This window comes from Mixophyes fleayi, chromosome 6, assembly GCF_038048845.1.
Source record: "Mixophyes fleayi isolate aMixFle1 chromosome 6, aMixFle1.hap1, whole genome shotgun sequence".
Taxonomy (NCBI): domain Eukaryota; kingdom Metazoa; phylum Chordata; class Amphibia; order Anura; family Limnodynastidae; genus Mixophyes; species Mixophyes fleayi.
In genome coordinates, this window is record NC_134407.1 from 14137957 (window position 1) to 14420023 (window position 282067).

The window sequence follows — 282067 nt, forward strand, 5'->3', positions numbered from 1 at the left end:
TAGCTACCTGTAAAGAATGAAGCCAACGTGGAGGATCGTACTCTAACTGGACCATAGGATAAATGTTAATAGTCTGTTTGGCTTTAGTACACGCTGTTTCCAACAATATATACGTGGATTCTTTATGGATATTCCAGCAATCTGGTTAATAGGACTTACCTGTTAGAGAAGGGTATCCAAGTTAAGAACGCGTCATGTATTATATTTACCCCATGGACTTGATACTAGTACATATATTACATCAAGAGATAAGGGTGATTATCCCTCAATGTTTTTGTCTGTTACCATAGTTACCCATCCACAATGAGGCCAGCGATGAGGCTCGTCCTGAAACTGAATCATGTGACAGTAAATATTAGTTTGATTGGCTTGAGTATGGACGGAGTATAAACTGGGCGTAGACATTACGTAACGAAGGGGCGTGATTACACGCTTAAATAGCCTATTGTTGCCCTATATCGGGTGGCCTTGATAAAGCTCTTAGCGAAACGCGCGTTGGAGTTAGCTGAGCTCACTGTTGCTTCTATGTAAAAATGTTATATTGAATCCTCTAAGTACTACTCTCAACTAGATAAGCGGGGTCACGCTACAGACTATTTTAGATAATTGGAGAATAAGATGATAGGACTCACGCTAAAATGACTATCCAGCTCGGTTGAATATAGACTTCTAATAGAAAACAGAGCAAACCTATAAGCAGATCAAATATATGAGAAATAATAGGAGATGTTAGGTGGGGCCTGAAATTGGGATACCGAGTGAAGTCTGAGTGGCATACATGACTACATCAGATTAATAGACGGATAGGGAGTATCATGTCACTCCGCACTAGAGATCAAACAGTGTGACGCTATATACTATTTCAGCTTTTGTGAGAGATTAATACAACAAAAAGCGATTTGATATTAGAATACTTACGGACAGAAGAATGTTTTTTTTAGAGATGGGCGGGTCCGGTTCCCCGAGAACCGAACCCACCCGAACTTTGGGTATCCGAGTACCGAGCTGAGCTCTCCAGCCCGTTCCGAATCCAAATCGAGGCCGAACGTCATCGTGACGTCGTCGGATCTCGGGGCTCGGTTCTCGCGATACTTCAACTTTATAAATACACGCCTCCACAGCAATCCATCGCCATTTGACAGAGGGAGAGAGCAGGGTGTAGTCACAGGCTGATTAGAGCAGGGACAGAGAATACAATATTGTTGTTGCAATTGCTCTAACCAAAATCGCTAGAGAAGAGAGGAGGATAGAGGTTTATTATTTTTTGTTAATATTTGGCACTCCCCAGTGTCCCCCATAATTGTGCATAAATATTTCTGGCTGTCAAAAGTCATATCTGTCAGCAGTATCTACCAAATAATTTTTAGCACTCCTCAGTGCTTTTGGGGTGTCCCCCATAATTGTGCATAAATATTTCTGGCTGTCAAAAGTCATATCTGTCAGCAGTATCTACCAAATAATTTTTAGCACTCCTCTGTGCTTTTGGGGTGTCCCCCATAATTGTGCATAAATATTTCTGGCTGTCAAAAGTCATATCTGTCAGCAGTATCTACCAACTAATTTTTAGCACTCCTCAGTGCTTTTGGGGTGTCCCCCATAATTGTGCATAAATATTTCTGGCTGTCAAAAGTCATATCTGTCAGCAGTATCTACCAAATAATTTTTAGCACTCCCCAGTGGTTTGCGCTCAGAATGGATTCAAAGCAGTCCACATATGATCAGAATGAGCAACCAGGTTCTGTCACCAGTCCTGATGTTAGTGTTCCCAGTACGTCATCTGGCCAAGGCGATGTCAAACAACAGAGTGTTTCCAAATTAGTGCAAAAAACAAAAACCCAAAAAAAATTTACTGTATTGAAGCGAAAAAGAAGTGTAACTGAGCAAAAGTTAAGTAACAATAAAAAAAAAATTGCAAGCATGCCATTCTACACACGCAGTGGCAAAGAGAGAATGAGGCCTTCACCTTTGGCTATTAGTGGCAGATCCCAAAAAGTTACCCAGCCTACAATTGGTGCACAACTACTGTTACGCGTCAAAGCCGAGCTGCAAGATAACAGTGAGGCATTAGAGGAGAATGTTTGCTCTGATTCACAAATGACAACAATCCCTGTGGAGAGTCCATCCAACAGTGGGATGTCTAATCGTGAGCATTCTGCTGATGTGTGCCTTAATAGCCCGAGTGTAGCCGGTGATACCCAAATTGAGGATGCCACTTTGGAATTAGAAGAGGATGAGGGGGAGATTTGTGTAGGCGACAAGGGTGCTAATGAGGATGTTGATGAGGATGAGGTTGTTTGTGTAAGTCCTGCACCAGTGGCAGCAGTTCTGGCACGTGACAAGAAAAAGGCCATTGTCATGCCTGGGCATAAAACAAAAAAATCCACTTCTTATGTGTGGAATTATTTCTACCCAAATCCAGACAACAATTGTATAGCCATTTGTAGGGTATGTCAAGCCACAGTCAGTCGAGGGAGGGACCTTAACCATCTTGGAACCTCGTCTATGTTACGCCATTTAACGAGAGTATATGGCAAAGTGTTGGGAAAAGCTGAAAGTTCTTCCCAAAAAAATACAAGCACTCCATCATCAGCTAACGCCCTCCGCTCACCGACATCCTGACGGCTACAAAATACACCCACCACACCATCCTCATCAATATCCTCAGTAGCGCTCGGAGTAAGCCCGGCATACCATTTAAGGCTGGATGACTCCTGCACTATTATTGATTCCTCTGAAGAAAGCGTTAGTCCCACTGCTGCTGCTGTTGCTGCTGCTGGGGGTGAATCGTCATCCCAGAGGCAGGTCAAGCAATTTCTCCTTAAGGGTAGGATGTCATAGACAGAGTGACCCCAAACTGACTATGTCCATTTCTCATAATATTGTACAGTCTATAACGGCTGAATTTTTTGGTATTTTATACAAGTGGAGGGGGGCCTAGAGAGACAGAAACCAAACTGGGTTTCTCCATGTCAATTAATATTGTACAGTCTATAACGGCTGAATTTTTTTGTATTTTTGACAAGTGGAGGGGGGCCTATAGAGGCAGAAACCAAACTGGCTTTGTCCATTTCAATTAATATTGTACAGTCTATAACGGCTGAATTTTTTGGTTTTTTTAAACAAGTGGAGGGGGGCCTATAGAGGCAGAAAGCAAACTGCCTTTTTCCATTTCTTTACATATTTAACTATAAGTGTAGGGTGTAATATACATCCAAAGACGATGGCTGCATTGCCAATATGCATAGATGGAGAGGAAGACAATCTGTTTTGTGTGTAGAATAAATGAAGGCCTACCAACGAAGAATTAAACTGTTTATTGGGATGATTTATTACCTCAACAATTAGATTACTTATCTCTAAAACAGTTGGAGCACTAAATTGGGTTATTTTAGGCCCAAAAACATGGATTTTCCAACAAAATAGCAAAACAAAACCAAACAAAACCAAAACCAAAACACGCAATGGCGGTTTTGCAAAACCAAAACCAAAACACGATGGTAATCCAGATCCAAAACCGAATCCAAAACCAAAACACGGGGGTCAGTGACCATCTCTAGTTTTTATAAACAGCCACACTGTAAGAACACGTTATAGCGCTATGGGTGGTGACTGTCCCCGAACTATAGGGAAAATCTATACCTCTCTACACTAGATAGGTTATACTAAGGAAGAATTGTGCTATTTATTTATATATGCTGGTAAGGAGGACAGGTGGTATATGTATATGTCATCTCATTAGAATAAATATACTACCAGCCCTTGTGCAATACCCAGGCTCACCCCTAGAAGAGAGTACTAGGACTTTGGAGAGAAGGTACTTAGTGATAGGACAATACATATAGTGTTACATTATTTAGGCGGACCTATATATTTAGATAGCCCATACCTATTATTAAGCAATTTCAATATACCTATATGTATTGAGTATAGCACACATATTTAGTGATTGCTACACTGCCACTCTTCAACTGTATTAGTATTATTATTATTAGAGAACAGTGAGACAGCACAGTAGTATCTTTACTACTTCTTAACAGTTCAAAACCATGTATGTTCGGTAATCATATTCATTCACGTAGTGTTTTTATTATTTCGCTAATTGAATATTTCTTTTATTCTAATAAAGATATTATTCTTAACAGAAACTTACTCTATATTCTGTAGTAAAAGAGTGCCCTATATACACATTTCTTCTACCCCTTTCCCCCTTATTTTCCCTTTTGGTATAGATGTTTATACTGTGTAGGAGCACCTCCCCGTATGATGGAATGAGAAGATTTCTCAAAAGAATATAAGGGGTTAAGCTCGGTGCGGTTAGAAGCCCTCTACTTTGTAGATATTATACCAGCATATTTAAAATTCTATGTAGTCTATTAAACAGTGATACTTGATTTTTTTAAGAGTTAGACAAGAATGCAGTGACCAAACTAAAGCTGTAGAACAGATTGTGGGATTTCAGCAGGTCTTGATTTTTAGAATCTGTGAGATGTTGTCCAATCAAAACTGGTATGGAGATTGTATTGTGACAAGAAGAGTGTTGCAAGGAATAACCAATTTTTAGGGGGGTATTCAATTGTTGCTCCTGACTGCAAAAAAACGAGCGTGTTAAAACTATTACCGTTTATACGGTAAACTTGCGCCTAAAAAACGTTAATACGGTAGTTTAATCGCTGAATTTCAGGGAGCTGCGAGATGAAATTCAGCGAGTAATTACCGTATAAACGGTAATAGTTTTAATGCGCTCGTTCTTCCGGCGGCCGGAGCAACAATTGAATACGCCCCTAAGTGTTAAACTGGGTCGGCAGGGAGGGGGGGAACAAATCAAGAGGGAAGGAGCGCGGAGATGGTGTGTGGTGGAGTGATGTTACATTACACAAACAGCAGACAAATCGAGGTAATCTCAGGATAAAGCAAGCATCTTAGGGCTCCAAAGTTTTGCAGAGGAGCAGGACACGTATTCCATGTGATAAATGTGGCAATGTTTTATTTTGTTTCAAATGTCTTCAAGTTGCATTCCCAGGTAGTAAATTATGGATGATTTAAAAAAAAAAAAAATGTGTGTAAAAGACCTTTGTCTTTACACATTTAATTAAATGCAGATTATAAAGTGTAGATATTTTGTTGCTTGCCAGATGAATAGAGGGTTCTGAGGGAGGTGCCACATTGTTTTAAGAGAATCCACACTATTCAGTGCCCATGTCATTGTGCACATTTGGGGTCTAGAGATTCTTCCTGGATTTAGATACAGTACTACTCTACAGTATGTCTAGGAATCATGCAAATGGCACGTGCACATATTTAACAGTACATTAGTCTGAGCACCCAATAAACATTTTCTTCAAAGCTATACAGAGCAACCTGTAGTGACCCCATGCCCTCTGCAAGCTCCTGATCCTCCCATTGGAGAGAGCAAATTCCAAAGACAGCCCTATCATTTATCTACTCCTTTATCTACTCCTTCCAGGGACCACTTTGTCCTACACTGTATACATGTAAATGTGTAGCAGTCTTAAGTGTTGCTGCTGTTCTTGTATGCCTGCAAGGTCAGAAAGTCTACACTTGTTCCAGGGAAAGGAAAATGTTGCAGGGCAGTTGCTGAATACCATAAAAGCCTACAAAGTATGAAGGACTAGGACACTCAGTGGTACAAAAAAAAAAAGGAAAAAAATATTTACTTTATAAACTAAAGAAGGGACTATTTGCTACAGATTGATATTCAGCAGACGTGTGATGCTCATCTCCTAATATATGGTGCTTTTCGTTGTAGACCATACTTTCTGCTGACCAGTGATATACAAAGAAACCAAACCGATCCGTACTACAGACAATGAATTGTATCACGTTTGTTAACTCTTTATTTCCATGGTTTTGTACTGTATATAAGCAATGTGCGCACTGAAAAGTATACAGTAAACATACTGACATAATTGTTACTGTATATTGTACATTGATCCTGTGTGTAGAGGTCATTCCTTCCTGGTAGATAGAGTTGTCCAAGCAAAATTCAGCATCTCTCTTCGTGTTCCAGGTCAATGTATATGGTCTTGTGAAGTGTATTATCTGAAATTAAATTCCGGGGTTAAAATAAGCTGTACAGAAACAAATTATAATTTTTGTGTTAGGAGTGGATAACATTCGGATGATCTGGTTCATATATATATATATATATATATATATATATATATATATATATATATATATATATATATATATTTCATGCAACCTTAACTGGCCACACTGCCAAAAATCTGATTACCGTATACTCATGCTGAAGAAATCTGAAGAAATCATTCTAATAAAATATATTCCTTTAATGAATTTAATTCTTGGCGATTCATTACTGTGCACTAAGGACAGCACATTTGGGGATATTAACAAAAAGAGAAAAGAAAAACCACACCCCACTGATTGATGCAAGGCAAAGTAAGTGGTTGCCTATTTTAGACTTAAAAAACTGCCCTAAAAGTATCAAAATTTGATTGGTTGCCAATAGGCAACACCACCTTTTTATACCCATGTTCATAATTGAGCCCCATTGTGTATGAACTTTGTATTCTTGACAATATTAAAGCACATGTGACATCAACAATGGAGAATATAAAACGTTCTACACCAGGCCAGTTTTCTGTGTTCTTTATATTGTCTAGAGCCTCAATTACACTTTATAAATACATTTTTCTGTGAAGCCCTTGAATGCAAATCTTTCCCATAGTGATCCAACCTTCTGAACAGATTTCTATATGATACAATGACAGTACGTAGGCTATATATAAATTGCACCTTTGTTAACCACACAAACAAGTCCCTCTCCTCACCAAAAACAATTGGCCTTTTGTTATACAAACCTTATTGGGCCTCAGTACAAGGATGGTTATAACTTGCATATCCATTCTCATCTGAGAAACAAAAAAGACAGCATATTTACCATTTACAATATTAATTTTGATTTTACTTGTTACACATCATAGTTTTTTTTTTACCGTCTTCATAGTGGCTATACACATAACCGGATGCGGTCTTCATATTCTGCACTTGCGGCCCCATCAAAACCTGGAATGAAAACTTAACGGTCTCGCTGGAAACCTGCAGGATGGAAGGTTGAAATTGTTGCATTACCAAATATTAAAAAGTTACATTTTAATTACAATCAATGATCAGCTGCACCAGGGCTGAGAGCGCAATGCTGAAAGCGGGTGCAGTGAATGAATATTTTAGGTCAATTTGGTTAAAATGGAGCATTATCAGAGCAGCATTTTTCCTTCTCTCCCTGGGCGCTAAAATTTGAAGTTATTTCTCTGAGCTTCTCTGCACATCCTTAGGAGTCAGATTTTTATGATTCATATAGAAGCATGAAATTTAACTATATTACATTTTGAACCACTGGCATGATAGTTTTACATGTATTCATTATAGATCAGATACTTAGACAATATTCATGTATACGATACATTCAGAAGATGGGTTTAGACCGGTAAGCACTGAGTGTAGACACACACAGAGGCCCAGCCAACCTGCAGGTCTCAAGGTGTTGTCAGGGCCGGTGCTAGGGTCCATGGTGCCCTAGGCATTTTGTCAAAATCGTTGCCCCCCCTGCAAAAATAGGCGCCCTCCTCCCTCCTCCTTCCTCACCCCATCTTTCCTTACCTTGTCTCACCACCGCCGCCTCTCTGCTCCGTCTCCTCCCCTCCACTCACTGACACTGTCGGGCCGTGATGATGATGTCACGCCCGACAGTCAGTGAGTGGAGGGGAGGAGACGGAGCAGAGAGGCGGCGGTGGTGAGCAATAGCCTCTTCCCCCCCCGCCCCGTGGATGTATCTGAATGCTGTGCGGCGGCCGTGACAGGTATAGTCAGCGGTCGCCGCACAGTTTTAAAGTAATTTTCATTCTATGGCGCCCTCCGGAGCCCGGCGCCCTAGGCAAGTGCCTAACCTTGCCTAATGGGAGTGCCGGGCCTGGGTGTTGTGAAACTACAAGCCCCAGCTATGGTCTTGGGGAGCATGATGAGACTTGTGGCATCATCCCTGGAGAGCCAGGCCTGCTATAGTAGAAGGAAGAGGTAAGAGCGTGGGACAGTATTCTGCTGCGAAAAAACATGCATAAGGATTGTTTTGAGAGTGGCACATTATCCCATCTATAGTATACAAAGAAATAAATGGTGAGATTGTTAATAGTGATTTATTGTTCAACCGCAGAATCTAAGACTTGGCCACACCGTGAGATAGAACAATTTGGCCAGTTTAACCAAACTGCCTTACCAGTGGTCACTTGCGTGTGGCTTTGATTACTAAATTTGAGCAAGAATGGCTAAAATGCTATTAGATTTTAATTACTTTCACAAACGCAGATGGCAGGACACTACTATTGCTACACATGTGCTGCCATCAGCCGACTACACTAATGGAATGGAGCCATTTGGCCTCAATGACGGTGGGATCCATTCATGTAAACATGAACAAACCGGGAAAAGATTCAGAATCTTTAAAGTGTAAGCCAGTGTTGGCTAACCTGCAACACTCCAGGTGTTGGCAAAGCATGCTGGGACTTGTAGTTTCACAATATATAGCAGCTTATTGTTGGAAGGGTATGCTGGAACTTTTGTTTCACAACACCTGGAGTGTCACAGGTTAGCCAACACTGGTGTAAGTCATCATCCTGCATTATACAAATACAGCGGACCAACCATTTTTTACTAGTGATCTACACTGTTTATGTAAATTGCAATTGTCCAAATATCTTTAGGATACAGTCTAGTAGAAGCTAAAAAAAAAACAAGAGAAAGATTAGTAGTAGGTACATACTGAGGAATGGAATATAAGGAAGGATGGTGGACACCATAGACAAATTGAACACAACAATGACATCACTCACAGAGTCTAGATATATTATGACGCCTTTCTTTGGATTCACTTCAAATTTGGATATAAGTTGCTTGTTCACCATCTGAATGGGAAAAAAAACAAATGGGGCAGTTATCTTTGGTAAATTGCTTATACTATTCTATATTTACAGCTTGCTTTATGGCAAATATTATTCCATCAAGTAGAAGAATGATAATGTGGACAAGATCAAAGTACCAATGTCAACATAAAGACACTGATAACTCAGTCTAATGCAGTGTTTCTCCAACCTGATCCTTAAGACCCCAACAGTTCATGTTTTCTATATCTCCATGCTTCAGCACAGGTGTATTCATTAATACACTGACAATGACTGACCGATTGTAACAAATCCACAGGTGATATAATTTCCCTTGTCACCTGAAAAACATGCACGGTTATGTGTCCTGAGAACTGGGTTTGAGAAACACTGGTCTAAATGGGCAAGTCAAATGTTTTGTTGTACAAGATCAGCACAATGTAGACAATGAGCTGTAAGCGGTGCACCCACAGATTCGTGTGACTTGGACAATTAATCTACAAGATGACTGTACACCTGCACTCCACTTTAGGACCTGCCTTGTTCATTAGTTACCCCCCAACACAATCCAGTCCTTCTGTAGGGTTCCTCGCCCCCTTTTCTGCACTGAACCACTCCACAGGAGATACCATGGAGTGTACAGGAACAGTCAATGCGGACAAACAGATACTGTCTTTGCTATTCAAGCAGCAATGTGTGAACTGTATTTCACACCAGCTTGGGAGTGGCTCCTGTCTAATCAGCGTTCCAAGTTCACCACTCCCCTCTGGACCTGGCATCTTAGTTTATCTGGTCAACCCCTGACGACAGCTCTATTCACCACAGGTAGAGAAAAATGAGAACTAGCAGACAATACTTAAGCTGTGATGGGAGCATAGGAAAGGAATGTGCACCCTCTAGTGGTGCAACATGGACACAAAGGTTTATTCAAAAAGGAATTCTTGGCAAGAGTCAACCAAGCATTCTGTCCTCCATGACAAGGTGTCTCCTAGCATTACTGGTCAAAGCAAACAAGGTACAATGACGGTAAAGCATAAGAAAACTACATGCTGAAGCCAGACCATTCACTTCCAATCATATGGTCTCTATAACCAAGTGTCATTCCACCCTATCAATTACTGTCAAGAAACTGTAAGTAGTCATTGAAACTAAATACATTTTACAGACCACAGCAGTAGTAGCTATGGTGGTCCACTTGTAGTAACAAAAAGCAGAAGAATGCCTAACTCTATGTTAAATTCTTTAGGGCAAGCAAAGTCATTTTAGAGAAGAGTGGATCTCTAAAGCAACCTCCCCCCTCAAACATGAATTTATTGAAGTGTTGATTGAAAAACCCATTGTCAATATCACTGTACTCCAACTGCTCTAGGTATAAACTGCAACAGATCTGCATCACCTACATCAGACAAGGATACATCGTTTGCGGTGTAGCCAGACAGCATTCTTATTTGGACAACAGCCATGTTGGAGGCGTTTTTCACTCCTTTGTAACTAAAGAATAAAAAATAAAAAATAAAATATTAATAGCAAGAATACACACAAATCTCAATTTCAGAGCGTTTGAGATTAATCACTTATGGAAGCACATTTTTTCATTCTTAAATGACAAGTTATTTTTTCTAAACATTTACATCAAATGGGGAGAACTCAATTCCCCTGAAGTACCGCTGAGTTAAAGCTATTATCGTTACAACGGTATGTTTAACCCGGCTTTCTACTCGCAAGCAAAAAGTCGGCGTTAAAACTAGGGATGAGCGCGCTCGGATTTCTGAAATCCGAGCCCACCCGAACGTTGCGGATCCGAGTCGGATCCGAGACAGATCCGGGTATTGGCGCCAAATTCAAAAGTGAAACTGAGGCTCTGACTCATAATCCCGTTGTCGGATCTCGCGATACTCGGATCCTATAAATTCCCCGCTAGTCGCCGCCATCTTCACTCGGGCATTGATCAGGGTAGAGGGAGGGTGTGTTAGGTGGTCCTCTGTGCTGTTTAGTTCTGTGCTGTTTAGTTCTGTGCTGTTTAGTGCTGTGCTGTTTAGTGCTGTGCTGTGCTGTGCTGTGCTGTGTTCTGCAGTATCAGTCCAGTGGTGCTGTGTGCTGTGCTCTGTCCTTCTGAGGTCAGTGGTGCTGCTGGGTCCTGTGCTGTGTCCTGTTCAGTCCAGTGGTGCTGTGTCCTGTGCTCTGTGCTTCTAAGGGCATAGTTATTTCCCCAATATTCCCCTGTGTTTAAAAAAATAAAAAAAAGTTTTTTTTATAAAATACCAAAAACTACTTTAATATTTTTTAATTACCACAAAATTTTCACAACCAATCCTGCAGTATAAGCCCATTGGTACTGCAATATTACCAAGTTCACACATTCAGCAGTAAAAGTCCAGTGGTACTGCAATATTACAAAGTTTACACATTCTGCAGTATCAGTCCAGTGGTGCTGTGTCCTGTGCTCTGTCCTGCTGAGTTCCGTAGTGCTGCTGGGTCCTGTGCCGTGTCCTGTTCAGTCCAGTGGTGCTGTGTCCTGTGCTCTGTGCTTCTAAGGGCATAGTTATTTCCCCATTATTCCCAAGTTTGTAAAAAATAAAAAAAAAGTAAAAAAAAATAAAATTAAAAAAAAAAAAAAATATATAATAATTATAACCAAATTTGCAAAACCAATCCAGCATTATAAGTCCATTGGTACTGCAATATTACCAAGTTCACACATTCAGCAGTAAAAGTCCAGTGGTACTGCAATATTACAAAGTTTACACATTCTGCAGTATCAGTCCAGTGGTGCTGTGTCCTGTGCTCTGTCCTGCTGAGTTCCGTAGTGCTGCTGGGTCCTGTGCCGTGTCCTGTTCAGTCCAGTGGTGCTGTGTCCTGTGCTCTGTGCTTCTAAGGGCATAGTTATTTCCCCATTATTCCCAAGTTTGTAAAAAATAAAAAAAAAGTAAAAAAAAATAAAAAATTAAAAAAAAAAAAAATATATATAATAATTATAACCAAATTTGCAAAACCAATCCAGCATTATAAGTCCATTGGTACTGCAATATTACCAAGTTCACACATTCAGCAGTAAAAGTCCAGTGGTACTGCAATATTACAAAGTTTACACATTCTGCAGTATCAGTCCAGTGGTGCTGTGTCCTGTGCTCTGTCCTGCTGAGTTCCGTAGTGCTGCTGGGTCCTGTGCCGTGTCCTGTTCAGTCCAGTGGTGCTGTGTCCTGTGCTCTGTGCTTCTAAGGGCATAGTTATTTCCCCATTATTCCCAAGTTTGTAAAAAATAAAAAAAAAGTAAAAAAAAATAAAAAATTTAAAAAAAAAAAAATATATATAATAATTATAACCAAATTTGCAAAACCAATCCAGCATTATAAGTCCATTGGTACTGCAATATTACCAAGTTCACACATTCTGCAGTATCTTGTGCTACATATAATGGAGACCAAAAATTTGGAGGATAAAGTAGGGAAAGATCAAGACCCACTTCCTCCTAATGCTGAAGCTGCTGCCACTAGTCATGACATAGACGATGAAATGCCATCAACGTCGTCTTCCAAGCCCGATGCCCAATCTCGTAGTACCGGGCATGTAAAATCCAAAAAGCCCAAGTTAAGAAAAAGTAGCAAAAAGAGAAACTTAAAATCATCTGAGGAGAAACGTAAAGTTGCCAATATGCCATTTACGACACGGAGTGGCAAGGAACGGCTTAGGCCCTGGCCCGTGTTCATGACTAGTGGTTCAGCTTCACCCACGGATCTTAGCCCTCCTCCTCCTCCCCCCCCCTACAAAAAATTGAAGAGAGTTATGCTGTCAGCAACAAAACAGCAAACAACTCTGCCTTCTAAAGAGAAATTATCACAAATCCCCAAGGCGAGTCCAAGCGTGTTGGTGGTTGTCAAGCCTGACCTTCCCATCACTGTACGGGAAGAGGTGGCTCGGGAGGAGGCTATTGATGATGTAGCTGGCGCTGTGGAGGAACTTGATGATGAGGATGGTGATGTGGTTATTGTAAATGAGGCACCAGGGGGGGAAACAGCTGATGTCCATGGGATGAAAAAGCCCATCGTCATGCCTGGTCAGAAGACCAAAAAATGCACCTCTTCGGTCTGGAGTTATTTTTATCCAAATCCAGACAACCAATGTATGGCAATATGTAGCTTATGTAAAGCTCAAATAAGCAGGGGTAAGGATCTTGCCCACCTAGGAACATCCTCCCTTATACGTCACCTGAATAACCTTCATAGTTCAGTGGTTAGTTCAGGAACTGGGGCTAGGACCCTCATCGGTACAGGGACACCTAAATCCCGTGGTCCAGTTGGATACACACCAGCAACACCCTCCTCGTCAACTTCCTCCACAATCTCCATCAGATTCAGTCCTGCAGCCCAAGTCACCAGCCAGACTGAGTCCTCCTCAATACGGGATTCATCCGAGGAATCCTGCAGCGGTACGCCTACTACTGCCACTGCTGCTGTTGCTGCTGTTAGTCGGTCATCTTCCCAGAGGGGAAGTCGTAAGACCGCTAAGTCTTTCACCAAACAATTGACCGTCCAACAGTCGTTTGCCATGACCACCAAATACGATAGTAGTCACCCTATTGCAAAGCGTATAACTGCGGCTGTAACTGCAATGTTGGTGTTAGACGTGCGCCCGGTGTCCGCCATCAGTGGAGTGGGATTTAGAGGGTTGATGGAGGTATTGTGTCCCCGGTACCAAATCCCCTCGAGATTCCACTTCACTAGGCAGGCGATACCAAAAATGTACAGAGAAGTACGATCAAGTGTCCTCAGTGCTCTTAAAAATGCGGTTGTACCCACTGTCCACTTAACCACGGACATGTGGACAAGTGGTTCTGGGCAAACGAAGGACTATATGACTGTGACAGCCCACTGGGTAGATGCATCCCCTTCCGCAGCAACAGCAACAGCTGCATCAGTAGCAGCATCTACAAAATGGCTGCTCATGCAAAGGCAGGCAACATTGTGCATTACAGGCTTTAATAAGAGGCACAACGCTGCCAACATATTAGAGAAAATGAGGGAAATTATCTCCCAGTGGCTTACCCCACTTAGACTCTCATGGGGATTTGTGGTGTCAGACAATGCCAGTAACATTGTGCGGGCATTAAATATGGGCAATTTCCAGCACGTCCCATGTTTTGCCCACACCATTAATTTGGTGGTGCAGCATTACCTCAAGAGTGACAGGGGTGTGCAGGAGATGCTTGCGGTGGCCCGCAAAATTGCTGGACACTTTCGGCATTCAGCCAGTGCCTACCGCAGACTAGAGGCACATCAGAAAAGCTTGAACCTGCCCTGCCATCACCTCAAACAAGAGGTTGTGACGCGCTGGAACTCCACCCTCTATATGCTGCAGAGGATGGAGGAGCAGCAAAAGGCCATTCAGGCCTACACAGCCACCTACGACATAGGCAAAGGAGTGGGGATGCGCCTGAGTCAAGCGCAGTGGAGACTGATTTCCGTGTTGTGCAAGGTTCTGCAGCCATTTGAACTTGCCACACGAGAAGTCAGTTCCGACACTGCCAGCTTGAGTCAGGTCATTCCCCTGATCAGGCTGTTGCAGAAGCAGCTGGAGAAAGTGAGGGAGGAGCTGGTAAGCCATTGCGATTACAGCAAGCATGTAGCTCTTGTGGATGTAGCCCTTCGTACGCTTTGCCAGGATCCGAGGGTGGTCACTCTTTTAAAGTCAGAGGAATACATTCTGGCCACCGTGCTCGATCCTCGGTTTAAAGCGTATGTTGTGTCTCTGTTTCCGGCGGACACAAATCTACAGCGGTGCAAAGACCTGCTGGTCAGGAGATTGTCCTCTGAAGAGGACCGTGACATGCCAACAGCTCCACCCTCATTTTCTTCCACATCTATGGCTGCGAGGAAAAAGCTCAGTTTTCCCAAAAGAGGCACTGGCGGGGATGCTGATAACATCTGGTCCGGACTGAAGGACCTGCCAACCATTGCAGACATGTCTACTCTCGCTGCATTGGATGCTGTCACAATAGAAAAAATTGTGGATGATTACTTTGCTGACACCATCCAAGTAGACATGTCAGACAGTCCATATTGTTACTGGCAGGAAAAAAAGGCAGTTTGGAAGCCCCTGTACAAACTGGCTCTATTTTACCTGAGTTGTCCCCCCTCCAGTGTGTACTCGGAAAGAGTTTTTAGTGCAGCGGGGAACCTGGTCAGTGAGCGGCGAAGGAGGTTGCTTCCTCACAACGTTGAAAAAATGATGTTTATAAAAATGAATAATCAATTCCTCAATGAAGTACAGCACTGCCCTCCAGATACTACAGAGGGACCTGTGGTTGTGGAGTCCAGCGGGGACGAATTGATAATGTGTGATGAGGAGGAAGTAGACACTGTAGGGGGAGAGGAATCAGAGGTTGAGGATGAGGACGACATCTTGCCTCAGTAGAGCCTGTTTAGTCTGTACAGGGAGAGATGAATAGCTTTTTTGGTGTGGGGGCCCAAACAAACCAATCATTTCAGTCAAAGTTGTTTGGTAGGCCCTGTCGCTGAAATGATTGGTTTGTTAAAGTGTGCATGTCCTATTTCAACAGCAGACCTCTCAACTGCAGCTCATCCCTCCTCTGCGGGGATAATGTCTCCTGTGCTCTGACACGTCACTCTGTGTACTCTCAGCCTCAGGATCTGACACTACAGCTACCATGCCTCTTGTAGCAGCCCTCACTCCAGGGCCTCTTCCATGTGCAGTGTCCCCCTCTCTCTTGGGTTCACTATAGTGGCATGGAGTTCTCCCCCTCATCCAGGGCACACATTCCTTGCCCTGGCTCAGTCACCACGCTCAGACTTCCAGGCAATGCTGGGGGAGCCTGGGAGCTTCCACCCCAGGTCCCCAGCTACAACTCTCCTCTCCTGTGTCTTCTCTCTCTTTCTGACACTTGAAAGATCGTGCCTTTAAATGAAAAAGTCAGTCTTGATTGCACGACTATGTGCAAGTGCAACAGGGACATTTTTTTGGGTTTACAAAGTCAAACAATAACACTACGACCCTGTCTGTCTGGGGTCTGTCAATGACGAATTGTCTGGAGCATGTTTTGAGGAGGTATTGTGGCCCCGGTATCAAATTGGGTACCGGGGCCACCCCACTATGCAGTCCAGATACTTGTTTGGTGGAATTCCGACACGTGGAGGGTTTTTTAATTATATTGTGGCCTCGGTACCAAATTGTGTACCGGGGCCACCACACTACGCAGTCAAGATACTTGTTTGGTGGAATTCAGACCAGTTGAGGGTTTTATTATTATATTGTGTGGACCACTCTATCTATACCACACTACAACTCTATACCACTCTATTTCCTACTTTAATTCTATTTAATTCTATTTCCTACTTTAATTCTATTACTAATTAATTAACATAAAGAGGAACCAAAAAAACCAATTTTACCAAAAGTATAATATGACTTAGACTTACAAACACTACACTTGAAAGATCGTGCCTTTAAATGAAAAAGTAAGTCTTCATTGCACGACTATGTGCAACAGGGACAGTTTTTTTCTTTACAAAGTCAACTAATAACACTTGGACCCTGTCTGTCTTTAACATACTTAATGGGATCTCAATGACGAATTGTCTGTAGCATGTTTGGAGGAGGTATTGTGGCCCCGGTATCAAGTTGGGTACCGGGGCCACCCCACTACGCAGTCCAGATACTTGTTTGGTGGAATTCTGACACGTGGAGGGTGTATTTATTTTATTGTGGCCCCGGTATCAAGTTGGGTACCGGGGCCACCCCACTACGCAGTCCAGATACTTGTTTGGTGGAATTCTGACACGTGGAGGGTGTATTTATTTTATTGTGGCCCCGGTATCAAGTTGGGTACCGGGGCCACCCCACTACGCAGTCCAGATACTTGTTTGGTGGAATTCTGACACGTGGAGGGTGTATTTATTTTATTGTGGCCCCGGTATCAAGTTGGGTACCGGGGCCACCCCACTACGCAGTCCAGATACTTGTTTGGTGGAATTCTGACACGTGGAGGGTGTATTTATTTTATTGTGGCCCCGGTATCAAGTTGGGTACCGGGGCCACCCCACTACGCAGTCCAGATACTTGTTTGGTGGAATTCTGACACGTGGAGGGTGTATTTATTTTATTGTGGCCCCGGTATCAAGTTGGGTACCGGGGCCACCCCACTACGCAGTCCAGATACTTGTTTGGTGGAATTCTGACACGTGGAGGGTGTATTTATTTTATTGTGGCCCCGGTACCAAATTGTGTACCGGGGCCACCACACTACGCAGTCAAGATAGATAGATGCGTATCATAGATAAAGTACATTCAGTGGTGTGGGGCAAATTGAAAAATATTCAAAATGCACTGACATTATCAAAAACAAGAGGTTGTCACATGCTAAAACTCCAACATGTATATGATGGAGAGGATGGAGGAGCAGCCGTATGTGTAGTGTAATGCAGACCTGTTGAAGGTTTTTTATATATTTTATTGTGGTGCCCAGTGCCCACTCCTCTACGCAGTCCAGGTACATTTATTGGTGCGAATCAAACAAGTTGATGGTTTTCTTATTATATATATTGTGGTGACCCACTCCTCTACGCAGTCCAGGTACATTTATTGGTGCGAATCAAACAAGTTGATGGTTTTCTTATTATATATATTGTGGTGACCCACTCCTCTACGCAGTCCAGGTACATTTATTGGTGCGATTCATAAAAGTTCAGGGTTTTTAAGATATTGTGGTGACCCACTCCTCTACGCAGTCCAGGTACATTTATTGGTGCGATTCATAAAAGTTCAGGGTTTTTAATATATTGTGGTGACCCACTCCTCTACGCAGTCCAGGTACATTTATTGGTGCGAATCAAACAAGTTGATGGTTTTCTTATTATATATATTGTGGTGACCCACTCCTCTACGCAGTCCAGGTACATTTATTGGTGCGATTCATAAAAGTTCAGGGTTTTTAAGATATTGTGGTGACCCACTCCTCTACGCAGTCCAGGTACATTTATTGGTGCGAATCAAACAAGTTGATGGTTTTCTTATTATATATATTGTGGTGACCCACTCCTCTACGCAGTCCAGGTACATTTATTGGTGCGATTCATAAAAGTTCAGGGTTTTTAATATATTGTGGTGACCCACTCCTCTACGCAGTCCAGGTACATTTATTGGTGCGAATCAAACCAGTTGATGGTTTTCTTATTATATATATTGTGGTGACCCACTCCTCTACGCAGTCCAGGTACATTTATTGGTGCGATTCATAAAAGTTCAGGGTTTTTAATATATTGTGGTGACCCACTCCTCTACGCAGTCCAGGTACATTTATTGGTGCGAATCAAACAAGTTGATGGTTTTCTTATTATATATATTGTGGTGACCCACTCCTCTACGCAGTCCAGGTACATTTATTGGTGCGATTCATAAAAGTTCAGGGTTTTTAAGATATTGTGGTGACCCACTCCTCTACGCAGTCCAGGTACATTTATTGGTGCGAATCAAACAAGTTGATGGTTTTCTTATTATATATATTGTGGTGACCCACTCCTCTACGCAGTCCAGGTACATTTATTGGTGCGATTCATAAAAGTTCAGGGTTTTTAATATATTGTGGTGACCCACTCCTCTACGCAGTCCAGGTACATTTATTGGTGCGAATCAAACCAGTTGATGGTTTTCTTATTATATATATTGTGGTGACCCACTCCTCTACGCAGTCCAGGTACATTTATTGGTGCGATTCATAAAAGTTCAGGGTTTTTAATATATTGTGGTGACCCACTCCTCTACGCAGTCCAGGTACAATTATTGGTGCGAATCATAAAAGTTCAGGGTTTTTAATATATATTGTGGTGACCCACTCCTCTACGCAGTCCAGAAAGATACCTTGTTGCAACGTTTTGGACTAATAACTATATTGTGAGGTGTTCAGAATACACTGTAAATTAGTGGAAATGCTTGTTATTGAATGTTATTGAGGTTAATAATAGCCTAGGAGTGAAAATAAGCCCAAAAACTTGATTTTTAAACTTTTTATGTTTTTTTCAAAAAAAATCCGAATCCAATACCTTAAATCCGAACCGAGACCTTTCGTCAAGTGTTTTGCGAGACAAATCCGAACCTCAAAAATAACGAAAATCCGGATCCAAAACACAAAACACGAGACCTCAAAAGTCGCCGGTGCACATCCCTAGTTAAAACTACTGTAATAACAGTATTTACGTGCACTATTTTTGCAACAGCGGTAATAGTGCGCATCCCATATTACTTTTTCAAGTAACGCGCCCAATTGAATTCCCAGAGTTTTAAAAACATTATCCCTTTCCTCTGAAACAGCTGAGAATTTGGCTGTCAACTGTTTTCACTTTTTTCTACAGTACCTATTTCAGTCTTATTTTTTAAGACCAATTTTTGGTCTACCATTTGGTACAAATGGCAAATCATTTAAACAATAACTCAGGACAGGATTCTACTGTATGTATTGATACTGTTTGCAATTACCAAGGACAGAAGTTTGGAAAGCAGTTTGTAGCACATGTGATTTGTTTCTTGGTAAATATGTATACTCTGTATTTGGAATAAGTTCACACGATGGTATGCAAGCAGTCATACGGTGGTGTGAACAGACACTGCCTCAATGTTTTAGTTCCCAGTGTACTAATATACTGACTGTTGCTACAATGATCATACGGAATCACTTGTTCAACGTGTCCCATGACAGAAGTCCTAGCAGGCACACTTTACCTTCGTGCTCTGACAGTCACATCATTCATTTAGGAAGTAGTCCAAATTTGTTTTTGGTTTTTTTGGGTTTTTTTTAACATGCATTGAACATGGTTGTGATTGACAGTGATGGTTCTTCCCCAGTTCCCCAAACAATAAGGCTTATTTTACATGATTTAATTCCAGAACCACTAAAGTCAGTTAGGGCCCCATTTGCAAATCGAAGGCACAGTGTAAACTGTGTGACATCATACGTGTGTTGAACCTCTCATTTTTCCCTCAGCTACCCAAATTATACAACACACAAAGGGTCAAAAAGTAATAGATATTGGGGTATAGTTATGATGGTAAAAAAGCCAATTCATTGCACATCGCTCCTGTTTTTTGTTGTATTCTGGGTAAACAATTGACTACAACCCGGATGTTTTATGTTCCTAGAATATAGTCCTGATGCATTGAGATTAGACTGCACCATTATACTGGATTTGGCACCCAATACAAGTCATGATGTAAACTTTAGAAAACGAGAGGTGACCATATGACACTAATGTTTTGTAGAAACGAGAGCCCTGTATTTGCACCATTTTATTAGGAAGCTTAGAGCTACCGTACCTGAGGTGGACATCGATGGTGAAAGCGTATGCCACTCCATTGACACAGCTTGCTGAAGAGGTTGTAATATCCAGTGAGAATGCAGAATTTTCTTTGGGTATTGGGATGTAGTAGACAACTGTGGTCTACAATGAAAGATGACACAAATACATTGTCTGAAAACACTATTCTCCCCCAGCAAGGAGCTTGTCACAACAAAAATTACAATGAAAGGCTGAAGTGCCAGGACACTAGCCCTGAGGCCCCTCACAAATAAACTGGATCTGACCCGTTTTTGTGGCCCCCTATGATGCAGATTTGTTGTAGAGGATGGGGGGGGGGGATGGGGATGAGACTGCAGACCAGGGCGAAGAGAACTTGTGGCTTCCCATTAGTCAGACTCATGGAATTTTACTTTAAATACCAAGTTGAGGGTCTGTAAATTATAAAAATTTTACACTTTTTCCAATTTGATTCATGCATTTATAATTTCCATTATAGAATTGTAAGTAAAACTAGAACATAGATTAGACAACAGGATAGAATAAATACTTCCAAATAAAGCTATTCTAGCAGCAAATGGGATTATGGAAACCATAGCGACTACACACCAGCTAGCTACCCTTTAACGAAACTCCCAGGTTCCACTGTCAAATGCATCCCAGGGTTACTGTATTATGCTTCATGGCGAGAGCACATTACAAATTTTTTTTAAATAAAATTGTATATTGTGTCATTAAGTTTAGTATATAACAGTAATCCAGAAGAGCACCAAGGAGCCAACAGCATGGAAGCCATGCAGACCCCAGTGTTCCTAGCCTCACTCAGCACTGAGGCTAGGTACTTCCCATTATAGATAAACATGGACAATTAATGCAAGACAGTGAAAAAAAGCTGAACACAACTGGGCCTCGCTTCACTTGTTTAGAGCAGAAACTTTATGGCATCATCTCTGAACAGTATTAGGCAAGGGGCTCTGGTTAATCTGCATGCTCTGGGGCAGTCATAAGATGAGTTTGTGGATAGCTTGAGTCCTGGATCTATGTAGATTGTACTCAGACTGAGAACAATACTAACATCTGTTGGTCAGCAATCCTGATTCAGCTCTTCTGTGTAGATTGGAGTTTCAATCCCCTAGTCCTGCCTGGAAGTGTAGCAGCTTCGTAGGAGAAAAATGCATTTTAAACCAACCTAGGGACCCTGATCCTCCACACTTTCCTTAGAAGTATCTAGTAAGGCATTAGGATGTCTGTCCCTTTAGTGTTAGTTTCTTTACCACTTCTATATACCTGCTGCCAAAGGTGACTTGCAATTCCCAAAGACTAAATTGTTGACCCTGATCTAGACCCAGATTGGTGCTAGCAATGAGCTTCATTGACCAAAATGTAATCATTTTATTAGATTGACTGAAATAATCATTAAGAAACAATGATTGAGAAAAATGAACTATTCTGAACATGCAACAAAATGCAAAACAAGTCACTGTTCTACAAATAAAGTTTCACCAACATTTATGCCACCATCTTGATACATCACTAGGGGGTATATTTACTAAACGGCGGGTTTGAACAAGTGGAGATGTTGCCTATAGCAACCAATCAGATTCTAGCTATCATTTATTTAGTGCATTCTACAAAATGAAAGCTAGAATCGGATTGGTTGCTATAGGCAACATCTCCACTTCTTCAAACCCGCCGTTTACTAAATCTAGCCCTAGGACTTTTTTCAAATATTACCAGTTTTGGGGGACGTTATAATCTGACTTTTTTTGTTCTTACTAAATAGATATCTAGTGGGGACAAATCTTTGTGTCTTCTACGCCATATGATTGATTTAATAATATCACCTGTATCAGGCACCATCCTAAACCGTTGACGTCAATGCTGTAGTCTCCAGTGGCATCAGGAAGTTGTTGTCTCTGGACCAATAGTCTGTTGTTTTTATTTAAGTCAAAACTGGCAATTTCACCATTGCCCTTTTTGACCACCACAGTTTGATGGGAATCGGGGGTGTATAGCATCTTACCAAAGGCAGCCATCGCCTGCAGGGCCAATACAGTGTCCTGAAAGAAAGGAGATAGAGGGAAAAGCTTTTTTTGGAATAGACAACTATGGAGCAGCAAGCATAAGTCACCGCTATTACCTGTGTGGAAGTGCTGCCCCCATGTGAATTCAGCTGGCTTCCGAGCCATACGGCAATCTTTGCCATTGTCGCAAGGTCCTCATTAGAAGGATCGGGCATTGCTGCCAGGCTTAGTAACATATAAGATGTTATCAGCACCTCATTTGAGGCAAAAGGAGGCCTGAAAAATGGAAAACATGGCCTCTTGGGCATCTCTTCTCGCTCCCAGTGCATTGTGCCATCTGCGGAGGAACACCATTTTATGGTTAGTGATGCCAAACCTTAGAGTCATGCCTATACCATCAATGGAGGGCAATGTCTAGTTCTTTTTGGAAATAAGCACACGTATGAGTGCTAGAAGATAAGATGGAAACTAAGGATTCTCCAGCTCTCCAAAACAAGTCCATCCAATATTTCGTTCCTTAGCACCCATGATACAAATAGTACCATTATAAAAACAGTTGTCAGTACCATCGGGGACCACAAAATTGGCCCATATATTGATGATTTTACTTGTGCTTGCACATTAATTTAAATACAAGTTTGTTATCATGTGGAACTAAAATTCAGCAGTTTTATGTGTAAGCACTGTATTATCAGTGTGCTACAGTTGCTAATAACATTCCGATAAATTAAAGCATTATACCTGCAACGATTGCCTTTTTCATCAGTTTCTCAAGCAGAGGGCCTCTATATTCTGGGAGGTCAGCCAACGTGAAGGAATAGAGCATGAGGACTTGGACAAAGATTGTCTGCTCAGTCTTGGAGGCATTTTTCAGACACTCCATGCAACCTCCCAACAGCGTCAGCTGGAAGATAAATGAAGCCAGAACTAATCAGTTGTCACTCAATAGCAGCTTAGAATTTTGACAAGAAAAAAAAAAAAACAATTGCCAAGCTTGATCTGTATGTTACCCAGTATATACCAAAACCTGGATGGAAGTAAAGCATAACAGCTTGTTCCAAATTTCACCATGGGAAACGGTCAGGGAGAGTCGTGTCTTGGTGTCGTTTGTCTAACCAAGAACTGAATAAGGCTCATAGGTTCAACATGGAAAACCACTACCATTTTCTGTTAAGACGAAAACCCTAAGGGAGTTTTATGAATAATGAGAATTACACGTGCTATGGATCAGCACATGATTTGTTTTGTTACAGTGCTCCCACTAGCTGTTACCAGTCTATAGCTGGAAATATGAGATTTACCGAAGTTCCAGAGTCCATTATGGAAATTACAGCACTATACAGTCCTAACACATTTAAGATGTGGGACCATCACAAAACAGAAACATTTGACTGCAATTTATACCAGCAAAATAAGTATAATGCAATTAAGCATTTGTACAATTGATCACCAACAACATTGCCTCAGGCACAAGTATATGAACCTAAATATTATTTCTCACATAGCCAAGGTTGCGTTTGCAATATTTGCACCTTTATGCATTAGAAAAATCTGAAGGTTTTTGGTAAAGGATTTGGAGAAGCAGACATTGTTACATGGATTCGTTGTGTGTACAGTTACTAGTAAGAGCAATTCCATTTCCATCATTAGAGATGTCTTGGCTCAGGCGGCATCCACATGATAAATCAATTTAGAGGTCATGTGTCTTCGGTACAATTGAAGGACATGTGTCAGGGTGGAAACAATGTCCATGTAGCCATCTATAGTCAGACATTGTTCCTCTGTCAGATCATGGATACAGACGAGTTAGTGGAAAATGCTTCTATTGCAATGATGTGGTTGAAGCAGGAATGTAAAGAAACCCAATCAGATATATCAAATGTATGCAAGACACATTGTTGTACATATTCTGCTTTCTTAGAATGGATAAGGTTACTTACTGATAACCTGCAATTGGATTCCAAGAGGGCGATAGAAAGGTAAGCTGTATAATAAAGATCAATGTCTGTGTCCTAAAAAAAAAAAAAAAAAGTTAGTTACTTTGGCAAGAGTTTTGCTTTTCAAACTTTGAATCCCAATTATGAGGAAAGGCACTAAGATCTCCCATACACACTAACCTAATTTAATAATGTTATTTTGATCTAATAGCAGCTTATATACTCATGACTGGCTCTAGGAGCGTCAGTGGCAGGGGAGGTACGATCTGGACATCTCATGGCTGTTGGAACTGAACACAAAAGATTTTATTTTCTCTGGTTTTGTTTCAAAATATTGCCTTACTGTCATAGCAGCTGTCCATCAAGCCTATTTAAGGCACATTTGGGTGTGGCTCACAAGCCAGCCCTTGCAAGATGTAAACCCCTATACCTGGAGAGGTGAGTGCATCTGATTTTAACTGCATTTTAATGGTGTTTAAAACATAGGTCAGTGTAGGACTTGCATATATTGAGGTGCCCTTGATGCTGGTATGCAGGCTTAAAAGTTTTAATCAATATATGAACCAATACCTCATGTTTTCAATTTGCTAGATACACACAGATATGCAGTGTAAACGATAAGCACTGACAAATGTTTTGTATACAGAAAAGTTATTCATGATAACCATAGGTTTGATTTATTGCATTTATGTTTCTTGCATGTACTGCATTTGCTTGTTGGTCCTCTACGTTTTATGTACTATGATCTATTTCCCCTCTGTCTGGCGCCTTATAAGTGACAATATTATAACATGCAAGTCAGTGGATGGAATGTAGACTGTTTCTTTGGGACACTTTCTATAGGAATCACTCACCTGCATTGCGATTACATTCCCCTTGGCTTTAAAGCAGCCATTGTCAAGCCTTTGAGAGCTCTCCATTCTGATTAGTGTCTGCTGTTGTCTAGTCTCATCAATGAAAATGTATGGTTTGCAACTTTCAAATGTCTTAAAGGTGTAGGCAGTCAACCTGCAAGAAGAACAAAACCTCTTCAGATAAATCCACCAACTCTAAGTGTATTATACTTAATGTACACTGAACCTAAAATATAAGCAGTCTTCATAAAAATAAAAGCTATTATGATTCACTGACACATATAAAACAGTCCCAGGAAATCAAGATATTTGAGAAATAGTTGCGTTGTGGATTTAGATATTTTCCTCACACACCAGTCCTCCTGCCATTGAACACTGCAGTCTCATGACAGATACTAGTTTGTATTCTGCATATAAAAAAATAAAAATAAATTCAAATTCTCTAGCCTTCCTCCAAAACTGTCCCGATTTCAGGGACTGATCCCTATATCCCATGGAGCAGGACATTTGTCCCAATTCTATACAGGTCAGAGGAGTGCCCTGCTAAATGGAAGCCAGCAGCATGTGAGACATTAAATGGGTATTTTTAGTGGAGGGGTAAGGGGTTCTGGGTGGCCCCTGTGCAATGTGGCCACGCTCTATTGATGGTCTCAACTACAAGTAGCTAATAGTTAGGTGGTATGCATCACAGTGCAAGATCTACACCTATACATTCGTTACCATGCTTAGAGCATCTTCATTTAACATGATTTTCTGGTCAATAACAAATTTTGTTATCGACTAGAACTAAACAATTTTCCCTTCAATTCTGGAATCTACACTGATCCATTCCTCTCTACTCAATCTAGAGTCTAACCTATAGGGTCTACCCCAACAATCAATGCTCCTTCATAGTTTCATTTAGCCTTGTTCTTCCTCCACTGCAGACTGAGTTCTGAACCAAACTCTTCATTCTTACATTGAATTCCCTTGTTCTCTTGAGTTTGAAAATAAGTTATATTCTCCACCACCATAGCTATACGAGAGCTGACGATAGTAACCTAGAAATAGATAAAAACAGGGCAATATTTCTCTGTACCTTATTTCCTAGCAATACCATTACATAAGAATAAGTACATGCTGGCCTTTTGTATACAGAAACGTGTTTATAATAGGAAGAGCTACTTGAAATGTAAGAAGGTTCATCTAGAACACACTGGAGAAACGTATGAGATGTTAGGCTGTATAATACGTGTCCCCATTTGTTTACAGTAATTTCACTTTTCAGCACATTAAACCAATGGCTGGTTCCTTCTCTGCATTTCCCGCTTCCCCTTACCCATGGACATCGCGGTTACCTATCATGCTACTTATTGCTCTATTCCCGATACACAAGGTAAAACACCAGTGTTAGAAATGTTACATAAAGATAATAGTCTATCAGCTGCTATGATTTATTACAGAAGTGCTTTCTGTAGAGCTATATTTTTTTGTAAGGAATAAAACATGCCCACACTTGTGACAGGAATTTTTAAAGCCCTTAATCCCTAATTGATGCTTCCATTTAAGAGACAAGGCACCAAGTACTTATTTTGGGGACTTATGTAGAACAGTAGTATAGAAAAAATACTCTGGCCATTGGAAAGATTTACCCTGAAATGCCAAACTGGACTCTAAATCCTAGAGAAGCTCTTTTCGCACCTTATTAGCTCAAATGGCTATAACTGAATCCCAACACTACCTCTTTTTACAGCAGAATTCTTTGAAATATTTCTAAGGCAGATTACATTTCACTTTAGAGCCAGGCTCACCCTCAGACATGTAACCCTTTGCTTTCTGAAGCAGCTCATCTGTCAGCTGCCCGGTGTTGTTGAGATAAGCCACTACATATGGGATGGGAGCCATACGGGCAAGATTATGTTCAGCACAGCCATAAGGCTTCTGGACCAAATCCTGGAGGTTTTGTAATGAGAGGCCAAAAACATCACCTGTAGGAAAGAACGAGACCGTGAGTGAACAAAAAAAAAAAAGGATAAATTGGATCTTATTTGGATAAGTTCCTACACTGGCAAACTACCGTATGTGCATTGCCAAGAGCTACAGGACTTCAAGTTATCAAGTCTTCAACGGCCAATATAACCCTACAAAGACAGTTTTACAAACGGCCCTTGCTATGACAAGTTATAGTGAGACCATCTGGGAAAAGATCATGCTAAATAACTTATTACTCAGGGAGCCTTCACTAACAGGGAATGCTGTAATTGTGTATGTACCACTGTAGGCGAGATGATTAGAGTTTCACAGCTAACAAGGAACTTTTGTGGGATTTAGAGGATCAATAGTTGAATGTTGGAAGCTGGAGAGGAGAAAAAGTGATAGTCCCATAAATATTGAGAAAATAGGTATAGTGACAAGATGGAACATATGAAATTCCGAAGATTGCCTTCCCATGTGGATTTGTTGGCTCTAGAATGCCAAGAATGTGCAAACTACCAGATAATCATAGCAGCAAGAGGAGCCAATTGGCTCCGAGTGAGAGTCAGACTCGGAGAGCATGAGGACACTAATGAGGCCTCAATGAGTGAGGTTGGCTTGAGAACCAAGCGGAATCTGATTGGCGTAATGATAAAACAGGTTTATTCTGCAAAGTGCCAAGTGATTTATTCAACAAAATAATGTGAACGAGTTATGCTGCAAGATGTTCTGAGATTCAAATACAAGAGACTGTCTCACTATACAATCAGCCCATACAGGTGTAGCTGTATCATGCATTACATCTGTTAAAGTGTAGTCAAACTAACATGTTTGGGGACCTTTGTCATGTGGGTCAAAGGGAAGCAGAGGTGTGAGAGACTGCGCTACTGCCCAGTGTTTGACCAAAGGGTAGTTTCATGTAAGAGTCATGAATACAACCATTCACAATAGAATCAATACTACCAAGCAGGGGTATCACACTTGCTCTGTTTCCTTTATTTTATAGAAAATAAAACCAAAGCAGGGTGTATAGTATTTTGTAAACTTTTACATTAAAATATGCACTGTACTAAACACTTTCAGCAATATAACAAAACAAGTAAACTGGGAATATGGGATGAGAGTTTTTCTGCAAATTGAGGGTGTCTTCAGGAGTCTCACCAATAGCGGTAACATACGCCGACACAGAATCCGGCACAACATTATCTGGTGGTGTTATTGTGAGGGGTATCTCAGTGCTCTTGTCTATAAAAAAGAAAGACAAGTCAGTACATAGGAAAAGCAACACCAGAGTAACTCATTTCCCAAAGCATCAGAAACCAGATGCCTCAGTTGCATTACTTACCATGATGAATAAACAATGGGAAGAAATGTTAGGATGGTGGCATATCAGGACTATCTAGGGGAGAACATATTACAGAATGCTATGCAAATATTTTGCAAAGTGTTTCTCCCACATCAATGCCTCCACTTCGTTTAATGTGTCATTGGGCATAGATATCGGATAAATGGGTCCTTGTCCTTAGAAGTAACTGAGAAGTTTGATGCAATACATGAACCTTAATTCACCAGGGGGTATATTTACTAAACTGCAGGTTTGAAAGAGTGGAGATGTTGCCTATAGCAACCAAATGCTCAATTTAGTAAATATACCCTCAAGTCTGGGAAGGTCTCAATAATGGGTTTCTGGAATGTGATAATATTTGAATGTTTAATATTTCAAGGATTGTATTCCATAGAGTTGTTTCTATAATGTTCTGCCTTCTAGGGGACAGTGAAGAAGTTCAGAGCCAGAAAATATGAGGGGGTTCTTCTTATGACAATTATTCTGTGTTAGGAAGGCTATATTTTGAAACAGAAGGGGACTTTACTTTCCCCACAACAACTTATGGAGTCCAATTAACTAATGGGTTATAAACTCATATGGGAGTATGAATGGTTGTCTCTGCCATATGGTAATATTAAGTTGCATCATGAAAGGACATTTAAACATTTCAAAACATCAGCGTTCAGCAGAATATGAACCAGTTGGAAGACGATCTTTGTGCCTCAAGAAAACTACAGTAGGGAACATTTCAAACTTACTTTGCACCAATACTAGATTGCTCAACGTCAGTTCTTTCCGGATTCCTTCAAGCTTGGAAAAAAGGAAGACAGGTCACATACGTCATAGGGGTCAGTGAGGACATTACACAATGCAAAAAGCAGACAAACATTTTAAAAGTTAATGGACATAGGTTGACACTTCAATTATGATCGTAGAGGTTACATGACTGAAGTAATCTGTAGATGTGCAGTTTAATGCTTTAGCTTTTAGAGAACAGGTGGGACACTTGGCTACTTATTTTCATCAACTCTAAGGAGATCAACTAAATGCTGACTTTCCAAATCGGCGCTGTATTATTGGTGACCAGTAGATGACAATGCAAGATACTTGTGACAGCAATAAACACTTCTGCTGCAGTACTGTTCTGTATAATTGGGATTACTATGGGAGATGTTCAGGGGGGGGTCAAACAGTTTACAGTTTGTCACAATACCATTACAATGTACATGTTAAAAAGTAATTGAGAGCTGGGGTTTGATTTTCTAAAGCTTCTATTTATCAAAAAAAAAACATGTGCTGGAATTGCCCTATCAGATTTTGGGCATCATTTCCATGAATATACTAGATAAATGATAGCTAGAATCTGGTTGCTATGGGCAACACTTCCACTTTTCAGAAGCCTTAGTAAAATCTACTCCCTAATGCTTTTAAAATAAGAAATTACCAGAAGAGTTTAATGATTTAAGAGTTCAGGTTTACTATCTTCCCTAGATCAGTTAATTACAATGAAAATATCTGTACCAAGTAGGTGTTTTCTGTAATCACTACTTCTCTCAGAACAGTAGGCACTATATCAAAATGCAGGGAGAAAGTTCTTATGCCAGAGGCACATTAAATTTGTTAACACAAAAGACAAAAACCATTCTATTTTAAAATAACCAGATTAATGTCATAAGTCAAATATAGTTTCAGCTCTCCAATGTGAAATATAAAAAAGGTGAATTGAATAACTGATCAAAGATTATAGAAGTGTGTAGATCAGTGCTGTCCGATGAACACTCCCTCCCCCGCCCCCCCCCCCCACACACACAGTTGGTGCCACCATCTGTACGCAGGACAAATTCTATTCAACATAGAAGGGAGATGGTCTGGGGCAGCATCTGGCCTGAGGGCTGCCTGGTTGAACAACCCTCATTATTTCGTTTTTATGGCATACTAGGAGAGCCAATAAGTTTATTCTATTAAACATCTGATTTTGTACTTGCAGCCATTGACAGTCTCACCTCTGCAATAAGGCTTTGCACCACTGTGTCCTTGCGGGGAGACTGAGTGGAGTCATTGGGGCCATCGCAAGACTCGCCGATGTGCGTCGTCTGAGCAGACGCTGTAAACTCGATCTTTCCTGTGAAGAAAGCAGAATGAACCAGAGACCGATACAAGCAGCAATTGGGAGAGTCTGGCTGTCCAGAAGTGGCCAGATAACAGAAGTGTGATGGAAACTGTTCATACCAATTTTGTTAACATCAACTTCCCACTTGTAAGTGGCCCTCTTATTGGGGCAAATACAAGCATCCTGCTCTCCTTCCTTCTGTACAGCATTAAATGCATCAGAGTTTTCCAGGGTCACTTGCACCTAAACAAAGACAGCAAGGCAAACAGCAACTTCCATAAGTAGGGAGAGAGTCAAAAGTAACAGGATAAGAGCTGCACTAAAAAGTTAAATGGTCACTGCCATACAAATCATTTAGGACCAATGAGTATGAAAGCATTGTACTCATTTGCAGCAATGTATGCACAGGTATACAATTCCACAATTTGCAAATGCCTGTCAGACTATGTAGGATTGTGAGCCACAATGGGACTGTACAGCAGAAGCCATAAAACCACCACTTAGTCCTGTGCATTACGCTTGGGAAAGTCAAACTTAGAGGATTTTAATGTCCAGACAAACATTTATTTTCAGCACACTTGAATATGACAGCTATGCTCAGGTCTGCACATTGAATACAATTGTCATACCTAATGGTAATGAAATCCCAAACAAGTCTGCCAGGACAGTAGGGTTTGCTGAAAGTGAATTTCCACTTATGTACTTGCCCATTGTTCTCCAAAAATAATGCTTCAGTAAGAAAGGAGTGTGAGGAGAAATCAATGTAGTTTTCAATTCATGTGTCCAGGGCTGTAACTAGAGCTGTGCGATAGGGGCGGCTGCCCAGGGAGCAACGCTGAAGAGCGGGCGTAGTTTATGAATATTTTTTGGTTTGTTTGCTTAAAATTGAGGGCTAGGGGTGGGGGGCATTTTTCTTCCTTGCCCCAGGCATTCACATTTTAAGTTACAGCTCTGCATGTGTCACATCTCACATTCCATTGGTTTTGAAAAATGTACAAAGTTGTACGTTGGGTATAAAGTTTCCTTTAATTAGGTATGACACATCCCCTTGTAAATCATGTCTGATCACATGTAGAGAAGTGTCAGGGAATATTAATATACGCAGTTATAAAAACCATTAGAAAGAGGTACATGTTATAATGACTACTGCCTGATGTTACTCACAAGAACCCAAAGTAACGAACTCTGGAGGATTAGACAGATCTAGATCTTACGTTTTTGAAGATTAAACAATGGAATGTTTAAATATCTCAAAAGGTTAGAGAATTACAGATAGATTCTCAGCGCTGGCTTGATAAATGAGTATTTGAGCGTCTCAGACCTCCACCCCTTGCATTATACAGCACAAATATGCACAATCTGGACACCTGATATCCAGTGGTTTAGAATTCCCAGAAAGTCTTTGGCTCCCTGCTAAGCACCCCGTAGTTTAGCAGTCACCTCTTTCCCATTTAAGCTCATTCAACCATCTTGTCCTGAAACACTAAATATAACATTTCGTTTTGAAACCGTATTAGATACATCAGCGGTTGAACGCCCTGATCCACCCACCTACTCATGAGCCAAGTTTTAAATCTGTGCTCTTACAGCACAAACCATAAAGCATCAGAACCCATCACGTACCTTGACACATTGCTCCAAGTAGTTACGTACTATGGCAACCAGGACGAAGGTTTCTCCTCTGATGATTGAATACGGCAGAGACATCTCAATAAAGGGCAGGTATGTGGTAAAGTTAGCTGGACATTTGGTCATGCCGAAACCTCCCTCATCGGACAAACAAAAGGCGGTTCCTTGCCATTTTGTGATAGTGTCTGGGACCTTCTCAGAGACAGAATTTTGACCCTCAGCGCTGGAAACACAAATAGAAATTACCTACCATGTATGTCAATCTGAATATTTTTGTAGGGTAAATTAAAAAAAAAATAAAAAAAAAATCTATCTTTCTATCAACCATTTGAATCAAAGTAAAAAGTGCAATTCTCATCTTACATTATGATTTAGGCAACATCCCCACTTTTTCAAACCCGCAGCTTAGTAAATCTAGCCCTGAGTGTTAATTTAGAAATGGCCATGGAACAACTAAAAGAATGTAGTCTATTCAATTAGGAGGGTAGGTGGACTAAATAAAAAGACAAAATTTGAAAAGCTTATATTATTTCATGCTGAAGGGAAGATTCAATTACCAGTGATGTTACCAAGAACATTGCAGCTGTAGAATTTTATAGGTTGTATGGTAAAAGTATGATTGTTTTTCCTCAAACCTCTATGGGGCACGAGGATAAGGAGTGGAGATTTCTAAGGAAAAATATGTGAAGTGTCTCTGGAATGGTCAGAGACACTTTGTACACAATTTAATTCCCTTTGAGCCAGTACATGCATAGTAACATGTGAAACCCAATAACAAAGGAAGAATCATATTGCATGAATAAAGACTGCTGATGCATTTCTGAAAACTGTTGCCATCCAGAATACCAATTCAAACTGGTGGCTTTGTGCCATAGCTAGCACAGCATGCTGGCATTTTATGTTCCACAACAGCTGGTGAGACAATTTGCCCACCTGTGCTCTTTGAAGGTCAATGACCTTATAAGCAATACAGACTATGGTCAGCAATGCTGATCACCCACACAGAAGGGTAACAAGGGAAATCTGCAAAATGGTTCAATATTGTCCATTGCATCAATGCAAGAAAGCCGTAATACCCAAATGGAACACAGTTGAAGTAGGCAATTTTTGGATATTTCTAGAAATCAGTTTGCCAGACAGCTGCCAATTGGACGGCAATACTGAAAAGATATCCAGTTGGGGCATCCCCATGTGCGACCATATTGGTAACTTATCCTGGAGTTTGGTCAGGAAGACAAGTCCAGTATGGCCAGATTAGATAAACGGGAACAAAAAAAAAAAAATGTAAAAAATATGTATAATGCATCACCCTTTTACATAGGACAGATCTTAAGGGGTCTATTTAACAAGCAATGAAAAGGCAAAGTGCAGCCTGAACGCCAGCAAATGGCATTTCACCATTTCTTTAATAGCAAAGGGAATGTTAGATTTATCCAGCCTTAACCACAATTACTGGAGCTTACCATTATCCCCATAGACCTGAGGACAGAAGCATTATTCAATTTATTAAGCAGAGAACTGTTTTGCAGCAAAGTAACGCCATCCCAGGCGTTGCTGGATCCCTCATGGGTGAAAGATTTTCAGCGATACATATTAGTGGTTACTACGCTGGGGTCATAAATAGACCTTATGATAGAACGATGTATGGACCTGCATGCTGGCTCAGTGGTTAACACTTTGGCCTCTCAGCACTGAGGTCACAAGTTTGGTTCCTGACCATGGCCTTATCTGTGTGGAGTTTGTATGTTCTCCCTGTGTTTGTGTGGGTTTCCTCCAGGTGCTCTGGTTTCCTCCCACACTCCAAAAAACATACTAGTAGGTTAATTGGCTGCCATCAAAATTGACCCTAGTCTCACTATGTGTGGGGTGGGGGGGTATTTAGACTAAGCCGAAATGGGGCAGAGACTGATGTGAGTGAGCTCCGTACAGCTCTGCAGAATTAGTGGTGCTATATAAATAGCTGATGGCTACAAAGCACCTGCCAAGAATGTAGTCACTAAACCACTTTTGTAGAGGAGTAGACAAAACTTTTGATCAAGTGATCCGTGCGTGTGCAGGAATGTTCACACTTACTTAAGAGTTAGAAAAGTCCACAAGAAAGTCTCAGCAAAGTTTTTCCGAACTGTTTTAATTGTACTGGAAGAACCACCTGCTCCATCAAAAGCAAGTCTGTTGATTGCCTCACCAGGGGGCGCTGTACACGCAGAAGATAAAGGGGAAAGAAAAAAAAAGTTAGCAGGTTTACACAATTTTGGCTTGTGATCATTAATTGTGTATTCTACCAAGTCTGTAGAGACTTGGAATGACAACACTGGGAATGATTATACACAAATTGAATTTTAAGAGTCGGACTAGAGATGGACGTAAAAATTAAAGAACACAATTGAAACCACAATTTGTGCACTAGTTAGAAACATTAATGGGATGAGAGGTCAATGATCTAATTGGCTAAATGCTGTTATTTTAATGCGATTGGCTACAGTTTTTGCTCTCCCTCCACACTTAATCCATTGCTTGTCCATGTGTCTTATTGAGGCAAAAGCAAAGAAATGATGGTGATCGATTACTATAGTAATTCTCATGGTCCATATTCCTTGCTCACAAAATGAAAACTCATCTGAAAAGAGTTAAATTAGCTGTGACTGGCTTCATTGAGTAGTCCAAGATGGGGTTATAATCTACAGGTGTGTTGTCCGATTTGTCCTTCTCAAAGATTGTTAAAATATAATCTGGATATAAATCGAATTATTAATTATTTAATGGAGGGTTAAGGTTCTAAATTTGGATACCTGCTATTGAATGAGCCACAGACGTGTATTCACCTTTAGCAAGACCAGCCAATGGAACTGCAAACTCAGGTGGGGGATTATCACCACAGACCACGGGTTTCCTCAGTGTGGCATCTGTGCTAACCATCAGCCCAAGTGCCTGAAAGAAACAAGACATTTATATAACTGCATACAAAATTTATGCATTCAACGGTTTGGGAGTTTGTTGGACTAGGTTCGGGCTATTGTGTATTAAATTATATCCTACAACAGTAGGTTGGAAAAGCATTACTCAGTATCCAAGTTTTATTTATAAAAGAAAACAAGGTGGTGAAAACCCTAGTGCAAGTTTTGTCCTGCTGACTACAGGATAACAAGTCTGCCTCACCACATACTAACCATAAGCTTCTGATAGGTGTCTCCTTCAGAGCGGCTGCTCACAGGCTTATAGTACTCTCCATTATTGAAGACGATTTTGTTTGGATCCTCACACGGGGGTTCTGGGCCCCCTAGAGTGAAGCCATCAATGTTGTTACGAGAGTGCCAGGTCCCAATGGAGTCGTAGATCTGTAATATGGACATATATCAGCACTGTGCACATATTTATTGTGGCAAGAGGGGAAACAGGAACGAGGGAAGTAAATGTATTCTGTGAATATGGACTGATTATGTAAAGTTATCACACAAACTTATGCTCACACCAGCTAATTAAAACATTTAAGGCATTTATGATACAGAAGGAGGGGGATGAGTTTTATACCAGTCTCAACAACTGTATCCATAGATGGGAACTTTGAAATGGGAGAATTTGGTGGAGTATTACACTTTCTAACATCGGCAGTAAAATGCAAAGCAATTATATTACTTGAACAAGAAGTAATTATAAAGCCACGCCCCTATACTGTGCTGTTGATTACTTAGATATTCATTCTCGCCTCCATTTGAAAAGTGTGATATGCTACAGAAATCTCCTGGTCACAAGTTCCAACATATGATGCATTCTGGGTTAACCACTGGATTGCAGTTAAGCTTGTTAAACACTCTTGCTCATATGAAACGTCCAAGTACAGAAATCTGCAAAACATCTTTAGCAGGTTTAGAGGCTTGAGGAGAAGACAGTCAGATGATCTTAGGCAGGCTATATAAGTGGCAGAAGATGCCCTACTGCCTTTGAGATGGGAGTCCAATATGGGTTTGCTGTGCACTCGGCTTAAAAAAACAAAAAAACAATTTTGACCAGTGTATGCTACACTCCCACCTCCCACTGGAGTAGTGATTGTGCTGTGTCCCAGTCTTTTGGCTGGGATGAGAAGTTTGAGCAATTTACTATTATTGATAGAATACAGATTGTTTATTGGGAACAAAATTTAAGGGGATATGTAGTATTCCACTGTGAGAGGTGATTTAGGCAGTAACTGATTTAAACACAGGTGCATCCATAAACTAAGAAATGGATGTTACATCTAATCTTGTTTTTTATTTATAAAACCAAACTACCCATCTATTTAATTCCCAAACTCACCTGATCAGACTCTTCCCCAGCCTTCAAATACTCTGAAAACCCACCTCTTTACTAGAGCCTACTCTACTCCCACCTAACCTACTCACACTATTACACTTACATGTGTCAATCTCCACTCTGAGCCACACTAGCTCCCGTTGTCTCAGCGCTCCCCTCTCCTTACTAGATTATAAGATCATGAGCAGGGCCCTCTATTCATCTAATCATTTCTTAATCTACCATATAAGTTCTTACTCTACAGTGCTGCAGCATATGGAGGCACCTTACAATTAAACTAACAGTGTATTAACAGTGTATTAACAGTGTACGGCAAACCCCCTACCGGTTTCTGATCCTCTGAAAAGTGCCCTTTATTGAAGCCACTTTGAAACCAAACTCTGCCATCCCCATACAGCACAGAAGTCTGAGAAAGCCAGAAATGTGAATAAGACTGTATGGAGAATGTGTCTTGATGTAAACACTCATATCCCCACAACGCATTCCAATAGTATGCCTTTATTATATGAATGGCTAAGTGGCAAGTTTTATTAATTCCTATTAATTGGATGAATTTACAGCCAGCTATGACAATGCAGAGCAGTGTAACATTCCAGAATAAAGATAAGCCACCAAATACAACTGAATAAGTAACACTCAGCCCCTCCTAACCCTCTGGTGAGCCAGTCCCTTAAAGCCAACATCCCAAAGATGTACCCCTCTGCAGTGAAGACAAGCATTAACCACTGTTGCTGCAAGCTTGTAGCACACAGGTGAGTGTCAGACAGGGTTAGAGGAAACCATCACTCACAGAAAGCTTCATAGGTGACAAGTCTTTACAATAGATTTATGATCTGGCATGCATGTACATTTAATACAGAATCTGTTTCAATAGCACCGATTTGGTCATTTGGAAGAAAGATTAGACCATAACTGGTGAAAGACTGAGGTCAGGAGTCCATAAGTAAAAGTTAAGGTTTTGGTAGGAAATCACAGTAATTTAGTTCTCCACAACTTACTCCATCAGGCGAGAACGGCTCAAAGGAGTTAAGCAGCAGGAGACTGTTATCAATCACTCGGAGTCCACAAATGGAAGCTGGATCTGCAGCCACCTGTACTTCAACGTCAGAGCCCGGCACTCCTTTTTCTCCTGAGAAAGTCATGGCAACCTAAAAAATAAAAACATGCAGATAAGGACACAATCTCTGCAGAGTGTCACGTTTATTCTCTAGACTTCAATATATTACCGTTGACGTTTACTACAAGACTCATATGGAGTCTGTCCCTGAATCCATGGATTTAACTGTGAAAGGGAAGAGCGCAAACTAACCATTGCCAGTTGATCCTGCCCTATAGTTTTGCCTTAAGGAGACCAATCTTGACGAATGTCTCAAGAGTTTCACAGGCTATGGCTCTAATGAAGTGGGCTAGAAAGGACCCAAGAACAATCACTACAACTAATGCATTGCCTTCATAGAACAGTAACCATCTATATTGACAGTTTAGAACATCCACCATTATCTGACATAAGGGAATTGACAATCTAAATGGCTCATTTCAGGAGTTCCCAAGAGCTGAAAATCCCGCTTAGCGGAGATAACGGAGGTCCCACTTCACAAGCAAAAGCAGTCCCCATAGGATACTATGGGGGCTGTCATTTTGCACAATTAACAACGTTTCAAAAAGCACAGATTTTGGAGCTTGTCCCTGCTGGCTAACACCAGAGGTTAAAGAGAAGTATAGTCATCACCAGGACAGCGTCCTATTCAATGTGCTGCCCTGGGATGTTTTTTTTCTCAAATTGGTCCATTAGGATAACATACAATCAATGGGGCAAGACCGTTAAGACTCCCCCTATTAATTCTAGATCAAGCTATGCAGTTCATGCTTTATTTGTCCCATGAGTTGAGAATTGTTGGCTTTCTAGCATGTACACTGTCTTGCAACCTATAGGAGTCCAATGACCATACTAGTAATTATAGATAATTCACCACACGCTTTTCCCCCCAGACAGATTGAACTTTGAAAAAAGGTCCTTCAGTTACTATTCCACAGATAAAGATCTTAAATATGGACAAGACACTGAACTTGTACTTTCTACAACTCTGAGATTGAGGGGGGTGTATAGACCATCTGTACACTTTTATAGGCGACAAAAAAAAACAAAAAAAAAACACCACATATATAAGAACACAATAACTCAATACACCCAAAAGGTCACCTAAGCATAATGAAATGAAAACAGATAAAGCTGCCATTGCCAATGTTTTCAACCAGCATTGTATCCACATTACTGCACATACCGTATTTTTAAAGCACTTTTCTATATTGAGATTGGTGGTGTCAGCAATGAACTCTTTCTGCAGGATAGTGTATACAACCATATCTGCATTAGGGGCCAGATCAGAGGACACGTGGACATCAAAGCAGAAAGACCCATTCATAGCTGCAAGGAGATAGAAAGTTAGTGAACCCAACTGGTCTGTTATACAGACTTCTGTACATAAGCAAACTTCTTACAAGTTATATAGCCAGTAAGATACCCCACGCCATTACTCAAATCAATCATCTAGATTTATAAATACATGGTTCTTGTCCAATCCACTAGAAGGCTTTGCACCCACCCCCTGTGTGCAGACAGAGTGCTCTTTAAACACATTTTCAATGTTACTTATCATACAAAAGAAAATACTTACTGCTGGGCAGGTCAACCTCTATCTGGCCATTCTGTGTAATCTTTGATCTTGATAATATCTAAAGAAAATATTAAAAGGTGTATTAAAATTAGAGATGGTCACTGACCCCCGTGTTTTGGTTTTGGATCTGGATTACCTTCGTGTCTTAGTTTTGGTTTTGCAAAACCGCCATTGCGTGTTCTGGTTTGCCATTTTTGACAAAAAAAAAATGTTTTTGGTCTAAAATAACCTAATTTAGTGCTCAACAAGTTTCTTGGATAAGTGAGGTAATTCTAAAGCTAATAAATTATCCAAAAAACAGTTTAATCCCTGGTAGGCCGTCCTTAATGCGAACACTTGCCTGCAAATTATACAGACAAACCTGGTTGTCTACCTCCTCCATCTTTGATTATTGGCAATGTAGCCATCGTCTTTGGGTGTATATTACACCCTCCACTTGTAGTTGAATCGAAAAAAAAGCAGCCTGCATAGACTGTGGAATTAGAAAGTAAAGATAAATGGACCACGGTAGTTTGGTATCTGTCTGCATCAGACCCCCTCTACACTAGGAGTAAAATAGAAAACTATTCAGCCATTATATAATCTAGAATATAAATAGAAATTGAGAAAGGCAATTTGGTATCTGTCTGCATCATAATCATCAACATCATCATTAGTGTCCTCGTCGCCTACACAAATCTCCCCCTCATCCTCTTCTAATTCAAAAGTGGCATCCTCAATTGGTGTATCACCGGCTACACTCGGGCTGTTCAGTCACACATCAGCAGAACTGCTGAAAGGGCCCTTCTTTATGGGTACACTAACAGAATGCTCACGATTAGACATCCCACTGTTGGATGGACTCTCCACAGGGATTGGTGTCATTTCTGATTCAGAGCAAACATTATCCTCCAATGCCTTACTGTTATCTTGCAGCTCGGCTTTGATGCGTAACAGTAGTTGTGCACCACTTGTAGGCTCTGTAACATTTTTGGATCTGCCACTAATAGAGAAAGGCGAAGGCCTCATTCTCTCTTTGCCACTGCGTGTGTAGAATGGCATTTTGGCAATTTTCTTTTTTCTTTTTTTTAAATCGGCAGTTAACTTTTCCTCAGTTAGACTTTGTTTTCGCTTCAACGGCGTAAAAAAAAAATTAGTTTGTGTTTTTTTGGATGATTTCAAAAGACGGTGTAGTTTGACATCGCCTTTCCCAGATGATGTACTGGGAACACTACCATCAGGACTGGTGACAGAACCTGGTTGCTCATTTTGCTCATATGTGGACTGCTTTGAATCCATTCTGAGCCCAAAACACTTGTAGTGCTACAAATTGTTTTTGACACTGCTGCAATATAGTACTTTTTTCACAGCCAGATAAATTTCTGCAAAATAATGGGGGACACCCCAATAGCGCTTGGAGTGCCAGAAACTGAACAAAAAAACCCTCCTCTTCTCCTCTTACTGCTGTAACAATCTAGTATTAAGCTTTCAATGCTGTTTAATACAATCAATCACTGTCCCTGCGCTGATATAGCCAGTGTGACCTAACCCTGCTCTCTCCCTGTCAAATGGCGATGGATTGCTGTGGAGGTATTTATGCTTTTTAAATCTCACGAGATCCGAACTCAGAAAAACGAATACGTCACAATGACGTTTTGCCTCGATTTCGAAACCGAATGGGCGGGAGAGTACCGAGCGTACTCAGCTCGGTACTCGGATACCCTAAATTCGGTTGAATTCGGATCTCTGGGAACTGAGCCTGCCCATCTCTAATTAAAATGCAAGAAAACAAAAACAAAAAAACACCTCAATAATTCAAAGACTGATATTTGTAGAAACCTTACCCTTTATGGAACTCATGTTATTGTTCTACAATTTGAAGAAAACTTCAGAAACCTCTCCATGTGGGAGCAACGCAGGTACATTTATAGATCAAATAGGCTGAAAGGAAGCTGGTTTATCTTTGTACAAATGATTTGTGTATTCTGTATTCACATTATTCTTTATTACAGGGCACACGCGCTGCAAAGATAACTTGTTCAACACAGGCTTTCCTCTAAGTAATCAGTCCTTGACCTAGAGACAAACTTCCCTTCCATGAACTTTCTAGTCTGTATGTGTATATAGAGTGCAGCTAAAGACTAATGTTTTCAATGTTCACTCGCTTCGTGTTGTCTTTTACTCCTCTTCACCACTCACCACGTAGTTGAAAGTGGCTTTGGTTGCTCCTTCTCCAACTCCTGCTGGGGTCACGATGTATTGCACATCAATAGAATGGCTTTTTCCACAACTCAGTTCTCCTTTGGGACGTTTCATCTGCAGGAAGCTGCCATATTTGGAGTAAAAGCGATACACTGTGTATTCAACGTAGGGATAATCTGCATGATGATGATGATGATGATGATGATGATGATCTCTCCTTTCAGCATAAAAACCCTGATCGGGATTCTTGTAACTGGCCTGTGGAAGAAGCAGACAGGGCATTCATTAGGTGGAAGGCAGACATTTAACAGATCTGTGCATTGGAAAAAAGTTTCACACTTTGCAATCCAGATAGAGATTAAAGGTACCACAACCTCACATGACCAATTATTTCAAGTACTTCCTCTCCAGTTTACAGGATTACTCCACTGGAAACTGAGAATGTAACATCATGAGACGAGTCAGATAAATTGCCTGATACTCGCTCTGGACACATTTTCTTCTGTCCCCCTCCCCCAATTTCTAGGGCCATTTATTTAGCAGAGCTCATCTTAGAGACAGTAGAAGGATACACTAATCATGTGGGCGCCTAGATTTGCTAGATAATAACATTAAACTGAACAGTTTTGGCACTTTATAAGTTTTTGGGTATTAAGTTTCATTACACTTACATAAAGTTATGTTGGTAGATTACTCACCTTGAGTGTAAAATTTTCCTTTACCATATGGTATGTATCTATCTCATACTCCACTTTGCCATCAGAGTCAGTAATCAAAGTCTGAATAGTTCTCCCATCAAGCGCTAACTCAATCTCTTGGTTAGGTATAGGTTGGCTGCTCTTATCTTTTAATGTTACCTGGAATAAAATATATATATATATATATATATATATATATATATATATATATATATATATATACACACATATACAAACACATATATATACACACACAAGATATCCATTTTAGACCAATATAGTACATTGCCATCAGGTCAAATATCTCATGCAGAATTAGATATTAGATATACATTTGCATGAATCTCTTTCCTATAACTGTTCAAGGAAGGAAGAACTATTTCTATCCTTTCCACCAACGACTGTTTCCGCAGCAGCCACAAGTGGTTTGGGCAGCACAGTGGCCAAGTGGTTAGCACTTCTACCTTACAGCACTGGGGTCATGAGTTCAATCCCTGACCATGACCTTATCTGTGTGGAGTTTGTATGCTCTCCCCGTGTTTGCGTGGGTTTCTCCCGGGTGCTCCGGTTTCCTCCCACACTCCAAATAAACACTGGTAGGTTAATTGGCTGCTACCAAAATTGACCCTAGTCTCTCCCTCTGTCTTTGTGTGAGTGTGCATCTACATTAGGGAATTTAGACTGTAACATCAATAAGGGCAGGGATGGATGTGAATGAATTCTCTGTACAGCGCTGTGGAATTAGTGGCGCTATATAAAAAATTGACGACGACTGCTGGGGGTTCCAAACTGGACTGCTATTGACTATCAGAGTTGATCACAGGGCAAGTGATCAGACCATAACTAGGTAGGCTGATCACTGCTATAAGGACTTTGCAGGCAGCAGTAATGAATCACAAGTAAACCAGGAGTTGCATATTATCGTTAACAGCAGACATGGCTGTACATGTTATAATTGGCAGATCTTGCCCATTTTTGCATACATACTTGGCACAAGTCATTTCTCTGCAGATGGTTTGACCTTGAATACTTGGCAGCCCATATGGATCAGCATATTATATTATAGTCACAAGTGCTTGTGGGAGCCTATCCTGCTAGCTGTTTAATTGCAGCTGAACTTGGAGGCAGCTGCTCAGGTACATGCAGTCAGTTTAGTGAATGCAGAGCAAAGCAGACAAGTGACAGAGGGGAGCTTGTGCATATGATCTTCAGTAGCTTCACTACTATGAAAACCGTTCAAAAAGAAAAGGGGTGGGGGTGGCGCATGCTTGCAATTTGGTCTGAAATGTAGCGGGACATAGATGATATTACCATTTGCTGTGAGAGGCCCCACTGATTTTTTTATATTATTTAGTTCCACAAATGACACTCACCACAAAAGGGTAATTCAAACCACGCTTATAATACTGGTTGACTGATTCATAGTCGAGCTGAAGTGAGGCTGGTTGACTGGTGATATATACATAACGCTTTTTAGTGACTTGAATGCCTATGGAAAAAATGGCAGGGTGACAATGGTTTGCAGACTTAGGCTTAAAAGAGAGCAAGTGTTCAAGTAAAATGACTAGAAAGGAACACTCAGTGATGGATGTAGTTATTACCTGTCCCGGCTTCAGTCACAATGATATCAACATTAATGGACGTTCCTCTTCCCCCTGTCCTCATGGTGGGTGTAAGCATGTTAATGACACCACTGTAAGTACCTTCCGAACCAAGCTACAGAGGAGAAATAGGATGAGCCTCAATAAAGGTTGTATAGTAATGTTTTTTTAATTAAATCTCTAACCACTTACAATTTTGTAGTTTTACACATGTGTAATATTTTTTAGAATAGAGAACTTAGATTAACTGTATGTTCATTTAAAAGGGGCTTTATCATATCAAAATGACTAATAATTACATGCTTTCAATACATTAAATGTAGATTTATTCCTAGGGACTGCTGTTATACTGGTCTAGAATAAAATTGATACGTTGGTTAATTGCGCTAATACTGATCATTTGGGGGATCAGTCCAGTGCATTTGTGGTTTGATAATGTATATTATGTTCACCCTACAGTGCAGATTTCACTGGTAAGGCCTTCTAGATTCTTTATTCAAAAATGTATGGGACATTAAGATTCCTAATGGAGAACAGATCTATTCTCTCAATGGGACTTTAATTCTTAAGGTTTCCATTGGGAACATAAATTGGGCAGTGAAGTTTACTCCAGCAAGCCTATTACTGTTCACAATGCAAATTTAAACATAAAATGTTGATGGGGGAATATTAGCGTTGCATTTTAAACAATATTTAGCAGTTCTCATTGACTTAGGGATCATATATTCATATGATCTGGTGTTGGTTACATGCCAAGGATGCTTTTTAGTTCCAGTTTTGCCTTAGGGGAGGGGGGAGTGCAAGCAGCAAGGCACAGTTATTGCGTAAAGGCATTTGATTACACAATTTCATGACATGTTGGGGCTTGAAGCGCTAAGACAAGCACAGATACACAAATAGGTACAATGATTTGCAATCTGACTGGTTTTTGCAAACGACAGTGGGTTTAGGTGGTGTGGGAACATTAGTACTATCCTGTGTACTGACAATGCATAACAAGAGCACTGGGTAAATGAGGATATTTGGGAAAGAATAAACTGGGAGAGGAAGTCAGAGTGAAAGCAATAAAGGATTGACACTATAGAAAAAAAAAAAAAAAAAAAAAAGATACACGCCTAACAATTCATGTTAAGTATTGAAAAATGCTTCACTTCCGTCTATACTTTACCCAATTTCCACTTGAACATCTCATAGGGTCTCTGCACTCACCTCTCCAGTCATATTAGCACAGAAACCACCTTTGTTTGGGAAGCCGTTTTGTCGTCTGCCATAAAATTCTGGCTGCTTGCAATACCTAACGGTGATAGAGCCGGCCACTGGCTCACCAAATGTGTATCTGGGGGGAGAGGCAAAATACAGGTAATTGATGATATTGGTTAAAGAAAAGGAAATGTGCAGAGAAGCTGTTGTGGGGGAGTTGGCAAAAAAACAAGTTACATTTTAATGATTTCTTGTAGAGAAAAATTAGGATACCATTTTTCCTATGTTGCATAAAATGTAATTGAACAATGAAATTTCATTAGAGAAAAGAAAAAAAAAATGCTGTAATTGCCATCACACAATGCCACTTGAGTTGTTTTGGAAAAACGAAGCAACTACATACATGGCAGATACATTGAAAGTCAGAGTCTTGGATCTCACGGACACAGTGTTTGGAGCTTCCACGTTAACTTCAAATCTGGGCAGCACTGAAACAGTAAAGGTTTTCATTATTAATGACTTTTGATAAAGACACAGAAAGGCAAGGAGACAAGACCTTGTGGACAATCCTTTAAAAAAAAAATAGGGCCCTTAAGAATTCTTATACCACCAGCTAAAGATATTTCAAGCTTTAATTACCCTCCCCTTCCTCAATTCCAATTAAATTTACAAAAGTAAATAGTAGGATATCCTACCAAGTTATTAAGTTACCTACAAAAGTATTTTGTGGGTTTCTTAACCCCCTTATATCCAATATGCCTCATCCTCAAGATTGAACAGATTTATTCATTTGGTTTAATAACATGCACGTATATATTGTTCATAGTTTGTTTTTCTAAAAATACTAATAAAATTGCCAATGTTTAGTAACACTGATCTTTATGGGGCTCCTTATGGTTTGTATTTTTATGGTTAATTTTAAATGGATTTTAATTTCAAAGTTAAGTAGCTATACATTGTAAAATTCATTAACAAAATTAAAATCTTGCAATGTAGGAATTAGATACACAAGGTGACTATTCTACGACTGAATTGCAGAGAAGCCTGAATAGAAGATAACCTTAGCGCTTCCTGTTCTTTTTGCAGATGGGTCTGTCCTACAAGCATGAGAGCTTAGCAGACAACTTATTACAGGGTGAAAAACCCAATACATGAAAAAGTGTTTTTTCCATGTTTAGCAACAAGAACTTCAGCTACTGTGGTTCCCCATAAATAGAGAGGGTCCCAATTAGCCTGCTTGTTAATGCTACAAGCATAATAAGAGTGCTTTAATGGAGCAGTTGCCAACAGCTGTGTTGGCAGCAATACGCTACTGCCGCAATCATGAGTCTGGTGCTGTAGCGTCGTCTTTCATAGGAAGATCACTGGGAATATGCAATTAACCAATGTGAGCAATTCTCTTGATGTCATCGATGTGCTAAAAAGTTTTATTTTATTTATTTTTTTAACCAAAAACATTCCCTAGCCATTAGGTTCAATTTTAGGCCACATAAAACAGATTAAATACCATATTCTTCCACTGTAAACCACTGAGATATAGGATAACTGGATTCTCTTTCCGCGGTAATCACGTAGGAACCAGGATTTGCGTCACTAATCAGCTGGAATTCCATGGAAACAACCCCACGCACGGTTTCTTTGTTTAACCACTGGGCCATCTTGGCCCCTGAAGGATCCTGGAGGGGAGATTAATAGGTGTATGGTAGTTGCATCAAGTCAAGTTAATCAAGCTTTGTTTACAAGACATCCATCTCAGTGGGCCACCTGAATCCATGTAAACATTACCCTAAAGGAGTAATTTGTCTAAAACCAATGACTATTGAATGGGATCAAAATGTGTTACTTTAGGAATCTTCCTCTCCCTAACTGAGTCTTAAATCCAACTACAGTGGGATTTATACCATCAGTCCAGAGATGTTTCAAATGATTTTACACTGGTTGATTTTACAGACTACAGGTACACAGATATAGCGGTAAGAGTATGTCACCAATTAAACCTGGCCCTCAGGATCTGTTATACAGCATACAGTAGTAATTTAATCTTGAATGTCATTGCAGGAAAGTGATTGCTCTATACAAGCATTACATGGAAGGACAATCCCAATTTGCTTACCTGCAGGTAGACCGATTTGAACTGAAAGAAAAGAATCAAAGATTAGACTCAAAGAATACTGCCACCGAGGTCACTGCACTGAAATCACAACTATCCAGCAAAATGATGTTCTCAATATTACTTCTGCAGCGCCATTGTACAAAATACAGCTCAGCCAACATGTGGTCATGTATTTAGTGAGCTCCCAGCATATGTTGTACCAGCATCTACCTCCCTAAGGGATCTATAGATGAACGATCAAAATGATGTTTGAAAATTAATATTGTGGTCATTTGCACATAATATAAATGCAACAATCTACATACAAAAGTTGTGCGAGGACTACATTGTGTAAAGCAGGAAGGACCAGTGTGAGATACCCACTGAACCTGCAGGCTTATGTTATTCCACAAAAGAGGTAGACAGTCACTCACCTTCTGATTAAATGCTTTTAGCTGGGCGGTTAGACAGACAATGCGGGACTGTACTGCAAAGGAAAAAAAATAAAGTTTGTTTTGTTCTGAAGGCTTCAGGTGAAGCTTAAAGTAGTATCACTGAGTAACATACAGTAGATATAATAAACATCTCTAGTCAAACAGGTCAATACATTAATCAGAAATTAAAGTGTAATTGTGGAGGCAGCCATGTTTTAGGCTAGACCAGTATGCACCTACTAGTTTGCTAGGAACACCACTGGCTGAAATAGTCGAGATACTGGTTTCTAGCAACTTTATAATAGTCGTGAGAATATAGTTTATATAGTGTATAGGTGGCAAGTCCACTTTAAAGTTATGCATTTGAGGGCAATGACCTGGACACATTAGAAGAGAAGATCTAAATATATGGGGTTGGTTGATGTCTGCCTCTTGCCAGACAATAGGATTTCAAGCCATGATCCCATCACCAAGATTACCATGTCTACAACAAGGGAATTGTGTATTGTGATGGTCCCAAAAACCTGGTCGATAATAGTTCAGTTTAATCTAAATTCAGGGCTTTTCAAAGTTTGAGCCCTATAGGAACGTGTTGAAGAGGTCCTTACTCAATCAAGCAACTTTCCTCTCCCACGAAGCATTGATCTATTCTAGTAAGATACCAAACACTGAAACACACATTTTATCCTCAGTAGCTTCACAGGAGCTGATTAAAGCGTGAAAAGCCCCATTTCTGGTAAAGTGGCTTTTTGTTTAGATGATCTCACTTTGTCTAATGTCACTGCAGTAAGATTTGTCGGCTAAAAGCTTTCACATGCCTATGTATGAGAAAGCCTATTCAACAGATAGCGGCGGTACATGTAGCTTTGTCAATATATGCTGATTAGAGCCATCTGGAGATGGTGATAACAGAAAACTACACGTTTGTGGACCCCATAAGATGAGTTTGGCAAGGGCCCCCATGCACTGCCAAGTTATGAAAATCTCATACACATGGGGCTTTGTCAGGGAAGGTGGGGCCCCCTCAGCTCAGGGCCCCGTCGCAGTAAACGCAGTTACGTCCTTGTCTCTAATTGTGCTGCAGTCAAATGCAAGAGTGAGTGGGCGGGGCTTAGAAGGGGCACTCAATGCATTTTCAATGTAAGCAAACAGTGGGCATGCTATTTTTGCAAAAGCTCTATGGGAATGTCTTAGACAAAATAAATTAAATTAGGTCATGAAGCAGAGTAAACATAGCCCTGTCCAAATGAGCCAACAAAGTGAACAGTAGATACATGAAGTAGAGGAATTGTAGCTGGTGGTAGGAAAAGTGTGTGACTGCTGTAAGCAGGGCCGGACTGGGACTAAAAATCAGCCCTGGCCTTTCAAGCATACAGGCCCATCTCTGTTGATGAGCATGAAAAAACTGTGTGCCGCCAAGGGCGTGGCCACATTATGTTGGGGGCATGGTCAACATGGGGCATTGATACATACATTATAATAAAACATTACATTTATCAGGCCCTCCCTATCATGCCACCCCCCCACCCCAGAAACACATTACAACACCCCCAGTCCACTGTACTTATCTATGCTTCTGATGCTGTTGACATCTATCAGAGTGGGAACGTCCTGTAGAGTGAGCAGGGAAACTCTTAGTCTCACAAGATTAATAAATCTCATGAGACTTAGAGCTCCTCGGCTTGCTCTGCAGGCTGTGTCCTATCCAGGGACTGGGAGTAGCTATCTGCTCCCTCCTGCTAACAAGAGCTGGATTTAGGCTCAGGGGGCCCTAGGCACTTAAGACAGGGGGATCCTATGATGTAATATGGTTATTAGACACATTTTCAACAAATACAGAGGCAATACTGTGAGCACTACTGTTAGGTGCACAAGCAGTACAATGTGAAGTAGGACATACCTCCCAACTGTCCTTGTAGTCAGACCAAATCCTGACTAAGAGGGACAATCACCCACCAAATTCAGGACAGTTGGCAGACTGTCCTGCTCTCTCTTACCTGTCTTGTCATTGTCACCACTTGTGGCTGCTGGTGTCTTTAGATAAGTTGCTGCTTGTCTGGATCCTGGAATGTTGGGGGCCCTATTTGGGAAAAAAAAAAAAATGGGTACATGAAAGTTAGAAAACTCCAAACAGCACCGGTGTTAACTCAATATAGCACCCATGTTATAAAATTAGGCCTCACTCCAGCCCCAACATTAAAATAATAGTATTCCCATTTAATAAATAAATCTATTTCCCTCCCTCCAAACAACCTCAGCAAGAAATTAAATAGCATTTATGTTTAATAAAAATAACCATTTCCCACAACCATCCCAGGCATTAAATAATTCATAATCACATTTAATAAATAGACCTCATTTTCTCCAAACAGTCCCACATTCACTTAATAGCACACATTATAGTCATATACTGTCCCCCACACACATTATAGTCATATACTGTCCCCCACACACATTAGGCATTTTTATTTTCCCCCTCCTACAGCCATTGCCCCCCCTGCCGACATTTTCAATCACCCCCTCTTCCCTCTGCAGACATTTTCAATCACCCCCTCTTCCCCCTGCAGACATTTTCAATCACCCCCTCTTCCCCCTGCAGACATTTTCAATCACCCCCCTCCTTCCCACTGCAGACATTTTCAATCACCCCCCCTCCTTCCCCCTGCAGACATTTTTACTCACCCCCCCACCTTCCCCCTTCAGACATTTTCACTCACCCCCCCCCACTTTCAGACATTTTCAATCACCCCCTCTTCCCCCTGCACACATATGCCGTTTCTCTGCCCCCCCTGCACACATATGCCGTTTCTCTGCCCCCCTGCACACATATGCCGTTTCTCTGCCCCCCCTCCCTACACACATATGCTATTTCTCTGCCCCCCCTCCCTACACACGTGCCGGTTTTCTGCCCCCCCTCCTCCCTGCACACATATGCTGGTTTTCTGCCCCCCCTCCTCCCTGCACACATATGCCGGTTTTCTGCCCCCCCCCTCCCTGCACATATATGCCGGTTTTCTGCCCCCCCCCCTCCCTGCACACTTTTACCGGTTTTCTGCCCCCCCTCCCTACACTTACCTCAGCACTGACAGCAGCCTCCACTGCAGCTAGTCCTACGCGGCTGGGAACTTGAAGCACGGGAGCCGGGCCGGCGCACAGAGCACGTCATGACGGCCCACACTGCCATCGGCCCTTCTGGCATTTGCAGGAAGTGCCAGATGGCCAGTCCGGCCCTGGCTGTAAGGCAGCAACATCAGCCACCATTATTAAAGCAGCTATTGGCAACTGGAATCAGTAGCTACCAGTGGTGTGGTACAGTTGTATACTCTTAAGGTACCTCCACCTTGCAGTGTCCATCCTGATTCCAGATTCTGTGCACTACATGATTGTAAAATTACAGTTTTGACATAAACCCAAACATTTGAAAACAGCAGACAGTACAGAAGTTCTATAGCCAATAGTAACTTGATATTACTCTATTAACTTTCATTAGTCCACCTTGTACTAGGCTGGTGATGGACATCTGGTGATCCAAGGACCACATTCGGCCCTCTGAGCCTTCACCTGCAGCCTCCAGCTTTCTACTTTAAGTGTTACAGGCTACAACAAACATATCTGTCACTAAACATACCTGCAGATATGTTATTACAGATGGATATCTTAAGTGTATTGTTTAACTTAGAGTTTAAGCGTAAAGTGTTGCCCTGCTGAAGACAACAGGGCCACCCCTGAAGTGTATCAAGCCGTCTTGGTTTATTAGTCTATAAAAAAACAGATCTAATCTGTTGCTGTGGGTTACAGAACATTTAGGTTATTTGCCCCCATGTTATTATTTATAATTTAATATGTTTGCTTAGGTATTGTTTTAATAGATGCTCTTAAATCCACCAGTTCTATTCTTACCTTTCTGGCCAGCTTTGTAAATGGGTTTGTCCATCTGAAACACACAGCTATTTGAACTGGGCTTAATCACCACTGCCTTACGATCACGCAGGTCTGTGCCCTTTCCAGTAGCAGAAAGTATGAGCGCCGCAGGCACGGAACTAGGGACCTCTGGAATCTGAGTAGGAGAGAAGCAAGATCAGCCAAGGATTCCAGCGTACTCTTCAGAACAATGTACAAGACGTAACCATAATGGGTTTTTTTGCATAAAAAAACCAAAAAAAAACCAGGTCATGTGTTACTATTTAAACATACTGAGTCCACTTTAGTAATCCAGAGAAAACAATGTAAGGTTGTGCTGTTAACAGAGCTAATGTGCATGACTGAGTAATACCTGTATAATAAAGAGGCAGTTACAGTATACAGTCACTGAGAAATACTGGATCTCTAAGAACTTCTTGTTATTCCATACTCAACACCCCTTTCTCACCCCACAAAATTGAGAAATGTGTTTGCGGTTGTCACTAGCATATAGTAACATGTTAATCAGCCCAGATCAGTAATTTGGAAGGATATTGTGGATTGTTCGTTCATCCAGTCAGGTTCTTACCAGATAATCATGGAACTCGAAGTACTTAGGTGGTGCGATATTCTGTTCTACGATCATGGTATTCTTCCCATTGTGTTCTAGCACCAAAATGAGATCCAGCGGCTCAGTGATGTTTCTAATGTCTACAAGCACTCTCCCAGTATCTCCACCGGGCAGCATTGCAGGTGTCACCAATACATATTCTCTGAAAAAATAAAATACATTTGCAAGTGTAAACTGTGGCATCAACTGAACCTGTATATGCAATAGTCTTCCATCAGTATGACAGCTGCCTGACATCACTAGTATTCTGTGCTTTTGGAGGACCCGTTCCTTCTCAGTATCCGGCTTCCTGCTGACCTCCTTCCCCTTCTCACATCACGACACTGCTCCAGTCACCTGGAGCCTTGCCCTCACTAAACACAATCATATGAGTGAACTTGTCACTGCCAAAAACATGTCCTGAAATACTAAGTGCTGCTGTGAACACATTAATGATCTGATTTGATAAAAACTGGGAACATCACAGAGAAGATCAAGTACAATAAGGTGCATCTCTGGATCTATGGGAGAATTACAAGACCCAAGCAGCAGTACACTACAGTTTATGTACGGAATCGCAGCCACAGAAACCAGACTTCTGCTCTTACTGAATGTGCAACACCACCCTTTATTTTTATAATGAAGGTGGCAGGTGGGGGGGGGGGACAAAATTAAAATAGATTACATTGCCCTATTAAAATATTCATTGTTATCACCAACACGTCCGGGAACATATGAAGCATGTCAGTGACTGAGACACAGTATTTAGTGCCTTTGGTATTGGTAGGGTTTAAATGGAACGGATTACGTGGCTTAAGCAAAGATGGATCATCAGTGGGGTAACAGGGCATGCAGTCCTGCTAGCCTTGAATCCATAAATAGTTCACCGTGTATACCCTTCATCACATTCACCATACCTTACATAAAATAACCAACTTATATAAAATAAAGACACAGAGACCTGGGTAAAGTGGCAAACGAAACTATTTTATTATAACCTAATTAACTTAGTGGCGGAGAAAGCGCACTGCGGATCAGCTCCAGCTGATACCCGTAACCAAGCGTGGACATGGCGTACCGCCTTAAGTCCACCCACTCCTCTCCCAACTGCTTGGCCGGCCCTAACCTGGCGTCAGAGTAAACTGCACTCCCTCACTACTCACTCTCCCTCCTTCACTGAGCCGGGCGAGGCCCCTCCCCACTGAAGGGACAAGAGTTACCGTTGCATCGAAAGGGGACAGATACCTGCAGCCAATCTCGATAGAGCCATATATATCAGCCACTGATCGCAGTGCCTTCCTCCCACGCTGCTGCCTTAGGGGCAAAGCAGCCCGCCACCATCCAAACCGACCACCTTCCTCAGCTCCAACCAAATGCTCTCCATAAACATCTGCAACCCCTCGTCCGAGAGGTGCACACCGTCTCTTCTATAGAGACTCACCCTGTTTGCTGTTATAGCTGGGTGATCCACCACAAATCCCCGAGGGATCTAGTTACTCTCCGAATTGCACTATTAAGCTTCCGCGCCATTATAACGGGATTGCAGATCTCCAAGACAGCCTTGGGATCATGGTGGACCAGCCGATTACGGTTGCTGGCCATGTAGCCTTAATGTAATGCAAGTCCTCTCTCATCTGAATAATCAGGTCCAGGGATTTACCTTAACCTAAATCATTCCCTCCCAAATGGATAACTAAGATATCGGGGGTTCCCCACCGCTCTATCAGGTGTCCTAACCAAGGCAAGAGATTACCCCAAACCAAACCCCGTTTACCTAACCAATAGATCCGGTTATTCCCCATACTGTTGAACTTTGTCTGAACCCCTGTCTGTTTAGCTGCCCAAAATATGTATGAGTGCCCGACGATCCAATTATTTCTTGCAGCAACCACACCACCTGCAAAAGAGACAACGTGTTAAGGACTGCGACATTTGCATGACCATCACACACAGCACCATGGTGCACATCGAGGATGACATAGGTAGCCCATCAGACGAGCATGGAGCATAGCTGGAGAAAGGAAACGGGAAAAGGTGAGGAACAGATTCAGAAACGGGTAAGTTACTCACACGAAGGTAAAACCCGATCAAACCCCAGGGGCACACCACTTCTGGGGGGAAAAAACGGGAGAAATCCCTTCACGCCCTCGCTCAACGCGACGAGCAGATAAGCCTTGAGTAACCGGGAAGGGGGTAGAAGGAACCAACAAAAGGTACTGGAGGGTAAGAGGTAGAGATAAACATGACAGCGACAAACAATACTCAAAAAACAGCCAGAAATGAGAATTGAAAACCAGGACAACCGTAATAAATTCGCAACACAACTGTTCAAACTTTATACATTAGGCCTAATGTAACCTTTATAGGCCGCGGATTTCCATCTACCAAGTGACTTTATAGCCTCCACCGATGACCCTGCAAAGGCAGCGGAGGTGGCCGCTCCAATTCTAAAAGAGAGAATGTTGTAAACAGATGGGTCTAGACCCAAAAACTTAACCGCATGTTTCAACACTGTGTTGAATTGATATCTTTTCAGCTGCACCCCACTTCTGTGTACAAGAAAAATTGGGTTAACGGGCCTGATTTGCATGAACTGGGTGGTTTTTTTCTTTATCTTTCTGGGCCTACATCTGCAACCAGCAACCTTTTCCTCCCTGATCTGTTTTAGATCTGGCTATTTTACAGCTTAGATGACAGTGTCTTTAGTAAGCAACCCCGCGGGGATATGTGTCTTAGACTGCCCAACCAATTCCGAGATCCTGAAAGCCCGAAAGAACGCCAGGCTAAATACAGTTCAAAACAGAAGGATTTCATAATCGTCCCTCGCTACGTCCGCCATCGCCCGCATAAGTTGAGGTAACGTTTGCAAAGTGATCGGGTGTCCGCTGTGACGGCCTCTCTTTCGCCCAACCTTTTAGCGCTTTAGATATCAAAAAACCCTTTGTGACATCCACCACGCCATTCAACCGTGCCATAAACGAAATACCCGCCAAGGTAGATGACATACTCGCTTTGGAGGCGCCCTCGTTATACCTCTGCCACATAAATTCCATAACCACGTCCCTCTGGCCTGCCTCTGCCGAGTCCCTGGTACTGCTGAACTTGACCCACTGCTGTCAAGTCGCTCGATACACCCGCCAGACCCGTTATGCCAGCATGATGATCTGCCAAACACAAGAAAGACATGGAATGCCTATGCTATTGGCCTGAGGGGCTAGCTCTCTGAATCTCCTCCACTGAAATCGCGACAACGCATCCACTATGTAATTTTTAATCTCCGGGACATGATGAGCCTTGAATGTTATTTAGTGCTCTAAGCAGCGAAGGAACAGGTGACGCAGCAGTGCTACAGCCTGCGGGGAAGACCCGCTCTGTTTATTTATGGACTGGACTACCCCCAAGTTATCACATCAAAAAACAATGTGACTGCCTCTTAGGGAAACAGCCCACAGCTCAATGGCAACAATAATTGTAAATAGCTCTAACACGACCATATTCTTTACCAAACCACTTCTGCGCCATGACTCTGGCCAAGCCTCCGCACACCACTGCCCGCCCAGATAGGCTCCAAAACACTGTGCACCCGAGGCATCAGTGTAAAGATCCAGCATAGCATTGTTTAATGGAGGGGTGGGCCATATCCTCTTCCCGTTGAATCCTTTCAAAAACCTCTGCCATATTAGAAGATCATCTTTTATCTCTAGTGACAGGCGTACCGCAGCATGGGGCCTACTCCTTCCTGCTATGGCTCTTTGAAGCTTCAGACAGAAAACCCTGCCCATGGGAATCACCCTGCATGCAAAGTTGAACAGTCCCAGGAGGGACTGAACTTTCTTTAGCGAAAGAGAAGGGGAAACCAGCGTGGCCGCAATCGCCTCTGCTAACTTTTTAAAATTATCTTCCGGGAGCCTACAACAACCTGCCTCCGAGTCGATTTCAATAACCAGGAACGATAAGCGCTGGATGGGGCCTTCTGTTTTGTTGTGCGCAATGGGCACCTCCAGAACTGTAAATAGGGCCTGTGCTGATTGTAACACTTCCACGCATGAGCGGGACTTATCTGGACCTATAATCAAAAAATCATCTGAGTAGTGAGCTATCCCCCTGTGCCCTGTTCCGGCCTGAATGCACCAGTGAAGGAAGCTGCTAAACTTCTCAAACAAGTCACATGATATCGAGCAGCCCATGGGTAGGCAACGGTCCACGTAAAAACCGCCGCAGTGTCTAAAACCCATAAACTGGAACGATTCAGGATGGAGTGGCAACAGGCGATAAGCTGACTGTCCATTTTGGCCATAAGGGCCCCCTCCCCACACTCCTGCACCAGGGAAAGAGCGTCTTCAAAGGACTGGTATTGTACGGTACTAACCGCTGGGTCTATGGCATTGTTTACCGATTCTCCTAATGGGTAGGAAAGGTGCTGAATAAGTCTAAACTTACCCTCTGCCTTCTTGGGCACTACAGCTACAGGGGACACTACCAAATTGGGGATAAGTAGGTTTGCAAAAGGCCCCAACATCCGCCCTAGCCAGACTTCTTTGGCTATTTTCTCGTCCAATATCTCTGTGAATGTAAAGGCCGATTTCAGATTACGGGGCCATGGTAAATCTAATTTCCTCAAAGCAGGGATTTTGAAACCAAAATGAAAACCTTCTCGAATCATGCAGCTTCAGTGTCACTATAAAGTTTAAGCCACTTGTCCAACTCCTCTAATTTAATTGGGGATTTGGCCTTGACCAGGAGCTGCTGGAGCAATTCCTCGTCCTCTCTCCCCCCCCCCAGGTCTGCCACATTCGGGGTGGAAACCGTCACAGTTGAAACAAGAGTGCCGGTATCTGCACGTCGCCCCTCTCTGACACGTCCCTGAGTTAAATGCAAAGCATTTTCCTTTGCCGGGGAGGGCGCAGCTGCCCCTCCCCGGACCCAGGAAACCGCCTCACTTGGGTCACTTGCTGCCTCTGACTACTGGGCCTCATGAGGTCCATCCATGTATCAATATCCTTAAACCCAAGGGGTAACTTCTCCCGACTTCGTTGTACGCCCTCCAAATCACTGGCCCGTCCTTCAAATAAACATCCGTAATCAAGTGTAAGTACTTCCAGACCTACACCTGTTCCTCAGGCCTAAAGTCAGTGTAGAGTGTCGCAAATACACAAAACCCCTTTACCCATCTAGGGAATGATTTATAATTCTCTTCCCCCACTCCGTTCCTATCGGACCACTGCTTCCAAACCCTTCTTGCCCTCGTCCGTCAGGGTGAACATGTCCATGTAAATTCCCCTTTTGATTTTATTCCTGACGCTTGGCCATATAGCAACGCCTCATTCTCCACTGTCCCCAGCTCGCACGACTATAATCGGGCCCTAACACCTGCAGAAGCCTAGTGGTTCGCTTTCCTACTAGCTGCATATGTAAAAGCTTAATCAGCTTGCGGGGCCTGTGACCGGACCCCAAGGATTCCTCGCTAGTTGTGGACACTGGGGGGCTAACATCACGAGATTTGTGTGTAACAGAAGGCATGTTCTCACCTCTCGCCTTTGTGGCCTCCGCCTCTGCCCCGGCGCCTGCCGTCAGACTGACCACTGGCTGTTCCTCTGTCCTTGCTGTCGTCTCCCCCAGCGAACGATCTGCCATGCTTGCCGAGGACGCACCAGCTGCTGCTCCCAGCTCCTCCAAAATGTTCTCCTGCCCCTTGAGGCACCGGATGCTGGCTCTGTAAAACTGAAGAGACATAATAGTGAGCTTCTGACACACCATAAGTGACATTCCCCAACACCCCTGTGTCCGGCGGGGTTACGCTAGTTGGCACAAATGTCGAGGAGGCAACAGGCCTACTTCAAGCGGCATTGCGGTACTCGGGCTCACAACTCTCTGCCCCGAAGCCCCACCCCCCTCCTGCTACTGGAGTGGTACCCCTTTGCGTGCTTTGCCCACTACGCCATTGACTGCGCAACTCGCTGAAATCTGCCGGTGGGTACCGCTGTGCTTCTACGTCTATGCCCCCACGATAATAGTCAAACACTCTTTCGCTCACGCGCTTAGCGCGAGAGCCGTACCCAACATTTGCATCCCCCATGTCTCCTGTCTATAATACGGGGGGGGGGGATAACTGGTGACGCTGCACCTGGCTTAAATTCTGCCCTGTCTGGCCTCCAGAGAGAAATGCCTCCTCTGCCCTGAGCCCGGGATGGTCCCGTACAGCCAAATTCCTCTGTGCCCTGGCAAGGTCCTGGCTCCACCCCTCCCTGGCATTTGCCCTGTTTTGAGCAAAAAAGTCTCTTCTCTCTAACCCTGTGTCCTCCCCGCCCACCGTAGACGGGTAAAGTGACCTGCGGGTGGACAAGAGATGGGCATGGAACTGCGCGCCCCATGCTGACCCTCTGGTACTGTTAGTCAGAAAAGGGCTGGGTGGAAAATATAACTGATGTGGAGCCTGACAAAAAACTTCCCTATCCCTTTGCCTCGCAGCCAGCACAGGGGAGGGGGAGATAGTGGCAATACCATCTCTATGCTGCTAAACATTCTCTCACCTACACCCCTTGGTGGCCTTGCCCCCTCACTGGTGACTGTGCGCTCTGCTTGCTGTTGAGAGGGGGGGGTGATTGTCCCCTGCGCCCCTTCTGCAGATTCCCCCCTACTGAGGGCTGCCTGGTGCCTCGCAGTTAGTCTGCGCCCTCTCCCTGCCGCAGACCCGGCTCCAGCGCCGGAGGTGGACTCCTGCGCTGTGACCAGCCATCTGCACATGCGCCCGTGCCCGACGGACCGCTTCCTGCCCCGGGTCCCTGAACAGGAAGGGGCCAGTGAGGCTCCTACGTCAGCGTCTCACCAGCAGGGGGGCACTGACCATGCCCCGCCGGAGCCCCCACTCTCCCCCACAACCGCACCCCCATCCCCAAGATGGCAACGTGAAGCACCTGGGGAGGGGGAGCGAAGGCGGGCAGGCCTGGCAACTACCCTCCTGGGACACAGCAACACAGAAACAGGGGAAAAGAAAGGGAAGAAAAAGGGGAGACAGCTAAGGAAAGGAAAATTTTAAAAACACAAATCACAAAAATAGAAATAAATGGAGATGGACAAGAAAGAAGGGGGAAAACAATCAGTAATAAAGCAGAAGTTAGAAATAGAAAGCAAAAATACAATTTAAGGAAATAAAACTAATATCCTTATCTGTCTCCACGTGCTCTCCCACAGGATTTTGCTAGCAGAGTGACTCAAACCAGGAAATGCAGCATACTATATGGAGTAATATGAAATGCTGGAGTCTCCTGACAATAAAATACACTAAATTGCCCATGTGTTACCCCACACAGTCCATTCCTATCATTACATTGCTCTGCAGTGCTGTTCACATGCAAGAGTAGGACAATTTTGTGGTACTTTTACATGTACGTCAAGACAGCAAGATTGCAGTTTACTTTACCTCAGATATTTGATGAATTTGGAGCCTGCATATAAATTTCCCCTTAGCTGAAAATGGCCATCACATCCTGGCATTCAGACTGTTAGCACAGTCAAGCAATATTTTTCATAAAAAGGCTTATGGGTTTGTTAGCGTGTCGAAGACAAGCCTGTTAAATTTTCAATTTACTATAAAAATAAATAGACAGGATGTTGGATAAAATACAGTGACATAAAAGCAATAGTTACAAAATAAAGCATAAAGGGCTCACCGTGTATGTTTCGTAAACCTTACATCAACCTTATAATTCTAAAAACCCTTTGCATGCAAATAAAGACACGGAGACTTGAATAAGTTATAAAAAATTGCCAGAACTTTTATTATGATTTTAATTTAAACTAGACCTATGGTGGCGGAGAAAGGGCACTGCGAAACAACTCTCAAGCTGACAAACACTATCACGAGTGGACTGGCGCAAACCGCCGTACGTCCACCACCACAGGGAACAAATCCCAACATAACTTTTGCGCTGAGTTGGCGTCAGAGTGACTGCCCCTTTGAAAACTCACTCTGCCCTCCCTCACCGAGTCGAACAGGGACCCTCCTCACCGAAGGGCCAAAAAGGGAGTTACTGGTGCCTCAACGGGGGGCAGTGACCTACGACAACTACCAATGCGCCCACAAATCAGCCGCTGAACGCAGTGCCTTCCTACCGCAACATCACCGAACATACCCTACCAAAGGAGTGGGTGGGTGGGATCTCGTGCTGTGGAATGAACCAGACAGGAAGTGCAGCCTCCTATAACAATCAAGGTCCCTCCCACTGGATTACCATTGGTCGGGCCAACCCATGTTAACACCTTCAGGTCAGTGTTCAGCTTACTACAAACCCTGTCGCCCTTTAAGTGCATTCGTCCTATTCAGCCTCATTTGTCAATACATACACAGAAATATGAACACTTACATAGTTCATGTTGTCTGTATGCCAGGGCTGACTTTTTCCAATATAGTCAGGGGGGTTTATGAAGATGTTCTCCTGGAGGTTCAGAAGAGGGGCACTGTATATGCCAATATGGGGAGAAGACATTGATCTTTCCTCTGACAATTCATACACAATTGATTCCCTGTTCAATTCAAACTCCACATAATTGCATATCAAGTTTAGAATTATGACATTATCTGCAAGATATGCAGTTACTCTGGTACACAGTAAATTGGCACAATGATTTCGCAAATATATGTCTGTTTTGAAGTTTATATTTTCTAAGGAACAAAATGCATCTGTCATCCTTTGGAGTTAACAGAAGTCTTACTACCAAGGATAGGGATTTCTGAGTCACACCCTTTGGTAAGTTGACAAGCCCGACACCTTTCCATGCCCTCATCCTCTGATTTTTACAAAGAAACTTTCTTCTAGACGGTGGTCAGCTGGGACAGATTTGAGAGGCAGGTTCTTGCTCAGCTGCAAAAACTCTTTCTGCTACAGGACATCTGCCCAGCAGGGTGTCTGTTGTCAGTGAAGAGGTTAGTTTTACTGATCACAACATGTAACAGAAATTACACACGATTTGCTCTTGACTATGGTATAAACAATGACGATATCGTATGTGAGGAATTGTAGTGAAGATGTTTAACTCATAACTGGTAACATCAATCACTACTACATTCAATACAGATTATATCTTGATAAATGAGTAAAGACATCCTTACAGGTAGTCTTAGAATAAGAGCTTGTTAGGTATATATAGAGAGAATTTCAAGTGCCTACTTTGGGGAAGCCCAAATTCAGCAGGAACCCCAACAGCATAGAGGGAAGAGTGGGGGTAATATTCTTTATAAAGAGGTGAAATTAGCCAATGATCTCCCTTGCATGGTTGCCAACAGTTATGATTTCCAAGGAAACTATTGCCAAGCAAATAAATTGGAGCACGCCATGCACAGTATTGTCTACTGGACATTTTAGAATGCAGGAGCTTTGCATTGTAACAAATTACAGATGTTGGAAGTTAATGACTTGCAAAGCTTGCTGTTTGAAAGTTAGATTTTTGCATGTAGTTTGATGCCTGCATGTGCATGAGAAAAGGGCACAATCACTCTGCATAGGCACATCACTCTGGGGCATGCCACTTCCCCATGTCCAGCTCCCTTCCCTCTCCCCTAAAAATAGATGCCCTTTAATACCATATGTACCACCGACACGTGCAACCAACATTTAAGTGGCACACCTCCGAGCAAAAGTTCTGATTCGCTGAATGGCGGGACAGTCCTTTAAAATGCAGACTGTCCCACTTAAACCAGGAAAGTGGGATATATGTAATGACCAGCCAGTAAACGGTGTTTTCCCACTTTGCAAATACTTCCATTGGCTCCAATGGAGTGTTTTTTGTTCCCCCACACCTCATCATTCATAGCAAGACAGACCTGAAAAAAACAGAAAACTGGATGGAGATCTGGGAAGGGAGAGAACAGCAAAACATCGGGCTGGGACAGGTAAGAGCAATAGTAACAATTAATAAATTGTCTAAGTATTTGCATAATAAACAAAGATTATACATATATGTTTTGGTGTACACAGCTGGAATTGTGGTTTGTATGTACGATTCAGCAGCTAGAAAACAAAAAAAGGGTGGAGCCCAATCTCTATAGAGAACAAAATATTCAGCGCTTAAATCAAGGTTAAAGATGAACATGAGCAGGTGACTAAGTAAAACCACTATTTAATCAGAAATTAAAATTATGCTAAATAAAACCATGGGTAGCAAGCACATGTACACAAGTCCTATGTGGAATCAATCCAATGCACATCGAAGAGAAGTTAAGCAAAAATATACAGTTCTTAAGAGAAATCAGTCCACTACTGTTACAAAAAGACCAACCAATCCAAAATAGATGTATCCGATATGGAGGATAAAGTCAATATTCGGTAATCTGGTAGGGTATAAAGGGATACTTGTGATTGGTCCCTCCAGTTGACAGTCATGTAGTCTTGTTTGACCCGTGCCATTTGCCCACATAACCATAGTTAAGTGAGCAGTTGGTACAATGGCATTTCCTGGGGACTGAATGCCACTTTTTTAAGTCTCCCAGTACAACTGAGGAATTGCTGTTCAGGAGGAGAAATGTAATAGAGATGGAGGTTCATTCCACCACATTTGGTGGTCATACCCAAAGATCGTTAGGTTCTGGCAAAGTTTTCACAATCTGATTTGTAACCTTACCTCACTGCAGCTCCCTCCTACAAAGACGTGTGGCTGACATTGTGAAGTACACAATGACGCTAGAAGGCCACATACTTAATGTTGTCAAGTGTGCAATAGCAGCTGCTTGGAAACAACCCCTGCTCTTCCTGAAGCAATGAACATATCACCATTTATTTATATAGCGCCATTAATTCCGCAGCACTGTACAGAGAACTCACATCAGTCCCTGCCCCATTGGGGCTTACAGTCTAAATTCCCTAACACACAGACTAGGGTCAATTTGTTAGCAGCCAATTAACCTACCAGTATGTTTTAGGAGTGTGGGAGTAAACAAGAGCACCCGGAGGAAAGCCACGCAAATACGGTGAAAACATACAAACGCCACACAGATAAGGCCAGGTCAGAAATTGAACTGATGACCAAAGTGCTGTAAGGCAGAAGTGCTAACCACTTACCCACCATGCTGCCCATATCAAGAGCATCAATAATGATTGCCCCAACAGATTCTGGGCCATTTGGAATAGAGATGGAATTAGTAGCAGACACATGACCTCAACAGTTAAAACCTGAAGCATATATGGTGGAAATTGTACATATACAATTTTAACATAATTCATGGCTTTAGTGTTCCGCTGTGCAAAAGGATGCTGACCATCATGCTTGGTTCCTCTTACAAACTATTGCTTCAGACAATTGTTGTTGAAACCTATGCTTATTGATCTTTCTCCCCTTCTATATAGATGTATCACCTCCAGAAACAGCTGTAGAACACAAAGTGTTTGATTGCATTAAGCAAGTCAGTCCAGCATCCAGGTTTTCAATTGCAACCATGTACTAATAGGTCTATAACATAAAATGTCCATTTGCAAACATTTGCGATACAAAATGGGTCATTCTGAAGAGCTCAGCAAGATTAAGCGGGGTACAGTGATAGGATGCCACCTTTGCTATAATACTGTTCGTGAAATTTTCATCCCTGTTGGATAGTCTACGGTCAACTGTAAGTGATTAAAAAGAGGAAGCATTTAGGAACAGCAACTGAACCACAAAGCGCAGACCACGTAAAATCAGAAGGGATTCAATGACTGCTAAGGCGCATGGTGCTTAAAAGTTGTCAAGGCTCTGACGATTCCATAGCTGAAGAGTTTCGAACTGCCACTGGCATTAACGCAAGCACAAAAACTGTGTGGCAGGAGCTTCATGGAAGGGGTTTCCATGGCCAAGCAGCTGCATGCAAGCCTCACATCTACAAGACTGATGCCAAGTGTCGGATGGAGTGGTGTAAAGCACACCGACACTGGACTGTGAAAAAGTTCTGTCGAGTGACGAATCACATTTTTCTGTTTGGCAGTCAGGTGGGAGAGTCTGGGTTTGGCGGATGCTGGGAGAATGTTGCCTGCCTGACTGCATTATATCAACTGTGAAGTTTGGTGGAGGAGGAACAATGGTATGGGGCTGTTATTCAGGATTTGGACTAGACCCCTTATCTCCAGTGAAGGGCAATCTTAATGGTTCAGCATAACATTTTGAACAATGCTATGCTTCCAATTTTGTGGCAACAGTTTGGAGAAGGCCCTTTTCTATTCCAACATGACTGTGCCCCGTTTCACAAAAAAGGACTACAAAGACATGGTTTGATGAGTTTGCTGTGGAAGAACTTGACTGGCCCCCACAGAGCCCTGACCTCAACCCCACAGGACACTTTTGGGATGAACTGGAATGGATTGCCAGCCAGGCCTTCTCATCCAACATCAGTGCCAGACCTCTAATGCTCTACAGAATGAATGGGTACAAAGTCCCACAGAAACACTCCAACATCTTGTTGAAAACCTTCCAAGAGTGGAAGCTGTTATCGCTGTAAAAGGAGGACCAACTCCATATTAATGTAAATGTATTTGAATACAATGTCATTACAGTCCCTATTGGTGTAATGGTCAAGCGTCCGAACACTTGTCCATATAGTGTATATATTACACACTTACAACAAGAACCAGCAACTACTGCTTGTCTACTCTTCCCTGACACCCAAGTGATCACACAATTCTAGCAGACTGAACTCTAAATAAAGTCACAGCTATAGGTATCTAAATTCCTTCCTATAATTACAGAGTCACTGAGTGATTTACACCTAAATTGACACCGATGTTTCCAACTCCTGTATCACCTCACTGACCATAAATTAATAGATTGCAATAACAATGGATACTTAAGGCAATGTAGTAACATCCAGGAGCATATGAAATGTGGAAGAGGAAGAACATGTCACACTGACATGGTCATATGCAATTTAACACAGAAGAATTGGACTGTGAAAAACAGTATTGTTTAGTGTCTTCGTATTGTTAGGTTTTAAACTGAATGGATTTTATTGCTTAAACAAAGATCAGTGGGGAGACGGGGCATGCAGTTCTGTTAACAGAGGAATTCAGATAAAGGAACCGTTATATGAAAGGTTTGAGACTTCTGGCTAGAAGACATACTAAATTGCCCATGCACATTGTTCTGCAGTGCTCCTCAGTGACTGTAGGAAGAAAAAGGGATGCATTTAGATTCTGATACTAGTCTAACTACCTTCTGGATTGTACAGTAAAACAGTGCAATTCTGAGTCAAGAGCAGTTTTATTGCTATCTGGGACATTGTTCACAGTAAGGATGTGCAAACTGAGAACCTCATACAGGAACAGCGAACACAAGCAGTGACCATCAACCGCCTCTTCAGATGCAGTCAACTCAATATACATGTTGGGCCGCAATATTGCAGTACTTTTACATGTACATTCAGATATTTAAAACAATACATTTGTACTCTTATGGTTAGTACCTCTAAAGCATCTACTTTCACTTGTGGTCAACAGGGTACCAAGCTGACCCAAGGAACTGAACAATGTCCAAAGAGCTGGGGGTGTTACCACCATAATGACCTGGTGTCAACTTCAGTGGCCAGTTCTGAGCCCATTCTGCTCAAGTGGACATTATACAGTACAGAGCCTGATCTGCAATTGCTCATTTATCCATAAAGAAGCCATTCTCTGTTAGCTCTTGCCTAATGAGTACTAGACAAAAGTAGGTGCCTCACTGTTTCTGCTTAACCTTACCAATAGAGTCAGAAAATCTATGGCCCAAAAAATAATTTAAAAAAATTGGACGACAATGAAGAGGACACATACCACTTCCCAGCTGGTCAATGGCCCCACACACTCAAGTGTTGAGGGTAATTGACCGACCCAAGTTTCCATTTCAAAATAGAAGATACAGGGGCGGGCTGGCAAATTTCAGCCCGTGGGCACACAGATGGCCGCATCAGATGACAATGACGTGGCCGCATTGAGTGTCATCTGATGCGACCACGGGAGGGGGGGGGGGCTGCCGGGCCAAACAGCGTTTAGACTGAGCAGCCCGGGGGGCAGATGCCCCCCTGCCGCCTAGCCCCTGACAAGATACAATCTTGCTTGGAACCATCCGTTGGGGTGGACCACCAACAAACTAGCCAAATTGACTAAGAAGTTCTAGACAAGCAAGACTACAGCAACTTTGGGAAATGGTCTGAATAGCTTCCAACTTAAAGTTAAAACCTTATATCATTGAACACTACAGAAAATTACACAGCATTAATCACAAATACTGGATTGATCATTACGGCTGTGTTTTATTTTCACACAGTTTTGGACCGCAGTGAAGAACACATGTAATTATTGACATGAAGCTGCATATATGGTGCATTCAACATATGGCCAAACACAGTTTTCTGGCTCAATGCACCATGGGCACAGCCTAGATCAATTCAAGATGGTCTCCTATGCATGTCTTGTATCCAAGGACTATCCATGGGGACAACATGGTGGCTCAGTGGTTAATATAGAACAGCACTGAGGTCATGAGATCACCTCTTGACTGGACTCCACACAAATATGGGGAGAACATACAGAAAATTTGCCTCCGACAAATAAATAAAATAGGCACCATAGTGTATGTATGTGTTAGGAAATTTAAACAGTTACCTTTACCGGGGTAGGTACTGATGTGAACAACAAGTTCTCTGTACAGCGCTGTGTAGTATTGTGGCACTATCTAAACATACAGTATTACCATTGGATATCTGATCCCATTTATAGTCTAATTACAATAGATTTGGCAATAATAAACCAACATTAAATGCATTTTTAACTCATTAAATTAAGAAAAATAAATAGGAATTTAGAAGAAAATGAGGCCCTGTGAGAAGATAAAAAAAGAGAAATATATATTCAATACAACTGCAGGATGACAATATTCTACACACAAGTTGGTCTATTTAGTAGCCCCCCTTCATTTAGTAAATGATTATTGAATCCACAAGATGGGACCATGTGAAAGACAAGTAGACTTACATACAGGTCATTAAACAATTACACCTAAATTTTGAATTTTAAAGAAATACAGTAAAGTCGCTTTGATTCCAAGGGCCTCAGCTGTGTACAAAACATTTCCTATATTTTGGATATTTGCAGAATTTAAAAATATGCATAATGTCCTTCCTACTCCGAGGGCACATGAGGCTGATTGGGAAAAGGATCTAGGCCCCCCTCCAGACAATGAAGCATGGGATGACATGAGACTGGGGATAGCTAAAAGCTCCATATCCACCAAACTTAAAGAAACCTCTTACAAAATCTATTACCGTTGGTATTATACTCCTACTCGACTCCACAGCATGTTTCCCTCTTCTTCACCTTATTGTTGGAGGGGTTGTGGCCACAGGGGAACTATGCTCCATATATGGTGGACCTGCCCAATTATCTCCTCCTTCTGGGATGTGGTTTGTGGCATTCTAAACTCTCTATTTGAGGCTCCCGTTGCAAAGGACCCCTGGGTGTTTCTACTATGCTATCCTCCTCCAGAGCTCGACAAATTTTCCAAAAAACTAGCTTTACACATACTGACAGCGGCTAAATCCCTTATCGCGCTAAACTGGAAAAAAACGTCCCCTCCCTCTCTAACAGCCCTTAAAAAACAAATCTGGCATGTCGCAGCCATGGAACAGATTACCTATTACCTCCATGATAGAGGCCATGTTTTTAACCAGGTTTGGGCTCCTTGGCAGTTTGTGGAAAGCTTGCGTCCCCCTAACAATTAGCCCCGTGATAAGGACCCATGTGGGGTAAGTCCGGCTCCCTTATACGCTTTGCCCCCTTATCTTCTTGAGTCATCTACACACTCTCCACCCCCTGAGCTCTTTCATATACCTGCTTTGTGGTCCCCCCCCCTCCTCTCTGACTCCCTTCCCCCCACTCCCACATTTCACACTTTCACTACAGTTATATACAATTTGATACCGCATATAAAATTGTAAAAATGGTTGTCTCATTATAAGCTTCTATGTACATGTTGATTCAATTGTTCTGACTGTTTTTATACGTCTGTTCAATAATAACAGTCTTATTCCCTGTATTTGCTTATATGACCAACCAAAATAAAGAATTTAAAAAAAAAAAAAAATATGCATAATATTTAAGATAATTGCTGTGATACAAGAGAAATCAATTCTGTGTCACATATGAAAAAAAACCCAAAGAACATCTGTTATGAATCACAAAATGTACCAATAGAGGTGTTGCAAAATAAGTATTCTAATTTTTCTACTTACATTTTGGGGGCAGGGGAAATTCTCCTTTACACAAATTGCTTTTTGTAACATTATAAACATTTGCAGGTATCATCCTAACTAGCAGCTACAGGTATTTAATGGAGTCTTAGAACTTTTTAAATATCCACAACAGGGCAAGTTCTCAAGAGTTCTGCAGTTATATACAGTCAAATTAATCAACCACTGAATTAATAACTATTTAACATCTTTAAAATAGTGAGTACTTCTATGAGGCGTAGTATATATTTTGAACTCCCCTGGATGTGATATTAAATAACTAGACTGGTTAATGTGCAGCTGGTCATTGAATACAGCAGAGTGTGTACAGTAAACATAGCAGATATGGCAGCATGTACAACTCTGATGTTGCACTAGGACATAACATCTATGACTTACAGCTCTGAATACCCCGCAGTGATGAGACACAGAATGGAGACACTCAGGAGCAGATTCCTCAGCCCCATGGTTGCTGAATCCTGGCAGTCTCTACAGTTACTGATCTCTGCTTTTATACAGCTGACACACTGGGCAGGAGTTACCTCCTAACTGCATTGTTTCTTCATTTCAGTAACAATGAGTGCACAGGAGAGGGAGTGATGCACACGTGAAAATTTCTGCTGGATCTTGTAGCGTAAGACATTATATTTATTAACCGTCTGGTATTAGTTAACTATACAGGTATCACTTTAATTCATGGGTCTGCAGTGGGGGGATTCTCCCGTGCCTTTACCTGAACATAATTTATATGGTCTATATGCTTTGTTCACATATATTTATTAACTTGAAGTGCTTTCAAAGCAGGTAATAACAATACGGAGGTCACAGGTCATAAGCAGCCCAACCTGGATGCATATAATCATACTTTTCTTAAACCTTAAATTACTGCACATAACTTAACAACTAAAATAAAGACACAGAGACTTGAGTAAGTTGGCAAAATTTAGGTCAGTTTATTAATCCTCTTTAAATTGGTGGCGGAGAAAGAACACTGCGGGACAGCAAACGACTGATACTAAGAACCAAGTGTGGTACTGGCCAACTGGGCCTTAACATCCACTTAACAAACCGAGTCTAAACCCTAACTGTTTGGCCGGCGCTAAATCTGACGGCAGGTGACCACCCCCATTCTTGCTTATAAGCCGTCAAGGATCCCTCCCACAAAAAGGATCCAGAGTCACTTTACATAGAAAGGGGCAGTGCCCGAGGCCAATCAGCGATAGCGCTGTATTCATCAGCCGCTGTCCGCAGTGCCCTTCCTCCCAACTGTACCTGCTCTAAGACTCAGAAAAAATAGCATGGTTAAAACACCTATACAACCTACCAATCCTTACTTTTAGGGCGGGTGGGTGGGATCTCGTGTCGATGACTGTACCCTCCCCACTTTCCTGGTGATATATATAAGGTGCCCCAGCCCTCCCACAACCCTTCCTATTGGTCGGTCTGGCCCGGAGGTATATTAACCCATTCAGGTACGTGTACAGTTAATGATAAGCACACAGGCCTGCTGCTTAAGTGCTTTCGTCTTCAGGGACTCTCCTGTTATTGTGACAACAATCACAGTCAATAATGGGCAATTGCTGTCATTATAAAAATGTAACTTTATATATTTTAATGATATGTGTTTAGTGCCTCTCCCTCCAACTTGCTCACCCTGACGCATTGGAATCAGGAATTTCTTCTAGTCAGATGCTATAGGAATCATAAGAAAGCATTGCCATAGTCGCCAACAAGGTAAAATAATCTGATCCATGGTACTGACGCGGCGGCCCCCCCTACACTGCCATCTCCATTGGGTTTTGTTGGGCTATAATGTAATTTTTTCAACATTATGTTATAAAACCTAGAAAAAAAAGGACTGGATTATCCATTAGGTATCCCATGCTCCTGCCTGTGGCTCAGTGGGCATTGTGGGGTCCAGGTTAACTCATTTTTTATCTGTGTGGCTTTTTTTCACAAATAGGGGGAGGGGGGAGGATGCCCAAAGCAAAGTCTTGCCTATGGCCTCATGGGGTCTTTATCAGGCTCTGACAGTGATAATTAATTAAATACACAGAATACAAAGTTGTACTTGGGAATTGGTCATAAAATAAAAATATTGACGTTTCCAGGGACAAAATCTTCCAAGGATCAGCCTTTAAACCAGGGACTGTGACGTTATAGTCAGTGGTCTATGCGTTAGCATGGATTGTTATTACACAGCACCTATAAACACAAGGTGAAAGTTCCCATAGCACTGGAAAGTCTTCATGCTGTTTGCACATCACAGCAATGATTTCTTACATCTCTTCCACTGCCAGAGATGTTTTCTGTTGCCACTTCCTACAGGTCAAGGACTGGCGGATTGCCAGTAGAGCACCATGCTCTTGTACAGTTAAACAGAAGTAAAATATAATTGCACATATTATAAATATAATCAAACACACATACAGAACAGCAATTGCTTATCTACCAACATTTGGGCAGGCAGCAGTGGGGCAGGGGGTGTGGCCGTGACATGGTAGAGGTGTGACCATGGCATGATGGACATGGTCACACCATGGGAGCATATCTGATCCATTTTATCACCCCCTCCAAACTTTTTCATTGGCGTGTGCAACGGCACCCGTTCACCACTGCTCTTCTGCTGTTCTCACCTGTTTCCCTCTTCCTGCATTCACTTGCTGGCCTGAACTAAGCATGCAGCCACCTGGTTTGCTCAATACTTCCTGCATCCTCTTGCTTGGCTAATTGCCTATCAGCTCTGTCTATTTGAAGCACCTGCTTCTCTACCAAGTTGCCAGATCTTCAGGTCTACTCTCCTGTTCCTTGGCTCCTTTTTGCTACCTGTTCTCTGAAGTCTCCAGCACATCTATCCGCAGATCATTACAGCCTGTGTGTCTACTCCACTAACCTGTGGTAACACTCTGCAGATTATTGCACATCTATCCACAGATCATCCCTACCAGTCTCCAATATAACCTGCATACTCGCCTGCTGTTCCTTACTCTCAGTACCTTGGCTCTACCGTTGCTCTGGGATACTGCCTCTTAGTCTCTCAGTTATTGAGCTACTTCTCATCCATGGCATCTTCAGTTATTATCTTGGTTCTCAAAACAGCCTCGCTCATCACCCCCTAAGAGGGCTGCAACTTGCGGTCTGCGAGAAGCTAACTCCAAACTCCCTTGCGGGAGTCCCTGGGGAACACCTCCCTCACTGTTAGACTCCGCGCCTCTTGGGCTGTACCGGCAGTCCTCTGACCCTAACTCAGTGACATCTACACTATCATGTGGTAGTTTACACACACCTAACATATGCTTGGTGCAAATAATACTATTTTTTAACCTGGATTTATTTGGAAATGGGTATGATGGAACATATGCATGTAAGCACGCCCTTTATTTACAGGCATATTATCCTACTTACTTTCAGAACACTAATGCATCCATTACTAAATGAGCCCCAGACTGTGCACAACAATCTGTACTTACTGAGTGGTATAATATAAGTAGGTATGTGTAAACAGCTTAATTTACAGTTTGAAGCATATTCTTCTAAAGGTTTAAAATGCATAGTGTTGATTCCCCCCCCATATGTAAAACCACCTTTGTGTTAACCTTACACCATACTTAGAAACCATAAAATAAAGACACGGACACCGACTTAAGTTTGGAAATAAAAAGGTCCTTTTATTTTTGCTATTATTTTTATTTTTATTTTATTTTCTATAAACTATTTTATTTATTTTTATTTTATTTTATTTTATTTCTATCAAAATCTATCAAAAATTTCTATCAACAATTTGGACCTTTTTTATATAGGTGGCGAAGAGCAGGGCAGCCAGCTAAACCAACATAAACCAATATTGTGGAAGATCGTCTCTTTTCCACCAACCCGGTTTAACACCTTATCTATTGGCCGGTACTATCGACTATAAATTAACTCAATACCCTCTGGACTCAAACTGGTCAAGCCCTTTCAAGGCAAAACCTGATACTCCTTACTAGAGCATCAACGAGTCTGATAACGACGAGGGAATCAAGGCTACATCGCCCACACTTACGTACCGTATGTTTAACAACCATCTGACTGCCATGCTCTCCCACCACAGCCGTGTGTTCTATGGACCACGCGGCCCGCCACCTAAAGAAAAAACTAAACCCCTCAACTCCGAAAAAATACTTTCTATAAATAAAACCATTCCTTCTGCCGACAAATGCACCCCATCCGCTCTGAAAAGATGTCTCCTGTCCACCGTTAACCCGGGATGACTTATCACTACCCCTTGCATGCTTTTCACGTTCTGCCTTGCGTACCCGTTTATCTTTTTAACCACCCTTATCAATGTGGCCGGGGGAATAGATGACCTCCAAGACAACCGAGGAATTATATTAGACCAACAAACCTTCATTGAAGGCCATCGGGTGTGTATCTGCGCAAGACCCTCACGAATGTTTATGATTAAATCTAGGGATTTTCCTCTACCCACGTCATTACCTCCCAGATGAATCACAACTATATACCGTGCTCCTCCATTTCCTTACACAACGTGGGAATCAACTCCGCCCATAACATGCCCCTCTTGCCCAACCACCTGATGTCAACTGGGTGTTTGAAACCGAACCGCCTATCCGCTAATCTGTGCTTCGCTGCCCAAAAAATAAACGAATGCCCCACGACCCATACTCGTGTCGTCATCACCGTGGAACCTAGGACAAAATAAATAGTCTCAACAGATCATACCCATATCTAAGAAACCATAACGACTACCAACAAAACGTGTTCTAATTCTGCTGCCTTCTTGCTGGAAATAGCCCCTCCTTACCAGAGGGGCCACCCCCGTTTAATTGAAGTATTTGTCACGGAAGAAAACTTTTTCATTAGCTACACATTTATACCCCATATGAGGGACACCTGTTCAAACTTTTTAATATTTATTTATTTTTATTTATTTTTATTTATTTCTCAAAACTAATTTATTCTAACTCTTAAACAAATGAAAAGGAAAGTTGGTAACCCACATGAAGGTAAAAAACCCCTTATAACCCTGGGAGGCACACACACTAATCAGGCCTTGCCAAGGAAACAAGGGGAGAAAAATCCCTTCACGCCCCCGTTCAAAACAGCGAGCAGCACAGCCCTGAGTCACCAAGTGATAGAGGAGAAAAGGATAAGATGAAAGCGATAGAGAATACTGAAAGACTTGAGGAGATGCAAGACCGCGCAGTGAGAGCCCTTTCAAGGCTCCTTATAAGGCCGGATGTATTTCTTATATGCCTGTGACCTCCATCTCCCTAGTGCTTGAATCTCGGGGACAGATGCACCCCCAACTGCAGCGGCAGTGGCAGCCCCTATCCTGAAAGAATGAGTACCATAGTCTGCAGGATTCAGACCATTTCCCCTAGCGCCCGTTTCAACAAGGCGTTAAACTGAAATTTAGTTAAAGGGGTCTTGTCCATATGAGTTAACCACACACCCTCCCCCGTGGGCCGGAGACTAGCAAATTTATTGGCCATCATGACTGGGCATATAACTGCTCCCTGCTGCTCTGTAATTGTCAACCAATGACCTCGGCCTAACTGGTCTGTTTTTAACTTAACTATCTTACAGCGCATAACGCTAGGTTGTAAAATCACATTTCTAGACAGTAAAGCCCCCCCTACGTCATTCTTGGATCTGGCTACTAGCTCGCTAATTCTGAAAGCACCGTGATACGCTACTGAGAAAGCTAACCCGAACAGCAAAGCCTCATAATCATCCATAGCTAGCTTCTGCAAAACCTCGACCAGCCTAGCTAAAATTTGGCCGTCAATAGGCCGGCGAGTGTCACTCTTCATCGGCTGCATTCTAGACCAACCTTTCAAAGCCTTTGATATAATAAATGACTTCGTGGGATCTTGTGTACCATTAAGCCTAGCCATGAATGAAATACCGGCTAAGAGAGACCCCATTCTCGCTTTAGACACCCCTTTCTTTATACTGGTTCCACATAAAGCCCGTAATAGAGGGAATCTGACCTGAAATGCTGCTGTTGAAAGACGCCTGGTAACCCAACCAACGTTCCCATGCCCCTTGATAACACCTTCTAGTCGCAGGAGCCAAGGACGCCTCCGCTAGCCACTTTATACCTATCGTATCATCTGCCAAACAGAAGGGGGACACTGTAAGCCCGTTACACGGGTATGCGGGGCCAGAGACCTAAAACGTTGCCAGTCAAAACGAGAAAGAGAGTCTGCTATCTGGTTATCTACGCCAGGAACGTGCCGTGCACGAAAACTAATATCACACTCTAGGTATCTCAATACCAAGACTCGTAACAAGTTGATCGCCGGGCGTGATGAGGCGCTCTGCTTGTTAATAGCCTGGACCACACCCAGGTTGTCACACCAAAATACCACACTCCTACTGCGCAACCGATCAGACCACAACTCCAAAGCCACGATTATGGGAAACAACTCCAAAGCTAACAAGTTCCGGACCAACCCCTCATCCTCCCATGACTGCGGCCAAGGCGCCGCGCACCACTCTCCCTGGAAAAAAGCACCAAAACCTTTCGAGCCAAATGCGTCTGTATGTAAGTCCAAGGATGTACTGGATACTGAGGGTGCTGGCCATACTCGTATACCGTTGAAAACCGCCAGAAACCGTTTCCATACAACCAAATCCTCCCTAATTTCCTCTGACAGCCGTACTTGGGAATGGGGACTACGGCAACCCGACATTGCTAGTTGCAATTTTCTACAAAACACTCGGCCCATAGGTATCACCCGACAAGCAAAATTGAAGGAGCCTAACAGAGATTAAACCTTCCGTAAGGAGCAGGACGAGGACGACATAACTTCTTCAATCAGTGACTGTAATTTAACAATTTTATCAGGGGGTAAACGACAACAACCTTCTATTGTGTCAATTTCTATGCCTAAAAAGGCCAAGCATGTGGCTGGGCCCTCTGTTTTGTCTGCAGCTACTGGTACGCCCATCACCCGGAATAGCGCTTGTGCCGAATACAAAATGTCCTTACAACAAGGAGAATTGGCTGGGCCTATAAACAGGAAGTCATCCAGATAATGCGCTATGCCGCGGTGTCCAGTTCCCGCCCCGACACACCAGTGGAGGAAGGAACTAAAAGCCTCAAAATATGCGCATGAAACCGAGCAGCCCATTGGCAGGCATAGATCCACATAGTACTCGTTCCGAATTTTAAAACCCATAAATTTAAAGGACTCGGGATGCAAAGGGAGGAGGCGAAAAGCGGATTCTATGTCCAATTTAGCCATCATCGCTCCCTTGCCAAACTCCCTAACTAAGGTTAAAGCATCATCGAAGGACTGGTACACCACTGAGCTAATTGTAGGGTCAATCGCATCATTAACCGAGTTGCCCGCTGGGTGAGACAAATGCTGAATTAATCTAAATTTTCCCAGGGCCTTTTTTGGTACTATCCCGACCGGGGAAATGACTAGATCCTGAATGGGGGGGGATGAAAAGGGGCCCACCATACGTCCCAGGCCTATCTCCTTACCAACCTTCTCTGCCAGAATGTCAGGATGTAAATACGCGGAACGAAGGTTCCTGGCGGCGGTCCCCGTCACCCCACTGTCAATGGGGAGGCGGAAACCGAGGCGAAAACCCTCTCTAAGGAAAGAGGCCTGGGCCGCATCCGGATAAAGAGCCAGCCACCTACAAAGGATTGGGAATATGATGGGAGAAACCGCCTTAGATAGCACCCCCTGCCCCTCCCCGTCCCCTACCGACGCCAACGGTGCCCCTAGGGCAGTCTTTGAGGGGATGACTTCCTCTACAATTGGAGCAGGCGTGTCTGTAACGGCATGCCTCCCCCCTCCCGCATGAGGAGTTGTTAAAAGCAAAGCACCGATTCCTTGAGGACAGGGGAGCACCACGTCTCCCCCCGTACTGAAACCTAGCTAACTGCGGGGGGCCGTACCCCATGTGCACCCCTCCCATCTGGGCTCTATTCAATCTCATCCAGATTTCTACATCCTTATATGCCAGGGGCATATAATGTTGGCCGTGCACTTTCTCCCGGAAAAGCTTATCATACAACCTCCAGGTCCCGGGGCGTTCACAACTATGCATTTCGTTAATCAAATGGAGATATTTCCAAACGTCTATAATTGCATCTGGTCTCGTTTCCAAATAGCAAGCCGAAAAAACACAGTACCCTGTTAGCCAGTTAGAAAAATTTCTATACGCATCCTCACCAACTCCACCTCTCGCGCACGCGGCCGCCAACTCTTTCTGTGTGTCCACTGTCAGCTCAAATATGTCAACATAATACCCTCTCTTAATCTTATATCTCATGCTGCGTCTAATTCCTATCGACAATGCTGTGTTCTCACACTTCACTAGCGGGCCTCCTGTCGGTGTGGAAGAGGTGGTATCTAACCTGTCTCTGCTCTTCCTCTTAGCTCCCCCAAAATGAGTGTTCAGTATTTTAATCAGCTTGCGCTGACCCTGCCTAGGGGAAGATGAAGCTGACTCTGCACTGGTAGTTGAAATGCTAGAATCAGACATGTATTGTGTATTACATATAGTAGAGCCCTCATACTCACCGGATGTTCCCAGTGCCTCCTGCCAAACAGCCCCCGTTACGTCCTCATCTTCCGATCCACTCTGCCGAGCCCCTTGCTGCGTTGTTGCCTGCACCGACTCTTCTCCCCGCAGCTGAAGACTCGTTGCCCCGCCCTCGTCCATCTGTGTCCCTGCGGGAGGACAGCTGCACCTGTGTCACTGGATGAGAAGACACGTTAGCACGCGGGGGAGACAAACTGTGTGAAATGTGAGGCGGGACCCCTGCCGGGGTGACTAAGGGCGGAGCATTCGTGAGATGACCATAGAAACCAGCGGGAGGAGGGACCCTTTGACTACGATCCCGTAGCTGCTCTGGTGGGGGGAGCTGAGGATCCCTACTAGAACACACAGCGGAATTATAAAAGGAGGGTCTAGGATACACGTGAAGGTACTGACCAGACAAGGAAGGATAGGGGGCCGACCACTCACTTCCACCATCTAGAACGGGCCTAAAATCTTTGGGGGGGTATGGCAGAAACCCCTGGGTGCTTGTACTGGCAGACCCGGGCTGGTTACATGGTGCCGGTGTAAAAGGCCAGCTGCCTGCTGGAACTGAAGGGCCGCAAGACCGAATTACAGAAGGGACTACGGAGGGGACCTGATGTGAAACTGCTCCCCAGTTATTAGAAAAACTGACCGGGGCTGGCCCCAACAGCCCAGGAGCCTGGTTAGATGATATACCGGCCCTCCCAGAGGATTCCAAGGAAAATAGTAGAGGGGATGAGGTAGGGGGTGGGCTGTCTCTGGCCCGAGGAAAAGGGAGGGGAGGGGGGGTACTGCCCGTTAATGCCCCGTGGAAGGCTGGCAAAAGGGGAAAATCTCCTGTTGCATATTGGTGTGGGGCTAAGCCCCGTGAAGCCCAGAAACCTGGATGCTGGTGATGGAGGGGGAAACAGAAGGGGGGTCAAATATAATGGGGCCCAGACCCCTATAGGGAGAAGGGAGCCCCTGGGGACAGGCAGAGGGAGCTGGAACCCCCACCCCCACTGCTTTACCGACTGGGGACCCCCCATCCCTGAGCCCAGAAGCGGGTGCTGACTGAGGGAACCAGGGACGGAAGTGACCTGGCGCCGCGGGCGCCGGGGAAGGAGATCCCCTGCCCCTAGCGCCAACTGCCCCTTTTTTTCTGGAGCCTGCGCCGGTAACAAGCGGCCTAGCCGCCCGCTCCGGCGCCTTGGATGTCCTGGCACGCCTAATGCCAGCCCCGCGAGGACCCCTTGCGGCAGCAGCGCCACTTAAACTATGCCCCGCCCCCCGCCCAGACCCGCCGGACGGACCCGGCACTACACGCTGGGTTGAAGGGGGGGGGGAGCGGCAGCCTGGGAAGCGGAGGAAGGAACCTCCGTAGAAGCCACGGAACGAGGAGGGGGGGGAAGGGGGGGGGGAAACCTGGAGGGGACAGACCTGGAACGACGGGGACGGGTGGATGCCATGGCACGGAGGAGGGGGGAGGCTATAGGCACAACGAAAAAGGGGGAAGAAGAAGGAAGTAAAGCGAAAAAAGGGGAGAGAAGAGAGAAAAAGGGGGATAGAGGAAGCGAGGGAAAAGATAAGAGCAGACAAAGACAGCAAAATGCAATATAAAAAAGAACTACTTAGCCTGATGCTGCCAGTTATCCGGATCCAGGAAACAGGAAGCTCTCCCTCCTCTACTGCTGGATATATTCTTTCAACAACCACTCCCACCTCGTTCCAATTGGCTGATTCCGTCCCAGGCTTAACCCCTTATTGGTAAGTAACATATTCAGCTCACAACACATGCTTTTAAACTCCTTCGGCTTAATGGCCTCTCTCATACTAAAATTTGTACCACAAACCATGTTGCAATGCAAGGGGTGTAAATGGAATTTTTTTTGCATGCCGGAAAAACACTGGCTGCTTTTGCATGTAGCTCACAATTACTGGGCTGTTTTACACTGCAAGTAAGAGCTGAGCTAGGACGCGCATCCACCCATCTCTAAATTTGTCTGCACATTTTAAATTTGCCCCCTTATGCAGCATAACATATTTTCTTTTTCTAGGTGCAAAACATCACCAAGTTTAAATGAGGCCATGTGTGCTAAAGATATGTAACTTCTTCATTTGCCAAGTATTTGTGTGAAGGTTCCATAATCTCCAAAAACAAACAGGACATGCAATTAATTCAGTTTCCTTATATTCAAAACAAAGTTTATTTTCATTGGAACCAGACTATGAAAATACCGTACAGTAGGAAGCAAAGTTTGGCAATTGTGACAAGGCCTCGGGTGCTAATCCTGCAGATTAAAAGGAAAATATTAGGGGTGTGCACCGGACACTTTTCGTGTTTTGGGTTTTGGGTTCTGATTAGCTTGAGGTTTTGGGTTCTGATTTGTTTTGCCAAAACACCCCACGAAAGGTTTTGGTTCTGATTTTGGGTTTTGGGTTCTGATTTATTTTTTAAAAAGCATAAAAACTGCTAAAATCCATATTTTTGTTCTAAACTATCTAGGGGGGCTGCTGATATAAATGCCCAGTATTCTACAGAGGGAGTGAGTTTATTGTAGACAAATGAAGCAACCTGGCGCCCCCCCATGGTACACATCCACTCCGACATGCCATGCGTAGATCGTCAGCTATTTAAATAGCGCCACTAATTCCGCAGCTCAAGCGTGTTGGGCAATAAATTAATCCGCAATACTTTACATTGCGTTGGGCTGAATGATAATAGATACACACTTCAGCCCTGTGTATTTTTCACTCTTCTAAACCACCAGTTATTTCTTTAAAATTGCAAATCTAGATAGCTACCAATACCCCAACCACCTGTTTAAAAGCACTACAGAGATGATAGATACAAGACAAGTGTGCAGAATTTCTAATATATAAGTGTGTGACATCATTATCCAGCATCCTTTCCTGACACTTTATCGCTTATTGCATTGTGTGTTATGTTACTGCTTTTTGTTACATATATAGATTAGCTTGTATTGCTTTGCTTTACGTTCCTGTATGCTGCTACTGGTCATGTGTTTTTGTGCTAGATGTGACTCTTGTTTACTGTTGTACATATTGTATAGCTTATTATTTAGGACTCGCTAACAAATTGTTCTGGATGTTATTCTGGGATACAAGTGACAGAGGACAGATGAGGGAACCCAGTCTGTGAATTAGCCACGTCAGGCTCTATATCAGGTAACAGGAAGGGAACTGGTTGCCACATGAATGGTGCCTGTAAGAAGGGGGTGATGACAGCCAAGCACAATAGGGCTGTTCCTGAAATCCCAAAACGGGTTAACCCCATTTTGGCTGGACGGATAATGATCTGCTAAATGCGTAGAAAGTCTATAACAACTAATATTATAAAAGGGTTAATAGAAAACTGTTTAATCAGAAACATCCTAAGTATATACTTCATTAGATTTCATAGTACATGAGACACCGATTACCTGATAACTGCAATGTCTATATATATATATAAATTATGTATGCAGATATGAGTCCATGGAAGTGTTGGGGTCCCCTGGAAATCTGCATAGGGTCTGACTAAAAGTCCTGTCCTATAATACAAAAAGCAGCATAGTATTACAGTGTGAAGCATCCCCCTGGGACCTGCCAATAAGTGCTGAGAACACCACACAATTCAATAGCAAATCAGTCCAGCAGAGAGTCAATACATGGACTGCAATAAACTGCCCTTTCCGTGGGACCTACTGACCTGATTCTGCAGCAGAATCACAGAGGGTTCCAGCTGTGTAATGGGACCGAGGGGGTTATATGTGCAGATTACTGCTCATGTGCTCTGTTCCTGCTGCTAATACACCAAAATCATCTACAGTAATGGTCCTCCTCCATAGGTAAGACAGTAACCTGGCTGCTTCCGTTTCACCCACAGATAGGTCACAATGGCTTACCCCCTTTTCAAAACTGATGTACAATCTCAACAGAGACCCCAATGACACCCACCCACAACTTACCCTCTCTTCACTAACAGCAGAAACATAGGCAGCTATATGTAATGAGGTCTCCAATATAGGTGGGCAATACTATATCATAATATATTATATAGTACAATATAATGGCAACACATGGGCACAGACATGCTGTCCTAAAGAGCTTGCCATTAAAACAGTCTAGTTGTAACTTGCTCAGCGACTACGCATGAGGAGGCGGGGGAGGAGGTGCTGCTGGTCCCAGGGTGGGGTAGGGACTAATATGAACCTGGATCCGACGCAGCGATTATGACATTAAGCCTCGTTTTCAGTTTGGAGTCCGCTGGGAATACCCGAACAGTGCTCGGATCGGGCTCGGATCCGCACTGTTCGGGGGTGCTCGGATTTACAAAATCCTAGCCCGCTCATTTTTAGAAAATATCATCGTCATTATACAGAGCTGGAATACTGAATTAACATTTTGGTAGCAGGAATAGGGGATACAAAACATCATAACACACTTAACACAGCTGTCAGCATTTTAATACAATTTCCATGAACTCGATGACCAGATGTAACTAATGCACTTCATAAATATAATTACCCCTCAGCGCGGTATGAGCACTGGAATGATAATGTTTGGATATGATACCCCTGCACTGCATGTTACACTAGTGAAAACTGCATTGCAATGCACAGTGAAAAGCGGATTATGAATATTTTGCAAATAAGCAATGTTCCTTGGAGTCTTCAGTTGGTAAAGTTTGTGAGGACAAGTGCAGACAGAACGAGTAGCTGAGAGATTGTGAAAGAGACACAGGATATAGATATATAAGCTTCATAAAATCAGGATCAGCTAAGTGTTGCATTCATAAAACAGTTACAGTTAATGCAAACCACAAGAAAGACAAACACGCCAAAGAAGTAGTTCATAAACATTTATTGAGATTCCATTTTTGTTATACCCCATTGATACTTACATGTGTATTGCTATATTTAGTCTTGATTAATCAGTAAATATGGAACCGTCTGGTAACTAATCTTTTAACTTGTAAGAGGCACCAAAAGAGTAAAGTGAACTACTGATTATTCTGTGTAACGATATTTACCTTTCCTCGCTCCCCCGCGGATCCGTCGGACCCGGAAGCGCACTCTCGGGTTCGGCGGTCACATGACCGCCAGACCTGGGCGGGGAATTCAAATCTGGACTTCCTATTTAAACAGCGCTCTGACACGCTAGAAGTGTCAGAGCAACTTACCTGTTCCTGGCTCCTGATTCCTGTGTCCTCCTGGTTTCAGCTCCTTGTGTGTATTGATCTCCTGTGTACCGACCCGGCTTGCTAACCCTTCTGGACTCTGTTACCCCTGTGTACCGACCCGGCTTGCTGACCTTCCTGATTGCCTGTGCTCCTGACCCGGATTGTCTGACGCTCCTTCCTCTATACGTTTATCTGCCATCTCTGTGTACCGACCCGGCTAGCTGACTTCGCATCTGTTCTGGTGACCCGTGTACCGACCCGGCTTGATTGACTCCGAGATTGTCTCCCGTATCTGTCTGCATTGCCTACCTGTGTACCAACCCGGCCTGTCCGACTATTCTCATCCTGCTCCTATTCTGCTGTACTACATCTTGAGGCAAACCTGAGGACCGCGACCTGCGACTCCTGGCAGCAAAGCCCATCCCGCCTTGTGGCGGTTCTTGGTGAATACCGGGGAGATCGTTAGACTCCACGCCTCAGGTAAGCCATCGCTAATCAAGGTTAGTAGTGTATCCAGTAATCCGTTACAGTTTGCTCTGACCATGGATCCAGCGGCTAAAGATCTACTGGAGCATTTAGTGGGAAGAATGGATAAACAGGAGGCGAACCAAGAGCAACTTTTGAAATTCCTTCAGAGTTTATCCACTCGGCTGGACGTTGTTCAGAACACCTTAGTGGCCACCGGACCTCCTGCACCAGTGATTGCGGCTCCGGACCCCCCATCTGCAGCAGCAGCTTCTTCCTCCCAGTTGCGGAGGATTCCTGAACCAATGCTCCATTCAATTTGAACTGTTGCCGGGGAATTTCTCTTCTGAGAAAGCTAAAACGGCCTATGTGATATCACTGCTCTCTGGTCAAGCTTTGGCGTGGGCATCCCCGTTATGGGAGTGGAATGATCCTATCCTGAATAATTTCTCCACCTTCTTGTCCTCTTTTAGAAAGGTTTTTGATGAGCCAGGAAGGGTCTCCAATGCCACTGCTGGGTTGTTGCGTCTTCGCCAAGGGAACCAGTCCGTGGGTCATTATGCTGTACACTTCAGAACCATGGCCTCAGAACTCCGGTGGAACGATGAGGCTCTTGTGGCTACATTCTGGCAGGGTCTTTCGGATCGGATCAAAGACGAGCTGGTGTCTCAAGAACTCATCTCTCTCTGCATTAAGATTGACCTACGTTTCAAGGAGCGTAATTCTGAGAGAGAACAGTCTCGACGCAGTATGATCAGTTTAGCTCCTAACTTCCAAACACCTGTTCTTCCGCCTGAGGAACCGATGCAATTGGGAAGGACCCGCCTATCGGCCGAGGAGAGAGAGAGGAGATTTTGTAATAAGTTATGTTTATATTGTGGAGAGAGCGGTCACCTTCTGAACTCTTGTTCCAAACGTCCGGGAAACGACAAGGCCTGACGTGTTCGGGAGCAGTATCGTTGGGCCTCCTTTCTCAGTCTCCCTCAATCCATTATAATTATGATTGTCTTACCATCCCTATTTCCTTACAGTCTGGACATCATACCTTTTCTCAGTCAGCCCTCCTAGACACCGGGGCTGCAGGGAACTTCATTTCTGCCGCCTTGGTAAGACAATTCTCCATTTCCACGCAAGCATTGGAACAACCTATATCCCTTTTAGCCATCGATGGGGGAAGAATTCCTGAGGGATCCATCCTTGTACGCACCACTCTTCTTCTTCAGATTGGAGCACTCCACCAGGAGAGTATCTCCTTCTTTGTGATTCACAAATCTACCAATCCAGTCATCCTTGGACTACCGTGGCTTCGTCTCCATTCCCTGAATATTGACTGGCAATCTGGTCATATCTTATCTTGGGGACAACATTGTTTTTCTCATTGCCTTTCTAAGGTGGTTCCTCGAGGAGATTCCAAATGCCACAAGAGATTACCCTTGGCCTTTCTTCCTGAGCCCTATCAAATCTTTGCCGATGTCTTTTGTGAACAAGAAGCTACGAAACTCCCTCCACATAGAATTTGGGATTGTAGCATCGACTTGATTCCTGGTAAACCAGTACCTCGAGGCCGAGTGTACCCCCTCTCCGTACCCGAGTCCAAGGCTATGGAGGACTATGTCCACTATACTCTGAGAAAGGGCTTCATCCGAAAATCTTCTTCCCCTGCTGGGGCAGGCTTCTTTTTTTGTGAAAAAGAAAGACGGGGGCCTCCGCTCTTATATCGACTACCGAGGTCTAAATGCCATCACCGTAAAGAATTAGTACCCCTTACCATTAATCTCTGAATTGTTTGATCGAATTAAGGGGGCTACCATATTCTCGAAATTGGACCTCAGAGGAGCCTATAACCTGGTGCGTATTAAGGAGGGAGATGAGTGGAAGACTGCCTTCAATACCCGGGGCGGTCACTTTGAATATTTAGTCATGCCCTTTGGGTTGTGCAATGCTCCTGCTGTGTTTCAAGGTTTTATGAATGAACTCTTTCAAGACCTGTTGTATCAGTTTGTGGTCATCTACCTAGATGATATCCTCATCTTCTCCCAAGATTTGGTATCGCATTGCAAACATGTCCTGGAAGTCCTGTCTCGGATCAGGGAAAACCATTTATACTGCAAACTAGAAAAATGTACCTTTGAACAAACACAGGTTCCTTTCTTAGGTTACATCATTTCTGGCACAGGAATGCAAATGGACCCCACCAAGTTAAAGGCTATCCTAGATTGGCCTCAACCCTCTGGTCTGAAGGCTACACAACGGTTCCTAGGCTTTCCCAATTATTACCGCCAGTTTATTAAAGGATACTCTACTCTGTGGCTCCTATCACCGCCCTGACCCGGAAGTCTGCGAATGCCAAAGTATGGTCTGTGGAAGCTACTCAGGCCTTTGCTACCTTAAAATCTCTCTTTTCCTCGGCTCCCATTCTCCAACAACCTGACTGTTCCCGTCCTTTCATTCTGGAGGTGGACGCATCCTCCATAGGTACAGGAGCAGTTCTCCCTCAACGAGATTCTATGGGTAAACTACGTCCATGTGGTTTCTTTTCCCCTCGCCTCCTACCTGCTGAGAGGAACTACGGCATTGGGGACAAGGAGCTCCTGGCCATTAAATTGGCTCTTTTTGAATGGAGACATCTCCTAGAAGGTGCTCAGTTTCCCATTACTATATACACCGATCACAAGAACTTGCTATATTTGCGTACTGCTCGCTGTCTAAATCCTCGGCAGGCAAGATGGTCCTTATTCTTCTCCCGATTCGATTTCAACATCTCTTTCCGTTCTGGATCTAAGAATATTAAGGCGGATGCTCTCTCCCGCTCATTTGATCCTGCTGACTCGGAACCATTGGAGGAGAATAAATTTATTCTGGACCCTAGCCGAATTTTGGCAGCAACGCATCTCAAGAGAAGCTGTCCTCCAGACAAGACCTTCATTTCTGCTCCTCTCCGCATCAAACTGTTACGATGGGCTCATCATTCCCTCTTCTCGGGTCACGCTGGCATTCGCAAGACTTTGGCGTTGCTATCTCGCAACTACTGGTGGCCTTCCTTACAAGAGGATGTAAGGAGGTTCGTGTCTTCTTGTTCCTTATGTGCCCAACACAAAACTCCTAGGAGGAGACCTTATGGCCATTTGCTTCCACTGCCAGTTCCCGAATACCCGTGGTCACAAATCTCCATGGATTTCATTACGGACCTACCTTCCTCCAAGTCTTGTACAGTAATCCTAGTGGTCACAGATCGTTTTTCCAAAACCGCTCATTTCATTCCTCTGAAAGGACTTCCTTCTTCCTCCTCTTTGGCCGATATTTTTATTAAGGAGATATTCCGTCTTCATGGTTGTCCTCATCACATTGTCTCTGACCGTGGTTCTCAGTTTATATCCAAGTTTTGGAGATCCTTTTGTTACAAATCTGGAATCAAACTCGATTTTTCCTCCGCATATCATCCCCAGTCTAACGGTCTCACAGAGAGAACTAACCAGGTGCTGGAGAAATTCCTAAGAATATTCATCTCTGCCAATCAAGACAACTGGGTGGATCTCCTTCCATGGGCTGAGTTTGCCCATAATAACCATTTCCACGAGGCTATTTCCAACTCTCCTTTTTTTGTTCTCTATGGCTGTCATCCCAGATTACCCACCTTTTCCCAGATTTCTTCTACCGAGGTTCCAGCAGTGGACATATTATTTCGCAAATTTTCCCACATCTGGGAACAAACCAAATTAAGCCTTAGAAAGGCCATCACTCGCTCTAAACAGACCTACGATAAAAGGAGAAGAGCTGGTCCTAATTTCTCCATCGGGGACAAAGTATGGCTGTCTACACAGAACATTCGTTTAAAGGTTCCCAGCAAGAAGTTTGCTCCCAGGTCCATTGGTCCTTTTTCCATTTCCGAAATCATAAATTCAGTAGCCTTCAGACTAAAATTACCACGTTCTCTTCGTATTCCAGATGTTTTTCATGTTTCCTTGCTGAAACCAGTGGTTAATAACGAATTTTCCACTCCTTCCAGAGTTCCTACTCCTGTTTTTATTCAGAATCAGGGTGAATATGAGGTGAAACAAATCCTAGACTCTCGTAAAGTCAGAGGTTCCGTACAGTTCTTGGTAGACTGGAAAGGATATGGCCCTGAGGAACGCTCCTGGGTAAGAGCGGCTGACCTTCCTGCCCCCCGTCTACTCAAACTTTTTCATAAGAAATTTCCGTGTAAACCTGTGTAGGTGTCCGGAGTCCACCTTTAAGGTAGGGGGTACTGTAACGATACTTACCTTTCTGTGTAACGATATTTACCTTTCCTCGCTCCCCCGCCGCTCCGTCGGACCCGGAAGCGCACTTCCGGGTTCGGCGGTCACATGACCGCCAGACCTGAGCTTGGAATTCAAATCTGGACTTCCTATTTAAACAGCGCTCTGACACTCTAGAAGTGTCAGAGCAACTTACCTGTTCCTGGCTCCTGATTCCTGTGTCCTCCTGATTTCAGCTCCTTGTGTGTATTGATCTCCTGTGTACCAAACCTGAGGACCGCGACCTGCGACTCCTGGCAGCAAAGCCCATCCCGCCTTGCGACGGTTCTTGGTGAATACGGGGCAGATCGTTAGACTCCGCGCCTCAGGTAAGCCAGCGCTAATCAAGGTTAGTAGTGTATCCAGTAATCCGTTTCTCCCTGATTGGCAAAATTTGGTTTAAAAATGATGCGATTTCGGCCCCCCGCCCCCTGCATGCCCACGTCCCAGCCGGCATCTCCCGGAAGAAAGAAAACAAATGTTGGCAAGTATGATCTTTACTGTGTGGTATATACTGAGAACTGAAGATGGCTGCCAGGTATTTCCTGTCAGCCAGCACTTCCTGAATGGCAAGTGTACGGCAGTGATGTTACTCCCACCAAATATACATAGCATACATCTTCACCCCAGATACTGTATAGTAGATTAATATTGATATCTAAACCATTCAGTGGAGATATTTATCTTTTCACATTGATTCATACATATCATACATCTACATCCTCCGTTTTTTTAGAACAATGTAACAATCAACAGGTGTGTGGGTGCAAGACAGTGTGACAGGTGTTGGATGTGAGAACAGTGTGCAAGTGAAAATACACATGAACTGGTAATACCGAAAGTTACATAACAAAGTCCTGGAATTTAGTATTAGGCCTGGATATTCTACCAGACCTCAGGATGAAGAAAGGAGGTAGTGATGTGTCCTGTGTTAAACAGGGCTCACTATTCATCAGAGGTATAGGACTGTCCTGCACTGCAATAGATATTCATTAGAGGACCTATTGCCCACATTGATAGGTGTTCTGACACCTTCAGGCTGTATTCCGTGTGGTGGGGGTGCTGGCTCACACACCGGTGACGCCTGTTGCACTCATACAAAGCACCGTTGGATTGCACCACGTAACTGTTGGGCCTGTTAGAGGTTCCTTGCACATTCCCAAATCTGTCAAACCCGACTGGGGACTGCATGCGGACTGTCTGCCCCGGGGACAATGGTCTCAGTTGATGAGAAGTTTTGTCGTGATTGTCTTTAAACCGTAACCTGGATTTCTCCAGAGCACTCTGCACATTGGTCTCAATGATTGGTGTATGCTTGACTTTGGTGGTAGGAATGATAGTGAGAATGTGTCTGAACAAAAGGCGCTGAGAAGGAATCTCGTCCCTTGGGGTATTTCTCAAATTTTGGAGCGCCATGAATATGCCTGAACCATCTCTGTAGGATTTGTCTAACAGGTGCTTTGCAGAACCTACTACCCTTTCTGCTAGTCCATTAGATTGTGGATAGCGTGGACTGCTAGTGACATGTGAGGTGTCCCATTCATTGGTGAAGAACTGGAGCTCCCCACTCATGAATTTCATGGCGTTGTCAGTGAGCAGCTTGCGTGGTATGCCATGGGTAAAGAAGTGTCTATTTCATTTTGTTAATGACTGTGGCACTCGTCGGTTTAGGAAGATAGTCTATCTCAAAACAATCGGAATATGAGTCCACTAACACAACGTGCTCTTTTCCCCTCCACACAAAAAGATCTGCGGCAACGATGGACCATGGGAGGTCAGTTAACTCATGGAGAGTGAGTGATTCTTTGGTATGATGGGGCCGTAGAGCATTGCAGGGGGCACAAGTAGGAACTACCCGTTCAATGTCAGCAGCCAAAGAGGGCCAATATAATGCATCTTTAGCCTGTCGCAAAGTGACCTCCCGCCAAACTCATTTGCACCCCTTGCATTGTAACATGGCTTCGTCCAGAAAACTTAAGTAAGAAAACTTACTCAATTTCTTGCTTAACCTACTTAATGAATCAGGCCCTAAGACTGTAATTGGAATCCATGTATTTCCTATTGCACAACAAACCGTGCCGCAGACTGCAGGCTTACAGGAACAACGGTCATATGTTTAACCTCATCAAAGTGCACCAACAGTAAAATGTGTATATTTTAATTGTGTAAAAATATTTATCCATTGATCTAAAGGAAATGAATGTATTGTTGTATAAGATGTATGTAACATCCCCTCTGGTGTTGTTGTTCACACCTCCCAGTGACTGAGCTTGTGGCCCGGCACAAGAACCCAGAAGAGACATAGTAGGAATGTTGCTTAGAAACATCAGGCTGGTATAAAGGGATCAGAACGAGCAGACAGAGGAAGAGCCAGAGACCCAGAGACCCAGGACAGAGGGGAGGAGGTCCTGGGAGAGATATTACCCAAGCAGAGGAAGGCCGTTAAGAAATGTGCAGGAAGAGACAGGAGATGTATTTAGGAACTGTAAATATTTACTTTATCAGTGCATGGTATTTTAATATGATGCTAGAATTGTTCCTTAATAAATAAGATACAAAACTAAGAATCCTACATTGAATAAAATACCTTTCATTTAGACAGTCTCATTTCTCTGTCTTAAGCTATTTTGAAAACTGATTATAATCTCATGTATAAACACAGCATTTTGTTGTATTCACAAGTCACATGTAAACACAGTAATAAATAGTTTTCCATACTGAGACAACACATAATGATTATGAGATCCAGGCCCTGTTTAACATTCTGACATAGACTGGAATCTATGTTCAATATCTCAATAATAAGATAAGTATTAAGTAAAAGGTTTAGAGTCTTGCAAAATGTCATTATCATATCCGTTGTTAAATCCTTAATATTTAATTAAATTTGACTTCATGAATTGTAATATTTACATTTAAGATTTACCTGGGATTAATTGACCAAAGATCCAGATGTCAACATTGCCTGAGGAACGAAAAAAAAAAAGACACCATTTCATCCACCCAGAGAGACTGAACTTATTGCATATAATAATTAACTTCTTTTTGGAACATTGTATAAACACTTTAGTTACTATATTGTATAATGTATTATTACATATATGTGCAGTGTCGAACTGGGGCATAAAGGGCCCACCGGGGAATGCAACACTAGGGGCCCACCAAAGGGGGTGTGGTCAGCCATCATAGAGGTGGGACCAGACACTAGAGGGGGAGTGGTCAGTCCACGAAGGACAGCTAGCACCTTAGTGCAGTATATAAAGAATGCAGTGTGTGTATAAAGAATACACAGTCTTGGCCTGCCCCTTAGATTGGGCAGAACAGTCACCAAAAATCACGATTGTCCCACTAGACCAGGATTGGCTAACCTGTGGCACTCCAGGTGATGTGAAACTACAAGACCCAGCATGCTTTGTCAATATATAGCAGCTTATTGCTGGAAGGGTATGCTGGGACTTATAGTTTCACAACACCTGGAGTACCACAGGTTAGCCAAGCCTGCACTAGACTCAGATCATTTGACAGACTGTCCTACCTGTTGTTGTCACTTTTACCACCTGTGGCTGCTGGTTTCTTGAGTTGCGGCTCGTCTGGATCCTGTAATGTTGAGGGCCCTATTTGGAAAAAATAATGGGTACATTTAGAAACGTCAACCATCCCTGCCATTAAATCAACAGCACCCACATTTAATAATTAGGCCTCTCTCAAGCCTCAACATTAAAGTAATAGTGCTCACATTTGATGAATAGATCTATTTCCCTCCAACCAACCCCAACATTAAATTAATAGTATTCCCATTTAATAAATAAACCTATTACCCTCCCTCCAAACAGCCCCAGCAATAAATTATTAGCATTTACGTTTAATACATCCATTTCCCACATATCCTAACATATCCTAACATAACAAATGGAAAAACAATATAGTTGGTTGCTAATATGTTGTTATATAGAAAAAGGGTTCCATTAAAATACTTAACGGCTCTGTTATTATGCATATTGATTTGCTGTATGTGTGGAACCTTTGCTACAACTGCAAATTATTCACTGTAACTTGTTAACAAGTATATGAGAATCTCTGTGTGTTGGAAAGTACTTGCAAATATCCTCATTCCACTGTGTCGAGAGGTTGTCACTTTAAAAGCCGGGACATTGCTTAGTGACTCTACCAGCAATACTTCATACATACAAATCACAGTACATTTGCATAATGTTCCAGTAGGCAGCAGTGACAATGTAATCAGTACCACATAGTGAAGAATGTAAACAACTTTTCTTATGAAAGTCAGTTGTATAAAATAACATATGGTATTGCCTTGCTCAAATATAGAACATTATTACAAAGTCTGGGACAGATTATCAGCTCAATTGTAAACCGATTTCCATCTATAGAGCATCCCATGGGTTGTGCTTTTAGATTTGCAGTAACAGCTGTGATTCTGTTCTTCCTCCCACATACCTTGTCTAAATGTACTCTGTGTTTCATTGAGCTATATACACACACACTAAATATATATATATATATATATATATATATATATATATATATATATATATAGCACAAACAATATAAACAACTCATTAATACTTACCCAAAAGTTGATAGCTGCAGCCTCTCTGCTCTTCTCCCTTCAGCGGCGCGGGAACATCAGCTGACAGGGTGAGGAGGCGGGTCACATGATCGCAGCTGCGATCACATGTGAAAGATGACTGGCTGTCAGTGACAGCCAGTCATCTTTCAATTGCGATCGCAGCTGTGATCGCAATTGAGCAGCGGGGAAGCAGCGGGGACGACGTGAGGGGCCTCCAGGTAAGCACCACCCACTGGTGAAAGGGGGTGTGGCCGTACGGTAGCCGGGCCTACCGGTGGTTTGACCGGTAGTCCGCTGGGCCAGTCCGACCCTGTATATGTGTGAACTGATGCCATTGTTCAAATAGTCTAAAACTCCAGTCTGCCTACTATGGTCAGAGATTTCAGTATTGAAACTTTTAAGCTAACGTTGGCAGTGCCTGCGTAATACCATATTTAAACTAATGTTCTATTAATAAATGTATTTATTTTTCATTTAAGCGACTGGATCGGACAATCAATCTTTTTCCACTTTATTATAAGGTTAATTTATGTATGATCCTCAACTGATAATAACTAATAATTAGTAAATTTTTACAAGCTAGTTATATAATGATATAAAGAAAAAGGATTATATAGCCATTTAAGATTAATTGTAGGTAAATAGAAGTATCATTAATTGATGTAGGTAACACCGATCAGCCACAACATTGAAACCACTGACAAGTGAAGTGAATAACATTGATTATCTTGTTACAATGGCACCTGTCAGGGGGTGGAATATATTAGGCAGCAAGTGAACAGTAAGTTCTTGAATTTGATGCGTTGGAAGCAGGTAAAATGGACAAGCGTAAGCATCTGAGTGACTTCGACAAGGGCCAAATTGTGATTGCTAGACAACTTGGTCAGAGCTTCTCCAAAACGGCAGGTCTTTTGGAGTGTTCCCGGGATGTAGTGGTTAGTACCTAGAAAAAGTGGTCTAAGAAAGACAACCAGTGAACTAGCGACAGGGTCTTCGGCACCCAAGGCTGATTGATGCACTCGGGGAGCCAATGCCAGCCCATCTGACCCACAGAAGGGCTGCTGTAGCACAAATTGCTGAAAATGTTAATGCTGGCTATGATAGACAGGTGTCAGAGCACACAGTGCATCGCAGAGTGCTGCATAGCCGCAGACCGATCAGAGAGCCCATGCTGACCCCTGTCCACCACCAAAGTGCCTACAATTGGCATGTGAGCCCCAGAACTGGACCATGGAGCAATGGAAAAAGGTGGCTCAGTCTTATGAATCACGCTTTCTTTTACATCATGTGGAGGCCGGGTGCATGTGCATCATTTACCTGGGGAAGAGATGGCACCAGGATGCACTATGGGAAGAAGGCCAGTTGGCGCAGGCAGTGTTATGCTTTGAGCCATGTTCTGCTGTGAAACCTTGGGTCCTGGCATTTATGTGGATGTTACTTTGACACATACCACCTACTGAAACATTGTTGCACACCAAATACACCCCTTCATGGCAACGGTATTCCCTGACGGCAGTGTCCTATTTCAGCAGGATAATGCGCCCTGCCACACTGCAAAAACTGTTCAGGAATGGTTTGAGGAACATGACAAAAAGGTCAAGGTGTTAACTTGGCCTCTAAAAATCCCAGATCTCAATTCGATGGAGCCTCTGTGGGATCTTCTGGAAAAAGTTCAAGCCATGGAGACCCCGCTTCGCAACTTAATGGACTTAAAGCATTGTTTCCCAAACCCTGTGCTCAAGGTCCCCTAACAGTGCATGTTTTCCAAGTCACAAGTGAAATAATTAGTGCCAACTGTGGATCTTTTAAAACGTGTCAGTCAGTAATGAATACACCTGTGCTCCAGTAAAGAGATATAGAGATATGGAAAACATGCACTGTTAGGGGTCCCTGAGGAATGGGTTTGGGAAACACTGACTTAAAGGATCTGCTGCTAACACCTTGGTGCCAGATACCACAGGAAACCTTCAGAGGTCTTGTGGAGTCCGTAATGTTGTGGCTGATCGGTGTGTATATATATATATATATATATATATATATATATATATATATATATATATGTATGTATATTAGGGATGTGCACCGGCGACTTTTGAGGTCTCGTGTTTTGTGTTTTGGATCCGGATTTTCGTTATTTTTGAGGTTCGGATTTGTCTCGCAAAACACTTGACGAAAGGTCTCGGTTCGGATTTAAGGTATTGGATTCGGATTTTTTTTGAAAAAAATAAAAAGTTTAAAAATCAAGTTTTTGGGCTTATTTTCACTCCTAGGCTATTATTAACCTCAATAACATTCAATAACAAGCATTTCCACTAATTTACAGTGTATTCTGAACACCTCACAATATAGTTATTAGTCCAAAACGTTGCAACAAGGTATCTTTCTGGACTGCGTAGAGGAGTGGGTCACCACAATATATATTAAAAACCCTGAACTTTTATGATTCGCACCAATAATTGTACCTGGACTGCGTAGAGGAGTGGGTCACCACAATATATTAAAAACCCTGAACTTTTATGAATCGCACCAATAAATGTACCTGGACTGCGTAGAGGAGTGGGTCACCACAATATATATAATAAGAAAACCATCAACTGGTTTGATTCGCACCAATAAATGTACCTGGACTGCGTAGAGGAGTGGGTCACCACAATATATTAAAAACCCTGAACTTTTATGAATCGCACCAATAAATGTACCTGGACTGCGTAGAGGAGTGGGTCACCACAATATATATAATAAGAAAACCATCAACTTGTTTGATTCGCACCAATAAATGTACCTGGACTGCGTAGAGGAGTGGGTCACCACAATATCTTAAAAACCCTGAACTTTTATGAATCGCACCAATAAATGTACCTGGACTGCGTAGAGGAGTGGGTCACCACAATATATATAATAAGAAAACCATCAACTTGTTTGATTCGCACCAATAAATGTACCTGGACTGCGTAGAGGAGTGGGTCACCACAATATATTAAAAACCCTGAACTTTTATGAATCGCACCAATAAATGTACCTGGACTGCGTAGAGGAGTGGGTCACCACAATATATATAATAAGAAAACCATCAACTGGTTTGATTCGCACCAATAAATGTACCTGGACTGCGTAGAGGAGTGGGTCACCACAATATATTAAAAACCCTGAACTTTTATGAATCGCACCAATAAATGTACCTGGACTGCGTAGAGGAGTGGGTCACCACAATATATATAATAAGAAAACCATCAACTTGTTTGATTCGCACCAATAAATGTACCTGGACTGCGTAGAGGAGTGGGTCACCACAATATCTTAAAAACCCTGAACTTTTATGAATCGCACCAATAAATGTACCTGGACTGCGTAGAGGAGTGGGTCACCACAATATATATAATAAGAAAACCATCAACTTGTTTGATTCGCACCAATAAATGTACCTGGACTGCGTAGAGGAGTGGGTCACCACAATATATTAAAAACCCTGAACTTTTATGAATCGCACCAATAAATGTACCTGGACTGCGTAGAGGAGTGGGTCACCACAATATCTTAAAAACCCTGAACTTTTATGAATCGCACCAATAAATGTACCTGGACTGCGTAGAGGAGTGGGTCACCACAATATATATAATAAGAAAACCATCAACTTGTTTGATTCGCACCAATAAATGTACCTGGACTGCGTAGAGGAGTGGGTCACCACAATATATATAATAAGAAAACCATCAACTTGTTTGATTCGCACCAATAAATGTACCTGGACTGCGTAGAGGAGTGGGCACTGGGCACCACAATAAAATATATAAAAAACCTTCAACAGGTCTGCATTACACTACACATACGGCTGCTCCTCCATCCTCTCCATCATATACATGTTGGAGTTTTAGCATGTGACAACCTCTTGTTTTTGATAATGTCAGTGCATTTTGAATATTTTTCAATTTGCCCCACACCACTGAATGTACTTTATCTATGATACGCATCTATCTATCTTGACTGCGTAGTGTGGTGGCCCCGGTACACAATTTGGTACCGGGGCCACAATAAAATAAATACACCCTCCACGTGTCAGAATTCCACCAAACAAGTATCTGGACTGCGTAGTGGGGTGGCCCCGGTACCCAACTTGATACCGGGGCCACAATAAAATAAATACACCCTCCACGTGTCAGAATTCCACCAAACAAGTATCTGGACTGCGTAGTGGGGTGGCCCCGGTACCCAACTTGATACCGGGGCCACAATAAAATAAATACACCCTCCACGTGTCAGAATTCCACCAAACAAGTATCTGGACTGCGTAGTGGGGTGGCCCCGGTACCCAACTTGATACCGGGGCCACAATAAAATAAATACACCCTCCACGTGTCAGAATTCCACCAAACAAGTATCTGGACTGCGTAGTGGGGTGGCCCCGGTACCCAACTTGATACCGGGGCCACAATAAAATAAATACACCCTCCACGTGTCAGAATTCCACCAAACAAGTATCTGGACTGCGTAGTGGGGTGGCCCCGGTACCCAACTTGATACCGGGGCCACAATAAAATAAATACACCCTCCACGTGTCAGAATTCCACCAAACAAGTATCTGGACTGCGTAGTGGGGTGGCCCCGGTACCCAACTTGATACCGGGGCCACAATACCTCCTCCAAACATGCTACAGACAATTCGTCATTGAGATCCCATTAAGTATGTTAAAGACAGACAGGGTCCAAGTGTTATTAGTTGACTTTGTAAAGAAAAAAACTGTCCCTGTTGCACATAGTCGTGCAATGAAGACTTACTTTTTCATTTAAAGGCACGATCTTTCAAGTGTAGTGTTTGTAAGTCTAAGTCATATTATACTTTTGGTAAAATTGGTTTTTTTGGTTCCTCTTTATGTTAATTAATTAGTAATAGAATTAAAGTAGGAAATAGAATTAAATAGAATTAAAGTAGGAAATAGAGTGGTATAGAGTTGTAGTGTGGTATAGATAGAGTGGTCCACACAATATAATAATAAAACCCTCAACTGGTCTGAATTCCACCAAACAAGTATCTTGACTGCGTAGTGTGGTGGCCCCGGTACACAATTTGGTACCGAGGCCACAATATAATTAAAAAACCCTCCACGTGTCGGAATTCCACCAAACAAGTATCTGGACTGCATAGTGGGGTGGCCCCGGTACCCAATTTGATACCGGGGCCACAATACCTCCTCAAAACATGCTCCAGACAATTCGTCATTGACAGACCCCAGACAGACAGGGTCGTAGTGTTACTGTTTGACTTTGTAAACCCAAAAAAATGTCCCTGTTGCACTTGCACATAGTCGTGCAATCAAGACTGACTTTTTCATTTAAAGGCACGATCTTTCAAGTGTCAGAAAGAGAGAGAAGACACAGGAGAGGAGAGTTGTAGCTGGGGACCTGGGGTGGAAGCTCCCAGGCTCCCCCAGCATTGCCTGGAAGTCTGAGCGTGGTGACTGAGCCAGGGCAAGGAATGTGTGCCCTGGATGAGGGGGAGAACTCCATGCCACTATAGTGAACCCAAGAGAGAGGGGGACACTGCACATGGAAGAGGCCCTGGAGTGAGGGCTGCTACAAGAGGCATGGTAGCTGTAGTGTCAGATCCTGAGGCTGAGAGTACACAGAGTGACGTGTCAGAGCACAGGAGACATTATCCCCGCAGAGGAGGGATGAGCTGCAGTTGAGAGGTCTGCTGTTGAAATAGGACATGCACACTTTAACAAACCAATCATTTCAGCGACAGGGCCTACCAAACAACTTTGACTGAAATGATTGGTTTGTTTGGGCCCCCACACCAAAAAAGCTATTCATCTCTCCCTGTACAGACTAAACAGGCTCTACTGAGGCAAGATGTCGTCCTCATCCTCAACCTCTGATTCCTCTCCCCCTACAGTGTCTACTTCCTCCTCATCACACATTATCAATTCGTCCCCGCTGGACTCCACAACCACAGGTCCCTCTGTAGTATCTGGAGGGCAGTGCTGTACTTCATTGAGGAATTGATTATTCATTTTTATAAACATCATTTTTTCAACGTTGTGAGGAAGCAACCTCCTTCGCCGCTCACTGACCAGGTTCCCCGCTGCACTAAAAACTCTTTCCGAGTACACACTGGAGGGGGGACAACTCAGGTAAAATAGAGCCAGTTTGTACAGGGGCTTCCAAACTGCCTTTTTTTCCTGCCAGTAACAATATGGACTGTCTGACATGTCTACTTGGATGGTGTCAGCAAAGTAATCATCCACAATTTTTTCTATTGTGACAGCATCCAATGCAGCGAGAGTAGACATGTCTGCAATGGTTGGCAGGTCCTTCAGTCCGGACCAGATGTTATCAGCATCCCCGCCAGTGCCTCTTTTGGGAAAACTGAGCTTTTTCCTCGCAGCCATAGATGTGGAAGAAAATGAGGGTGGAGCTGTTGGCATGTCACGGTCCTCTTCAGAGGACAATCTCCTGACCAGCAGGTCTTTGCACCGCTGTAGATTTGTGTCCGCCGGAAACAGAGACACAACATACGCTTTAAACCGAGGATCGAGCACGGTGGCCAGAATGTATTCCTCTGACTTTAAAAGAGTGACCACCCTCGGATCCTGGCAAAGCGTACGAAGGGCTACATCCACAAGAGCTACATGCTTGCTGTAATCGCAATGGCTTACCAGCTCCTCCCTCACTTTCTCCAGCTGCTTCTGCAACAGCCTGATCAGGGGAATGACCTGACTCAAGCTGGCAGTGTCGGAACTGACTTCTCGTGTGGCAAGTTCAAATGGCTGCAGAACCTTGCACAACACGGAAATCAGTCTCCACTGCGCTTGACTCAGGCGCATCCCCACTCCTTTGCCTATGTCGTAGGTGGCTGTGTAGGCCTGAATGGCCTTTTGCTGCTCCTCCATCCTCTGCAGCATATAGAGGGTGGAGTTCCAGCGCGTCACAACCTCTTGTTTGAGGTGATGGCAGGGCAGGTTCAAGCTTTTCTGATGTGCCTCTAGTCTGCGGTAGGCACTGGCTGAATGCCGAAAGTGTCCAGCAATTTTGCGGGCCACCGCAAGCATCTCCTGCACACCCCTGTCACTCTTGAGGTAATGCTGCACCACCAAATTAATGGTGTGGGCAAAACATGGGACGTGCTGGAAATTGCCCATATTTAATGCCCGCACAATGTTACTGGCATTGTCTGACACCACAAATCCCCATGAGAGTCTAAGTGGGGTAAGCCACTGGGAGATAATTTCCCTCATTTTCTCTAATATGTTGGCAGCGTTGTGCCTCTTATTAAAGCCTGTAATGCACAATGTTGCCTGCCTTTGCATGAGCAGCCATTTTGTAGATGCTGCTACTGATGCAGCTGTTGCTGTTGCTGCGGAAGGGGATGCATCTACCCAGTGGGCTGTCACAGTCATATAGTCCTTCGTTTGCCCAGAACCACTTGTCCACATGTCCGTGGTTAAGTGGACAGTGGGTACAACCGCATTTTTAAGAGCACTGAGGACACTTGATCGTACTTCTCTGTACATTTTTGGTATCGCCTGCCTAGTGAAGTGGAATCTCGAGGGGATTTGGTACCGGGGACACAATACCTCCATCAACCCTCTAAATCCCACTCCACTGATGGCGGACACCGGGCGCACGTCTAACACCAACATTGCAGTTACAGCCGCAGTTATACGCTTTGCAATAGGGTGACTACTATCGTATTTGGTGGTCATGGCAAACGACTGTTGGACGGTCAATTGTTTGGTGAAAGACTTAGCGGTCTTACGACTTCCCCTCTGGGAAGATGACCGACTAACAGCAGCAACAGCAGCAGTGGCAGTAGTAGGCGTACCGCTGCAGGATTCCTCGGATGAATCCCGTATTGAGGAGGACTCAGTCTGGCTGGTGACTTGGGCTGCAGGACTGAATCTGATGGAGATTGTGGAGGAAGTTGACGAGGAGGGTGTTGCTGGTGTGTATCCAACTGGACCACGGGATTTAGGTGTCCCTGTACCGATGAGGGTCCTAGCCCCAGTTCCTGAACTAACCACTGAACTATGAAGGTTATTCAGGTGACGTATAAGGGAGGATGTTCCTAGGTGGGCAAGATCCTTACCCCTGCTTATTTGAGCTTTACATAAGCTACATATTGCCATACATTGGTTGTCTGGATTTGGATAAAAATAACTCCAGACCGAAGAGGTGCATTTTTTGGTCTTCTGACCAGGCATGACGATGGGCTTTTTCATCCCATGGACATCAGCTGTTTCCCCCCCTGGTGCCTCATTTACAATAACCACATCACCATCCTCATCATCAAGTTCCTCCACAGCGCCAGCTACATCATCAATAGCCTCCTCCCGAGCCACCTCTTCCCGTACAGTGATGGGAAGGTCAGGCTTGACAACCACCAACACGCTTGGACTCGCCTTGGGGATTTGTGATAATTTCTCTTTAGAAGGCAGAGTTGTTTGCTGTTTTGTTGCTGACAGCATAACTCTCTTCAATTTTTTGTAGGGGGGGGGAGGAGGAGGAGGGCTAAGATCCGTGGGTGAAGCTGAACCACTAGTCATGAACACGGGCCAGGGCCTAAGCCGTTCCTTGCCACTCCGTGTCGTAAATGGCATATTGGCAACTTTACGTTTCTCCTCAGATGATTTTAAGTTTCTCTTTTTGCTACTTTTTCTTAACTTGGGCTTTTTGGATTTTACATGCCCGGTACTACGAGATTGGGCATCGGGCTTGGAAGACGACGTTGATGGCATTTCATCGTCTATGTCATGACTAGTGGCAGCAGCTTCAGCATTAGGAGGAAGTGGGTCTTGATCTTTCCCTACTTTATCCTCCAAATTTTTGGTCTCCATTATATGTAGCACAAGATACTGCAGAATGTGTGAACTTGGTAATATTGCAGTACCAATGGACTTATAATGCTGGATTGGTTTTGCAAATTTGGTTATAATTATTATATATATTTTTTTTTTTTTAAATTTTTTATTTTTTTTTACTTTTTTTTTATTTTTTACAAACTTGGGAATAATGGGGAAATAACTATGCCCTTAGAAGCACAGAGCACAGGACACAGCACCACTGGACTGAACAGGACACGGCACAGGACCCAGCAGCACTACGGAACTCAGCAGGACAGAGCACAGGACACAGCACCACTGGACTGATACTGCAGAATGTGTAAACTTTGTAATATTGCAGTACCACTGGACTTTTACTGCTGAATGTGTGAACTTGGTAATATTGCAGTACCAATGGACTTATAATGCTGGATTGGTTTTGCAAATTTGGTTATAATTATTATATATATTTTTTTTTTTTTTAATTTTTTATTTTTTTTTACTTTTTTTTTATTTTTTACAAACTTGGGAATAATGGGGAAATAACTATGCCCTTAGAAGCACAGAGCACAGGACACAGCACCACTGGACTGAACAGGACACGGCACAGGACCCAGCAGCACTACGGAACTCAGCAGGACAGAGCACAGGACACAGCACCACTGGACTGATACTGCAGAATGTGTAAACTTTGTAATATTGCAGTACCACTGGACTTTTACTGCTGAATGTGTGAACTTGGTAATATTGCAGTACCAATGGACTTATAATGCTGGATTGGTTTTGCAAATTTGGTTATAATTATTATATATTTTTTTTTTTTTTTAATTTTTTTATTTTTTTTTACTTTTTTTTTATTTTTTACAAACTTGGGAATAATGGGGAAATAACTATGCCCTTAGAAGCACAGAGCACAGGACACAGCACCACTGGACTGAACAGGACACGGCACAGGACCCAGCAGCACTACGGAACTCAGCAGGACAGAGCACAGGACACAGCACCACTGGACTGATACTGCAGAATGTGTAAACTTTGTAATATTGCAGTACCACTGGACTTTTACTGCTGAATGTGTGAACTTGGTAATATTGCAGTACCAATGGGCTTATACTGCAGGATTGGTTGTGAAAATTTTGTGGTAATTAAAAAATATTAAAGTAGTTTTTGGTATTTTATAAAAAAAACTTTTTTTTATTTTTTTAAACACAGGGGAATATTGGGGAAATAACTATGCCCTTAGAAGCACAGAGCACAGGACACAGCACCACTGGACTGAACAGGACACAGCACAGGACCCAGCAGCACCACTGACCTCAGAAGGACAGAGCACAGCACACAGCACCACTGGACTGATACTGCAGAACACAGCACAGCACAGCACAGCACAGCACTAAACAGCACAGCACTAAACAGCACAGAACTAAACAGCACAGAACTAAACAGCACAGAGGACCACCTAACACACCCTCCCTCTACCCTGATCAATGCCCGAGTGAAGATGGCGGCGACTAGCGGGGAATTTATAGGATCCGAGTATCGCGAGATCCGACAACGGGATTATGAGTCAGAGCCTCAGTTTCAGTTTTGAATTTGGCGCCAATACCCGGATCTGTCTCGGATCCGACTCGGATCCGCAACGTTCGGGTGGGCTCGGATTTCAGAAATCCGAGCGCGCTCATCCCTAATGTATATATATATATATATATATATATATGTATAAATTTATAATTTATATATCATCAATGTTCATTTGTGGGGCAAGACACAGTCAGTAAAACAAAAAAGACAGGAGTGTAACATGAACTTTCCATGAGGATAAGGAGGTGAAAGCAGATGACAGGCGGAAGAGTTATATGACAAACAATTACTTTTATTTGTTTTTACTTTCAGAAAGTATTTGATGAGCCCAGATGAATCTGCCTGTTTGCTCTCTCTATGTAAATACTCTAGTCCATGATGTACCAGGACTTCAGAAAAAAGTAAACAAAGTGCTAGTTGTGAACTTTTAGCAAGGTCTTTCAGATAAGATGAAGGATAAATTGGTAGACAGAGATGTTCCATAATTCAATGATGAGCATGTCACACTTTGTGTCACATCACCCAGGTAAACAAACACCCCCATCCCACACTTCTCTGAGTCCAAACAGACCTATTAACAGCACCTCACGGTCATAACCACTGCTTCATGGAAACTTCCAGCTGAAGATAAACAGGGTCTGCGCCAGTGCTGGTTGCCCATCCTCTCATGGCGCTGCCATGACCCACATTTATTACCTTGGGTGGAGCAAAGGGAAGCTGTGAGGTTTGCCATTAGTACTAACTATCACATACTGGTCATGTACATTCCTGGGCTTTGCAGCATCTGCACATACAGATCATCATCATCATCATTAATATTTACTTATATAGCACCAGCAAATTCCGGAGCACTTATCAACTGGGATCAAACATTAATTCAACAATACTGGTTAATACATACCGACAGAGAGGTAAGAGAACCCTGCTCGCAACCTTACAATCTATTGGACAATGGGAGTTTGATACACAAGGGCATGTGCTACATCATATTGCACATTGGTCCAGCTAGAATGCAAAGGTAAAAAGTATTGAGTGAGCTGTATGATCAGTCACACAGCAATGTTGGTCTGAGGGTTGTTGTCTTGTGTTAGCTGTGTAGAGGGTGTTAATAGGGTAATCTAGGGAGATTAAGATGGTGGCTGAGGAATATTATAAGCTTGTCTGAAGAGGTGGATTTTCAGAGAACGCATGACGGTTTAAAGACATCAGCTGCACTCATTGATCTGCCCAAAGTCCGTGTTTGCATTGATAATTAATAACTAGACTAGACTAGTCTTATTGTGCGAGCTAGGGAATTCCACAAAAGTTGGTGCAGCCTGAAAAAAGTCCTTTAACCGGGAATGGGAGGATGTGATGAGATTGGAAGAGAGATGCAGATTTTGTGCAGAACGGAGTTGTCGACTTGAAAGATATTTAGAGACAAGTGAGGAGATGCATGTTGGTGCAATGTTTTTGGATGGCCTTGTAAATTAGTAGAAGAATTGTATATTGGATTAGTTGAAAAACAGGCAACCAATGTAGAGATTGACAGAGTGGCTCAGCAGAGCAACAATGGTTTGCAAGGAAAATCAATATAGCCATTGCAGGCAAAATAGATTGTAGGAGTTTGAGTCTGATTTTGGGAAGACCAGTAAGGAGGGAATTGCAATAGTCGATGTGGGAGATGATGAGTGTATGAATTAATGTTTTTGCTGTGTCTTGTGTGAGATATGTGCATATTCTGGAAATGTTTTTTATATGTAAAGCTTGCGAGGTGGGATTTATGGTCATGTTATCAACAGAAATAGAAATGTCAGGCAGGAAGCTTCTGTTTTTGAGTGAAAATATTATTAATTCTGTTTTTGAGTTGGCGAGAGGACATCAAAGATGAAATGGCAGAGAGACAGTCAGTAACACGAGACAACACAGATGGTGAGAGATCAGGAGAGGATATATAGACTTGTGTATCATCCGCATAGAGATGATACTGAAATCCAAAAGAGCTCATTAGTTCATTAGAGAAGTGGTGTAGATAGAGAATAGCAGAGGACCTAGCACTGAGCCTTGTGGTACTCCAACTGATAAAGGAAGCGGAGCAGAGGTGGCCCCAGAGAAATTAACAGTAAAAGAGCGATTAGATAGGACAGTGCCTTTAAGACCTAGGGATTGTAGCGTTTGTATGAAGAGAGAGTGGTCAACAGTGTCAAATGCAGCAGAGAGATCCAGGAGAATTAGAAGAGAGTAATGGCTTTTACTTTTTGCTGTGATCTAATTATTGACAACCTTGGTCAGCGCAGACTATGTGGAGTGTTGAGACCGAAAGCCTGACTGAAGAGAATCCAGTAGGTTGTTTGCTGTAAGAAATTGTGTGAGGTGAGTGTAGACAATTCTCTTGAGAAGCTTGTAGAGGCATGGGAGGGGAAAGGTGGGATGGTAATTTTAGAGAGAGTTTGGGTCAGAATTTTGTTTTTTCAGAATAGGTGTAGTCACTCCATGCTTGCATAATGATGGAAGTTACCAGTAGAGAGAGAGAGATATTACAGATTTTAGCTAGAGGTGAAATGTGAAAAATTGTGAGGATATGGGATCATGAGGGTATGAGGTATAATTGGAAGATAAGAAGAGAGTAGAAACTTCTTCATTTGTGGGATCAAATGAAGAGAGGGTGTCAGAGAGTGTTAAAAAAAAATTGAGCTGATTGCTTGTTGAGGGAGATGATAGCATTTCAAGTCTGATCTTTCAATTTTGTCCTTGAAATAGGAAGCAAGATCCTGGGCACTGATGGTAGTGGGAGGGTTTAGAAGAGATTCAAATGTGTTAAAAAGGTGTTTGGGGTTAGAAGCCTGAGCATAGGTGAGAGATTGGAAGTATGTTTGTTTTACAGTGTCCTGAGCATTTCGATAGGAGTGGTAGACAGCAGTATAGGTAATGAAATCATTAGAGGTACAAGATTTACGCCAGTGACGTTCTGCTTTTGTAGATTTCATTTTACATTAATGTGCCACGTTTGACAATGAAGTCTATGCGGAAAATGAAGATTAGCTGGAGCCACTTGATCAAGAGCAGTTTTTAGGGTTTGATGAAAATGAGGTACTGCCCTCCTCAGGGGAAGAGAATGTACAAATTGGGGAGAGAAGGTGTTGAAAAGATGTGGAAAACTGTTGACAATTAATAAAGTTAATATTTCTGCGGGTATGAGAGGAGGCTTTGAAAAGTTTGACAGCGGGAAGGGTAAAGAATAGGGGGTGGGCGAGTAGCTAAAAAAGTGATGATCCGAAAGGGGGAAAGGAGTATTAAGGAGATCAGAAACTGAGCATAGTCTAGAGAAAAGAAGATCAAGGGGTATATTAACTAAACTGCACATTTGCAAAAGTGGAGATGTTGCCAATAGCAACCAATCAGATTCTAGTTATCATTTATGTAGTACATTCTACAAAATGACAGCTAGAATCTGACTGGTTGCTATATGCAACATCTCCACTTTTGAAAACCCGCAGTTTAGTAAATATACCACCAAAACAGTGGCCATCCTAATGAAGCATGGATTCAATCCACTGGAAGAGGTCAAGTGAGGAGGTTAGAGAAAGTAGTTTGGAAGCAGCATTGGATTGTGGATTAGCAATAGGGTTGTAGAAATCACCCATGATGATGGTGGGGATGTCAGAAGATAAGAAGTGAGGTAGCCATGAAGAGAAGTGTTCAAGAAATTGTTGGTGCGTTCCAGGGGGACGATAGATGACAGCAACACAGGCCTTTTTGTATACTCTGCTCTGCTCTGGCATCTGAGCAGCGGGTTGCCAGATTATTGTGTGCCTGTTCACTGGTGTCTAGCATTATACTTGCTCCACATGTCTTCTTGTGTACCAGACCTTTGGGTTGTTTCTGACCATGAGTATTGGTTCACCCTAATGTGGACCTATCAAGCATCTTTGGCCTTGAGCCTGTGGTTAACATAGCTACTTTGTCTTCAATAACAATGAAGACTAGGATTTGTGTTCTAGCTAGAATTTTTGATGTTATCCTGACTACTTGGCATACCAGACCTTTGGCTTTTGACCTTATCATGATAGCTGATATCCTCTGGGCATTAACTGCAGACAATTCTTTCTGCATTATCCAGTATATCTCATTAAGGGAAAGTGATCCTGATCTTTGGTGCAGATTACCCAACACTAACCATAATATGGATTATAAGAACTATTATTATCTTGTCTGTGAGATATCCAATTGATGTGCATTACTGCACAGCCAGCAGCCAACAGAGTCCCTTTTCTAGAGCACTGGCTGCATAGTCTATTTGCAGCATTCATTACATGTCACTCCATGTCAGTTGTCGGCGCCCGTTGTGGGGCCACCATTGGGCAAATAAGAACTATGAATGAATGACTATATGTACTTTATTCAACACAAAATAAATAATTATTGTGAGTCTTTTGTTGCAAAGAAAAAAATATCAGATACAATCTTAAATATAAAAATCATTGGTCTGTTTGCCTGTCTAGTTATGCATTCAGACATCCCTGCACCGATTGGCATGAAACCAATGTGAGGTGGTCCGGTTGGATCCTGGCCAGGTTTTAGGGGGGTTACGGTCCCAGTCAGATTTCCGGTTGTTGTCTTGGCACAAATTTGTCCCGGAAGCCCGTTCTGAGCCTTCCACTGGATGGATTTGGACAATATCTTGGTGCAGCATGGTGGCTTAGTGGTTAGCACTTCTGCCTCACAGTATTGAGGTCATGAGTTTGATTCCCAACCATGGCCTTATCTGTGTGGAGTTTGTATGTTCTTCCCGTGTTTTCATGGGTTTCCTCCGGGTGCTCAGGCTTCCTCTCACAATCCAAAAACATACTGGTAGGTTAATTGGCTGCTCTCAAATTGACGTGTGTGTGTGTGTTAGGGAATTTAGACTGTAAGCCCCAATGGGGCAGAGACTGATGTGAGTAAGTTCTTTGTACAGCGCAGGAATCGAACTCATGACTCCAGTGCTTTGAGACAGAAGTGCTAACCACTAGGCCACTGTGCTACCCAATACTACATTTTTACATCTGGGACACCCCTGTCTCTTCGTTTTGTTGTTTTTGATTTTTGTATTAGAGCAAAGCATGTTCTTGGAGGCTTATTTATAAACTTTTTTAAAGAGTTGGTAATTCCAAGAAGGGGGCCTTGTCTGGTAGAATCTGAAAAAGGTAAAAGGGGTTTGAGGAGGATATTCATTTTAAATCACAATGATTCTGCCCAGTCATGACATTATTAGGGATCTCCAAGAGTGGAGGTTTGCTTTAATACTAGAGAAGAGAAGTATTGAGACTCTCGGTAAGTGCAATGTAGACCCTCACGTATTTCATTTTTTTTGTCTGCCATTTAAAATTGAAGTGAGTAGCGATAAAGCTGTGATATTTGCGGAAGGAGACTTCATGGGCATCGCCTTTGATTGCGAGTAGTTAATTTTATAACCTAACAATTTACCATAATGGTCCATGGTTAGGGAGGGATAGTTTAGGTTGTTGGAGGGTTAATTGGAAATCATCAGCAAATAAGGATATCTTGTTTTCCAGGCTCCCCCGTATTTATGGGCAGTCACTAAAAGGCTGTTGCTAAAGGTTAATTTACTAAAACAAATATTAAAGACTCTAGAGAAAAGGCAACTGTAATCAGGCCCGGAGCTCCCATTAGGCAAGGTTAGGCACTTGCCTAGGGCGCCGGGCTCCGGAGGGCGCCACAGAATTCTAAAAGACTTTAAAACTGTGCGGCGACCGCTGACCATACCTGTCACGGCCGCCGCACAGCATTCAGATGCACAGGGGAGGGGGGAAGAGGCTATTTTGTCACCACCGCCGCCTCTCTGCTCTGTCTCCTCCCCTCCACTTACTAGTGTCAGTGAGTGGAGGGGAGGAGACAGAGCAGAGAGGCGGCAGTGGTGAGACAAGGAAAGGAGAGGAGGGAGGAGGGCGGCAATTTTTGCGGGGGGGGGGGCACCGCTTTTTTAAAAATGCCTACGGCGCCGTGGACCCTAGCACCGGCCCTGACTGTAATGAGTCTTTACTCCCATTGAGAAAGTGTCCAGACAGGCTGAAATGTTGCAGGGTCTGGATCATAATTGCCTGTTGAAGGTCTTCTCAGCATGATGAAGAGGATTATTGCTGGAGTCTCTCTAGTATTTAAAATGTGGATTAGTTCAATGGTCCTCCTCGTATCATCTCTGACTTATCTTCTCAGGAATAAGCCCACCTGGTCGTAGTGGATTAGAAATGGCTGCACCAAGTTCATTGTGTTTGCTAAGATTTAGCTTAACATTTTAGATAATTTAATAAAGATATGGGTGTCAGCAGGCAAATCTATATAGGTCCTTGCCCTCTTTATGAGTCCCCAAAATTCCAGTGTGATCCACTAAAGACAGAATTAAAGAGGGTTTTCAGATGGGGAACAAGTATGTTTGTAAACTTTTTAAAATAAAGCATCCAAATAGCCATCCGGGTTTGGAGCCTTGACAGATTGTTTTGTTTGAATGACCTGGGTTATTTTTCCTTGTCTGAGATTTCATCTTTAACTTAGTGAGATCAGGAAGATGTGTCTTAGTCAGAAACTTATCAATTAGATGCTTTTGGTGCTCCTGTGTGTGAGGTGGTGGATTCAGGTTGTGGGATGTTATAGAGTTCTCTTTAATAACTAGTAAATTGTGATCTAGTATTTTGTGCTTCATACAGATATTGAATTCTCCGTTGTGGGCCCTGTGGAGAAAATGAGGGGTGCATTTGGGATAACCCAACATAAAATAAACAGTTAACAAGAACCACAATATTGAAACATTTATAAATAAGTCAAATCAAACCTTATATGTTGTGAACAGGTAAGTTTACAATTATCTACTGTAGTTTTCTCCAAAGAAGGACTTCTATACATTCAGGGATGAAACCTGGAATCGAGGGAGAGAGGGAAAGAAAGAACAGTCGCAAATATTCAAACCATAAGAAAGATTACGCCAGTGGTGACCATATATTTTGTTTGGGGTTCGAGACTGAGCCCTTCCTCGCAAAACATGATTTACCCCCCCATGCAAAACTGAGAGGTAGCATCTACCTGAAAATCGTCCCAAAGTCCCAAATAGGATTATATTCTGGCCGAGAATCCACTCTGGTCTCGGAAGCCAGCAGAAATATACTAATCAGGGTCTTGAACTGTCTATGTGGGAGTTAGAAAGCAAAGATAAATGGAACGACAAGTCAGGGTTGACCATAAGCACTTGTGAGGCTGAGTCAGGCCTTAAGAGGACATGGTTTGTCAGGTTGTGGAACTGTAGCCCAGTCTCTTCAAGGGGATCTCTGTGATCTTGGTGTCAATGGGTGTGGGGTATTGCCAGAAGCTTGTGAGGGGTCTAGCGATGGTAATAGACCCGTCTGTTGGATCAAGTTCTGGGCTTCAGAGATGTTTCTCGCTGAGAGTTGATGATCTTGGTTCCCTGCGTGAAGATTGAAGGGAAATCCCACCGGTAGCGTATGTTATTGTCCCTCAAGATATTAGTCACTGGTTTGAGGCCTGTCCTCTTGGTAAGTGTAATCAGGGAAATGTCCTGGAAGATGTGAAGTGCGATGCCTTCATATTGGAAATTCTGAAGTTACCTGGACTCCGTTAAGATAGTTTCCTTAGATGTGAAATAATGAAGGAGAACTATGTCTCTTAGCCAGGCTTCATCTTCGCATCTGGATTTGACGCTCTGTGGTTTCTAAAGGAGGTGATCTTCCAGTACCTTAGAAGAAAGAGGAACAAGGTGCTCTACGGTACTGATACCGATCAGTACACTGTTGCTAACTATACTAGCTGCTACCAACAGAACATCCTACTGGAATGTCTCAAGGGGTAATAGATGAAAGGGGGAATAGGAGCGCTGGTATATTAGACAAGTTTATTGCTAAAATAGCACAACATAGAAATCATAAAATTATATGATATCACTAAAATTCAAACTATACATGTAGACATTGATATGGACAGTATAATAATATAATAATAATATTAATATTTATTTCATATAAATAGCACAAAAATCCACAAATGGATATTTCATAAAAATTGCACAAAAAAACACAAATGGATAGGCAGAAAAAAAATAAATCCAAATAGGGTAGTTAGCGAATGTGATAATTGTATAATCGCTTGATGATAATTAACCTTCTATTGCACATCAAAAAAAATATTCCAGCATGAAGGTGGTATAGATCTAAAGTAGAACTATGTATACATGCAATGCAGATCTGCAGGATGTTCCTATGAATATAGTCCAATCCACTTTAATGGAAAAGGTCCTGTTGTCCTTTTAAAGGACCATTACCAGTGTAGATAACTTAAGTAGATGCAAAGTTTCTTAGTGTCCTGACCACAACATCAGATCATCATCACTTTTCCCCCTTTTATCCAGTACCTTAGAAGCCACTTGGGCAAAGCGTTTTTTAGGTAAGTATCGAGATTGATGGGCACTACGATTTCAGAAATTCTTTAAATTCAAAGATTATTCCTCCATCATAGAGGTGGGACCAGACACTAGAGGGGGAGTGGTCAGTCCACGAAGGACAGCTAGCACCTTAGTGCAGTATATAAAGAATGCAGTGTGTGTATAAAGAATACACAGTCTTGGCCTGCCCCTTAGATTGGGCAGAACAGTCACCAAAAATCACAATTGTCCCACTAGACCAGGATTGGCTAACCTGTGGCACTCCAGGTGATGTGAAACTACAAGCCCCAGCATGCTTTGTCAATATATAGCAGCTTATTGCTGGAAGGGTATGCTGGGACTTATAGTTTCACAACACCTGGAGTACCACAGGTTAGCCAAGCCTGCACTAGACTCAGATCATTTGACAGACTGTCCTACCTGTTGTTGTCACTTTTACCACCTGTGGCTGCTGGTTTCTTTAGTTGCGGCTCGTCTGGATCCTGTAATGTTGAGGGCCCTATTTGGAAAAAATAATGGGTACATTTAGAAACGTCAACCATCCCTGCCATTAAATCAACAGCACCCACATTTAATAATTAGGCCTCTCTCAAGCCTCAACATTAAAGTAATAGTGCTCACATTTGATGAATAGATCTATTTCCCTCCAACCAACCCCAACATTAAATTAATAGTATTCCCATTTAATAAATAAACCTATTACCCTCCCTCCAAACAGCCCCAGCAATAAATTATTAGCATTTACGTTTAATACATCCATTTCCCACATATCCTAACATATCCTAACATAACAAATGGAAAAACAATATAGTTGGTTGCTAATATGTTGTTATATAGAAAAAGGGTTCCATTAAAATACTTAACGGCTCTGTTATTATGCATATTGATTTGCTGTATGTGTGGAACCTTTGCTACAACTGCAAATTATTCACTGTAACTTGTTAACAAGTATATGAGAATCTCTGTGTGTTGGAAAGTACTTGCAAATATCCTCATTCCACTGTGTCGAGAGGTTGTCACTTTAAAAGCCGGGACATTGCTTAGTGACTCTACCAGCAATACTTCATACATACAAATCACAGTACATTTGCATAATGTTCCAGTAGGCAGCAGTGACAATGTAATCAGTACCACATAGTGAAGAATGTAAACAACTTTTCTTATGAAAGTCAGTTGTATAAAATAACATATGGTATTGCCTTGCTCAAATATAGAACATTATTACAAAGTCTGGGACAGATTATCAGCTCAATTGTAAACCGATTTCCATTTATAGAGCATCCCATGGGTTGTGCTTTTAGATTTGCAGTAACAGCTGTGATTCTGTTCTTCCTCCCACATACCTTGTCTAAATGTACTCTGTGTTTCATTGAGCTATATACACACACACTAACTATATATATATATATATATATATATATATATATATATATATATATATATATAGCACAAACAATATAAACATCTCATTAATACTTACCCAAAAGTTGATAGCTGCAGCCTCTCTGCTCTTCTCCCTTCAGCGGCGCGGGAACATCAGCTGACAGGGTGAGGGGGCGGGTCACATGATCGCAGCTGCGATCACATGTGAAAGATGACTGGCTGTCAGTGACAGCCAGTCATCTTTCAATTGCGATCGCAGCTGTGATCGCAATTGAGCAGCGGGGAAGCAGCGGGGACAACGTGAGGGGCCTCCAGGTAAGCACCGCCCACTGGTGAAAGGGGGTGTGGCCGTACGGTAGCCGGGCCTACCGGTGGTTTGACCGGTAGTCCGCTGGGCCAGTCCGACCCTGTATATGTGTGAACTGATGCCATTGTTCAAATAGTCTAAAACTCCAATCTGCCTACTATGGTCAGAGATTTCAGTATTGAAACTTTTAAGCTAACGTTGGCAGTGCCTGCGTAATACCATATTTAAACTAATGTTCTATTAATAAATGTATTTATTTTTCATTTAAGCGACTGAATCGGACAATCAATCTTTTTCCACTTTATTATAAGGTTAATTTATGTATGATCCTCAACTGATAATAACTAATAATTAGTAAATTTTTACAAGCTAGTTATATAATGATATAAAGAAAAAGGATTATATAGCCATTTAAGATTAATTGTAGGTAAATAGAAGTATCATTAATTGATGTAGGTAACACCGATCAGCCACAACATTGAAACCACTGACAAGTGAAGTGAATAACATTGATTATCTTGTTACAGTGGCACCTGTCAGGGGGTGGAATATATTAGGCAGCAAGTGAACAGTAAGTTCTTGAATTTGATGCGTTGGAAGCAGGTAAAATGGACAAGCGTAAGCATCTGAGTCACTTCGACAAGGGCCAAATTGTGATTGCTAGACAACTTGGTCAGAGCTTCTCCAAAACGGCAGGTCTTTTGGAGTGTTCCCGGGATGTAGTGGTTAGTACCTAGCAAAAGTGGTCTAAGAAAGACAACCAGTGAACCAGCGACAGGGTCATCGGCACCCAAGGCTAATTGATGCACTCGGGGAGCGAATGCTAGCCCATCTGGACCCACAGAAAGGCTGCTGTAGCACAAATTGCTGAAAATGTTAATGCTGGCTATGATAGACAGGTGTCAGAGCACACAGTGCATCGCAGAGTGCTGCATAGCTGCAGACCGGTCAGAGAGCCCATGCTGACCCCTGACCACCACCAAAGTGACTACAATTAGCATGTGAGCCCCAGAATTGGACCATGGAGCAATGGAAAAAGGTGGCTCAGTCTTATGAATCACGCTTTCTTTTACATCATGTGGAGGCCGGGTGCATGTGCATCATTTACCTGGGGAAGAGATGGCACCAGGATGCACTATGGGAAGAAGGCCAGTTGGCGCAGGCAGTGTTATGCTTTGAGCCATGTTCTGCTGTGAAACCTTGGGTCCTGGCATTTATGTGGATGTTACTTTGACACATACCACCTACTGAAACATTGTTGCACACCAAATACACCCCTTCATGGCAACGGTATTCCCTGACGGCAGTGTCCTATTTCAGCAGGATAATGCGCCCTGCCACACTGCAAAAACTATTCAGGAATGGTTTGAGGAACATGACAAAAAGGTCAAGGTGTTAACTTGGCCTCTAAAAATCCCAGATCTCAATTCGATGGAGCCTCTGTGGGATCTTCTGGAAAAAGTTCAAGCCATGGAGACCCCGCTTCGCAACTTAATGGACTTAAAGCATTGTTTCCCAAACCCTGTGCTCAAGGTCCCCTAACAGTGCATGTTTTCCAAGTCACAAGTGAAATAATTAGTGCCAACTGTGGATCTTTTAAAACGTGTCAGTCAGTAATGAATACACCTGTGCTCCAGTAAAGAGATATAGAGATATGGAAAACATGCACTGTTAGGGGCCCCTGAGGAATGGGTTTGGGAAACACTGACTTAAAGGATCTGCTGCTAACACCTTGGTGCCAGATACCACAGGAAACCTTCAGAGGTCTTGTGGTGTCCGTAATGTTGTGGCTGATCGGTGTATATATATATATATATATATATATATATATATATATATATATATATGTATATATATATATATATATATATATATATATATATATATATATATGTATATATATATATATATATATATATATATGTATAAATTTATAATTTATATATGATCAATGTTCATTTGTGGGGCAAGACACAGTCAGTAAAACAAAAAAGACAGGAGTGTAACATGAACTTTCCATGAGGATAAGGAGGTGAAAGCAGATGACAGGCGGAAGAGTTATATGACAAACAATTACTTTTATTTGTTTTTACTTTCAGAAAGTATTTGATGAGCCCAGATGAATCTGCCTGTTTGCTCTCTCTATGTAAATACTCTAGTCCATGATGTACCAGGACTTCAGAAAAAAGTAAACAAAGTGCTAGTTGTGAACTTTTAGCAAGGTCTTTCAGATAAGATGAAGGATAAATTGGTAGACAGAGATGTTCCATAATTCAATGATGAGCATGTCACACTTTGTGTCACATCACCCAGGTAAACAAACACCCCCATCCCACACTTCTCTGAGTCCAAACAGACCTATTAACAGCACATCACGGTCATAACCACTGCTTCATGGAAACTTCCAGCTGAAGATAAACAGGGTCTGCGCCAGTGCTGGTTGCCCATCCTCTCATGGCGCTGCCATGACCCACATTTATTACCTTGGGTGGAGCAAAGGGAAGCTGTGAGGTTTGCCATTAGTACTAACTATCACATACTGGTCATGTACATTCCTGGGCTTTGCAGCATCTGCACATACAGATCATCATCATCATCATCATTAATATTTACTTATATAGCACCAGCAAATTCCGGAGCACTTATCAACTGGGATCAAACATTAATTCAACAATACTGGTTAATACATACCGACAGAGAGGTAAGAGAACCCTGCTCGCAACCTTACAATCTATTGGACAATGGGAGTTTGATACACAAGGGCATGTGCTACATCATATTGCACATTGGTCCAGCTAGAATGCAAAGGTAAAAAGTATTGAGTGAGCTGTATGATCAGTCACACAGCAATGTTGGTCTGAGGGTTGTTGTCTTGTGTTAGCTGTGTAGAGGGTGTTAATAGGGTAATCTAGGGAGATTAAGATGGTGGCTGAGAAATATTATAAGCTTGTCTGAAGAGGTGGATTTTCAGAGAACGCATGAAGGTTTAAAGACATCAGCTGCACTCATTGATCTGCCCAAAGTCCGTGTTTGCATTGATAATTAATAACTAGACTAGACTAGTCTTATTGTGCGAGCTAGGGAATTCCACAAAAGTTGGTGCAGCCTGAAAAAAAGTCCTTTAACCGGGAATGGGAGGATGTGATGAGATTGGAAGAGAGATGCAGATTTTGTGCAGAACGGAGTTGTCGACTTGAAAGATATTTAGAGACAAGTGAGGAGATGCATGTTGGTGCAATGTTTTTGGATGGCCTTGTAAATTAGTAGAAGAATTGTATATTGGATTAGTTGAAAAACAGGCAACCAATGTAGAGATTGACAGAGTGGCTCAGCAGAGCAACAATGGTTTGCAAGGAAAATCAATCTAGCCATTGCAGGCAAAATAGATTGTAGGAGTTTGAGTCTGATTTTGGGAAGACCAGTAAGGAGGGAATTGCAATAGTCGATGTGGGAGATGATGAGTGTATGAATTAATGTTTTTGCTGTGTCTTGTGTGAGATATGTGCATATTCTGGAAATGTTTTTTATATGTAAAGCTTGCGAGGTGGGATTTATGGTCATGTTATCAACAGAAATAGAAATGTCAGGCAGGAAGCTTCTGTTTTTGAGTGAAAATATTATTAATTCTGTTTTTGAGTTGGCGAGAGGACATCAAAGATGAAATGGCAGAGAGACAGTCAGTAACACGAGACAACACAGATGGTGAGAGATCAGGAGAGGATATATAGACTTGTGTATCATCCGCATAGAGATGATACTGAAATCCAAAAGAGCTCATTAGTTCATTAGAGAAGTGGTGTAGATAGAGAATAGCAGAGGACCTAGCACTGAGCCTTGTGGTACTCCAACTGATAAAGGAAGCGGAGCAGAGGTGGCCCCAGAGAAATTAACAGTAAAAGAGCGATTAGATAGGTAGTATGAGAACCAGGATAGGACAGTGCCTTTAAGACCTAGGGATTGTAGCGTTTGTATGAAGAGAGAGTGGTCAACAGTGTCAAATGCAGCAGAGAGATCCAGGAGAATTAGAAGAGAGTAATGGCTTTTACTTTTTGCTGTGATCTAATTATTGACAACCTTGGTCAGCGCAGACTATGTGGAGTGTTGAGACCGAAAGCCTGACTGAAGAGAATCCAATAGGTTGTTTGCTGTAAGAAATTGTGTGAGGTGAGTGTAGACAATTCTCTTGAGAAGCTTGGAGAGGCATGAGAGGGGAAAGGTGGGATGGTAATTTTAGAGAGAGTTTGGGTCAGAATTTTGTTTTTTCAGAATAGGTGTAGTCACTCCATGCTTGCATAATGATGGAAGTTACCAGTAGAGAGAGAGAGATATTACAGATTTTAGCTAGAGGTGAAATGTGAAAAATTGTGAGGATATGGGATCATGAGGGTATGTGGTATAATTGGAAGATAAGAAGAGAGTAGAAACTTCTTCATTTGTGGGATCAAATGAAGAGAGGGTGTCAGAGAGTGTTAAAAAAAAATTGAGCTGATTGCTTGTTGAGGGAGATGATAGCATTTCAAGTCTGATCTTTCAATTTTGTCCTTGAAATAGGAAGCAAGATCCTGGGCACTGATGGTAGTGGGAGGGTTTAGAAGAGATTCAAATGTGTTAAAAAGGTGTTTGGGGTTAGAAGCCTGAGCATAGGTGAGAGATTGGAAGTATGTTTCTTTTACAGTGTCCAGAGCATTTCGATAGGAGTGGTAGACAGCAGTATAGGTAATGAAATCATTAGAGGTACAAGATTTACGCCAGTGACGTTCTGCTTTTGTAGATTTCATTTTACATTAATGTGCCACGTTTGACAATGAAGTCTATGCGGAAAATGAAGATTAGCTGGAGCCACTTGATCAAGAGCAGTTTTTAGGGTTTGATGAAAATGAGGTACTGTCCTCCTCAGGGGAAGAGAATGTACAAATTGGGGAGAGAAGGTGTTGAAAAGATGTGGAAAACTGTTGACAATTAATAAAGTTAATATTTCTGCGGGTATGAGAGGAGGCTTTGAAAAGTTTGACAGCGGGAAGGGTAAAGAATAGGGGGTGGGCGAGTAGCTAAAAAAGTGATGATCCGAGAGGGGGAAAGGAGTATTAAGGAGATCAGAAACTGAGCATAGTCTAGAGAAAAGAAGATCAAGGGGTATATTAACTAAACTGCACATTTGCAAAAGTGGAGATGTTGCCAATAGCAACCAATCAGATTCTAGTTATCATTTATGTAGTACATTCTACAAAATGACAGCTAGAATCTGACTGGTTGCTATATGCAACATCTCCACTTTTGAAAACCCGCAGTTTAGTAAATATACCACCAAAACAGTGGCCATCCTAATGAAGCATGGATTCAATCCACTGGAAGAGGTCAAGTGAGGAGGTTAGAGAAAGTAGTTTGGAAGCAGCATTGGATTGTGGATTAGCAATAGGGTTGTAGAAATCACCCATGATGATGGTGGGGATGTCAGAAGATAAGAAGTGAGGTAGCCATGAAGAGAAGTGTTCAAGAAATTGTTGGTGCGTTCCAGGGGGACGATAGATGACAGCAACACAGGCCTTTTTGTATACTCTGCTCTGCTCTGGCATCTGAGCAGCGGGTTGCCAGATTATTGTGTGCCTGTTCACTGGTGTCTAGCATTATACTTGCTCCACATGTCTTCTTGTGTACCAGACCTTTGGGTTGTTTCTGACCATGAGTATTGGTTCACCCTAATGTGGACCTATCAAGCATCTTTGGCCTTGAGCCTGTGGTGAACATAGCTACTTTGTCTTCAATAACAATGAAGACTAGGATTTGTGTTCTAGCTAGAATTTTTGATGTTATCCTGACTACTTGGCATACCAGACCTTTGGCTTTTGACCTTATCATGATAGCTGATATCCTCTGGGCATTAACTGCAGACAATTCTTTCTGCATTATCCAGTATATCTCATTGAGGAAAGTGATCCTGATCTTTGGTGCAGATTACCCAACACTAACCATAATATGGATTATAAGAACTATTATTATCTTGTCTGTGAGATATCCAATTGATGTGCATTACTGCACAGCCAGCAGCCAACAGAGTCCCTTTTCTAGAGCACTGGCTGCACAGTCTATTTGCAGCATTCATTACATGTCACTCCATGTCAGTTGTCGGCGCCCGTTGTGGGGCCATCATTGGGCAAATAAGAACTATGAATGAATGACTATATGTACTTTATTCAACACAAAATAAATAATTATTGTGAGTCTTTTGTTGCAAAGAAAAAAATATCAGATACAATCTTAAATATAAAAATCATTGGTCTGTTTGCCTGTCTAGTTATGCATTCAGACATCCCTGCACCGATTGGCATGAAACCAATGTGAGGTGGTACGGTTGGATCCTGGCCAGGTTTTAGGGGGGTTACGGTCCCAGTCAGATTTCCGGTTGTTGTCTTGGCACAAATTTGTCCCGGAAGCCCATTCTGAGCCTTCCACTGGATGGATTTGGACAATATCTTGGTGCAGCATGGTGGCTTAGTGGTTAGCACTTCTGCCTCACAGTATTGAGGTCATGAGTTTGATTCCCAACCATGGCCTTATCTGTGTGGAGTTTGTATGTTCTTCCCGTGTTTTCATGGGTTTCCTCCGGGTGCTCAGGCTTCCTCTCACAATCCAAAAACATACTGGTAGGTTAATTGGCTGCTCTCAAATTGACGTGTGTGTGTGTGTGTGTGTGTGTGTTAGGGAATTTAGACTGTAAGCCCCAATGGGGCAGAGACTGATGTGAGTAAGTTCTTTGTACAGCGCAGGAATCGAACTCATGACTCCAGTGCTTTGAGACAGAAGTGCTAACCACTAGGCCACTGTGCTACCCAATACTACATTTTTACATCTGGGACACCCCTGTCTCTTCGTTTTGTTGTTTTTGATTTTTGTATTAGTGCAAAGCATGTTCTTGGAGGCTTATTTATAAACTTTTTTGAAGAGTTGGTAATTCCAAGAAGGGGGCCTTGACTGGTAGAATCTGAAAAAGGTAAAAGGGGTTTGAGGAGGATATTCATTTTAAATCACAATGATTCTGCCCAGTCCTGACATTATTAGGGATCTCCAAGAGTGGAGGTTTGCTTTAATACTAGAGAAGAGAAGTATTGAGACTCTCGGTAAGTGCAATGTAGACCCTCACGTATTTCATTTTTTTTGTCTGCCATTTAAAATTGAAGTGAGTAGCGATGAAGCTGTGATATTTGCGGAAGGAGACTTCATGGGCATCGCCTTTGATTGCGAGTAGTTAATTTTATAACCTAACAATTTACCATAATGGTCCATGGTTAGGGAGGGATAGTTTAGGTTGTTGGAGGGTTAATTGGAAATCATCAGCAAATAAGGATATCTTGTTTTCCAGGCTCCCCCGTATTTATGGGCAGTCACTAAAAGGCTGTTGCTAAAGGTTAATTTACTAAAACAAATATTAAAGACTCTAGAGAAAAGGCAACTGTAATCAGGCCTGGCGCTCCCATTAGGCAAGGTTAGGCACTTGCCTAGGGCGCCGGGCTCCGGAGGGCGCCACAGAATTCTAAAAGACTTTAAAACTGTGCGGCGACCGCTGACCATACCTGTCACGGCCGCCGCACAGCATTCAGATGCACAGGGGAGGGGGGAAGAGGCTATTTTGTCACCACCGCCGCCTCTCTGCTCTGTCTCCTCCCCTCCACTTACTAGTGTCAGTGAGTGGAGGGGAGGAGACAGAGCAGAGAGGCGGCGGTGGTGAGACAAGGTAAGGAGAGGAGGGAGGAGGGCGGCAATTTTTGCGGGGGGGGGGGGCGGGAATTTTTGCGGGGGGGGGCAATGTTTTTTTAAAAATGCCTACGGCGCCGTGGACCCTAGCACCGGCCCTGACTGTAATGAGTCTTTACTCCCATTGAGAAAGTGTCCAGACAGGCTGAAATGTTGCAGGGTCTGGATCATAATTGCCTGTTGAAGGTCTTCTCAGCATGATGAAGAGGATTATTGCTGGAGTCTCTCTAGTATTTAAAATGTGGATTAGTTCAATGGTCCTCCTCGTATCATCTCTGACTTATCTTCTCAGGAATAAGCCCACCTGGTCGTAGTGGATTAGAAATGGCTGCACCAAGTTCATTGTGTTTGCTAACATTTAGCTTAACATTTTAGATAATTTAATAAAGATATGGGTGTCAGCAGGCAAATCTATATAGGTCCTTGCCCTCTTTATGAGTCCCCAAAATTCCAGTGTGATCCACTAAAGACAGAATTAAAGAGGGTTTTCAGATGGGGAACAAGTATGTTTGTAAACTTTTTAAAATAAAGCATCCAAATAGCCATCCGGGTTTGGAGCCTTGACAGATTGTTTTGTTTGAATGACCTGGGTTATTTTTCCTTGTCTGAGATTTCATCTTTAACTTAGTGAGATCAGGAAGATGTGTCTTAGTCAGAAACTTATCAATTAGATGCTTTTGGTGCACCTGTGTGTGAGGTGGTGGATTCAGGTTGTGGGATGATATAGAGTTCTCTTTAATAACTAGTAAATTGTGATCTAGTATTTTGTGGTTCATACAGATATTGAATTCTCCGTTGTGGGCCCTGTGGAGAAAATGAGGGGTGCATTTGGGATAACCCAACATAAAATAAACAGTTAACAAGAACCACAATATTGAAACATTTGTAAATAAGTCAAATCAAACCTTATATGTTGTGAACAGGTAAGTTTACAATTATCTACTGTAGTTTTCTCCAAAGAAGGACTTCTATACATTCAGGGATGAAACCTGGAATCGAGGGAGGGAGGGAAAGATAGAACAGTCGCAAATATTCAAACCATGAGAAAGATTACGCCAGTGGTGACCATATATTTTGTTTGGGGTTCGAGACTGAGCCCTTCCTCGCAAAACATGATTTACCCCCCCATGCAAAATTGAGAGGTAGCATCTACCTGAAAATCGTCCCAAAGTCCCAAATAGGATTATATTCTGGCCATGGAATCCACTCTGGTCTCGGAAGCCAGCAGAAATATACTAATCAGGGTCTTGAACTGTCTATGTGGGAGTTAGAAAGCAAAGATAAATGGAACGACAAGTCAGGGTTGACCATAAGCACTTGTGAGGCTGAGTCAGGCCTTAAGAGGACATGGTTTGTCAGGTTGTGGAACTGTAGCCCAGTCTCTTCAAGGGGATCTCTGTGGTCTTGGTGTCAATGGGTGTGGGGTATTGCCAGAAGCTTGTGAGGGGTCTAGCGATGGTAATAGACCCGTCTGTTGGATCAAGTTCTGGGCTTCAGAGATGTTTCTCGCTGAGAGTTGATGATCTTGGTTCCCTGCGTGAAGATTGAAGGGAAATCCCACCGGTAGCGTATGTTATTGTCCCTCAAGATATTAGTCACTGGTTTGAGGCCTCTCCTCTTGGTAAGTGTAATCGGGGAAATGTCCTGGAAGATGTGAAGTGTGATGCCTTCATATTGGAAATTCTGAAGTTACCTGGACTCCGTTAAGATAGTTTCCTTAGATGTGAAATAATGAAGGAGAACTATGTCTCTTAGCCAGGCTTCATCTTCGCATCTGGATTTGACGCTCTGTGGTTTCTAAAGGAGGTGATCTTCCAGTACCTTAGAAGAAAGAGGAACAAGGTGCTCTACGGTACTGATACCGATCAGTACACTGTTGCTAACTATACTAGCTGCTACCAACAGAACATCCTACTGGAATGTCTCAAGGGGTAATAGATGAAAGGGGGAATAGGAGCGCTGGTATATTAGACAAGTTTATTGCTAAAATAGCACAACATAAAAATCATAAAATTATATGATATCACTAAAATTCAAACTATACATGTAGACATTGATATGGACAGTATAATAATATAATAATAATATTAATATTTATTTCATATAAATAGCACAAAAATCCACAAATGGATATTTCATAAAAATTGCACAAAAAAACACAAATGGATAGGCAGAAAAAAAATAAATCCAAATAGGGTAGTTAGCGAATGTGATAATTGTATAATCGCTTGATGATAATTAACCTTCTATTGCACATCAAAAAAAATATTCCAGCATGAAGGTGGTATAGATCTAAAGTAGAACTATGTATACATGCAATGCAGATCTGCAGGATGTTCCTATGAATATAGTCCAATCCACTTTAATGGAAAAGGTCCTGTTGTCCTTTTAAAGGACCATTACCAGTGTAGATAACTTAAGTAGATGCAAAGTTTCTTAGTGTCCTGACCACAACATCAGATCATCATCACTTTTCCCCCTTTTATCCAGTACCTTAGAAGCCACTTGGGCAAAGCGTTTTTTAGGTAAGTATCGAGATTGATGGGCACTACGATTTCAGAAATTCTTTAAATTCAAAGATTATTCCTCCATCATAGAGGTGGGACCAGACACTAGAGGGGGAGTGGTCAGTCCACGAAGGACAGCTAGCACCTTAGTGCAGTATATAAAGAATGCAGTGTGTGTATAAAGAATACACAGTCTTGGCCTGCCCCTTAGATTGGGCAGAACAGTCACCAAAAATCACAATTGTCCCACTAGACCAGGATTGGCTAACCTGTGGCACTCCAGCTGATGTGAAACTACAAGCCCCAGCATGCTTTGTCAATATATAGCAGCTTATTGCTGGAAGGGTATGCTGGGACTTATAGTTTCACAACACCTGGAGTACCACAGGTTAGCCAAGCCTGCACTAGACTCAGATCATTTGACAGACTGTCCTACCTGTTGTTGTCACTTTTACCACCTGTGGCTGCTGGTTTCTTGAGTTGCGGCTCGTCTGGATCCTGTAATGTTGAGGGCCCTATTTGGAAAAAATAATGGGTACATTTAGAAACGTCAACCATCCCTGCCATTAAATCAACAGCACCCACATTTAATAATTAGGCCTCTCTCAAGCCTCAACATTAAAGTAATAGTGCTCACATTTGATGAATAGATCTATTTCCCTCCAACCAACCCCAACATTAAATTAATAGTATTCCCATTTAATAAATAAACCTATTACCCTCCCTCCAAACAGCCCCAGCAATAAATTATTAGCATTTACGTTTAATACATCCATTTCCCACATATCCTAACATATCCTAACATAACAAATGGAAAAACAATATAGTTGGTTGCTAATATGTTGTTATATAGAAAAAGGGTTCCATTAAAATACTTAACGGCTCTGTTATTATGCATATTGATTTGCTGTATGTGTGGAACCTTTGCTACAACTGCAAATTATTCACTGTAACTTGTTAACAAGTATATGAGAATCTCTGTGTGTTGGAAAGTACTTGCAAATATCCTCATTCCACTGTGTCGAGAGGTTGTCACTTTAAAAGCCGGGACATTGCTTAGTGACTCTACCAGCAATACTTCATACATACAAATCACAGTACATTTGCATAATGTTCCAGTAGGCAGCAGTGACAATGTAATCAGTACCACATAGTGAAGAATGTAAACAACTTTTCTTATGAAAGTCAGTTGTATAAAATAACATATGGTATTGCCTTGCTCAAATATAGAACATTATTACAAAGTCTGGGACAGATTATCAGCTCAATTGTAAACCGATTTCCATTTATAGAGCATCCCATGGGTTGTGCTTTTAGATTTGCAGTAACAGCTGTGATTCTGTTCTTCCTCCCACATACCTTGTCTAAATGTACTCTGTGTTTCATTGAGCTATATACACACACACTAACTATATATATATATATATATATATATATATATATATATATATATATATATATATAGCACAAACAATATAAACAACTCATTAATACTTACCCAAAAGTTGATAGCTGCAGCCTCTCTGCTCTTCTCCCTTCAGCGGCGCGGGAACATCAGCTGACAGGGTGAGGAGGCGGGTCACATGATCGCAGCTGCGATCACATGTGAAAGATGACTGGCTGTCAGTGACAGCCAGTCATCTTTCAATTGCGATCGCAGCTGTGATCGCAATTGAGCAGCGGGGACGACGTGAGGGGCCTCCAGGTAAGCACCGCCCACTGGTGAAAGGGGGTGTGGCCGTACGGTAGCCGGGCCTACCGGTGGTTTGACCGGTAGTCCGCTGGGCCAGTCCGACCTTGTATATGTGTGAACTGATGCCATTGTTCAAATAGTCTAAAACTCCAGTCTGCCTACTATGGTCAGAGATTTCAGTATTGAAACTTTTAAGCTAACGTTGGCAGTGCCTGCGTAATACCATATTTAAACTAATGTTCTATTAATAAATGTATTTATTTTTCATTTAAGCGACTGGATCGGACAATCAATCTTTTTCCACTTTATTATAAGGTTAATTTATGTATGATCCTCAACTGATAATAACTAATAATTAGTAAATTTTTACAAGCTAGTTATATAATGATATAAAGAAAAAGGATTATATAGCCATTTAAGATTAATTGTAGGTAAATAGAAGTATCATTAATTGATGTAGGTAACACCGATCAGCCACAACATTGAAACCACTGACAAGTGAAGTGAATAACATTGATTATCTTGTTACAATGGCACCTGTCAGGGGGTGGAATATATTAGGCAGCAAGTGAACAGTAAGTTCTTGAATTTGATGCGTTGGAAGCAGGTAAAATGGACAAGCGTAAGCATCTGAGTGACTTCGACAAGGGCCAAATTGTGATTGCTAGACAACTTGGTCAGAGCTTCTCCAAAACGGCAGGTCTTTTGGAGTGTTCCCGGGATGTAGTGGTTAGTACCTAGCAAAAGTGGTCTAAGAAAGACAACCAGTGAACCAGCGACAGGGTCTTCGGCACCCAAGGCTGATTGATGCACTCGGGGAGCCAATGCCAGCCCATCTGGACCCACAGAAGGGCTGCTGTAGCACAAATTGCTGAAAATGTTAATGCTGGCTATGATAGACAGGTTTCAGAGCACACAGTGCATCGCAGAGTGCTGCATAGCTGCAGACCGGTCAGAGAGCCCATGCTGACCCCTGTCCACCACCAAAGTGCCTACAATTGGCATGTGAGCCCCAGAACTGGACCATGGAGCAATGGAAAAAGGTGGCTCAGTCTTATGAATCACGCTTTCTTTTACATCATGTGGAGGCCGGGTGCATGTGCATCATTTACCTGGGGAACAGATGGCACCAGGATGCACTATGGGAAGAAGGCCAGTTGGCGCAGGCAGTGTTATGCTTTGAGCCATGTTCTGCTGTGAAACCTTGGGTCCTGGCATTTATGTGGATGTTACTTTGACACATACCACCTACTGAAACATTGTTGCACACCAAATACACCCCTTCATGGCAACGGTATTCCCTGACGGCAGTGTCCTATTTCAGCAGGATAATGCGCCCTGCCACACTGCAAAAACTGTTCAGGAATGGTTTGAGGAACATGACAAAAAGGTCAAGGTGTTAACTTGGCCTCTAAAAATCCCAGATCTCAATTCGATGGAGCCTCTGTGGGATCTTCTGGAAAAAGTTCAAGCCATGGAGACCCCGCTTCGCAACTTAATGGACTTAAAGCATTGTTTCCCAAACCCTGTGCTCAAGGTCCCCTAACAGTGCATGTTTTCCAAGTCACAAGTGAAATAATTAGTGCCAACTGTGGATCTTTTAAAACGTGTCAGTCAGCAATGAATACACCTGTGCTCCAGTAAAGAGATATAGAGATATGGAAAACATGCACTGTTAGGGGTCCCTGAGGAATGGGTTTGGGAAACACTGACTTAAAGGATCTGCTGCTAACACCTTGGTGCCAGATACCACAGGAAACCTTCAGAGGTCTTGTGGAGTCCGTAATGTTGTGGCTGATCGGTGTGTATATATATATATATATATATATATATATATATATATATATATATATATATATATATGTATATATATATATATATATATATATATATGTATATATATATATATATATATATATATATATATATATATATATGTATAAATTTATAATTTATATATCATCAATGTTCATTTGTGGGGCAAGACACAGTCAGTAAAACAAAAAAGACAGGAGTGTAGCATGAACTTTCCATGAGGATAAGGAGGTGAAAGCAGATGACAGGCGGAAGAGTTATATGACAAACAATTACTTTTATTTGTTTTTACTTTCAGAAAGTATTTGATGAGCCCAGATGAATCTGCCTGTTTGCTCTCTCTATGTAAATACTCTAGTCCATGATGTACCAGGACTTCAGAAAAAAGTAAACAAAGTGCTAGTTGTGAACTTTTAGCAAGGTCTTTCAGATAAAATGAAGGATAAATTGGTAGACAGAGATGTTCCATAATTCAATGATGAGCATGTCACACTTTGTGTCACATCACCCAGGTAAACAAACACCCCCACCCCACACTTCTCTGAGTCCAAACAGACCTATTAACAGCACATCACGGTCATAACCACTGCTTCATGGAAACTTCCAGCTGAAGATAAACAGGGTCTGCGCCAGTGCTGGTTGCCCATCCTCTCATGGCGCTGCCATGACCCACATTTATTACCTTGGGTGGAGCAAAGGGAAGCTGTGAGGTTTGCCATTAGTACTAACTATCACATACTGGTCATGTACATTCCTGGGCTTTGCAGCATCTGCACATACAGATCATCATCATCATCATTAATATTTACTTATATAGCACCAGCAAATTCCGGAGCACTTATCAACTGGGATCAAACATTAATTCAACAATACTGGTTAATACATACCGACAGAGAGGTAAGAGAACCCTGCTCGCAACCTTACAATCTATTGGACAATGGGAGTTTGATACACAAGGGCATGTGCTACATCATATTGCACATTGGTCCAGCTAGAATGCAAAGGTAAAAAGTATTGAGTGAGCTGTATGATCAGTCACACAGCAATGTTGGTCTGAGGGTTGTTGTCTTGTGTTAGCTGTGTAGAGGGTGTTAATAGGGTAATCTAGGGAGATTAAGATGGTGGCTGAGGAATATTATAAGCTTGTCTGAAGAGGTGGATTTTCAGAGAACGCATGACGGTTTAAAGACATCAGCTGCACTCATTGATCTGCCCAAAGTCCGTGTTTGCATTGATAATTAATAACTAGACTAGACTAGTCTTATTGTGCGAGCTAGGGAATTCCACAAAAGTTGGTGCAGCCTGAAAAAAGTCCTTTAACCGGGAATGGGAGGATGTGATGAGATTGGAAGAGAGATGCAGATTTTGTGCAGAACGGAGTTGTCGACTTGAAAGATATTTAGAGACAAGTGAGGAGATGCATGTTGGTGCAATGTTTTTGGATGGCCTTGTAAATTAGTAGAAGAATTGTATATTGGATTAGTTGAAAAACAGGCAACCAATGTAGAGATTGACAGAGTGGCTCAGCAGAGCAACAATGGTTTGCAAGGAAAATCAATCTAGCCATTGCAGGCAAAATAGATTGTAGGAGTTTGAGTCTGATTTTGGGAAGACCAGTAAGGAGGGAATTGCAATAGTCGATGTGGGAGATGATGAGTGTATGAATTAATGTTTTTGCTGTGTCTTGTGTGAGATATGTGCATATTCTGGAAATGTTTTTTATATGTAAAGCTTGCGAGGTGGGATTTATGGTCATGTTATCAACAGAAATAGAAATGTCAGGCAGGAAGCTTCTGTTTTTGAGTGAAAATATTATTAATTCTGTTTTTGAGTTGGCGAGAGGACATCAAAGATGAAATGGCAGAGAGACAGTCAGTAACACGAGACAACACAGATGGTGAGAGATCAGGAGAGGATATATAGACTTGTGTATCATCCGCATAGAGATGATACTGAAATCCAAAAGAGCTCATTAGTTCATTAGAGAAGTGGTGTAGATAGAGAATAGCAGAGGACCTAGCACTGAGCCTTGTGGTACTCCAACTGATAAAGGAAGCGGAGCAGAGGTGGCCCCAGAGAAATTAACAGTAAAAGAGCGATTAGATAGGTAGTATGAGAACCAGGATAGGACAGTGCCTTTAAGACCTAGGGATTGTAGCGTTTGTATGAAGAGAGAGTGGTCAACAGTGTCAAATGCAGCAGAGAGATCCAGGAGAATTAGAAGAGAGTAATGGCTTTTACTTTTTGCTGTGATCTAATTATTGACAACCTTGGTCAACGCAGACTATGTGGAGTGTTGAGACCGAAAGCCTGACTGAAGAGAATCCAGTAGGTTGTTTGCTGTAAGAAATTGTGTGAGGTGAGTGTAGACAATTCTCTTGAGAAGCTTGGAGAGGCATGGGAGGGGAAAGGTGGGATGGTAATTTTAGAGAGAGTTTGGGTCAGAATTTTGTTTTTTCAGAATAGGTGTAGTCACTCCATGCTTGCATAATGATGGAAGTTACCAGTAGAGAGAGAGAGATATTACAGATTTTAGCTAGAGGTGAAATGTGAAAAATTGTGAGGATATGGGATCATGAGGGTATGAGGTATAATTGGAAGATAAGAAGAGAGTAGAAACTTCTTCATTTGTGGGATCAAATGAAGAGAGGGTGTCAGAGAGTGTTAAAAAAAAATTGAGCTGATTGCTTGTTGAGGGAGATGATAGCATTTCAAGTCTGATCTTTCAATTTTGTCTTTGAAATAGGAAGCAAGATCCTGGGCACTGATGGTAGTGGGAGGGTTTAGAAGAGATTCAAATGTGTTAAAAAGGTGTTTGGGGTTAGAAGCCTGAGCATAGGTGAGAGATTGGAAGTATGTTTGTTTTACAGTGTCCAGAGCATTTCGATAGGAGTGGTAGACAGCAGTATAGGTAATGAAATCATTAGAGGTACAAGATTTACGCCAGTGACGTTCTGCTTTTGTAGATTTCATTTTACATTAATGTGCCACGTTTGACAATGAAGTCTATGCGGAAAATGAAGATTAGCTGGAGCCACTTGATCAAGAGCAGTTTTTAGGGTTTGATGAAAATGAGGTACTGCCCTCCTCAGGGGAAGAGAATGTACAAATTGGGGAGAGAAGGTGTTGAAAAGATGTGGAAAACTGTTGACAATTAATAAAGTTAATATTTCTGCGGGTATGAGAGGAGGCTTTGAAAAGTTTGACAGCGGGAAGGGTAAAGAATAGGGGGTGGGCGAGTAGCTAAAAAAGTGATGATCCGAGAGGGGGAAAGGAGTATTAAGGAGATCAGAAACTGAGCATAGTCTAGAGAAAAGAAGATCAAGGGGTATATTAACTAAACTGCACATTTGCAAAAGTGGAGATGTTGCCAATAGCAACCAATCAGATTCTAGTTATCATTTATGTAGTACATTCTACAAAATGACAGCTAGAATCTGACTGGTTGCTATATGCAACATCTCCACTTTTGAAAACCCGCAGTTTAGTAAATATACCACCAAAACAGTGGCCATCCTAATGAAGCATGGATTCAATCCACTGGAAGAGGTCAAGTGAGGAGGTTAGAGAAAGTAGTTTGGAAGCAGCATTGGATTGTGGATTAGCAATAGGGTTGTAGAAATCACCCATGATGATGGTGGGGATGTCAGAAGATAAGAAGTGAGGTAGCCATGAAGAGAAGTGTTCAAGAAATTGTTGGTGCGTTCCAGGGGGACGATAGATGACAGCAACACAGGCCTTTTTGTATACTCTGCTCTGCTCTGGCATCTGAGCAGCGGGTTGCCAGATTATTGTGTGCCTGTTCACTGGTGTCTAGCATTATACTTGCTCCACATGTCTTCTTGTGTACCAGACCTTTGGGTTGTTTCTGACCATGAGTATTGGTTCACCCTAATGTGGACCTATCAAGCATCTTTGGCCTTGAGCCTGTGGTGAACATAGCTACTTTGTCTTCAATAACAATGAAGACTAGGATTTGTGTTCTAGCTAGAATTTTTGATGTTATCCTGACTACTTGGCATACCAGACCTTTGGCTTTTGACCTTATCATGATAGCTGATATCCTCTGGGCATTAACTGCAGACAATTCTTTCTGCATTATCCAGTATATCTCATTGAGGAAAGTGATCCTGATCTTTGGTGCAGATTACCCAACACTAACCATAATATGGATTATAAGAACTATTATTATCTTGTCTGTGAGATATCCAATTGATGTGCATTACTGCACAGCCAGCAGCCAACAGAGTCCCTTTTCTAGAGCACTGGCTGCACAGTCTATTTGCAGCATTCATTACATGTCACTCCATGTCAGTTGTCGGCGCCCGTTGTGGGGCCATCATTGGGCAAATAAGAACTATGAATGAATGACTATATGTACTTTATTCAACACAAAATAAATAATTATTGTGAGTCTTTTGTTGCAAAGAAAAAAATATCAGATACAATCTTAAATATAAAAATCATTGGTCTGTTTGCCTGTCTAGTTATGCATTCAGACATCCCTGCACCGATTGGCATGAAACCAATGTGAGGTGGTACGGTTGGATCCTGGCCAGGTTTTAGGGGGGTTACGGTCCCAGTCAGATTTCCGGTTGTTGTCTTGGCACAAATTTGTCCCGGAAGCCCATTCTGAGCCTTCCACTGGATGGATTTGGACAATATCTTGGTGCAGCATGGTGGCTTAGTGGTTAGCACTTCTGCCTCACAGTATTGAGGTCATGAGTTTGATTCCCAACCATGGCCTTATCTGTGTGGAGTTTGTATGTTCTTCCCGTGTTTTCATGGGTTTCCTCCGGGTGCTCAGGCTTCCTCTCACAATCCAAAAACATACTGGTAGGTTAATTGGCTGCTCTCAAATTGACGTGTGTGTGTGTGTGTGTGTGTGTGTTAGGGAATTTAGACTGTAAGCCCCAATGGGGCAGAGACTGATGTGAGTAAGTTCTTTGTACAGCGCAGGAATCGAACTCATGACTCCAGTGCTTTGAGACAGAAGTGCTAACCACTAGGCCACTGTGCTACCCAATACTACATTTTTACATCTGGGACACCCCTGTCTCTTCGTTTTGTTGTTTTTGATTTTTGTATTAGTGCAAAGCATGTTCTTGGAGGCTTATTTATAAACTTTTTTGAAGAGTTGGTAATTCCAAGAAGGGGGCCTTGACTGGTAGAATCTGAAAAAGGTAAAAGGGGTTTGAGGAGGATATTCATTTTAAATCACAATGATTCTGCCCAGTCCTGACATTATTAGGGATCTCCAAGAGTGGAGGTTTGCTTTAATACTAGAGAAGAGAAGTATTGAGACTCTCGGTAAGTGCAATGTAGACCCTCACGTATTTCATTTTTTTTGTCTGCCATTTAAAATTGAAGTGAGTAGCGATGAAGCTGTGATATTTGCGGAAGGAGACTTCATGGGCATCGCCTTTGATTGCGAGTAGTTAATTTTATAACCTAACAATTTACCATAATGGTCCATGGTTAGGGAGGGATAGTTTAGGTTGTTGGAGGGTTAATTGGAAATCATCAGCAAATAAGGATATCTTGTTTTCCAGGCTCCCCCGTATTTATGGGCAGTCACTAAAAGGCTGTTGCTAAAGGTTAATTTACTAAAACAAATATTAAAGACTCTAGAGAAAAGGCAACTGTAATCAGGCCTGGCGCTCCCATTAGGCAAGGTTAGGCACTTGCCTAGGGCGCCGGGCTCCGGAGGGCGCCACAGAATTCTAAAAGACTTTAAAACTGTGCGGCGACCGCTGACCATACCTGTCACGGCCGCCGCACAGCATTCAGATGCACAGGGGAGGGGGGAAGAGGCTATTTTGTCACCACCGCCGCCTCTCTGCTCTGTCTCCTCCCCTCCACTTACTAGTGTCAGTGAGTGGAGGGGAGGAGACAGAGCAGAGAGGCGGCGGTGGTGAGACAAGGTAAGGAGAGGAGGGAGGAGGGCGGCAATTTTTGCGGGGGGGGGGGGGCGGGAATTTTTGCGGGGGGGGGCAATGTTTTTTTAAAAATGCCTACGGCGCCGTGGACCCTAGCACCGGCCCTGACTGTAATGAGTCTTTACTCCCATTGAGAAAGTGTCCAGACAGGCTGAAATGTTGCAGGGTCTGGATCATAATTGCCTGTTGAAGGTCTTCTCAGCATGATGAAGAGGATTATTGCTGGAGTCTCTCTAGTATTTAAAATGTGGATTAGTTCAATGGTCCTCCTCGTATCATCTCTGACTTATCTTCTCAGGAATAAGCCCACCTGGTCGTAGTGGATTAGAAATGGCTGCACCAAGTTCATTGTGTTTGCTAACATTTAGCTTAACATTTTAGATAATTTAATAAAGATATGGGTGTCAGCAGGCAAATCTATATAGGTCCTTGCCCTCTTTATGAGTCCCCAAAATTCCAGTGTGATCCACTAAAGACAGAATTAAAGAGGGTTTTCAGATGGGGAACAAGTATGTTTGTAAACTTTTTAAAATAAAGCATCCAAATAGCCATCCGGGTTTGGAGCCTTGACAGATTGTTTTGTTTGAATGACCTGGGTTATTTTTCCTTGTCTGAGATTTCATCTTTAACTTAGTGAGATCAGGAAGATGTGTCTTAGTCAGAAACTTATCAATTAGATGCTTTTGGTGCACCTGTGTGTGAGGTGGTGGATTCAGGTTGTGGGATGATATAGAGTTCTCTTTAATAACTAGTAAATTGTGATCTAGTATTTTGTGGTTCATACAGATATTGAATTCTCCGTTGTGGGCCCTGTGGAGAAAATGAGGGGTGCATTTGGGATAACCCAACATAAAATAAACAGTTAACAAGAACCACAATATTGAAACATTTGTAAATAAGTCAAATCAAACCTTATATGTTGTGAACAGGTAAGTTTACAATTATCTACTGTAGTTTTCTCCAAAGAAGGACTTCTATACATTCAGGGATGAAACCTGGAATCGAGGGAGGGAGGGAAAGATAGAACAGTCGCAAATATTCAAACCATGAGAAAGATTACGCCAGTGGTGACCATATATTTTGTTTGGGGTTCGAGACTGAGCCCTTCCTCGCAAAACATGATTTACCCCCCCATGCAAAATTGAGAGGTAGCATCTACCTGAAAATCGTCCCAAAGTCCCAAATAGGATTATATTCTGGCCATGGAATCCACTCTGGTCTCGGAAGCCAGCAGAAATATACTAATCAGGGTCTTGAACTGTCTATGTGGGAGTTAGAAAGCAAAGATAAATGGAACGACAAGTCAGGGTTGACCATAAGCACTTGTGAGGCTGAGTCAGGCCTTAAGAGGACATGGTTTGTCAGGTTGTGGAACTGTAGCCCAGTCTCTTCAAGGGGATCTCTGTGGTCTTGGTGTCAATGGGTGTGGGGTATTGCCAGAAGCTTGTGAGGGGTCTAGCGATGGTAATAGACCCGTCTGTTGGATCAAGTTCTGGGCTTCAGAGATGTTTCTCGCTGAGAGTTGATGATCTTGGTTCCCTGCGTGAAGATTGAAGGGAAATCCCACCGGTAGCGTATGTTATTGTCCCTCAAGATATTAGTCACTGGTTTGAGGCCTCTCCTCTTGGTAAGTGTAATCGGGGAAATGTCCTGGAAGATGTGAAGTGTGATGCCTTCATATTGGAAATTCTGAAGTTACCTGGACTCCGTTAAGATAGTTTCCTTAGATGTGAAATAATGAAGGAGAACTATGTCTCTTAGCCAGGCTTCATCTTCGCATCTGGATTTGACGCTCTGTGGTTTCTAAAGGAGGTGATCTTCCAGTACCTTAGAAGAAAGAGGAACAAGGTGCTCTACGGTACTGATACCGATCAGTACACTGTTGCTAACTATACTAGCTGCTACCAACAGAACATCCTACTGGAATGTCTCAAGGGGTAATAGATGAAAGGGGGAATAGGAGCGCTGGTATATTAGACAAGTTTATTGCTAAAATAGCACAACATAAAAATCATAAAATTATATGATATCACTAAAATTCAAACTATACATGTAGACATTGATATGGACAGTATAATAATATAATAATAATATTAATATTTATTTCATATAAATAGCACAAAAATCCACAAATGGATATTTCATAAAAATTGCACAAAAAAACACAAATGGATAGGCAGAAAAAAAATAAATCCAAATAGGGTAGTTAGCGAATGTGATAATTGTATAATCGCTTGATGATAATTAACCTTCTATTGCACATCAAAAAAAATATTCCAGCATGAAGGTGGTATAGATCTAAAGTAGAACTATGTATACATGCAATGCAGATCTGCAGGATGTTCCTATGAATATAGTCCAATCCACTTTAATGGAAAAGGTCCTGTTGTCCTTTTAAAGGACCATTACCAGTGTAGATAACTTAAGTAGATGCAAAGTTTCTTAGTGTCCTGACCACAACATCAGATCATCATCACTTTTCCCCCTTTTATCCAGTACCTTAGAAGCCACTTGGGCAAAGCGTTTTTTAGGTAAGTATCGAGATTGATGGGCACTACGATTTCAGAAATTCTTTAAATTCAAAGATTATTCCTCCATCATAGAGGTGGGACCAGACACTAGAGGGGGAGTGGTCAGTCCACGAAGGACAGCTAGCACCTTAGTGCAGTATATAAAGAATGCAGTGTGTGTATAAAGAATACACAGTCTTGGCCTGCCCCTTAGATTGGGCAGAACAGTCACCAAAAATCACAATTGTCCCACTAGACCAGGATTGGCTAACCTGTGGCACTCCAGCTGATGTGAAACTACAAGCCCCAGCATGCTTTGTCAATATATAGCAGCTTATTGCTGGAAGGGTATGCTGGGACTTATAGTTTCACAACACCTGGAGTACCACAGGTTAGCCAAGCCTGCACTAGACTCAGATCATTTGACAGACTGTCCTACCTGTTGTTGTCACTTTTACCACCTGTGGCTGCTGGTTTCTTGAGTTGCGGCTCGTCTGGATCCTGTAATGTTGAGGGCCCTATTTGGAAAAAATAATGGGTACATTTAGAAACGTCAACCATCCCTGCCATTAAATCAACAGCACCCACATTTAATAATTAGGCCTCTCTCAAGCCTCAACATTAAAGTAATAGTGCTCACATTTGATGAATAGATCTATTTCCCTCCAACCAACCCCAACATTAAATTAATAGTATTCCCATTTAATAAATAAACCTATTACCCTCCCTCCAAACAGCCCCAGCAATAAATTATTAGCATTTACGTTTAATACATCCATTTCCCACATATCCTAACATATCCTAACATAACAAATGGAAAAACAATATAGTTGGTTGCTAATATGTTGTTATATAGAAAAAGGGTTCCATTAAAATACTTAACGGCTCTGTTATTATGCATATTGATTTGCTGTATGTGTGGAACCTTTGCTACAACTGCAAATTATTCACTGTAACTTGTTAACAAGTATATGAGAATCTCTGTGTGTTGGAAAGTACTTGCAAATATCCTCATTCCACTGTGTCGAGAGGTTGTCACTTTAAAAGCCGGGACATTGCTTAGTGACTCTACCAGCAATACTTCATACATACAAATCACAGTACATTTGCATAATGTTCCAGTAGGCAGCAGTGACAATGTAATCAGTACCACATAGTGAAGAATGTAAACAACTTTTCTTATGAAAGTCAGTTGTATAAAATAACATATGGTATTGCCTTGCTCAAATATAGAACATTATTACAAAGTCTGGGACAGATTATCAGCTCAATTGTAAACCGATTTCCATTTATAGAGCATCCCATGGGTTGTGCTTTTAGATTTGCAGTAACAGCTGTGATTCTGTTCTTCCTCCCACATACCTTGTCTAAATGTACTCTGTGTTTCATTGAGCTATATACACACACACTAACTATATATATATATATATATATATATATATATATATATATATATATAGCACAAACAATATAAACAACTCATTAATACTTACCCAAAAGTTGATAGCTGCAGCCTCTCTGCTCTTCTCCCTTCAGCGGCGCGGGAACATCAGCTGACAGGGTGAGGAGGCGGGTCACATGATCGCAGCTGCGATCACATGTGAAAGATGACTGGCTGTCAGTGACAGCCAGTCATCTTTCAATTGCGATCGCAGCTGTGATCGCAATTGAGCAGCGGGGACGACGTGAGGGGCCTCCAGGTAAGCACCGCCCACTGGTGAAAGGGGGTGTGGCCGTACGGTAGCCGGGCCTACCGGTGGTTTGACCGGTAGTCCGCTGGGCCAGTCCGACCTTGTATATGTGTGAACTGATGCCATTGTTCAAATAGTCTAAAACTCCAGTCTGCCTACTATGGTCAGAGATTTCAGTATTGAAACTTTTAAGCTAACGTTGGCAGTGCCTGCGTAATACCATATTTAAACTAATGTTCTATTAATAAATGTATTTATTTTTCATTTAAGCGACTGGATCGGACAATCAATCTTTTTCCACTTTATTATAAGGTTAATTTATGTATGATCCTCAACTGATAATAACTAATAATTAGTAAATTTTTACAAGCTAGTTATATAATGATATAAAGAAAAAGGATTATATAGCCATTTAAGATTAATTGTAGGTAAATAGAAGTATCATTAATTGATGTAGGTAACACCGATCAGCCACAACATTGAAACCACTGACAAGTGAAGTGAATAACATTGATTATCTTGTTACAATGGCACCTGTCAGGGGGTGGAATATATTAGGCAGCAAGTGAACAGTAAGTTCTTGAATTTGATGCGTTGGAAGCAGGTAAAATGGACAAGCGTAAGCATCTGAGTGACTTCGACAAGGGCCAAATTGTGATTGCTAGACAACTTGGTCAGAGCTTCTCCAAAACGGCAGGTCTTTTGGAGTGTTCCCGGGATGTAGTGGTTAGTACCTAGCAAAAGTGGTCTAAGAAAGACAACCAGTGAACCAGCGACAGGGTCTTCGGCACCCAAGGCTGATTGATGCACTCGGGGAGCCAATGCCAGCCCATCTGGACCCACAGAAGGGCTGCTGTAGCACAAATTGCTGAAAATGTTAATGCTGGCTATGATAGACAGGTGTCAGAGCACACAGTGCATCGCAGAGTGCTGCATAGCTGCAGACCGGTCAGAGAGCCCATGCTGACCCCTGTCCACCACCAAAGTGCCTACAATTGGCATGTGAGCCCCAGAACTGGACCATGGAGCAATGGAAAAAGGTGGCTCAGTCTTATGAATCACGCTTTCTTTTACATCATGTGGAGGCCGGGTGCATGTGCATCATTTACCTGGGGAAGAGATGGCACCAGGATGCACTATGGGAAGAAGGCCAGTTGGCGCAGGCAGTGTTATGCTTTGAGCCATGTTCTGCTGTGAAACCTTGGGTCCTGGCATTTATGTGGATGTTACTTTGACACATACCACCTACTGAAACATTGTTGCACACCAAATACACCCCTTCATGGCAACGGTATTCCCTGACGGCAGTGTCCTATTTCAGCAGGATAATGCGCCCTGCCACACTGCAAAAACTGTTCAGGAATGGTTTGAGGAACATGACAAAAAGGTCAAGGTGTTAACTTGGCCTCTAAAAATCCCAGATCTCAATTCGATGGAGCCTCTGTGGGATCTTCTGGAAAAAGTTCAAGCCATGGAGACCCCGCTTCGCAACTTAATGGACTTAAAGCATTGTTTCCCAAACCCTGTGCTCAAGGTCCCCTAACAGTGCATGTTTTCCAAGTCACAAGTGAAATAATTAGTGCCAACTGTGGATCTTTTAAAACGTGTCAGTCAGCAATGAATACACCTGTGCTCCAGTAAAGAGATATAGAGATATGGAAAACATGCACTGTTAGGGGTCCCTGAGGAATGGGTTTGGGAAACACTGACTTAAAGGATCTGCTGCTAACACCTTGGTGCCAGATACCACAGGAAACCTTCAGAGGTCTTGTGGAGTCCGTAATGTTGTGGCTGATCGGTGTGTATATATATATATATATATATATATATATATATATATATATATATATATATATATATATATATATGTATATATATATATATATATATATATATATATATGTATATATATATATATATATATATATATATATATATATATATGTATAAATTTATAATTTATATATCATCAATGTTCATTTGTGGGGCAAGACACAGTCAGTAAAACAAAAAAGACAGGAGTGTAGCATGAACTTTCCATGAGGATAAGGAGGTGAAAGCAGATGACAGGCGGAAGAGTTATATGACAAACAATTACTTTTATTTGTTTTTACTTTCAGAAAGTATTTGATGAGCCCAGATGAATCTGCCTGTTTGCTCTCTCTATGTAAATACTCTAGTCCATGATGTACCAGGACTTCAGAAAAAAGTAAACAAAGTGCTAGTTGTGAACTTTTAGCAAGGTCTTTCAGATAAAATGAAGGATAAATTGGTAGACAGAGATGTTCCATAATTCAATGATGAGCATGTCACACTTTGTGTCACATCACCCAGGTAAACAAACACCCCCACCCCACACTTCTCTGAGTCCAAACAGACCTATTAACAGCACATCACGGTCATAACCACTGCTTCATGGAAACTTCCAGCTGAAGATAAACAGGGTCTGCGCCAGTGCTGGTTGCCCATCCTCTCATGGCGCTGCCATGACCCACATTTATTACCTTGGGTGGAGCAAAGGGAAGCTGTGAGGTTTGCCATTAGTACTAACTATCACATACTGGTCATGTACATTCCTGGGCTTTGCAGCATCTGCACATACAGATCATCATCATCATCATTAATATTTACTTATATAGCACCAGCAAATTCCGGAGCACTTATCAACTGGGATCAAACATTAATTCAACAATACTGGTTAATACATACCGACAGAGAGGTAAGAGAACCCTGCTCGCAACCTTACAATCTATTGGACAATGGGAGTTTGATACACAAGGGCATGTGCTACATCATATTGCACATTGGTCCAGCTAGAATGCAAAGGTAAAAAGTATTGAGTGAGCTGTATGATCAGTCACACAGCAATGTTGGTCTGAGGGTTGTTGTCTTGTGTTAGCTGTGTAGAGGGTGTTAATAGGGTAATCTAGGGAGATTAAGATGGTGGCTGAGGAATATTATAAGCTTGTCTGAAGAGGTGGATTTTCAGAGAACGCATGACGGTTTAAAGACATCAGCTGCACTCATTGATCTGCCCAAAGTCCGTGTTTGCATTGATAATTAATAACTAGACTAGACTAGTCTTATTGTGCGAGCTAGGGAATTCCACAAAAGTTGGTGCAGCCTGAAAAAAGTCCTTTAACCGGGAATGGGAGGATGTGATGAGATTGGAAGAGAGATGCAGATTTTGTGCAGAACGGAGTTGTCGACTTGAAAGATATTTAGAGACAAGTGAGGAGATGCATGTTGGTGCAATGTTTTTGGATGGCCTTGTAAATTAGTAGAAGAATTGTATATTGGATTAGTTGAAAAACAGGCAACCAATGTAGAGATTGACAGAGTGGCTCAGCAGAGCAACAATGGTTTGCAAGGAAAATCAATCTAGCCATTGCAGGCAAAATAGATTGTAGGAGTTTGAGTCTGATTTTGGGAAGACCAGTAAGGAGGGAATTGCAATAGTCGATGTGGGAGATGATGAGTGTATGAATTAATGTTTTTGCTGTGTCTTGTGTGAGATATGTGCATATTCTGGAAATGTTTTTTATATGTAAAGCTTGCGAGGTGGGATTTATGGTCATGTTATCAACAGAAATAGAAATGTCAGGCAGGAAGCTTCTGTTTTTGAGTGAAAATATTATTAATTCTGTTTTTGAGTTGGCGAGAGGACATCAAAGATGAAATGGCAGAGAGACAGTCAGTAACACGAGACAACACAGATGGTGAGAGATCAGGAGAGGATATATAGACTTGTGTATCATCCGCATAGAGATGATACTGAAATCCAAAAGAGCTCATTAGTTCATTAGAGAAGTGGTGTAGATAGAGAATAGCAGAGGACCTAGCACTGAGCCTTGTGGTACTCCAACTGATAAAGGAAGCGGAGCAGAGGTGGCCCCAGAGAAATTAACAGTAAAAGAGCGATTAGATAGGTAGTATGAGAACCAGGATAGGACAGTGCCTTTAAGACCTAGGGATTGTAGCGTTTGTATGAAGAGAGAGTGGTCAACAGTGTCAAATGCAGCAGAGAGATCCAGGAGAATTAGAAGAGAGTAATGGCTTTTACTTTTTGCTGTGATCTAATTATTGACAACCTTGGTCAACGCAGACTATGTGGAGTGTTGAGACCGAAAGCCTGACTGAAGAGAATCCAGTAGGTTGTTTGCTGTAAGAAATTGTGTGAGGTGAGTGTAGACAATTCTCTTGAGAAGCTTGTAGAGGCATGGGAGGGGAAAGGTGGGATGGTAATTTTAGAGAGAGTTTGGGTCAGAATTTTGTTTTTTCAGAATAGGTGTAGTCACTCCATGCTTGCATAATGATGGAAGTTACCAGTAGAGAGAGAGAGATATTACAGATTTTAGCTAGAGGTGAAATGTGAAAAATTGTGAGAATATGGGATCATGAGGGTATGAGGTATAATTGGAAGATAAGAAGAGAGTAGAAACTTCTTCATTTGTGGGATCAAATGAAGAGAGGGTGTCAGAGAGTGTTAAAAAAAAATTGAGCTGATTGCTTGTTGAGGGAGATGATAGCATTTCAAGTCTGATCTTTCAATTTTGTCTTTGAAATAGGAAGCAAGATCCTGGGCACTGATGGTAGTGGGAGGGTTTAGAAGAGATTCAAATGTGTTAAAAAGGTGTTTGGGGTTAGAAGCCTGAGCATAGGTGAGAGATTGGAAGTATGTTTGTTTTACAGTGTCCAGAGCATTTCGATAGGAGTGGTAGACAGCAGTATAGGTAATGAAATCATTAGAGGTACAAGATTTACGCCAGTGACGTTCTGCTTTTGTAGATTTCATTTTACATTAATGTGCCACGTTTGACAATGAAGTCTATGCGGAAAATGAAGATTAGCTGGAGCCACTTGATCAAGAGCAGTTTTTAGGGTTTGATGAAAATGAGGTACTGCCCTCCTCAGGGGAAGAGAATGTACAAATTGGGGAGAGAAGGTGTTGAAAAGATGTGGAAAACTGTTGACAATTAATAAAGTTAATATTTCTGCGGGTATGAGAGGAGGCTTTGAAAAGTTTGACAGCGGGAAGGGTAAAGAATAGGGGGTGGGCGAGTAGCTAAAAAAGTGATGATCCGAGAGGGGGAAAGGAGTATTAAGGAGATCAGAAACTGAGCATAGTCTAGAGAAAAGAAGATCAAGGGGTATATTAACTAAACTGCACATTTGCAAAAGTGGAGATGTTGCCAATAGCAACCAATCAGATTCTAGTTATCATTTATGTAGTACATTCTACAAAATGACAGCTAGAATCTGACTGGTTGCTATATGCAACATCTCCACTTTTGAAAACCCGCAGTTTAGTAAATATACCACCAAAACAGTGGCCATCCTAATGAAGCATGGATTCAATCCACTGGAAGAGGTCAAGTGAGGAGGTTAGAGAAAGTAGTTTGGAAGCAGCATTGGATTGTGGATTAGCAATAGGGTTGTAGAAATCACCCATGATGATGGTGGGGATGTCAGAAGATAAGAAGTGAGGTAGCCATGAAGAGAAGTGTTCAAGAAATTGTTGGTGCGTTCCAGGGGGACGATAGATGACAGCAACACAGGCCTTTTTGTATACTCTGCTCTGCTCTGCTCTGGCATCTGAGCAGCGGGTTGCCAGATTATTGTGTGCCTGTTCACTGGTGTCTAGCATTATACTTGCTCCACATGTCTTCTTGTGTACCAGACCTTTGGGTTGTTTCTGACCATGAGTATTGGTTCACCCTAATGTGGACCTATCAAGCATCTTTGGCCTTGAGCCTGTGGTGAACATAGCTACTTTGTCTTCAATAACAATGAAGACTAGGATTTGTGTTCTAGCTAGAATTTTTGATGTTATCCTGACTACTTGGCATACCAGACCTTTGGCTTTTGACCTTATCATGATAGCTGATATCCTCTGGGCATTAACTGCAGACAATTCTTTCTGCATTATCCAGTATATCTCATTAAGGGAAAGTGATCCTGATCTTTGGTGCAGATTACCCAACACTAACCATAATATGGATTATAAGAACTATTATTATCTTGTCTGTGAGATATCCAATTGATGTGCATTACTGCACAGCCAGCAGCCAACAGAGTCCCTTTTCTAGAGCACTGGCTGCACAGTCTATTTGCAGCATTCATTACATGTCACTCCATGTCAGTTGTCGGCGCCCGTTGTGGGGCCACCATTGGGCAAATAAGAACTATGAATGAATGACTATATGTACTTTATTCAACACAAAATAAATAATTATTGTGAGTCTTTTGTTGCAAAGAAAAAAATATCAGATACAATCTTAAATATAAAAATCATTGGTCTGTTTGCCTGTCTAGTTATGCATTCAGACATCCCTGCACCGATTGGCATGAAACCAATGTGAGGTGGTCCGGTTGGATCCTGGCCAGGTTTTAGGGGGGTTACGGTCCCAGTCAGATTTCCGGTTGTTGTCTTGGCACAAATTTGTCCCGGAAGCCCGTTCTGAGCCTTCCACTGGATGGATTTGGACAATATCTTGGTGCAGCATGGTGGCTTAGTGGTTAGCACTTCTGCCTCACAGTATTGAGGTCATGAGTTTGATTCCCAACCATGGCCTTATCTGTGTGGAGTTTGTATGTTCTTCCCGTGTTTTCATGGGTTTCCTCCGGGTGCTCAGGCTTCCTCTCACAATCCAAAAACATACTGGTAGGTTAATTGGCTGCTCTCAAATTTACATGTGTGTGTGTGTTAGGGAATTTAGACTGTAAGCCCCAATGGGGCAGAGACTGATGTGAGTAAGTTCTTTGTACAGCGCAGGAATCGAACTCATGACTCCAGTGCTTTGAGACAGAAGTGCTAACCACTAGGCCACTGTGCTACCCAATACTACATTTTTACATCTGGGACACCCCTGTCTCTTCGTTTTGTTGTTTTTGATTTTTGTATTAGAGCAAAGCATGTTCTTGGAGGCTTATTTATAAACTTTTTTAAAGAGTTGGTAATTCCAAGAAGGGGGCCTTGTCTGGTAGAATCTGAAAAAGGTAAAAGGGGTTTGAGGAGGATATTCATTTTAAATCACAATGATTCTGCCCAGTCATGACATTATTAGGGATCTCCAAGAGTTGAGGTTTGCTTTAATACTAGAGAAGAGAAGTATTGAGACTCTCGGTAAGTGCAATGTAGACCCTCACGTATTTCATTTTTTTTGTCTGCCATTTAAAATTGAAGTGAGTAGCGATAAAGCTGTGATATTTGCGGAAGGAGACTTCATGGGCATCGCCTTTGATTGCGAGTAGTTAATTTTATAACCTAACAATTTACCATAATGGTCCATGGTTAGGGAGGGATAGTTTAGGTTGTTGGAGGGTTAATTGGAAATCATCAGCAAATAAGGATATCTTGTTTTCCAGGCTCCCCCGTATTTATGGGCAGTCACTAAAAGGCTGTTGCTAAAGGTTAATTTACTAAAACAAATATTAAAGACTCTAGAGAAAAGGCAACTGTAATCAGGCCCGGCGCTCCCATTAGGCAAGGTTAGGCACTTGCCTAGGGCGCCGGGCTCCGGAGGGCGCCACAGAATTCTAAAAGACTTTAAAACTGTGCGGCGACCGCTGACCATACCTGTCACGGCCGCCGCACAGCATTCAGATGCACAGGGGAGGGGGGAAGAGGCTATTTTGTCACCACCGCCGCCTCTCTGCTCTGTCTCCTCCCCTCCACTTACTAGTGTCAGTGAGTGGAGGGGAGGAGACAGAGCAGAGAGGCGGCGGTGGTGAGACAAGGTAAGGAGAGGAGGGAGGAGGGCGGCAATTTTTGCGGGGGGGGGGGGCACCGCTTTTTTAAAAATGCCTACGGCGCCGTGGACCCTAGCACCGGCCCTGACTGTAATGAGTCTTTACTCCCATTGAGAAAGTGTCCAGACAGGCTGAAATGTTGCAGGGTCTGGATCATAATTGCCTGTTGAAGGTCTTCTCAGCATGATGAAGAGGATTATTGCTGGAGTCTCTCTAGTATTTAAAATGTGGATTAGTTCAATGGTCCTCCTCGTATCATCTCTGACTTATCTTCTCAGGAATAAGCCCACCTGGTCGTAGTGGATTAGAAATGGCTGCACCAAGTTCATTGTGTTTGCTAAGATTTAGCTTAACATTTTAGATAATTTAATAAAGATATGGGTGTCAGCAGGCAAATCTATATAGGTCCTTGCCCTCTTTATGAGTCCCCAAAATTCCAGTGTGATCCACTAAAGACAGAATTAAAGAGGGTTTTCAGATGGGGAACAAGTATGTTTGTAAACTTTTTAAAATAAAGCATCCAAATAGCCATCCGGGTTTGGAGCCTTGACAGATTGTTTTGTTTGAATGACCTGGGTTATTTTTCCTTGTCTGAGATTTCATCTTTAACTTAGTGAGATCAGGAAGATGTGTCTTAGTCAGAAACTTATCAATTAGATGCTTTTGGTGCTCCTGTGTGTGAGGTGGTGGATTCAGGTTGTGGGATGTTATAGAGTTCTCTTTAATAACTAGTAAATTGTGATCTAGTATTTTGTGGTTCATACAGATATTGAATTCTCCGTTGTGGGCCCTGTGGAGAAAATGAGGGGTGCATTTGGGATAACCCAACATAAAATAAACAGTTAACAAGAACCACAATATTGAAACATTTATAAATAAGTCAAATCAAACCTTATATGTTGTGAACAGGTAAGTTTACAATTATCTACTGTAGTTTTCTCCAAAGAAGGACTTCTATACATTCAGGGATGAAACCTGGAATCGAGGGAGGGAGGGAAAGAAAGAACAGTCGCAAATATTCAAACCATAAGAAAGATTACGCCAGTGGTGACCATATATTTTGTTTGGGGTTCGAGACTGAGCCCTTCCTCGCAAAACATGATTTACCCCCCCATGCAAAACTGAGAGGTAGCATCTACCTGAAAATCGTCCCAAAGTCCCAAATAGGATTATATTCTGGCCGTGGAATCCACTCTGGTCTCGGAAGCCAGCAGAAATATACTAATCAGGGTCTTGAACTGTCTATGTGGGAGTTAGAAAGCAAAGATAAATGGAACGACAAGTCAGGGTTGACCATAAGCACTTGTGAGGCTGAGTCAGGCCTTAAGAGGACATGGTTTGTCAGGTTGTGGAACTGTAGCCCAGTCTCTTCAAGGGGATCTCTGTGGTCTTGGTGTCAATGGGTGTGGGGTATTGCCAGAAGCTTGTGAGGGGTCTAGCGATGGTAATAGACCCGTCTGTTGGATCAAGTTCTGGGCTTCAGAGATGTTTCTCGCTGAGAGTTGATGATCTTGGTTCCCTGCGTGAAGATTGAAGGGAAATCCCACCGGTAGCGTATGTTATTGTCCCTCAAGATATTAGTCACTGGTTTGAGGCCTCTCCTCTTGGTAAGTGTAATCAGGGAAATGTCCTGGAAGATGTGAAGTGTGATGCCTTCATATTGGAAATTCTGAAGTTACCTGGACTCCGTTAAGATAGTTTCCTTAGATGTGAAATAATGAAGGAGAACTATGTCTCTTAGCCAGGCTTCATCTTCGCATCTGGATTTGACGCTCTGTGGTTTCTAAAGGAGGTGATCTTCCAGTACCTTAGAAGAAAGAGGAACAAGGTGCTCTACGGTACTGATACCGATCAGTACACTGTTGCTAACTATACTAGCTGCTACCAACAGAACATCCTACTGGAATGTCTCAAGGGGTAATAGATGAAAGGGGGAATAGGAGCGCTGGTATATTAGACAAGTTTATTGCTCAAATAGCACAACATAGAAATCATAAAATTATATGATATAACTAAAATTCAAACTATACATGTAGACATTGATATGGACAGTATAATAATATAATAATAATATTAATATTTATTTCATATAAATAGCACAAAAATCCACAAATGGATATTTCATAAAAATTGCACAAAAAAACACAAATGGATAGGCAGAAAAAAAATAAATCCAAATAGGGTAGTTAGCGAATGTGATAATTGTATAATCGCTTGATGATAATTAACCTTCTATTGCACATCAAAAAAAATATTCCAGCATGAAGGTGGTATAGATCTAAAGTAGAACTATGTATACATGCAATGCAGATCTGCAGGATGTTCCTATGAATATAGTCCAATCCACTTTAATGGAAAAGGTCCTGTTGTCCTTTTAAAGGACCATTACCAGTGTAGATAACTTAAGTAGATGCAAAGTTTCTTAGTGTCCTGACCACAACATCAGATCATCATCACTTTTCCCCCTTTTATCCAGTACCTTAGAAGCCACTTGGGCAAAGCGTTTTTTAGGTAAGTATCGAGATTGATGGGCACTACGATTTCAGAAATTCTTTAAATTCAAAGATTATTCCTCCATCATAGAGGTGGGACCAGACACTAGAGGGGGAGTGGTCAGTCCACGAAGGACAGCTAGCACCTTAGTGCAGTATATAAAGAATGCAGTGTGTGTATAAAAAATACACAGTCTTGGCCTGCCCCTTAGATTGGGCAGAACAGTCACCAAAAATCACAATTGTCCCACTAGACCAGGATTGGCTAACCTGTGGCACTCCAGGTGATGTGAAACTACCAGCATGCTTTGTCAATATATAGCAGCTTATTGCTGGAAGGGTATGCTGGGACTTATAGTTTCACAACACCTGGAGTACCACAGGTTAGCCAAGCCTGCACTAGACTCAGATCATTTGACAGACTGTCCTACCTGTTGTTGTCACTTTTACCACCTGTGGCTGCTGGTTTCTTGAGTTGCGGCTCGTCTGGATCCTGTAATGTTGAGGGCCCTATTTGGAAAAAATAATGGGTACATTTAGAAACGTCAACCATCCCTGCCATTAAATCAACAGCACCCACATTTAATAATTAGGCCTCTCTCAAGCCTCAACATTAAAGTAATAGTGCTCACATTTGATGAATAGATCTATTTCCCTCAACCAACCCCAACATTAAATTAATAGTATTCCCATTTAATAAATAAACCTATTACCCTCCCTCCAAACAGCCCCAGCAATAAATTATTAGCATTTACGTTTAATACATCCATTTCCCACATATCCTAACATATCCTAACATAACAAATGGAAAAACAATATAGTTGGTTGCTAATATGTTGTTATATAGAAAAAGGGTTCCATTAAAATACTTAACGGCTCTGTTATTATGCATATTGATTTGCTGTATGTGTGGAACCTTTGCTACAACTGCAAATTATTCACTGTAACTTGTTAACAAGTATATGAGAATCTCTGTGTGTTGGAAAGTACTTGCAAATATCCTCATTCCACTGTGTCGAGAGGTTGTCACTTTAAAAGCCGGGACATTGCTTAGTGACTCTACCAGCAATACTTCATACATACAAATCACAGTACATTTGCATAATGTTCCAGTAGGCAGCAGTGACAATGTAATCAGTACCACATAGTGAAGAATGTAAACAACTTTTCTTATGAAAGTCAGTTGTATAAAATAACATATGGTATTGCCTTGCTCAGTGACAGCCAGTCATCTTTCAATTGCGATCGCAGCTGTGATCGCAATTGAGCAGCGGGGAAGCAGCGGGGACGACGTGAGGGGCCTCCAGGTAAGCACCGCCCACTGGTGAAAGGGGGTGTGGCCGTGCGGTAGCCGGGCCTACCGGTAGTCCGCTGGGCCAGTCCGACCCTGTATATGTGTGAACTGATGCCATTGTTCAAATAGTCTAAAACTCCAGTCTGCCTACTATGGTCAGAGATTTCAGTATTGAAACTTTTAAGCTAACGTTGGCAGTGCCTGCGTAATACCATATTTAAACTAATGTTCTATTAATAAATGTATTTATTTTTCATTTAAGCGACTGGATCGGACAATCAATCTTTTTCCACTTTATTATAAGGTTAATTTATGTATGATCCTCAACTGATAATAACTAATAATTAGTAAATTTTTACAAGCTAGTTATATAATGATATAAAGAAAAAGGATTATATAGCCATTTAAGATTAATTGTAGGTAAATAGAAGTATCATTAATTGATGTAGGTAACACCGATCAGCCACAACATTGAAACCACTGACAAGTGAAGTGAATAACATTGATTATCTTGTTACAATGGCACCTGTCAGGGGGTGGAATATATTAGGCAGCAAGTGAACAGTAAGTTCTTGAATTTGATGCGTTGGAAGCAGGTAAAATGGACAAGCGTAAGCATCTGAGTGACTTCGACAAGGGCCAAATTGTGATTGCTAGACAACTTGGTCAGAGCTTCTCCAAAACGGCAGGTCTTTTGGAGTGTTCCCGGGATGTAGTGGTTAGTACCTAGCAAAAGTGGTCTAAGAAAGACAACCAGTGAACCAGCGACAGGGTCTTCGGCACCCAAGGCTGATTGATGCACTCGGGGAGCCAATGCCAGCCCATCTGGACCCACAGAAGGGCTGCTGTAGCACAAATTGCTGAAAATGTTAATGCTGGCTATGATAGACAGGTGTCAGAGCACACAGTGCATCGCAGAGTGCTGCATAGCCGCAGACCGGTCAGAGAGCCCATGCTGACCCCTGTCCACCACCAAAGTGCCTACAATTGGCATGTGAGCCCCAGAACTGGACCATGGAGCAATGGAAAAAGGTGGCTCAGTCTTATGAATCACGCTTTCTTTTACATCATGTGGAGGCCGGGTGCATGTGCATCATTTACCTGGGGAAGAGATGGCACCAGGATGCACTATGGGAAGAAGGCCAGTTGGCGCAGGCAGTGTTATGCTTTGAGCCATGTTCTGCTGTGAAACCTTGGGTCCTGGCATTTATGTGGATGTTACTTTGACACATACCACCTACTGAAACATTGTTGCACACCAAATACACCCCTTCATGGCAACGGTATTCCCTGACGGCAGTGTCCTATTTCAGCAGGATAATGCGCCCTGCCACACTGCAAAAACTGTTCAGGAATGGTTTGAGGAACATGACAAAAAGGTCAAGGTGTTAACTTGGCCTCTAAAAATCCCAGATCTCAATTCGATGGAGCCTCTGTGGGATCTTCTGGAAAAAGTTCAAGCCATGGAGACCCCGCTTCGCAACTTAATGGACTTAAAGCATTGTTTCCCAAACCCTGTGCTCAAGGTCCCCTAACAGTGCATGTTTTCCAAGTCACAAGTGAAATAATTAGTGCCAACTGTGGATCTTTTAAAACGTGTCAGTCAGTAATGAATACACCTGTGCTCCAGTAAAGAGATATAGAGATATGGAAAACATGCACTGTTAGGGGCCCCTGAGGAATGGGTTTGGGAAACACTGACATAAAGGATCTGCTGCTAACACCTTGGTGCCAGATACCACAGGAAACCTTCAGAGGTCTTGTGGTGTCCGTAATGTTGTGGCTGATCGGTGTGTATATATATATATATATATATATATATATATATATATATATATATATATATGTATATATATATATATATATATATATATATATATATATGTATAAATTTATAATTTATATATCATCAATGTTCATTTGTGGGGCAAGACACAGTCAGTAAAACAAAAAAGACAGGAGTGTAACATGAACTTTCCATGAGGATAAGGAGGTGAAAGCAGATGACAGGCGGAAGAGTTATATGACAAACAATTACTTTTATTTGTTTTTACTTTCAGAAAGTATTTGATGAGCCCAGATGAATCTGCCTGTTTGCTCTCTCTATGTAAATACTCTAGTCCATGATGTACCAGGACTTCAGAAAAAAGTAAACAAAGTGCTAGTTGTGAACTTTTAGCAAGGTCTTTCAGATAAAATGAAGGATAAATTGGTAGACAGAGATGTTCCATAATTCAATGATGAGCATGTCACACTTTGTGTCACATCACCCAGGTAAACAAACACCCCCATCCCACACTTCTCTGAGTCCAAACAGACCTATTAACAGCACATCACGGTCATAACCACTGCTTCATGGAAACTTCCAGCTGAAGATAAACAGGGTCTGCGCCAGTGCTGGTTGCCCATCCTCTCATGGCGCTGCCATGACCCACATTTATTACCTTGGGTGGAGCAAAGGGAAGCTGTGAGGTTTGCCATTAGTACTAACTATCACATACTGGTCATGTACATTCCTGGGCTTTGCAGCATCTGCACATACAGATCATCATCATCATCATTAATATTTACTTATATAGCACCAGCAAATTCCGGAGCACTTATCAACTGGGATCAAACATTAATAGGTAGTAGATAGGTAGTATGAGAACCAGGATAGGACAGTGCCTTTAAGACCTAGGGATTGTAGCGTTTGTATGAAGAGAGAGTGGTCAACAGTGTCAAATGCAGCAGAGAGATCCAGGAGAATTAGAAGAGAGTAATGGCTTTTACTTTTTGCTGTGATCTAATTATTGACAACCTTGGTCAACGCAGACTATGTGGAGTGTTGAGACCGAAAGCCTGACTGAAGAGAATCCAGTAGGTTGTTTGCTGTAAGAAATTGTGTGAGGTGAGTGTAGACAATTCTCTTGAGAAGCTTGTAGAGGCATGGGAGGGGAAAGGTGGGATGGTAATTTTAGAGAGAGTTTGGGTCAGAATTTTGTTTTTTCAGAATAGGTGTAGTCACTCCATGCTTGCATAATGATGGAAGTTACCAGTAGAGAGAGAGAGATATTACAGATTTTAGCTAGAGGTGAAATGTGAAAAATTGTGAGGATATGGGATCATGAGGGTATGTGGTATAATTGGAAGATAAGAAGAGAGTAGAAACTTCTTCATTTGTGGGATCAAATGAAGAGAGGGTGTCAGAGAGTGTTAAAAAAAATTGAGCTGATTGCTTGTTGAGGGAGATGATAGCATTTCAAGTCTGATCTTTCAATTTTGTCCTTGAAATAGGAAGCAAGATCCTGGGCACTGATGGTAGTGGGAGGGTTTAGAAGAGATTCAAATGTGTTAAAAAGGTGTTTGGGGTTAGAAGCCTGAGCATAGGTGAGAGATTGGAAGTATGTTTCTTTTACAGTGTCCAGAGCATTTCGATAGGAGTGGTAGACAGCAGTATAGGTAATGAAATCATTAGAGGTACAAGATTTACGCCAGTGACGTTCTGCTTTTGTAGATTTCATTTTACATTAATGTGCCACGTTTGACAATGAAGTCTATGCGGAAAATGAAGATTAGCTGGAGCCACTTGATCAAGAGCAGTTTTTAGGGTTTGATGAAAATGAGGTACTGCCCTCCTCAGGGGAAGAGAATGTACAAATTGGGGAGAGAAGGTGTTGAAAAGATGTGGAAAACTGTTGACAATTAATAAAGTTAATATTTCTGCGGGTATGAGAGGAGGCTTTGAAAAGTTTGACAGCGGGAAGGGTAAAGAATAGGGGGTGGGCGAGTAGCTAAAAAAGTGATGATCCGAGAGGGGGAAAGGAGTATTAAGGAGATCAGAAACTGAGCATAGTCTAGAGAAAAGAAGATCAAGGGGTATATTAACTAAACTGCACATTTGCAAAAGTGGAGATGTTGCCAATAGCAACCAATCAGATTCTAGTTATCATTTATGTAGTACATTCTACAAAATGACAGCTAGAATCTGACTGGTTGCTATATGCAACATCTCCACTTTTGAAAACCCGCAGTTTAGTAAATATACCACCAAAACAGTGGCCATCCTAATGAAGCATGGATTCAATCCACTGGAAGAGGTCAAGTGAGGAGGTTAGAGAAAGTAGTTTGGAAGCAGCATTGGATTGTGGATTAGCAATAGGGTTATAGAAATCACCCATGATGATGGTGGGGATGTCAGAAGATAAGAAGTGAGGTAGCCATGAAGAGAAGTGTTCAAGAAATTGTTGGTGCGTTCCAGGGGGACGATAGATGACAGCAACACAGGCCTTTTTGTATACTCTGCTCTGCTCTGGCATCTGAGCAGCGGGTTGCCAGATTATTGTGTGCCTGTTCACTGGTGTCTAGCATTATACTTGCTCCACATGTCTTCTTGTGTACCAGACCTTTGGGTTGTTTCTGACCATGAGTATTGGTTCACCCTAATGTGGACCTATCAAGCATCTTTGGCCTTGAGCCTGTGGTGAACATAGCTACTTTGTCTTCAATAACAATGAAGACTAGGATTTGTGTTCTAGCTAGAATTTTTGATGTTATCCTGACTACTTGGCATACCAGACCTTTGGCTTTTGACCTTATCATGATAGCTGATATCCTCTGGGCATTAACTGCAGACAATTCTTTCTGCATTATCCAGTATATCTCATTGAGGAAAGTGATCCTGATCTTTGGTGCAGATTACCCAACACTAACCATAATATGGATTATAAGAACTATTATTATCTTGTCTGTGAGATATCCAATTGATGTGCATTACTGCACAGCCAGCAGCCAACAGAGTCCCTTTTCTAGAGCACTGGCTGCACAGTCTATTTGCAGCATTCATTACATGTCACTCCATGTCAGTTGTCGGCGCCCGTTGTGGGGCCATCATTGGGCAAATAAGAACTATGAATGAATGACTATATGTACTTTATTCAACACAAAATAAATAATTATTGTGAGTCTTTTGTTGCAAAGAAAAAAATATCAGATACAATCTTAAATATAAAAATCATTGGTCTGTTTGCCTGTCTAGTTATGCATTCAGACATCCCTGCACCGATTGGCATGAAACCAATGTGAGGTGGTCCGGTTGGATCCTGGCCAGGTTTTAGGGGGGTTACGGTCCCAGTCAGATTTCCGGTTGTTGTCTTGGCACAAATTTGTCCCGGAAGCCTGTTCTGAGCCTTCCACTGGATGGATTTGGACAATATCTTGGTGCAGCATGGTGGCTTAGTGGTTAGCACTTCTGCCTCACAGTATTGAGGTCATGAGTTTGATTCCCAACCATGGCCTTATCTGTGTGGAGTTTGTATGTTCTTCCCGTGTTTTCATGGGTTTCCTCCGGGTGCTCAGGCTTCCTCTCACAATCCAAAAACATACTGGTAGGTTAATTGGCTGCTCTCAAATTGACGTGTGTGTGTGTGTGTTAGGGAATTTAGACTGTAAGCCCCAATGGGGCAGAGACTGATGTGAGTAAGTTCTTTGTACAGCGCAGGAATCGAACTCATGACTCCAGTGCTTTGAGACAGAAGTGCTAACCACTAGGCCACTGTGCTACCCAATACTACATTTTTACATCTGGGACACCCCTGTCTCTTCGTTTTGTTGTTTTTGATTTTTGTATTAGAGCAAAGCATGTTCTTGGAGGCTTATTTATAAACTTTTTTGAAGAGTTGGTAATTCCAAGAAGGGGGCCTTGACTGGTAGAATCTGAAAAAGGTAAAAGGGGTTTGAGGAGGATATTCATTTTAAATCACAATGATTCTGCCCAGTCATGACATTATTAGGGATCTCCAAGAGTGGAGGTTTGCTTTAATACTAGAGAAGAGAAGTATTGAGACTCTCGGTAAGTGCAATGTAGACCCTCACGTATTTCATTTTTTTTGTCTGCCATTTAAAATTGAAGTGAGTAGCGATAAAGCTGTGATATTTGCGGAAGGAGACTTCATGGGCATTGCCTTTGATTGCGAGTAGTTAATTTTATAACCTAACAATTTACCATAATGGTCCATGGTTAGGGAGGGATAGTTTAGGTTGTTGGAGGGTTAATTGGAAATCATCAGCAAATAAGGATATCTTGTTTTCCAGGCTCCCCCGTATTTATGGGCAGTCACTAAAAGGCTGTTGCTAAAGGTTAATTTACTAAAACAAATATTAAAGACTCTAGAGAAAAGGCAACTGTAATCAGGCCCGGCGCTCCCATTAGGCAAGGTTAGGCACTTGCCTAGGGCGCCGGGCTCCGGAGGGCGCCACAGAATTCTAAAAGACTTTAAAACTGTGCGGCGACCGCTGACCATACCTGTCACGGCCGCCGCACAGCATTCAGATGCACAGGGGAGGGGGGGAAGAGGCTATTTTGTCACCACCGCCGCCTCTCTGCTCTGTCTCCTCCCCTCCACTTACTAGTGTCAGTGAGTAGAGGGGAGGAGGCAGAGCAGAGAGGCGGCGGTGGTGAGACAAGGTAAGGAGAGGAGGGCGGCAATTTTTGCGGGGGGGGGGGGCAGCAATTTTTGCGGGGGGGGGCCACCGTTTTTTTAAAAATGCCTACGGCGCCGTGGACCCTAGCACCGGCCCTGACTGTAATGAGTCTTTACTCCCATTGAGAAAGTGTCCAGACAGGCTGAAATGTTGCAGGGTCTGGATCATAATTGCCTGTTGAAGGTCTTCTCAGCATGATGAAGAGGATTATTGCTGGAGTCTCTCTAGTATTTAAAATGTGGATTAGTTCAATGGTCCTCCTCGTATCATCTCTGACTTATCTTCTCAGGAATAAGCCCACCTGGTCGTAGTGGATTAGAAATGGCTGCACCAAGTTCATTGTGTTTGCTAAGATTTAGCTTAACATTTTAGATAATTTAATAAAGATATGGGTGTCAGCAGGCAAATCTATATAGGTCCTTGCCCTCTTTATGAGTCCCCAAAATTCCAGTGTGATCCACTAAAGACAGAATTAAAGAGGGTTTTCAGATGGGGAACAAGTATGTTTGTAAACTTTTTAAAATAAAGCATCCAAATAGCCATCCGGGTTTGGAGCCTTGACAGATTGTTTTGTTTGAATGACCTGGGTTATTTTTCCTTGTCTGAGATTTCATCTTTAACTTAGTGAGATCAGGAAGATGTGTCTTAGTCAGAAACTTATCAATTAGATGCTTTTGGTGCACCTGTGTGTGAGGTGGTGGATTCAGGTTGTGGGATGATATAGAGTTCTCTTTAATAACTAGTAAATTGTGATCTAGTATTTTGTGGTTCATACAGATATTGAATTCTCCGTTGTGGGCCCTGTGGAGAAAATGAGGGGTGCATTTGGGATAACCCAACATAAAATAAACAGTTAACAAGAACCACAATATTGAAACATTTGTAAATAAGTCAAATCAAACCTTATATGTTGTGAACAGGTAAGTTTACAATTATCTACTGTAGTTTTCGCCAAAGAAGGACTTCTATACATTCAGGGATGAAACCTGGAATCGAGGGAGGGAGGGAAAGAAAGAACAGTCGCAAATATTCAAACCATAAGAAAGATTACGCCAGTGGTGACCATATATTTTGTTTGGGGTTCGAGACTGAGCCCTTCCTCGCAAAACATGATTTACCCCCCATGCAAAACTGAGAGGTAGCGTCTACCTGAAAATCGTCCCAAAGTCCCAAATAGGATTATATTCTGGCCGTGGAATCCACTCTGGTCTCGGAAGCCAGCAGAAATATACTAATCAGGGTCTTGAACTGTCTATGTGGGAGTTAGAAAGCAAAGATAAATGGAACGACAAGTCAGGGTTGACCATAAGCACTTGTGAGGCTGAGTCAGGCCTTAAGAGGACATGGTTTGTCAGGTTGTGGAACTGTAGCCCAGTCTCTTCAAGGGGATCTCTGTGGTCTTGGTGTCAATGGGTGTGGGGTATTGCCAGAAGCTTGTGAGGGGTCTAGCGATGGTAATAGATCCGTCTGTTGGATCAAGTTCTGGGCTTCAGAGATGTTTCTCGCTGAGAGTTGATGATCTTGGTTCCCTGCGTGAAGATTGAAGGGAAATCCCACCGGTAGCGTATGTTATTGTCCCTCAAGATATTAGTCACTGGTTTGAGGCCTCTCCTCTTGGTAAGTGTAATCGGGGAAATGTCCTGGAAGATGTGAAGTGTGATGCCTTCATATTGGAAATTCTGAAGTTACCTGGACTCCGTTAAGATAGTTTCCTTAGATGTGAAATAATGAAGGAGAACTATGTCTCTTAGCCAGGCTTCATCTTCGCATCTGGATTTGACGCTCTGTGGTTTCTAAAGGAGGTGATCTTCCAGTACCTTAGAAGAAAGAGGAACAAGGTGCTCTACGGTACTGATACCGATCAGTACACTGTTGCTAACTATACTAGCTGCTACCAACAGAACATCCTACTGGAATGTCTCAAGGGGTAATAGATGAAAGGGGGAATAGGAGCGCTGGTATATTAGACAAGTTTATTGCTAAAATAGCACAACATAAAAATCATAAAATTATATGATATCACTAAAATTCAAACTATACATGTAGACATTGATATGGACAGTATAATAATATAATAATAATATTAATATTTATTTCATATAAATAGCACAAAAATCCACAAATGGATATTTCATAAAAATTGCACAAAAAAACACAAATGGATAGGCAGAAAAAAAATAAATCCAAATAGGGTAGTTAGCGAATGTGATAATTGTATAATCGCTTGATGATAATTAACCTTCTATTGCACATCAAAAAAAATATGCCAGCATGAAGGTGGTATAGATCTAAAGTAGAACTATGTATACATGCAATGCAGATCTGCAGGATGTTCCTATGAATATAGTCCAATCCACTTTAATGGAAAAGGTCCTGTTGTCCTTTTAAAGGACCATTACCAGTGTAGATAACTTAAGTAGATGCAAAGTTTCTTAGTGTCCTGACCACAACATCAGATCATCATCACTTTTCCCCCTTTTATCCAGTACCTTAGAAGCCACTTGGGCAAAGCGTTTTTAGGTAAGTATCGAGATTGATGGGCACTACGATTTCAGAAATTCTTTAAATTCAAAGATTATTCCTCCAAGCTTGATCATCCATATCTTCCTGAAGGTCTTGGATGGCCACTAGGTCCTGCTTAAGCGAAGTGAGGTCATCCTCAACAGTATTTTGGTATGAGACTACCTTCTTCACTCTTCTTTCAACAGGGAGTTGTCCCTGAAGGTTTGGTAGAATTCGTATGTAGGTCTTTTGGTCACCCTTATAGGCTGAAAAAAATAATTGAGTGGGTCCACATGCTAGTCAGTAACCCTCTGCCTCAAGAATGGGAGGTTGATTTAGTTAAAGCATTAAAAAGTTGCCCATTATATATTTGAATTAAGAGAGTGAGGGCCTCTAGTGGTAGGAATAAAGAATAGCAGGAATTGATCTTAACCATAAGAAAGTAATATAAGTCCTGCAAATGTGCAGGACAGTTCAGTATGCAGAGCTCATGTGTTAAGTGCTAGGTGACCTCTGTCATTAGGGAGGTAGAGCATTCTCAGCTATATGAACCTCAGACGCTGTTTAACAAACTTTTTGCAGGGGAGTAGTTGGCTTTTGCAGCAGGCAAGCTGTTGGTCTAGTCTCTAGTTGAGTGTTAGTTCTTCCAATAATGTCTATGTTGGGTAATGTCAGTTAAGTAGGGAAGCTATTGATATGGGATCCTGGAGAGTCTATTCCCCTGCATTATGCCCATAATCAGACAATGTTACATGATTCAGTTCCCAGAGGTTTGGTGTCTCTTTGTAACTTTAAGGAGCGCATGATTACTAGAATAGGAGTGGGTTGAGGAGAGATGATCTATTCATGGGAAAAATATCAGGTTTCTCCACAAGAATCCCATCAGCAGGTTCAGGAATTGGAACAAGCCTCTGCGCAGATACGTAGTCTGCTATGTGATTCTCACCCACTATAGCATGTAACAGAACAAGACTGAGATATTGGGAAATAGAGAAACTACTGATAACTGTGAGGAGAAACTGTGTATCTACATGTGGATAGTCCTAGGGCACAGGTCCTGGTTCCAGGTCTCAATGCAGCAATCAGATCAAGCCCGCTACCTGCAAAGTGCTCCCTCACTGCAAAGCGCCACTGGAGGAAATCTTATTCCTATCCCGATTTCCTCCATTATAAATATATCATTTCATCTTACAGCACTGCCCTTTCAATGGCCAAACAAACATTCTTCAAATCTCTAATATTCACCTAGTCTTCTAAGCCCTTGTCGCCTCATTGCCATTTTCAACTCACTTCTCTGCCCACCTACTCCTTCTCCCCCTTCCTCCCTCACAGCCCATGATTTTGACACCGATTTCAAAGACAAAATCGACAAGATATTTCCTCATGCCAAATTCCACCCACCCTTACCTACACTCCCCAATCCACCTTTAATTCATTCTCGCCAGTAACTGAAGTGCAGTCTCTGCACTCATCTCACCCTACATCTTGACCCTATTCACTCCCAACTTCTCTGCTCCCTCTCCTCCACTGCATGTCCACCTCTATCTCATCTCTTCAGCCTGTATCTCTCCCCCGCACATTTCCATTCTCCTTTAAACATGTGCTCATCTCACCAATTCTGAAGAAACCATCTCTCCATCCAGCCTCTCTCTCCAACTACCAATTTCTCTCCTCCCCTTTGCCTCAAAATACTTGAGCGATTAGTTTACAATTGCCTGTCTCACTTTCTTTCCTCTCATTCCATTCTCGACTGTCTGCAATCAGGCTTCTGCCCCCAACACTCCACAGAAACTGGTCTCACAAAAGTGATCAATGATCTACTTACTGCAAAGTCTAAGGTTCATTTCTCCATGATAATTCTGCTGCTTTTGACACTGTTGTTCACCCTCTTCTCCCACACACCCTTCACTCCATTGGCCTGCGTGACAGTTCTTTCCCTGTTCACTTCCCACCTATCGAACCGCTCATTTAGTGTTTTTACCTCTGGCACATCCTCGGCTCCACTTCCACTATCTCGAATGTCTCCCTTGTGTTTGTCCCACAAGGCTTTGTTCTTGGACCTTTACTTTTTTTTCATTGTACACCTCTTCTCTTGGGGCACTAATTCGCTCATGTGGCCTCCAATACCAACTCTACGCCAATGACAATCAAATCTATATGTCTTCCCCTGACCGCTCTCCTTTCATACTATTTTGTGTAACCAACTGTGTCTCTGCTATCTCCACATGGATGTCTCAATGCTACCTAAAGCTCAACATGTCCAAAACAGAGCCGATTATCTTCTGTCCTGCCAGTCACCACCTGCCTTCAAATCTCCCTGTCAATAACACCAAAATTTCCTCAGTCTCTCACGCCCGCTGCTTTGGCATCACTCGACTCTGCGCTCTACTTTGTTCCTCACATCCAGACTCTCCCCCAGTCCTGTCGATTCCACCTTAAAATTCCATTGCGAGAATACATCCTTTTCTTACTCAATATGATACCAAAACTCTTATCCATTCTTTCATCATCTCCCATCTTGACTATTGCAACTTGCTATCTGGCACTCATATATCCACACTTCAATCCATCCTAAACGCTGCTGCGAGACTGATCTTCCTCTCTCACCGCTCCACATTTGCAAATCCCTATACTGGCTCCCTGTGTCCTCCAGAATCAAATAAAAAAAATAAAAAACCATTGATTACCAGTGGTCTAAGTGTAAATATAGGAGTGCTGGTATGAAACTTCCACTTTGAAATGAATGGCCATGGTAGACTAGGTAGGGCCGGTCCCATAGGGGGCTTACTTGGGCTGGGTCACTAAGCCATCTTCATTTATTTTCCTAATAGACTGCCAAGTTGAGTCTTGCCCCCAGGCTAAACTTTGCCAACCCTCTCCTGGGCCCCCATAAGCTGTAGGAATTTTGATAATGTGAAACTAATTTTAGTTGCTTTTTAACAATATACAGTATTATATAAAACCTATTACATGATGTAAGACCATCTGCCCTGTGTCCCTCACCTCTCCCCCAACTCATGTTACCTTTACTTAATGTCTCCTGTGTGCCTAGATCTCTCGAATGTCTCCCCTGTGTTTGTTCACTTCTTACTTGCCCCTTTTCCAAAATATATCCCTATGGGGATATTTGGTGTTGAGCAGCTTGCATCAACTAGCAGTGGTATCCCTAGGAGCCTCCTTCAAATATTGGTCCAGATTTGGGGTATAAGTGCAATATTGGTCCCCAGTATGATGTAAATTAGGAGGAAGATCTCCCTTGGTTTGGTGTTTTTACACTTTTCCCAGATGGATTCAGGGACATCTGCCACTCAGTGGGGGATTTTGTCTGATATCTTAGACAAAGTCACCCCGAAAAATGTGCATTCCACTCAGTAGCTGCCTGGTGTTCTGGGATGGATGTGGGGTTTCTGGCAACGATATTAGGAAGCAGGTATGTAGTGGTGTGCATCAATGACAGGGGGACTTGAGCACTTACTCTACCTCACGGGTGTGTGGAGTTTAGATGGTGGCTTCTACTTGTGCACCTCTGGGCCAACTGGTGCCCGCCCAACTTCTACCTAGGTGTGGAACAGGTATCTGGACTGGGGGACAGATCAGAAGGTTGACTTGCGCTTTCCAGGCTTCACCACGCAGAGAGTCTAAGATGACAATCGCGCACCTTACGCTGAGCTTCAGAGCAGAGTTCCAGGAAGACTGTACGCAGGGGAGCTGTTACTTGCCAGCACTCTGCAGCCAGCTTTAAAGACTGTGCCGGTAAACCATACTGGCTCACTTTGCGCACTACTGGTAACACTATTTAAACAATTACACCCTCACAACTGTCCCAATCTCCACTCTGAACCACACTTGCTACTCTTGTTTCAGCTGTGAAATCCTCTGTATGATGTGCAGAGCCATACCTAAACACTTTAGTGCCCTGGGCAAGACAGAGCACTTATTGTAAAGTACTTCTACACTACATTAATACAATGTTTTTTATAAAAATTATGTACGTCAAAGAAACCCCCTTGTCTCCAACCCCTTCTCACTCACTGTTCCCTTGTTTACAGCCTCAGTCCTCACTGTTTATGTATTAATTTTTATTTATAAGGCACCTGCAGCGCCATACAGAGACAAACAAATTACAATACAATGGGAGACAGCACATTACAGTAAACACAGCAACTCAGTAAGCTCAATGCACAGCTAGAGAGGGCGGGGAAGGGGGAGGGAGGATCCGCAAATGACGGGGCCCAAGAAGGAGGGCGCGGGAGAACCCCAGGGGGGGAGGAGGGAGCGAGAGTGGACATGGGGTGGAGGACCCTCGAGGAGGAGGGCTAAGTAGCTTGAGAGCAGAGTTAGAAGTGGTGGAAACAGGAGAGATGGCCCTGCTCAGATGAGCGTACAATCTAAGGGGAGGGGTGGACAGACAGACGCAGGGGAGAGAGGGAGAGTAGGGGGACGGAGGCAGAAGATAAGGTAGGAAGTTAAGTTGGAGATAGAAAGGCTTTAAGAAAAAGGTGGGTTTTTAGGACCAATTTGAAACTGGACAGATTAGGGGAAGTTCTGATGGAGTGAGGGAGCTATGTAGCCCTCTTACCCTCCCTTATCTCTATTCTTACTACAATTTAATTCTTAGAGTCATTGTCTTCTCTTATTGCTCTTTCAGTCTTATTCGTGCTTCTTGTCTCTGTGCTGGCTTCTCTATGCAGTGTCCCATAGTCACACTTGCACGTCAAGTACACTACAAGGAACCTTTCCATTTGTGTTGGCTCAGTCACTGGGAAATTGTAACTCTGCAGTGACTGTCATGGGGCTTTCTGGGGGCTGCATCTAGTGGCTTGTCAGAGCTGGTTAGCTATGTTCAGAGAATACAGACAGAAACCTTTTATTACAAGCATGGAAGTCTAGAGGAACCAGACTACTAAAAAGGTTTGGAATTTGCTTATGGTTTTAGCATCCTAAAGATTCACATTTAAATACCAGTGTTTCCACCTTGGGCAGTTAGATTTAACTCAGTTTGTACCAGATACAGACTAATGCACTAGTTGTGCCAAAATAATATAACCTTAATATGGATCATTGAACGATGCTTAGAAAGATCCATAAACAACTGGGACAGCATAAGAAAAGTATGTGAGATGGAGTCTTGCTCTGTGTGTACATAGAATTTTAAATATGCTGGTATAATATCTAATCTATGAAACAGTGATACTTGATTCTTTTAAGAGAGAGTTAGACAAGAATGCAGTGACCAAACTAAAGCTGTAGAACAGATTGTGGGATTTCAACAGGTCTTGATTTTTAGAATCTGTGAGATGTTGTCCAATCAAAACTGGTATGGAGATTGTATTGTGACAAGAAGAGTGTTGCAAGGAATAACCAATTTTTTGTGTTAAACCGGGATGGCAGGGAGGGGGGGGGGGGGGGGGAACAAATCAAGAGGGAAGGAGCGCGGAGATGGTGTGTGGTGGAGTGATGTTACATTACACAAACAGCAGACAAATCGAGGTAATCTCAGGATAAAGCAAGCATCTTAGGGCTCCAAAGTTTTGCAGAGGAGCAGGACACGTATTCCATGTGATAAATGTGGCAATGTTTTATTTTGTTTCAAATGTCTTCAAGTTGCATTCCCAGGTAGTAAATTATGGATGATTTAAAAAATAAAAAAAAAGTGTAAAAGACCTTTGTCTTTACACATTTAATTAAATGCAGATTATAAAGTGTAGATATTTTGTCGCTTGCCAGATGAATAGAGGGTTCTGAGGGAGGTGCCACATTGTTTTAAGAGAATCCACACTATTCAGTGCCCATGTCATTGTGCACATTTGGGGTCTAGAGATTCTTCCTGGATTTAGATACAGTACTACTCTACAGTATGTCTAGGAATCATGCAAATGGCACGTGCACATATTTAACAGTACATTAGTTTGAGCACCCAATAAACATTTTCTTCAAAGCTATACAGAGCAACCTGTAGTGACCCCATGCCCTCTGCAAGCTCCTGATCCTCCCATTGGAGAGAGCAAATTCCAAAGACAGCCCTCATTTATTTACTCCTTTATCTACTCCTTCCAGGGACCACTTTGTCCTACACTGTATACATGTAAATGTGTAGCAGTCTTAAGTGTTGCTGCTGTTCTTGTATGCCTGCAAGGTCAGAAAGTCTACACTTGTTCCAGGGAAAGGAAAATGTTGCAGGGCAGTTGCTGAATACCATAAAAGCCTACATAGTATGAAGGACTAGGACACTCAGTGGTACAAAAAAAAATAAAAAAAAAAAATATTTACTTTATAAACTAAAAAAAGTGACTATTTGCTACAGATTGATATTCAGCGGATGTGTGATGTTCATCTCGTAATATAGGATTCTTTTCATTGCAAGCCATACTTTCTGCTGACCAGTGATCTACAAAGGAACCAAAACTGATCCGTACTACAGACAATGAATTGTATCACGTTTGTTAACTCTTTATTTCCATGGTTTTGTACTGTACATAAGCAATGTGTGCACACTAAAATGTATACAGTAAACATACTGACAATTGTTACTGTATATTGTACATTGATCCTGTGTGTAGAGGTCATTTTATTCCTGGTAGATAGAGTTGTCCAAGCAAACTTCAGCATTTTCGTTTTCCAGGTCAATGTATATGGTCTTGTGAAGTATATTATCTGAAATTAAATTCTGGTGTTAAAACAAGTTCTACAGAAACAAATTGGAATTATTGTGTTAGGAGTGGATAACATTCGGATGATCAAGTTTCATATATTTCTTGCAACCTTAACTGGCCACATTGCCAAAGATCCGATTACCATATATTCATGCTAAAGAAATCATTCTAATGAGATATATTCCTTTAATGAATTAATTCTTGGCGATTCATTACTGTGCACTCAGGACAGCACATTTGGGGATGTTTACAAAAAAGAGAAAAACCACACCCCACTGATTGATGCAAGGCAAAAGTGGTTGCCTATTTTAGACTTACTAAATTGCCCTAAAAAGTGTCAGAATTTGATTGGTTGCCAATAGGCTACACCACCTTTTTATACCTGTGTTCATAATTGAGCCCCATTACGTATGAGCTTTGTGTTCTTGACAATATTGAAGCACATGTAGAACGTTTTATATCCTCCAGTGTTTTCACACCAGGCCAGTCTGCTGTGTTCTTTATATTAACTTATAGCATAATTGAGACTCTAGACAATTGTAAATACTTCTTTCTGTGAAGCCCCTGAAGGCAAATCTTTCCCATAAGTTTCCAACCTTCTAAACAAATTTCTATATTGCACAATTTATATAGTCTACATACGGTCATTGTATCTTTGTTAACCACAAACAAGTCCCTCTCCTCTTCAAAAACAATAAATTAGCCTTTTTGTTATACAAACCTTATTGGTCCTCAGTACAAGGACGGTTATAACTTGCATATCCATTCTCATCTAAGAAACAAAAGACAGCATATTTATTATTTACAATATTAATTTTGATTTTGTTACACATCAGAAGTTTGCTTTTACCCTCTTCATAGTAGCTAAACACATAACCGGAGGCGGTCTTCACGTTCAGCACTCGCTGCCCCATCAAAGCCTGGAATGATAACTTAACGTTCTCGTGGGAAACCTGCATGATGGAAGGTTGAAATTATGGCATTACCAAGTATTAAAAAAATTACATTTTAATTACAATCAATGGTCAGCTGCACCAGGGCCCAGAGTGCAATGCTGAAGGAGGGAGGAGGAGGGGGGGGGGGGGGAATACAGTGATATTTTAGGTCAATTTGGTTAAAATTTAAGTCAGAGCGGCATTTTTCCTTTTCTCCTTGGGTGCTAAAATTTTAAGTTATGGCTCTGAGCTGCACTGCAGAGTGTTAGAAGTCAGATAAATTTAATTTTTCTATATGGATCATATAAAATTAGACAATATATTACATTTTGAACCACCGACATGATTGTTTTACATGTATTCATTATAGATCAGATACTTGACAATATTCATGTATATGATACAGACGAAACATGATTTTAGACAAGCACAGTGTAGACACAATATGGGGAAATGGACATGACAGTATACACACACACAGCCAACCTGCAGATCAAGATGTTGTGGAACTACAAGCCCCAGCTGTTGTCTGGCAGAGCATGATGGGACTTGTAGTTCCACACCTGGCTGGGCCTGCAATAGTAGAAGGAAGGGGTAAGTGGGGAGTCTTTAATAAGAAAAAATAGTAGAGTATTATGGTGCGAAAAACATGGATAAAGATTCTTTGAGAGTGGCCTCTGTATGTCACATTATCCCATCTATAGTATACAATGAAAACAATGGTAAACTGATAAACTGGCCAAATTGTTCTAACTGCCTTAACAGTGGTCACTTGCGTGCGGCTTGGACTACTAAATTTCAGCAAGAATGGCTAAAATGCCATTATATTTTAATTACTTTCACAAAGAATGCAGATGGCAGGTTACTACTATTGCTACATATGTGTGACCATCAATCGACTACACTAATGGAATGGAGCCATTTAGCCTCAATGGATGGTGGGATCCATTCATCTAGACATGTGGACAAACTGGGCAAAGATTCAGAATCTTTAAAGTGTAAGCCAGTGTTAGCTAACCTGTGACATGCCAGGTGTTGTGAAGCTACAAGTCCCAGCATGCTTTGCCAATATATAGCAGCTTATTGCTAGAAGGGTATGCTGGGACTTGTAGTTTAACACCTGGAGTGTCACAGGTTAGCCAACACTGATGTAAGACATCATCCTGCATTATACATATACAGAAGACCACCAACACTTTACTAGTGATCTACACTGGTTCTTGTGTAAATTGCAATTGTCCAAATATCTTTAGGATACAGTCTAGTAGAAGCTAAAAACATGAGGAAGAGTAGTAGTAGGTGCATGCTGAGGAATGGAATATAAGGAAGGATGGTGGAAACCATTGACAAATTGAAGACAATGATATCACTCACAGAGTCTAGATATATTATGACGTCTCCCTTTGGATTCACTTCAGCTTTGGATATAACTTGCTTGTTCACCATCTGAATGGGAGAAAAAAAAAAAATTGCAGTTATATTTGCTTATACTATTCTATGTTTACCACTTGCTTTATGTCAAATATTATGCCATCAAGCAGAAGAATGAGTCATCCGTGTCTTTATATTGACATTGATAATGTGGACAGGATCAAAGTACCAAATTCTAATGCAGTGTTTCTCCAACCTGATCCTTAGGACCCCTAACAGTGCATGTTTTCTATATCTCCTTGCTTTAGCACAGGTGTATTCATTCAGGACTGACAAATCCACAGGTGGTATAATTTCCCTTTTCACCTGAAAACATGCACTGTTAGGTGTCCTGAAGACTGTACATTATACCAGTGTTTCTCAAAGCCAAAGATTTGACTTGCCCAAGATCAGCACAAGGTAGACAATGAGCTGTAAGTGGTGCACCCACAGATTCATGCAACTTGGACAATTCATCTACAATATGACTGTACACCTGCACTCCACTTTAGGACCTTCCTTGTTCATAAGTTATCCCCCAACACAATCTAGTCCTTCTGTAGGGTTCCTCACCCTGCTCTGCACCCCACATGATAGCATGGAGTGTACAGGAGCAGTCAATGCTGACAAACAGATACTGTCTTTGCTATTCAAGCAGCAATGACAGTGGGTGTGAATTGCATTTTACACCAGATTAGGCTCCTGTCTAATCAGGGTGCCAAGTTCACCACTCCCCTCTGGACCTGGCATCTTAGTTTATCTGGTCAACCCCTGACGACAGCTCTATTCACCACAGTTAGAGAAAAACGAGAACTAGCAGACAATACTTAAGCTGTGATGGGAGCATAGAAAAGGAATGTGCACCCTCTAGTGGTGCAACATGGACACAAAGGTTTGTGCAAAAAGAAGTTCTTGGCAAGAGTCAACCAAGCATTCTGTCCTCCATGACAAGGTGTCTCCTAGCTTTACTGGTCAAAGCACAACAAGGTACAATGACAGTAAAGCATAAGAAAACTACATGAAGAAAGACCACTCACTTCCAATGATATGGCCTCTATAACCAAGTGTCATTCCACACTCTAGTTTGAGACTACTTACATTTTGTTGACAGTAACGGATATACATTTTACAGATCACAGCAGTAGTAGAGATATTGGTCCACTTGTAGTAACAAAAAGCTGAAGTACGCCCAATTCTATGTTAAATTCGTTAGGGCAAGCAAAGCAATTTTAGAGGAGAGTGGATCTCTAAAGCAACCCCCCCCCCCCCAAACATGATATTGTTGTATTGATAGAAAAACCATTGTCAATATCACTGTACTACAACTGTTCTAGGTATAAACTGCAACAGATATGCATCACCTACATCATACAAGGATCCAAGGTCTGCAGTGTAACCAGACGGCATTCTTATTTGGACAACAGCCATGTTTGAGGCGTTTTGCTCTCCTTTGTAACTAAACAAAAAAACAATAGCAAAAATACACACAAATATCAATTTCAAAGCATTTGAGATTAATCACCGCTGGAAGCACATTTTCTCATTTTCTTGAATGTCAAGTCATTTTTTTCTCAACATTAATACACTATGGGGGGGGGGGGGGGGGGGATTCAATTCCCCCAAAGTACCATGCACGTTAAAGCCATTACGGTAAGTTTAACCCAGCTTTATGCTTGCAGCTGTGAGCAAAAAGCTGGCGTTAAACTACAGTAATAACGGTGTTTACACACTATTACCGTAATAATGGTAATAGGGGGGGGGAATTCAATTGGGCGCAGTCTGCACACTAAGATTTAAAAACACCATCACCTTCCTCTCTGAAACATCTGAGAATCTGGCTGTCTACTGAAATAGGTACTGTAGAAAACAAAAAAACAGTGGTCTTATTTTTAAGACCAATTTTTTCTCTACCATTTGGTACAAATGGCAAATCATTTAGGCAATAACTCAGGACATGATTCTACTGTATGTATTGATACCATTTGCTTTCCAAACTTCTGTCCTTGGTAATTACCAAGAAGCAAAGATCAAATGTCCTACAAATTGCAAAGATGTATACTCTGCTTGAATACCATCTACCATGTGAACTTATTCCAAATACAAACAATTATACGGTGGTGTGATTAGACACTGTCTCAATGTTTCCCCAGTGAACAGATATACGACTATGTTGTGCAAGTGACTCCATATTATCATTGTAGCAATGTGTCTCATGACGGAAGTCCTAGCAGGCACAGTATCAAAAAGTAATGGATATTGGGGTATAGTTCTAATGAAAAAAAAAAAAAAAAGCCAATTCATTGCATGTCGCTCCTGTTTTTTGTTGTATTCTGGGTAAACAATTGCCTACAACCCGGATGTTTTATGTTCCTAGAATTAGTCCTGATGCACTGGGATTAGACTATGCATTATTTTACTGTGGCACCCAATACAAGTCATGATGTAAACTTTAGAAAACGAGGTGACCATATAACACTAATGTTGTAGAGAAACAAGAGCCCTGTATTTGCACCATTAGGAAGCTTAGAGCTACTGTACCTGAGGTTGACATCGATGGTGAAAGCGTATCCTACTCCATTGACACAGCTTGCTGAAGAGGTTGTAATATCCAGTGAGAATGCAGAATTTTCTTTGGGTATTGGGATGTAGTAGACAACTGTGGTCTACAATGAGAGACGACACAAATATATTGTCTGAAGACACTCAATCATTTACCCCCCAGCAAGGAGCTTGTAACAAAGTTACAATAATAGGCTGAACTGCCAGGACACCAGCCCTGAGGCCCCTCACAAATAAACTGGATCTCTGCCCTGTTGTGGCTCCCTAATGATGCAGATTTGTGGCAGGAGGATGGGGGGGGGGAAATGAGACTGCAGAACAGTGGTAAGAGAACTTGTGGCTTCCTATTAGTCTCAGATTCATGGAATTTTCCTTAAATTTACAGACCCTCAACTCGGTATTTAATTATAAATTCTATTTTTAATTTTTTTCCCCAATTTGATTCATGCATTTATAATTTCCTTTATAGAAGTAAAAATAGAGGACATAGATTAGACAAACAGGATAGAATACTTCAAATTAAGGCTATTCTAGCTCCGAATGGGATTCTGGAAACCCTAGCAACTATACAACCTACTGGCTAGCTACCCTTTAACAAAACTCCCAGGTTCCACTTTCCAATGCATCCCAGGGTTACTGTAATATGCTTCACGGCGAGAGCACATTGCAAAAAGTTAAAAAATTGTATACTGTGTCATTAAGTTTAGTACATAACAGTAATCCAGAAGAGCACCAGGGAGCAGACAGCATAGAAGCCATGCAGACCCCAGTGTTCCTAGCCTCACTCAGCACTGGAATTGCAACAATAAGGCCCTTCCCATAATAGATAAACATATGTATTATGGTCAATACAAGACAGTGAAGAAAAAGCTTAACTCAACTGGGTCTCGCTTCACTTGTTTAGAACAGAAGCTTTATGGCACCATCTCTGAACAGTATTGGGTAAGGGGGTTCTGGTTATTCTGCATTATCTGGAGCAGTCCAGAAAAGTTCATGGATAGTTTGAGTCCTGGATCTCTGTAGATAACTACTTGCTCTGAAACTGTACTCGGAATTGCTGACCAACAGTGGTTTGTTAGTATTTATCTCAGTCCGAGTCAGATCTTCTGTGTAGATCGGAGTTTCAAACCCCTAGTCCTGCCTGAAAGTGTAGCAGCTTTGGAGGATAAAAATGCATTTTAACTAAACTAGAGACCCTGATCCTCCATATTTTCCTTAGAATTATCTGAGACATTAGGATGTCTGTCACTTTAGTGTTCGTTTCTTTACCACCTCTATATACTTGCTAACAAAGGCGACTTGCAATTCCCAAAGACTAGTTGTTGACCCTGATGTAGACCCAGATGATTGCTAGCAACGAGCTTCATTAACCAAAATGTAATCATTGTATTTGACTGAAATAAGCAATAAGAAACAATCTATGATTGAGAAAGATGAACTATTCTAACATGCAACACAAGTCACTGTTCTACAAATCAAGTCTCACTAACGTTTATGCCACCATCTTGATACATCACTAGGACTTCCCCCAAAGCTGATAATATTTGAAAAGATTTGTTGGGGTTATAATCGACTGTTTTTCCTAAATAGATATCTAGTGGGGACAAATCTTTGTGTCTATACCATGTGATGGATTTAATAATCTCACCTGTATCAGGCACCATCCTAAACCGTTGACGTCAATGCTGTAGTCTCCAGTGGCATCAGGAAGTTGTTGTCTCTGGACCAATAGTCTGTTGTCTTTATTTAAGTCAAAACTGGCAATTTCACCATTGCCCTTTTTGACCACCACAGTTTGATGGGAATCGGGGGTGTATAGCATCTTACCAAAGGCAGCCATCGCCTGCAGGGCTAATACAGTGTCCTGAAAGAAAGGAGATAGAGGGAAAAGCTTTTTTTGGAATAGACAACTATGGAGCAGCAAGCATAAGTCACCGCTATTACCTGTGTGGAAGTGCTGCCCCCATGTGAATTCAGCTGGCGTCCGAGCCATACGGCAATCTGTGCCATTTTCGCAAGGTCCTCATTAGAAGGATCGGGCATTGCTGCCAGGCTTAGTAACATATAAGATGTTATCAGCACCTCATTTGAGGCAAAGGGAGGCCTGAAAAATGGAACCCCTGGCCTCTTGGGCATCTCTTCTCGCTCCCAGTGCATTGTGCCATCTGCGGAACACCATTGTATGAAAAGGTTAGTGATGCCAAACTTTAGTCATGCCTATACCATCAATGGAGGGCAATGTCTAGTTCTTTTTGGAAATAAGCACACGTATGAGTGCTAGAAGATAAGATGGAAACTAAGGATTCTCCAGCTCTCCAAAACAAGTCCATCCAATATTTCGTTCCTTAGCACCCATGATACAAATAGTACCATTATAAAAACAGTCAGTACCATCAGGGACCACAAAATTGTCCCATATATTGATGATTTTACTTGTGCTTGCACATTAATTTAAATACAAGTTGTTAACATGTGGAACTAAAATTCAGCAGTTTTATGTGTAAGCACTGTATTATCAGTGTGCTACAGTTGCTAATAACATTCCGATAAATTAAAGCATTATACCTGCAACGATTGCCTTTTTCATCAGTTTCTCAAGCAGAGGGCCTCTATATTCTGGGAGGTCAGCCAACGTGAAGGAATAGAGCATGAGGACTTGGACAGAGATCGTCTGCTCAGTTGTGGAGGCATTTTTCAGACACTCCATGCAACCTCCCAACAGCGTCAGCTGGAAGATAAATGAAGCCAGAACTAATCAATTGTCACTCAATAGCAGCTTAGAATTTTGCAAAGAAAAAAATAAAAAAATCCCAAGCTTGATCTGTAGGTTATCCAGTATATACCAAAATCTGGATGAAGAAAAATATTACAGTTTGTTCCAAATTCCACCATGGGAAACTGTCAGACAAACCACACCAAGACACAAGACTCTCTCTAACTAAGAACTGAAGCTCATAGGGAGTTTTATGAACAGAATATGGTAGTGGTTTTCCATGTTAAACCTAAGGGTGGTCTTCTTGATAATGAGATTTGCACATGCTATGGATTGGCACATGATTTATTTTGTTACAGTACTCCCACTGGCTGTTACCAGCTATAGCTGGAACATTGGAAATATGACATTTACCAGAGTGCATTATGGAAATTACAGCACTATACAGTCCTAACACATGTAAGATGTGGGACCATCACAAAACCAGATGCCAAACAAAAATATTTGACTGCAATTTATACCAGAAAGATAAATAGTATAATACAATTAAGCATTTGTAGAACTGATCAACAACATTGTCTCAGGCACAAGTATATGAACCTAAATATTAGTTCTCAGATAGCCAAGGTTGTGTTTGCAATATTTGCACCTTTATGCATTAGAAAAACCTGAAGGTGTTTGGTAAAGGATTTGGAGAAGCAGACATTGTTACATTGAGTTGTTGTGTGTACAGCTACTAGTAAGAGCAGTTGCATTTCCATCATTAGGGATGTCTTGGCTCAGGCGTCATCCACATGATAAATCAATTTAGAGGTCATGTGTCTTCGGTACAATTGAAGGACATGTGTCAGAGTGGAAACAATGTCCATATAGCCATCTGTAGTCAGACATTGTTCCTCTGTCAGGTCATGAATACAGATGAGTTAGTGGAAAATGCTTCTATTGCAATGATGTGGTTGAAGCAGGAATGTAAAGAAACCCGATCAGATGTACAACAATGTGTCTTGCATACATGTTGATATATGTTCTGCTTTCTTGGAATGGATAAGGTTACTTACTGATAAGCTGTACTTGCATTCCCAGAGGGCGATAGAAAGGTAAGCTGTATAATAAAGATCAGTGTCCGTGTCCTAAAAAAAATAAAAAAAAAATATTACTTTGGCAAGAGTTTTGCTTTTCAAGCTTGGATCCAAGCCACTCTCCTTATAATTGGGATTCAAATAGCAGCTTATATACTCATGACTGGCTCTAGGAGCGTCAGTGGCAGGGGAGGTACGATCTGGACATCTCATGGCTGTTGGAACTGAACACAAAAGATTTTTTTTGTCTGGTTTTGTTTCAAAATATTGCCTTATTGTCATAGCAGCTGTCCATCAAGCCCATTTAAGGGACATTTGGGTGTGGCTCACAAGCCAGCCCTTGCAAGATGTAAACCCCTATACCTGGGGAGGTGAGTGGATCTGATTTTTAACTGCATTTCAATGGTGTTTAAAACATAGGTCAGTGTAGGACCTGCATATATTGAGGTGCCCTTGATGCTGGGATGCAGGCTTAAATGTTTTAATCAAAATATGAACCAATACCTCATATTTTCAATTTGCTAGATACACACAGATATGCAGTGTAAAGGATACGTGCTGACAACTGTCAGTTTTGTATACAGAAAAGGAATTCATGATAACCATAGGTTTGAGTTATTGCATTTATGTTTCTTGCATCATCATCATCTATTTATATAGCGCCACTAATTCCGCAGCGCTATACAGAGAACTCATTCACATCAGTCCCTGCCCCATTGAAGCTTACAGTCTATATTCCGTCACACACACACACACACAGAGGGGGACAGAGAAAGGGAGAGACTATTAACCTAGCAGTATGTTTTTGGAGTGTGGGAGGAAACTGGAGCACCCGGAGGAAACGCACGCAAACACAGGGAGAACATACAAACTCCAATGTACTGCATTTGCTTGTTGGACCTCTACGTTTTATGCACTATGCTCTATTTCCTCCCTCTGTCTGGCGCCTTATAAGTGACAATAATATAACATGCAAGTCAGTGGATGGAATGTAGACTGTTTCTTTGGGACACTTTCTATAGGAATCACTCACCCGCATTGCGATTACATTGCCCTTGGCTTTAAAGCAGCCATTGTCAAGCCTTTGAGAGCTCTCCAAGTTGATCAGTGTTTGCTGTTGTCTAGTCTCATCAATGAAAATGTATGGTTTGCAACTTTCAAATGTCTTAAAGGTGTAGACAGTCAACCTGCAAGCAGAACAAAACCTCTTCAGATAAATCCACCAACTCTAAGTGTGTTATACTTAATGTACACAACCTAAAATACAAGCAGCCTTCATAAAAATAAAATCTATTATGATTCACTGACACACACAACAGTCCCAGGAAATCAAGATATTTGGGAAATAGTCACGTTGCGGATGGAGATATTTTCCCCACACACACCAGATTTCCTGCCATTGAACACTGCAGTCTCATGACAGATACCAGTTTGTACTCTGCATAATAAAAAAAAAAATTCTCTAGCATTCCTCCAAAACTGTCCCGATTTCAGGAGGGGATCCCTATATCCCATGGAGCAGGACATTTGTCCCCATTCTAGACAGGTCAGAGGAGTGCCCTTCTAAATGGGAGCCAGTAGCATGTGAGGCACTGAATGGGTATTTTTAGTGGAGGGGTAAGAGGTTCTAGGTGGCCCCTGTGCAGTGTGGACACTCTACTGATGGTCACAACTACAAGTAGCTAAAAGGTAGGTTATATGCATCACAGTGCAAGATCTACACCTATACATCAGTTACCATGCTTAGTGACCAGTAAATCATGTTACATGAAGATGCTCTAACAAATTTTGTTAGAGACTATGAACTAAACAATTTTCCCTTCAATCCTGGAATCTACACTGATCCATTCCCTTCTACTCAATCCAGAGTCTACCCTATAGGGTCTACCCCAACAATCAATGCTCCTTCATAGTTGCATTTTGCCTTGTTCTTACTCCACTGCAGACAGTTCTGAACCAAACTCTTCATTCTTACATTGAATTCCCTTGTTCTCTTGAGTTTGAAAATAAGTTATATTCTCCACCACCATAGCTATACGAGAGCTGACGATAGTAACCTAGAAATAGATAAAAACAGGGCAATATTTCTCTGTACCTTATTTCCTAGCAATACCATTACATAAGAATAAGTACATGCTGGCCTTTTGTATACAGAAACGTGTTTATAATAGGAAGAGCTACTTGAAATGTAAGAAGGTTCATCTAGAACACACTGGAGAAACATATGAGATGTTAGGCTGTATAATACGTGTCCCCATTTGATTACAGTAATTTCTCTTTTCAGCACATTAAACCAATGGCTGGTTCCTTCTCTGCATTTCCCGCTTCCCCATGGACATCGCGGTTACCTATCATGCTACTTATTGCTCTATTCCCAATACACAAGGTAAAACACCAGTGTTAGCAAGTTACATAAAGATAATAGTCTATCAGCTGCTATGATTTATTACAGAAGTGCTTTCTGTAGAGCTATATATTTTTTTTATTTTTTTTTTTAAAAGAATAAAACATGCCCACACTTGTGACATGAAATTTTAGAGCCCTTAATCCCTAATTGATGCTTCCATTTAAGAGACAAGACACAAAGTACTTATTTTGGGTACCAATGTAGAACAGTAGTATAGAAAAAAAAATACTCTGGCCACTGGAAAGACTTAACCTGAAATGCCAAACTGGACTCTAAATCCTAGAGAAGCTCTTTTCGCACCTTATTAGCTAAAAATGGCTATAACTGAATCCCAACACTACCTCTTTTTACAGCAGAATTCTTTGAAATATTTCTAAGGCAGATTACATTTCACTTTAGAGCCAGGCTCACCCTCAGACATGTAACCCTTTGCTTTCTGAAGCAGCTCATCTGTCAGCTGCCCGGTGTTGTTGAGATAAGCCACTACATATGGGATGGGAGCCATACGGGCAAGATTCTGTTCAGCACAGCCATAAGGCTTCTGGACCAAATCCTGGAGGTTTTGCAACGAGAGGCCAAAAACATCACCTGTAGGAAAGAACGAGACCGTGAGTGAACAAAAAAATAAAAAATATATAAATTGGATCTTATTTGGATAAGTGCCTACACTGGCAAACTACCGTATGTGCATTGCCAAGAGCTACAGGACTTCAAGTTATCAAGTCTTCAACGGCCAACAAAACCCTACAAAGACAGTTTTACAAACGGCCCTTGCTATGACAAGTTATAGTGAGACCATCTGGGAAAAGATCATGCTAAATAACTAATTACTCAGGGAGCCTTCACTAACAGGGAATGCTGTAATTGTGTATGTACCACTGTAGGCGAGATGATTTGTTAGCTGTGAAACTCTAAGGGATTTTGTTGGGAGGATCAAGCGTTGAATGTTGGAAGCTGGAAAGGAGCCAGAGTCCCATAAATATTAATAGGTATAGTGGCAAGATGGAACATAGGAAATTTCAAAAACAGCATTCTAGAGTCAACTAATCCGCATGGGAAGGCAAAGAACGTGCAAACTACCAGATAATCCTAGCACCAAGAGAAGCCAATTCACTCAGAGAGAGTCAGACTGAGAACATGACACTAATGAGGCCTCAATGAGGTTTGCTTGAGAACCAAGCGGAATCTGATGGGTGGAGGGATAAAACAGATGTTTTCTGCAAAGTGCCAAGCGATGTATTCAACAAAATAATGGGAATGAGTTATGCTGCAAGATGTTCTGAGATTCAGACACGAGACTATAGGGAGACAATCAGCCCACACAGGTGTAGCTGTATCATGCATTACATCTGTTAAAGTGTAGTCAAACTAACATGTTTGGGGACCTTTGTCATGTGGGTCAAAGGGAAGCAGAGGTGTGAGAGACTGCGCTACTGCCCAGTGTTTGACCAAAGGGTAGTTTCATGTAAGAGTCATGAATACAACCATTCACAATAGAACCAATACTACCAAGCAGGGGTATCACACTTGCTATGTTTCCTTTATTTTATAGAAAATAAAACCAAAGCAGAGTGTATATAGTATTTTGCAAACTTTTACATTAAAATATGCACTGTACTAAACACTTGCAGCAATATAACAAAACAAGTAAACTGGGAATATGGGATGAGGGTTTTTCTGCAAATTGAGGGTGTCTTCAGGAGTCTCACCAATAGCGGTAACATACGCCGACACAGAATCCGGCACAACATTATCTGGTGGTGTTATTGTGAGGGGTATCTCAGTGTTCTTGTCTATAAAAAAAGAAAGACAAGTCAGTACATAGGAAAAGCAACACCAGAGTCACTCATTTCCCAAAGCATCAGAAACCAGATGCCTCAACTACATTAAATTACCATGATGAATAAATGGAAGAAATGTTAGGATGGCAGCATATGAGAATTATCTAGGGGAGAACATATTACAGAATGCTATGCAAATATTTTGCAAAGTGTTTCTCCCATATCAATGCCTCCACTTTCTTTAATGTGTCATTGAGCATAGATATCGGATAAATGGGTCCTTGTCCTTAGAAGTAACTGAGAAGTTCGATGCAATACATGAACCTTAATTCACCAGGGGGTATATTTACTAAACTGCAGGTTTGAAAGAGTGGAGATGTTGCCTATAGCAACCAAATGCTCAATTTAGTAAATATACCCTCAAGTCTGGGAAGGTCTCAATAATGGGTTTCTGGAATGTGATATTTGGAATACAATCCTTAAAATATTAAACATTCAGAGAGTTGTTTCTATAATGTTCTGCCTTCTAGGGGACAGTGAAGTTCAGAGCCAGAAAATATGAGGGGGTTCTTCTTATGACAATTATTCTGTGTTAGGAAGGCTATATTTTGAAACAGAAGGGGACTTTACTTTCCCAACAACAACTTATGGAGTCCAATTAACTAATGGGTTATAAACTCATATGGGAGTATGTATGGTTGTCTCTGCCACATGGTAATATTAAGTTGCATCATGAAAGGACATTTAAACATTTCAAAACATCAACGTTCAGCAGAATATGACCCAGTTGGAAGACGATCTTTGTGCCTCAAGAAAACTACAGTAGGGAACATTTTTAACTTACTTTGCACCAATACTAGATTGCTCAACGTCAGTTCTCTCCGGATTCCTTCAGGCTTGGAAAAAGGGAAAAACAGGTCACATACCTCATAGGGGTCAGTGAGGACATTACACAATGCAAAAAGCAGGCAAACATTTTAAAAAAAAAAAAAAAAGTTACTGAACATAGGTTGACACTTCAATTATGATCACAGAGGTTACATGACTGGTAATCTGTAGATGTGCAGTTTAATGCTTTAGCTTTGAGAACAGGTGGGACACTGCTACTTATTTTCATCAACTCTAAGGAGGTCAACTAAATGCTGACTTTCCAAATTGCTATGTATTTCCAAATAGTTCTCAGGTTGTAGAACGTTGGAGAAGTCAACGCTGTATTAATGGTGACCAGTAGATGGCAATGCAAGATTCTTGTGACAGCAATAAACACTTCTGCTGCAGAACTGTTCTGTATAATTGGGATTACTATGGGAGATGTTCAGGCGGTCAAACAGTTTTTAACATGTACATTTTATAATGGTATTGTAAAGGTAAGAAATTTGGTTCATTTACTAAAGCCTTGATTAAAAATAAAATAAAAACGTGCTGGTATTGCCCAGTCAGATTTTAGGCATCATTTCTATGATTGTGCTAGATCAGGCGTGGCCAACCTGCGGCCCTCCAGGTGTTGTGAAACTACAAGTCCCAGCATGCCCTTACAGCTATCAACAGGTTGTCTACTGGCAAAGCATGCTGGGGCTTGTAGTTTCACAACACCTGGAGGGCCACAGGTTGGACAGGCCTGTGCTAGATAGTCGATTGATAGAATCTGGTTGCTATGGGCAACACTTCCACTTTTCAGAAGCCTTAGGAGAGGTTTTCTTATTTGAAAAGCATTAGGGAGTAGATTTTACTGATAATGATTTCAGAGTTCAGGCTGTGTACAAATATTTGACAGAGGGCTGGTTATGAATGTCCAGACCCTAAAAATATTCAAGATCAGTTAATTACAACGAAAATATCTGCACCAGATGGGTGTTTTCTGTAATCACTGATTATCCCAGAACAGTAGGCATCAAAAAGTAGCAAGAAAATTCTTATGCCAGAGGCACATTAAATTTGTAAAGACAGAAGCCATTTTATTTTATAATGGCTATATTTGACTTCTGAAATTAGTCTAGTTTATCAGCTCTCTAATGTGAAATATAAAAAGGTAAATGGAACAAGTGATCAAAGATTATAGAAGTGTGTAGATCAGTGCTGTCCGATTGTTGCCGCCATCTGTACGCAGGACAAATTCTATTCAACATAGAAGGGAGATGGTCTGGGGCAGCATCTGGCCTGAGGGCTGCCTGGTTGAACAACCCCCGTTAGTTTTATGGCAAACTAGGAGCTCCACTAAGTTTATTCTATTAAACATCTGATTTTGTACTTGCAGCCATTGACAGTCTCACCTCTGCAATAAGGCTTTGCACCACTGTGTCCTTGCGGGGAGACTGAGTGGAGTCATTGGGGCCATCGCAAGACTCGCCGATGTGCGTCGTCTGAGCAGACGCTGTAAACTCGATCTTTCCTATGAAGAAAGCAGAATGAACCAGAGACCAATACAAGCAGCAATTGGAGAGTCTGGCTGTCCAGAACTGGCCAGATAACAGAAGTGTGATGGAAACTGTTCATACCAATTTTGTTAGCATCAACTTCCCACTTGTAAGTGGCCCTCTCATTGGGGCAAATACAAGCATCCTGCTCTCCTTCCTTCTGTACAGCATTAAATGCATCAGAGTTTTCCAGGGTCACTTGCACCTAAACAAAGACAGCAAGGCAAACAGCAACTTCCATAAGTAGGGAGAGAGTCAAAAGTAACAGGATAAGAGCTGCACTAAAAAGTTAAATGGTCACTGCCATACAAATCATTTAGGACCAATAAATATGAAAGCATTGTACTCATTTGCAGCAATGTATGCACAGGTATACCAACTTTCCATTCCACAATTTGCAAATGCCTGTCAGACTATGTAGGATTGTGAGCCACAATGGGACTGTACAGCAGAAGCCATAACACCACCACTTAGTCCTGCGCATTACGCTTGGGAAAGTCAAACTTGAGGATTTTAATGTCCAGACAAACATTTATTTTCAGCACACTTGAATATGACAGCTATGCTCAGGTCTGCACATTGAATACAATTGTCATACCTACCTAACGGTAATGAAAAACCAAACAAGTCTGCCAGGACAGTAGAAAGTGAATTTCCACTTATGTACTTGCCCATTGTTCTCCAAAAATAATGCTTCAGTAAGACAGGAGTATGAGGGGAAATAAATGCAGTTCTCAATTCATGTGTCCAGGGCTGTAACTAGGGCTGTGCGATAGGGGCGGCTACCCAGGGAGCAACGCTTTTTTCTCTTTCCCCAGGCATTCACATTTTAAGTTACAGCTCTGCATGTGTCACATCTCACATTTTCCCTGAATTAGGTATGACACATCCCCTTGTAAGTCATGTCTGATCACATGTAGAGAAGTGTCAGGGAATATTAATATACGCAGTTATAAAAACCATTAGAAAGAGGTACATGTTATAATGAGTGCTGCCTGATGTTATTCACAAGAACCCAAAGTAATGAACTCTGGAGGATTAGACAGATCTAGATCTTACGTTTTTGAAGATTAAACAATGGAATGTTTAAATATCTCAAAAGGTTAGAGAATTACAGATAGATTCTCAGCGCTGGCTTGATAAATGAGTATTTGAGTGTCTCAAATCTCCACCCTGTGCATTATACAGCACAAATATGCACAATCTGGACACCTGATCTCCAGTGGTTTCAGAATTCCCAGAGAGTCTTTGGCTCCCTGCTAAGCACCCCATAGATTAGGAGTCGCCTCTTTCTGTTTTAAGCTCATTCAACCATCTTGTCCTGCAACACTAAATATAGCATTTGGTTTTGAGACCGTATTAGATACATCAGCGGTTGAACGCCCTGATCCACCCATCTACTTATGAGCCAAGTTTTAAATCTGTGCTCTTGCAGCATAAGCCATAAAGCATCAGAACCCATCACGTACCTTGACACATTGCTCCAAGTAGTTGCGTACTACGGCAACCATGACCAAGGTTTCTCCTCTGATGATTGAATACGGCAGAGACAACTCAATAAAGAAGGGCAGGTATGTGGTGAAGTTAGCTGGCTCTTTGGTCATGCCGAAACCTCCCTCATCGGACAAACAAAAGGCGGTTCCTTGCCATTTTGTGATAGTGTCTGGGACCTTCTCAGAGACAGAATTTCGACCCTCAGCGCTGGAAACACAAATAAAAATTACCACCATGTCAGTCAATCAGAATATTTTTGTAGGTTAACTTTTAAGAAAAGAATAAATAAAATTATCTACTATATAAATGCCTAGTGGCGTGTGTGGAAAAAAAAACCAAGCTGCAGCGCCACCTGCTGGGCAGAGTTATACACCGACCTATATATTTCTTGAAGGAGAAGTGACAGTTGTGAGTGGTTGGTGGTTGCCGGGGGTGACAGTGGGGAGTTTTTAACACCTTAAGTAGCTTGATTTGACTAGAATGCATGGGATATATAGATATAGATATATATCTATCTATCTGATGGCTACAAAGCACCTGCCAAGAATGTAGTCACTAAACCACTTTTGTAGATGAGTAGACAAAACTTTTGATCAAGTGATCCGTGCGTGTGCAGGAATGTTCACACTTACTCAAGAGTTAGAAAAGTCCACAAGAAAGTCTCAGCAAAGTTTTTCCGAACTGTTTCAAATGTACTGGAAGAACCACCTGCTCCATCAAAAGCAAGTCTGTTGACTGCCTCACCAGGGGCTGCTATACATGCAGAAGATAAAAGGGGAAAGAAAAAAAAAAAAAGTTAGCAGGTTTACACAATTTTGGCTTGTGATCATTAATTGTGTATTCTACCACCTTACACACACAAAAGGTCATTCTGTAGAGCCTTGGAATGACAACACTGGGAAGAATTATACACAAATTGAATTTTAAGAGCCGGAATAGAGTTGGACGTAAAATTAAAACCACAATTTGTGCACTAGTTAGATCATTGACCTCTCACCCCATTAATGTTTCTAATTGGCTAAATGCTGTTATTTTAATGCGATTGGCTACAGCTTTTGCTGGCCCTCCACACTTAATCCATTGCTTGTTCATGTGTCTTATTGAGGCAAAAGCAAAGAAATGATGGTGATCGATTACTATAGTAATTCTCATGGTACATATTCTTGCTCACAAAATGAACTCATCTAAAGAGTAATATTAGCTGTGACTGGCTTCATTGAGTAGTCCAAGATGGGGTTATAATCTACAGGTGTGTTGTCCGATTTGTCCTTCTCAAAGATTGTTAAAATATAATCTGGATATAAATCGAATTATTAATTATTTAATGGAGGGTTAAGGTTCTAAATTTGGATACCTGCTACAGAATGAGCCACAGACGTGTATTCACCTTTAGCAAGACCACCCAATGGAACTGCAAACTCAGGTGGGGGATTATCACCACAGACCACAGGTTTCCTCAGTGTGGCATCTGTGCTAACCATCAGCCCAAGTGCCTGAAAGAAACAAGACATTTATATAACTGCATACAAAATTTATGCATTCACCAGTTTGTGCCATTGTGTATTAAATTATATCCTATAACAGTAGGTTGGAAAAGCATTACTTAGTGTCCAAGTTTTATTTATAAAAGGAAATAAGGTGGTGGACACCCTAGTGCAAGTTTTGACCTGCTGACTACAGGATAACAAGTCTGCCTCACCACATACTAACCTTAAGCTTCTGATAAGTGTCTCCTTCGGAGCGGCTGCTCACAGGCTTATAGTACTCTCCATCATAGAAGGCTATTTTGTTTGGATCCTCACATTGGGGTTCTGGGTCCTCTAGATTGAAGCCATCAACATAGTAACCAGAGTACCAGGTCCGAATAGAGCCGTAGATCTGTAATATGGACATATAAGCACTGCACATATATTTTTTGTGGTAAGAGGGGAAAAAGGAACGAGTGAAGTAAATGTATTCTGTGAATATGGACTGATTATGTAAAGTTATCACAAACTTCTGCTCACACCAGCTAATTAAACATTTGAGGCATTTATGTTACAGAAGAAGGGGATGAGTTTTATACCAGTCTCAACTGTATCCATAGATGGGAACTTTGAGAACAGGAGAATTTGGTGGAGTATTACACTTTCTAACATCGGCAGTAAAATGCAAAGTAATTTATATTAGACAAGTAGTAATTATAAAGCCATGCCCCCATACTGTGCTGTTGATTACTTAGATATTAGTTCTTGCCTCCATTTGGAAAGTGGAGTATGCTACAGAAATCTCCTGGTCACAAGTTCCAACATATGGTTTGTGCATTAACTACTGGATTGCTGTTAAGCTTGTTAGATGTTTCATATGAGCAAGAGTGTTTAAACCTGCCAAAGATGTTTCAGATTTCTGTACTTAGAGGCTTCAGGAGAAGACAGTCAGATGATCTTAGGCAGGCTATATAAAGGTAGAAAATGCCTTACTGAATTTGAGATGGAGTCCAATATGAGTTTGCTGTGCACTTTTTTTCTAAGCAAAGTTTAATTTTGACCAGTGTATGCTGCATTCCCACCTCCCAGTGGAGTAGTGATTGTGCTGTGCTTGGTCCCAGTCTTTTGGCTGAGATGAGGAGTTTGAGCCATTGACCATTATTGATAGAATACTGATGGTTTATTGGGAACAAAATATGCAGTATGCCACTATGAGAGGCGACTTAGTTTGTGGATGCACCTGTGTTTAAATCAGTTACTGCATAAGAAATGCATGTTACAACTAATCTTATTTATAAAACCAAACTACCTACGTAATTCCCAAACTCACCTGATCAGACTCTTCCCCAGCCTCCAAATACTCTGAAAACCCACGTCTTTACTAGAGCCTACTCTACTCCCACCAAAGCTACTCACATTACACTTACATGTGTCCTAATCTCCACTGAGCCACTCTAGCTCCCGTTGTCTCAGTGCTCCCCTCTCTTTACTAGATTATAAGATCATGAGCAGGGCCCTCTATTCATCTAATAATTTCTTAATCCACCATATAAGTTCTTACTCTACAGTGCTGCAGCATATAGAGGCACCTTACAACATAAAGAGAAATAACAGCGTATTAACAGTGTGCGGCAAACCCCCTACCGGTTTCAGATCCTCAGAAAAGTGCCCTTTATTGAAGCCACTTTGAAACCAAACTGTCATCCCCATACAGCACATAAGTCTGAGAAAGCCAGAAAAGTGAATAAAACTGTATAGAGAATGTGTCTTGCTGTAAACACTCATATACCCACAACTCGTTCCAATAGTATGCCTTTATGCCTTTATTATATGAATGGCTAAGTGGCCAGTTTTATTAATTCCTATTAACGATTGGATGACATTACAGCCAGCTATGACAATGCAGAGCAGTGTAACATTCCAGAATAAAGGTAAGCCACCAAATACAACTGCATAATACTCAGCCCCTCCTAACCCCCTGGTGAACCACTCCCTAAAAGCCAACATCCCAAAGATGCACCCCTCTGCAGTGAAGACAAGCATTAACCACTGTTGCTGCAAGCTTGTAGCACACAGGTGAGTGTCAGACAGGGTTAGAGGAAACCATCACTCACAGTATGCTTCATAGGTGACAAGTCTTTACTATAGATTTATGATCTGGCATGCATGTACATTTAATAATGCAGAATCTGTTTCAATAGCACCGATTTGGTCATTTGGAAGATAGATTAGACCATAACTGGTGAAAGACTGAGGTCAGGAGTCCAAAAGTAAAAGTTAAGGTTTTAGTAGGAAATCACAGTAAGTTCTCCACAACTTACTCCATCAGGCGAGAACGGCTCAAAGGAGTTAAGCAGTAGGAGACTGTAATCAATCACTCGGAGTCCACAAATGGAAGCTGGATCTGCAGCCACCTGTACTTCAACGTCAGAGCCCGGCACTCCTTTTTCTCCTGAGAAAGTCATGGACACCTAAAAAGTGAAACATGCAGATAAGGATACAAGCTCTGCAGAGCATCATGTTTATTCTCTAGACTTTAATATATTACCGTAGACTTTTACTGCAAGACTCAGTCTGAATCTATGGATTTAACTGTGAAAAGGAAGAGCGCAAACTAACCATTGCCAGTTGATCCTGCCCTATAGTTTTGCTGGAAGGAGACCAATCTTGACAAATGTCTCAAGAGTTTCACAGGCTATGGCTCCACTGAAGTGGGCTAGAAAGAGCCCAAGAACAATCACTACAACTAATGCATTGCCTTCATAGAACAGCAACTATCCATATTGACAGTTTAGAACATCCACCATTATCCCACATAAGGGAATTGACAATCTAAATGGCTCATTTAAGGAGTTCCCAAGAGCTGAAAATACTGCATAGTGGAGATAACGGAGGTCCCACTTCATAAGCAAAAGCAGTCCCCATAGGATACTACGGGGCTGTCATTTTGCATGATTTACAAAGTTCCAAAAAGCAAAGATTTTGGAGCTTGTCCCTGCTGGCCAACACCAGAGGTTGAATAGGAGGCTGTCCTGGTGATGACTATACTTCTTTTTAATGTGCTGTCCTGGGATGTTTCTTCCAAATGTGTCCATTAGGATAACATATAGTCAATAGGGCAAGACTGTTAATAAGACTCACACTATTAATTCTAGATCAAGCTATGCAGTTCATGCTTTATTTGTCCCATGAGTTAAGAATTGTTGGCTTTCTAGCCTGTACACTGTCTTGCAACCTATAGGAGTCTAATGACCATACTAGTAATTATTAGAGGTGTGCACTGGCCACTTTGTGTTTTGGGTTCTGATTTGTTTTGCCAAAACACCCCACTCAAGGTTTTGGTTCTGATTTAGGGTTCCGATTTTTTTTTAAAAAATAAAAAGCATAAAAAGTGCTAAAAACCAGTTTGTTTTTTTCACTCCTACGCCATTATTAACCTCAACAACATTCAATAACAATCATATCCACTCATTTCCAGTCTATTCTGAACACCTCACAATAATCGCCTCAATATTGTTTTTAGGCCAAAAGGATTCACCGAGGTAGCTGGATGTCTAAGCTAAGCGACACAAGTGGGTGGCACAAACACGTGGCCCATCTAGTAGTGGCACTGCAGTGGCAGACAGGATGGCAGTTTGAAAAACTAGGCACCAAAGAGCACATAATGCCCCAAAAAAAAAAAAAAAAAAAAAAAAAAAGTGCAAGATGGAATTGTCCTTGGGCCCTCCCACCCACCCTTTTGTTGAAATAGAACATGCACACTTTAACAAACCAATCATTTCAGCGACAGGGCATACCAAGCTACTGTGGCTGAAATGATTGGTTTGTTTGGGCTCCCACACAAAAAAAGCTATTCATATCTCCCTGTACAAACTAAACTGGCTCTACTGAGGCAAGATGTCGTCCTCAGCCTCAGATTCATCGTCCCCTTCAGTGTGTACTTCCTCATCCTCACACATGATGATGTCCCCGCTGGACTCCACAATCACAGGTCCCTCTGTAGTCTCTGGAGGCCAGTGCTGGTCTTAGTTCATTTTTATGAACATCTTCTCAACGTTTTGCGGAAGCAACCTCCTTCACCGCTCACTGACCAGGTTCCCCGCTGCACTAAAAACTCTTTCCGAGTACACACTGGAGGGGGGACAACTCAGGTAAAATAGAGCCAGTTTGTACAGGGGCTTCCAAACTGCTTTTTTCCTGCCAGTAAAAATAAGGACTGTCTGACATGTCTACTTGGATGGTGTCAGCAAAGTAATCCTCCACCATTTTTTCAATGGTGACAGCATCCAATGCAGCGACAGTAGACATGTCTGCAATGGTTGGCAGGTCCTTCAGTCCGGACCAGATGTTCTCAGCATCACCGTCAGTGGGTCGTTTATGAAATCTCAGCTGTTTCCTCGCAGCCACAGGTGTGGAAGAAAATGAAGGAGGAACTGTTGGCCTGTCACGGTCCTCTTCAGAGGACAACCTCCTGACCAGTAGGTCTTTGCACCTCTGTAGACTCTGTTTCCGGCGGACACAAGACACAACATACGCTTTAAACCGAGGATCGAGCACGGTGGCCAGAATGTATTCCTCTGACTTTAAAATAGTGACCACCCTCGGATCCTGGCAAAGCGTACGAAGGGCTTCATCCACAAGAGCTACATGCTTTGTGGAATCGCAATGCTTTAACAGCTCCTCCCTCACTTTCTCCAGCTGCTTCTGCAACAGCCTGATCAGGGGAATCACCTGACTCAAGCTGGCAGTGTTGGAACTGACTTCTCGTGTGGCAAGTTCAAACGGCTGGAGAACCTTGCACAACACGTGAATCAGTCTCCACTGCGCTTGACTCAGGCGCATCCCCACTCCTTTGCCTATGTCGTAGGTGGCTGTGTAGGCTTGAATGGCCTTTTGCTGCTCCTCCATCCTCTGCAGCATATAGAGGGTGGAGTTCCAGCGCATCACAACCTCTTGTTTGAGGTGATGGCAGGGCAGGTTGAGGCTTCTTTGATGTTGCTCGAGCCTGCAGTAGGCACTGGCTGAATGCCGAAAGTGTCCAGCAATTTTGCGGGCCACCGCAAGCATATCCTGCACACCCCTGTCACTCTTCAGGTAATGCTGCACCACCAAATTTATTGTGTGGGCAAAACATGGGATGTGCTTGAAATTGCCCATATGTAATGCCCGCACAATGTTACTGGCGTTGTCTGACACCACTAATCCCCAGGAGAGTGTAAGTGGGGTAAGCCACTGCAAGATTATTTCCCTCAGTTTCTCTAAGATGTTGTCAGCGTTGTGCCTCTTATTAAAACCGGTGATACACAACGTTGCCTGCCTTGGAACGAGCAGGCGTTGTGGAGATGCTGATGCAGCTGCTGCGGAAGGCGATGCATCTACCCAGTGGGATGTCATATAGTCCTTAGTTTGCCCTGAACCACTTGTCCGTGGTTAAGTGGACAGTGGGTACAACCGCATTTTTCAGAGGACTGAGGACACTTGTTCTTGCTTCTCTGTACATCCCGGGTATTGCCTGCCTAGTGAAGTGGAATCTCGACGGGATTTGGTACCGGGGACATAATACCTCCATCAACCATCTAAATCCCACTCCACTGATGGCGGTCACCGGACGCACGTCTAACACCAACATAGCTGTTACGGCCAGAGTTATCCGCTTTGCCATAGGAGGACTACTGTTGTACTTGGTGCTCATGGCAAACGACTGTTGTACAGTCAACTGTTTAGTGAAAGACGTAGCGTTCTTATGACTTCTCCTCTGGGAAGATGACAGACTACCAGCAGCAGCGGCAGTAGTAGGCGTACCGCTGCAGGATCCTCCGGAAGAATCTCGGTTTGAAGAGGACTCAGTCATGCCGGCGACATGGCCTGCAGGACTATCTCTGATCGAGATCGTGGAGGAAATTGATGAGGAGGGTGTTGCTGGTGTGGATACAACAGGACCAAGGGATTTAGGTGTCCCTGGACTGCTGATGGTCCTAGCCACAGGTCCTGAACAAAACACTGAATTATGAAGGTTCTTCAGGTGGCGTATAAGGGAGGATGTCCCTAGGTGGCCAAGATCCTTACCCCTGCTTATTTGAGCTTTACATAAGGTACATATGGCCATACATTTTTTGTCCGGATTGGGATAAAAATAACTCCAGACCAAAGAAGTGGATTTTTTGGTCTTCTGCCCAGGCTTTTTCATCCCATGGACAACAACTGTTTCCCCCCCCCTTGGTGCCTCATTCAAGATAACCACATCAGCATCCTCCTAGTCAAGTTCCTCCTCAGCGCCAGCTACATCAATATCCTTCTCCCGGTGTACAACATTCACACCTTCATTAGCCAAATCTGTAACTGGACTGTGGGTGATCCTTCCAGCATATGCAGAGGGCGTGCTGCAAATGGTGGAAGGAGCCACCTCTTCCCATACAGTGATGGGAAGGCCAGGCTTCGCAACCACCAACACCCTTGGACTCGCCTTGGGGATTTGTGATGCCATATCTTTAGAAGGCAGAATTGTTTGCTGTGTCGTTGATGAGAGCTTAACTCTCAAATTTTTTAGAGGGGGGGGGGGGAGGAGGAGGGCTTAGATCCTTGGGTGAAGCTGAACCACTAGTCATGAACACGGGCCAGGGCCTAAGCCGTTCCTTGCCTCTCCGTGTCGTAAATGGCATATTGGCAAGTTTACGTTTCTCCTCAGATGATTTTCACTCTTTTTTTTGCTCATTTTAGTGAACTTTGGGTTTTTGGATTTTACATGCCCTCTACTAGGAGATTGGGCATCGCCCTTGGCAGACGACGTTGATGGCATTTCATCATCTATGTCATAACTAGTGGCAGCAGCTTCAGCATTAGGAGGAAGTGGTTCTTGATCTTTCCCTACTTTATCCTCCAAATTTTGGTACTCCATTATAGTTTAATCTCTGGTACTAATATTTCTGGACTGCAGGAACAGTGAATGTATTTATATATTGCAGTAGAATTTTTTTTTTTTTTTTATAATTTTTTAAGAAGTTTTTAATAACAATGGACTTAGCAGGACAGAGCAAAGAATAAAGTAACCACTGGATTCAGCAGGACAGAGTGACAGGACACAGCACCACTAAAAAATCCAACCTCCCTCTTCCCTGTTCTTAGCCCGACTGAAGATGCCGGCGGCAAGTGGGGAATTTATACTATCCGAGTCTCGTGAGAATCAGACGGCGGGATTTGGAGTCTCAGCCTCGCTTTCACTGATTCTCCCCACCGGAAATACCCGAACAGTGCTCGGATCGCTGTCGGATCCGCACTCTTCGGGTGGGCTCGGATTGTGATAATCAGAGCCTGCGCATATCTAGTAATTCTAGATAATTCACCACATACTTTCCCCCCCAGACAGATTGAACTTTGAAAAAAGGTCCTTCCGTTACCATTCCACAGATTAAGATCTTAAATATGGACAACACACTAATCTTTTACTTTCTACAGCTCTCCTGAGATTGAGGGGGTGTATAGACCATCTGTACACTTTTATAGGCGACTAATCTCTGTACCCCTATCACGAACAGACAGCAAAACAGTGACAGTTTATACAGTCTTTGACCCACCTCAGCCAGATATTATACCTAGATCATTTGATTTATATTCCACCAGCACCTTATAATATTTAATCATTCACACCAGTCCTTGCTCCAGTGGAGATTACAGTCTAAATTCCCCACAATGCAATACAAATACACTTTGTCTGAAGCCAATTAACCTACCAAAAAGTTATTGGACACAGGGAGTAAACTAAGACACCTGGCAAGCATGGGGACAACATACAGACAGGGCCCCAGCTCTGTGTGGCAGCAATATTAGCCAATGTGCCAGCTTGTCTATGCAACAGCATTACTGAAGGTGCCCAGTAATCACCCACAATTATACAACATATCATATTGCAGTTAACCTTTGTGTCTTATATGGGGGGGAACAACAAAGAAAATTTTCCATCTTGTGTTCTGCTGTGACCAAATATTAAAAAACACAATAACTGAGAAACCCTAGGTCAATATCTGATATAAACATCATTGTTCTGTTTGTCTGGTTATGCATTCAGATATCCTGGCACCAACCGAATGAAGCAAACATGAGGTGGTCCAGTTGGTTCCTGGCCAGGTTTTAGCCCTGGACCTCCCATTGGTATATGCTAGGCAGAACTTTGACCTGAGGAGCCTGTTCTGGGCCTTCCACTGGATGATATTCAATATCAGAACAAAAAAAAAAAAAATTGGGCAACCACCTCATGGATGTATTGGAAGAGCTGCTAAGTGGCTAATTGTAAAAGGTTGACAGTTACATCCATCTCATTGATAACTTCAATTTAAACCTGGGCAATGCTGGGTATTTCAGTTAGTGGTAAATATAGCCCTATGGATATCTAATCTACAAGAGAACATCGTATTTGGACAGCTTGCTCTTTAATAAGTAACTTCCAATTCTTGACAATTGAGAGAATGGGAACATATAAAAACAAAAAAACAAAAAAACACAATAATGCAACACTCAAAAGGTCACCTAATGAAATTAAGGCAGATGAAGCTCAAAAGCAGGCCATCGCCAATGTTTTCAACCCACAAACTATCCACATACCTGATTTTTAAAGCACTTTTCTATATTGAGATTGGTGGTGTCAGCAATGAACTCTTTCTGCAGGATAGTGTATACAACCATATCTGCATTAGGGGCCACATCAGAGGACACAGGGACATCAAAGCAGAAAGACCCATTCATAGCTGCAAGGAGATAGAAAGTTAGTGAACCCACCTGGTCTGTTATACAGACTTCTGTACATAAGCAAACATCTTACAAGTTATATAGCCAGTAAGATACCCCACACCATTACGCAATAATCTAGACTTATAAATACATGGTTCTTGTCCAATCCACTAGAATGCTTTGCACCCACCCCCTACGTGCAGACAGAGTGCACTTTAAACACCTCTTCAATGTTACCTATCATACAAAAGAATATACTTACTGCTGGGCAGGTCAACCTCTATCTGACCATTCTGTACAATCTTTGATCTTGATAACATCTAAAGGAGATATTAAATGGTGCATTAAAATGCAAGAAAAAAAAACCTCAATAAATCAAAGACTGATATTTGTAGAAACCTTACTCTTTATGGAACTCATGTTATTGTTCTACAATTTAAAGAAAACTTCAGAAACCTCTCCATGTGGGAGCAACCCAGGTACATTTATAGATCAAATAGGCTGAAAGGAAGCTGGTTAATCTTTGTACAAATGATGTGTATCCTGTATTCACATTATTCTTTATTACAGGGTACACGCACTGCAAAGATAGCTTGTTCAACACAGGCTTTCCTCTAAGTAATGAGTTCTTGACCTAGAGACAGACTCCCCTTCCATGAACTTTCTAGTCTGAAAACGTTAAGTCTTTAGCTGCACTCTATATAAACATACAATGTTCACTCGCTTAGTTTTGTCTTTTACTCCTCTTCACCACTCACCACGTAGTAGAAAGTGGCTTTGGTTGCTCCTTCTCCAACTCCTGCTGGGGTCACGATGTATTGCACATCAATAGAATGGCTTTTTCCACAACTCAGTTCTCCTTTGGGGCGTTTCATCTGCAGGAAACTGCCGGATTGGGAGTAAAAGCGGTACACTGTGTATTCAACGTAGGGATAATCTGCATCTCTCCATTCTGCATAAAAACACTGATCGGGATTCTTGTAACTGGCCTGTGAAAGAGGCAGACAGGGCATTCATTAGGTGGAAGGTAATCGTTGCAGACATTAAACAGATCTGTGCATTGGAAAAATGTTTCACATTTTAGAATCCAGATAGAGATTAAAAGGTACCACAACCTCACATGACCAATTGTTTCAAGTACTCCCTCTCTAGTTTATAGGATTACTCCACTAGGAACCGAGAATGTAAGTTATGAGAGACGAGTCAGATAAATTGCCCGATACTCACTCTGGGCACATTTTTCTTTTGTCCACCTCCCCCAATTTCTAGGGGCCATTTATTTAGCAGAGCTCATCTTAGAGACTGTAGAAGGACACACTAATCATGTGGGCGCCTAGATTTGCTAGATAGTGTCAAAACTGTTCAGTTTAATGGTATTAAGGTATTTTGGTATTAAGTTTCATTACACTTACATAAAGTTATGTTGGTAGATTACTCACCTTGAGTGTAAAATTCTCTTTTACCATATTGTATGTATCTATCTCATACTCCACTTTGCCATCAGAGTCAGTGATCAAAGTCTGAATAGTTCTCCCATCAAGCTCTAACTCAATCTCTTGGTTAGGTATAGGTTGGCCTCTCTCATCTTTTAAGGTTACCTGGAATGAAAAAAAATAAAAATAGATATAAGATATCTCTCAGACCAATATAGTACATTTCCATCAGGTCAAATATCTCATGCAGAATTAGATATACATTTGAATGAATTCCTTTCCTACAACTCTTCAAGGAAGGAAGAACTATTTCTATCCTTTCCACCAAGGACGGTTTCCAAAGCAGCCACAACTGGTTTGATAGCCGCTGGGGGTTCCAAACTGGACTGTGATTGACTATCAGAGTTGATCACAGGGCAAGTGATCAGACCATAACCCAGTAGGCTGATCACTGCTATTAGCAGGACTTTGCAGGCAGCAGTAATAAATTGCAAGTAAACCAGGAGTTGCATATTATCGTTAACAGCAGACATGGCTGTACATATAATTGGCAGATCTTGCCCATTTTTGCATACATACTTGGCACAAGTCATCGCTCTGCAGATGGTTTGACCTTGAATACTTGGCAGCACATATGGATCAGCATATTATATTATAGTCACAAGTGCTTGTGGGAGCCTATCCTGCTAGCTGTTTAATTGGAGCTGAACTTGGAGGCGGCTGCTCAGGTACATGCAGTCAGTTTAGTGAATGCAGAGCAAAGCAGACGACAAGTGACGGAGGGAAGCTTGTGCATATGTTCTTCAATAGCTCGACTACTATGAAAACCGTTCAATAGGGGGGGGGGGGGGGGTGTGCATGCTTGCAATTGGGTCTAAAATGTAGCTGGAAATCAGATATTACCATTTGCTGTGAGAGAGGCCCCACTGATTTTTTTTATATTATGTAGTTCCACAAATGACACTCACCCCAAAAGGGTAATTCAAACCACGCTTATAATACTGGTTCAGCGATTCATAGTCGAGCTGAAGTGAGGCTGGTTGACTGGTGATATATACATAACGCGTTTCAGTGACTTGAATGCCTATGGAAAAAATGGCAGGATGACAATGGTTTGCAGGCTTAGGCTTGAGAGAAAGTGTTTAAGTAAAATGACTAGAATGGAACACTCAGTGATTGATGTAGTTATTACCTGTCGCGGCTTCAGTCACAGTGATATCAAAATTAATGGACGTTCCTCTTCCCGCTGTCCTCATGGTGGGTGTAAGCATGTCAATGACACCACTGTAAGTACCATCCGGACCAAGCTACAGGGGAGAAATAGGATGAGCCTCAATAAACGTATAGTAATATTTTTTAATTGTAAATCTAACCTCTTACAATTCTGTAGTTTTACACATTTACGTACAATATTTTTTAGAATAGAAAACCTAGATTAACTGCGTATGTTCATTTGAAAGGGGCTTTATCATATCAAAATGACTAACAATTACATGCTTTCAATACATTAAATGCAGATTTATTCCTAGGGACTGCTGTTATACTGGTCTAGAATAAAATTGATACGTTGGTTAATTGCGCTAAATACTGATCATTTGGGGGGGGGGATCAGTCCAGTGCATTTGTGGTTTGATAATGTATATTATGTTCACCCTACAGTGCAATAAACTGAGGCTCCAAGATATACTAGACATTTGGGGGAAAATTTTCAATATACTGTCATTGAGTTTTAAATATAACCACGGGGGGGGGGGGGGGGGGGCATTTGATTACACAATTTCATAACATTTCAAGACAAGCACAGATACACAAATAGGTACAATGATTTGCAATTTGACTGGTTTTTGCAAACGATGGTGGATTTAGGTGGTGTGGGAACATTAGTACTATCCTGTGTACTGACAATGCATAACAAGAGCACTGGGTAAATGAGGACATTTGGGAAAAAATAAACTGGGGAGAGGAAGTCAGAGTGAAAGCAATAATGGTTTGACACTACCAAACAAATAAAAACAAAAAAAAAATAAAAATAAAAAAACAACCCACACACTAATATATACACATCTATCAATTCATGTCAAGTATTGAACAATGCTTCACTTCCATCTATTCTATATCCAATTTCTACTTGAACATCTCATAGGGTCTCTGCACTCACCTCTCCAGTCATATTAGTGCAGAAACCACCTTTGTTTGGGAAGCAGTTTTGTCGTCTGCCATAAAACTCTGGCTGCTTGCAATACCTAACGGTGATAGAGCCGGCCACTGGCTCACCAAATGTGTATCTGGGGGGAGAGGCAAAATACAGGTAATTGATGATATTGGTTAAAGAAAAAAGGAAATGTTCATACAAGTGCAGGGAGCTAACAAAAAAAATAAAATTACATTTTAAGGATTTCTTGTAAAGAAAAATTAGGATACATTTTGTACTGTGTCGCATAAAATGTAATTGAACAATGAAATTTCATTAGAGAAAGAATAAATTTGCTGTAATTGCCATCACACAATGCCACTCGAGTTGTTTTGGAAAAATAAAGTAACTACGTACATGGCAGATACATTGAAAGTCAGAGTCTCTGATATCACGGACACAGTGTTTGGAGCGTCCACGTTAACTTCAAATCTGGGCAGCACTGAAACAGTAAAGGTTTTCATTATTAATGGCTTGTGATACCACAGAAAGGCAAGGAGACAAGACTCTGGACCATCCTTCTAAAAAAAGGGTCCTTAAGAATTTATACCACCAGCTAAACATATTTCAAGCTTTAATCCCCCTCCCTAGTTGAAATTAAGTTTACAAACCTAAGTAGTAGGATATCCTGCCAAGTTATTAAGTTACCTACAAAATTGTTCTGTGGGTTTCTTAACCCCCTTAATATCCAATAAGCCTTATCCTCAAGATTGAACAGATTTATTCATTTGTTTTAATAACATGCACGTATAATGTTCATAGTTTGTTCTTCTAAAAATACTAATAAAATTGCCAATGTTCAGCAACACTGATCTTTATGGGGCTCCTTATAGTTTGTATTCTTATGGTTAATTTTAAATGGATTTTAATTTCAAAATTTGTCAATTTGTTAGGCAGATTTTAATTTTGTCAATTGTACAATGCAGGAATTAGTAGATACATAAGTTGACTATTCTATGACTGAAATCTGCAGAGAAGCCCGAGAAGAACCCTAGCACTTCCTGTTCTTTTTGTAGATTGTTCCGTCCTAGAAGAATATGAGCTCAGCGGACAACTTATTACAGGGTGAAAAACCCTATACATGAATTGTGTTATCTCCATGTTTAGCAACAAAAACTTTAGCTACTGCGGTTCCCCATAGAGAGGGTCCCAATTAGTCTGCTTGTTAGTGCTACAAGCATAATGAATGCTATAATGGAGCAGTCGCCAACAGCTGTATTGGCAGCAATACGCTACTGCCACAATCATGAGCCTGGTGCTGTAGCGTCTTTCATGGGAAGATAATTGGGAATATGCAATTAACCAATGTGAGCAATTCTCTTGATGTCATCAACGTGCTAAAAAATAAAATAATTTAACCAAAATTATTCCCTAGCCATTAGATAAGGTTCAATTTTAGGCCACATAATTATCAGATTAAATACCGTATTGATCCACTGTAAACCACTGAGATATAGGATAACTGGATTCTCTTTCTGCAGTAATTACGTAGGAACCAGGATTTGCATCACTAATCAGCTGGAATTCCATGGAAGCCACCCCACGTGCGGTTTCTGTGTTTAACCACTGAGCCATCTTGGCCCTTGAAGGTTCCTGGAGGGGAGATTAATAGGTGTACATGGTAGTTGCATCAAGTCAAGTTCATTAAGCTTTGTTTACAAGACATCCATCTCAGTGGGCCACCTATATCCATGTAAACACTACCCTAAAAGAGTAATTTGTCTAAAACCAATCACTACTGAATGGAATCAAAATGTGTTACTTTAGTTGGATTTAAGCCTCAGTTAGGGAGAGATAGATTCCTACAATGGGATTTACGCCATCAGTCCAGAGATGTTTCAAACGATTTTACACTGGTTGGTTTTACAGACTACAGGTACACAGATATAGCGGTAAGAGTATGTCACCAATTAAACCTGGCCCTCAGGATCTGTTATACAGCATACAGTAGTAATTTAATCTTGAATGTGATTGCAGGAAAGTGATTGCTCTATACAAGCATTACATGGAAGGACAATTCCAGTTTGCTTACCTGCAGGTAGACCGATTTGAACTGAAAGAGAAAAAAAAAAAAGATCAAAGAATAGACTCCAAGAATACTGCCGCTAAGGTTAATGTACTCAAATCACAACTGTCCACTCAGCAGAATGATGTTCTCAGTGTTACTTCTGCAGCGTGATTGTACAGAATACGGCTCAGCCAAAACGTGGTCATGTATTATTTAGTGAGCTCCCAGCATATGTTGTGCCAGCATCTACCTCCCTAAGGGATCTATAGATGAATTATCCAAGTGATTGAAAATGAATTTTGTGGTCATTTGCCCATCATAAATATATTTTTCATGAAGTTTATGAAAATCTCCAGAAAATTTAAAATTCAGGTTTTTACCTGTACATTATTCATTTAGAAAAACAGTAAATCCCTAAATCCCTCCCAAAAAGTTCATATGGGGTGCTATCCATTTTGGCTTTTCCAAAAAGTAATTGTTTCAATTAGTGAAATAGGGGGTGTAAGCAGAAGTCAATGCAGTTATTTTGCAATGTTTTAAAACCAAATAATTTTAAGAGGGCTCATTATGGCTTCCTTTGCTTGCAAAGGATAAAAATGTAAACAAAATGGTTCTCATTTACCAGCAGATTTATTCATTCCTTAAATAGAAAACTGGTCACTAGACCAACACCCAAAACACAATACAAGTTCCCCCAGTACACTATGCTAGGGGGGGGGGGGGGGCTCCTATATTTTATGCAATGTCCAAGTTAATCAAAACTTTTTTTTTGACCCCCTGCAGGAGAGCATGAAGACTCCAGATCAGACACATTGCTTGTGAGAAGGGACAAAGAGGCAGCCTCTAAGTGAACTACCTATTACTTCATCCACTGCATTGGACCACGAGAGTTCTCCTACAACAATCTACATACAAGTGTTGTGCAAGGACTACATTGTATAAAGGAGGAAGGACCAATGAGAGACCAACTGAACGTGGAGGCTTATGTTACTCCACAAACAAGGTAGACAGTCACTCACCTTCTGATCAAATGCCTTTAGCTGGGCGGTTAGACAGACAATGCGGAACTGTACTGCAATAGAAAAAAAAAATAAAGTTTGTTTTGTTCTGAAGGCTTCAGGTGAAATTTAAAGTAGTATCACTTTGACTATAGATGTTTATACCTACTGCATGTTAACCTGGAAACCTGGCCAACAGTTCAGTTTAATCTAAATTCAGGGCTTTACAAAGTTTGAGCCCTATAGCAACGTGTTGAAGAGGTGCTTACACATTTTATCCTCAGTAGCTTCACGGGAGCCAATTAAAGAGTGATAACCCCCATTTCTGGTAAAAAAAAAAAACCAACCCTTTTTTTTTTTACCAGAAAACTTTTTTAGATCTGGTTGTTTTCAGTTTGTCCTATGTCACTGCTGTAAGAATTGTTGGCTAAAAGCTTTCACATGCCTTTGTATGGGAAAGCCTATTCAACAGATAGTGGCGGTACATGTACCTTTGCAAATACATGTTATGTTGTCGCCATCTCTGGATGGCTCTAATCAGCAACACAACTACATGTTTGTGGACCCCATAGGAGAAGTTTGGTAAGGGCCCCCATGCACTGCCAAGTGATGAAAATCTCATACACATGGGGCTTTGTCAGGGAAGGTGGGGCCCCCTCAGCTCAGGACCCCGTCGCAGTAATGGCAGTTATGCCCTTGTCTCTAATTTTGCTGCAGTCAAATGCAAGAGTGAGTGGGTGAGGCTTAGAAGGGGCACTCAATGCATTTTCATTGTAGGCAAATCGTGGGCATGCTATTTTTTGCAAAGGCTCTATGGGAATGTCTTAGATATTAAAGTGTATTAGACAAAATAAATGGCATTAGGTCATGAAGCAGAGTAAACATAGCCCTGTCCAAGTGAGCCAACAAGGTGAACAGTAGATACATGAAGTAGAGGAATTGTAGCTGGTGGTGGGGAAAGTGTGTGTCTGCTGTAAGGCAGCAGCAGCAGCCACCATTATTAAAGCAGCTATTAGCGACTGGAATCAGTAGCTACCAGTGGTGGTACAGTTTTAAACTCTTAAGGTACCTCCACCTTTCAGTGTCCATCCCGATTCCAGATTCTGCGCACTACATTATTATTACCATTTATTTATATAGCACCACTAATTCTGCAGCGCTGTACAGAGAACTCACTCACATCAGTCCCTGCCCCGAGACAGACAGGTCAATTTTTGTTAGCAGTCAATTAACCTACCAGTATGTTTTTGGAGTGTGGGAGGAAACCGGAGCACCCGGAGGAAACCCACGCACGCAAACACGAGAAGAACATACAAATTCCTCACAGATAAGGCCGTGGTCGGGAATTAAACTCATGACCCCAGTGCTGTAAGGCAGAAGTGCTAACCACTGAGCCACCGTGATGCCCATGATTGGGTTTATGTCAAAACTGTAATTTTTACAAACATTTGAAAACAGCAGACAGTACAGAAGTTCTATAACCAATAGTAACTTGATATTACTCTATTAACTTTCATTAGTCCACCTTGTACTAGGCTGGTGATGGACATCTGGTGATCCAAGGACCACATTCAGCCCTCAGCCTTCACCTGCAGCTTCCTACTTTAAGTGTTACAGGCTACAACAAACATATCTGCCACTAAACATACCTGCAGATATGTTATTACAGATGGATATCTTAAGTGTATTGTTTAACTTAGAGTTTAAGCGTAAAGTGTTGCCCTGCTGAAGACAACAGGGCCGCCCCTGAAGTGTATCAAGCCGTCTTGGTTTATTAGTCTATAAAAAAAACAGATCTAATCTGTTGCTGTGGGTTACAGCACATTTAGGTTGTTTGCCCCCATGTTATTAATAATTTAATATGTTTGCTTAGGTATTGTTTTAATAGATGCTCTTAAATCCACCAGTTCTAGTCTCACCTTTCTGGCCAGCTTTGTAAATGGGTTTGTCCATCTGAAACACACAGCTATTTGAACTGGGCTTAATCACCACTGCCTTACGATCACGTATGTCTGTGCTCTTTCCAGTAGCAGAAAGGATGAGCGCCACAGGCACGGAACTAGGGACCTCCGGAATCTGAGTAGGAGAGAAGCAAGATCAGCCAAGGATTCCAGCGTACTCTTCAGAACAATGTACAAGACGTAACCATAATTGGGGTTTTTTTTTGCATTTAAATTTTGAATATTGTGGATTGTTCACCCAGTCAGGTTCTTACCAGATAATCATGGGAATCGCAGTATTTAGGTGGTGCGATATTCTGTTCTACAATCGTGAAATTCTTCCCATTGTATTCTAGCACAACTTTGAGATCCAGCGGCTCCGTGAAGTGTTCAATAAGTACAGACACTCTCCCAGTATCTCCACCGGGCAGCATTGCAGGTGTTATCACGGCATATTTTCTGAAAAAATAAAAACACATTTGCAAGTGTGAACTGTGGCATCAACTGAACCTGTATATGCAATAGTCTTCCATCAGTATGACAGCTGCCTGACATCACTAGTATTCTGTGCTTTTGGGGGACCCCGGTTTTTCAGTATGTAGCTTCCTGCTGACCTCCTTCCCCTCCTCACATCATGACACTGCTCCAGTCACCTGGAGCCTTGCCCTCACTAAACACAAGTCACATGAGTGGACATGTCACTCCCAAAAACATGCCCTGAAATACTAAGTGCTGCTGTGAACACATTAATGATCTGATTTGATAAAAACTGGGAACATCCCAGAGAAGATAAAGTACAATAAGGTGCATCTCTGGATCTATGGGAGAATTACAAGACCCAAGCAAACAGCAGTACATTACAGTTTATGTACCAAATCGCAGCCACTGAAACCCGACTTCTGCTCTTACTGAATGCGCAACACCACTCTATTTTTATAAGGAAGGTGGCAGATGGGGTGTGGAAAAGAAAACAAAAACCCCACAACATCAATCACTACACTACGAATATGCTCTGTGTGGGACCGTACTGCTTGTATGACACCACAAGAACAACATTTTGTTGACCCGATTCATAATAACTATCTCAGATGCAGAGTGTTCTCTATGCTGCTATGACAGCACTATTTGTAATAAATTAAGGTTATGTAGAAAATGTTCATTGTCTACATGTTCATTATGTATAGTAGCCTCACCCTCAATTACACCATACTCCACATTTATTCTAGCTACACCCAATGTTACTTTCCCACAATATGCACGCCTTTGTGACTGGTCTAGACTTGGCATGATATTTTTTGTTTTATCATTCGTTCAATTGGGGCTTTTATTGCGCTTAGTTCCCTCTGTTGGCATCTATGGATGAGCGTTCCTATGGTCCTCTATGTTAGAATGTGGTGATATCTGGGTCTCAGTAAGTACAAACTGGAATATAACTCCTGTATGGAAAAGGACCAATTGGGAATTTCTGCATTCACCACGCTAGGCTATGCCCTCCCCCCCCCCCCCCCCCCCCCTCCAAACCATCAAAATAAGCTTTGCTATTTGCATAGAGAATTCAGGTGGCAAGCTAGGACCAGTCAAGCTCAGTACATTTTTAATCCATACATGTGATCCTAAATATAGTCAAGATTGAAGGAGGGGAAAGAATATATGCTCAGTGATAGGGACTGTTCCTGCAGAGGGAAGTTTGGAGTTCTGCACATGACATTTTATACACTGCACACCCAGATTTACCAGATTGCACAACCCAATTGCAGCCGAGTAAGGCTGGCAGCACGTTTTTTTGGGCACTGAAGACTTGCTCTGCTTGTGTGATCTCTATCTATCCATCACACTCTGCCAACCCTGGGCCATCACATAGCCAGCACAAAGAGGTAAGGCTCAAGCTATGGTATGTAGTGAACCCTTTCCAAGAAGCCATCCAACCCAGTGGCTACTACAGTGTTCAGTAGATTTGTAATTGAAAACAAAGACATCAGCCTTTGTGTTACGGTGGGTCATTGTACTTAGTGTTCCCTGCTATAATTAGATTCACTGAGTGATTTAAACTCAAATTAGCACAGATGTTTCAGAACTCCTGAGCCACCTGACCAAATATAAACAAAATTAAAATAGATTACATTGCCCTATTAAAATATTCATTGTTATCACCAACACATCCGGGAACATATGAAACATATCAGTGACATGGTTTCATATAATTGAATACAAAAGAATTGGACTGAGAGTATTTAATGCCTTTGGTATTTGTAGTGTTTAATGGAACGGAACGGATTACGTGGCTTAAGCAAACATGGATCAACAGTGGGGTAACAGGGCATGCAGTCCTGCTAGCCTTGAATCCATTAAGAAAAAAGGTAATGGAGTAATATGAAATGCTCGAGTCTCCTGACAATAAAATACACTAAATTGCCCATGTGTTACCCCACACAGTCCATTCCTATCAGTACATTGCTCTGCAGTGTTCACATGCAAGAGTAGGACAATTTTTTGGTACTTTTACATGTATGTCAAGACAGCAAGATTGCAGTCTACTTTACCTCAGATATGTAGTAGATATTTTATACATTTGACCCTGGAAGAGAATGTTTGCATTGGATTTTGTCAAATTAAGTATATGGTCTAAAATGTGGAGCCTGCATACAAGTTTCTCCTTAACAACAAATGGCCACCATATCCTACCATTCAAACTGAACAAAGTCAAGCACTATTTCTTTATAAGAAGGCTTATGGGTGTGTTAGCGTGTCGAAGACAGCCTGTTAAATTTTCAATTTACTATAAAAAAAAATTTGGACAGAATGTTGGATAAAATACAGTGACAAAAGCAATAGTTGCAAAATAAAGGGATACATAAACAGAAATATGAACCCTTACATAGTTCATGTTGTCTGTATGTCAGGGCTGACTTTCCATAATAGTCAGGGGGTTTATGAACATGTTCTCCTGGAGGCTCCCAAGAGGGGCACTGTATATGCCAATATGGGGAGAAGATGTTGATCTTTCCTCTGACAATTCATACACAATTGATTCCCCATTCAATTCAAACTCCACACAATTGCATATCAAGTTTAGTATTATGACATTATCTTATTCTGCAAAATATACAGTTACTCTGGTGCACAGTTTAAATTGGCACAATTATTTCTCAAATATATGTCTGTTATGAAGTTTATATTTTCTAAGGAACAGAATGCAGCCGTCATCCTTTGGAGTTACCTGAAGTCTTACTACCAAGGATAGGGATTTCTCGGAGTCACACCTTTTTATAAGTTGACAAGCCCAACACCTCTCCATGCCCTCATCTTCTGATGCTTACAAATAACTTTAATCTAGATAGTGGTCAGCTGAGACAGATTTGGGAGACAGGTTTATTGCTCTGCTACAGGACATCTGTCCAGCAGTTGGAACAATGGCATTTCCTAGGGACAGAATTCCATTTATTTTAAATCTCCCAGTGCAGCTGAGGAATTGCTGTTCATGGAGAAATGGAATAGAGATGGGAGTTCATTCCACCACATTTGGTGGCCAAACCCAAGATTATGAGGCTCTGGCAAAGTTTTCACAATCTGATTTGTAATGTTACCTCCCTGCAGCTCCCTCCTACAAAGACCTGTGGCTGACATTGTGAAGTACACAGTGGCGCTAGAAGACCACATACTTAATGCCACCAAGTGTGCAATAGCAGCTGCTTGGAAACAACCCCTGCTCTTCCTGAAGCAATAGATTTGGTAGACCTTCCATTGTGAACATCACCCCCATTTATTTATATGGTGCCACTAATTCCAATGTTGTACAGAGGACACACAGCAGTCCCTGTCCATTGGGGCTCACAGTCTAAATTCCCTAACATACAGACAAAGAGACCAAGGTCAATTTGTTAACAGCCAATTAACCTACCAGTATGTTTTTTGGAGTGTGGGAGGAAACCTGAGCACCTGGAGGAAACACACAAACACAGGGAGCACATACAAACTCTGCACACAGATAAGGCCAGGTCAGGAATGGAGTGCCATTTGCAATAGAGATGGCATTAGTAACATGGCCACATGACCTCAACTAATCAGCCAACACCAGTCATGGCTTTAGTGATCCGCTGTGCAACAGGATGCAGACTGTCCTACTTGGTTTCTCTTACAAATGCTTGCTTCAGACAATTGTTGTTCAAACCTATGCTTACTGACCTTGCTCCCCTTCTATATAGATGCATCACCTCCAGCAACAGCTGTAGAATAGAAAGTGTTTGATTGCATTGAGAGTCAGTCCAGCATCCAGTTTTTTAATTGCTATAATATAAAATGTCCATTTGTGATACAAAAATGGATCATTCTGAAGATCTCAGCAACTTTAGGCGTGTGCTTGCGGGTACTGTGATAGGATGTCACCTTTGCAATAAGACTGTTCGTGAAATTTCATCCCTGCTGGATATTCTATGGTCAACTCTAAGTGATATTAGAAAGGGGAAGCATTTAGGAACAGCAACTGAGCCATGGAGTGCAAGACCACGTAAAATCAGAAGGTGGTTCAATGACTGCTAAGGCTCATGGTGCTTAAAAGTCACCAAGGCTTTCTGATTCCATAGCTGAAGAGTTCCAAACTTCCACTGGCATTAATGTAAGCACAAGAACTGTGCGGCGGGAGCTTAATGGAATGGGTTTCCATGGCCAAGCAGCTGCATGCAAGCCTCACATCTACAAGACCAATGCCAAGTGTTGGATGGAGTGGTGTGCTTTACACCAACACTGGACTGTGGAAAAGTTCTTTGGAGAGACGAGTCACGCTTCTGTTTGGCAGTCAGATGTTACCTGCCTGACTGCATTATATCAACTGATGTTTGGTGGAGGAGAGATAATGGTATGAGGCTGTTTTTCAGGGTTTGGGCTAAGCCCCTTATGTCAAGTGAATCTTAATGCTTAAGCATACCAAGTCATTTTGGACAATGCTAGGCTCCAACTTTGTGGCAACAGTTTGGGGAAGGCCCTTTTCTATTCCAACATGACTGTGCCCCAGTGCACCAAGAAAGAACCACTAAGACATGGTTTGATGAGTTCCGTGTGGAAGAACTTGACTGGCCCACACAGAGCCCTGACCTCAACCCCATCAAACACCTTTGGGATGAACTGGAACGGAGATTTCGAGCCAGGCCTTCTCATCCAACATCAGTGCCCGACCTCAAATGTTCTATAGAATGAATGGGCACAAATTCCCACAAGAAACACTCCAAAATCTTGTGGAAAACCTTCAAAGAAGAGGAAGCTGTTATCGCTGCAAAACAGGGGACCAACGCCATATTAAAGTTTGTGTTTGAATACAATGTCATTAGTCCTGTTGGTGTAATGGTCAAGTGTCCAAATACTTTTGTCCGTATAGTGTATATATTACACACATACCACAACAAGAACCAGTAACTACTGCTTGTCTCCTCTTCACCGACACCCGAGTGATCACACAATTCTAGCAGACTGAACTCTAAATAGACTGCAGTAAAGTCACAGCTATAGCCATCTAAAGTGCCTATTTCATCCTGACCATACAGCAACAAGTGATTTTTTTTGCCACATAATTGCAGTCACCCTTCTAGCTGCATCCTAACACTTCTAAAGTGGCAGACGACATTGAGGCAGGCTATAGAGCAATGTATGACACTCACACTCACACTCACACTCACACTCACACTCACACTCACACTCACACTCACACTCACACTCACACTCACACTCACACTCACACTCACACTCACACTCACACTCACACTCACACTCACACTCACACTCAGAGGGATTTTACATTGCGTGAAGGGGGTCAGTCCATATTACATACTATTTTCCTTCCTATAATTATAGATGCACTGACTGATTTACACCAGTGTGTCGACTCATGTATCACCTCACTGAACATAAATAGATTACATTGCCTTAAGTATCCATTGTTATTGCAGACATCCAGGATCATAGGAAACATGGAACATGTTACACGGACATGGTCATAAGCAATTTAACACAGAAGAATTGGACTGTGAAAAACAGTATTGTTTAGCGTCTTATGGTTAGGTCTTAAACTGAATGGATTTTTATTGCTCAAACAAAGATCAGTGGGGAGACAGGGCATGCAGTTCTGTTAACAGAGGAATTCAGATAAAGGAACCGTTATATGAAAGGTTTGAGACTTCTGGCTAGAAGACATACTAAATTGCTCATTGTTCTGCAGTGCTCCTCAGTGACTGTAGGAAGAAAAGGGGAAGCATTCAGACTTCAATGCAAGTCCAACTACCTTCTGGATTGCACAGTAAAACAGTGCAATTCTGAGTCAAGAGCAGTTTGATTGCCATCAGGAATGTTGTTCACAGTAAGGATGTGCAAACTGAGAACCTCATACAGGAACAGCGAACACAAGCAGTGACCATCGACTGCCTCTTAAGATAGTCAACTCAATATACATGTTGGGCCGCAATATTGCAGTACTTTTACATGTACATTCAGATATTTAAGAACAGTACATTTGTACCATTATGGTTAGTACCATGTCCTCTATATGGAATATGGAAAGTAAAGCTATCCAACTCCATTTACAATGTAGGCAATAGAAGTGGTGATATGGTATATCACTGAACACCATTCCATGCCCACATCCTCTGATTTTACAAAGAAACTTAAGTTTAGATGGTGGTCAGCTATGACTGATTGGAAGACAGTTCACCTACTCAGCTGCAGAAACCCCTTCTGCTACAGGACATCTACCCAGTCAGGTGTTGTAAGGAAAGAGGTTAGTTTAATCAAATAATTCATACTGACCAAAGCAAGCCAGAAATCACACAATAAATTCTCATGGCTATGGTATAACAATTACATTTATGTATCTAGTTAGTTTGATGCCTGTGTGAGAACAGGGCTAAGTCACGTCACTTTTGGGGCCTGTCACTTCCCATGTCCAGCTCCCTTCACCTCCACTAAAAATGGATGTCCCTTCAATACCATATATACCAGCAACACACAGCAGCCAGCATTTAACATCCCAACTGTTAGACCAGGATCCCTGATCCTCTGGATGGTGGGACAATCCCCTAAAACTCAGATTGTCCCACTTAAACAGGACAGTTTGGATGTATGCAATAACCAGCTAGTAGATGGCGCTATTCCCCTTTGCCCAGATTGGAAATATTTCTATAGACTGAAGTGGGGTTCTCACCTCATCATTCATAGCAAGACAGACCTGAAATACAGGAACACTGGGTGGATACAAGGAAAGGGAGAGAAAACAGCAACACATTGGGCTAGCACAGGCAAGACCAATGGTAACAATGAGTAAATATCTTCAATATTAGCATAATATACAAACATTACACTGAGCAGGGACAAGTCTGATGTTAGTTGTGTTGCAAATATATATATATATATATATATATATATATATATATATATATATATATATATATATATATATACATACATACACACACACACACACACATATACACATATACACACACACACACACACACACAGGGCTGATTCATTAAGGCACGTATACAGAGATTGTGTGCTTACAATTAATACAATCACTTTGTGCATGCACGGAACTGGGCCACACACACACACACAACAGAACACAGCCACGTTCAATTACTCTTCAAGCGCAAAGAACACTTACTACAGCCTATGATTTCATGAAGGGACAGATTCCCATAGTCAGTGTACATTAAGTGCATGTTAGTCTCAAGTGCAGCCGCAGCTTCTGATTCTAGCTCTGGGCATCTCAGGTACTTGTTTTTCAGCCGCATCTCTTGCTCCAGGTGTAATCTGAGTGCCGATTACTAGTGACAACGGCTGTGTATGCTGCTATTACATGCGTTTACATTTTACAGTTGCTCCTGATTCATTTTATATAGAGAGTTTTTATGTTTTATCATTAATAGGCAACATTATAAATACATTAGTAGAATGCACATAGGGACACTAGAAAGAAGGCAGTAGATTAATTATAATAAGATTCAAATAAAACAGAGGATGTACAAGTCTGTTCTCCAAGAGCAGCACTGCCCAGTGTCAAAGGAACCACCTCTGTAGTGGGTGAAGCAGCTATGGGGCTCAGAGGAACTGAAAGCCAAAGTGTGACTTTATAGTGCAAAAAAAAACCCAAAAACAAACCACTTTCTGCATTACACTCCACGGTAAGGGCATAGAACACACACGTGTACCACAACCAGTTAGATTGTATATTACTTGCTCAGCCTATTTTTTCTGAAATCAAATACACAAGGACACGCCAAAGTAAGCAGGAAGCCTTCCATTATTCCAGATAACAGACTATACACTGCAACATAAATAACTACTTCAATTTCTACTTTATCAGACGCTATTGAAAAAAGTAATCTGAGAACTTGAGTGTATAGGCTTTAGCAGTCATCTCACATTTAGAACAGAGTTAATGTTGAGCAAATACTATGCAATCCAGATTTTCCCCAGTGGGGGGGACAAGGTGTTCAGACACCCAACACAAAGTTGGTCCAGTTTACCATGCTCACGATTTACCACTTGCACATTAAGCCTAGTGGTGTGTCACACAATATACCACCATAGTGACCTGGTGTCAACTTCAGTGGCCAGTTCGGAGCCCATCCTGCTCAAGTGGACATTACACAATACAGAGCCTGACCTGTAATTGCTCATTTACCCATAAAGAAGCCATTCCCTGTTGGCTCTTGTCCAAGGACTAGACAAAAGTAGGTGCCTCACTGTTTCTGCTTAACCTTAACAGTAGAGTCAGAAAATCTATGGCCAAATAAAAACAAACAATGAAGAGGACACATACCACTTCCCAGCTGGACAATGGCCTCACACACACACACACACGTGTTGAGGGTAATTGACCCACCCAAGTTTCCATTTCAAAATACGAGATACAATCTTGTTTGAAACCGTCCGTTGGGGTGGACCACCAACAAACTAACCAAATTGACCAAGAAGTTCTAGACAAGCAAGACTACAGCAACTTTGTAAGATGGGAAATGGTCTGAACAGCTTCTTACTTACAAAGTTAAAACCTTATATCATTGAACACTGCAGAAATTTACACAACATCATAAATACTGTATTGATCATTATTTTCACACAGTCTAGGACTGCAGTGAAGAACACATGCAATTATTGGCATGAAGCAACATATATGGTGCATTAAACATATAGCCAAACAGTTTTCTGGCTCAATGCACTATGGGGCACAGCCTAGATCAGTTCAGATGGTTTTCCATGCATGCAGGGCCAGATTAAGGGAATGGAGGCCCCTGGGCTAAGGGGGCCTCCATTCCCCCGTGGGCCGCCCCCCCCCCCCCTCTCGTGATCTGAGCTGCCCGACCCCCTCGGTTATGCGAGCTGCCCGCGCCCCCCTCCCCCGGCACTTACCTCCTTCTCCGGTGCGCTGTACGCTCTTTACTGAGGAGATCTCGTGAGAGTGAGACTCATAAGATCTCCTCAGTAAGGAAACTACAGCACGCCAGGGAAGGACCACAGTGAAAGTGCTCAGCAGCACTGATCGCGCCGGGGGCGCCCCTGCTCCCGACCGATCAATACTGCTGCTGAGCACTTTCAAGGGCCCCCTGGATGCCATAGGCCCCTGGGCTGTAGCCCAGTTAGCCCTATGGTTTATCCAGCCCTGCATGCATGTCTTGTATCCAGGGACTATGCATGGGGACATGCATTTGTCACAAACAAAAAAGCTGTGAATTGTATACAGAGGACAGCATGGTGGCTCAGTGGTTAATGTAGAACAGTACTGGGGTCATCAGATCACTTCTTGACTCCACACAAATATGGGGAGAACATACAAAGGTTAATTGGCTGCCAACAAAAAACAAAAAACAAAAGCACTATAGTGTACGTATGTATTAGGGAATTTAAAAACAGTTACCTTTAATGGGGTAGGTACTGATGTGAATAACAAGTTCTCTGTACAGTGCTGTGTATTATTGTGGCACTATCTAAACATACAATATTAACATTGGACATCTGATCCCATTTATAGTATAATTACAATTGATTTGGCAACAATAAGCCAACATTAAATGCATTTAAGATGGGGCCATGTGGAAGACAAGCAAAAGTACATACAGGTCATAAAAATTACACCTAAATTCAGATATTTAAAGAAATACAATAATGTTACTTTGATTCCAAGGGCATCAGCTGTGTACTAAACATTTACTATATTTTGGATTATTTGCACAATTTAAAAATATGCAGAATATTTAAGATAATTGCTGTGATACAAGAGAAATCAATTCTGTGTCACATGAAAAAAAAAACCCACATCTGTTGTGGATCACAAAGTGTTCCAATAGTGGTGTTGCAAAATAAGTATTCTAATTTTCTACTTACATTTTGGGGGCAGGGGAAATTCTCCTTTATACAAATTGCCTTTTGTAACATTATAAACATCTGCAGGTTTCACCCTAGCTAGCAGCTACAGTGGTATTTAATGGAGTCTTAGAACTTTTTAAATATCCACAACAGGGCAGGTTTTCAGGATTTCTGCAGTTATATACAGTCAAATTAATCCAACACTGAATTAGTAACTATTAAACATCCTTAAAACACTGAGCGGCATAGTATATATTTTGTACTTTCCTGGATGTAACATTAAATAACTAGACTGGTTAATGTGCAGCTGGTCATTGAATACAGCAGAGTGTACAGTACACAGCAGATATGGCAGCATGTACAACTCTCATGTTTTAACCAAATTTTAACCAAACAGACCTAAAATATTCCTAAACTGCGCCCCCTTTCAGCATTGCTCCCTGTGCGGTCGCCCCTACCGCACAGCCCTAGTTACGGCCCTGGGACATAACATCTATGACTTACAGCGCTGAACACCCCGTAGTGATGAGACACAGAATGGAGACACTCAGGAGCAGATTCCTCAGCCCCATGGTTGCTGAATCCTGAAGTCTCTGCAGCTACTGAGCTCTGCTTTTATACAGCTGACACACTGGGCAGGAGTTACCTCCTAATTGCATTGTTTCCTCATTTCAGTAAGAATGAGTGCACAGGAGAGGGAGTGGTGCACACGTGAAAATTTCTGCTAGATCCTGTAGCTTAAGACATTACATTTATTAACCGTCTGGTTGCCCTGTAATACTTTAAAAAGGTTACAGTTACCAAAAGGTAAGAAAAAATATAAGTTAATTATAAAGGTATCACTTTAATTCATGGGTCTGCAGTGGGGGGATACTCCCGTGCCTTTACCTGAACATAATTTATATGGTCTATATGCTTTGTTCACATATATTTATTAAATTCAAGTGCTTTTAAAGCAAGTAATAACAATACGGAGGTCACAGGTCATTGTGACAACAATCACCGTCAATAATGGGCAATTGCTGCCATTATCAAAATTTAGTTTTATATATTTTAATGATATGTGTTTAGTGCCTCTCCCCCCGACTTGCTCACCCTGACGCATTGGAATCAGGAATTTCTTCTCTGTGGCTCAGTGGGCATTGTGGGGTCCAGGTTAACCCATTTTTTATATGTGTGGTTTTTTTTCACAAATAGGGGGAGGGGGGAGGATGCCCAAAGCAAAGTCTTGCCTATGGCCTCAGGGGTCTTTATCAGGCTCTGACAGTGATAATTGAATTAAAAACACAGAATAAGAAGTTGTACTTGGGAGTTGGTCATAAAATACAAATATTGACATTTCCAGGGACAAAATCTTCCAGGGATCAGCCTTTAAACCAGGGACTGTGAAGTTATAGTCAGTGGTCTGTGCGTTAGCATGGATTGTCATTACACAGCACCTATAAACATGAGCTGAAAGTTCCCATAGCACTGGAAAGTCTTCATGCTGTTTGCACATCACAGCAATGATTTCTTACATTTCTTCCACTGCCAGAGATGTTTTCTGTTGACACTTCCTACAGGTCAAGGACTGGCGGATTGCCAGTAGAGCACCATGCTCTTGTACAGTTAAACAGAAGTAAAATATAATTGCACATATCGATATATTCAAATACACATACAGAACAGAGCAACCAAATTAGCCATGTTCCAGCAATTGCTTATCTCCCAACATTTGGGCAGGCAGCAGTGGGGCAGGGGGTGTGGCCATGGCATGGTAGAGGCGCGACCATGACATGATGGGCATGGTCACACCATGAGGGCATACCTGATCATTTTCTCCTCCCCTCCAAACTTCTTCATTGGCGTGTGCAACGGCACCCGTTCACCGCAGCTTTGCCATGAACAGTATACCTGCACTTACCATCCTCATCATCAACTATTTACAGGGCCGCCATCAGGGGGGTACGGGGGGTACTGTTGTACCGGGCCCGGGCTCACCAGGGGGCCCGGTACAAAAGCTTAGCACAGACTTACCTGGGGCCCGCCGCTGGTCTCCGCTATTCTGTCTTCAGCCTGGCTGTTACCGTGACAGCCAGGCACCAGGATCCGATCGCAGGGGTGGAGGATTCATTCCCCCTGCGATCATGTGCTCTGCCTGTGACAGATCACATGATCGCAGGGGGAATGATTCCTCCACCCCTGCGATCGGATCCTGGTGCCTGGCTGTCACGGTGACAGCCAGGCTGAAGACAGAATAGTGGAGACCAGCAGCGAGCCCCAGGTAAATATGTGTTGCTCATGGGGGGGGTGCTCATGGGGGGGGGGCTGGGTGGCACAGGGGCCCGTACTGGGCCCGATTTTTTCTGAAGGCGGCCCTGACTATTTATATAGCGCCACTAATTCCGCAGCGCTGTACAGAGAACTCACTCACATCAGTCCCTGACCCAATGGAGCTTACAGTCTAAATTCCCTAACAACACAGAGAGAGACAAAGAGGGACTGAGGTCAATTTAATAGCTGTCAATTAACCTATTAGTGCGTTTTTTTGGAGTGTGGGAGGAAACCCACGCAAGCACGGGGAGAACATACAAACTCCACACAGATAAGGCCATGGTCGGGAATTGAACTCATGATTCCATTGCTGTGAGGCAGAAGTGTTAACCACTAAGCCTCCATGCTGCCCACTAAGCCACTGTGCTGCAATGCGGCTGGGCAGTGTGGCAGGCAATGGACCACGCAGTGCGGTGCGAAATGTAATTTAAAAAAAAATAAGTCAGGGCGTGTTTTTTAAACCATCTATTTAAACATTGTTTGCCTTTATTTAGGCATATTACAATAGAGCAGAGGTGCCCAAACTCAGTCCTTGAGAGTGATACATCCGTTGTATGATATGAAATTAAGATTTTCCAATGTGATCGCTGTGGTTCCAAAGCACAAGAGTTTTATTTGAAAAATAAGTAACAGGTATCGCATATATATGCCTGCGCTGTCGCCACTGACAGGCTTCAATAAAAGAGCTCTGGTTTCCAAAGCCAGAGGAAAACAATTTATACACTGTACAGTCATAAAAAGCAGTGACATCACAAAGGTACACAAATACCTTATTAAGGTCCACATTCATAGGTCGATGAGTTATGACCTCCCAAGAACTCAATGGCTTATTGGCTGATTCCTCTGGTCATTGTTCCTTGAGGTGGGGGTCATCTTTCCATGGGTGGCCAGGTGTCCTTCCTCAGGCTCCCGCCTCTATATCTCTATAAATCGGTTCTTATATGACATCTCTGGAGTTGTTATTTGCAAACATAAATACTACCGAAAACGTTCTAATGCAATTGTGAACAGAAGGATATCAAACTCGATGTAATTAACAAGTTGAGATTATTAATTACCTTCTTCACCACGTTATATTTTACATTAACTGAAAGAAAAAGAATAAACCTATTTACATGTTGCTAAGATAATCATTTTGTTGCGTATTAACCGATATTTGTGTACAGAAATTATTGATTACCACCTTCATCCAATTATTTAACTTCAACAAGAGCTGCCAACAGTTCATGTTTTTAGGATTTCTTTAATCATGCATAGGTGAGTTAATCTATTTGGCTGGCTGAGTAATTACCCCAGTTGTTCCTATAGACATAAATCCTGAAAACATGACCTGGCAGTTCTTGAGGACTGGGTTTAAGCACTTCTGCACTAGAGGGTCAGTGCCTTTTTAAGGTTGGTGAAGTCTGTGCATCGCCGTTTTTAACTACATATGTGCGAGTTATGTGTATGTTTCATACTTTCAGCACAGCTCCAATTCAGGCCCTGCCTAAAGTATAAAAAGTACTTGAAGTTTACATCAAAAGTACAGTGGGGCAGCGCGGTGGCTCAGTGGTTAGCACTTCTGCCTCACAGCACTGGGGTCATGAGTTCAATTCCCGACCATGGCCTTATCTGTGTGGAGCTTGTGTGTCCTCCCTGTGTTTGCGTGGGTTTCCTCCGGGTGCTCCGGTTTCCTCCCACATTCCAAAAACATACTAGTCCGGTCCGGGGCCTACCGGTGGACCGGACTATCCACCGGTAGGCCCCGACCCTGAATCGCTCCCCTCTTCGTTGGTGGGAACATGGAACAGAAATAGGAGTATGGAACAGAGAAGGGGGAGCATGGAACAGAAATAGGAGTATGATACAGAAATAGGAGCATGGAACAGAAATAGGAGTATGGAACAGAAATAGGAGTATGGAACAGAGAAGGGGGAACATGGAACAGAAATAGGAGTATGATACAGAAATAGGAGTATGGAACAGAAATAGGAGTATGGAACAGAGAAGGGTGAACATGGAACAGAAATAGGAGTATGGAACAGAAATAGGAGTATGGAACAGAGAAGGGGGAACATGGAACAGAAATAGGAGTATGGAACAGAAATAGGAGTATGGAACAGAGAAGGGTGAACATGGAACAGAAATAGGAGTATGGAACAGAAATAGGAGTATGGAACAGAGAAGGGGGAACATGGAACAGAAATAGGAGTATGGAACAGAAATAGGTGTAATGTAATGTAATGTGTAATTACAACTATAACCAGTTGCAATCATTACAGGGGCGGAACGGCGCCAGGAGCAGTCAGTGCAGTGTGTTAGAGCCTGACTGATTAATATTATTATATTATCACTATTATAGAAGGGGGAACATGGAACAGAAATAGGAGTATGGAACAGAGAAGGGGGAACATGGAACAGAAATAGGAGTATGGAACAGAGAAGGGGGAACATGGAACAGAAATAGGAGTATGGAACAGAGAAGGGGGAACATGGAACAGAAATAGGAGTATGGATCAGAAATAGGAGTATGGAACAGAGAAGGGGGAACATGGAACAGAAATAGGAGTATGGAACAGAAATAGGAGTATGGAACAGAGAAGGGGGAGCATGGAACAGAGAAGGGGGAGCATGGCAGAGTGAAGGGGGAGCATGGCAGAGTGAAGGGGGAGCACAGACAGTATGGCAGTGTGTGAGGGGAGCCAGGAGAAGGATGGAGCAAAAGCAGCATGGAGGGTGCAGTGTGATTATAAGGAGGCACATCATGGTGATGAAGGGGTGCAGTAATGTGTGTGTGATGGCACAACGGGCTTGTGGCAATGTAATGTGTGTGTGGTAGGTGGTGGCTAAATAATAGGGGCTATTTTCTTTGTAGGGTGAAGATGGGGCAATTTAATTTTATATTTTATATAGGGGACTATTAATTTAAGATGGGGTGGTTTGGGCGCTATTAATTGAATGTGGGGCTGAGTTTGAGGAGCATGAGGTATATTTATTAAATGTGAATATGAATTATTTAATGACAGTGACGGTTGCAGGAAATAGGTATATTTATTATATGTAAATGTGATTAATTTATTGCAGGGGCTGTCTGTTAGGAGGGAAATAGGTTTATTAAATGGGAATACTATTACTTTTATGTTGGGGCTGTAGGAAGTCCTAAGTATTAAATGTGGTTCCTATTGATTTAACGCCGGGGCTGGTTGGAATTTTCTAAATGTACCCATTATTTTTTCCAAATAGGGCCCTCAACATTCCAGGATCCAGACAAGCCGCAGCTAAAGAAACCAGCAGCCACAGGTGGTGACAAGAACAGGTAGGACAGTCTGTCAAATGTTCTAGTGCAGGCTTGGCTAACCTGTGGCACTCCAGGTTTTCTGAAACTACAAGTCCCAGCATACCCTTCCAGCAATAGGCTTCTATATATTGGTAAAGCATGCTGAGGCTTGTAGTTTCACAACACCTGGAGTGCCACAGGTTAGTCAAGCCTGGTCTAGTGGGATAATCCAGATTTTTGGTGACTGTTCTGCCCAATCTAAGGTGCAGATCAAGACTGTACTCTTTATATACACACTGCATGCTTTATATACTACACTATTGTGCTAGCTGTCCTTTGTGGGCTGACCACTCCCTCTCTAGTGTCTGGTCTCACCTCTTTGATGGTTGGCCACACCCCCTCTGGTGGGCCCCTAGCGTTGCTGTCCCCTGGTGGGCCCTTCATGCCCCAGTCCGACACTGGTGTTAGGGAATTTAGACTGTAAGCCCCAACGGGGCAGGGACTGATGTGAGTTTGTTCTCTGTACAGCGCTGTGGAATAAGTGGCGCTATATAAATAGATGATGATGATGATGATGATGATGAAAAGAACATACATTTTTTTTATTCTATTCAACTGAATGTATTGAAAAGTGCATCAGAAAGGCATGCAAATTTTTATGCAATTCTCCCTCTCTCTCCTCTTATAGTATGAACTTAGTTGCATAAAAAAACACGTGTGTAACACGCCAATGCAGAGCACGAAGTTCCTACATCCACTTTCTTTCAACTTTAGCTATGAATTTATATTGGATACAGATGTTATTGAAGTCTTGCTTATTATAGAGACCATACTCTGAACTTGAATATCAATTCCATTATCCCAAAACTCAGGGACTTTTCAGTTGAAGGCTAATTACTGTATTTAAATTCAGCTTTACTTACTAAAAGGTCTGTTTTATTTATTGTAACCACTAGTAATCAGACGTCAGATGCCTGTCCAGTTTTCTACCTTTTCTTTGCACAGTGCTACCATCCTGTATATTGTAGTGTAGCGCACTCTGCTGTGTTCTGGAGATCTTTTAATGTTTAAAGCAATGGAGCGTGGAGTTACAGCCAGTGGCGCCGAGAGGAGTACAAAGCAGTCTTTCCCATTGGGCACGCTGGGCAGGTGCCCGGGGGCCCTGCAGCCCAGGGGGGCCCCCCGGAGGCAGAAAAATAAAAACCCTGCAAAAAAATAAGAAAATACTTACCGTGCTGTCAGCTGGCGATCCGGCTCCCTCCCTGGTCTCCTCCTCCATCGCGCTGGCAGTGCATGTCGGGCGTGACGTCATCACGCCCGCCCGACATCCATTGCGGAGCGCGACGGAGGAGGAGACCAGGGAGGGAGCCGGATCGCCAGCTGACAGCACGGTATTTTCTTCTTTTTTTGCAGGGTTTTTTTTTTCCTGCCCCCGGAGGGCCCCCCTGGGCTGCAGGGCCCATATATATAATCATTTTTTATTTTTTTTGTATATATAGGGGCCCCGGTGCACTGCTGTGCCCGGGGGCCCAAGAGGTTCTTAAGAGGGCCCTGGTACAAAGTACTGGACCCCAGGCTTGCCTGTGTGGTGGGAGGAGTCAGTGATCTGATGTGGCTCCGCCTCTCCAGTGTTTATGGAAGGGGCCCCAAGAACTTGCTGTACCGGTGCCAGGAATTTCATTTAGTTGCAGCTAAATTGTTACGTGCAGTGCATAGTACCTGTGCTGGATACAAGGGTTTGGTTTTACACATAGAACATGTGTAATTACAACTATAACCAGTTGCAATCATTACAGGGGCGGAACGGCGCCAGGAACAGTCAGTGCAGTGTGTTACAGCCTGACTGATTAATATTATTATATTATCACTATTATTTGTTCCCAATGTACCAATGTTTTGATAGTCATTGAAGCTATTATGCATTATTTATTATCAGAAATGCAAGTTACAGATAATGTTAATACTTTTGAGGTTTTTCACCAAAGACTCGGCTGTTGATCTACATAAAACTTTCCCTGTTGGAGGTTTTATGGCCCTAATTCAAGTTATAACTTGTGTTGTGCAAGAAAACAATGACATTTAATGTACTGTAATCATAATAATTGCGACATATGTTTCTTCATTATAATAAGCTAACTCAACAACTAATCCCAGGTTTTCTTACGTAACTAACACCAGATAGGGAAGTGTGAGGTTTCTAGTATTGCAACACAATGACAGAAGAAACTTTAATGAACCAGTCTGAATTAGACCTGACACAAATGAATCTCTGTTACTGAACATGAGTCCTTTATGGACAGGTGCACAATGCAGTGGGGGATCAGTTGTCCAGTATACCTCTCCCCCCCCCCCCCCCCCCCCCCGCCTTCCCGGCTCCAATGACATGGTCCTCTGCATATTTCCAACCACTGATTGGTCGAGTGGAGAGAAGTTAGTGTAAGAGGCTGCTATCTCCTGGCCATTCAACCAATCAGCGTTTAGGGCAGAGGAATCATGGAGATGGCCTATATCCCCGGGTCCTGAAGTTGCCTCCACTTATCACAGATAAATTGATATATATACAGATCAATCTCCTATTCAAATAATACTATAGTAATCTATAGTATTATATATTAATATTTTATTATATAAACTGTGTACTGTTCGAGACGGTTAATCTGTAAATACTGTGACATAGACATTCTTCTGGTGATGCACACACAGACAACTTCTTGCTGTATAAACGGTGCTTTTATTGTTACATCACAATAAACAGCAAACACCTCCGTCAGGATGACACTAGGCGACCTAACACTGACTAGACATAATTCTCCTGTCTGGTCACCGGCCACTATCTGACATCGGTCGGCCTGTGCAAATAAAAAAGACAGGTTTAAATACACGAAATCCCTCCCTGTGGTATAATTGCTTCATTAGACCACCTGTGTGTGTTCAGCCGAGGAGTTTTACTGTGCAAGGCCTGCAGCCTTCTCCTGCACAATATCAGCTGAACACCTTACTGCTTTCTTAGATGCCTGTGGAAAATGACTCCCTTTGCCATAATACCTATAGTATTATATACACTGTACACTGTATAGGAAGGTAATTGCATGGAGTGGGTGTGAGGCAGAGAGAGAAATGAACAACCAGGGAGATAGACTCATACATACAGTTTATTACTCAGTCCCACACAGCCAGAAATGTTTCACGAAGGCAGGAACAGTTGGGAAGTATGTCCCTATGCTGGGCAGCCTGTAGAGGGAGCCCCACCGAGGAAATAGGAGTGTGCGCTGCATTACAAGGGATGGGGGTAGAAATAGATTAGCCCTTTTAAGTGCTAGTCTCGCATACTCCATGAGATGGCCACAATCCCTCCAAAATCAAGCATAGGAAATCACCAACAAACAACTATAATCAACTATAAACATCACATGCTATTCAGACTGCATTCATCAGAATAGGACTAGTAAATGATGAGCTGCTTTAAGAAAACAGCTGTCCTAGAGAGCGGAGACTTTTTCAAGTCCTGCTCCCCGACACCTAAGCCTAAGCCTGAGCCTGCCCGTTATCCCCCGAGACTGTGCAAGAGGAATCAGGGGCCATGCCCTGCACTAAACGGAACTTGTGCAGCCATTTCACACTGAGATATGGCCTAAGATGGGGAGCACTTTAGCTGAATAAATAGCTAACGTTATGTAACGCACCGGTCCCACAAACGGGCACCTGTCTTATTACCTGCCTCTCACTTATCATGAAACCGGCATGTCCTGGCATCAGGCTCACACCATTCATTGATCTACAGTCAGATCTGCGCAGGTGCAGACTCTGTTTCCCTTCAGGGCCTCCTCCCTTTTCCTTATTGGCTAAGCGCTATTGGAGCACTATTTAAACCTCCTGGATACACCTGTCTGATGCCTGTTCTTCAAGCTCACTTCCTGCAGCCTGTGGTTCTGGTTCCTGTTCTCCTTGTGGATTGCGTGTACTTCAGTCTGCTCTCAGCTCGTGGCCTGTGTTGAACTATCGCTGCTCCAGTACCTCTATTACCATCTCCAGAGTACCTTATCGTGACAGCCTCGGTTCTCTCATCGCTACCTCTCAGAGCCGCTACTACTTCTGTGACTCATCAGCTGTTGTCCCGAGTTATCACCGCTACTTCAGTCTGCTATCAGCTCGTGGCCTGTGTTGAACTATCGCTGCTCCAGTACCTCTATTACCATCTCCAGAGTACCTTATCGTGACAGCCTCGGTTCTCTCATCGCTACCTCTCAGAGCCGCTACTAATCCTGTGACTCATCAACTGTTGTCCGCAAATTACCATAATTACCTCTGACTCTTCTCAGCTCCTGCTCTGCATAGAATCACCGCTGTTCCAAGTATGTCAGTTATCACCTCCTGAATACTACACAGTGTCAGCATTGGTTCTCTCTCTACTGCCGTTCAAGCTCCTATTGTTCCTAGGACTCCTCCGTTGTAGCCCTAGTCTCCATTGCTGCATTCTCCTCTGTGACCATCAGTATATTACCACTGTTCTAGTGTCTCTACCACTCACCTGCTGGTACCAGTGTTGTTTCTTTGCATCTCCTGGCTCCTCCACATCGTTCTGCTGTTCACTCACTCTCGGGACCTTGACCTGCTGGTTTGGTGCCACTAAGACCATACTTCCTTGCAGGGACTCCTGTTGAAAACTACCTTCCTGCTTGACTCCGCACCCGTGGGTGGGCTTAGCCATGCTCAGCAGGACCTAGGGATCTATTTCCAGTATTGTCAACCATGACACGTTACAGCTTTGACAAGTAAAATGACAGTTATAGTAAAAGAGAAACTCTTATGTTGATTATATTTCCACTTTACAAAGTGATGTGAGTATGTTACAAGCACAGCTTACAGCTTTACAAGACTTCTATGACAACTTGGAGAATCGCCATAGGCTAAATAATTTTAGGATGTGCTTTATACCAGAAAACATACATATTGAGTATTATATGTCTTACTTTTCCCAAGTTCTACGAACTACCACATGAACTGTGATTGGGCAGAGCACAGCTTAGTGCCTTAGGCTAGAGGCTGCTGACAAGATGCGTGATGTAATTGTAGGTTTGGACTATTTTGTTGTAGCGGTAGAACTCATTAAATCTGCCCGTGACAATCCTATACTATATGAGGGTGTCACAATTGTTTGCAGATCTTGGTTCCTCAACTCATCAAAATTGCTGGCTTCTATCCCCAATAACATAGGCTAATCATCCTGGTGGCATAAAGTACTATGGTGCTTTATTCTTAAACTCCAGGTAGCTAGGAATGGTGCCCTACATATTATCAAAGAGCTTTCAGATGTCTAATTTTCTACTTTGTGATATGAATGAGGGAGTTGTTTTGCTGCTGGTGCAATCTTCCTTGCAATGTAATACCCAATATTCATGGTTCTACCTGGACATTTCCTTGCGTGCACCAGTTGCTTACTCTTGGATATTTGTTACAAGACATTTGCCTTGAAGTAGCCCTCACCATTCATTTTTTGTAATGTTTAAATTCAAAAATTTTCCGTTTTTGTCACATGGACTTTATAGCACAGCCATCCACCTCTAGACTACCGAACCATGGTCTACACTTGATGACATCATTTTTTGCCTAATGCATGGTAAATTGTCCTTTCTTTCAACACAAGAAGCCACCAGTGGATGAACGATAAGTCCAGAGGTCCATTTGTGGCAGGATGACAACTTGCAAATCTGCACTGATCACCTATATTACCCCATGCTTTTGATATTTCCGAACTCTATCCCTGCTCTATCATGGTGCAAAACATAATGTTCACCTTTATTCAGTGTTGCAGGATGCTTGGTTTTTTAATGAAGTTTTTTTATGTATATAGAAAAAAATTGACAATACAGCGCAAGGAATGATTTTTCAGTTCACTAATTTACAGAGCACTTGTGCTGACTTTTTTTCTTCACGCATGCTTTTTTTTTTTTCCTTTGCAAAGCTCTTGTTTATGTTTACAAGCTTCTATTTAGCTTATGCCATGTCTTAGTTCCTCTTCCTTTATTTATGCCTGTTGCATGGGTTTTCTTGTTTCTTATTTTTTCTCTTCCATCTCGTCTTAGCTACTTGTACCATAGTATCTTGCACTGCTGTCTCTCTCTCCTCTCCCCCTCTCCCTCTATCCCTCTCCCCTTATCTCCTTCCCCGTCTCTCTTCCGCTCTCTCTCCTGCTCTCTCACCCCTCTCCCTGTCTTCCCTCCCTTTCTCCCTGTCCCCCTCTCCCCCTCCCCCTCTTTCTCCCCCTCTCTCTTCTTCTCTCCCTCTCTCCCTCTCCCCCTGGCTCTCTCCCTCTCTCTCGCCCTCTCTCTCAGTTTCCCTCTCTCCCTCACTCCCTCTTCCTCTCCTCAGCGTTGGGTTAAACTTGGCTCGACACTCTATGCAAGTCTTGTCATCTGCAGGCGCCCTTTAGCTCTGCTAGTCATAATATATCGTTGCCCTTACAATGGCTCTAGCACAATGTACAAGGCCTAAGCAGCCGTCAAAGTGTAACTTTGACTTCTGTACATACCAGCATATTATACACACAGTGTTGTCTGTTTTTTTGGGGGGTGTTTACAGGAAACTAATTTCTATAAAACATTGTTTCCTATACATGTGACACACGGCCCACATGCTTATTTTTCCAATTCTGATTCAAAGTTTAAATCTGTAGAGATTTTCTTACATAAGTGCACACCATTCACTTTACACTCTAAGCACATTGACTTAGATGGCTGTTATGTCAATGTAGATGGAACATTATGAGTAATTGTAGTTGGCCAAGATGTTATTTTAGCAGCAGTATATGTCCTGAGCACATCTAAAGCCATCTTTTCAAACACCAGGATGGGAGCATTATTATGGGAGACGATTACCATACTTAATTACCACAAATCTCGAAAGCTCTTCATTGACTGACATGGTGCAATATCCATCCTTTCGATTCCTACCATACAATTTTCTTACATTTTCACCAGTCGTCCTTATGAGTTGTCTATAATCACTCCTTGGCACATGTGGTTTTCCAAGACCGGAGTGGTTGGTGAAGTAGATACAGTTGGAGACTTTCACATTCCTTCCTTAATGACCCGGTGGATTCGGAGAGGCGCAAGATGGCTCTAGCTAATCCCATTCAAATTAATGACACCGACAAGTTGTCTCCTTTCACAGTACGGGATGCCCATAATACAGTGATATACATGAGGTCTTAATTCAAATTGATTCACTGAATAAGAAAGCACAACTATATGACATTGAAAAGCTTAGAGCTTAATCCCCAGGGCTTAAATCCCAGCATGAATTATGACACTGTCATTATCATTGGTGCATCATAGCACTGGGGTCATGGCTTCAACCCAACAAGGGCATTATCTGTGTGGGGTTTGTATCTTCTCCCTGTGTTTATGTGGACTTCCTCTCACAGTCCAAAAACATATTTGTAGGTTAATTGGCTTCTGACTAATTAAGAGTACAACTTCAATGAAGCAGAGACAAATGTGAATTACTGAATATTTTCTGGAAAGTGCTAAGTAATATAATCAATGATAATAATAATAATAATATTCTGTAAAAGGCTCTGGAGAGGCAAACTCCAGACTTTCATGACAAACTTTCAATTATTAGTAGAGGAACTGAATGTGCTCTTAAACACTAAGTAGGCAGCACGGTGGCTTAGTGGTTAGCACTTCTGCCTCACAGCACTGGGGTCATGAGTTCAAGTCCCGACCATGGCCTTATCTGTGTGGAGTTTGATGTTCTCCCCGTGTTTGTGTGGGTTTCCTCCGGGTGCTCCGGTTTCCTCACACACTCCAAAAACATACTGATAGGTTAATTGGCTGCTAACAAATTGACCCTAGTCTGTGTGTGTGTGTGTGTGTGTGTGTGTGTGTGTGTGTGTCTATGGATGTGTTAGGGACGCTGCAGAATTAGTGGCGCTATATAAATAAATGGTAATAATAATAATAATAATAAGTGAAATACACCCGTATGCCTTGCTAGTGAGCAGTCTGTAACACAAAGTCCATACTGACCATTTGGGCTCATTACGGGAATACTACCTCTGACCCAAATAAAAATTCAGACTGCTTTAATACTTCTATTCCATTGTTGGCAACTACAAAGTAGTTGTTATTGGTGTAAGATCAATGTATAGATACATTAAAGTAGACACTAAAGCTGGGTACACACTACAGGTTTTCACCCAATTATTGGGCCAATCACACAATAAACAACTATTAGGTCTGTTATCGCATTAGTGTGTACGCTTCCACGATCATGTTTTATCATACCAAAGCATATTGTATCCTTTCATTTTATTTAATAACTGGACCAAAAATCTTTATAAATGGAGCGATGTTGGGCAGATTCTGCAGTGTGCATGCACTCACATCTTTTCAGCCGATGGTTATGACAGATGAAGAGCACAGATCTAAAGGTAAATTGTGTAAAATGCGTACAGTGTGTACACAGGAATCGGCATGATGATCGGAACTTACAGTTGTTGGTTAAATCTTTAAAGATATTGCATTGGGAGAAATTTTCTGTAGTGTGTACCTAGCTTAACACTTTTATAACAAACTGCAGGAACCCCTTTTTATGTGCACATGTTACCATGTAATAAACAAAACACACAACAATTGTATCATGTGAACAGATTCTATTTAAGAGTTACTAACATGTTTTTATTACATCATCAAACAATATGACACACTTAAAAGGTTGTTACAGAACTGTATGACTAGTGTCACTAGCATGAGGCTAAAATACCTGTATATTTTTCTAGTAGAAAAAAATACAAACTCTGCTCATTAAAGAGGCGACGGCTAATGTTTATTTTTAGTCTAAAAACAAAAATAACAATATATGGCTTGTGAGTAACACAGGTCATCCTAGGTTTCAGATTTGCATTATGGATGTACACAGGTCTGTCAAGAAGACATGAGCCAAACCATTGGGATAAAAGTTTAAATAAAGTTAACAGGGTCTACGTAGTGTAAATTTATTATTATCCTAGGAATTACTCCTCTTTTTTTCCAGTGAAATTTGTACATGTTCCTGATGTGAGAGGCACTGGTCAGCTTGGTTTTGCACAAGATATTCTTGGAATTAGGGTATCTATTCTAAAGCTATAATTTTTGGTATGTGTTCAATTAGGGTGATTGCTCGAGGATGTTCTGTTGTACTTTTCCCCTTTGCCGAATACTTCCAGCAGCGATGGTTGGCTGTGATAGCCGAGGCTATCTTGGAATTTTCATGTGGAATTGTTACAAACATGAAGAGACGACTTAGAACTGTCAGCTCACACCACCATTGTCATCAAGGGATGTTTCAGCCACAGAATGATAACCATGTACATCATCATCACCATCTGCATGGACCTTTGACCTGTGTTTGGGCAATTGCAATGACGCAAAATATAAAGATACAATTTTAGTTTCGAAGGGAATAAAGATATTAAATCTTTTAATTGTGTTGATACAACCGTATGTAGCCAGTGGTCCATAATTAAGGAACTCCATTCAAATATCATATAGCAAAATCCGTACGTATGAGTGCAAGTGAACAATAAAGTGTGTGTGTGTGTGTGTGTGTGTGTGTGTACGAGTTCGCTCCGAGAAAGAAAAATTTAGCAGAAGTGAAAATATAAAAATAAAAAAGAGGAAGGAGTACTGTTATATAATAACAAAAAAAATACAGGCAATAATGTCAGCGCAGATCTATGTCTCTGGCTGCCCTCTCTGTTTAACCTCCAACCCACAAAGAGGAATCGGGCTAAATAACATGACAAACAACATAAAACAGAGGTATGGCACTAGAGACTCAATGGTCTAAAATAAACAGGGATAATCCGAAACAGAAGTCTCACAGTTTTCAACAGTAGAGCGTTTCAATAATGGTTGTAATGACTTCTTCGCCGATGAATCCCAATTTTCTTTAAGGTGTGCTCAATGGAAATGGAAGAGGTAGATTTGCTGGCTATAGTTCTCGCATTATCTCATCATAACACATAAAAGATAAAAGGCATAAACCATCATAGTGCTCTCTTTAGTAACATCCAACAAATGAACTTAAATTTTTGCCCCCCGGGATGTTGGTTGTAAAACACAGACAGATGTACATAGATTGCCGGCAAATACACAGTACATCAAAACAGGCAACAGAGTAATTGGGCAGAGGAGCTTTTCCCAGCCAACCAGGGCCATCTTTTCCACTGGGCATGATGGGCAAGTGCCCAGGGGCCTCAAGGGCAAGGGGGCCCCATAGGCAGGGATCTTTCTTAATTAGAATAAATAATCCTGTAAAAAAAACAAACAACTTACCTTTTTGCAGTCACACGGTCAGGTCAGGTGGCGATCCGGATCCCTCCCTGTTCCCCTCCTCCATGATGCGCTCGCACTAAATGTCGGGCATGACGTTATCACGCCCGACATTTTCATTGAGGAGTTCAGCATGGAGGAGCCATGACGCAAGAAGAAACGGAAAAGCAAGCGACATTCAAAGAAGCAGAAATCAGAAAATAACAAAAAAGAAGAGAAGATGGGGGTGCAACCGGAGAACAAGGGAAGTGAAGGGGGGATTTGACTTTTTAGTTGCTGTACTTCAAGGGTGGCAGAGCAAGTACTTTAAAAAAAGGGATTTTATATATATATATTTTTTCTTTCTGTGGTTGTGTAGGTAGGGGCCCCAATGCACTGCTTTGCCCGGGGGCCCATGATGTTGGTAAGATGGCCTTGCATCCAACGCATTTTGATTGTAAAAATCCCTGACAAAGATTTTTACAATCGAAACGCGTGTATTTGCCGGCAATCTATGTACATGAATCTGCATGAACATAATCAAAGCACTTTTCCCATCTGTTGGGGATCTCCATTTTAAATGGGCAACGTTCCTAACCTGTGAGAGCAGATGTTGCATGCCAGCAATAAAATACTTTACTTACTTTGTTTCTTATTGAAGTGTCAAGATAAGACAGGACTTGAGCAAAGCAGGAGATGTTAGTGAGTTGACCCTTATGCTGTGCGACCATGATATGTATCCCATGGTCAGTTGCTATATACCCAGCTTGCAATGAATTGGGTATAGCCAATTAAAAATCCCATTTTCATACCTACCAACAGGCACAGGTTAGGGGAGTGGTCATGCAAAACTCTTGGATTTGGATGCAAACAGAACTACACACAAGTTCCCTTCTCCTTTTACAAATGCAAATTATGTGCAAGTTCCGTCGGGAATTGAATCAGGCCCTTGGTGTTAAAGAGACATTAAAGGCGTTAATGAACTGTTAAGGTCTCCTTAAATTCGATGAGAGCTTAGAGCATCTACGGCATTGATCCCAATGGAGAATGGAGCAATGACACGTACAGTCATAGAATGGACACGGCATTCTGCCGCAGCCCATAGCTTGTAGTATTGCTGTTCCTTTCAACAACAACAAAAATAGTTGTGTTCAACTAGTTTATCTGCTTCTTACACATATTGCAACACACAGTGTTCTAGTTAAAATGAGCTGAGCAAGTCTTTACTCACTCCGAGAGGGTGTATAAACTGGGTCTCCGACTCAAACAAGTTATTTCATCACGCGTACAATTAAAGGGACATAATGTGTAGTTTTTCCATAAGTGTCAGACAAGGTTTTTTGACATATAAAAGTACACAGAGGCGAGTACCGCAATTAATATTTTAGATGGTGGACTAGTCCCTACAGCGTGATGTGAACCATGATGCTCAGTACAAAATGCTCTGCTCCTGAGCTTCCCACTTTGTGTAGCAGATAATAAATAGGACAATCAGGAATGCACCATTTTGTACTGGGTGAAATAGCAGCAAATCTGAATAATATATTCGATCCTTATGGTGTTATCTGAATATTTACAGATTTAGAGTGGTTAATCAATGCAAAACTCAGCGGCTTTGTCCCAAAATAGAAAAGGGAACTAAACAAAGCTATAATGAAGACTATAATGAATCCTAACTATGAAATCTCAAACTTAGAATTTGCGTGTTTTTGAAGAAAAATGTAACCATTGATCTTTTTGACTTCTAGGGGTATATTTACTAAATGCGGGTTTGAAAAATTGGAGGTGTTGCCTATAGCAACCAATCAGATTCTAGGGCCTGATTCATTAAGGATCTTAACTTCAGAAACTTCTTATTTCAGTCTCCTGGAAAAAACCATGTTACAATGCAAGGGGTGCAAATTAGTGTTCTGTTTTGCACAGAAGTTAAATACTTACTGTTTTTTCATGTAGCACACAAATACCTGATTTGTACACTGAAATTTAAAGTTGATATTTGTGTGCTACATGAAAAAACAGTCAGTATTTAACTCATGTGCAAAACAGAACACTAATTTGCACCCCTTGCATTGTAACATGGTTTTTTCCAGGAGACTGAAATAAGAAGTTTCTGAAGTTAAGATCCTTAATGAATCAGGCCCTAGTTATCATTTATTTAGTGCATTCTACATAATGACAGCTAGAATCTGATTGGTTGCTATAGGCAACATATCCACTTTTTCAAACCCGCAGTTTAGTAAATCTAGCCCTTAATGCTTTTAAATGTAACTAACTTGCATGGTCAGGGAACAAGGGGTTAATTTGGCATGGAATATGCAGCAAATTATGTAATACAAAGGTTTTCCCTTTTCTGCTAATGACTAGTATTTCATTCTGCATGTTGGAGCAAGTGGCACAGAAAACTGCCTGGGTGGGGCTTAGTGCTGAAGACTTGCATGTATTTCCCATGGCAGGCAGTAGATTTGTCACACTATTAACAAACCTCCTGGTTTCTATGTAAGATTGTGATCACAGAATCTGCCGGGAATCTAGGATTCCATACATTCCTACGTCCCTACGTCTGACATTTTATAATAAGATTAGCAATGCAATATGTGTACTATACAAAGTAAGTATAGAATACTCTAGGGAATTAATAATGTTCCCAAAATCAAAATTACTCAACAGGATAAACAAGTATTATGAGTCATGCATAGTCAGTTGCACAATGTCAGTGTTTAGATTGCCATGTATTTTTATTGTTTTGTTTTGTTTTCTAGATTCCAGAAACATTACGGTGTAATCTGGTGAATCTCAACCAAAAAAGAAAAAAATTAACCAGAAAATAAAAACCGTTACCAGCAAGCCTGGATAGAGCATTCGGCGCAGTAGGTCCTGTCTAAAAGGCGACTTTTTCTCAGCAAGAGATCGTCAAAGATTTTGGTTTTCCCTTACGAAAAGAAGGAAAATGAATTGACGGACTGAAAAATTGCATTGAGAAGCAGGAACGCTCACTAAAAAACTGAAAAATTAATCCAGAGCTGGAATATGTTCATTATATCATATAATTCTAGAACAATATTACTCAGGAGACCAGGGGGTAAATGTATCAAGCTGAGAGTTTTCCGGTGGGTTTGAAAACTGGAGATGTTGCCTATAGCAACCAATCAGATTCTAGCTGTCATTTTGTAGAATGTACTAAATAAATGATAGCTAGAATCCGGAAAACTCTCAGCTTGATACATTTACCCCCAGGAGTTTAAGGGAGTGTGCTCTATAGAAGATAGAGATTCAATCGAAAACATCATGGAATTAAAATACAATACATGCCTTTATTCATAACACAATAGTTAAAACATCCATGGAGCCAATTGTAATACCCTAATTATATCCAAACCCGATTTCAATAGCTTAGTTATATCGCAAAGTTTGATTAGCCAGTAAGCCAATTACATTGACATGATTATGTTCAAAGTTGATTTCTATAAAATAATTATATCTAGTAAAATAATTAGAAGTGACAAACAATTGCAGGTCATGTGATAGTATCCAGAAAAGTAACTTGTGATGCTAAGGGGTCTTATATAACTTGTGATGCAGGTCTGTCATCACCAACTTATTTTCCAAGCTGCTGGAAAATGACTTTAAACTGAATTGACCCGGACAATTCTTTGCTGCTCACCCAATCACAAGCGACCTGGGTGGGACAATTGTTTGAGATTGACCGAGCGGCTTGCGTCATCATTCAGCTGCATGTCATTTAGAGGCGGGGCTTCATAAGGAACTGTTGCAGTCATTTTTTTAGATTCTTTATTTTATTACCCTTTGAGAATATATCAATGGATGACGATCCCTTATGGATTACTCCAGGAAGCAGATCCCATTTTGGATTTAGCAGTTTAATAAAAAATACAAAGTTAAGGGTTTGTGAGTTTTTAAAATTTGTGTGAAATTTTTGTATGACGTACTGGGATTACATGTTCCAAGCAGATAGTGGCTCACAGACGGGAGCCATTGCTGGCACTTCAAGTTCCACAGCAGTAGAACAGTATTTATTTTTGACATACAAGTAGTACCCAATTCTATTTATCAGAGGGCTGGTTGCTGGTTGCACATTGACTTCGGGAGACCATATTACAAGTCTCCCTGATATACTGGGCCTGATTCATTAAGGAAAGGAAAGCAAAAAAAATGAGTAACTTTGAACCTTGGCACAACCATGTTGCATTGGAGGGGAATGTAAATGCGAGGACAGACTTATAGTTGGGGTAAGGCATGTCCTAGATCAACTTTAAATTTCAGTGTAAAAATAAAACTATCATAAAAAGCAGCCAGCGTTTATCTTATGTGCAAAAATAATAAACTAATTTGCACCCCTTGCATTGTAACATGGTTATGTCCACGAGAAACCTTACTCATTTCTTTCCTTAATGAATCAGGCCCACTGTGTCTAACCCAACCTGGTATAGCCAGGTGTCACCGGATGTCCTCACACACTGATTGGTGGATGCCTGAAACTAGACACCAATCAGAGTGCTGAGAGCTGTCTGCTATGTGTCCTCCAGCACAGCCAAACGTTTTCTAAAGCGCACTGGCACACAGCGTGGGCCAACAGAAGGGGTTCACTTAGGTCAGCACCGAAGATCTGGGGTCTGATTTTGCCACCAACAGCTATTGAGGGAAGGTAGAAGAGCCTAGGTCTCTTGCTTGTGTTTGCCCCTCAAGCCAAACGTTTGAGAATTTTCTTTCTTGAGTAACACTGGAGCTTAACAGTCTACTACCATTAAGTCTGTTGCAGATCTCCTGCCTTCACCTTTCTCTTCTACCTGTTACTGTGCATTTGGCAGATGTGTTTCTTGTCAGTAGACAGGTCTGGTTACACTGTATCTTGGACCTTAGCAGATCTCTACTCCACGTCCAGTTATTATGTTTTAAGGGTTTTCTTGACCACTTCAACATGAATTACTTGTTAATGGATCTTCTTACATTGTAGATGGTATATGCATTCTGGCTATGCTATGACTTCTGATTGTGACATTGAATCTAATTCTTTACGCCTTAAAATCCCACTTCTAGACCTCTAGAGTTCTCCTGAAGTAGTAAGGCAATTGCTTACATAACGTGGTCAGCATAATCAAAAAGATCCTTGGAATTTTCAGGGATGGTGCATAGTGGGAATGTGAGCAAGGGATGCTGGGAAGAAGAATGGCAGAGCTTGAGAGAGGAGAAAAAAGAACATGTTAGCCGGGAATTAGACTTGTGTAATGGCCTTTAGATTTAGCAGTGATATCATTGACCACCTTGTCAGTGCAGTCTATGGAGTGTTGGGAATGAAAGCCTGATTAAAGAGGGTATATTAGGTTGTGTGAGGAATGGAAGTGTGGTGGTCGAGTACTCGATGGGAAGTCTTTCCTTACCTTGTCTTCCAGATACGAGTCAGGTTCTTTTCTGTTTCGGATATCCGGTGGTCAGGAGATAAATACTTCAATGAAAGGGACAAAGATTGGTCAAACAACTTGGATTTATTGAGAATGCGGTACGGATAGATTTGGTAGGCCACCGCACCACTGACCCCCTCAGCCCAATAGTAATGACAAAATAATGTGTCTTGTCAGTATAGAGCACAATAGCATCCATCTATATGTTTATATGACATGCTGGACAAGGCTATATTCATTGCTTAATATCTAACGGATCGGTCCGAGACATTTTATATCCTTAATTGACTATTGGAAGTATGTAACCATTGAGATACCACGGATCCCGTATCCAGTATACTCTACACTAAGTTTGGATTCATCTCGTCACTAGAGGTTTAACATCATTTGCTGTGAGCTCACCTGAACAATTTTTTAACCAATATTCATATATATTCATATCTGTTTGGGAAACATCGTTATCACATAGGTGCACCTAATGTATGAGTTTCCTCTGACTTATACTAGATATGCCTCTGCATGTAATATGAGTATGTATATGTATTTTTAAAGGTGTATTAAAGTTTTAATTAATCCACATTGCATCTGCTGGTAAATTGGAGGACTAAATAGTACTACTGCATTTTTTGCTTGTTGTATATTATTCAATTGACGGGGACGCAGACCCCGGGCAGTAGACATTTGTCCTTCTTCAATTTTTTGCCCCAAGAGATTTGGTTTGTTGTTGTTGAATTTTCTAACCACCAATCTACCTAGTAGAAGGGTCAGTCCACAGAGAGACAAGTTAGAGAGAGTAGAGAGAGTAGATTGATGGTGGGGATGTCAAAGGATAAGAAATGAGGGAGCCAAGCAGAGAAAAGATCAAGGAATTGTTGGTGTTGTCCAGGTCACCACAGATCACAGCAACATGCAGAGAGAAGGGGTTAAAATAAGAATAAAATGTGCTTCAAAAGATTTGGCAATAATTAATGGACCAGTTGGCATAACTAAATGTGTAGTTGGGGGAAAGGAATAGTCCCACCCCACCTCCTTGTCTGCTTCCAGTCCTGGGGATGTGGGTAGAATGGAGACCACCATGTGAAAGGGCTGCAGGTGAGGCAATGTATGATTGCATGAGCCATATTTACAAACAGGGTATGCATTGACATTTAAAGGAGTTTGAAAATGATGAGAGACAGATGATGTAATTGGGAGTTGCTGGATTTCTACAGTGGTCTGAAAAAGAATGGTCTGAAAAAGAATGATAGAAGATGTTTGGGGGACCTGGATTTGGTGATATATCACCAGCTAATAGAAGCAGAAGAAAGAGAGATGAGAAGATGATTGTTAGATGAATGAGCTTTGATTGTTTACTGACAGTATGAGGATATTACAGTTAAGGAATGCAAGTAGGAAATAGTTCATGAGTGCTAATTAGCGAGAAGTTTAGTAGTGAGGAAGCAATATGAACAAAGGAAGGTGAAGCGCAGGGTGTAAAGTAAGTTGTAATGTGAACAATAATGCCATTAAAGGATTGTAAGAACTTAGGTAAATATTTTGAGCTTTTATATGGGTTAGATAATATTTGGCAAGGGAATAACGCAAATAAGCATAGTAATTAGAGAGAGATATGTTACATTACCCAAGCAGTGAGCAAGAAATGCAAATTCTGCGTATAACAGCAGTAGATGTTGTTTCTAGATCTCAGGTGTTCACTGTTTGTTCAGCAGTGATTTCCCTACAATTATAGAGCATATTTGCATCTTGCCTAAGCAATTTTATTCCCATATACTGAGACTCTTTACTGCAAAAAGACCACATGTGAGTTGATTGGTCAGCTGATAACACCCTGCTACTGTAGAGTGATACAATTTGCATCACTGATCAATACTTTAACATGGGTAACAGGAATCACTGACTAATTGTGAGTACATTCATGAAAATGATAGATGTTGAGTGTAATGAGATGTGTTTCAATCAGATAACATACCTAGTGATGAACCAGAGGGGAAGAGTTAGATCCAAATCAGCGGAAATAGATGAACAGTATATGACGTAGCTGCCCAAATCATTGTTATTTTCAGCTGTTATTTTCCTACACTTTGTGATACAGAGTTGGAATTACAACTGTTTGTGTAGCGTAAATTGACGGGAATGCAGATTGTCTCTCATCTGACCATGCACGTCTTTACATGATGATCATCAGCAAGGATTTATGCAGTGTTTTGGGGGTTTTTTAAGTGTTAAATACCTAAAATTAAAAGCAGCCTCTCAGAAACAGATGCCAGCACTCGAAGCTTGGGATGGTAGCGGCACAATCAGGGGTCAAACAGCGCTGGAAAACCTGCAACTAGCGCTAAGTTATGGCAGCATGGGCTGGTGACACTGTAACAGGGAAATTCACAGCATAGGTTCCTTTTTCTCCTCCAAAATTGAGGCCATCAGACTTGACATCTCCTCCTCCCTTTCCTCTCCTGCCTCTCTCTTCACTCCTCCCTCCTCCTACAACCCACCCTGGTGCTCCTTCCACCATACTACGGGCGAAGAAGTCCACTCCCTCATTCTTTCCTCTCCCCCGTCTACCTGCCATCTGGATCCCATCCCTTCTCACCTTCTTCGCTCCCTCTTCCCCATTGTCTGTTCTTATTTAGCTCACCTCTTCAACCTGTCTCTCTCTCCAGTGGCATTGTCCCCTCCTCCTTCAAACATGCCCTTATCTCCCTCATTCTAAAAAATTGTAATCTTGATCCCACCTCACTCGCTAACGACCGCCCCATTTCACTTCTCCACTATGCCTCTAAACTTCTCAAGTGAATTGTCTCCAACCACCTCTCCAGTTACCTCTCAGACAATTCCCTCTTTGACCCTCTCCAATCTGGCTTCCACCTGCTCCACTCCACTGAAACCACCCTGACCAATGTAACTAATGATCTCCTCTCTGCTAAATCCAGGGGTCACTTCTTCCTGGTCATCCTCCTGGACCTATATGCAGCATTTGACACCATGGGCCACCCCCTCCTTTTGCAGACCCTTCACTCTCTCTGCCTCTCTGGTTCTGCCCTCACATGGTTCACCTCATACCTCGCCAACCGCTCTTTCTCTGTATCCATGTCCGTCTCATCCTCCCCCCCTCCACCCTTCCTGTAGGAGTCCTTCAGGGCTCTGTTTTGGCCCTCTACTCTTCTCACTCTATACTACCTCCCTAGGTGCTCTCATCACTTCATTCAGTCTTCAGTATCACCTACACACAGGCCCGGCGCTCCCATTAGGCAACCTTAGGCAGTTGCCTAGGGCGCCGGGTCCTGCAGGGCGCCGCTGCCGCTGACTAGATTTGAAAATCTAGTCAGCGGAGAGAAGTGGGTGAGAGGTGCCGCCGCCGCTGTTTTTTCAATGTCCGACGCGACTGTCACTTTTTTCCGATGCGCCCGGGCTGCACACCTGATCACTGATGTCAATAATCAGGTGACATGTGTTTACCCGGCGCCGCCTGCTGTGCTGTAGTATCACACTGTCTGTCACTGACTAAAGTTTACCCAACACCTCCCTCTCTTCCCAGCATGCACCGGCTGCTCCACCCCTCTCCTTTGCTGTAAAGAAGACGAGGAGCGGTGGGCAGCCATTAAGGAAGAGCCTCCCTGCATCTGACCATCCTTCAGCATCAAAAACGGTAAGTATATTTAATTATTTTTTTTGGGGGGGGTATTATTAATTTTATTTTCTAAAAAATGGGGTACCCAAAGCCCAAGTGTGGAGTAAAAAAAAATGTTGGGGGTGGTATTTGATTTTTTTTTGCACTTTATGCCTTATGTTTGATTTAAAAACTATGGTGCATAAAATAATTATTTTATTGCACTCCATGCTCTATATTTGACTTGCTTCAAGTCAAATATAGAGCATGACGTGCCAATAAAATCATGGTGCTGCAGGGGGGGGGGGGGGACAGAGGACATGATGCTGCAGGGGGGGGGACAGAGGACATGGTGCTGCAGGGGGGGACAGAGGACATGGTGCTGCAGGGGGGGGACAGAGGACATGGTGCTGCGGGGGGGGACGGGACAGAGGACATGGTGCTGCAGGGGGGGGGAGAGAGGACATGGTCAAGCAGTGGGGGGGGGCAGTATGCTGCAGTGAAATAGTAGATCATTATATATCAACTATTGTAGACATAATGTACAACAGTAATAATTGTATTATAAAGGTAGGATGTTAAATATGCAGTAAGTAACAGGTCACAAGAACCATTTAAGCTCAAAATCCGCATTGAGCCCACCAGGTTTTAAAGTTTTTAATCTATAGATCCACCGCATTTCTGCCTGTGCTAGCTTTTGGAGAGTGTTTTTATATCTCCAGTGGGGTATAATTCATTCTATTCCCCAAAAGTTAACAATGTCTTTCGGATTACATTGGTGGACCTGTCTGAAATGTTTCGAGAGAGTGTGCGTTTCCAAACCTTTTTTAATATTATTTACATGTTCCCTTAACCTAGTTCACTGATGTGAGTGAGTTCTCTGTACAGCGCTGAGGAATCAGTGGCGCTATATAAATAAATGGTGATGATGATGATGATGAATATGCTTTGAAAGCATTTGCTTATATATGTATTTTGCACTGTAGATGATAAATACTATGGGCCTGATTCATTAAGGAAAGTAAGGTAAAAAAAAAGTTTTCTCCTTGACAAAACCATGTTACAGTGCAAGGGGTGCAAATGAGTTCATTATTTTGCACATGAGATAAATACTGGCTGTTTTTTCATGTAGCACACAAGTTCTTGATAGCTGTATTTGTACACTGAAATTTAAAGCTGATCTAGAACATACCTTACCCCGACTATAAATCTGTCATCATATTTTAAATTTGCCTCCTCCTCCAATGCAACATGGTTTTGCCAAGGTTCAAAGTTACTCATTTGTTGTGCTTTACTTTACTTAATGAATCAGGCCCTATATCTATACCTATATTTATCTGAAAGTTTCAATCTCAGATTGTCTCAAGGTCCTCAAGTTGGTTTATTTATTTTTTATTAATAGTTTTAAAGAGGCAGTCTTCTTATCAGTTCTACAATAATGAATGCAAGTTTTAAACATGTACTGTGGGTAATTAACCCTTTAAAGGTGTTTGCCCCAAATGTATCCCTCTACTAAGCAGCTTATGAAGCAGATGACAATGTAGGTAAGGTTGTGCCACGGGAGTGGGGGATTCTATCTTCAACCGAGGATATAGGATGTTCAGTAATTGTATAAAAGCTGCAGCAATAATCATGTGGTTGTTCATGATACTGATGTGAGTTATTGCTTGTTGTTTCTGTTAGCAAGTCTATAAGGACCCTTCAGTAATATCTGGTGCTACTTGAGCAAAAGACAGCTTTTTACAATCTCTTTAGACTTTATTAATCCAATTTCTATGTGGATATCCTTCAGAAACCATCATGGCTGTCCAAGGGCAAGGACCCTTAGACAACACAAGCTTGTGTTCTCACTACGAGGTAAGATGAAAGGGGGGAAATGTTGGAAAGTGAAGGAGTTCACTTAGTTGTCTACTATATTTTAGTGACAACCCCAACCCAAAGGATGAATATTATTATTATTGTCTATCTCATTTTTATATCTCATACAAAGAAACTGTCTAAATTAATAAAACAAAAAGCAGAATGTTGTCCTTGAAGTGGAAGGGAGTTTTGTTCTCTTAATGAAAAAGAGTGTTCTTCTTATTGCTTATAGATTGCTGCAAAATAATGTAGCCCCACACAAGGTTTGCCTGTGACCTCACAAGTCAGAACTCTTGCTGTCTTTTTGTGAGACCCATGAGCTCTATACTCAATGTCACTTCCTACGGGTGCTAGCTGGCCATCTTCGTGCATAGGGTCGATTGCCATTTAGCGCATCCTGGAAAGGTGATGCGATCGAGTCTTTCTAGTGTGCTTGTGGTCATGAGTTCGATTCCCAACCATGGCCTTATCTGTGTGGAGTTTGTATGTTCTCCCCGTGTTTGCGTGGGTTTCCTCCAGGTGCTCCAGTTTCCTCCCACACTCCAAAACATACTGGTAGGTTAATTGGCTGCTATCAAATTGACCTTAGTCTAACTCGGTTTGTGTATGTGTTTGTTGGGGAATTGCTCACAGTCCATTTAATGTGGGAAACAAGGTGCAGCAAGGGAAGACAAAGTTTATCCCCTGATACAGCAAACCCAGACAAAGCCGTTTCAAAGCCCCTTTTTTTTAATCTGTGTTTTATTGCTGATTGCCCCTAAACCCTCTTCTTCCTGTTCATATGTTTGCTTGTTGTATAATCTGCTTGTAAATACACCTCGTCTTCCATTCAGAATTTTTCTCTCCCAATTCCCAGGTACTATGCTCATTATCTGTCATCGTTCATGTTCTCCAACTCCAATTACCTTATATTTCCATTTATATTTCCCTCCAGCTACAAAAAAATATATACTTCCATTTTTCTATTAATGGTTCTTTAGTCTGACCTATTCCGAAAAGCACCAGCTTTGTACATCAAATGCAAAGTGATTTAACTGTTATCTCCTCTATCTGAAACTCCAGGAAATAGTTCCCCACATATTTTGTTTTAGTGTAACGACACTCACACAGTCATCGTACCCAGTAGATGATATATCTGAAATACACACCAATTATACTTGGCTTTGTTATCTTCTCCTCTACCCCCTCTATATGTTATGATGTCATATACTGCATAGCTCAATAATAGGCCAGGAGAAATACTCCTTCTCCAGTCCTGATGTACAAAGAAAGAAGACTGCCCTAAACGTAGCCATTATATTATTAGTAGTAGTAGTAGTAGTTTTACTACAATTCATTCATTGAGAAAGTTATTATTATTATTATTAATGGAATAGTCCACTTTTCACATCAATATATGTTGGGGAACAAAAGGGTAATTTTTGTAATCATTGGGCACATAAGGTAGTGGCGGTAATTTTCAGGGGTATTTTAGATTTCCTCTTCGTTGTGTACTGCATCTGCCTACGAGCCTAGTTTACTCCCTGCTCCTTCATCTCTCCAACTCCATGCTGCCTTGCTTGTACATGTTGAATTGCATGGACCTGTTGAGTTGTATGGACCTGTTGAGTTGCATGGACCTGTTGAATTGCATGGACCTGTTGAGTTGTATGGACCTGTTGAGTTGCATGGACCTGTTGAGTTGCATGGACCTGTTGAGTTGCATGGACCTGTTGAATTACATGGACCTGTTGAGTTGCATGGACCTGTTGAATTACATGGACCTGTTGAGTTGCATGGACCTGTTGAATTACATGGACCTGTTGAGTTGCATGGACCTGTTGAGTTGCATGGACCTGTTGAGTTGCATGGACCTGTTGAGTTGCATGGACCTGTTGGGTTGCATGGACATGTTAAGTTGCATGGACCTGTGGCAGTATCAAAGGACACCCAAGAAAATGGCACATTGATTCCTGCACAGACTTTCTAAAGACCAAAGGAGGCTAACCACTGCTAATACCAGCCATTTAATCATGAAAGTAACCATACCCAAACAGCAGGTCTGGTTTTCCATCAGACCCTAGAAGCTGTTGGATGAAAACCTTTTCTATAGTCTATAGGAAACACATGCTACTGTTTTGTGGGATATTCATAAACTGACGAGCCAGCACCAAATAAGAGATTCTTGAATTTGGCCACATCACTTTGCTCATCTCTAATCCAGAGCACCATTCACACCTCTGCAAAAGACACCATCTTAGTGCAAATTATTGAAATATACAAAGATGCCTAAAATAGTATGTAGCGAAATATAGTTAAATGTAGATTGCCAATAATAACAAATAATAAATCAAATGTATATAATTACTATAAATCACCAACTTAAAAATTAAATCTAATATATTGTCACAATATACACTCTAAGTCAGTCATAGGCAAATGGACACACTTCCAGGACCTCATTGGCGGTCCTCTAACCTTCGAAAGGGCCGCACATTACCCTTAATCTCAGTAATAAGATAAAACAATACATTTGATCAAAGAAAGAGACACCTAGAGGTAATAACATATCAACAGGAATGCCTGAAACACTGCATTTATTTCGTTCAAATATACATAACAATAGCACATATAAAATTAACTCACAAATGTTACAACCAATACAAATACATAAAGAACAGAGCATTTGGTTAATATTTCAATATCCATATGACTTGGTTAATATGATAGAAAAATGTAGCCCCGTGATCTCAGATTCTACAATCTGTTGTTTTAACAGATGATAAAGAATTGTTAGAACAATGGAATAACACTTTGGATAACTGCATTAAAAGTGAACATAGCTGGAGGTAAAGGCTCCTTTTCAGCATTTTAAAAATTAACCTTTTTTTAAAAAAAACAAAAAGAGTTAAAAGTAAATGAAAAATTGAGAAATTTGAGAAAAACTTCTGAATAAGAATAAAACCAATTCTGGGAACAGAGAGAATTATCAACATGGATATCATAGGAATCCTAAGAAAATAATCTTTGAGGAAAATACACAATTTTGTAGTCAGTTGTGTTTATAGACAACATAGTTTCTCTTCTTATAGTTCTAATAATGATTTGGGGGAAATTAGGTCAAATAGGGATTTATGATTTAAAGATAATTATACCAAAAAGATTACAGATTATGAGAGATTAAAACCTAGACTAACTAAATACAGTAGATTACTTGAAATAACAGGTAATACAGGAAATCCTATTGTAAATATTGCAGCTTTGAAATATATATTTGCACATCCTAAAACAAATACTAAAGATCTTTCTTCTTTTTTTTAGGGAGTGGCAGGTATAACCCAAATCACTTAGATCCTGCCATACATACAAATTCATACAAAAGATATACAGGAAAAAGAGGCATAACAATATAAAGGGGGTATTTAACTTGTTATCTTGTATATTAACTATGGCAGAGAAATGTATTTTCCTTTTTCCCTCCTTTGGTCCAAATATTTATTTTATTATTTCTTGATCTTAATAGATATCTAACAAGACCTTGCATTAAGAAATATTTTTTTTCAACAGAATCTAAACAAGAAACAAATGGCATTCTGATTGTTTTTGATAAAACAGAGATAGAACTGTAGGATAGTAGGTTTAGGGTAAATTTGAAGAAACATTACTTCACCAAAAGAGTAGTGTATAGGTGCAATAGCTTTCCAACAGAGGTAGCTAGGACAGTAGGGGAATTTAAACATGCATGTGATAGACATAGGGCTATCTTAAATCTAATAAAAGCTACGGATCAAATAAGGTCTACTGTTATCAGGGCTAAAAAAAAAATTGGCAGACTAAGGGGGGAATTTAATTAGCCGCAAAGTGTTTTATGGGCATTCTGGAGACACTTTGCGTCGGATATTTTTACGGAAATATCTGTTCATCACAACTGATTTAGATAAAAAATAGTAGATCACAATGTAACATCTTTTAACTTTAAATTGTATTATGTTAGATCACACCCTAATTATAAAATCCACTGATAAGAATGGGGGTATCATTGTACAAGATATAAAGACTATCTTAGGAAAGCTTATAGAATATTGGGAAACACTGATTTTATATATGATGTCTTCTGATCCTTCATCTCACAACTATTCATAGTTGTGGGTATTGTTAGAGGGTGTTTTGGTCGATGGGGTGACTATATCTTATCTCCTGTAGTTCACAATATGTTGATTCCTTTGTTCAAATTTATCTTGCCACTTACATAAGATTACCACAAGTTTACTTAATATTATTAAAGGTATACTATAACAAATAATTTATTATTGAATGAACTGTAATGTGCAGACCTTTATACCAATATTCCTCATGATATTAGTATAAAATCTGTGTTGAAGTTTCTTGTTAAGCTTTGTATTTTATCAGAAAGACATTGTGGGATTATTCTTGATTCAATTAAATTTATTTTGTCACATAATTATTTAATTCTTAATCAGCAACTATATTTACAGAGAGAAGGAACTGTCATGGGCTCCAGGTTCGCTCTGGCTTATGCCAAAGTGTACATAGGAGCCATTGTAAGGGAAGTACATTTGCTTGTTATTTCAGGAGAAAGCTGGTATATTATAGCTGGTACATAGCCAATTTGATATTCATTTGTGATGAGGGATTTAGAGTCTATCACTATGTCAATTGCACATATAAATAACAATTCATACAATTTAATATTAATTTCTAATTATTACAGTTAATCAATTGCTTTTATATTTTCTGCTGTACCTGGAAAAACTATCTCTACTATAATCTCCTGCAAATCACTGGATACAAGTAATTATTTTCCTTTTAAAATTCAACATCATATACCATGGATTCATAATATTAGTTTTGCACAGTTTAGAGACATCAAACATAATTGTTCACCTTGTGTGGACTTTATTTAATAATCTAAAATGCTCATGGATTCTTTTTTTTATCTATAAAGTTCATTTGTCTCCATTAGAGGAAACATTTGAAAAAAAATAAATTAAAATTCAGTAGATTTTATTTAATATTGTTTCTTTTTATTGAGCTTTTTGAATAACACAAACAAAATCAACAATAAACAACATAAACCCATCCAAAATAGGACTACAAACTGCCAGAGAGGGTTTTGCATCATGTGATAACAGTAGGCGAAGTAATTTACGTTATTATTTAACAGACAGTAGTGCATTACGTGTCAGAGCTACATATTATATCAGCCATATTAAATAAAAACTTCCATTTGTGGGACATTCCCAGATCATATGAAGAAGAGAACCATTGGAACAACCAGACCTGGGGCACTCAACGGAAGCTCTTATACCCATCTGAAACAGGCAGAGTAAAAAAAGGTACACCCTTTGCAGGATGTAGTTTTGCTAAATGTTTGATCCCAATAATCATCTCAGAAAACACATCTTTCTCCCACCTACATCCTAGGATTGCAAGGCCATCTGATAATACTAAGGGTCGAAGAAAAGCGTTAATAGCTGAGATTTGCTTGCGAGAACCCAATTTCTGGAGAAAAGTCTTCAGTGGGGTGTTACTAATCATAAGTGGTTGCCTCTAAATTGAGACACCAGTACATGGCACAGCTGAAAATACATAAAGAATAGAGCATTTGGAATAGATAATTCTGATTTTAGTTGGTCAAAGGACTTTAGATATCCGTCAGTTTAAATTTGTACAAACAAGGGAAATACCCAAACCAACTGTGCCAAATGCCAAAACCTTGATGTTTAGCTAACTCAGGGAATTTTTAATTAGCCCAAACGGGGAGTGTCCAGATCAGAAGCCTATCAACTTCTGAACATTGCTCAAAATCATAACCATCCTGTTTGATGAGTGAAAGTTTTCTACTCTTGTCCTCCAAAACCAGAAAAGACACATGTTTATTAATGTTGTAAAAAACACGGCATGGGATATATACAGGGGCGTGCTGGAGTGGGTAAACAAATTTCGGTTTGATGAGCATTTTGTTGAGGTTAACTCAAAACAGTAAGCGATAGATTTTCAGGATACAATTTTTATTTTTAAGTCTATACCAAGTCTATATTAAAGACTACATAATCTGTTGTTGGTGATCCATATCCCAAGATATTTGAATTTTGTGGTCCATTGAAAGGAATGCCAAGGGGCTACCAGGCTGGAACTGCCAGACGAAGCAGAAATATTTTGGAATTGCACCAGTTAATCCTGAGATCTGAACACAGATCAAATTCAATTGCGACCCTAAGGAGATCATCAAGCGAACTATCCGCGTCAGCCAGATTTTATTTATGAAGACATCACCTACTGGTAAACATAAAATATCAGGATGCGCTCTAATAACACATGCCAGAGGTTCAATGGCCAATGTAAACAGTGCAGGTGTCAGGGTATAACTATGAATGGTGTCCTTCTCCAGATCAAAAAGGTGTAAAACATAGCCATTAACCAAGTCCCTGGCTGCTCGGGTGAAGTAAAAGAACTTGACCCAACTGATAAAACCAAAGCTGATTCCAAAACACCTCATAACCTTCCACAAATATACCCACTTCCAAGAGAGAAACACCTTGGCAATGTCCAAAAACAACCACCACTGCCTTCTTGTGGGCGGGATGTGGCATCTACAGGTGTAACAAGAGATATATAAGGTTGGATGTCATGGATTTCCCGGGCATGATCTAGGTGGATAAGCTGGGAAATAACCTTGTGAATTCTGGTTGCTAGAATCTTGGCCAGTATCTTAACCTCTGTTGCAAGGAGGGGTAAAATGTTTGTGCAAGGAGGGACAAAATAAAGCAAAAAGATGTAAAATAAAAACTAACAAACCACTCCCCTTCAATTTGACACCAGGGTAAACCATGTCTTATTGCCCTCTCCTAGTGATGGAGCCCAAGACATCTCTCTCTGTTGTCTTCCTTTCCCACTCGTGGACATACTGTAGTAGCTATACAGCGCTGCGGAATTAGTGGCGCTATATAAATAAATGGTGATGATGATGATGATGAGCTATAGGTGTTTGATAGCTGCACTCCCAGCTGGTGTGCAGCCCTGGTATTGGTTTCTCTGGATTATGGGGCTGCTGTGGCATTATCAGTCTATATAACCATGGGCCGCCTGTAGCCACCGAGCCATCTGTTGTGGTCCCCTTTCCCCCCAATTGTCTGCTCCCCTCTTATGTCCTTATGTATCGGTTGAAATAAAGATTCTCCAGTGCGATCGCTGTGGTTCCAAAGCACAAAGGTTTTATTCGCAAAATATATTAAAAGACAAAGTTTGGAACGCATATATATGCGCTTATTAGCACGAACACAAGCTTCTATCAGAGCGCTCAGGTTTTCAAAGCCAGAGGTGAACAATTTATACACTGTACAGTTGTAAAAAACAGTGACATCACAAAGTTACAGTATTAAGGTCCACATTCATAGATCAATGAGTCATGACCTCCCAAGAACTCAATGTGCCACTGGTTGATTCCTCTGGTCTTTGGTCCTTAAGATAGCCAGGTGTCCTTCCTCAGGCTCCCACCACTGGACCTGTTAAAACCGGTTCTTTTATGACCTCACTGGAGTTGCTATTTGTTATATAAAAAGTAATATTAGTTATAACTAGTGCTCGCAATGTATGAACACTACACATATAACCAAGGCTGCCAAGAGGAATTCAGGGCCACGGAACAACAACTTCATGGGGTACCCCTTATTGTTGATAATGTAAAAAAGTTGCTAGTGAGTGTGTTCATACAATTGGGAGCGTGGCTATTCATCATTGGGCGTGACTACCAGCAGGGCCATCTTTTCCATTGGGCACGATGGGCAGCTGCCCGGGGGCCCCACGGGCGAGGGGGCCCCATAGGCACGGCTCTTAATGAGAATAAATAATCCTGCAAAAGAAAAAAAACCTGCAAAAAAAACCTTCAAGGGTCACTGAGCAAGTACATCTATCTATCTCTATCTCGGTGAAATGCGCTAGGCCACCCTCCTACAGAAGGAAACATTAATTAACTTTTTCACCACATTATATTTTATATTAACTAAAATAAATAGATTAAACTTATTTGCATGTTGGTATTTGCTAAAATAATTAGTCGATTACGTACTAATCGCAACGCAACCAATGTTAGTGTACAGAAAATATTGATTACCACTTTCATCCAATTACTAAACTTCAACACCCGATCTTATTAGAATGGGGCAGCTGACTTCCGCATCACATGACCTACTCTGCACAGTGTAGAGAAGCCACACAGCATACCTGGAGGAGGAGCACTGTGTCTATATGGTGGCATTATAAAGAAATTTTATGGAACTGTATTTAGACTTAATTATGCCATTTAGGGGTATGATATAACTGTGGTGTAGCTATAATGCAGCTACCGTAGTTTGTAATAAAGGACGACATAGTGACATGATGGGACTGTATACTATGAAAATGGAGCAGTGAAACTGTATATGATGGTAAGTGGGCTGTATGTGTTGGTCATAGGTATTTACTATATATGCTGGACATTGGACTGTATACAATGGTCAACTAAGTCTGCTTAATTTTTGTCACATCACATACTAATTTATTTTTGCATAATATGTAAGTACAGTCTATTCTCATATTGTGCATAAAAAGTATACTGTATATTTGCAATCAATATCATGCACTATGAATATCCTTTTTGATCATATAAACTACAGCATCACCTTTCTTTAATATGAATTGGTTAGTTAAAAGTCTCACATTATTAATAAAAAAAATAATTCTAACTTGTGTGGTAACAATGATCAATGTAGGTTGTTATTATGTTTTTTGCATACTTGTGCTGTCTTGTTAATTTACTTTGTGTGTTGGCACTCACATGATCTTCCTTGTTTTCTGTTCATTCTCATACATCTGTCAAACTGTTCTGTCTAAAAATCCTGCAGTTATTTCATCAATGAAGTTGCATGAACACTGGTGCCCTCCAGCAACACACAATTTGGACATTATCTGGGCTAGGTAAACATGGCCAATAACCAGTTATGCAAAGCTGTAGTATTGCTAAAATATTGAGGGTGTGGAATGAATTAGTCAATGACATAGACAATAGGTCCTGTTCTTTGTTAACTTCAATTGCTCAACCCCATGATATACGTCTATCTGCTTTTGATCTGTTGAATTTATTTCTATCAGAATTTGGGGAATTAAACATCCATAGCAGAAACAAAGCAATCACACACAAAAATATTTTATAACAAATGTTGCATTTAACCATTTAGACCCACTTGGGCACGTGTGGGTGTGAAATGGTTAATCAAAAAAGAAGCACCTGGTCTAGTATTTTTGAGATCTTGCAAAGCTTTATCTCACAATCACTAATAAACACACACTTCTGCCACCACTGAGACTTGGTTCAAAAGCTGACACTCCTTAGGAAGTCTTCAGTTACTTCCTGACATCCCAAAATACAATCACAAATTAATTTAGTCAGTTACTGTTGACCAAACAATTATATATTAAATACAGTGTTGTAACAACCAAACCTACCTGACACATGAATGCTTTAAGAACACAAAAGCAGAATGTTATTAAATGGAGTTTAAGGTAACAAAGAAAGTAACAGTATAAAAAAGAATTGTAAAATGGCATACAGAAATGCCACTGAAAGCAATTTTTTCTTAAAATAAAACAGTAATATAATTAGAAATTTCTTATTAACATACTCTGTTGCCTGGGAAGGCTAGAAAGTATGAACAATTTATCGATAGAATGACTGAGCCCAAAGAACTGACATGTTTCTAACATCATGTTAGATTTTGAAAGCAATATCTCTTGACCAAAATAATTTCCCTGTGAAGTCACTAACAAAGTCTATAATCAGTTTTATGACTGCTTTTGTCCCAAACCACCTCTAGTGATGAATTCTATAACTAGGATATATCTCTCCTAAAACCTAGCAGAGTTTTAATAAAAATTTCATGAAACAGAATATAAATTTATGCACAGAGGTATATAAAACATCTTTATGAAATATGGATTCCTTAGGAAGATATTACATTTCTTGATCTTAGCTATCAGACTGATAATTATGGTTAACACATGTCATGTAACTCACTTCACTGATTACAAATATATACAGCGGTTTTCCAAATATGGATTATAAAAAGTATTGCTTTGATGTACTGTCCCTACAGGAGTTAACTTAAACACCGGAAGAGATCTTCAACCATTGTCCTCTGTAGGCACAGCGTCTAGACTGGCCATAAACCATAGATGACATGCAGATCTTACCTTATTATCATCATCATTTATTTATATAGCGCCACTAATTCCGCAGCGCTGTACAGAGAACTCACTCACATCAGTCCCTGCCCCATTGGAGCTTACAGTCTAAATTCCCTAACATACACACACACAGACAGACAGAGAGAGGCACACACAGACTAGGGTCAATTTGTTAGCAGCCAATTAACCTACCAGTATGTTTTTTTGGAGTGTGGGAGGAAACCGGAGCACCCGGAGGAAACCCACGCAAACACAGGGAGAACATACAAACTCCTCACAGATAAGGCCATGGTATATACTGGGTATAGGTATAGCTGGGTATGGGACCCAGCTATACCTTATAGCTGGGTCCCAGGCATATTTACATATAATGATCCTCTATATGACAGGACTCAGGTCTGTTAGATTTAGCATTCATTATATGCTGGTTTGCTTACACACAGGCACATCACATCATATCATTGGGAGAAATTATATCCTCATTTATATATTGTATTTTCTTAACTCCAGATTATGCCATAATTACTATGGTTGTGTGACATGAAAGCCTCTCTTAGTATTCTTAGATAGATTTTTTGTACATTACACTGCACACTGCAAAGCGACATTCAGGGGTGGATGGCCATAGGCCTCACCAGGAGTCCCTGGTAGGCTGGATTCCCCATGACATCATGGGGCCACTTAATGAGTTTTTAAAGAAAGCTTTTTATCTGTTCGCAGACGGACCTGTCCTAATAATGACTGCCCCTGACATTAGTCCGTCTATGGTGGCTGACCCCTCCCCAGGGACCAGACATAAAGTGACATGGACAGCATGGATCAGACCTCCCCTTTCTGATCCACTCCTTGCTCTCCCCTTATCCTCCCACCTTGCCTCCCTCCCTACTCACCCCCCTGGAATCATCGGTGTCCGCAGCAGGAGCTTTGGCTCCCTGCTGTGTGAACGCTGACACATCATTGAATCTGCTCAGAGGGGAAGGGATCTGCAATGCTCACTAGATAGGTTCAGCCACATTTTTCTCTCCCCAACCATTCTCTCTCCATTGGAAGGACTAAGACAGCACTGAAACTGATTGATATCAAACACGATGCTGAATGGATAATAAAGATTTAATTCACATACCAAATTATATACAGTATACAAGCAATTAAAACAAATGAAATAAAATGAAATAAAAACTCTGTCCCCTACAATTCAGCTCGAGATAGATTCAATCCCCCAGTAGGGGACAGAGTTTTTATTTCATTTTATTTAGTTACTTGTATATTGTATATATTTGGTATGTGAACTAAATCTTTTTTATACATTCAGCCTCTTGTTTGATCTCAATCAGTTTCAGCGCTGTCTTAGTCTTTCCAGTTGTTTGTATGCATTGCATGGTAGGGCCGCACAGCCCTTGACAGCTGCGTCACTCACTGGGTATTTAAATTTAATATTTGGTATTACTCATCATTTAAAATTCTTTGTGCCATATTGTGCGCCAATTGGATCAAGTGTTTGTGTCTCTGGTCATTCTCTCTCCATAGCTACTTTTCAGAATAACATCAAACAAGTATTCTAAGCACCGCCAGAATTCTACGTTAAGAAGGGACTCTTCACACCTATGCCAAGAGATGCCGAAAGGCTACATGCATACTCGCACACTTTGAGGAACCGCCAGTACGCCAAACCACGACACATACAAACATTAAACATATAAAAGGTAAGCACCCACTGCGCGGCAGCCACATGGACTTAGCAGTGGTACGTGCAGTGATGCCAACGTGTTTGAAGGGGTTGGAAGATGGACTAACCCCTTGCATGCTCGTCACCACCATATCTGGCTGCATGGCAGCACCTACACCGGTGGCCCACTGATTGTTGATTGAAGCCTAGGCCACCGGTTGTTGATTGAAGCCTAGGCCACCGGTTGTTGATTGAAGCCTAGGCCACCGATTGTTGATTTTACCCTGCCGACTGATAATTTGGCCACACCTAACACATTCACTTTGGCCACTTTCAAAATATTTTCCAGGGCCACTTTAAAGTCCTAATCCACCCCTGGCTACATTGCTCATACACAATACTAATTTGTCTGTTGACACCGTTTTTACACATTTAATAAAGTTAATGACTTGTAAATATACAACAGGCCTCTTGAAAATATATATTTATAGTGTCTGAGAACTGTCGGTAGGTTATTATTATCTATTATTATAGAACATGTTCAGTGATTTTCCTGCTTACACAGTTACAATTTATAAAAGAATAACATAGATAAATATAGAGGAATAAAATGGAATTTCTTGATTATTTGTCTTCATACATAAACCCCTAAAAATTTAATTACTTACAACAGTCTCATATTGAACTTTTTGTCTTTACTTACCAATAATATCAGATTAGATTTAAATTGATGTTCAATATCTACTTTAAAACATGTTTGTGTATAGTTGGTTCTTATAAGAAAAAAAGTCATATTTGAAAAAGAACATTAATATTTCTAGACACATTAGTGTTCAGGTAGAGATGGACCTACATTTGTTTTTTACCGTAACTAATTTAATAACCAATCTTGAACCTACTAACAAATTCATTAGGTGAAATAAGTAAACAGTAACCTACATTGGTAACATAATCAAATAATCTTATTTCTTCTTAGGGCTTATTACAAACTTAGAATTTAAATGCTATGTTAAGAAAATTGCCATGAAGGCATCTGTGTACTCACTGTGCCACAATGTTATGTTACAAATACAACCTCTGGATACAAGGTAAGAAATATTTGCTTTAGATGTGTCAGTGTCTATCAAATTCAAATTATACTTATTAATTGATAGTTAATTAGTTATTCAGTTATGGGCAGCACGGTGGCTTAGTGGTTAGCACTTCTGCCTCACAGCATTGGGGTCATGAGTTTGATTCCCGACCATGGTCTTATCTGTGTGGAGTTTGTACGATCTCCCCAGGGGCGGGCTGGGCCAGGGGGGCCGGGCCGCTCTGTCTGACAGCTATTTGGAAAAGTTCAGCCCGCGCCTGGATCTCCCTGTGTTGGCGTGGATTTCCTCCGGGTGCTCCTGTTTCCACCCACACTCCAAAAACATACTGGTAGGTTAATTGGCTGCTATTAAATTGCCCTTAGTCTCTCTCGGTCTGTGTATGTTAGGGGATTTAGATTGTAAGCTCCAATGGAGCAGGGACTGATGTGAGTGAGTTCTCTGTACAGCCCTGCCTAATTAGTGGCACTATATAAATAAATGGTGATGATGATATGTTTAAATAATTCATTTTAATTATAAACACTTACATAACCTGGATGTTAACTCTACGAAGTTGCTCTACAACGTAGATTAAGCACAATCCGCAAAAGTGAGGATTATGTTATCCTAATGACCAACTGATGCAGTAGCAATAACCAACACACACAAACGCGTTGCCAATATTGGCATTGGAACAGAGATATTATTGCCAAATCAAATGATTTTGCAAAAGGAACCTGTTGCAACTAAACACAGTTTTCATCTGTTTTGACATCTGTAATTTGCTGACTCATAATCCCAGCATGTGTGATACCTAACAATACAACTCAAGTTATTACTTCGTTATTTAGTGTATTCATTGTTGCTGGCTTTATTTACTTGGTGCCATGGCATGGTAAGGGTGGTTGAACATAAACTTACCCAATATTTTAAAATCATTTCAACTAGTTTCTAAAATAATTTCAAAAAGGTCCGAAGTTACTTTATTATTTAACAAAATGGATCAATTTAGAGAGAGAGCATAATGGCATGTTACAATGCCCGTAGGAACTGGCTTTCTCTCTCTAGTTCTTCTTCTACACAGACAGTCTTTATAAGATATAATTGGTGGCAAATCCATTTATGTTAATACACAAACATGCTTAAACTCAAGATTTATATTTTTACATTTTATTCTAAAATAGAATTTTATATACATTATTTTATCAATTCATATATCTTGCTGTCACACGCCGGGCGATCCCCGGCACTCTTACCTGTCTCCGCTGTCCGTCCGCTCCGTCCTGGCCGCCGCCATCTTTGTTTCTGCACATGCGCAGACCCCTTCTATTCATTTTCTCTGCTCCTCTCCTATTGGTTAATGATTTTGGCTGCAAAGTTTAAAAGGCACCTCCCCTGGATGTTTGGTGCCTGTTCTTTTAGTTACCCCCTTGGTGCTAGATGTGGCTTCCTTGTACCTGTTGACCGCAGAGCTGACACTCTATTTCTGCGCTTCACCTCCGCTCCAGTGGTAATCTGCTGACTTCAGAATTGACATTTCCTAAGTGTTCCAGCCGCCATCTCAGTGGCAACCTGTCGTCCGCAGAGCTGACACTCAACTTCTGCGCTTCACCTCCGCTCCAGTGGTAACCTGCTGACTTCAGAACTGACACTTCCTAAGTGTTTCTGCCGCCATTCCAGTGGTAACCTGCCGTCCGCTGAGCTGACACTCCACTCAGTCTTTCTCCGCTATCCCAACAGGACCTGGCGATCCCTTCTACTCTTCTCCACGTATTGTCTGCCATTGCTGACCATCTTTTGCTTGTTCCTCTAAGGGGTTTCGCCTGGTACTCCTAGTAAGGGCCGCGACCTGCCAGATAGACGCAGCAAAGGCCAAATTGCCTTGCGTCTGGTCCCTGGTGAATACCGTCTCCAGGTTAGACTACGCGCCTTTCTTGAGTAGTGCAAATCTAGGCAAACCATAGGATTCAGCCTTCTGAACCGTGACACTTGCACTCCACAGTCAGAGCCGTAACTAGGGAGGTGCAACGTGCCACAGCCCAGGGTAAAAAGTCATAGGGGCATCAGCATGGGAATCTGGATATTTTACAAATTATTTTTATATGGTGGCTCCATCCCTAGTTCCCTTATTGGCTTAGCTATTATCATATGGAGTAGAGCAGTAAAGTCCTGGGCTGTGGGTGGGTCTGAGGCCCTTCCCTTTCCCCTCAAATTCACGTTGTTTTCCTTCTCCACCTCTGAGGACACAGGATCCCCTCAGGATAGCCCTCTATACATCGGTCTGTTAGTGTATACATTTCATGTCATTTGCTATGTATATATGCATTCTGGAATCACATATGTACAAGTAACAAGGACAGCAAGTACGGCCAACAGAGAAGTCCTACAGTGTGCATCTCAGGATGGGCAAAGATAAGTCTTGTGGTCTCTTAATGTAATGAGGGTGGGGGCTATTAATGTAATGGTGGGGTGAGAGTAGGGGCTATTGATTTATTATTGGGGTGATGGTAGGGGGCTATTTAATGATGTGGCCTATAAGGTGGACGATGGGACTATTATTTATTGCTGTGATTGTTTGGAGGGTTTATTAATTGAATATGGGACTCAGTTGTGGGCAATGTTCTAGTTTTCATATTGCCTTCTGCCTCACAGTACTGGGGCCATGAGTTCAATTCCCAACCATGGCCTTATCTGTGTGGAGTTTGTATGTTCTCCCTGTGTTTGCATGGGTTTCCTCCGGGTGCTCCGGTTTTCTCCCACACTCCAAAAACATACTGGTAGGTTAATTGGCTGCTAACAAATTGACCCTAGTCTGTGCGTGTGTGTACATTAAGGAATTTAGACTGTAAGCTCCAATGGGGCAGGGACTGATGAGTGAGTTCTCTGTACAGCGCTGCGGAATTAGTGGCGCTATATAAATAAATGATGATGATATGCTCTGTCCATCTTTAATCCTACATTATACAGAGATAATAAGGCCCTACTACTAAAGTTCATGGGCATATCACACTTAACAAGAAAGGGGGCTGCTACATGTGAGAACTTCGATAAAGCCGCATTCGAGGTCTCATCAACTCAACAAGTAAGGTCCTAATACTCCTGCCCATGGCACTAAAATGTCTTCTTACTGCTCTGTCCACAAGTAAAGCTAAATTGAGTTAAATCATAATAAAATGGATTGTACAATTGTATAGTAATTTATTTATATTGTCATTGTGACTAACATGAGTACATAACCAGCAATCAGATAAACAATATGACTAACCTAGAAGGACAGGGTTTTTGGGATTTATAGTATTTGTAGCTTTTCCTTCCTGAACCACTCCTGCAGCGGAACATTTTATTTCTTCTTCATTGAATACAAATCATATGCCGCTGCCATCTTGTGGCCATTGTGCAGAATGACAGCTCCTATTTATTTTGCACCTAAACTGTTATCAATTACATAGAGAAGACAATTTAACAGGTGTGGTGACAATGATCGATGTGGGCTGCTATTATGTCTATCCCATACTTGTGCTGTCGTGTTGATACTCATCATGTGTTGGATCTTCCTTGTTCTCTGCTAATTCTCATACATTCGTTAAACTGTTCTGTCTCACAATCCTGCATTTACTTCATCAGTGAATCTCATTGTGCCCTTCAGCAATACACAATTTGGACATTATCTGGGCTTGGTAAACCTGGGCAATAGCCAGTTATGTAAAACTGCAGTTGGAATTAATTACTCACTGACATAGTGAATAGTCCCTGTTCTTTTTTGTTTCCTTCACTTACCCAATCCTATAAGGGAAATCTTCCTGCTTTCACTGATTAAAGTTTCCTTATAATCAGTCACGCTTTATTTTATAATTTTAGACTAGGAGAGTTTGGAAATAGTAGAGGAGCTTGGGGATTACATTAATTTAGAGGGCAACAATCGTGGCCAGCTATGAGATGATTAGGGAACGCCAAGAATAAAGATCTGACTTAATCTTGATACTTTTTCCAGGTACAGGACTTATAGGAGCGCGTAATGTGGACCCTGAGATATTCAATTCTCTTTTTTTTTACCTTTTGAAGTTGAATTGGAAGGTGATGCTTTTTTCATCCTGGGCAGGTAGGTTAAATAACATAGCCTCCAACTTAATTTTGTAACAGATAGGTTGCTGTAAATATCCATAATTTGGGTTAATTAGGTTGGGAAGTGGGGCTCTTGGCTGCTGAGGCTTTAATTCAACATCATCTGCAAAGAGGAATAATTTGCTTTATAGGTCCCGACCTTCAAATTTTGTATGTCCTGGGATGCTCTGATAGCTGCAGTCAGGGGTTCTAATATTTGGGCAATGATTTAAGGGGAGAGGGGGCAACCTTGTCTCATACCATATTTAATAAGGATGTGATCTTAGGGGGAACCATCGACTATGACTCTGGAAGAGGATTGAGAGCAAAGACCTGTGACACCTGTCGGAGAGCTTCCAGAAAGACCAAAATGTTTAACATTTCGGACATAAATTGCCAAGCGATCGAGGGATAGAGTAATAGCTGGGTTCTTCTGGTGTTGATACTGTGGATCAGGTTAATCGTCCTCCTTGTATTGAACCTAATGTCAATTTTACATTTAAAAAAATAAAGTTTTTATTGACTGTGCAGCATTGGGGGGTTTGTAGTTCCACAACAGCTAAAGTGACATGTGTTGCCTAATACAGTAAAGCAGGGTGAGCTTCACTCATCTGTACACTGATCACTATATTTGCATAATTTTTTTTAATGACTTATGTTTACCATTTCACCAATACAATATTGAAATAATCATCATTCACTTGATAAAGCTGTTTCAAGCTATATGTGGAGAATGAGGCTAATTACATGTAAACATCACTGTGTAGGATTGACACATTCTTTTACTTCAGCATCTGAGAGCAGAGTCACTGTAAGGTGAGAGTAAGGTTGTGCAGAATACAACAGTATGTTACCCTGAACACCTTCACAAGCGTAGAGTAAGGTTGTGCAGAATACAACAATAGGTTACCCTGAACACCTTCACAAGCGTAGAGTAAGGTTGTGCAGAATACAATAGTAGGTTACCCTGCACACCTTCACAAGCATAGTGTAAGGTTGTGCAAGATACAACAGTAGGTTACCCTGTACACCTTCACAAGCGTAGAGTAAGTTTGTACAAGATACAACAGTAGGTCACCCTGCACACCTTCACAAGCATAGAGTAAGGTTGTGCAGAATACAACAGTAGGTTACCCTGCACACCTTCACAAGCGTAGAGTAAGGTTGTGCAGAATACAACAGTAGGTCACCCTGCACACCTTCACAAGCGTAGAGTAAGGTTGTGCAGAATACAACAGTAGGTCACCCTGCACACCTTCACAAGCATAGAGTAAGGTTGTGCAGAATACAACAGTAGGTTACCCTGCACACCTTCACAAGCGTAGAGTAAGGTTGTGCAGAATACAACAGTAGGTCACCCTGCACACCTTCACAAGCGTAGAGTAAGGTTGTGCAGAATACAACAGTAGGTCACCCTGCACACCTTCACAAGCGTAGAGTAAGGTTGTGCAGAATACAACAGTAGGTCACCCTGCACACCTTCACAAGCGTAGAGTAAGGTTGTGCAGAATACAATAGTAGGTCACCCTGCACACCTTCACAAGCGTAGAGTAAGGTTGTGCAGAATACAACAGTAGGTCACCCTGCACACCTTCACAAGCGTCTACATTAATGCAACTCCTGTTTTGTCCAAGCATTATCAAATGTTTTTCACAGCAAAGGGCAGTTCTGTCATATTGTGGGCGTCTGTTTGTATTTTGCCCCTATCAATTCCATGGGCTTACACAATGGGGTAAAAAGCTATGACTCATTGAATGTGTGTTGTTGCTTTGGTTATAAAAAATATAATAAAATAAATAGTAACATATTAAACACATATATACACACACAAATATAGAGAGAGTTTGTGTGTGTAGACAGTTAGATAACACAAGTAGGTGTTTAACCTATATTATCAAAATATTCAACATAAATTATTTCTTCTTTGGGAAAACTTTGTAAACTTTGAACTTGAAGACTTAAATATTGTCACAAAGGCTCCTGTATTCTCACTGCCTCAGTGTTAAACTGGTGGGGGAATATTTTCTAAACTGCGAGTTTGAAAAAGTGGAGATGTTCCCTATAGCAACCAATCAGATTCTAGCTGTCATTTTGTAGGATGTACTAAATAAATGATAGCTACAATCTGATTGGTTGCTATAGGCAACATCTCCACTTTTCAAACCTGCAGTTTAGTAAATATACCCCCTGGAATGCAAATGTGGGGGTTTGTAATTTAAAAAATCAACTTCTGTCTTCAAGGTTAAAATTATGTGCTTCAGGTGCAAATTATATAAATCATTTAAATATCTGTGTCTGTCAATGACAAAAAAAAATTGTACTTTTTACCCAGTTAGATAACTTAAGCTGAAGTAATCAATTTTGAGTTTAAATTGACAGAATATTGTATATACAATTTACAACAATTCATCAAAATAACCTAGAGGGACCATGCACCACATTCATTTAAATTAATGATGTAATTCTAATGACGAATTGATGCTATCTCAATGACTAAGACACACAAATGTGTTGCCAATATTTGCATTGGAAATAGTGATTTTATTATAAGTTGATACAGTTGCCAAATTCAATGTGATTTTGCAAAAGGAACTTGTTGCATCTAAATACATGTTGCACCATTTTTACAACAGTAATTTGCATATTGTAAGTCCAGCATTTGTGGTATCTAAACAGCAAAATAACTATTTTAATTGCATTTTTGGTGTTTTCATTGTTTTTGGCTTTATTTACTTGATTACCCAACAATTCTAAAATTATTCTAACTATATTCTAAAATAATATCAGAAAGGCTGGGATATTTTTAAATACTTATGAAAACACTACTTTTAAGGTGAAAAAGAAGAATAGAGACACATTTTAATTTTCCCTTTGGTTGAATGGACCTTGTTTGCTTCGGAGTGTGTGGCTGGTGATGGTAAGTCAATGTGCTATGGTTTGCGAGAGAGGAGCTTCCATGAGATGGGTTTAACGCACTTTCTGTTTAGCTCGGACCTGGCACAGCCATAGAAATATCATACAAGTAGAGTAGAGACACAATTTAATTTTCCCTTTGGTTGAATGGACCTTGTTTGTTTCAGAGTGTTTGGCTGGTGATGATGAGTCAGACTACCATGGTTTGCAGGAGAGGAGCTTCCATGAGGTGGGTTTTATGCACTTTCTGTTTAGCTTGGACCTGCCGTAGAAATATCACACAAGAGGATATGTTGGTGGGAATTGATCAGAAGATGCTTTATTACTTAACAAAATGAATCCATATAGTGAGAGAGCATTTTGGCATGTAGAAATACACTGATATTAAGAAGTGGTTTTCTCTCTCTGTACACAGATAGTCTTTATGATATATAAATGTAGACATAACAAACCCATATATAGTATGCAAATATACATACATACTTACAATCAGAATGCTTATAATTTTAACAGATAAATAGTATTTTTACAAAACATTTTTGCAAAATAAAAAGAAAATTACATCAAACATCATTTCAAAGCATATAGTACAAGCAAAAATAGCATACAACAGTTATACTGCTTGTTTATTAACTAGCATGCATCTTGCACTCCTCAAGTAAAGCTAAATCAAGTTAAGTCATAGGCCTATAATAATTATTTCTACAACTCCCTCCTTTTGTACTCGAATAAAAAGCATTTAATTATTCTCAATTTACATTATCTGTGCAATTTTGGCTTCCAGAATTCCAAGCAAGGAAATAAGATCCCTGGGCCTGATTCATTAAGGATCTTAACTTAAGAAACTTCTTATTTAAGTCTCCTGGACAAAACCATGTTACAATGCAAGGGGTGCAAATTAGTATTCTGTTTTACACATAAGTTAAATACTGACTGTTTTTTCATGTAGCACACAAATACTTGATAGTTTATTTGTACACTAAAATTCAAAGTTGATATTTGTGTGCTACATGAAAAAACAGTCAGCATTTAACTTATGTGCAAAACAGAAAACTAATTTGCACCCCTTGCATTGTAACATGGTTTTGTCCAGGAGACTTAAATAAGACGTTTCTTAAGTTAAGATCCTTAATGAATCAGGCCCCCTGTTATCATAATCTGCATGCCACAATTTGTATGGGGAGGTGTGAGGGGCATATGGGGAGGTCTGAGGGGCATGTAGGGGAGGTCTAAGGGTCTTGTGAGGAGGTATGTGGCATGTGGGGGAGTTTCAGAGTACATGTGGGTCTGAGGACTTGTGGGTTCATTTAGGATGAGTTATATTGGGTTCCCAAGTTGCTTTGCAGCTGTTTTTTATTTTTTAAATTAAGGGTAATGTATGGAATTTTTGGAGGTTGGAGGGACACACATGTAGCCCTTGAAATATATTGGCAAAGTTTGCAACAGTGCATGAGAATCACTAAATAGAGATGAAAGTGGTTCTATAGAACTTATACAAATGTTGAAATATATCGAGTTGCCCATCACTGCATTGCAAGCTCATTGGAGTATAGTTCACCTAGCCTACACTTGTTTGTAAAATTGTATCTGTTTTTGCCTAGTTTTTTGCTAGCTAGACACAAGTCACAAGTCTATAATTGCCATTTAAGACTTGAATTAAATGTGGTAACTTTTACAGTACATGATTAAATTGCTAAATGTTTTAGGGTATAAAGCAATACAAGAGTTAATCAATTATCTGTTCTAACTTAGCATATTTCATATTGATCACTACATGTCACCAAATCTCTTATCAGTTTGCTTAGCACATAACAAAATAGACAAATAGTATTGTAATAATTGTAAAAGTCCTTGATGTAAAGCTTATCCCCAGCCTGGCGACAATAATCCTTCATCAATGGTATTAGGATTGTTGCTAAATTCTTAGACAAATCCTTTAATCATTTAATAAGTAAATCCAGAGCAGACCCTGAACAGTTCTACTACCCAGAAACCAGATTAATCTATGGGAAAATGACCAGCTCTCAGATAATGAATTTTCACTATGGATTTCCACTCCTCAATTGCAACACAAAGTTTTCTCACCTTAAATAACAAAACAAAAAAAAACACCAAAGAAACAAAGCTGTTACCTAGTTCACAATTAAAAAAAAAAAGTCATATACACACGGGGCTGCATCAATCAAATATATCTATCCTACATATATATCTACATATCTTAACTACTTTTCAAGTATTTGGCTCCGCTACACATGCTCCAGAGCACCGCTATTAAACCCAACGCGTTTCGTCATAGATATGTAATCTTAAATTTGTATGAGAGAGAATTTATCTCATAATCATACTTGTATATAGATAATATTACAGTACGACGTATATGATGTCAAATTAGTAAAAAAGTTAAATAAATTTAAAAGGGACAACCACAATTCTATTTACAAATTCTGATATTTCTTCAGAAAGGAACCATTTGACACCAGTTCAATCTACTTTAAAAAAAAATCTGATAAAAAAGTTAGTAAGAAATTAAATTAAGAACAATGGGTGCAGATATGATGGGGTTTTTATGCCATGCAATTTGTTCTGTTAATTGCCTCCATGTATTTATTATTCTGCTTATCTGTAGATAAGGGAAAGAGAGGAGAACGGAGAGTGGACAGACATGAGATATAGGGTGGAGGACCCTCACCCGTGAGAGCTTACATTCTAAAGGGAGCAGGTAATAAGAGACAATAGGAGGAAATGGGAATAATAAACAGAGTAGTGTTCGTTATGGTGCAGAGGTCATCAAGATACTGAGTAGAATAACAATTGTAGCTCTTCATGGATACAGGCGCAGTGATAATTACTGGCCCTAGGCAGTTGGTGGTTTCAGGTACGATGCTAGTTCCTGGCTCTGGGCAGTTGATAATTACCAATACAGCGCTAGTTCCTGACTCTGGGCAGTTGATAATTACCAATACAGCGCTAGTTCCTGACTCTGGGCAGTTGATAATTACCAATACAGTGCTAGTTCCTTGCCCTGGGCAGTTGATAATTACCGATACAGTGCTCGTTCCTTGCCCTGGGCAGTTGATAATTACCAATACAGTGCTAGTTCCTTGCCCTGGGCAGTTGACAATTACCAATACAGTGCTAGTTCCTTGCCCTGTGCAGTTGACAATTACCAATACAGTGCTAGTTCCTTGCACTGGGCAGTTGACAATTACCAATACAGTGCTAGTTCCTTGCCCTGGGCAGTTCATAATTACCAATACAGTGCTAGTTCCTTGCCCTGTGTAGTTGACAATTACCAATACAGTGCTAGTTCCTTGCCCTGGGCAGTTGACAATTACCAATACAGTGCTAGTTCCTGGCACTGGGCAGTTGATAATTACCAATACAGTGCTAGTTCCTTGCCCTGGGCAGTTGATAATTACCAATACAGTGCTAGTTCCTTGCCCTGTGAAGTTGACAATTACCAATACAGTGCTAGTTCCTTGCCCTGTGCAGTTGACAATTACCAATACAGTGCTAGTTCCTTGCCCTGTGCAGTTGATAATTACCAATACAGTGCTAGTTCCTGGTTCTGGGCAGTTAATAATTACCAATACAATGCTAGTTTCTAGCACTGAGTATTTGATAATTACCGATACAGTGCTAGTTCCTGGCTCTGGGCAGTTGATAATTACCAATACAGTGCTAGTTCCTTGCCCTGGGCAGTTGATAATTACCAATACAGTGCTAGTTCCTGGCACTGGGCAGTTGATAATTACCAATACAGTGCTAGTTCCTGGCTCTGGGCAGTTGATTATTACCAATACAGTGCTAGTTCCTTGCTCTGTGCAGTTGATAATTACCAATACAATGCTAGTTTCTGGCACTGAGTATTTGATAATTACTGATACAGTGCTAGTTCCTGGCTCTGGGCAGTTGATAATTACCAATACAGCGCTAGTTTCTGACACAGGGCAGTTGATAATTACCAATACAGTGCTAGTTCCTGGCTCTGGGCAGTTGACAATTACCAATACAGTGCTAGGGCAGTTGATAATTACTGATACAGTGCTAGTTCCTTGCCCTGGGCAGTTGATAATTTCCAATACAGCGCTAGTTTCTGGCACAGGGTAGTTGATAATTACCAATACAGCGCTAGTTTCTGGCATGGGGCAGTTGATAATTACCAATACAGCGCTAGTTTCTGGCATGGGGCAGTTGATAATTACCAATACAGCGCTAGTTTCTGGCATGGGGCAGTTGATAATTACCAATACAGCGCTAGTTTCTGGCACGGGGCAGTTGATAATTACCAATACAGCGCTAGTTTCTGGCACGGGGCAGTTGATAATTACCAATACAGCGCTAGTTTCTGGCACAGGCCAGTTGACAATTACCAATACAGTGCTAGTTCCTTGCACTGTAAAACAACTTGAGGATATTTTAATATCAGACAGTGCCCCTAGTTCTCTTAGGATTAAATAGCAATCCATAATCACCACATCCTGCCAATCTGAGAATTTCCAAATATTTTTGGGTAATTGTTGGATGGAATATGTTGATGGTAAAATTGAACAGTGGGATAATCCAGTCCTTGTAGGGGTTACCCTGTAAGGAGGTGATGTATGGACATGTAATTGCCATCATTTCCAACGTAAAACAAAATATATGTGGGTAACTTTGCTAATTTACATAAAACTTTATCAGACTTTTATACACAATGGGCCTGATTCATTAAGGAAAGTAAAGCAAACAAAATTAGTAACTTTGAAGCTTGGCAAAACCATGTTGCATTTGAGGGGGAGGTAAATTTAAAATGTGAGGACAGATTTATAATTGGGTAGGGCATGTCCTAGATCAAGTTTTAATGTCAGTGTAAAACTAAAGCTATCACGTATTTGCATCCTACATAAAAAACAGCCACTATTTTCCTTATGTGCAAAATAATAAACTCATTTGCACCTCTTGCATTGCAACATGGTTTGGGCAAGATTCAAAGTTAACTCATTTTTTGCTTTAGCATTAAAGTAATGGAAGGTTACCCAAAAACAGAGTGAACTTAAAGATCCAGGGCTCATTAAAAGTCTGATCCTGGACTAAATAATAATTAAAAAGAATGTATTTATCGATGAAGCATTAGAAAGATTAGTAGGGGGCTGGGCAACTACAAAATGAATTACATCATGATTATAATTAAATTAATAAAGATGCATGTTGAAAGCCACTGAATGAGACATAGGGGTAGATTTAAAACTTCTCAAAATGAAAAGTGGAGGTGTTGTCCATAACAACCAATCAGATTCTAGCATTCTATCATTTGCCTACTACATTCTAGAAAATTATAGCTAGAATCTGATTGGTTGCTGTAGACAACACCTTCAATATTTCTTTTTAGAAGGTTTGATAAATGTACCCCATAATTATTTTCAAATCAATGAAATAGTATTGACCATTAGCCTTATGATTAAAGCATAATTCATTAGAGGCATTAATAGGAGGCAATCGACAAAATGCATTATATAATGATTAGAATGATTTCAGGAAATATATCAATTAAAAAATGTGAAGCCTAAACTGTTCTAGAAAATTCCAGAGGACCCAGTCTTACGTGACTCGTTATTATTGGAAGGGAAAGATTGAATGCTGAAATTTCAGAAGATGAAGTTTTAAACACCATAATGAATTGATTACTTAAACCTAATAAAAATCCTGAACTCATTGCATGTTACAGATTGATTACCTTACTTAATCTAAACTTTAAAATTTTAGTTTAAATAAATTAACACGTGTCAATTCAATTTATCCCAAAATATTAACTCAACATAATTTGGAGTTTGCTTATCACAGACATTTGGTTAAAGGTATTTGTATGGCAATATTAGTAGTCATGCTAATGTCAAGTGTCTTGTTGAGTCTTCATGCAGAAAAGCAGTTCACAAGGTCTCTTAATCCCATATACTATACAACATTTTTTTGAACTAAGTGCACTTGGTTATGAGTTCTCACAATCACACAATACCTATTTACAAACCCTTCAATTATTCATTAATTTATGACCTTAAAGGAAATAAATTTAATATTTGCAGGGGGACAAGACACTACTGTTTAATATATTAATTTATCTTTTGCTGAGAATCTTACAGTCCTGGCATATAATTGATGAAGTATCCATAGGGCAACAAGTAGCTGAATTATCTGCTTTTGCAAAACACTTAATATACATTTTGAATCCTAGGTTGTCATTATTACCGATTATGGAACAAAATTGATGAATATGGTAAAATCACGGGTTTCTCTATTAAGAAAAATCTGTGACACTTTTGTTAAGTAATGCCACACCTCCAGCACGGAGTACACGATACCCTATTAAATGGGCAAAACACTCCATATATATCTTGGGTATACTATTAACCAAAAATCCCTGTAATTCATGTTAATGTTTATGATCTGCATATAATTTGCATATTATCACTTTATCATCTGCCAGCTTGTTTCTGATCATATGCTTTTTACTATAGTGTTTCCGATTCCTCCTGGACACTTTGTGTGCATCTGTGGTGGTCAGGTGATCTAACAATGGAGGCGTGTCCTCTCCCTAACCTGATTGGGAATCTTTCAGATAAAGGTGCCCACCCTCCAAGCATCATCTCCTACACTTGCTTCTTGATTCTGTTATCTCCATACATTTCAGTGATTATTGATTTACGAGGCGTTTCTCTTGCTGGTACTGGATGGCTGATGCAACAATACGAAAAAATGATAATGATGACAACGGTGTTCATCAATCATTGGTGTTGCAACTGTGTAATATATAATGTTTGTATTTAATTACAATTTGTATTGAAAATGCAGCTTAATCGCCTATTAATAACTGTTAGTATTGGTAACTATTCTCACTTGTGTACATTGTTTCATTACATTATTATATTGTATATAAATAGGGTAATGTGACTTTAGCATTTACTACTAACACTGTCAAGGCACATTCTCTACGTTAACATTAGGTGTAAGTATTCACGTTTGTGATGTACTCCTGACGCTAAAGCTGCAGTTAGCTAGGTCTCATTCTATTACTAACAGTATAAGAAGATTGTGTTGTCGCCTCTTTGTGAGTAATCATTTACATAGAACATTCTTACGTATCACAATGAGCCAATGCTGGTGTTTTAGGTCATTCTTTTAATTCCTGCTGTTGTATAGATAAAAAAAAATCTTTATGTATCTTAAAGCTAATTTGCTGGTTTCTGACATCCACCAAGTTGAGTTTAGGGTTGTTTCATGTAAAACCAGTGGAGCTTAGTTAGACCATGATCCAACTTCCATGGACTGTGTGTTGCAAATTGGGATAAACCAATTATTCAAACCTTGTTCTATCTGTAAAAGCAAGGTTGTAGCTAGGTACTTTTCTAAGTTCAATAATAAATATTTGCATGACAGCTTTTTATAGACAATTCAAACATGTCCTAATTCACAGGACCTCGGGTTCTACAATATATGTTTAAGATGCTGGGAGACAGTCAGGGGCAAATGCAGGATTTGTAGAGGTGGGTATCCACACCGTGCCGCCAGTGGGCATGACCAGCATGCATGGGGATGTAGCTCTCCAACTCTTCCTATCCCCATAATATACATGGGCAAAGCTGCGTGCACTACTGTTAGGTGCACACAGCTCTCCCTTTTCAAGCATTGCTGTGTGAAGCAGGAGCAGGGTCCAGCCACCTCAATTATACAGTGCCCCAGGCTTGGAGGGGGGTTTCCAGGAGCTAGGAAACCCCCCTCCGTTTGCCTATGACAGTGGGGATGAAGTGATGTCTCCAAGCAGCCAACAATCAGATTAGAACTTGTGTCCTCAGGAAGACTCACATTAGTTTCCATTAGAGCCTTTGACCTGAAAAATGGGTTCTTCACCCTGAACCCTATGCACTGTGTATAGTAATTTGGGAGAAGCCAATTAACCATCCATCATTCTTGTCATAAAAGCAAAGTCTTCTCCTAAGTATATTGTTAACAGCATTAAAAAATAAATGTTCGGCAGACAGCTTTTATTATATAGCATATTCATACATATGTCTGAATTTCACTGGTTTGAGGATCTCACACATGTTCGTAGTGCAACACTTCAATACACGAATACTTCAATAGACGCCAGTTAGATTCTGTGGTTTGAAATTTGTGCCTCGTGTTCTTTGTTTACGTTTGAGGTTTGGCGCTCACATTAAATATGTTTAAACAAATGTCCTGGCTCTGTGCCCAGCATCGGGCTTGCTGCCAAAGGATAATATCAAACACACAGCTACTGCAAGCTGATAGATAACCACAAGAGTGACCTGCAGCACAGAAGTGAGCGCCTTCTCCAGGATCAGAAAAGGGAAGGTACTTCAGTTAGTCTAAATGGTGACGGATGGTCATGGTTACCAGTAGTTCACTGGCTCAAGATTTCTACAATTACTTTCATGTCTCCACCTGCCACTGTCTCTATTTACTCCAACCATAATGCACCAGCGGCAGCTTCATAGATTGGTCAGTAGCCAATGGCTGCTTTACTATTGGTGGCTAATAATACATCCGCCTTATAATAGAGACACCCACTTCCCCCAGCAGCAGCTACAATCATTATTCTGCTACCTTAGGTAGGAATTGTTCCTCACATCTCTTAGACTGTAAGCTCATTTTGGCAGGTCCTCCTTTATCAGAGCAGTATGGTGGCCTAGTGGTTAGCATTCCTGTCTCACAGTGCTGGAGTCCTGAGTTCTATACTGGACCATGGCTTTATCTGAGTGATTTGTATGTTCTCCCTGTGTTTGTGTGGGTTTCCTCCCACACTTTAAAACATACTAGTAGGTTAATTGTGTGTGTTAGGGAATTTAGAGTGTAAGCTCCTGTGGTGCAGGGACTGATGTGAGTGACAAAGATTCTCTGTACAGTGCTGCAGAATTAGTGGCGCTATATAAATGATAATGATCTTTTGTTTCATTTTGTTTGTTTTGTGAACCCCTCAATGTTCAGTGCTGCATAATAAATTGATGCTTTATAAATAAATAATAATAATTTGATATTAAATCTCTGCACTAATTCACAGATTATACCATTGTCAAAGTCGTATAATTGAATGAATGAAAGTATATTGGTTAATATTGTTTTACCGTGCGATAGCGATCAGTACGCCACATAACACGTGGCACGGCGCGATCGCACGATAAAATCCGCACACATACACTCGCACTCTCATAAATATATATATATTTCATATTTATAATGGTTCCATTCCACAGTGATTTATGAGCAGATGGTATTTAGTTTATAGTTATATATATTAAGGTTATATGTACACTTAAGTGATATTTAAGGTTCATGTTACAGGAAACATGTCATGTTTAGTATCATTTCAATCCCCTATGTATCCGCAGTTGTCCGGTTCATTCGCTGAAGGGATCGCACATTGCAGACTCTAGTTAGCAATGTTAGGGAATAAATGATTAAAATGTTACTGACTGTGTATTGTAAATAGACTAGCTTAAACTGGTTTCTGGGCGGGAGAATTATCTGGAATGTTGACCCCAACCCTTAGAGTGGGTTGTTTGAACTGGCCTATGACCTGCATTACACTGGACCCTCCTGAAGCCTGGACCTATAGAAGCAAGCCACATTATCTGTATTGTTTTCTCTGTAACACTGAGTGTATACAATACAGCTTTGCTGTACCAGCTGCACTCATCTCTGACCACAGTCTTCTGGAGTGAAGTACTGTAGCTGGTACCAGCGGAGCGCAGCGAGAGCGTGGCGGTATGTATGTATTTGGTATCGGCTGTACTGTATTATAATTATGTATTGAACTGCTAAAACTTTTGCATCTGCTAAATAAATTGTTTGTGCTTTGGAAACACAAAAAATCGCTTACACAATGCTTATTGGAAAACGATAGAATTACTTTAATAATTTGGGGGCTCTTAGCAGTGAGGTTACGCTACCGGATGATACACAAGGCATACGGATTTCGGTTCCTCAACAAAGGGTGGAAGACACGTCACATACGGGAAAGAACGCAATGTGTTCAAAACATGTTGTTCATTCTGTGTTGTGAAACCGAATGTCCATTGTTGCATAATCTAAAGGAGCGTTAACTTGAGTCTAGGGACAAGAAATAAAAAAAATGGTTTTTTTATTGTCGCTTTGCGTTTTAAAATGTATTGCATTGCAAAGCGTATGTGTACTTCCTGCATTGAGTATGCGCACTTCTGGTGATGTTGCCACGTATTTAAACAGTCGCTTTGATAGTTTGTTATATGTATAGTATAATGACTTGCTAAAGCCTCTGAAACGTTATTACTATTGTTTGGAAAATTGATTTTAATATACTCAGCAGATTTGTTGAAGAGACAGGGTATCGAGGGGCTGGTGTTCCTGTGGTTCACATTGATATTTCTGTGTTAGGGGTTCCTCGTTTGGTACGAATAAGTAGTATAGTGGACGCAGCTTGAGCAATTCGTCCACGGCCTATAAAGATCTCTAGATTGTAGATAGCGTGTGATAGGGTGTTGAAAGTAGTGGCTGGATAGATAGGGTACTGCGGTATTCTTGGGGCCTGAAATTGTTCAACATGGGTGCTAAGCATACGCTAGAGATGGTCAATGTTATGCCTAAGGAAGGTTATTAGTAGTATTCTGTATTTTAAGTAGTATACGGTGTGGATTTTTAGTAGTATACAGTTTATTAGTAGTATACGGTGCATTTTTTAATTAGTATACAGTATTTTGAGTAGTATACAGTGTTGTTTTAAGTAGTATATGGTATTTTGAGTAGTATACGGTGTTGTTTTAAGTAGTATACAGTATTTTAAGTAGTATACGGTGTTGGTTTTTAGTAGTATACAGTATTTTGAGTAGTATATGGTGTTACAAGGTATACGGTGAGAACAGGTTTCTAAACAAATGTTATAAATGGTTGATGAGGTTAAAGAAGGGCCGATTGGTTTGTCGAGATTTCTTATGTTTAAGAAATATGGTGTGTATGCAATGGCGTATTGTGACAAATGGGTCAAGATGACCAAGGATTGTGAGAGACCTTTTCCAAAGATTGGTAGTTTCAATTCAGAGGTGTTGAATAATGTTACAGATAAAGTACTGTTGATTAAACCAACAAAAACGAGAATTAAACATGATGACTGTTTAAAATTGTGGCAACAAGAATGGTACACGTGGCAAGGGAGAGCGTGCACAGCGGAAGTAGGTGTGGCGCAAAACGCGCACTCAGCGGAAGTGAGTGTTGAGAAGCGTGGAGAACTGAGCGCACGCGCGCCCCCGCTGAAAAATGCGGTTGGGGTGGTAAGTACATTCAATACCAAAAATGTTAAAAATGTAACCAGTAACTTGTATCCTATAATAAGTTATGTTAAGGATAATGTGGCAAGAGAAGAAGGTGAACCCACCGTCATTTCGGCCACTGCCATGCTAGTAACATGCAAGAGGCATTACACAGACAAAGAAAGGGAACGGTTCCACCAGCAGGGGCAGCGGCTGAAATTGGTGAGAATAATGTAGAGATTAATAGAAGGTGGAATATCCATTGTACTGCAACAGCAATTCCAGCAACTAGTTCAGAATTAGGGATGTGCACCGGCGACTTTTGAGGTCTCGTGTTTTGTGTTTTGGATCCGGATTTTCATTATTTTTGGGGTTCGGATTTGTCTCGCAAAACACTTGACGAAAGGTCTCGGTTCGGATTTAAGGTTTTGGATTCGGATTTTTTTTGAAAAAAACATAAAAAGTTTAAAAATCAAGTTTTTGGGCTTATTTTCACTCCTACGCTATTATTAACCTCAATAACATTCAATAACAAGCATTTCCACTAATTTACAGTGTATTCTGAACACCTCAAAATATAGTTATTAGTCCAAAACGTTGCAACGAGGTATCTTTCTGGACTGCGTAGAGGAGTGGGTCACCACAATATATATAATAAGAAAACCATCAACTGGTATGAATCGCACCGAATAATGTACCTGGACTGCGTAGAAGAGTGGGTCTCCACAATATAAATTAAAAACCCTGAACTTGTATGATTCGCACCAATAATGTACCTGGACTGCGTAGAGGAGTGGGTCACCACAATATATATTAAAAACCCTGAACTTGTATGATTCGCACCAATAAATGTACCTGGACTGCGTAGAGGAGTGGGTCACCACAATATATATTAAAAACCCTGAACTTTTATGATTCGCACCAATAAATGTATCTGGACTGCGTAGAGGAGTGGGTCACCACAATATATATAATAAGAAAACCATCAACTGGTATGAATCGCACCGAATAATGTACCTGGACTGCGTAGAAGAGTGGGTCTCCACAATATAAATTAAAAACCCTGAACTTGTATGATTCGCACCAATAATGTACCTGGACTGCGTAGAGGAGTGGGTCACCACAATATAAATTAAAAACCCTGAACTTGTATGATTCGCACCAATAATGTACCTGGACTGCGTAGAGGAGTGGGTCACCACAATATAAATTAAAAACCCTGAACTTGTATGATTCGCACCAATAATGTACCTGGACTGCGTAGAGGAGTGGGTCACCACAATATAAATTAAAAACCCTGAACTTGTATGATTCGCACCAATAATGTACCTGGACTGCGTAGAGGAGTGGGTCACCACAATATAAATTAAAAACCCTGAACTTGTATGATTCGCACCAATAAATGTACCTGGACTGCGTAGAGGAGTGGGTCACCACAATATATATTAAAAACCCTGAACTTGTATGAACTTGTATGAACTTGTATGAACTTGCTGTTTTGTTGCTGACAGCATAACTCTCTTCAATTTTTTGGAGGGGGGGGGAGGAGGAAGAGGGATAAGATCCGTGGGTGAAGCTGAACCACTAGTCATGAACACGGGCCAGGGCCTAAGCCGTTCCTTGCCACTCCGTGTCGTAAATGGCATATTGGCAACTTTACGTTTCTCCTCAGATGATTTTAGGTTTCTCTTTTTGCTACTTTTTCTTAGCTTGGGCTTTTTGGATTTTACATGCCCGGTACTACGAGATTGGGCATCGGGCTTGGAAGACGACGTTGATGGCATTTCATCGTCTATGTCATGACTAGTGGCAGCAGCTTCAGCATTAGGAGGAAGTGGGTCTTGATCTTACCCTACTTTATCCTTCAAATTTTTGGTCTCCATTATATGTAGCACAAGATACTGCAGAATGTGTGAACTTGGTAATATTGCAGTACTTATACTGCTGGATTGGTTTTGCAAATTTGGTTATAATTACTTTTTTTTAAAAAAATTTATTTTAATATTTTTTATAAAAAAAAAATTATTTTTTAAAAACTTGGGAATAATGGGGAAATAACTATGCCCTTAGAAGCACAGAGCACAGGACACAGCACCACTGGACTGAACAGGACACAGCACAGGACCCAGCAGCACTACGGAACTCAGCAGGACAGAGCACAGGACACAGCACCACTGGACTGATACTGCAGAATGTGTGAACTTTGTAATATTGCAGTACCACTGGACTTTTACTGCTGAATGTGTGAACTTGGTAATATTGCAGTACCAATGGGCTTATACTGCAGGATTGGTTGTGCAAATTTTGTGGTAATTAAAAAAAAATTAAATTAGTTTTTGGTATTTTTTTAAATAACTTTTTTTTATTTTTTTAAACACAGGGGAATATTGGGGAAATAACTATGCCCTTAGAAGCACAGAGCACAGGACACAGCACCACTGGACTGAACAGGACACAGCACATGACCCAGCAGCACCACTGACCTCAGAAGGACAGAGCACAGCACACAGCACCACTGGACTGATACTGCAGAACACAGCACAGCACAGCACAGCACAGAACTAAACAGCACAGCACGAGATCTACCAGGACAGAGGACCACCTAACACACCCTCCCTCTACCCTGATCAATGCCCGAGTGAAGATGACGGCGACTAGCGGGGAATTTATAGGATCCGAGTATCGCGAGATCCGACAACGGGATTATGAGTCAGAGCCTCAGTTTCAGATTTGAATTTGGTGCCAATACCCGGATCTGTCTCGGATCCGACTCGGATCGGCAACGTTCGGGTGGGCTCGGATTTCAGAAATCCGAGTGCGCTCATCTCTATTCAGAATGTAGTGATTTAGTAGGTTTGCATTCTGTCCGCACAATAGCAGTTCCCAATGGGAAGGCGGACAGAGATGGCGTAGTTCCCATAAGACATGTAGAAATGCATTGTCCATGGACTAGATCTGAACTGCGTTCATTTATGTCTGATTTCCCAGATCCTAGGAAAGATTTAGCCAAATGTCAGAAATTTGTTAGAGATTTAGGTTATGCACATGAGCCAACTAATAAAGATTGCCGAGTGGTGTTTAAGGCCTGTCTACCTTCTGATACGGATATACAAAAGTTTATTAAGGATTGTATGTTGGAGGAAGAGAAGCCCTTAACAGATGAGGATAATCAGGAAAATATTAAAGGCATAATCTCTCAGTTGGCCATATACTTTCCTGTGGTAGTGGATTGGAGTAAAATTTTCACTATCAAACAACAGGATAGTGAAAATGCAGCAGACTATTTTTCTAGAGCTCTGTTAGCAATGGCCAAATACACTGGGTTATCAGACATAAAGGATGATGTACACTACAGGGTGTTAGCTGTTTCAGTCTTAATGTATGGCCTAAGGGAAAATTTGAAAATCAGGGTGCAAACTTCATTACCGAACTGGAGAGGAATCACTGTAGATGCTCTCAGGGAGTCAGCCATAGAACATGATAGAAATATAAATAAACAGAAAGAGACACTAAGCGATAGGTTAATGATGTTAAGTATCCAAGCACTAGAGGGGCTGCACACACGACCACAGTATAATAACACCTGGTTTAAGGAAAGGAAACAACATGAGTTGAGGAAGTGTTTTGGATGCACTAAAACAGGACACCAAGCAAGGGACTGTACAATGACAAGAGCGGAAGCAAAAAGACTTGGGCCACCTAAGGGGGAATCACAGAGAAGGCACACACAAGTCTCAGAGGTTTCCCAACATATGCCTGCACACCTCACAGCAACAAACTCCTTCAGGGAGAACTTTAGCCAACTCTAGAGGTCAGGTCATACCTGTAGTCTTACAACCAGGCGGGGTAAATGTTAATCTGTGGTAAGTATCAGTGTGCAGGTTTAGATAGAAACTGATTTTAAAGTATACTTTGTTGTTATTGCTTGTTTGTTTTATGTTGTCGTATGTTTGCTTTCCTGATCGCTGGCCGATGGTAAGAAATTAAAATGTTTGTTTCCTTTGTTGTTTAAAAACAACTATCTTGTCTTTTCTTTTTCATAGATAAGTATAACAAAAAGAAATATAGGCTTAGTGATTAAAGGATGGGATGGAGAAGTGGAAAAATTACTCTTGAAAGACTAATTAACAATGGATCATTGTAACACTCTGTTTTAGGCTGCAGTGGCTCACGATAATTTGTTTGGCTGAGAGTCATTAATCAAAAATGAAGTATATTTTGCTCTAAATTTCGTTTTATGTATTTCAGATAGAAACAAATGTGAGATACTAAATATGAGTCACTAAGAGTTAATTTTTCACTTCTCTATTATAAGTCAGAAAGTCTGTCACAAAGGTATATAGTTATGGTGATACCGAGTTCCATATGAACTAACGACGGACAACACTGGATTTCACAGTTGACGTAAGACCCCCTAGTTAAGTATGGGGAGGGGTCATAGTTTAGCGAATAGCTAAGGGGATTAGTGGAATAAATAGAGTCATTTTCCCATAGTGTCCAATACAGCTGTCATGTTTGCTGTAAAATCTCCTTTTCTGCTTTTCTGTTTGTTTTCAAATCCTTGTATTCTTATTATTCGTTGTTCTCCTATTTCTTATTCTTTACATCTCTGTTAGTATCTCACTCTTTTCTTGTATAGAGATACAAAAAGACATAGACACGGTCTCATTTATGGGGCTAAGACATTTGTGACATCAGACGGAGTCAGGGATACACACACTAGATTGACATAAGTCACAGAAGCAGCTAGGGGTTTGTTTTTATGTGTATAGAAGCTTCTGATTTTAAGCAGAAAGGTTTTGTTGGGGAAATATGATTCATATTTTATAGATTGCATATCTGCCTTTTTTGTCTCTTGTGCAAAGTGTGCCTTTATATATATATATATATATATATATATATGCACAAAGGGTGGGACAGGAGATTGCTGGAGGTTAAACATATAGATATGCATTTCTGTGTAGAACATTGGAGTAGGATTTTTTCCACAAGATATGACATAATGTGAAATCCTAGAAAATGTAAAATTTTCATGTTTTATATTTTCTCCACTGTTAGACAGACATGTACTGGATAATGTTATATTTGAAGAAAGTGTTATAGAGATAGACCCCTTTGCCCTTCTCACTTAGCCAAGTAGCTGAACGTGTAGGATTGAAAATGGCATGTGAGTTGGCAGAGGGAAAATCAATTGATATACATTGGTCTTCAGCGTTTTTCTAGTCTAGGGGGCGACGTTGAGGCGACTGAAAAACTTTTTATATAGCAATGTTAGTACATGAGTAGAACATTACATGGAGGGTTTGTGACAGTGACACAGTTATCAACTGAAGTAGCTGCTAGTAAAGTCCACACTTACACACACGACTGTACAAGGCTGTCACACCAGGGTGGACATGGCTGTCAAATAACAGCAGGATTTAATGGGACAGCTGACAAATCTATGTTTTGTTTTGTTTTTCGTTGTATTGTCTAAACCGGCGGTTCCCAAACTGTGCGCCGCGGCTCCCAGGCGCTGTCACTGGGGTGCCGCGAGCCAGACATAAAAAAAACCAAAGAACACATAAACTTACCAATCCGCCGGGCGCCGGGACCCAGCAGCCTTCTCTCTCCCGCAGCAGCTTGTTACTGACGTCGATATTTAGTGACAGCTGCGGGAGAGCACATACACACGCACACACAAATTAGTTAATATAGGAGATTTGTGTTACCTGAAGAATAAACAGTCTGAAAGGTGAAGAGATGTGGTCAGGAGTCTGGTGGACTCTGGAGAGATGGACAAGGTAGACCAGTAGCTTTCAGAGTGTATCTTCCAGACCTAGCAGAGGCAGCACATGGTCTGACTCAGCTGGGTACAGAAGGTACGTGCAAGCTGGTAAGAGTATATTGGGGTGCACCAGACGTTTCTTCTCAAGCTAGTAGGAAGGCAATGTCCTGTCTTGATTGAGAGAGTGTCAGGAAGATGATACCAATAGAGCCATCCCATATCCCTCCTACAGATGGGTTTTCTCTAGGTAAAACAAATCCACGTCATCCAATTACCACCTTGCAGGATCCTCAAGTATGCACTGGTGTACCGATTAAATATATCTGGGTAAAGGTGTATTGAAATGTTTCTAATGTATTACTGTGTCATACTCAGGACTATTATTATTCAATGTGATAGCCCTAGAGTTATAAAAGGTGATAGGGGTATTAATGTTATTAATAATAGATGTATAATGTATGAACAATGATAACAAATTACATACTTTTTGATTAGCCATAAACCAGTGTGAAAATAAAGTAACGGTACTAGCTAAAACAAATTGAATAGAATGAGGGTTGAAACTTGATTGAAGTGGCTGGTAGCTTTGGCCACTAGTCCTCCCCACTAGCAAGAATACACCTGAGCTGCCTCTTAACCAGTTGTCTTTTGAAATGTTTTTGACTTTTCTTGTGATGAGTTTGTAATTGAGAGACTGGTCTAGACCTTGAGAGGAAAGGTAAATAGTGAGACAGCAACCGAGAACGTTCAAAACACTGTCTCCTGAAAAGTTACACTAACTGTCAGGATGTTGGACTGGGAGAGTAAGTTGTGGAACTGTAATTCCCTATGCTCGGGTTATTTGACAGACAGGTACCAAGTGTTGGCTACCAGCATCACGTCTTTATGGGTAGCAGAGAGACACTAGTACCCATTCCATCACTGCAGAGGAGCCAATGCCCAGAGAAGGTTCCAATTACACTCGTGAATCTGTTCTGGGAGGCCCCGATTGCAGTTAGTAACATCTGAGCCAAGGACTTTGCAAAGACAGTTGTCCAGCATGAAGTGGTAGTTTTTTTTACTGTTCTGTGTTTCTCTCATCTAATTCTCTTTTCAGGACAGTCAATTCTTTGGATTGTAGACAGGTGACAGAGGCTGGTTCAGGTAGTGGTATTGAGGAGTTGGGGATGAAGGAGAAGTTGGTAGCACAATCAGTCCAGCCAATTACACTATTATTTCAGGGGTAAAGGAAAATTTGGAAACCTTGGAGCTTGGAGAAAGTGCAAGGGGCTATTGTCTGAGGAGTATTACGTCCGTAAGTAAGTTGACCCCATAGTTGAAGAGAGGTACATCCAGCGATGCCAGTCCAGTAATATTTGGACTTGAGCAGACATCCTTCAGAATGATTATCATTCTTGGGTGGGTAAGGATGTAGACCAAACAGTGCTGGATGTGCTCTCAAGTGCCTCAAGAGACTATATCAAGTAGGACTAGCTCTCTTTCCACTAAATATTCCTGAGGTACCCGAATTATGGGGTGGGAGGTCACTAGGGGAAAGGTAAGACAGCTAGGTCCGTTAGTTTGGAATCTCCCAATATTTGGTAAGCTGATCACTGTTTCACGTACAAAGAAACTTGAGTATTGGGAGATTGAGAAGAACGAACAGACAATAGCCCGCCCCACAAGTGTTGAAGAAAGAACTGATGACATTATTAGAGTGTATATACTAACTCAAGCTGAAGGAGATCGTATATGACATTGTTGATAGACATAGGATGATGTTATTGATGACATGTACTATCTAAATGTTGTCTGAGCTAAGAGACATGCGTTGAACGAATGAACCTGTTAGACCTGAAGAACTGTAGTAGAATATTCTATATTGTTGATACATGTTCTATCGTACCCTGTACCATTCCAAATAATGCATTACATGTTTTAATGCACCCTTGAAGGGAATACAAAAGGTTATCTCCAAGCTCCAGAGGTATACAGTCTATAATAAAAGTAAAAATTGTTTCTAGGATTAAGACTCTCTCTTATGGTAACCTGTCTGGGATCTACAGGCAGCATGGTCATACACCAAGGGGGACTTACGTTACAGAGCATTGAAACTTAAAACTGAGATCCTGCATATAAAATCTTTAAGGTGACAGTTTATTGTACTATCAAAGGGTGGAACTGTCGAAGTCGTATAATTGGATGAACGAAAGTATATTGGTTAATATTGTTTTACTGTGCGATTGTGATCAGTACTCCACATAACACGTGGCACGGCGCGATCGCATGATAAAATACGCGCACATACACTCGCACTCTCACATTCATATATATATATATATATATATATATTTCATATTTATAATGGTTCCATTCCACAGTGATTTATGAGCAGATGGTATTTAGTTTATAGTTATATATATTAAGGTTATATGTACACTTTAGTGATATTTAAGGTTCAGGTTACAGGAAATGTCATGTTAGAGGATGTCATGTTTAGTATCATTTTAATCCCCTATGTATCCGCAGTTGTCCGGTTCATTCGCCGAAGGGATCGCACATTGCAGACTCTAGTTAGCGATGTTAGGGAATAAATGTTCAAAATGTTACTGACTGTGTATTGTAAATAGACTAGCTTAAACTGGTTTCTGGGCGTGAGAATCATCTGGAATGTTGACCCCAACCCTTAGAGTGGGTTGTTTGAACTGGCCTATGACCTGCATTACACTGGACCCTCCTGAAGCCTGGACCTATAGAAGCAAGCCACATCATCTGTATTGTTTTCTCTGTAACACTGAGTAATAATACGGCTTTGCTGGGACCAGCTGTAGTCATCTCTGACCACAGTCTTCTGGAGTGAAGTACTGTAGCTGGTACCAGCGGAGCGCAGCGAGAGTGCTGCAGTATGTATGTATTTGGTATCGGCTGTACTGTATTATAATTATGTATTGAACTGCTAAAACTTTTGCATCTGCTAAATAAATTGTTTGTGCTTTGGAAACACAAAAAAAATCGCTTAGACAATGCTTATTGGAAAACAATAGAATTACTTTAATACAATTTAAGATTAAAAGGCTGCAAGACAGTAGGCATCAAGGGATGTCTCCGAGGTGACAAGGAACCAACAATGAGATTAGAACCTGTGTTGTCAGAAAGACTGACAGACGCAACATTTCTGTGATAGTTCTTAACCTGTAAATTGGCTCCTTGACTAGACACTAGAGGCAAATGTTCCAGGTCATGTTTGTTAGTTCTTGCTGCTGAATAGAAAAAGAACTTCATATGTCTTAAATCAAATTAGGCTGCATCTAACCTCTACTAGGCTGGCTCTGAGATTAAGGCTTCTGTTGTGTGAAATCTTGTCCCTGATGAACCCATAGTTCAAATCCTGTAGGTTCTTACTTATAATTTGTGTGAATCTAATTAAGTCCTTCTTGTTCTATTTAAGTTTTGTTCTGAGAATGTTGTAGATGTCATCAAAGGCAAGTGACAAGTTGACAGTTCCTGTTCTGTAGGAGAGTGCTGTATATGCTGCCAAAAAGATTAAGCACTTATTCACACGAACACAGACTCTATATCTAAGTTTGAAAAGTTGGGAAACAGCAGCAATTAATGACTTGTTCAAGGTCACAAGGAGCCAACACTGAGATTAGAACCTATGTTTTCAGGAAGTTTTACAGGGTATCATTTAACCTGTAAACTGTCTCCGCCAACACCCAGATGAAAACATTTTGTTAGTTTCTGCTGACGCTCAGAGAAAATATTTTATATATATCACATTAAGCTCAGGACTGGAGTCTGAGTGTTGGCTCTTGGAGTAAGGTTTGTGATGTGTAATCTGTGATGCTGCTTGCAGAGATTCTGGTTCAAATCCCATATTCTCTGTAAAGAAATGGGATTAAAAATAAGGTTTACCTAGAGTCTTAGTTGTTGAGACTAATGTGCACAGCATCAATGACGAATGTTGTGCTAGACAGCTGTCCTCATGGAGCACAGCTGCGATATATATATATATTGAAAAATTCTTGCAACCAGTACTAAGCCTACAATCTAAGTTTGGACACATTTGGGGATTAAGTGACTTGTCCAAGGTCACAAGGAACCTCACAGGGACTTTTTTGCCATTTGAGTACTTAACCTGTAGGTTGGCTCCTTCGCCAAGCAATGGGCGTGAACATTTCAGGTCATGTTTGTTAGTTTCTGGTGCTGTAAATAGAGACACTTCACATATCTAATAAGCCAATTTGCTACCAGCTGCCATGTTGGCTGTGAGATTATTGTTTCCCATAGGTTTCCCTGTGGAACCTATTTTTTGCTAAGACCTTGGTTCAAATCCCGTGGGCTGTGTCTTGTAATTTTGGTAGAGCCAATTAACCAGTCGTTTTGCTATCCATGAAAACAAACTGGTAGCCAGGCCTTGATCTGAATATATTGCATAAAAACTTAACAGCTGGGGTATAGTGGGGATTAAGTGACTTTTCCAAGGAGCCGACACCGAAATCAGAACTCATGTCAAGAAAACACATTTGAGTACTTAACCTTTAACCTGGCTCTTTCACCAAGTACCAGGGGGCAAACATTATGAGTGTTTGTTAGCTCAAGCTGTTGTATAACCAAACCACTCAAAATATCTTAAATCAAATAAGCCCATATTGACTTTAAAGGTTAGTAACAACAGAGTCCTGTTCCTTGAAGACCTCGGTTTAGATCTTGTTTGGAGAGCAGCAGCGATTAGATGATATGTCTAAGGAGCTTACACTGGTATCTAAACCTATGTCATCAGCATGGTAGAGAATCTCACTGGTCATCAGGGTCCTTTACCTGTAGACTGGCTCGTTGCCGGTCAACACAGACCGACGTTTTGGTTGATAGCGTGGTCCCTCTGCTGTACAGAGACCACATGAAATATCATAACACGGATGAATCCTCCACCATATGGAGAGCATGGGATATAATGTAAATTTAGTCCGTCAAACACTTTTCAGCGCCCCATCTTAAAGTGTTTGGGGGAACTGGTCACTCAACATATGTTAATTACTTGGCAAATACTATTTGTGGTATGAATTTCAGACAAAACCCTATCTGGTCCAGGTGGGCGGGTTAGAAGGGGCATCTAGGGGGATATTAATGTGCAAGAAGTTCTGTTAAAATTGGTATTATTAAAATAGATCAGTAGTTCTCTAAATTTAAGGGGTCCTTCTTTTTCTTTTGGATCAATACTTTAGAGTTAGGAGCAAAACAAGGAGCAAATTTGCATCTTGGCAAAACCACTTTACCAGAAAAAAAAATCATGGTCATTAATGATCATGATTAATGACTAGCAGAAAACATTTCTTTCATATATACAGGTGACATATTGTGGAGAATGTGGCGATGGACTTCTGTGGAAAAAGAACTTGGAATCTTAGACAGAACCCTCGTTATGACAGTAATCACCCCTAGAACGTTCTATTCAGGCACCAGATGGATAATTACCTCAGAAACCGAGCACACTCATAACTAACTCTGTGACTGGTGCTATGTTCTTCACCAAAACAACTGTAAAAATCATTATCAGGACACATTCAGGTTCAGTGATTCATCCCCATGTGGGGTATGTTTATTTATGCAATCACAGAAAATAATACACCATTTGGTGGGGGGTATCGACTCTTCAGTTGTTAATAATCTGTATAAATTAGTCAGTATTTATATGTTGACATCACAGAATAAGTAATTACCAAAAAATTCACAAAATAATACATGTCGAAAATACATATAACAAACACAATTGTATTTCATTACTGTGGAACAATATCATTCTTTTGTTTTTTTATCCTAAAAAGCATAACACCAATCCATTGAAATAGCCAAATGAACACATTTTCACAAAGGATTAAAATAAAGGATTGTTATAAAATAAATCCCATGTTCGTTGTCAAATATCTCTATAACGAGTCAGTTTTAATTCTAAAATAAATATTAAAAAAATGGCAAAAATGGAAATATACATTTAGCGCAACATACTTTATTTGATCATTTTTATTGATTTTCCAAAGCAAGGGAGGGGTACAGAAAAAAACAGGATAAACTTTTTATACCCAAACACATATTTTAAAATTACTTTTTGTCCCTTAATAAAAAATCAATTTTTTGAATTTCGAACAACTGTCCTGAAATCACAAATCATCCGGAGACATGAACCAGGGGAGTTTTGATTACATCTCTGTTTCACCTATCATAGGGGCTCCTTCAACAAAGCAGATCTGTTTCATTGGCATCTACGCAGACCTATGTAAGCATCCACATCTAAATTCGTTATTTTCTTACTGTATGTCTACATTTTGGATTAATTTTATATAACCAGACTTTATTTACTTTCTGAATTGACTGGCTAGAGATCTGCAGGACGTATGATAATTGTAATTGTTGACACTAAACATTTAAGGACATCTAGTTAATATGCATAAAATCATTTTCATAAAGATGAAATTTATGGCACTCCGATCACATTTTTCTCAGTTGTCTTATAGGATGTAGCTAATAAACACATACATAAAAATATATTCCCATATAAATATGTGCACACCCTGTGACAGTGAAAGGGCTGTCAGCTGTGTATAAAAAAAACTTACTGTCTCCCTAAGAAAACTCTTTATAAAATAAAAAAAACAATAGCATTTTCATAATTACTTTCCTGTACACGATCCACTAACCTCCTTTTTGAGGTTAAAGTTCCTCTAAGTGACACAGTCCCTATTTCACTTCCAGCTAATTGAGGCTTCCTTCGGACTTTTCATCCAAACATTTGGCCAACGTGAAGAGGAAAATGTATAATTTTATTGAAATATTATTTAAGGTAATAATTTTATGATTATTATTATTTATATAGCACCACTGTATGGGAGCAAATCATCATGTATGATTTGTTATTCATTATACATTTGCAACGTACAAACATAGCATAGCTTATCTCAAAACATCCCCAATAATTTTAGCTAATCCTGAGATATCTTACTTTAGTTTTCACTTGGAAAAGAGCTTAGCAAATGGTTCCAAAGATAAGTACCATGTATAGCTTGAGAATCCAGTTTGGGATACTAAGGCTAAGCTGATTTATTTTTGCGACATCTCATGATAACTTATGCACACTCTGTAGCCACAAATACACCAAATTTGGAAAAGGATTTTCAATTGTGGTGGACTTGTTTTATCAAACAAAACTGTTTGGAATCCTGGATACAATTTGATAATAACGTCAATTTAGCTACATTATAAGTAAGCATTTATTACAGAAGTATCTGTTTATTATTTTGCATAGAGCAATCTTCACCTCTTGATTTTTCAAGCTGTAAATAAGTGGATTGAGCATTGGGATGACTGCTGCATACAGAACGGCAAGGATCTTGTCCTGGTACATGGAGTAGCCGGACTTTGTCCTCATATACATGCCAAGAAATGTTCCATAAAACAAGATGATGACTGTAAGATGCGATGAGCAGGTGGAGAAGGCTTTGTTTCTTCCTTCCTTAGAGAGCATATTCAGAATCGTGGAGATAATATATATATAGTGTTACGAGCCACGGCGGTGCCCAGCCGCCGCGACTCACTCACCCGCGTCCCGGCCGTCGCCATGACGACCGGGACGTCATTTCCGGCCATAACCCGGCCGTTGCCGGGGCAACCAGTAGACGCTTCAGAGCTGCGTCCCGGCAATAGGAGGAGGCCGGGCGCAGCGTTCTACAGCCTGTGGGCTAATTAATATGGGCAGATTATAGGAGGCAATTACAGGCATTAGCCTGCAACTGTGCAGGCCAGGGGCAAGCCCTGATTGGCTCTGTTAGTGACTGCTTTATTAACCTGCAGGAGTGGGTTCAACCTGTGATTGGTTCAGCTGGGTATTTAAGGCAATGAGGTCTGCTGCCTCATTGCCGGTTATAGCTCCTGTGTTCCAGTCTGCTAACCTGCTAGTTCTTGTCCTGTATCCTGATATCGCTATTTGACTCCCCGTGTATGACCCTTGGCTTTGATTTGGACCTTGCTCGTGTTTCCTGTGACCCTGATCTCTGGCCTGTTTACCCGTTCTGCTATTTGCCTGTGACCCCTGACCTCAGCTTGTTCATCAATACTCTTGTCTGCTGCCGGCCCTTGACCTCTGCGTGGACCTGACTCCTCTTGCCTGGGTTCTCCCCAGCTGGTACGCACTTCACGACCCTCTGTCAGTCTGCGGCCCAGTCTGTCCCCACCATCAGGGGCTCCAGTGAACACCTGACTGGCAGAGTAGATTCCGGGTTGTGTTGTGCCGGCTGGAGGGGTTCCTAACATTATAACCGGCCCACTCACAGAGACAAGGTTAGAATGGATACAAGTGGATCCACACCGTCTCCGGCACAAACCCTAGCAGGCCACGTTGAGTCCTTGTATCAGATGATGCAGCGATTGGATGAGCGTATGTCTGTTCAAGAAGAAGCCACAAAAGCTTCACAACCGACTCCAGGTCCCATCTGTGAACCCAAAATGAACTTACCAGATCGGTTCTCCGGAAATAGAACCCTGTTTCGGAACTTCAGAGAGAGCTGCAAGCTCTATTTTCGGATGAGACCCCGCTCCTCCGGTTCAGAGCAGCAAAGAGTTGGGATTATTATTTCCCTTCTACAGGGTGACCCCCAGTCCTGGGCGTTTTCTTTGCCGCAGACCAGTCCGGCCATGCAGTCCGTAGACTCCTTCTTCGAGGCACTGGGTCTACTGTATGATGACCCGGATCGAGTGGCCTCCGCGGAAGCTCATCTACGGTCCTTGAAACAAGGCCGACGGTCGGCAGAAGAATACTGCGCTGAATTCCGTAGATGGTCATCTGATAGTGGATGGAACGACCCTGCCTTACGAAGTCAGTTCCGTCTCGGCCTATCTGAACAGATTAAAGATTCTTTGGTGCAATACCCGTCTCCTAGTTCTCTGGAGGATCTGATGCACCTCTCCATTAAAATTGACAGGAGATATAAGGAGCGGAAAACTGAAAAGGAAACATCATCACCTCCATCCGCCTTCGTTCCTGTTTCCCAGGATGGTGAGGAGCCTATGCAATTAGGAACATATCGTCTCTCTTCTGAAGAGAGAGACAGGAGACGTTCGCAAGGTCTATGTCTATACTGTGGCATAAAAGGCCACTTCTCCCGTTCTTGCCCAAATAAGTCGGGAAAAGACCATGCCTAGGGAATGAGGGGAAAGTTCACCTAGGTCTGAAAATTATCTCCCCGAAAAATGCTGTATTAATCCCTGCACAGCTCACCTTCCGGGCTTGCTCTGTGGACCTGTCGGCCTTCATTGATAGCGGAGCTGCAGGCAACTTCCTTGATATTGGGTTTGCCCGCTCTGCCGGAATTCCGATGGTAAAACTCAACTCTGCCATTACTGTCTGTGGCTTAGACGGAGGTCCGTTGCCTGGTGGCAAGATTTCCTGGGAGACCCCGCCACTACAGTTGAAGATCGGAGCTCTCCATTCTGAGTCAATCACCTTCTTCCTGATCGATTGTTCGTCGGTTCCTATGATCTTGGGCCACCCATGGCTTTCCTGTCATAACCCTGTCATAGACTGGGTAAAAGGAGAGATTGTCAAGTGGAGTACTTATTGTACACAGTCTTGTTTGTCACTGTCTCTGCGTATGATTCAGCCTATTCCGGAGCGGCTTCCCTCACAGTATCATGAATTCTGGGACGTGTTCTCCAAGAAGGCTGCTGATACCTTACCGCCACATCGTGACTTTGACTGTGCCATCGAACTTATTCCTGGTTCCAAGTTACCTAAGGGGCGTTTGTATTCCCTTTCTGCTCCAGAAACAAAATCCATGCAGGAGTATATCGACGAAAACCTG

At 41.5% G+C, this 282067-nt stretch overlaps 2 protein-coding genes across 7 annotated transcripts; both read right to left on the reverse strand.

Annotated features, from left to right (window-relative positions):
* Positions 1–5832: 5832 nt before the first annotated feature.
* LOC142160849 (ovostatin-like) lies at positions 5833–68459 on the reverse strand. Of its 4 annotated transcripts, none has more exons than XM_075215879.1 (36): positions 68349–68459; positions 51710–51893; positions 51121–51277; positions 47221–47273; positions 46808–46828; positions 46202–46370; positions 45098–45182; positions 44704–44830; positions 43495–43609; positions 43267–43382; positions 41894–42052; positions 41193–41453; positions 39015–39072; positions 38622–38764; positions 37338–37487; positions 35220–35387; positions 34875–34980; positions 34126–34246; positions 32047–32275; positions 30543–30666; positions 30317–30435; positions 29072–29123; positions 28148–28231; positions 26824–27000; positions 25992–26073; positions 25034–25187; positions 24183–24254; positions 22984–23146; positions 22359–22579; positions 22063–22278; positions 20238–20362; positions 10319–10409; positions 8871–8942; positions 6981–7083; positions 6846–6896; positions 5833–6060 (listed from the first exon to the last, which is right to left on the reverse strand). In XM_075215879.1, the coding sequence occupies exons 1-35, from the start codon at positions 68414–68416 to the stop codon at positions 6847–6849; spliced, it is 4395 nt and encodes a 1464-aa protein (XP_075071980.1). In that variant the 5' UTR covers positions 68417–68459; the 3' UTR covers positions 5833–6060; position 6846. The 4 variants fall into 4 exon arrangements, with proteins under 4 accessions (XP_075071980.1, XP_075071979.1, XP_075071982.1 ...); XM_075215878.1 differs by having other exon boundaries at positions 34842–34980; XM_075215881.1 differs by lacking the exon at positions 68349–68459 and adding an exon at positions 53505–53612 and having other exon boundaries at positions 34842–34980.
* LOC142160851 (ovostatin-like) lies at positions 5833–209083 on the reverse strand. Of its 3 annotated transcripts, XM_075215883.1 has the most exons (36): positions 208977–209083; positions 198398–198581; positions 198102–198258; positions 196204–196256; positions 195209–195229; positions 194601–194769; positions 193534–193618; positions 193144–193270; positions 192178–192292; positions 191954–192069; positions 190992–191150; positions 190311–190541; positions 189815–189872; positions 189427–189569; positions 183153–183302; positions 181076–181243; positions 180720–180858; positions 179998–180115; positions 179341–179572; positions 177953–178076; positions 177728–177846; positions 176302–176353; positions 175386–175469; positions 174088–174264; positions 173245–173326; positions 172303–172456; positions 171249–171320; positions 170043–170205; positions 169422–169642; positions 169126–169341; positions 167457–167581; positions 166284–166374; positions 164883–164954; positions 163424–163526; positions 163295–163345; positions 162350–162574 (listed from the first exon to the last, which is right to left on the reverse strand). In XM_075215883.1, the coding sequence occupies exons 1-35, from the start codon at positions 209042–209044 to the stop codon at positions 163296–163298; spliced, it is 4398 nt and encodes a 1465-aa protein (XP_075071984.1). In that variant the 5' UTR covers positions 209045–209083; the 3' UTR covers positions 162350–162574; position 163295. The 3 variants fall into 3 exon arrangements, 2 of the variants coding, with proteins under 2 accessions (XP_075071984.1, XP_075071983.1); XR_012693321.1 differs by lacking the exons at positions 195209–195229; positions 196204–196256; positions 198102–198258; positions 198398–198581; positions 208977–209083 and adding an exon at positions 5833–6003 and having other exon boundaries at positions 162522–162574; positions 194601–194793; XM_075215882.1 differs by lacking the exons at positions 195209–195229; positions 196204–196256; positions 198102–198258; positions 198398–198581; positions 208977–209083 and having other exon boundaries at positions 180753–180858; positions 194601–194793.
* Positions 209084–282067: the final 72984 nt, after the last annotated feature.

Excerpts from the sequence above, each read along its gene's own strand:
- LOC142160849 (XM_075215878.1), bottom strand. The coding sequence starts at position 68,416 with ATGGGGCTGAGGAATCTGCTCCTGAGTGTCTCCATTCTGTGTCTCATC. Across the intron at positions 34,247-34,841 it reads TGTGGCTCATTCAATAGCAG|CGCCCCCTGGTGAGGCAATC; the intron begins GTATCCAAATTT and ends CTGCGTGTACAG. Across the intron at positions 25,188-25,991 it reads AGAGAACAAGGGAATTCAAT|GTTGACTGCCTACACCTTTA; the intron begins GTAAGAATGAAG and ends TTCTTCTTGCAG.
- LOC142160851 (XM_075215883.1), bottom strand. The coding sequence starts at position 209,044 with ATGGGGCTGAGGAATCTGCTCCTGAGTGTCTCCATTCTGTGTCTCATC. Across the intron at positions 198,259-198,397 it reads GCGATTCCCATGATTATCTG|ATTCCGGAGGTCCCTAGTTC; the intron begins GTAAGAACCTGA and ends TCTCCTACTCAG. Across the intron at positions 179,573-179,997 it reads TGGACTTTTCTAACTCTTGA|CGCTGAGGGTCGAAATTCTG; the intron begins GTAAGTGTGAAC and ends TTGTGTTTCCAG.